General features: G+C 47.6%; 3 long non-coding RNA genes across 10 annotated transcripts; all 3 read right to left on the reverse strand.

The window, feature by feature from the left end:
• Positions 1-20,161: 20,161 nt before the first annotated feature.
• LOC140846128 (uncharacterized) lies at positions 20,162-62,390 on the reverse strand. 2 transcript variants are annotated; one of them, XR_012125038.1, is made up of 7 exons: positions 62,071-62,390; positions 61,765-61,968; positions 47,042-47,162; positions 27,019-27,173; positions 23,929-24,014; positions 22,446-22,923; positions 20,162-22,237 (listed from the first exon to the last, which is right to left on the reverse strand). It is a non-coding gene; the product is annotated as an uncharacterized lncRNA (long non-coding RNA). The 2 variants fall into 2 exon arrangements; XR_012125039.1 differs by lacking the exons at positions 61,765-61,968; positions 62,071-62,390 and adding an exon at positions 49,428-49,824.
• Positions 62,391-77,422: 15,032 nt separating this feature from the next.
• Positions 77,423-227,389, reverse strand: LOC140846127 (uncharacterized). Of its 6 annotated transcripts, none has more exons than XR_012125035.1 (12): positions 227,213-227,389; positions 183,968-184,159; positions 116,170-116,222; positions 99,724-99,808; positions 98,714-98,850; positions 97,663-97,747; positions 96,009-96,188; positions 94,357-94,536; positions 92,705-92,884; positions 89,302-89,409; positions 80,610-80,758; positions 77,423-78,540 (listed from the first exon to the last, which is right to left on the reverse strand). It is a non-coding gene; the product is annotated as an uncharacterized lncRNA (long non-coding RNA). The 6 variants fall into 6 exon arrangements; XR_012125036.1 differs by having other exon boundaries at positions 96,009-96,093; positions 116,170-116,227; XR_012125037.1 differs by having other exon boundaries at positions 92,705-92,789; positions 116,170-116,227.
• Positions 227,390-235,995: 8,606 nt separating this feature from the next.
• On the reverse strand, positions 235,996-239,174 carry LOC118971941 (uncharacterized). 2 transcript variants are annotated; one of them, XR_005060690.2, is made up of 3 exons: positions 239,050-239,174; positions 237,947-238,152; positions 235,996-236,122 (listed from the first exon to the last, which is right to left on the reverse strand). It is a non-coding gene; the product is annotated as an uncharacterized lncRNA (long non-coding RNA). The 2 variants fall into 2 exon arrangements; XR_012125260.1 differs by lacking the exon at positions 235,996-236,122 and adding an exon at positions 236,836-236,966.
• Between the last annotated feature and the right edge of the window lie 34,359 nt (positions 239,175-273,533).

Below are 273,533 nucleotides of genomic sequence, written 5' to 3' on the forward strand. Positions count from 1 at the left end.
CCCTTCAGTATTCTCGCCCTCCCTTTCACGGGGCCTCTGGGCCCCAGCCAGAGCCCTCACGCATCTCCTCGCCAACTCCCTTGCATTATCCAGGGTCCGTATCAACTCGCCGCTCTTTCAGAAACCTCCCTGACTCTACCACACATCCCGGCGGCTCTAGCACTTACTGACTTGAACCATTCGCGTGGCAAGGAACCCGGAGCACAGTGTGTGCTTTCTCCTCTCTGTCTGCCGTCCCCCCTCCTGATGTGAAGGCAGGGCCTGAGTCCCTGCTCACTCTTACCAAGTCTGCCAGCAGAGAAGGTAGGAGTCCAGTAACAGCATGCTAGGCAGGCAGTGTGCACGATGGTTAAGACAGAATGTGGAGCCGGGCGTATTGCTATCCCTTCCTGAGTGGTCGTGGATGAGTTCATCTCTTCAAACCCCATCTGTTAAACAGGACTAATAATACCTACTTAATAGGGTTGTTGGAATGATTAAAGAAAATAGATACAAAGTATTTAGCACACAGGATCTGGTTGACAGTTAGCATTCAAGAAATGATATCATTGCACTTATAATTAGTTGTGTATCATCCTTATAATCAATAATGGAAAATTGGTTGATAATACCAAGCACAGTTAGGAAAAGAAAGTTCTGGATATCCACCTTGGTTAAAAAAAGTAACCAAAGTTGTTATATTAGAATTACCAATTTTTCAAAGAATGAAATAATATAAACAACAACTTAATAATTGATGCATTGGAAGACATTTAAGAGTCTTCTAAAGATTTCAGACATCATTGAGAATCCTGACCATCTTTTACACTGAGAAATTTCATAAATGCCACTTAACAAAGCTTTCTGATGCTGGAAGGAGATTCCGTCCAACCTTTTCTATGTGGATTACGGATTTGCACAGACATAAATACTCGTGAGCATGTGCTTCCAGCAGCCCTTTCCACCTCCAAAAACACAACAGAAACAGGATGTTTGAATGGCATCCTTCCCTCTTGGTGTGCCAGAGCCCTCAGGTTTGAAAACATGGGTATGCTGCTCAGGGGAGGGGGTCCGGAGCAGTGACCTTTCAGCTACGCAGAGAGGCCCTGACTCAAACAGCAGCTTTCATGATCCTCTGGCAGTCGTCACGTCTCCCATGGGCCCTAGGTGGGCCACCGTCCACAGCAGAGAGCCATGTTCCCCCACCCTTGCGAGGAGGCACAGGTTGGCCGGGGAGCGGCAAACAGGGAAGGCCACTGTCTCACGCTGCATCACCATTAGCTCATAAACACACTGTCAGGCCTTCCAACAGGAGCCAAGCCTCCACAATTCCCAAGCTTAGTGAGCTTCCCTGCTCAGTAACACATCTGGGCGATTTGATGACTCACACCCTGTGCTGCCGCCGTGTTCCTGTTCCCTAACCCTATCCGGGTTTGTTTAAATGACAGGGATGATTCTGTGCCCCAGTTCCTCCAGGACCCTGAGCAGTTGCCAAGCTCTCTGGCCCCCTGGAAGCTCCTTGTTCACTGCTGTCTTGTCGATTACAGAAGAGGTTTGCTCACACAGCCAGGAGGCAAGGGCCGATGAAGCCCACTGCAGCCCCTAGAGCCAGGGAGCGGCTGCTGACATTTCCAAAGGTCAGTCTCGCTATTTCATGGGGTGTGATCATCTCCCAGGACCTAAGTGCAAGAATAAAACCAAATAGCACCAAACAATTGGGCAAAGTGAATGATGCACGCCCAAGAGAAAGGCTACATTTGGCTTGGAAAGCATCCCGGCAGCCTGACCCAGGCAGAAGGGCGCCGGCTCTGGATCTGACCCCTGCCTCTGCTGCCAGCCTCCAGGAAGCCTTTCCCTCCCTCCGTCCCTCAGGATGAAGGGAGCTGGTTTTGGGGTACACACTGAAGGACTGCACAGAAGCTTTCCTGAGGGGGAAGCACTAGAAGACAGAAGGAATTCCAGAGGTCCCACTAAGCCACGGAGGGGTGTGTCCCAGCTCAGCTCCCGGCGGCAGCAGCTCACTGTGGGGAGGGGACCCGCCTCACACCAGCGAGGGGCTGCTGAGCCTTGCTCTGTGTGAGCCTAAGAGCCCAGGAGCTGTGTCTGCCCAGGCCTGGGACAGGAGAAAGGTAACTGCTGCATGGAACGACAACCACCACCGCACACCTGCCAATTCCCCCTTGCTTCTGGGCTTTTAAGGGGAAATGAAATAGACCTCGCCCCTGTAGCCTCACACAGTGGTCCCGCTGTCCGGGAGCCTGTGGCAAGCGGGCCTACAGCACGGAGCCTGAGCACACCTGAGCATGCCTGTCTGTCCTGCAGCATCTGGCCACCGTGCTCCAGAGATCCCAATGGTCTCCATTTCCTCGCCATGGCCGCTCCCCCCTTTCCTGACTTCCCACTGCCCCTCCTCCCTGACCCTCCCAGAGACCTCCGGGACTCTTCATCTCCCCCCAGGGCACAGCCCCGCACCAGACCAATGACAGCGGCATCTCCAGGAGGGGCCAGGGTCGGTGTCTATAAACTCCACAGGTAGCGGCCCAGCTCTGACCGCCGGCTCGGCCATAGGTTGGCTGCAAAGTGCACCCACCTGGCCTCCTGGGAGCTGTGCACAGTCCCTCCACCCCCAGCCTTCAGGCATCCCTGGAGGCCTGGCCCCCTGGGAAGGTGTCCCTGTCGGAGCGCCACACCTGGGGGCTTTCCCTGCTTGATTGTCAGGCCAGGAACTTGTTCACGGGTTCCTTGAAAGCTGGGACTGTGTATCCTCAATGCCTGTAAGAAAGCCTGGTGGGTGATAAATAGCTGCGGGGTGGAAAGGAAAGAGGGAAGGGAGAAGGAAGAAAATCAGTTCATTAAATTTGTGAGGGTGACATCGGGTGGCCTCCCTCGTCTCCCAAACGAGGTGGTTTGTGTGCATCTGGACCCTGGCCGCAGACGTTCTGAGCAAGGCTGCCTGGCAACACAGCTCTTACCTCCCCGGTGTCCTGCTCTGGCACTCCTCCACCCTCTGCTCTATTTTTAAGAGGGTGCGGCTACAGTAGGGCCACATCCCCTGTGGCCATGTCCCCTGTGGCCCCATCCTTGGATATGAGCCCCGATTACCTGCCAGTCACCTCAATAATGGACCCGAGACAGGGACCCACGGGCCTGACCGCTGCCCCCATGGCAGCCCAGGAGAGAGACCGTATGACCACAGAAGAGGATGGTCCCAATCCTGGCTCTGTGCCCCCCAACCCCACATCCAAGGTTGTTGCTCTCCTGTGTCCTGACAGGACCATCATCTCTGGTTATTCTCTCCCTTTAAAATTTGGAAACTTGACCCATCTGGCCCAAACACAGGTGAGGGTGGGGGGATCCACTCGTGCTGGGTCTCGCTGAGTTGGGATCTGTGGAGACCAGAGCCAGCCTTAATTTCCAAAGGCAGGAAATCTGGCAATGATTCTCTCCTTCAGTGGAAAACCAGGTCCACAAGATCAAGGGCCCTGGTGGTGTATTCACCACTGCGTTCACCCTGGCAGTCTCTAGCACACAGTAGGCACTCAATAAACACTACCTAACATCATTGATTATAATATCAACCCGTAACAAACTTCCCCAGAGCACTAAAAAGGGATGACTTACAAATCATTCTATACCCAAAATGCTGGACATGTGGCCATTTGAAGGTGAAGTACAGCTGCCACAAACAGCAGGAAAGGAAGTCCTTCCTGTATCAGACCGCCACATTGGGCCCATTTGACCACTGTAGGAAGAGCTGAGAAGACAGGGCAGAAAATGAAGGTTTTTGTAGTGACTGGACCAAACGTTCCCCCAAATAAGAGCTCATTTATTCACGAGAACCAGCTCCAATTTTGAGATGCCAGCTGACAGTTTTGTCAGATAATATACACACTCTCCTTTATGTACAAACTCCACATTGAACTCCTGCTTGAGAGACGAGCTCTACAAGGACTGGCTTCACTTCTAAAAGCACCGGCTCCTTTAGTGTATTTTCTTCAGTATATTTGTCCTGCCTGGGCAGCAGGAAGGGCACTGCCAGAGATGTTTACTTTCCCTACTAAAACAGAGACGCAGCCACCAGCCAGTCGGCCTCCCTGAGCGATGGCCTGGGCCACTCAGGAGCAGTTTGGAGCAGGCTCTTGGGTCCACCTTCCTGGGATGGCGGCCTGCCCTGGTCAGGCCACCCCTTCACTCTGCAGCTCCCTCACTGCACAGAGGCCCTGTCCCAAGCCCCCTGAAGGACCAGAGACCCTATTGGGCACGGGTTCCAGGAGCAGCTGCCACGTCCACCGGGCTCGTGCCCCCGGCCACCGCTAAAGGAGCCACGTGAGAGGACAGCTATCCAGTCACTTTTATGTAGGCCATCAGTTGTATTTTTATTGGCTTGCAGATGAAGCGGCTTTGACACATCTCAGTAAGTTTGCCAAAGTGATGTGCTCGCCCTGGGGGCTCTCCAGGCAGCAGGACCAGAAAGACACTGAGTTCAGGAAACCAGCCCGCAGTGCTTGGGGACTTCCCTTAGCCTGCTCGTGGACCTGCACCGGGGCCTCAGGCCAGGACGGAGCTGGCCATGGAGAGCCCTGGGAACAGCGCCCTGGAGTCAGGGGTAGCCCTCCGGCCCGACTCCTGGGAAGGGAGGGTTCACGGCCACCCTAGACATCAGCCGTCAGCCCTCCCAGACGCCTGCTCCCGGGAAGAGGAGCAAAGCTCCAAAATGCTCACCGTCAGGACAGTCGGTAGCAGCTGACCAAACCATGCCTTCCCGGAGATTTGTGACCTGAGCCCTAAATGCTGCTCCCCAAAGGGCTCAGCCCCAGACTCCCCTCTGCAGGCAGCCTCCCTCACCTGTCCCAGTCCACCTGAGCAGGGCCGGATTTACACCTCCGATGTTTTCTATTTATTAATCGTGCTCCCGTCGCTCAAGCGTCCTCAGCTGGATGATGCTCCATAGGCAGCACACCTGTCATCCTCCTTACCCAGGACCCTCAGGGGCCCCTGTCAAACACTTGTGAACCTGTGCACGGCTCAGGGGGCATAGATCCACCTTCCTTCCCATTTCTCACCTGCTGCTCCACTCCACAGCCTCAGCCCGGCCTGAGCACACCCAGAGAGCAGGTAAGAAGCGTGGCCCAGACCTGGGCACCCGGCTTGTAGAAAGAGAAGCCAAAGCAGAAGCAAAGAGGCGAGGGAGGGGCCAGGCTCTAAGGAGCAGGCTCAGCACCTGCGGACCGCCAGACAGCTGAGCAGCCCTGACAGGCTGGTGCAGAGAGAGCAAGGTAACCACTAAGTTTTCAGGCCATCGGGCTAGGACTACCTCACTTTGGTCCCAAAACTTTACACAAACTCTGTTAGGAACAATAAAAACATTCAGAATGAATGAACAAGTAACAGCAGATACACAGGAGCAAGTAAACAGAAGAAACCACTGCCTCTAACTGCCCTCGGTGCTCACAGAGCCCATCTCCCTTCTGAGCTTGGCAGCCTCTCCAGATGTGGGCCAGCAGGGACACCTGGCAGTTGTCTTGGCCAGAGAATCTTGGTGCTAAACAGCAGCACAACCTCTCTTGGGGCCCCTGTACTGAGAGGAGAAATGGTGGAAGGAAAGGGAGGGCTGACATTTGCTGTGCTCCGGGCTTTACCTACTCTCAAAACAGCATGCCTGGGTGTTGGCTTCATTTTACTGGTGGGAAAGCTGAGGAAAGCTCAGAGAGGTGATGTAACTTACCCAAGATCACACAGCAACACCGTATCCAGCCCAGTGCTTTCGGACTTTTCTCCCCACAGCCGTGACTCCACAAGAAAACTAGCAGCTGAGATGCAAAGGGATACAGGATAACTAGAGAGGGTGAGCATTCCAATTCAGAGCTGGCAGTTTTAATGCACTGAGGGCAACTCAGAGCCGTACCTCCCCATCACCACTCATGATTTATGCAGATGTTTCCCATTAACTCTAATGGATGTGGGGAGCATAAATCTCGGGACACAGCTCCAGACAGGCTCTTGTGATCTAAATGCCACTGAAATCAATGACATCGTCCCAGTATTGATATGGCAGTTGTGGAGCTTCATAAATAGGCCTGGTGGGTTGGAAAGAGAAATGGAGTGCAGCCTGCCCACGATGCTCCTGCCAGGGGGTAGGATGCGCCCAGAGAGGCAGTCTGCAGAGCGGGCCAAGAGCACAGATCGCAGAGCCAGGTTATGGGTTCCAATCCCAGCCCTGGTCTCACCCACTGGGTGACTGGGCAAGCTCCTGAAGTGCCCTGAGCCTCAGTCGCAAGACCTGCGAACTGGGAGCCCAGTGAGTTATCAAGCAGGAAGCCTGAGAGCGGCACCTGGCTGAGGAACAGCTGCTCTGAGAAGCACCGGCCAGTGAAGACCATTGAGGAGGAAACGTGTCCTTTGGTGACAAACACAGGCTGAGCCCAGACATCACTGGGTTTGTCCTGGTTGATCCTGGGGACTTGCTGAGCAGATTGCAACACCGAAGCCCAGCCAGCATGAGGGCCAGGATTCCCAAGAGGCCCACGTGAAGGCCAGTGCCCGTGAGGCCGTGCAGGTGCCCGGCAAGTTGGGTGGAAGCCCGGACCCCACCGGGGGTCACTGCCAGGCTTCTGCCTCATTGGGCGCAGCTGCCTGTAGGGACGAGGCACAGGAGGACCCAGCCCTGCAGGGCCCTGTGGGCTACGCACGTTCTCTTCTTCCTTTCCCGCTGGCTCAGGATGGGCGAGCATATTAAGAACCTGGTGTCTGAGGCCCGCTGGAAGGCTTGATTACGTCCTACCTTAACATCAATATTCAATCAGTATTTTAAAAAGAAAATCCACGAGGAGACCCTTGCTCTTCAAGGATAACAGCTGCCAGGGACAAAGGCCCCTGTGAATCCACTCAAACCAGGGACAAAATACAGTGAAGAGTGAAGAAAAGCTCTTATTGAGATAATCTTGAAAATTAAAACTAAAAATTTTGAAGATATATTTATTTTTAGTTCACTTTTTAAAATTTATGTGATAATTACAACTCTGCTAATTATTAGAATGAACAAAGAATAAATTACGGGTTGTCTTATTAATCATTCCAACATTCGCTTTGGACAAATCCACATAAAAGCAAAGTGACCTGTGTGACCTGCTGGACAGGAAACGGCTCAGGACCCTCCCCCGCTGCCTGGCCTCAGCTGTCCTGAGCCTGCCAAGCCAAACCTCCCCGCAGGTCCAGGGACTGCAGATGCTACCTTTGCATGGTAAAAAGCAAGCACACAACTGGAGAGACAGAGAACCTGGGATTAAAAGAGAGACAAGAGAGGCCACAGATTTCCCCAGACAGCAGGTTAAACGCACTCAGTCAGGGAACCATGAGCTCAAGCTAGCCACCAGACAGATTCTGGGGGATCCTTACACCTTCCCAGGATGCCCCCAGTTGGCCAGACCTCCCCCACCAGGGAGCTTCCATCTGGTTTTGTAAACCAAGCTGCTGGGTCCTAGACTGGGGGGACCAGGGGTGTCAAGGTCTTGTTCTTTCTGCCTGAGTGAGATCTGAGGGTTTCAGAGAAGAGAAGCACCCAAACTAGGGGTAATGGGGAGCTTGCCTTTTTCTAAAACTGAACTTAGGAAGCAGCCGGGATAAAGCCCTATCTGCCCTTCCTACTCTATCGCGGTGGACATCATGCATCCACAGGCATCCATTAGGACACTCGCCAGCCTACAGGTAGTGCCTGGCCACCAACCCATCTCAGCAGCTAGAACCCAGAGAACCAGAGAGAGTTGCAACCAGAGTTTTCCCACAGTAACCAGGGAAATGCTTCTCCCAAACCCTTGCCCACTCACTTAGACAAGAGGTGAGAAGCTGGAAAGGGTGCAGCTGAGCTCTGGGTTTGAATCACACAGTAATAATAATACAGTCAGAGGGCGCTCCACAGGGTCTGCCCTCCAGCTCAGCCCTGGCGTAGACAAAGGAGACATACAAACACACCAGACACAGCTCCCAGCCAGGGTGGTCCTGCTCGCTGGAAACATAAAATAACCATTCCTCACGCAAGCCCCTTCCATATGCCAGGCGCTGTGCTCCACCATTTCATTTCATTCTCCAAGTCTCTGACTCAGTCGCTTACTTTACAAACGGGAGAGCTGAGATGTAGGCCTGAGAAGTGGTGCAGACCAGATTCTCACTCGTGCCTGATTCGGAAGCCCACCCTCTCAGTGGCCGGATAGGACTACCCCACAGCCACCTCACTGGGAAGCAGAGAACTCTGCACATCTGGTGCCTGGGACACTGTCTGGCACAGGTAGGTGCTCAAAAAATAACTGACACCTCCAGTAAGGCTGCTTCTGTTCTTCACAGAAATCTGGAGAATTGGAAAATTTGGCAGATGATTTAAGCTTTGTAAAACTCCTGCTAAGCCATGATTACATGAGTACATCTTGACTATGTGCTCTTGAAGGCAGAAACTTAAGTCAGATCCTTGCTACACTCTCCCAGAACAACACCGCTCTCCTGCTCTGCAGTTTACTTTGTGGTCGTGTGATCTCCTGAGCAGCATCTGTCTCCTGCTTTAGCGTAGGTACTGCTCCAGCAGCATCTCCATGGCTGACACACAGCAGACACACAGAGGACATTCCTGGATGCAACACGGAAGTGACCAGCAAAGAGGTTGCAACGGCTGGATCGTGGCGGGGAAGGCAGAGCGCATAGGGTGAGGGGAGGCGTCCAGAAACAGACTTCAGGGCCAACTGGTCCCTCAAGCCCCGATGTTTCCTACCTCCCCCAGGATCTCCCCGTGGGCCTGGGCAGGCGGAGGCCCCTCACTCGCCACCTTCAGCATAGACCTCACTCAGCCAGATCCTCAAAGTGTTCCTCAGTCATTTGAAACATGGAAATTTTGTCCTGAATAAAAGAAAATGCTCTGAAAATTATGTTTTGCTTTTCAAATGAGCAAAGACTCCCTGAATTATAAAAGTAAACAAATTAGGGTAGAAGATCTCCAAATAATTGCATAAACTCCAATTTCCTATGTTTTAACATAAACATCAAAATAATAAGCTCAGGCATATATGGGGGGGGTGGGGGCGGAATCCAGCCTGAGGATGTTGCATTCTTTAGAAGCTGAAACCTAAATGACTAAATTGGCAGTTTATTAACAGGAAAATTATGCTAAGTAGCTTCATGTTGATGTCAAGAATTTTATGCAGTGAGTTATGGCATGGTACCCTGAGTGCCTCATTTGCATTTTCTCATTTAGAGAGAACAATGCCTCCAAATGCGTGCAGCGTGTTCACATCACACACCCAAGAACATGTGCACAGACGGAAAGGAGTATCTTGATACCAGTGATTAAGCCTTTTGTTCATTATGCTCCAAACTAGACTCAGGGGAGAGAGGGCAGATTAGGGTCCCTTAGGCTGGTGCTGAAGAGCCCTGAGCTCTTAAACTTCTCTGAGGACAAGCAGCCACAGCTTGTGGCCTCTTTCTTTTTCAGGGCTCATCTGGTTTGCTCGGGCTCATTGGTAACTGGGAGGGGTGCAAAAGATAAACAAACACCATCCCACATTATGTCATGGAAGGCCTTGTGAAACCTGCCTCAACTGTTTGGGAAGAATGGCAGAGACCCATACACAGCCCACACCGCCTGGGCTGCATCCCTGCCTCAACTCTGCAGAGTGGATGCTTCCCATTGGTTTCTTCAACCAGTGTCTGCTGAAAAGCATGAATTTATTGAGCATCCACCTTGTGCTTAGTCCTCCATTGGATGAGGGAACAGAAGAAAGGAGCAGGCTAAGTCTCTAGGAGCTTATGGACTAATTGAGGAGACAGTCCTTAGAAACCATGCAATTCCATGTACCAAGCGCCGTCTCAAGTGCGGTCGGCATGAAGGTGCACATGCAGCTGATCATGGCCGTGGACTGGGAATGGATAATTAAAAGAAGTGAGCCTAACTGAGAATCTAAGAATGGGTCAGATTGTGAGCTCATCCAAGAAGAAAATGGAGGGCATTCCAGATGGAAAGGACTGTATGAACTGAAGTACAAAAGCCCAAGTGAGCATGGCATCTGACAGGCGCCATCAGGAAGACCTGTGTTTGCCCCACGCAAAGCTCGCCTTTCCAAAGCACCTCAGGCCATCAGCAGGGCCTTGCCTCAAGTGGTAAACGTAACTTATTTTAGACTTACTATAGCAGAAATAAAACTATGTGTTCTCCCAATATCATTCCATATCCCTCCTTTTCTGGGAACATGAAAAACTGTTTCCCAGCTCCCTGCATAAGGGTGAACCATGAAACTAGTCGTGTGTGAAAGACAAGCTTTAATCCTTTCACCACACCGAGCTTTAGGGGCTGTTTGTTACTGCAGCAAAACCTATTTATCTTGACAAATCCATTGGATAAACTTATTCATTACTTCAATCCTGACTTCATTTACCAGGATACTTCAAAGAATATTTTATTAAGACCCCACAACATGGGCCAGGCCGCCCATTAGGCGCTGGGAACACAGCGGCGCAGGAGCAACAGTCTCCTCCCTCAGGATGCTCATGGTCAAGTGGAAATCAGTCCCAAATTTTTGCTTTTATGATCACAAAATCCAATTCATCTCTTCAAAGGGAAACGCTAAACAGAGAATTTCTTAAATGACTGAATTGGAGTAAGTTCCTCCAAATCAGTGTTTCATTCAGTCTAAGCATCCATCCCTTGGCCAGCTGGCTTTTTGGCAAATCCCCCACCCAGTCCTGAAAGTCAGAGTCTGTCCTCAGCCAGCGGCCCTCCTGGCAGCTGCTTCCTGGGCTGGCAGTGGTTTGCCCTGTCTCCCGTCTGGAGAGTGAGCTCTGGCAGTTCATTATCACAGACAACACTGCCGACAGGGCCCCAGCTTCAGAAATTCCAAGGAGACCTGTGAGAGAAACACCTTTTCTCTTCAGGACAATACATGGCCTCATCAGGATGACAGGAATATGTTGATTTTCTTTTAGAATGTGTTTTGCTGTATTGGTTTTTTTTAATTGACTTATTGAGGTACAATTTATACACCACAAAATGCATTCATTTTAAACACGTCTTTTGATTAATTTTGACAAATGTATACCCTCATAAAACCACCAACTGCTGTCAAAATATAGAAAATGTCCATCAAAGCAAAATGTTCCCTAATGTCCCATCCAAGCCAATCCCGCCAACCCCAGGTAAACACGGATATGTTTTCTACGACCATAGATGAGATTAGATTTTTCTAGAGTTTCAATTAAATAAAATACAACATGTATCCTTTGGTACATTAGCTTCTTTCACTCACGGTAATATTCTGAGTACCATCCATGTCATTACATTGTATCAATAGTTCATTTTTGCTCAGTATCAATAATTCATCTTGTTTTTGATTGCTCAGTCATATTCCATTGTATGGATTTACCACAGTTGATTATCCATTTACCTGTTGATGGACATTTGGATTGTTTTACCATATAACTCTTATGAATAAAGCTGCTATGAATGTCCATGTACAACTTTTAGGATGAACATGTTTTATTTCATATGGGTACTCAGGAGTAGAATTGATGGGTCTTACTGTAAGTATATTTTTAACTTTATAAGAAACTGTCAAACTATTTTACAAAGCGGTTACACCATTGTGCATCCTCAACAGTTGCTCCATATCCTCTCCAGCAAGGTATTCTTTTAATTATAGCCATGCTAATGTACATGTAGTGGTATCTCCTTGCAGTTTTAATTTGCATCTCTCTGGTGGCAAATAATGGGGAGCATCTTTTCATATGTTTATTGGCTACTCATATATTTTTTTGTGTGTGAAGCATCTGTTCAAATCTTTCACCCTTTTTAAATTAGGTTGTTTGTCTTTATATTATGGATTTGTAAGTGTTCCTTATACATCCTGGATACATCTTTGTCAGAAATACATATTGAAAATGTTTTTTCTTAATCTGTGGCTTGACTTCCGTTTCAATTTCAGTGTCCTTAAAAGAGCAGAATATTTTAATTTTGATGAAATCACATTTATCAATTTTATCTCTTGTAGTTGGTGCTTTCTGTGTCCTAAAGATCTTTGCCTATCCCAAAGTTATGAAGACTTTCTCCCTTTTTTCCTGGAGGTTTTACAGTTTTGGCATTAACATTTAGGTTTATGACCCATTTTGAGTTCATTTTTGTGTACAACATGATGTAGAGGTTGAGGATCAATTTTTTTCAGATGAGTATCCAGACATTCCAGTACCACTTACTGAAAAGGCTATCATTTCTCCAGTAAATTACCTTGGCATCTTTGCTGAAAATCAGCTGCCCACATGAGGGACTGTCTCTGGAACTCTATTCTGTCCCACTGCTCTCTGTGTCTGTGTGTCCGCCAGTGCCACACCCTCTCGATTACTGGAGCTTTATAGGAAGTCTTACAACTGGGTGGTGCCCGTCCTCCAACACTGTTCTCTTTTAAAATTGTTTTAGCTCTTCTAGGTCTTTCCCACGTTCATATAAAATTTTAAACACCATCTTCAGAGGGTATTTCAAAATGTGGTTACGTTTCACTGTGTTGACAGCCAGAATAAAAGCTCAAACCAGATCCAGAGATGAAAACTTGGATCCAACTTGGAGGTTGGTTAGTTCTGTGCAGCGATGGGGAAAGCGGCCGATTACTGAGGCGCAGCGTTAGTCTGTCAGTAATTGGCTGTTCTACCCAGAGACGTGTTCTCCTGGAGCCACCCATCTCCAGATCCGTGATTTGTTTTGTTTGGGAGAGGAGTATCTTTCAAACACACATGCCATGCTTTTAAATTGCTAATCATGGAGACAATCAACCTGCAAAGCCCTGCTTCTGCCTCGCTCCTGCCTGTTACCAGATCCTGGCTAACGGCTTAGGGTCACCGGGAGGAGTCTTCCCAACTCCTGGGGGGCGGGCCTGGACTGCACAGGAGTGTGAATAGTCATAATAAAGCCACCCGACAGATGGGGAGGTTTGGAAAAGGATGAAGCTGTACTAATGTGAAGGGGTGTTCTTCACAGCACCCTTCATAATACTTGAGAGGGCACGTCGAGGGGTGTGCAGCAAAGCTGTCTTCATGACTCCAGAGCTACATTCAATCACATGAAAACAGGCAGTTTACCTTTGCTTGGTTATCAGGTGGACCTCCATCTGTTGACAATGGGGAGACCCAGTTTGGGGGAAACAAGGGGGCAGGGCCCAGATCAGGAATTGTCAGCATCTGGGTAACTCTCGAACTAGAAATTCAAAGGACAGTCACGTCCCATCATCATACTGTCTCCCATGGTCTTGTTCTGAAGCCCAGAGTCCAGATCAAGCAGGTCAAGGGCAACATGATCATCAGACCATCCTTATACTTCTCCCTTCCCCACACCACCGACTGATTCCACACACTATTAGCTGAGAAAATGTCCAGGGGAGGCCACTGTCCTCTCTCTGCTGTGGAGTTGATACCCATGCAAGCTAGTCAGTCTCTCCATGCCTGACCCCTGGACCTGAGCCCACCTCACCCACACATGTAACAAGGAAGCCAGGCTAAAAAGGGGCTGTATGACCCAACTCAGCCACGCCACTCACTGGGCATACCTGGATCAAGAGAGGGGAGTCCACCCCTGGGCACAACACAGTTACTAATGCCTGAAAACAATCTTTTTGCAAGGGTGGTCCTGAAGCTGGTGGGCCCTCGTCCACGGGGAAAGACAGCTTCACCTCACCAAGGCACAGCAATCCTCGCCCCCCTCCCCCCAGGAAATGTCACAGCTATGGAAATGACCCCAATTTCTTCTATCCCGTGAATGAGCCAAAAGAAGCCGCAGAAGGGTCTTTTTGTGGCTCTGGGGACATTTCTTTCAGTCGTGGGGTTTAACATATTTTAGTATCATATGCACTGAAAATAATGAAAGGGTAGGTTCCAGAGCGGCAAAGCAGTCGGCTCTGAACAGAGCTCCTTGTGTAAGAAGAGGACCCCAGATGAATACAACACCCTCAGCTTCAGAAAAGTCTGAAAGGATTCAATTTATACAACCAATCAGACTTCACATATTGAAAATAAAGCCAGTTTGAACAATTCTTCCTTTTGTTCCCGTCCTTTGCTGAATGAAATTAAGAAAGGCATATCATCGCCTCACACGCAAGATAAAGCACTGTTTCCTATAAAAGGAGTTGTTTCAAAGTCCAGAGCCGCCTATGTTAATGTTTGAATTATTACCAAGTTGCAAATTGGAGCCAGTGGCATGTCAGTGTGTTAACTATACATCTGAAAGCCGGTGGCAGGTGGGGAACCATCACTTTATTCTCAATCATGTTCTCATTACACAAACCACATCCCACATACAGTGCTAACTACGTCCCAGACAAAGGGAAGATGCACAGACCAGAGGCCCATCAACTTTCAGAAGTAGCAGGATAGAAAATGAAATGGAAAAGCTCCACCAGGCAGCAAACTTGGCAACAATATAAGGCATTTCAATAACTATAGATTTAGTGTGACCCTTGTGGAAGCTTAAATAGAGAAAGCTACTAAGAAATTGTAGCAGACACTTCAGAACATTAGTTTCAACTTGAAAAAAAAACAAACCTACCCCGGTTCCCTCTTTCATCGCTGAAGCAATCGCCTTGCTGGGGCTGCCTCTGTACAGTAAATGCATCCTTCATCACCTACAACAGAAAGCCATCAACTTTCCATTCAGCTCTCCACCAGACAGGCCTGGGGAGCAGTCACCCAGGTGGTGGAATAGGGCCACCTGTGAGGGGACATCCAACAGATGGTCTCGTCAAGAGCCCAGGGGCCAGGGGAGGCTGTGCTGTGAGGACCAGGAGAAGGAGGCCCCATTAGGGCCAGAGAGGTAAAGCCCCAGCCAGCACCCTAGCTTTTAAGGCCAGGAAGAAGATGGCAAGCCAGAACATAAACTTCTTCCCAAACACGGACCCTGGACCATTCCAAACTACTTTATAAAGGGCCATTCAGTATGAATCAGAGGTTATCCTGATTCATACAGCTGAAATCAACCCTTGGAACACAGCACCACGAGACAGTGAGGAGGCTAGCAACAGGCAGGGGCTGGGAAGGTTAGAGGATTCTGGGACTGCATTAAGGAAACCAAGAAAATGGGGGCAGTTACTGGCCTGGGGGAGCCCATGCCACCCCTTGAAGCCCCATCAGAAACTATGGGTCTGGCAGTGACTGATGGGAACAGAGAAGCATCAGTGACTGACTGACAGGGTTGGCAGGCCCTCTGTGCACGTAAGGAAGTGGGGAGGTGAAAAAGGCCCAAGGGGCGGGTAGCAGCTGCCCCAGCTCGGGGATGTTCTGTCTTCAGCCTGAACCAGGCCGAGGAGACAGCCTGCAAAGGGAATGGCCTTCCAGCCTGTCGGCGAGAGCTGCCCCTTCACAGTCACTCACAGATTTGTATTGTTCCAAGCCTGCCAGTGGCCGTTTGAGATAGAAAAGTGAATCAGAAGAGAGTTCCCTCCTAGCCCTTAGCAGATTATGAGTGTTCAGCAAACAAGCGTTGCACGAATGGGCCTCCCTGCTCAAGAATCTCAGCATGAGAGCACGGGGAAGTGACCTTCTCCCGGATCAGGGCGAGGGCCCCGGGTGGCCCAGTCAGATCCCCTGAGGCTACCGTGCCTGGGAATCTACGTACCGTCAGCCAGGTCAGCAGCCCCAGAAAAACCTTTCCAGAGGAGACCCACGGCACCAAATGACTTAGACGTTAGGTACTGGGGTAAGGAAGTCACCCCCACTTTGTCACTGGAAGCAGGACTTTGTGCCCCCTAAGTGAGGAACTGCTAGACAGTGAAGGACAGGACTGAGAAGACGGAAACGATAAGGGGGCCTGGAAGAATTGTTATAGACAACGAATCTGCCTGCATGACACACGACTGTCCTTAAATGTGGCAATTTTCCTCCTGGGAGCTGCAACATAGTAAGAAGTGACTTAGAGACAGAACAATCTGAAACCAGACTGAACTACTAAAGGAAGAAAAGAGGCAGGGGAAGTGGCAGTTAAGGTTCTTTCATTGTAAGCAAAGTGTATCAGAAGAAACGAAGGACGAAACGGGGGAGCAAGAGACGGAAAAAGAGAAGAGAAAGAGGAATTTATCAGAAGGCTAAAGGGAAGCTCAGAGAATCAAAGGTCCTGGGACAGACGGGATCCAGGTGGCCCAGGAACTACCCTGGTGGCATGAGCCCACAGGCCACCTCCTTAGGGCACAGCGCTCGGGACAATCCTACTCCAGATCCAGAATCCAGAGGAACGTGTCCCATAGGCCCAATCCAGCCACTTACCTGTCCTGTCTAATGCTGGGAGCAACAGTCCCTGAAGTTAGTAGAGGAAATTCCCCAAAATACAAGAGGGGTGCTCACCAGGAGAGGAAAGGAGATGCCAAGTAGCTGAAATTAAAGAAGCCCCTCACCAAGCACACGCATGCCCACATGTGTGGATCCATGAACACACACACATATACACACACAGACTCCTGTCCAGAGACCCATATAATTTAGGGCTTCAGAACCAGGCTGTCAACGTTGGAATCCTGGCTTGAGCACCACATGACCTTGGGAGAGCTACTTAAACTTTCTGTGTCTGTTTCCTCATTCATAAAACAGGGATCATACCCCTAATAAGGCTTTCTGGGAAAGATAAAGAACGCATGTGAAGTTTTAGCACAGGGCCTGGCATCAGGCAAATGACCAGTAAGTGTTCATTGTGGAGCTTTCTTCGCATTTACTTTACAAAAACTCCTGTACCTAACATTGTGTTACCATCTCATCCCTTCCCAGAAGGAAACAGCCCAAAGTCATATCTAGTTATTGCATCCAACTTCAGTGCAAGATCTCTGGGAAACATTCATTTCTCCCACCTTAACATTCTACCACCTACAGACTAAAATGGTAAATTTACCCACCACCAACACATTTTACTAACTGATGAGAGAAAGGAAGAAGAAAAAAAGAAAGAAAATTTCAAAATTATATGATTCAGAAAGCAAGGAGAGCTAGGGAGGAGCCTGTTCTTTGTACCACCCCATTCCCCAATACAAAGGGGTGGATGTCAGATTCCTACCTGGCCCCGGTGTTTCAAGAAGGAGCCCCCGGGGCAGAGGCACAAGCGCGGTGGTAACATCTCTATGAATGCCCAAGACTCTTGGCTTTGATTCTGGGCTCTCTTGGCAACCTTCTGGCGATCAGATCAGTTCTGTGCTTCCCAGCTGTCTCCAGCAGAGCAACGTGACCACCTAGTCACCTGCTCAACCTCTTGTCCACTTAAACCAGTAAATTGACTTTAATAGTACAAACCTGAAGAAGTTAATATGAGGTTAGCCTGATGGAAGCAGTCTTTTTTAGGATTTGGTTCACCTGATATGAACAGAGTTAAGGCCCTGGGGCATGAGACTGAAGACCAGATACTTCCTAAGTAGTACGGGAAGATCTAACCTTATCCATTTCTTATTTCTCAGGCAGCAGCTGAGAAGTTTCAATGTGCAGAGAGTAGGAGTGCAAGTCTCCAACCACACTCCACGCAACAAGATTCTTGATATCCCTCTTGAAGACGATCATCCATCCAAGATCTTATTAACATCCATCGAGATCTTATTAAGCCACTTCTGTGTGACAGGCTTCATGATCTCCAAGAAAGGGGGCTAAACCAGGAGTCAAGAGACCCAGCTTTTATTCCCAGCTGTGTGATCCTGGCAGCTTACTGGCCTCCAAGGGCACAAGTACCCCAGAGGCACAATGGGGGTGTGGGACAAAATCATCCGGCACGTCTTAGTCTGAATCACCCCCAGTCCTATACAAGTCAGGGGAAATCACATTCCAGCCAGTTCTATCTGGCCAACAGTGTCCTCTGCCAAGTCTCACAAAGCTGCTAGGCACCTTCTGGAGGGATGTACGGCCAGGCCCAGATGGCCTATTAAAAATAGGAAGTTCTTGTGACGACAAACCAGCCATCGAGGAGAGGCGTGCAAGTTAACTGAAACATCTGAGCCTTCCATTTACTTTAAGATGATTTTTCAATTTCATTTTGGCTAAGGAAACAGCCCATCTGTCTGGCTTCTGGAGCAATTAGAGAACACAGAACTTGAAAGGCAGAAAATGAAACAAACAAACAAACAAGAATGGGAAATACAACCAAGGAAGAGCTGCTTAAGGCCTTGGAAGTGTCCCAAAGAGAAAAAAGATGGGAACTGGGCCATTGGGTTGGGCATGCAGACAATGAGCCTGACGAGGCCAGGCCGGGCCAGAGGGCTGCCCTGACCCTGATCTACCCCGGGGCTCCCAGGCTGCCTGGGGGTGGGGAAGGGGCAAGGCAGGAACTGGCCTGGTTCCCCTCTGTGGGAGCAGCAGAGAGGAAGGCGGAGGAAACAACAGGCATGGTTTAGGGCGAGCACACTCTTCTTGACAGATACAAGGGCCCACGCTGGAAAGCTCTCTGGGGGAGGTGAGACCAAGTCACCTGTGTCCGTGGACCTCCAAAAATAGCCCATTCCCATTTGGGGCTGGGCTGAACTGGACAAACCCTGGCCTGAAGGCAGAGACAGACACGGAGCCAGTCATCCACACTCTGGACAAGATTCCAAACACTCTTCCAATCAGCGTCCCTACACACAGCACAGGACAGAGGGCAGCTGCAGATGAGAGCATTGCAGGAGACTAGAGAAGTCAGGAGACACCCCAAGGCTGCACAGCAAGCTGGAACAGAAACACTCCATTCCACCTATGGCTTCTCTATAGTTTCCGCCAGCTCCTTTGCCAAGAGACCCCCCACTCAGGCATTATCTGATGAGCACCCTGCACCCACCCTCCACTGAGGGTGGTACCCCGTGATTCATGCACAGTCAACCCATGGGCCCCACACTGAGCGTCATGGGTCAGACCCAATAGCGGAATCCCCTCGGGTCAAACCAGAGCCAGCTTCCAGGGGAGCAGGAAACCTGTCATGCAGTTCCTGACCCTTGGGAACCTCCTGGGCTTGTTTACTGGTGTAAGAAGGAGAGCAGGCTTGTGGTCAAGAATACAACCTGGGCCTGTGTACTGACCATTGCTGGGATTCACTGTGGGCCCTGAGGAAGATGGCCCTGCAAGGGTGTAACCCCACAGTCAGTGGTTCCTAGAGCTTCCAACAGTAAAGCCACCAGGCAGAGCCAGAGGGCTTTGGGGGTGCCATCTCTGAGGTGCTCCCTGCACATCTCTGAGGCCTGTCTGCTCCACAGTGTCTTAAATAGCCACTCACATCCCTAGCTCTGCCCCAGGAACAGGGCTGGCAACTCCTAGGAAGCCCATCAGCAGGCTCTGTCCCCCTCCCACACCCCAGTAGAAACCACCCTCTCACCGGACTGCTCACCCGCTCTGCGCAGCCTGCTTCCTGGGCTCCCCCTCTTGCCGGCTCTAGACGAGCCCCTCCCTTCTTGCTGCCTGCCCGCTCTGGAGCCTGGGCTTTCCCACTAAGATGCTCCTTCATTCTCTGCATGTCCAGGCCCTCAGGCAGCAGTGGGGGTCAGCCCAGGCATGCAAACCCTGCAGCCCAGGGGCTTCCCAGCTTTCCATCCCCACTAACAAGCAGATACCCTTAAAGGAGGAGGCCACCTGAGCTGGCTCTGAAAAACAGCCAGACCTGCACCTTTTACAACCAGACCTGAACTTCTCACTGCGTGTTACTGGTTTACGCTCACCATGCAGCCCTCCCTTCCATGCATGGCTTCTCTGTGCTCAAATCCTTAATTTCATGCTTTCCTTAACAATTCAAATTCTAACCACTACCTAGGCATATGGGAAGTTCTCAAATATTTGTTGATTTAACAAATGAATGCATGAATAAATGACATTTATCTTCAAGGTATTTTTTTTCTCCAAGTATATGTAGCTAGTATATATTCATAAACTTTTGCATATCTGAATCTGTCATTCTATTGTCTTTACTCACACATAAAAGCCAGCGTGGTTCGTTGTAAAATTCTTAGAGTCCAACTATGTCCCATGGTGAGTAAACCAGCTTTTCTAACTATATGCTCACATATAGGACCTTGCCGTTTTGTCCGTGAAGTTCAAAAATGTTGCTAGACCCCCTGAGCCCTCTGCTCAATCTTAATACTATTATACGTGATACGCCAGACACTGGGCACTTCCTGACACTTTCACACACAAAGCACCACCTACGAAGTATTCTTGCCAGCAATAACTGAGCCCAAGTCAAGGTTCTAGAGCTAACTTCTATTTGTAGGAAACACAAGGAACAGAAGAACATGTTAAATGAAACTACAAGGAAGTTAACAGGCAAATCCAGATGGTGGACATAAAACAACCAACTCAGTTCCTTTAGCATGAAAAATAAAATAAGATGGGGTGCATTCTAGATCAAAACAGACTTTAAAAAACAATTCTTTGTTATCTATCTCCACATAACAAATAACCCCCAAATTCAGAGGTTTAAAACAACAATAAGCACTTATCTTCTCACTGTTTCTATGGATCAGGAATTCGGAAATGGGTTAGCAGGGTGGCGGCTCCCCAGGGTCTCTTACGAGGCTGCAGTTGGGATTGGCTGGGGCTGTGGACTCATCTGAAGGTTTGACTGGAAGTGAGGATGTACTTCTGAGTTTGCTCGCTTGCCTGGCTGGCCAGATGATGCTCCCCGTTGGCAGGAGGTCCCCATGCCTTTCCACAGGCTGTTGTGTGTCCCTGTGACATGGCCCCTGGCTTCTCCACAGTGAATCCTCCAGGAGAGCACGAGGTGGAAGGTGCACTGTCCTCTATGACGCAGCCTTGGAAGTCTTACGCTGTTACTTCTGCCACATTCTTGTTAAAAGCAGGCCAGTAAATCCAGCCCACCTTCAAGGGTGGGGAAACTAGTCTCTATCTTACGAAGGGAGGGGTATCAAAAATATTTGAGGATATATCTTAAAAACACCATAGCAAATAAATGTAAACGTGGACTTTGTTCGGATCATGATCAAGACAAACCAATTATAAAGACGTTTTGTAAATGTTCAGGGAAACTGTATTATGGACAGGTGTTTACTATAATTAGTAATTATAGTAGGTATGATAATCACATTACATCTATGTGAGAAAATACCCACATTTTTAGAGATGTATAGTAAATATGGAGAGAGGATGAAATGATGTCTGAGGTTTGCTTTAAATACTTGAGTGATGTATTGAATGTCTGAGAGTTGCTAAAAGAGTAGATCTTAAAAGTTCTTATAAGAAGAAAAAGTTCTATAAATGTATGGTAACAGGTGTTAAGTAGACTTATTGTGGTGAGCATCTTCAGTGCATAAAATATGGAGTCACTACATCATACACCTGAAACTAACATACTGTTATATGTCAATGCACTTCAATAAAGAAATAAAATACTTCTGTAAAAACTATAGGAAAGGAAGTAAAAGGAAAGAAAAAAAAATAGAATAAGAAGAAAAAAGGGGGTAGTTTCAACAGGAGGTTAATCAGGAGAGGTCACAGCATATTTCATGCTGGCTTTTGTCTTTTTTTTTTTTTTTTAATCTTTCACCAAAATACATGCCCGTCCCCAGACAACCTTTCCCATTAAACTATCTCTGCTTCTCCCTTCCTGCCTCTGAGTCATAATCTATTAACAAGGGTCTGAAGATTTCTCTGCGGCTACAGCAATAGAAAATCATATTTACTGACCTGCCAGTGTAGGTCTATTTTGTCACAAGCAAACTGGGGCCTCCACAAACTGAGAAGGTGCCCCAGCCTCCATAATGGAGTGTCAGGTCGTGAGCAACAGGGCAGTATTTCCTGAAGCCCTGTCGTAGGGCTTCGGCCGCCGTGAGAGGGAGAGAGGAAACACAGCTAACTCATGACGGAATCAGCAGAGCTGGCACTCAGTTCTCCAAGAGCAACTTTCTGCCTCTAAGCCCGGTCCCAGGTGCTGGAGACTCAGAGAACGGCAGCCAGTAGGTAGCGCTGTTGCCCATCCACCCTCAGGGGCAAGCAAGGCAGCACCGGACTGTGCGTGGAGGCTGGAGGAGCAGAAGCCCTCGTGCCAAGTCCTGCAGGCCATGCCGAGGAGGCTCCCCGCAAGCGTGGGCTTTGTTCTTGGGGGGAAAAGCATGGAGGACATTCTCAGTTGCCTTCTAGAAAAGTCTTTCTGTCCACACTGTTGAAGATGAGTTGAAGGAGGAAGGCTAAAGGCAGGAAGTCCTCTTAGGAGGTTGTTTTAAGGTCCAGGACACCAGTTCTTACTTTAATCCCAGCAGTGTTCACATGCCTGCCCCACTTCTGTGGGTATTTCCAGACCACAGGCTCTGACCTAGAAAGGGGAGGCCACAGGTCACATGCAATTCCCCAAACTGTTTCTGTGAAAGCACCTCTCCTTTTCCACCAAAACAACAGAAGGAAAGTGAGATCTAAAGCAACAACCTTGAATCTGCTCGTTGAAAAAAAAGTCAATTATTTTGAAACATTAGTGTCTTAGTTGCTTATCAACTATATTACTTGTGACCCTTCACATCACTCACCTGAATGCGCAGTGAGAGGGCGACCGTGTCACAGTCCAGACAAGAGATGCCAATGGTGTGTGAGCCAGGGAGTGCTGGTGGGGAGGGCTGGGAGGGGACAGAAGTGGGACAAGCTAGGGGAGTACAGCCAAAGGCCTGGTCCTTCGGGGTTTGCTGACCAAGCCCCTCAACTGCATCTGCAACTTGCTTGTGTCCAACCTGTGGCTTGGTTCCCAGATTTCAGATGGACCCCAGGCTTGATCCAACAAGGAAAGAGGCTGATTCTGGGAAAAGTCAATGTCCCCACTCTGGAGACATGCCTACAGCATGTAGGAAAGAAGAGGGGTTGAGGATACCCTTCGGGACTTCCAAGCAGAGTCTGCCTTTCTCGGGGCTTCTAGTAACCAGCCAGCTCTCAGGATGTGCCCAGCGTGTCTCTAGTCCACTGAGTAGAAGCACTGCATCAACATCCCGGCCGGGCTGCCCTCACGCACGGCTCCTGGCAAGCAGATGGAAAGAGTCACTGGGCTTCTCCCTCCTGGCCTCTCTCTCTCCACCATATGCAGACCCACAGCACAGAGACTTCCTGGATTACAGGCTTCATAATTACATTTCACTGGAGCTTCCTCGCTGAAGAGGCCAGCTCTCTGAACGGGGATCTTACTGGAGTTGGCTTGTGTGGGTATGTTTTCTTATAGGGCAAACAACATTCCACACTGCAAACCCTGATTTCTGGGTGTGGCAGGAGGGTGCGATCTGACCTCTCCTCTCCTCCTGTGACCTGGGCAGGTCTGGCCAAGGCCTTGTCTATGACCCCAGTGCCTAAGCATAGATCACATGAATGAGTCTTTGCAGGCTGGAGAAGGCTCCCAATTCCCTCCTCGGCCTGTGCCACCTGCTCTGCTTGGCCAAGGTGGTGGAGATGATAGTAGCTGTCCTTCCAACCAGAATTTATTTTGCTTCTCCAAATGGCAAGTTGGGCCTGATGCCATCTTATAGCTGTCCCTTACCTGCCACCTCCTTTCTTCTGTCCAAGTTAGGATAAACTTCCCAGGTGAGAGGTAAAAGAAAGGGTTTTTGATGACAGGAGCAAGTGTCCAGAACATGGACAGCCAAAGGTATCCCAGAGTCGCAAGCATGGTATACAGGAGTCACGGATGTCACCCCAGGCCCAAGGTCCTGACTTATGGAGCTTTTACATCAAGGAGGTGACAGACCCTAGGCTGGGGACACACAGATCTTACCCACCCCACCTCCTCACTCCTGCCCAGCTCTTCCCACTGAGGAATTTCCAGGGGTCCTCAGCTGGGAACTGCAGCAGCCTCAGGGCAGAGAGGCCCTGCTGCCATGGGTCCCACTGGGTTGGAGTCCCCTGATCAACTGCCTCAAGCCAGCACCACCCCGCTACGGAGGCAGCTGTGCCCCACGGAGCCCGCAGCTGCCCGGCAACAAGATGGCCACACGGCTGCCAACGAGGCACGTGCGATGATGCGTGCACACTCACCACCGGCAGAGACGTGACGTCCCGCCGGGCTGGGTTTGGGGAAGCACTCACATGTTCATCTTGCCCACTCAGAGGAAGAGCCAAATCTAAAGAAGAATGAATAAATAAATGGATATCAAATAGATAAATTAATAAAAAGAGAATTTGTGAGAGGAGAGGAAACCGTGTGTTTAGGTCCTTCTCATCATTAAACCAGCCATTCCACAGTCCAGCCTGGGAACCTTTCCAAATTTCCAAATGCCCAAAGGAAAGGTAAATGGCCTTCCAGGAGGAAGGCTCACGGTTACTGAGCATCAGTCATGTGCCAGGCACTGTACCACACACTGTATACGTGGTCTCCTGTGGGCATCACAACAGTTCTGCGAGGAAGGTGCAATTATCAGCCCTCGTGCACAAATAAAGAAACCAAGGGTCAGCGAGGTTAAGCAGCCTGCTAAAGGTCACTCAAGCAGTAAGGAGCAGAACTGAGGTTCGGACCAGAATGTAAGCCCGTAAGGGCTAAGCAATGCTACCTTCAAAAGGCAGAAGAGAGTTGTTTCAATCTGCTTACACCAGGAATTGACACATCTCCAAATTCCAGGGGTGGGAGAGGCATTCTCTCCTGTAAGCGCATGTTTGAGGTCCTGCCTCGGCCCTGCACTAGTCCACAAAACAATCCAGATCCATTTCGTTAATGCCTCAATCTTGATACTAAAATGCTTGTGACATTCAAACCCATATCTTCAGCCTGACCCAGACTGTGTGTGTCAACCCGCCCCCGCCCCAACTCCCCACCCCGCCCCAAATCCCACCACAGGCCAAGCAATGTTCACCCACTGACTGAAATAATGCAATTAGGGGATACAGACAATCCATCCCACGTGGTGCCGTCTGCATTCTCTTCTGACAGCTAATTTGATTGGCGCTCTGCAATCAATAAAGCACCCACCCAGCAGCCAGATAACTCACCTCTATTTTTCCTACACCATTTATAAGTGAAAAACACTCCCCAGCTTCTGCCAGGTGGTGAGCCTCTAGGAAAACAAGCCCATGAAAAGTACTAAAGAGAATGTACTCATGCTGGAGCCACAGGGCCAGTTTCCAGTTCTGGATGGGTGTTCTTCTTGGCCGGAAGTAGTGGCACCCACCCCTCTGTCTCCCAGACTTACTCATTTTCTAGAGGAACGGAAAGGAAGGCCAGGCTAGGAGAGGTAGGTGGCCCCAAGCAATGTTCACTGGGACAGAATCGGAATCCCTTTCACCATACAGGCAGGTCTGAAGGTCCGTCTGGATGAATGAACGGGTAGACAGGTGGGAGAGGGTGGATGAACGGATGGATGGGTGGGTCAAGGAGCATATACGCAGGCATGTGAACCAGCCAAGGAGGGTAAAGAGAGAAAGGGTTTGGGAGAGGTAAAGGGGGGGCTGGCGTGACTAGAATAAATGGAGGACACCCTCCCCACCATGAGTCCTATGCTGTTGACCCCGTCCTGGTCCTGGGTAACCACATGCCTGAGATCAGACTCTACACGAGCAAGAACTAGGACAGCGCTTCGGGTCCATGGGATCCATCCAGCAAATATTCTCAGGAATACTTATTAGACCCAGCAAGTATCACTGGGAGGAGCAAGGGAGCAGGGCCAGGTGGCGGAAGGAACAGTCAAGGACGCGGGTGCCTCCAGAGCGGCCTGCAGCCTGACACTCTGCAAGCTCTGAAGCACACACTGCCCCCAAGAAGATGGCCCCCCCCCTCGAGGAGAGAGCGCTGGCCTTTGGGGCCCTTGTCTGTCAGTCACTCAGGGGAAGGGGAGGTGGCAAACCTTCCCGGACAAGGCACTTCCCGCTGGCAGAGGGCCATGCCTAGAGGACTCACAGCACACAGCAGCCACGGGACAGGAGCCCCGGCAGGAAAGGGGGTCAGGACGGGCACCACAGCATGTAGCAGAATGCAAGAGAGGCATCCGGAAAAGACCACTGCCCCCACCTCCCCAATGGGAAGGCTGAGGCTCTGCCTGTCTCCTGGCATGAAACTCGGGTACCCAGACCCCCTGCTATGTGCGGTGGCCTCAGGCACTTCCTTTTTCCACAGGGGGTTCTTCAAAGACCTAATCCAGAATGGCAGAGTTCAGGGTGTCCCTCTCAGCCCTTGAGACTGAGGGTGGATGTAAGAGGTGGTTTAGATATTTGTAGCTTTAAGTAGACATTCAGTACCACACCCCATAACTCGGAGTTGGCCTCTGATGTCTCTAGAACACTCCATCATTCTCTGTCCCCTACAGCTCTCACCTCTATAGGACAACAGCCCCACCGCCTGACAAACCACACTGCGTGAACTGCTGCTTCTGGACCCTGCAGAAGGGAAGTGTGAGCATGGCATTTGGCCACATGCCTTTTTGCATGGTGGTCACTACATCAGTGCCATGCACACCTGCACCCTTTAACCTCCACGGGTCCACATGTCGACAAGAGCAGCTCACTAATGTGAACACAATACAGCCAGCCATCTTGGTGCTTGGCCCGCATGATGCCAATGAACAAGCAGTGCTGCCCTGAAGTACTGTGGTGCGCTGAGCCCTCAGACACTGGAGCCAGACACACTCCCAAATCCCAGCCCCCCAAAGCCTGACAGCCCTCGCAGACACTGACTGAGCACGACTCTCAACCACCCCAAGAGAAGAAAGATCAATGCCCCCCAAAAGAACAGGGACATGACATATGAGGACAAAAGCTATTTTCAAGGTTGGTGGCAGAGATACTTATGCAAGTGGCAGGTAAATGAATCCTCAGACGTAACTGCTGTCAGGCAAACTTTTAGCAATAACATAAAGTTGTTACATAACAGAGCAATAGACCCACCAATGTAGGCACAGATTATGCCTGGATGACAGGAGCCCCTCAGCCCTCAGAGGGGTGGCTCTAAGGGGACAGAAACATGGAAAGGACATCATGATGGAAAAACCAGACAAAAGGCTTAGTGAGCTACTGAAAATTAAACCGTTTCTTCCTCTGGGGATTGAAGTCATGGGAGAGGAGGTGGGCTTTTCTCTTCTGACCTTGTAAACCGGAGGCTGGTGGGGGCTCTGCAGTGTCCCTGGAGGAAACAATGCTCACCCTTTAGATAATTACTTGTCTGCCTCAACGATGACAGGAGTGTGCACAGTGGTGACTGGAGTCCAGAGGCTGAAAGGTAATGTGTCTCAGGTAGATTTGCCACCATCCACTGGAAATCCATCCACAGGCATAATTTGTTTACTGCTTCCAGATTCCTGACATTAAGAAGAAAAATTTAAATATTTCTTTTACTTAGGGGAAAAACAAGAGCCTATTAAAGGAAACATCTTTCCCAAGAAGTGTATCAGTGGAAAAGCCCTCCTGCCCCCTAGGAGCAAAAAAATCCAAGCACAGTCAGATGCAGGGAGCCCTGGGCCGTTTTGAGTTGGAAATGGCCTGAGAAACCATGGAGTCCAAGCTCTCATTTTTACAAATGAGGCTCAGGGGAAGGCAGAGACCTGAGGTCTTGGGGTAGGTTAGTAGCAAGAACAGGCCCAGAACCCAGGAATCTAGAGAACACTTCCCTAGAAAGGCCAGGGGGAGCTTAAAACAGACTCAAATCCTTTATGTGGGAAATCCTCGCCCGGAAATATTTAAGACAGAGTGTTTCTGGTATCCTGCCCTTAAATGCATGGACCTGGGAGTCACAGACCAGAGTTCAAATGCTGTCTCTATAATTTACTTTGTGACCTTGGGAAAGTCACTTCACTTCTCTGTACCTTGGTTTCTCCACTTGTACAAAAGGATTGATAATAATGCACGATCACAATCTCAGGGGTTTGTGTAAGGACTAAATAATGCAATCCGTATCAAGTACTTAGCATATTAAATTCTTTTTGATCTAATGGTAAATTCCCAAATAAATAGTAGCTGCTGACATTTATGAATCACTGTTGTTATTATTATTATGATAAACAGATATTAACAAGCAAAGATACACATAAGCTCCAGTCATGTCCCTTGTGATTATACTAAGTGTTCAGTATTGGCCTTCCTGAATCTGTTCCCCCTCAACAGATCCTTGTTTCCATTTGGTTCCCCCAAGAGCTGACTGCATACCCCAAAGGTAGATCTTGTGAACACCTTCTGCCCACCAGCGATTGGTTCAGGGGTGGTCACATGAGCTCAGTCAGGCTAATCAGGGTGAATCTCGGGAATTACCCAGACAGGTGAGACAAAGATGTTTCTACTTCCTGCTAGACATGGGTGAGGAAGCCCTGGGACTGCTGGCAGCCAGCTTGGGCCCACCTGGAAGCCAGCCAGAAAGTAGCACAGAGAAACGGAAAGAAATTGTATCCTTGGTGACATCACTGAGTTCCTGGATCAGTCCTTGCCTGGACTTCCCTCTGAATAACTGAGCCAGCAGATTTCCATCATAGCTTTAAGCCAATTTTATTTTCTTTCCTTCTTTTTTTTTCCCTTTTGGTAATTTGCAATGCAAAGATTTGTAATCATTACAATGATCTTAAATGTCAAAACCCCATCTTCCTCTTTTCTAAGCTGGAACTTAGATCTAAGCACAGCTGGAACTACTGTCTTCTTAAGAACAAACGGCATGGGGTCCCCTGGTTCCTTTAAGACCTGTCAGGTCGCTGATTCTGTGGTTTCCAGCTCTGGGTCAGGGACAAGGCCTGTTCCCGCTGTGACGAGTGCCTCACATAAGCAAGCTTTGATCTTCTGAAGCCCACACCCTGCTGGGCTGCAAGGTGCCGCAGATGAGGCTGTCACCACCACTGAGATGTCACTTTGTAGGTCCTGCCCTGGTACAGAGTGTGTGGGCGATGAACTGTCAAGCAGGGGCCGCTGTAACTGAACCAGCTCTTTGCTCCAACAGAAATCAAAGCCCTGGCACCTCATCCGTCTTTCCTGGGAGCCCCACACGACACCACCTGGGACAAAAAGCCATATATAATTGGCTTTACAAATTTTCCTCCATCTGTCTCCCCTTTCTGCTGTTTGGGCTGAATGCAAGCATGCAACCAGGCATGGGTTGAACCAAGATGCCCCCTTCCTGCTTGTTGAAGTGTCGATGGATGTGGGAACTCTAAACAATTCCCTGAGAGGACTTTAAAGATTCCACTTGGGTTTCCATGGTAATTTTGCAGAGCCAGCACCCAATAAGTGTTAGTTAAACTGAATTTATTGAAGAGTAAAGTGAGTTGGATATTCCTATACCTGCATTGCATCACCAGAGAAAATTCCCTGGCCCGGCAAGGGGGAAGCTGGGAGCTGAAGGCAGGGAAACTCCACCAGTAATGAGGTCAAGGCTATCTGTGCTCAGGAATGAGGACTCAGCTCTGGCCTTCTTACCTCATTTGTACCAGGAAGACAGCATTGTAAGAAACAAGGGTGGCCTAGGTAAGAAACAAAAACTCAATTTTAATAAGAGACACTCTCTTCTAGCCCATTCTTCCATGACCAGCCAGGCTTCAAGAGTGAGGGTGTTCACGGTCAGTGCAGGCAAAGCGCTTGCCATGCAAGTACCCCAAGGGCCTCTCTGAATCCCAGCTTCCCTTCCAACTGGATTATCTTCAAGCTTTGGCTTTAATGGAAAATGTTTTAGACCCAGATTAGAATTTAACAGGCAAAATTGCTGAATAAGAACCAAAAGTGAAAAGTCACTGGGTCCAACAGGGAATCGATGCAAGTTAATGAGCACAAAAGAAGACGAGCCACAGAGGGTTTTGTGGGGGCAGGGGGTGAGGTGGGGCTTGGGGGTTGGGCAGGGGTCGACTAAAATGTTAAGATCCACGTATAGCATGTACGTAGGTTAATGTTCCTTTAGCTATTGACCCAAACAAACACAAATGCCCCCTTTGCCAAGCCTATAGCAGCTGGATTGCATTGCTGATAAGCCATATCCTTGGCAGAAACACAGAATGAAACACTGATTTCAAGGTGCCTTGCCCTTTGACCCCTCAGGCTCATCAGACTCATCAACAAAATCTTTGCTGAGGTCCAAGGCTGCCTGGCAGATTCTGCCACAAACCAACTCCCATTCCATTTGCTAAAACCGCCACTCGTCAGCTATGTTTAAACTACCAACTGTCATTTTGTCAATAGGTACAGCCCATTTCTAAGGTCAGATCAATTCCAGAACAAAGTTTTGAGTGACAACATTACCCCTGGAGGGGTTCCAGGAGCTTTGGCTTTTGCATGCTCCTCTCGTTAATGACAAACAAGTTTCCATGATGGATGTACCTGCAATTAATATTGAAGGAACAGTTAATGATTTCACAGCACCACTATACAGGCCTCATATTTCACATTTAAAACTCTCCTTTCAAAGTAGGATTAGTTTGCAAAGCCTAGAAATGAATGCTAATATATTAGGCAAAACAAGGTTGTTGACGCCTCAAAAAAATAAAGCAATGAAAATTAATATTAAGGCCTCCACTCAGTAGAGATAACCCCATTATCCTTGAAACACTCCCAATGAGGCTTTGTACTAGTGGCGCGCCCTATCACTCCTTGTTTCAAAGGATCTGAGATCTACAAATCATGGATCCAAAAGTACACCACATATATATCATTCTGAAGAGCACATCAGTTAATAAGCAGGACTTCAGCATGTGTCTGATTCTCTTCCTCTTTTTCAGTCCACTGGCGATTATAAATGAAAGTTCATGAACCTACATGACTCTGTCCTTTCAAACAGACATATGCAGACACCTATTCATATAATTCTTCTAAAGGAAAATTAGAAACTTACAAAGCATTTAACACCAGAATCATGAAATCAGGTTGGCTCCTGAATCTGAGGAAAGTGCATTCCAAATAGAGTGACACTTTTTTCCCCAGGCAGACAAAAAAAATTTCTGACCCCAAAAGCTAGACAAACTGCTAGCAGTGACCAAATCAAACACCAATTCCAAGCTAAATGAACAAATACCAACACAGAAGGAAAAGAAGTATTACAAAAAAGCATTGACAGTATGCAAAGAGCTGGCTTCTGTCTTCACCAGAAAAAAGAAAACAAAGAAACTAACTTATATAATCCATTTATATAATAAAATGACAAGACTAGCCACTGAAAATAACATCACAGATCATTGCCAACTGCTAGTCAGCCTGGTCCAGCTATGAAAATATGGAGGAGATGGGAAAAAAAGCCCCTGACGAGCCTGGAGGAAAATGCACCAATAAGTCCTCCTGGCCACCAGGGGTGCTGTGAGGACAGGCAAGAAGCTTCTCTTTGACCATAAAGCACACAGCTGAGAGGCCATGCCAGAACCCTGTCACACTGTCCTTGTTTTTATTGTCTAATGTGGACTTCCTCCCGCAGGTTCCCTCTGGGGACTGGGGACCCCTGCCATCTGTAGCAGTGGGAGCAGAGAAAGTAGGATCTAGAACTCACAGGGACACAGTAGACACTGCACTAAATTTGCCAGCACCATTGTTCTATAAAAACATACTTTCCCTCTCCCAACCTTCCCTAGCTAGCTTTGGCAGGCCAATGGAAGCTAAAGGACTACCCCCCAAAGAACCCAAACCCAGCAATTCTATCAGAGCTGTGGCACCTGGTAATTTAGGACCCATTATTACAAAGCTGATCAATTCTGATTGCAAATCCCACAACACAAAGCAACCTCGGCTAGTAGCAACCTATTGTTTGTGCAGAGAACTCTGGTTCCCCCAGAATTATGCTGACAATAAATTGCCTCAACCTGCCCCAGCTAGATATATGAGTCCAACATGAGACTCTCAAGTCCTATTATCACCAATTAAAAAAACAGGTTAGGAGAGAATGTACACCAAGATAGATTATATAATCAGGCTCTAATAAGATGTAGTGATTAAAGAATGAATCGGGGTTAATTTTCTTTTTGTTTTTATTAGCACATAAAGAACTGCTGGGAAAATTCTACATGTCCTTGAAGGCCTCCTCCCCCTTCTTCCTGGCCTCAGACGTCATCTGGGTCCTGGGGGAAGCCAGGAGTGGGTCTGGTGTTGAACTGAAGCTGGAGAATGGCTTTAGACAGGTTATGGTGGGTAATGGGTGGGGTATCTCAAGGGCAGTAAATGGCTGAGTTATTCTATGTTGAGACCCTCAGCCCTGCTGTCAACCAACTGCTCTCTGCTCCTATGGAGTCTCTGGGAGGAATTTATGCAAACAAGACAAAGGGAATTTCTAAATTGCTAACTGGGGATTTGTATCTCCTCCCCATGAGCTGCTCAGGCTGTTGGGCAGACTGGCTAGGTGGAAAGGCCTTTGCACTGGGCTGAAGACAGGAGAGTCAGCCAAAAGAGCTTCCATTAACTAACCACAAACCAATGTCATGACCCAGTCAGGCCTTCCACATGCACAGCCAGAGGGGAAAAAGCAGAAGGAGGCAGGGAGAGAGGAAATGAGACTTCCGGTGAGAGATCTTCAAGAACAGCTTTCTCGCTGTAGTTGGAGATGCAGAAGCAAACTCAGGGGCCGCAGTTAAGAGCAGATGCCCGAGAAGGTGGGAACAGACCCACAGGCCTCACGCAGATAGTTCTTGGTGCCAAGACCAGGTCTGAGAGCAGGAGGAGATAGAGGCCAGAGGTGGGAAACCTCCCCAGGAGTGGGTTGATTGTGGGCAGACAGTGGGTCAGTGATGGTGATCTTAACCAGCCAGCACTGCCTGGCAGAGGACATGAGCTGGGTTCCAGGTCCTCAAGGAATGCAGTGATGTGTGAACCTCAGAGGAGTTGCTCTGGGGACCAGGGGCAGGGCACTGTTCATGGCAGTGGCAAATGAGAAGCCAGAGGGCTGGGAATTAAGGCATGTGTGCTCTTTTGTAGAGAGACTCACCAAGTGTGGACTTCTATGTGACCAGGCCCTGCTCTGAGACCAGCCTGAGGGTTCCTAGCCAGTGCCACCATCAGCATTCTTTTGTATGAATCAGAAAATGCAACCCCTGGGGCAGACACAGCCCCAAGGACATGCAGGTTGGTGTCACAGAGCAAACCAGACTTCAGCCCCCATTTGCATCCTCAGCTGACAGCTTTGAGAAGTGCACAACCTTCTCAAGTGTTCAGTTGTTAAGGGAAATAACAGCCACATACTGGAAGGAAAGGGCCAAGGCCCACCCACATAAGGCTGATAACTAAGAATATGTCCACATGTGCCCTTTCCAAAGCCTCCCATCCCCTCTCTCCTGTGGAGAGAAAGCAGAGGTCACTGGCCTATTTAACAGATGAGTGGACAAAACTAGGGATATACCCTTTCAGGGTATATCTGACAGTATATCTGACAGTTCAGCTCTTCCCTTCCATAGTCCCTGCCTCCCTCCTCAACCCTGTTGCAATGGAAGTATCAAAAATAAAATCATCACCTCACTGACAAGTCACCCTAAGCCTTAGAAATGACTGGAGTAGAGTGGAGAGGCTGAAAGACGGTGGCACGAAAGTGAGACAGAAACTTCCTCCCAAATCACATATAATATGAAAACATAGCAAGTACAACTAATCCTGAAAGAGTGACCAGAAAGGAGATTGCAACAGATGGCTTACATCTGGGAAAAAGAGAAGACCTCATGGAAAAGGGTAAAGCAGCAAAGCTGTAATCCAGTGGGACCAAAGCCATCCCCCAACCCCAGCACACCAATAGGAGGACAATAAACAGGGCAGGGAGGGGCTAGAAGCCTAGGATTGCTGAACACCCAGCCCTGGAGATCTGCTCTGGGAGCTGTACCTACATTACATGGTACTCTGGAGATTAGTGGGGTTACAATACAAAGACAGGCAGAATACTCAGAGAGACTGAGATTCCAGCCACTTGTGGAGAACAGGTAACCACCACCGGCTGTCTGGGACAAAAGAAAGGCTGGCACTTTGAAAGGCTTCCCAACAGCAAGAGGGCTGCTAAAGCGGCAAGGATTACACAGAGCTTGCTGCTCAGGAGAAAGGACAGGTAGAAAATATCACCCTGTCACACTCAGCCCAGCAGGTTGGGAACTTTCAAGAGCTTCAAGCGCTCTATCCCCCTGGCTGGCAACATAGCGCCAAGGCCCCCTACTGCAATATGTAACCTGCCACTCCTTCCTCCCGGCTGGCACCTGCTTGCAAACCTGCTGCCCCCACCATTGTGCCAGCCATGAGGTGGCCCTGCCTTCAGCAGCTACAGAGGCATAATGCAGAGGCTCCTCCCTGCACACTTGGCCCACTGTCCCTGGCAGTGGAGGCAGGCACTGCAGCCGGGAAGCAGGAAAGAGCTCTTTCCTCCCAGCAGGCACCAGCACCACTCACCTGTGACGCCCACCATTGCTCCAGGGGCTGAACAGCCCCAGAGAGTAGATTTTCCAGGCACTAGAGGGCGCCACCTACACAAAGTTATTATTCCATACTATTAATCACAAATATTAAATGGCAAAAGAACCTGGTACAAATAAAAATCCCACAAACACCAGAAAGAGGGCTAAGTGAAACTGAAATCATCAATCTTCCTCATAAATATTTCAAAATAAAAATCATAAACATGCTCACAGAGTCACAAAAAAATATTCAAGACCTAAGGGAGAACTTCAAGAAAGAGATAGAAACTTTGAAGAATACAGTATCTGAAATGAAACATACAATGGAGGGATTTAAAAGCAGATTAGATGAGGTAGAGGAGACGGTAAATGAACTAAAAATTAGAGAACAGGAATACAAAGAAACTGAGGTACAGAGAGAAAAAGGGATCTCTAGGAATGAAAGAATATTAAGAGAACTGTGTGACCATTCAAACAGAAAAATATTCACATTAAAGGGGTACCAGAGAAAGAAAAGAGAGAAAAAGGGGCAGAAGGTGTCTTTGAGGAAATAATTGCTGAAAACTTTCCCAGTCTGGGGAAAGAAATAGTCTCTCCGGCCATGGAAGTGCGCAGATCTTCAACACAAGGGACCAAGGAAGACAACAAGACATATAATAATTAAAATGTCAAAGATAAAGGACATGGACAGACCATTAAAAGCAGCCAGAGAGAGAAAAACAGATCACATACAAAGGAAAGCCCATCAGGCTATCATCAAACTTCTCAGCAGAAATCTTACAGGCCAGAAGAGAGTGGTATCATATATTTAATGCAATGAAACAGAAAGGCCTTGAACCAAGGACACTGTATCCAGCATGATTATCATGTAAATATGAAGGAGGGATTAAACAATTACCAGATAAGCAAAAGATGAGGGAATTTACCTCTCACTAACCAACTCTACAGTGTATTTTGGAGGGGCTGCTATAGATGGAAGTGCTCCTAAGGTTAAATAGCTATTACCACAGAAAATAAAACCACAGTAAAGGAAGTAGACCAATTACTTACTAAGCAAATATAAAATTAAATTAACTATGCCCAAAGTCTGGCAAGGGATACACAAAGTGTACAGAGTATGATACCAATATATAAAGAATGGAGGACGAAGAAAAAGAATGGAGAAAAAAAAAGAACCTTTAGATTATGTTTGAAATAGCATACTAAGTGAGTTAAGTTAGACTGTTAGATAGTAAAGAAGCTGCCCTTGAACCTTTTATAACCATGAATCTAAAGCCTGCAATGGCAATAAGTACATACCTTTTGATAATCACCGTCAATGTAAATTGACTGAATGTAACAATCAGAAGACACAGAGTGGGAGAATGGATAAGGAAACCAGACCCATCTATATGCTGCCTACAAGACACTTATTTCAGACCCAAAGACATACACAGACTAAAAGTGAAGGAATGGAAAAAGATATTTCATGCAAATAATAGGAATAAAAAAAGCAGGAGCAGCAGTACTTGTATCAGACAAGAATGATTTTGAAACAAAGAAAGTAACAAGAGACAAAGAAGGACATTACACAGTGATAAAGGGGTTAGTCCAACAAGAGGATATAACCATTATAAATACCTATGCATCCAACATAGGAGCACCTACATATGTGAAACAAATACTAACAGAATTAAAGGGGGAAATAGAATGCAATGCATTCATTCTAGGAGACTTCAACACACCACTCACTCCAAAGGACAGATCCACCAGACAGAAAATAAGTAAGGACACAGAGGCACTGAACAACACATTAGAACAGATGGACCTAACAGACATCTACAGAACACTGCACCCAAAAGGAGCAGGATACACATTCTTCTCAAGTACACATGGAACATTTTCAAGAATAGATCATATACTAGGCCACAAAAAGAGCCTCAGTACATTCAGAAGGACTGAAATTGTACCAACTAGCTTCTCAGAACACAAAGTTATGAAACTAGAAATAAATTATGCAAAAAAAAAAAAGCCCACAAACACATGGAGGCTTAATACATAATCAATGGACCAGTGGCCAAATAAAAACAGAGATCAAGCAATATATGGAAACAAATAAAGACAATAACTCAACAACGCAAAATCTGTGGGGCGCAGCAAAGGCTGTGCTACAAGGGAAGTATATAGCAATACAGACTTACCAGGAAAGAAGAAAAATCCCAAATGAACAGTCTAAATTCACAATTAATGAAACTAGAAAAAGAAGAACAAAGAACACCCAAAGTTAGTAGAAGGCAGGACATAATAAAAATCAAAGCAAAAATAAATATAATCAAGAAGAAAAAAATAATACACATAATCAATGATACCAGGAGCTACTTCTTCAAGAAAATAAAGAAAATTGATAACCCCCTGGGCCAGATTTATCAAGAAAAAAAGAGTCTACACATACAAATAGAATCAAAAATGAGAAATAAAAAATCACTACAGACACCACAGAAATACAAAGAATTATTAGGGAACACTATGAAAAATGACATGCCAGCAAACTGGATAACCTAGAAGAAATGGACAACTTTCTAGAAAAATATAATCTTCCAAGAATGACCCAGGATGAAACAGAAAATCTAAACAGACCAATTACCAGCAAAAAAAAAATTGACTTGGTAATAAAAAAAACTACCAAAGAACAAAACACCTGGACCAGATGGCTTCACTGCTGAATTTTATCAAACATTTAGAGAAGAACTAATACCCATCCTCCTTAAAGTTTTCCAAGAAGTAGAAGAACAGGGAATACTTCCAAACTCATTATATGAGGACAGCATCACTCTAATGCCAAAACCAGGCAAAGACACCACAAAAAAATAAAATTACAGACCAATATCCCTGATGAACATAGATGCAAAAATACTCAACAAAATATTAGCAAATCAAATTCAAAAATACATCAAAAAGATCATCCATCATGATCAAGCAAATGTAAAAGACACTCATGAGAGAATTAAAGAAGACACCAATAAATGGAAATACATCCCATGCCCATGGATAGGAACCTGCCTAAAGTAATCTACAGATTCAATACAATCCCTATCAAAATAGTATTTATTCCAGGGATGCAAGGATGGTACAATATTTGAACATCCATCAAAATCATACACCACATCAACAAAAAGAAGTAGAAAAATCACATGATCATCTCCATATATGTTAAAAAAGTATTTGACAAAATTCAACATCCATTCTTGATAAAAACTCTCAACAAAATGGGTATAGAGGGCAAGTACCACAACATAATAAAGGCCATATATGACAAACCCACAGCCAACATCATACTTAACAGTGAAAAGCTGAAAGCTTTTCCTCTAAGAGCAGAAACAAGACAAAGATGCCCACTCTCCCCACATTTATTCAACATGGTACTGGAGGTCCTAGCCATGGCAATCAGACAACACAAAGAAATAAAAGGCATCCAGATTGGTAAGGAAGAAGTTAAACTGTCACTGTTTGCAGATGACATGATATTGTACATAAAAAACCCTAAAAAATCCACCCCAAAACTATTAGAACTAATAACTGAATTCAGAAAAGTTACAGGATACAAAATTAATACACAGAAATCTGTTGTATTCCTATACACAAATGATGAACTAGCAGAAAGAGAAATCAGGAAAACAATTCCATTCACAATTGCATCTACAAGAATAAAATACCTAGGAATAAACCTAACCAAGGAGATGAAAGACCTAATACCCTGAAAACTACAAGATACACATGAGAGAATTAAAGAAGACACCAATAAATGGAAATATATCCCATGCCCATGGATAAGAACCTGCCTAAAGTAATCTACAGATTCAATACAATCCCTATCAAAATAACAATAGCATTCTTCACCGGACTAGAACAAATAGTTCTAAAATTCACACAAAACCCCCGAATAGCCAAAGCAATCCTGAGAAGGAAGAATAAAGTGAGTGGGATTACAGTCCCCAACTTCAAGCTCTATTACAAAACCACAGTAATCAAAACAATTTGGTACTGGCACAAGAACAGAGCCATAGATCAATAGAACAGAATAGAAAGCCCAGATATAAACCCAAGCAAATATGGTCAATTAATATACGGTAAAGGAGCCATGGGTATACAATGGGGAAATGACAGCCTCTTCAACAAATAGTGTTGGCAAAACTGGACAGCTACATGTGAGAGAATGAAACTGGATCACTGTCTAACCCCATATACAAAAGTAAACTCGAAGTGGATCAAAGACCTGAATGTAAGTCATCAAACCGTAAAACTCTTAGAAGGAAACATAGGCAAAAATCTCTTGAATATAAACATGAGCAACTTTCTCCTGAACACATCTCCTCAGGCAAAGGAAACAAAATAACTCACATGCCTCAACACCCAAAAAGCAAATAACCAGATTAAAAAAAAGGGAGGAGGATATGAACAGACACTTCTCCAAAGAAGAAATTCAGATGGCCAACACACATATGAAAAGATGCTCCACATTGCCAATTATCAGGGAAATACAAATTAAAACCACAATGAGATATCACCTCACACCAGTTAGGATGACCAACACTGAAAAGACAGGAATCACAAATGCTGGTGAGGATGAGGAGAAAGGGGAACCCTCCTACACTGTTGGTGGGAATGCAAATTAGTTCAACCTTTGTGGAAAGCAATATGGAGGCTCCTCAAAAAACTAAAAATAGAAATACCATTAGACCCAGTCATTCCACTCCTAGGGATTTACCCAAAGAAAACAAGATCCCAGATTCAAAAAGATATATGCACCCCTATGTTTATCACAGCTCTATTTACAAGAGCCAAGATATGGAAGCAACTAAGTGTCCATCAGTAGATGAATAGATAAAGAAGATGTGGTACATATACACAATGGAATATTATTCAGCCATAAGAAGAAAACAGATCCTACCATTTGCAACAACATGGATGGAGCTAGAGGGTATTATGCTCAGTGAAATAAGCCAGGCAGAGAAAGACAAGCACCAAAAGATTTCACTCATTTGTGAAGTATAACAACAAAGCAAAATTGAAGGAACTAAACAGCTGCAGACTCACAGACTCCAAGAAGGGACTAGTGGTTACCAAAGTGGGGGGGGTGAAGGAGGGCGGGGGGGTAGGGAGAAAGGGATTGTGGGGTATCATGATTGGTACACATGGTGTGTATGCGGTCATGGGGAAGACAGTATAGCTCAGAGAAGACAAGTAGTGACTCTGTGGCATCTTGCTACACTGATGGACAGTGACTACGGTGGGGTGGAGGGGGGGACTCGATAACATGGGTGAATGTATTAACCACAATGTTGCTCATGTGAAACCTTCATAAGATTGTATATCGATGATACCTTAATAAAAAAAAAAGGAAATGACTGTACTAGTAGGGTTTAGGGCAGAAATACTTAATCCTGGTATTATAACAGGTCAAAAGACATGGTGAAAATTTTATAACAAGGTTTATCTAATCTTCCTCCTTCTTACGTTAAATGTGTTCAGCATAGGAGAATGGGTCACAAAATCCTCTTCTCTCAGGGGTTCACAGCCCAGATCTGCAGGGATTCACTCCACCATGGGGGGAGCTGACTAAAGATTACTGGGAGGTGGAGACACGCAGGAAGATAACATCATATTTGGAGCCAAGAAGCAAATTGAAGCCAGGTGAGTTTGTCACAAAGCAGGGCCAGGAGGGGACAGGACTGGGAGGACAGGACCCAGAGGGACCCCAAGAAATCCTCTTTTCTGGTAGATGCCTGACCTACTAATTACCTACAAAAAATCAGAGCAGGTGCTTGCTTCACCAATTAATTATTCAGAAAAGCCCAAAGCAGTGGGAAATGAGGGTAAAATGTTGGTGGAAGGGGCTGTTTTGGAGGATCATGGCACACTTCCTGCGCCCGTTTCTCACTACCCCGGTCTCTGAGGACGTCTGCCATTTCATCAGGCGAAAAGGGGACTTTCTGACTCCAGTCTTCCCCCCACCCCCATCACAGCCCAGGCCTCCAGTGTGTAGTCCCAGGGGGACAGGGAGAGGCAGGAGGGTCACGGGCAGGCGACAGAGGCTGTGCCTCTCTGGCCGGCCATGGCCCATGAGAACGGAGGAGCTCAAGGGACAGCGGGGCTCTACAGTGGGAGCAAGAGCCCCACCCCCAGAGGGCTCTCGGAGGCCCAGCCACCTCCCCGTCCCAGGCTCCTATCTTACCAGCTGGCCTTTGTGATTCTTCTGCTAATGCACCCCCAAGGTGTTGGGCTCACACAGTGTGCCTCCATAATGGTGGCCTTCTTCGTCCTTACCTCTGGGACACCTCCCTGCCACAGGGCCGACGCAGAGACCCACCTTGCCTCCACTTGCACACATGTCCATGAATCTCTCTCTCTCGGCCAAGGTCTGAGGCCTCTCCCTACCCACAGAGTAGCCCCCTCCACCCAGGATCCCAACGGACCCCTCAATACTTTCACTGCAGCAAATACTATGAGTCTCTTTGCCCTCCCTGTGGCCCCAGTTCCCCAATTTACCAAGGCCCTCCCATCCTTCACTAACCTATGTGCACCCCACCTCTACATGGAGCTTCTCCCCCCCACCCAGCTTCCCCAGCCCTCAGGGATTCCCCCCCACCCCCCCGCTTGGAACTCCTACCTGCTATCATGCTGCCCTCAAGGCCCTCGGCCAAAGGCTCTCTCTCTCTCCTGGACTCCAAGGAGTCCCCAGGAAGCAGGACCCAGGTCCCTGCTTCTCACCAAGCCTTCTACAAGCCCTTCAGGCTAAGAATAAGACACTCTAGAAGAATTCCATCTCACAGAAGGCAATGCACTTTCACCAAAGTCTATACCCAGTGTATTTCAAAACTATTTGTCATTCTAGTAGCCTAGTTATCAACTTCCCATCTTGTAAATATATTCCTCCAGGAGTAAGAACTGTTTCTTTTGTTATCTAAGGAAATTGTGAAATACTAGTGTTCAATGGAACAGTTGTCAAATCTGGCTTTGGAGTGCCCCGTATAGTGGAAATTAAATGTTTTCTTCATCTAGCCATACTGAACAGCCGAGATTGCCATGGCCGGTCATTAGAGAGACAGATGCTTCCCCATTCTGTGGGGTGGCTGCAGAGAGAGGCACAGACTCCGGTGGCAGACGGAAGGGGAGGGAGCGAGGATAATCATAAACAAACCGGAATTATTGACTGTCTGAGAGGTGTCGGGCAAAATAAACTGTACCTAGAATTAACAGTCCTTTTACAAAATGCTTTTGGGAGATGGAACGGCGGTTTCTTCTTTCTCCACCCAAAGTGAACTGTGAGAAGAACAGAGACCAACTGTTCCCACTGAAAGCTGCAGGAGTCAGCAGTGGGTTCTGGAATCTTCATCTCACAAAGGCTGATAGGTCAGTTGCTAATGGAGTCAAACAAAGGAAGACTCACTGGCAAGTCAGCCTCTCTCCACGTCTCTGCTGCTAATGGAGGCTGGGTGTGCGGGGTGGCAAAGGCCGGAACACTGGCATCGTTGTGTGAGACCCACACTCCCGGGCACGCTCCCCACAGAGCTGGCCGCCTGAGAGGCTAAGCCCAGGAAAAGCCCGTGTTATCCCTAGAGAGGAGGACAGACGAGACGGCACACCGGCAGAGGCCCTGGGGCTCGCCTTTGCTCTACCTGCTAAAAGGACTCTCAGAGTAGGGTCCTTGGATGTGGGGCCTCATTTTGGGTGGAGGATTAGAAACAGGAGTCTCCAGCTTCACAGAGCAAAGTCGCCCCTTCTGATTAACCCAGCAGATGTGGGCCCCAGCCAGACCACTGGGAGAGCAGAGGGAGGGCAGCAAGGCCAGGACCCTTAGCTGACCCCACAGGTGTGCCCGGGAATCTTCCAGCTACATTCTTCCCCCTAATAGACTTTCTTGTCTGGCATTAGTGGAAAATACCTGAGATGCACAGTTCTGAAAGTTCTTCCCTCGCATATGTAATTGTGACCATGTGTTGCCGTTCAGAGGTTGTGGGGGACAGTGGGGTTTGAGGGTCAGGGCTCCCAGCACAGACACCCCAGAATTCCACATCAAGAAAAGCCACCCCAGTCTGTTACCAGCCAGCCAGCTTTCATACCATCTAATTAGGTCAAGAGTGTAGTTATTTCCATGCTGAGCCCCATGCTTCCTTTCACTGTGCAAATGTGGGCTTTCAGGGAGAGGAAAAAAACAGACCTGTTTCTCATTCTCATATTATTATGATTCTAGCTATGACAGTCCTTATGAAATAACCCCTTTAAAGGAAAACCGCACCACAATGAACCAGCATTCCTTATATAATCTCAAAAAGTAAGTATGTTACACTAACACAAAGGAAAAAAAACATCTTTGTGGTCTTTTCAGGACCGGATGCACCTCTGCATTATCCACAGTGGAGGCCGAGGAGGCAACTGATGTGCGTTCCCAGGCCCACACGCGGAAGAGGCCCCCTCTGCTCCCTGCTCAGCACCCCCAAACAGGAGCAGAGTTCTGGAGGCCCCACTCAGCTCCTTCTAACGGGGAAATCAGAACCTACCAAGAGCCACAAGGACCAGGATGGGCATGGGGCAACTGGCAGACCTGGTCACTGCGAGCCAGTATTTAACAGTCCCCATCACCAGGGATCCAGGGTTCCCCAGTCTCAGGTGATTCATAATGTCTGGCTCCCCATCAAATGGGCCACCCGATGAACACAAGGAGATCTGAAGACACTTGTGGGAGCAGCTGAGCTAAGCTGCACGGTGACCACCACCAGAGGTTGGCACAGGGTTTTGGAAACCTGGGTTATAGCCAGCTATGCCACCCAATAACTATTTGACCCTGGGCTTTTCCCTTCTCTTCCCTGCCTTGATTTCCTCATTTGTAATGTGTGTGTATGTATGTGTGTAATGACAGGGAGGGTCTGTGCCAGATATTCCATGACCAACTCCCCAATCCCACAAATAGCATGAGGCAGTGACCAGGTGTGTGCTAAATACACAAACACAGTGAAATATAGTGAACCCCAGTAGTGTAAACTGCGGGCTTTAGAGTCAGAGAAACTAGGTTAAAATCCAATTATGTCCTGCAACTTCTCTAAGCTGCAGTTTCCATCTCTATCAACTGGGCAGAGGAAGGAGAGCTGAGTGAGAAAGTGCCTGTAAAGGGTCAGCGCACCGACTGCAGAGTCAGCGCTTGGTGACGGGGAATATTCATGTTGCCGCGCCGGGAAGTGGCATCGCTGGTCCTGAAAATCTCCTGACCTCACCGCGTGCTGCCAACAGAGGAGGTGACTTATACCAGCACACAAGTGATCAGAAACAGATGGAAGAATTAGACCTCCAATGCAGTCACCCACTGCTGAACAAGAGAGAGACTGGAACCACTGCAGAGTCTACTTGTAAGTTTGCAGTAAATTGGTGAAGAAATAAATATAAACTTTTAATCTTTCATCCTTGTTATAATGAATTTTACTAGAAGGAATAATCTCCTCAAAAATAGAACTGACAATGGTTAAAATCTCACACTGTACAATTTGTTAGAGTATATAAAGAAACATTAAATTGCCTTGATAAAATTTAAATCTGCAAATATTTGTCAAGGAAAATTGAATTTGATAGAAATAATGGTCACATAAGAAAATTCAGAATGTCAGAAGTTTTAATGGATACAATTTGATAGATGTATTAAATTCTTTTTTTTACACACAAAAAAAAGAATTAAATTCTGTGGAAATAATTTTAGTAAAGTTAAAATAAAAACAAAAAGTATTAGAAACAAGTTCACTAGACAAGATAGGAGACTGATCAAGGCATTAAACTGGCTAAATGGACTCACTTGAGAAAATTCATTACATCTGTATTCATAAACATGGAGTCCTTGGACCATAATCAAAACATCCACGTGAACAGCCGGTCCACACTCTGGGGACAAAGTGCCCAGTGCCCACTGTTGGGCAGCATCCTGAACCCAGGGGAACTCAGGCACCTGTGTAGAGACAGTCTGGCTGAGTCTTGTCTAACTTCCACCATTTAAGACACCATACCTGAGCACCACTTGCTTTTCCAGCAAGCCTGCCCCTCTTTCCCCCACCATCCACTCAAACTAAGCCACTTATCCAGCCTGGTTCCTTTACATCATCCCTGCTTCCTGGCAGGTGTCCCCATGCCCTGCTTCCTCCCTCTCCTTCTAGACTCAGGTCCAGCCCCTGCTCATGGCCTCCCATGTAGTCTTCATGCCCCTGCAACCCATACCTCGTCCCTCCTCATGTTCCCTTGGCTGCAGCCGCCAGTGACCTCCGTGTTGCCCAAGCCAGCCAGGCTCTCAGACCGCCTTTTCTGCCCATCACTCCCTCCTCCCGGTAACCACTTCCGCCAAGTTCCCAGGACTCCCTGAGCAATGATGCTCCTTTCAGCCAAAGGCAACATCCAGAAAGGAATGCAGCTGTGAGCCACTATCAACCTACACCCAGGCCTACTGAGGGCCTCAGTCCTAAAGGGGAGGGGGCCCTGGGCAGTGCCCACTACATGCCTCAAACTCAGCAGGCCCCAAACCAAACTCTTCTGGTCTGGACCACACTACTACCAGTGCCTCCTGACCCAGTTAATGTGCCAGCCTCCTTCTTGACCTGCTTGCTTATTCTATTTCATCCTTCACACGGTCACAGTTAGCTTGCTTTTTAAAAACAGACCTGATGAGGTCATCCATCCCACGCTGGGAGGCAGAGAGGGAGAGAGGCAGGAAGCAGCCAGAAGACCATGGAATTTCTTGGATCTTGTTCTAAGTCCTTAACATGTGTGGTGGTGGCCAAGGGGGACACCCTTCCTCAGGCAGCCAGGCCTTGGGTCAGAGCCCCAGGTGGTCCTCCCTGCTCCCCCATAGGTACGATCTGGTGCATCCAACATACAGGCGCGTAGCTGGAAAAGTAGGAACGCTAGCAGAATTCATAAGCTACTAAGGTTTTAAGCTCATGCCACCAATGAGAAGCAAAAGTACAGCCCATCCCCCATCATGCACTGCGAAGAGCTGACCGGCCCACATTCCTCGAGAGACCACATTATTCCACATGTGCAGCAGGAGGAGGCAAGACGCTCCCCAGAGCAGGACAACACACCCGTGGGAGAAAAGGCCCAGCCCCTCGGCCTGCACACACCTCAGAATGGGATCAAATGGCCACCACCTCAACCTCCAGGAGGTTTTTTTTTCGTATCTTTTAGGTTTGAAGTCTGTTAACACTTACTAAAACACAAATGCTTAAAAAATTACCACAAACTCGGTGGTTTAAACAATACCAGTTTACTCTTGTAAAAGTTCTGGAGGTCAGAAAGTGAAAAGAAATTAGTCCTAGAGAGCTAAAACCAAGGCGTCGGCAGGCCTGGCTCGTTCTGGAGACTCCAGAGGAGAATCCGTTTCCTTCCTGGCCTCTGGAGTCGGCCTGCACTCCTTGGCTAATGGGCCTTTCCTCCGTCTTCAAAGCCAGTGGCGGGACCACGTCTTGCTCTGGCTCTGCCTCTGCCATCCAGTGTCCTTCCTCTCTGACTCTCCCTGCCTCCCTCCTACAAAGGCCCTTGTACCATATGATGCAGCAATTTTACTTCTGGGTATTTTCAAAAAAAAAAACAAAACACTACTCTGAAAATATATATATACCCCTATGTTTGTTGTGGTGTCATTTACAGTAGCCGAGATACGGAAGCAACCTAAGTGTCGATCAGTAGATGAATGGATAAAGAAGATGTTGGGGGCGGGGGTGTATACACTGGACTGTTACTCAGCCAACTATTACAACAGCTGACTAACTCACAGCCCAATCTCCCTTGCCTCCCCTTACCATACGGAGAAGGTGCCTTTGGTATATCGGCACAGACAAGTGGAGTGAATATGCGAATAAGGGTTTTAGGCGCCTGCCACCAACAGAATCTGAATACAAGAGCGAGCCAACCAGCTAAGGCCTGGGCCAGGAAGCGGTGATGGTTACCACTACATCAAAGGTCAGATCCCCCTGGCCCACCATCATGCCCATAACACATGCACCAAGGGAATGAACACACCCCACCTCTTTCCTCAGTGGGACCTCTATTCAGTGCTAAACTGTGATCACAGGTCTCTATTCCTAGACAGGGAGCGCTGTCACCAGACTGACACCCTCACACTGTCCCAGATGGCTATAAATACCATTTTTGTCCCCTACACACTCTAATGACCAAGAGCCAGTCCTGGGATAATAGCAACAGCAAGGACCCTGTCCCTGGCCCCACTAAACCCTGATACCCTCATTATCTGTCCCCGCTGGCAATTTGGGCACAGAAATGGCCCTGAACCCAAATCAGCAAAACAGGCACCTCTCCAATCAGACCCTCACGCCCTCTCCTCCCCTGGCCCACCCGCCGCTCACACACTCTCTGCACCCCACCCCACTGCTCTGCATCCCTCACATCTGAGTGCACCTCCCTGTCTGAACTGCATGCCCCCTTTTTTCTGCCTGATGGCTCTCTGTTTAGTTCTTCAAAATCCAGCTCTCATATCCCAGCCCAATGCACCCTCCCCAGCCTGGGTCACAGTCCTCACCACTTCACGTGGTGACTGAGCTACAACACCTTCGGGACTGAGACACTTTCCACAATGCTAGGGACCCTGTGAGGAGCATCTGACAGGGTCCAAGAAGAAAGCAACTGTATTTTTTCTCACAATTGTTTCCTTTAATCATCTCTGTGTTCAGTCCTTCTTCCCTGTCCCTGGGGGAATCGACAGCAAATCTTATAGCTCCACAAATATTATTAAACACCTACGAGGTCCCACATTGCACCAGTACATCAAAGATCAAATCAGGCAGCAAAACACACCACCACACAAACCCCCTTCCTGCCCTCACAGGGCTTACCTTCCCGGGGGTGGAGCAGCAATAAGCAATGAAATGCCTAGCACGCTCGTTCGCAGTCAGCAGCTGGGAAGAGCAGGTTATAATCCTAGTCAGGCTGAGAAAGCCATGTTTGAGTCCAGACCTGAAGGGAGAAAGGAAGTGGGATGTGCAGGCACCTCAGTGAAGAGCATTTCGGGCAGATGGAGGAGCAGATGCAAGGTCTTGGGCTGGGAAGATGTGGCATAGAAGGGTCAGGAGGGGCCGGCTCGTGCGGAGACCCACAGGCCAGTGCAGGACCGGGGCTTTCACTCAGAGTGAGAGGGAAGCCTCCGAGGGATTGGAGCAGAGACGGGACCTCAACTGACCCCCAGATTAGCAGGTTCACTCTGGCCACTGAATTAAGGAAAGATCACAGAGTAATGAAGGGAATCGGTTTTTTGTCACATTTACCAAAAAAACGGTGAGATAATAAAAATCTGCACACATCCAATTTAAAAGGTCCCCTTCCCTGAGCTCTGGCCCACCGGGGGAGAAGGTCTGTCCATGGCTTCTCTGTAGCCCACCTCAGCCTCCCCCTCCCACACCCACGGAACACATCTGGCCTCCAGGAGGGGCTGGAACCGCGGCGGGTAGGTTAGAGGCAGAGAGGGTGGAGTTGTGATCCGTCATCAGTGTTGTCTGGACTCAGCAGATCCTAAACTCCATCTTTCTCCACGGGTATGGAGGCCAAGGGTTACTTTCCTTTTTCTGAAACCCCTTTTTCCAGCCCTGGTGGGTAAGAGGGTCTGTCACCTGCAGTCCTCTGCCAAGGCCAATGGCTCCCCCTGCAGCCCACCCCCAGCTCCCCCACCCTCAGCACATGGTTCCTGGAAGTCTACTGTGCACTGAGGATTCAGCTCACCCCTCCCAGACAATGCTGTAGGGTGGGGGCCCACCCCCCAAGATTCCCCCATCTGACTCTTCTTTCGATGGGAGCTCTGTCTGGCTCTTTGGAGTCACAGGAATAATGTGCAGCTCACCCCAGCAAACTCCAGATCTCCAGCCCCATCCCCATGCAGCCCGGGGCTCCTGAGCAAGCCCTGCACAGGTGGTCTACCTGGTGCTGTTCCCGAGAAATAGAATGTGAGCTTTGGGTGCAATTTTACTTTTCCTATGGCCACATTAAATATGTAAAAGGAAACAGATTAAATTAATTTAAATAATTTATTTAACCCAATATAGCTAAGATACGATCATTTCAATGTGTAATCAATATAAACATTTGCTAATGGGCTATTTTACATCAGTATTTTTCATAGAAGTTTGCAGAATCTTGTGTGTATTTTACACCCACAGTGCCTCTCAGTTGGGACTGGCCACATTCAGGGCTCAAGAGAGGCATGTGGCTGGTGACTGCCACATCGAACAGCACAGGGCTGACCCCTGGCTTTAGAATGTGAGGTACTTGGCAGCTAAGGTTTCGCTCTCCCCTTCTGGGGTCTTAGCCCAACTCGGAGAAACAGGAAAACACATCTACCATGTTAGGCATGTTTGCTGAGCTGACTGAGCCCAGCGGCCCCACCCTCACAGAGCCTCAGAATGGAAGGGGGGACGGAGGGAGGTGCCCTGAGCCTTCCCTGAGCTGAAGGAGCTGGCAAACCTCTTGGTGTGCAAGGCCACGGAGACCTTAGGGCTCTCATTGATTCAGGGAAGCATCATGTGCATGATTCTCACATAAATTTGAATGTTGAAGTCAAGAGGTGGTAACTCCACATGTGTACAATATAAAATAAAGCTAACTAATTTGTACAGCATATAACGGATTTCAAATCCGAGGGTCTGACACATCTGAGAGGCAGTCCGATCTCACTGCCGCAGAATGAGCTCTGTCAGAGCTGGTAAACAACTCTTTAGTTGTATTATATGCACATCCTCTCACATACAGGCTGGTTGCTCTAACTCACAGAGCTCAGGATAGGTAAAGCCTGGTTTTACTTCCTCCTCTGATTATTAGTAAAAACAATAGCAGCAAGTACGTATGACATGCTTACTCTGTATCAGGCAGTTGTATTATTTGATTTCAACCTCAAAATCCACCCACTGAGGCATCACTAGTGTTATCCCCACTTTAAAGACAGGGCTGCTAAGATTCAAAGAATTTCACCCAGACAGGCTGATAATCAATGTTTAGCTACTGTTAAAGTAGTGTTATCATCAACAATCAAATACAAATAGGAAACACAAAAATATATACCATATTTGTATATACCACCTATTACTGGACCCTACCACTGAACTTATTTAACCTAATATAGCCAAGATATTATTATTTCAACATGTAATCAATATAAATATTTCCTATTGGGATATTTTATACTCATTCTTTTTCACACGGAGTCTTCAGAATCCATGTGTATTTTACACTCACCGTGCCTCTCAGCAGGGACTAAGCCACATTCCGTGCTCGGTAGCCCCATGCAGCTGGTAGCTGCCATACGGAACAGCACAGGGCTGAGCCCTGGCTTTAGGATGTGAGGTACTCGGCAGCTAAGGTTTTGTCCTCCACCTTTGGGGTCTTAGCCACACTCCTCTCCCATGAGGTTGCAGTTAACGTGTCAGCCAGGGCTACTGGCATCTGAGGGCTTGGCTGGGGCTAGAGGGACCCCCGCCAAGGTGTCATCAGCTGGAAGTTGATGTCCGTTGAGAGGAGGCCTCAGTTCCTCCCCAAGTGGCTTTCATTTCTTCTCCAGAGGGCTAGGTGAGCAACCTCACAACGTGGCAGCTAACTTCCCCTGGAGCAAACCATTTCAGTGAGCCTCTTTCGAACAAGCCTGGGAGCCATGTATTATCACCTCTGTCACATTCCATTCCTTATTAAGGAATCACTAAGGCAGCCTGCATTCAAGGGGATGGGACTTAGGCTCCACCACGTGAGAAAAGAATGACAAAGAATGGGCAGGCATGTTTTAAAACCATCAGACACACTCCAACAGGAAAATGAGCAAAAGATACAAATTAACATACATATGAAAGAGTTCAAGCTTGCTAATAACCAAAGAAATGCAAATTAAGCAAACAAATGCCAAGAGACTGGCAAAAAATTAAAAGAATAACAATACTTAGAACTGGTGATAATACAGGAAATACATCCTCTTTTACATATACAGTGTGAGTATAAACTGGTACAGCCTTTTCAAAGAAATGTGGTGATTCATATAAACAGCCCTAAACATGTGACTATCCTTGACCTAGCCATTCTACTCCAGGAATTTATCCTAAAATCTCAGAAAAATGCTCAAAGATTAACCACAAAATCATTTATTGTAACAATATTTCTAATAGAGAAACTTGTTAATGGCCTTGAAGTCCAACAATAGAGTCCAGTAATATGTGACATATACAAATACAGCACCATGCAAATTATTCAGAAAGTTTTATATACACAGAAACTCATATACAATAGAATCCTATTTATGATGATGATTCTCAAATGGTGCTCCAAGGCACCCCAGTATGCCACAGCAAATTCAGAGGATGCTACAGGATATTTTTAATTTTTGAGGGAAACATAGTAATACTCAGCGATATTGGAAGCCACATGAACTACCAGCTCAGATGAGTTCAGTGTCAACTCTAGATCATTCTACATTCTTCTGCAAAGGAGATGAGGGGTGATTTTTGTGTTTCCCATTGTTCTTGTTTGTTTAATAAGCACACTAAATACCAAGGTGTCCTCGTACTTGGCTGCTGCGGAAGAAGCAGACAGGCTGAGCACTTACTCCCCAGCTGCGCCTGCATCCTCACCGCAGCTCCCCTGGACACCGATGAAAGCTTGCGAGGGCAGCAAGATGCATGGTTCCCAGAGACGGCGGGTCTGGCAGAGGCAGCCTGTCCTGCAGAGGCACCAGGCCCCCGGGGAGGCTGGACCAAGGACACCAGAATGGCCAGCCCTGGCCACAAATCCCTTCAGTGGTGAATGGAAGCCACACAGTCACTGGACATCAAGAATCCACAGAGTCATTTTGGGGCTCTGCCCTCCTAGTCCCACCGGATTCATGTGCTTCCTAGGAAGGAACAGAGCTTCCACTTTCCAGGAATCGCTGACTTCCTCATCACCTCCTCTGTCTGGTGCAGTTTTGACTCTCTGCCGCCTCCATGCCATCATGCCAGGACATGGGACCATCTCTGTAGATGCCTCACGATCTGGGATTTGTCACCTGCCCTTGGGTGCCAAGACACGGCCGTCTCCACTTGAGGGTGATGGCTGAAAACTCTGCCTCTTGCTTTCCCTATGTGCTCTGCCTTTTTTCCTAAAATCCTCTCCTACAACACAGGCTTGGGGCTTTTAGAGAAACCAACAATTGCGATTTCTGCCTGCAGCCTGGCCATGCAGTTCCACTGAGGCAATGAAGCCCCAAGCCTGTTACCTGCTTGAAAGGGAAGAAGGTGTGTGTCGGGGAGAGGGGGGAACCAAGACAAATGAGGACTATCTCAAAACAGGATTCAGCCCACAGGCAATATCTGTTCAGCCATGATGACTTGATGTGTTAGCAAGGCCACAGTGAGTGGTATTTCACCCACTGACCTCCAGATTCAAGTCACACCATCAAACAGCGAAGAGCATGGCTGCTCCAGGAAGAGGGATGCGGAGACCTTCAGGCTCAGCATGGCGGGAGCTCCTTGCACACAGGCTTCAGCCCGTTAGAGCTGAGCCGTAACTGATCACCGCAGCACATCAATGTGAGTGAGGTCCCTTCCAAAGCTCTGTACAAACTGACTTCATAATGAAATATGAGCTTGTGACGTTTCTCATTTTGTACTATTCTGACATTTCTTGCAATGTGATTAAAATATAATAAGATCAAATAGAAAATACTATTTGCTCAATCACCTCCAAACCTAACACAGTCAATAGTCCAATTCCATCCAGGAAGAAAAGTCATTTCCAAGACTCCATAAAGAAGCCTACATTTAAATTTCATGTTCTCTGCTGTTACTGTGAAAAATTACATGTTTTAAATATAGGACAAATACAGGGCAGGCCAATTCTTGTTATAATAAATTTTATTCCAACATTCTCAGTAAATAAAATCTCCAAGCCCTAGCCAATGAATGGCTGCTTCAAGGTTCATTCAATAATACATAATTCCACTCCAAATAATAATTTGCTCAATTCCTTTGTAGTCTAATTCAAGCCCCATTTCCATTGAGAAAGTCCAGATCCCAACAATCATTTTCTTCTCCCAGACGTCAGAGAACATAAACAGCCACAAAGTGTGCCCAGCTGTTAGGCATACGCACCTTCTCTTCTCAGCCCCAAAGGGCAGCTCCTCAAGGTCAAGGGATACTCTGCCTGCCCTTTAACATCATCCAGCAGGCCTGGATGCTGGGCACCTGGCCCAGTGCTAGACAGGCTGCTGGTGCTTGACGGCTATTTCCTGATTGAAAGAGCCTGTGATGATGGCAATTAACCCACGGCAGGCTTCCTAGCCATCCATCTCCTGCACTTCTAGTCCACATCACACCAGTCATTTCTAGTGAAGACATTATGTTATCCTCTGAGACCTCGACACACACAATCATTTTACACATTGTCAGCGGCATCTATTAATTTTCTTACTGTCAGAGACAGTTAAGGGAGCCTTTGTGGAAACATCTGAGGATTTGTAAAACAGAAGCGTGCTTGTTTGGTTTCCTCTGACATATGACATATGGGTTTAGGAACTGTGCAATTTTAAGTACTAGAGTGAGCTCCAAGACTTATGGATAATAGACTCCAGGGGGTAAGAACACAACTTAGAGGGGATCATTTTCTCAATTCACTAGTAACTTTCAATCCACAGGCCATCTGAAGAACAAACTTAAATTTTCAGGTTGGATTCTTCTAGATCCAGGACCATCTCCAACCCCCAGCAAACCACAGGCTCGCCTAGCCTCTAGACCTAAATGCCTTAACAATGCCAAGCAGGTCTCCCCAAATTTTTAAAAGGATCTATGATGACTGGATGGAAGAGGTGCCTGACATAGGTCAGCTTCTAGAATACCAACCTCCGGCACAAAGCCTGGGTGTCCAAGTAGAACACTAGCCCTTAATGTTCATTTCCACCTGCTTTTGGCTGTAGCCCCAGGACATAACACTACAAAATAAAATCACTGACTTCTAGCACTGGGAAGATCCTGAGAACCAGCATGTCCTGTGTGTCAGTTAGAAAGTACCTGATGCAAGAAATCAGAAAAGCCAGCTCAAATTTACCTGCATGACAAAGGAGATTCATTGACTCATGTCTCCAGGAAGTCCACCTCCTTTTCTTCATGATCCTGTCTGCTCTTCTGTCCACCATGTGTTAATTTTATCTTCAGATCAGCTTCCCTCGTGGTCAAAAATGGCTGCCAATAGCAAGCAGGACTCCATGCTTCACTTTTCACATCCAAAGAGAAACAAAGTGCCATTTTTCAGACCACTGAACTAAAGCCCTAAGCTTTCTCCTAATTGGACATTTCTCCATCTATCTCCAGCAAGTGGGGACTGGGCTTTCCCTGACTGGCTTCGACCAATCAGGGCAACTGAAACCATGAGGCAGCTAGACCTGGAAAATGTGGAATAGATGCTGCCAAGCAACCATAACATCTGTTTCCCCTGCTTCTAAGCAACATGGCACTTAACCTCCAACCCAGTGGGACCTCATCCCATTCCTGTCACTTCTGCCCTCTTCCATGGAAATGGCCTCAGGGTCCAGGAGCACTATTTGCAGTGTCATTCAGTCTAAACCAAATCTCAGGAATCCTAGACATACTGAGAATCACTCATCTCCCATACAGGATTGTGAATCAGGAAATACCAGGCTACTTTGGACACAAATTCCTCTATTAACCAGGACGTGTCCATAACTCTGGCATGGGCCACTGGCCACGTTTGCCCTCAAGAGGAGCCAGCACCTGCTCTGGTATCATGAGTGGACTGATCCAGTCTTGGAATTAATTACGTTGCTCTAGTGACTGACGCTTACTGCCTACAAAGGACCAATCATCAGCTTGGGCCACAGAATTGAGTCTTGACTAACTCTCTTCACACATTCACTTGAATAACCAATGAGTCCCTCATGACAGCTCCTTGAGCCCTCTGGGCCTCCTCCATGCATTCCCTGACTCCTGCCAACTATGACCCCCATGAATTTCCCAGGCAGTCCTTGCTCATGAGGAATGCCTGCTTGGCATCTAAGTATAGGGTATGACCAGAACCCCAGGCAGGAGGTCCCCTAACCACCACATACATCTGGGTCCCTGTCTCTCCATGTGTCGTGTGCCTTCTGCATTAATTTATTGAACAATCATGACTCACCATCTCCCCCAACTACTGGGAAGAATATAAACAGACACCTCTAGTGCTTCTGAAGATAGAAAAAGTGGAATCCAGAAAAAGAGGGGGAAGCAGGTGATCCAAGCAGTGCCAAGAGCCAGAATTAGGCCAGGAAACCAGGCCCTCTGGCCCTCGGTCCAGTGCCTCTTAAACCTCAGAGAACTGCCTCCTTCAGCACCCAAGGTAGCCCATGGCAGTACTTCTGGAAGAGAAGAGGCAGTTTGGCAAACGCACTGCCCACCACAGCCAGGGCCCAAACCAGCCAGAGGCAGCGCTTCCCGCTCCGGTCTCCTCAGAAGTGCTTGGCACTACGTCCCCTGCCCGCCGGCAGCCAGGGCTGGACAGAGCCCACACCCTCGCCCGGCCCAGAGGTAACTGCACAGAAGGACAGAGCCCCAGCAAATCCAATTTGCCCTTCCCCTTACAGTCTGCTTGGAGATTTCTTCTGTAGCACCTTGGGTTATCAGTGAATCGAGCCTTTTTCTTCCTCCTGCATGCCCAGCTCCTAGCCCAGCCTTCCTGGAAAACCAAAGTTGCCTCTTTGCTTTGGGAGGATACAGGGCAGAGTGCTTTGGGATCAGAGCGGCCCAGGTTCAAGACCTGTGCCACCATTTTATTCATTCACTTACTGAATCACTGAACTCACACATGTACCCTGAATGCCAACTATGTATCAGGCACTGTTCCAGGAGCTGGGACCCAGTACAGAACAAGCCAAAGGGTCCACCCTCCTAGAGCATCTCATCTCCCAAGACCATGCTACGGGTGAGCCTTTTTGGGGTCCAAATCCTTTGCAAATCCAAAGAAAGCCTTAGACTCTCTTCAAAAGGATGCACATACACACAGGCCCACAAGATTGCATGACTTTTCAGAGAGCTGGTGGGTCCCTGAAACTCACAGGTAGACCCCTTGGGATCTGAGAACACCAGGTTAGGAAACTTTGAGCAAAGAGAAATCGGATACAAGGCCCTCTTTAATGGGTAAAGTTCTCTAAAGGGTATGGTCAAATGCCACCATGATCTGTTGAATTCCTTGAACAGATCATAATCACATTCAACCTGAGTCCTCAGATCTCGACTTCCCTGCATTCCAAAGTCAGAGTCTTACAGGTGAGGTTCTTAAGATAAAAGAGTAGAAGAAATCTGAATTCTGGAATGTGAACTACCTGCCCTATGGGATTTGGGGTAGAACATCCATATCAGACTTGCAAATGGTCTTTTCCTCACATACATGGGTAACAATTTTTTCCAGGTGAGCACGAGTACATCTCATTTTATGCACTCCCTGTGCCCCTGAAAAGTTGAACCTGAATCAAAACCTTGCAAAAAAAACCCACTTAAAATGCACTAAGGGAGCTCACTACTCTATAAAAGCTGGCAACGAATCCTTCTGCAAACCAAGGGAAACTTTGGAATGAGTAAATTATTTCCCCTCTTTGTTAGAGCGGATTTCTGTAGAATGGGTACCTAAGTGAAGGATGCCCCTGGGGTGGTGGGAGGAGGAATAATTTAAGGCAAAAATTTTCTGTCTATCATGTATCTGTGGCGCTAAGAAAGGTTTTTCCTAGAAAATGTTATTTTTTTATTATCTATGGCAAAGACCAAAATAACCAGTTCATGATCAATCCTTTGAGAAGAGGACAAGGACACCAAGGGATCGACTTCATCGCAGAGGCATCCACCAGGGTGGACCGTGCAGGGCAGGGCCGGTGCTCAGGTGACTGTGAGGCCAAACTGGCACTGGGCTGCAGCCGGCAAGCCCCTGACCAGCTACGGCCTAGGCAGTGTCGGGGCTCGTGCCACAGCAGAGCCCTGGGGGCCAGCCATGGAAGAGCCTGAGTGTGAGGGTCAGAGAGGCCATCAGGGAGTCCTGGACAGAGTCCTGCCAGGCAGGAAGGGAGGCGAGCTGGATGAAGCCAGAGGCAGAGGGTGGCGATAATAACAAGAGAAGGGTGCATAGTCACATGGCTGGCGAGGGGTAAAGGACCCGTGTTCCCAAAGTAAAAACAGAGATAAGATTATGCCATTACACAGACAATTCAATCGGGAGGGACAGCCATTTAGGAAGAGACAGCTGACCTGCAGCTGAAATTAAAACTGCAATCAAGTTGAGAGAGCCACGCTGCTCAAAAGCAGCCACACCAGCAAGGAGCCCTCCCCTTAGCTGAGTGTCCCCAGCCCAGGGCCATGGTCAGTACTGTGGTGCACTCAGTTCAACTTCTCAGGGGGAAGTTCACACCCAGCTTGAGAGGGTGCATAACCCATCAGGATGCATAACTTTGCCAAAGAGGTGCCAGGCACAAAGTAGGTATTCAATAAGTGTTGGTCAGATGGGTCACTGAACTGGTCAGCCCACACTGCCTGTTTCTGGACTGCCTGAGAACTGAGAATGGTTTCTAAGTGTTTAAAAAGAGGAGGGGGTAAAGAAAACTGTGGGGCATAGAGTATGTGTATCCCACAAAGTTCACACTATTTATCTGACCCTTTAGAGAATAGGTTTGCCAACCCCTGAACTAATAGATTAGCTGTAAGCATTCCGAATTTAAGACTCGCCCTTGTATTTTTCTATCTGCTTAGGCACTATGCCTGCTGCACCTACTTCGCTGTCTGAGCCTACTGGTTGCTTGATGAATTTTCAGAGCCCTTCTTGGCCTTCCGTTTGGAGGACAGTTCAGGAGAGGTGACTCAACATGCCTCCAGAGAAAGAACATGGGCACTCTGCCAGAGTCTCAGAATGGCTGTCTTGGCAGAGTGGGGGTTAGGAGAGGGTCACCGTGATTTGGGGAAGCTGAGGAAGTTCACTTCAATTAGCATTTGCTAAAGGTTCAGGTGCCAAGCTCTGGGTGAGATTCCACAGGGAAGAAAAAGGTGACAAAGGCCTCATTCCTACAGAGAAGACAGATACCAAATCTAATAAACAACAATATATCATAGAGATGGGGGTCAGCAGACTGTGTGCAGAGAGTGCCCCATGGGGCCTCGAAGGTTTCCCGAAGAGGCCACCTTGCAGGTGAGCCTAAAGATGGCAGCATTCCAGAAAGCAAAAAAGGGGATGCACTCTCGGCGGAAGATCCGGCTTGAACAGAAGTACAAAGACAGAAGGAAGCAGACAAGGGCCAGGGAAAGGCAGGGCCTCTGGACAGGAGGTAGAGAGGAAAAGGTCAAGATGTGACTTCCTTTGGGTCCCCCCAGAAGCAGACCCTGAAGTGAAACTCGAGTACACGTAGTATATTTGGCAGGCGGTCCCAGGAAACACCAGCCCTGAAGGCTGCTGGAGCTCAGCCCTCCTGGCCGCTCTGGGGGGCAAGGCAGAACATGCACCACACAGTCATCCCACCCAAGGGAAAAGGAGGCTGGGGCATTTATATGCCAATGACCACCAGTCACTGAGGTCAATTGCTTACTGAGGACAGCTCTGGGGGATGAGGGGGGCATTAATGTCCCAGCACTTCTAGCCGCTCCTGTGCCCTGGCAAAGAAGGCTTTGCTACCAGCACCCAGTGTTTGCACATCTAAGCGGTGGGCCCTGAGACAGAGATGCAGATGCTGGCAGGTGGAGGGTAGGCCAGTGTACTAAGACTGCAAGGCCTGGAGGATGCGAGCAGGGCACGCACAGCCTCTGCTACAGGTGGGTGCTGTCTGTGGCAAGCCTAGGCTGCGTCTCTGCAGGGATCTACTGGTCTACAGGGGAAGGGGAGCAAAGAAGGTCTCTCAGCCTGGGTGTAGCACAGCTACACTTTAGAGTATGCTTCAATCGGACAAGTGAGTACATGGGAGAATTCTGTAACCTTCCAGAAGGGTGAGCGGGGATCAGAGTGCGGCCAGGATATCAGGGTGGAGAGAAGGGAATGCACACGTGCAGGCCATCAGTGGGGACTCCCACGGCTCCAGCAGGCAGTCAGCTGAGAGAAATAGCACAGAGAGGAGAGGGGGCAGGTGGCCAGATGGGAGGGGACTCTGCAGGGGCGCTGGGTTTGACAGTCACCTTCATGGCAACTAGAAATGAGTCTGGAGCTCCAGGCAGAACACCAGATCGAAAACTCACTGAGAGATCATGGCAAGAAGGTCAAGAGACAGCCAGACCACCCAGGGAGAGGATTCAGAGAGAAGAGACAGAGGCTAAGACCAGAACTCTGAACAATACTTGTGTTGATGAAGAGGAGGAAAAATGTTAAAAAAAAAAATCAGTAAAGCAGGAGAAAAAGTTGGGAACCTAGGAAAGAAACACCAAGTAGAGGATTTTTAACATCTCAGTCTTCCTCTACATGGGGTCCATGTCTGGGCCCAGTACACTTATGTCCACAGGCAGCCGGTAGGGATCCCACCGCCCATGATGGGCCTGACTCTGAGCTTCCCAGGACCGTGGATACTGTCAACTTTAGCATCCTGAAATTCAAGTGCACAGGTTGCTGGATAGACTGGGAACAACCACCGCCCCTGCCCCAGCACCAAAGTGCTCACAGAACACAGTGAGCATCTTGTGGGGGAGGTGCCCCGCCACTTTCAGTGATTCCCAAAGGGCACTGTGAACTCACAAAGGGTAAGAAGCACTGCTCTAAATAACCAGCGAGGCAGCAGGCACTCTGAACTCGAGCTCAGCCTCAGCCAGACGTGGGAGCAAGGAGACCAGACCCGCTGAATGAATGGGGATGGAATTTTGCCTACACTTTGCAGAGGAAAACCACCGGAACCACAACACTTGGCCCGCCATTGCCACCGGCACATCTCTGGAGAGAGTTTCGTTCTTGCGTGAAAGTTTGCTCCTGTGTCTGCCCCAAGATCACTGCCAGCTGGCTTATCTGCTATGCGGAGCTGCAGACAGAGCCACCAGCCAGCGAAAAGATTACCATGAATCCTCCCTCAGAGAACAGAGAGCCTTCTGATATGGGAGTGGAAAAAAAAGGAAAAAAGGAATAAAGCTCCAATTTAAAAGCCTTCTCACACGAGGAAGTTAGTGCGACTGCTGGGCAGCTTGATGCTCGAGGAGACAGCCATTTTTTGCCTGCATTTTATATCAGGTGTTCAAGGCTCTCTGGGTCTGTCCTGTGGATCACAAAGACTATTGTGCGGAAAACCACATTGCTTCTCCAAATAGGGCACAGAGTCTGAGCATCCCAATTTCTGCCTGCTGGTCTTACCAGCAGCTCCTGGTTTCAAAGTGGTTCTCTGGGTGTTGCTTTCTAAATCCACAAGAGAACCACATGTGCCTAAATCTACTCCATAGCCCAGGTACACAGCAGAGGTGTCAGGATCTGAAATCATTCTTGGACTCCAGAGAAAAGTACCCAACTTTGGTGTTCACCCTGCCTCAGAAAGCACTTACCACACCTGACCCAGAAAGCCATCATGCCTGCCACTGGAAATGAGGAACTGTGATCCCCAGCGGGGCTGGGAATCATGCTAAACAGCAAACATGTGCTGGGGACATTTATAAGGAGAGAAGAAACAGTGCTTGCTCTCATCACAGCTCTGACACTGGTTAAATCTCTGGGATTGTTTCCTCCTCAACAGAGAATATCAAGAGATCCAGACAATATGACCCCAATGTGTCTTCCATCATTGACATGCTGGACAATTGGCCTCCTGGGAGCTGATTTGTGCCACTCTCTGGGGTCTGTCATCCTTGCCCAGCTCGCTAAAAAGCTAATGCAGCTGACAGCACCATCAGAAGCTAAACCAGAGTGGGACCAATGGTGCCTCTTGCTCTGCCTGACACAAAAGCCATCTGCTAACCTTTTGGGGGTTACAGATGGTCTCAAGGGTTCGTGTCCATAAGCAAGGATTCCCATTTCCATTTGTTTTAAAAAACTACATAAAATAATTTTTTTAAATTAAAGAACTACTTAATACACATTAAGAGAGTAAGAATGGCAGTTAGTGGAGATCAGATGAACCTGCTAACAAATCAGTTCCTTCATCAATTTGTGACTTAGCTGATCAATGCTAAACTGCCATAATGGGTTTGATCATTATACTCTTTTGAAATGTCCTATTCTTAGAAATAGGTTATTTAATTTATACTCATAATGGGACATTGGTTAAAGTCAGGAAGCATAAGAAACACTCATGTTAAAATACAAAAAATTAATGAAGACTGTAAAAAATGATAATAGTTCTGCAAAATCACCCTAGGATGATTTTTGCAAACTAAGTAAGATGCAACCATCTGATCAGAAATCACATATAGTACATCTAGGCATCTTTAGTATTTCAAAATTTGAATGTTTAAAAAGAAAATATAGTGACAATTATATCCAATTTGGCTCTTCATTTGTTGAGAATAAAGACGTTCACACATGCAATATGTTATTGGTGGCAAAGTGCTTACAAGTAACAGCATGAGGCCATCTCTCGTCATTTAAAACATAATGTAAACATTGTCAAAATAAAGCATTTATGTTTTTTAGTGCAAAATGCAAGAACCCAAAACACCAGGTCATGAAAGCAGCTTTTGCCTTTTGGATATTGAACCACATAGCTGAATTCATGCATTTTAATATATATTCAGTCCCCAACAAACATGACAGATGTCATAATTTATTTGGCAAAGCATGCTTCTTCTTACATAACTAAAAATAAATTAACTAATGCCTGCAAAGCACTTACTATGGGCACCTAATATACAGCAAACACAAAAAAATGTTAGCATTATTTTTACTATTAAGATATTATCAGTCTTTAAATGGGAAAAAGACTAATTTTCTAATACATAGTGAATATCCTTAAATGCTATTGAGGAATAAATATGATAAACTTTAATATTGATCTCATTTTTTAATTATGTCTTTTTTATATACTACTCAAAAATGATTAAGTAATTTTTTAAATTCTTTGGGGTCTTAGAGATTAAATTACTGCCAAGAAAAGAGAGAAAGCCACCCTCACTGAGCCACAGTCCTGGTGGGCCCTCCGCGCTCTCCCCCAGTCCCCACTCCCGCTATGCGCCCTGGGAGGCTGACCCACCGACACCGCAGAGTGGATTTCCCCTCCCACTGGCCTCAGGGCAGCCAGCAGAAGGCATCAGCGGATGTGAGGGTAAGAGGGAGACAGATGAGAGTATCTGCTCCCCCATCTCCTCTCCTTCAGGCAGCAATTCTACAATAGCGACGTTTCTACCTACAAGTACAATCAAACAGTTTTCCTGTCTAGAGCTTTCACGGGTTCCAGGAACAGCTCCTTCCCTGTCCCCTCCCAGGCCAGGGAGGTGCTGCTTCACTACTTACTGAGCATCTCCCAGTCCTTCTGTCGGTCCCTGCATCCTGCTCCTGCCTCTACAAACAGGCCTCTCATTAACCTCTCTCTAGCTGCTCTTCTGAATGTGCCATATTTCTCTTGACTTTTATATTTGGTCCAGGAAGTGGCCTCAGGAAACAGACCCTAAAAATGAGATTTGGGTACTGGGTTACTCACCTACTGAAGAGCGCATGGGTGAGCTTCTTTCTAAGGGTGGATGGGGTAGAGACGATCCGCGGTAAGCAGCGGCCCTGCGGTTCTTCCAATCGCTGGTCAAGCACGTGACGGTGGAAGAAGAAGGAAGGAGACGAAGTGTTGGGAGCTGAGGCGGCTCTGGCGCTTTGTCACTATAGTGATGATGGTATCGACTGCCTCTGACTGCTGCAGGGAGAAAAGGATGAAATGAAAACCCTGAATTCCTGAGTAAAATGATCGGGTCAAACATCAGGAAGACTCCGCGGCAGTTATGAAGGAGTCCCTCACCATCTGCAGCCGCGGAGCAGACACGGCTGAGGATCGGGCATAAGGCCTAAGGACGAGCACTGCGGGGCTCTAGTACCGATGGATGTGCACCTCTGCTTCTCGCCAAGGCAGCGGCTCAACCGGGAGTGGTTTGCCTCTCGGGATACTCGGCATGATCTGGAGATATTCGGGGTTGGTTGTTATGGGCTGTGAGGGATACTGCTGGTATCTAGTGGATACAGATCGCAGATGCTGTAATCCCAAAACGTACAGGACAGGCCCCCACACACATAACAATTATTTAGCCCAAAATGTTAGTAATGCTGAGTTTGAGAAACTGCATTAAGATAAGGGCGCTGGTCAAGAAGATGTAACACCCTGAGACATGCAATGGGGGCATTTAGGTAGATGAGAATTGTGAATCCCTAAATCTTCTTGAAATTTCCTTGCTGGCGTAAGCAGATACTCCTTCATCCTCATACAAGAAAATCAAATTTCCAAAAAAATCTGGTATGCAGTTACTGATCTAAAAAATCCTAGGGCACAAAAATAATCAGAAGCCATTTGTTTTCACAGGGCAGGGACAGCAGTATACCTTCACTTAGCCTTACCCAGTTACGTCAACTCTCCTGTCACAACATAGTCTTGTCTTGCTTTCCCACAGAAAATCATAAGAGTCTATTATATTGATAATTATGTTAATTGGGCCTGTTGAGAAGAAATGAGTAAGCACCCTCAATCCCACTCAAGGGTGACCCTGAAAGACAATGGTGAGATGGTGAGGGGAAGTCCTCCCAATGGGCAGAAACTCCGGAAACACAGTGTCTACAAGGAAGGAGAAAGAGCCTCATAAATCTACAGATTAGTCAGTTGCTAATACGTCGACAACTGGTCAGAAACACACAAAGAACAAGACTGAAACTCTAGTGACTCAGACGGGCCTCTCAGAGTGAATTCAGAGCAGAGGTGCCTCAGAGATGTCGCAGGTTTGCTTCCAGACCACCAAAACAAAGCAAGTATCACAATAAAGTGAATTTTTTGGTTTCCCAGTACATATAAAAGTTACCTCTACATTATACTATAGTCTATTAAATGGGCAAGAGCACCATATCAAAAATACAATGTACACCTTCATTTAAATGACTGTAATGGGGTATGTGGTGGGACTTGATAAGAGGGGGAATGTAGAAACCACAATGTTGCTCATGTGACACCTGAGCATAAGACTGTATATCAATGATAGCTTAATACAAAATAAAAATAAAAATAAAAAATACAATGTATATCTTTATTTTAAAAACTTCATTGCTAAGAGATCTTAACAATCATCTGAGCTTTCAAGGACCCATAATCCATGATCACAGATCACCAGAACAAGTATAATAATAATGAAAAAACTTTGAAATATTGCAAGAATTACCAAAATGTGACACAGAGACACAAAGTGAGCAAACGCTATTGGGAAAATGGCACCAATAGACCTGCCCTTCCTAAGGTTGCCACGAATCCTCAATCTGTAAAAAATGCAATGTCTGTGAAATGCAATAAAACAAGGTATGTCTGTATGTATGTGTGAAGGTATCTATGTCCCCAGATATCCTTACTCAAGGGCATTCATGGCACTAAACTCTCTCAAGAATCAGATGGATGAAATGACCTGTCTTTGTGTTTGCCAGTCACCCATCCACCGCCTCTGCTCACCCCCACCCCCCAGCACTTACTCAACAGGCCTGCGTGAAAAGTAGCCATGGAGACAGGAACAAAGGCTTTGCACATTCTCAACAATATCTTGATGCTGTATGAACAAACGTGTAGGTCACATCACCAGGTTAAAAAAAAACCAGTTAAGGTGCTGGCAGAGGATCAGTGGCCTATAGAAAACAAAAGCTATGATTATCATCTTATGTCTCATGGCCAGCGGCAGTGCAGACTACAGCACCTACGTTTTGTGTTGTTTACTTTTTTTTCACTACCTTATATGAAGGACACCAATAGACAATGATGTTTTTATTAGATTCCTGGTAGGCGTACAACAGAATTGACCTCATCACACCAAGATCCAATTGCTGTTGGGACTTTGCGTTTCTCTTGTGTTGGGGCCATCATTTTTCCTGATGTAAGAGCACAATGGGGGCTGCATGTGCTGGACATTCTCCAGTTGCTCTCCAGGTCTGCTCTCCATCCTTTTCCACCCTGTTCTGTGCCCTGGACTGCAGCCTCGGCAGCTGCATTGCCCAGGCTCCCTTAAGGCCTCTGCCTTTTGGGTGGGTTTGCCCGTGGGCAGTACCAGCAGGAGACTGAGAATTGGGAGGAAAGAGAGGCTGTGTTTAGTCCCCAGCACCCTCTGTGCTGACTCTCAGTTTACAGTCACTGCGCAAGGCCACAGACTGTTCAGCAGCCACTCTCCTGTGACTTCAACTCTCCCTGAGATCCTGATAGCTCTTCCCCTCCACCTATAACCCAGGGTTTCCTAATGTTATTAGCCTCGGGTGCACCACCCTGAGCCCACACCGTTGTAAATAGTTTCTTCTTTAATCTCTTTTAAATTGCCCTTTTAGGTTTTCTGACTCTTTCCTGCTAAGATCCTAACTGAAACAGGGAACTTCATTTCTCAGAGCAGAAAACTAAGGCCTAGGGGCAGGAAGGACACAGCTGCTCTTTGTCCACGAAAGCCCCTCTGGGGATAAAGCCACAGGCTCTGCCTGGACCTGCTGATCACCCAGAGAGCACATGTCCGGAAACCTCCTTGTCTGTATTCAGATCACGCCTGCTTTGCAGGCTGGTGAGAAAGGTTTTCCAGAAAAGGAGCAGAGTTAGTGCTGAGCTAGTTCTCCAACCCAGCCCTCCAGGGCCCAGTATGGAAGACGTCCATACCATCTACTGTCAATTCCTTCGCAGAAGGGACTCATGTATCCAAAAGGTGCCTCTGCCCTGACTTACCTCTCAGGCAGTGCCACAGCTTCCCATCATCCACACATGCACACCCGTGTACACACACACACACACACACACACACACACACACACACACACACACACACACACACACTGACTGCATTATGTACCTGCACCAGGTTTAGGAATAACAGTGATTTTAGTTGTCTCACAAGACTGGTGGAAGATTTCCTAGGCAAACAGAGATCACTTTTAAAATGGGAATGAAAAATGGAAAATGGCTAAATACACACAGTGGAGAATTATGCAGCTATTAAAGATATGTATAGAGTTTGAAACAGCACAGAACATATTCATGACAACATGTTAAAAGGAAAAATCAAGGTATAAAATTATATGCATACACACATGCACACACACACACAATATGCTTAATACTATGTAAAAAATACACATGGGAAAAATGGACTGGAAAGAAATGCACCAAAACGCTAAGAGTGGGACATGGGTGCCATTTCTGTTTTTAAAAATTTCCTATTATAAGCATCACTACTTTATGTCCTCTTATAACCTTCGTAATTATACAAGTAGTTTTTTTAATATTGCCATTTTTTAAATACTCAAACTATAGGCATGAAACACAAGTCCCCCTTGAGGATGCTACCTCCAAGCCCAATCCCCTCCAGAGACAATCACTGTGTTCAGTTGGGGCTTTGTCTGGCTTTTTATGTGTGTAGAGAAATAAAGTTATCATTTATGGGTGGTTTTTAACATAAATGGTATGTAGTACAAATTGTCCTGCAACGTACTTTTTTCACTTAGTAATAACGCTTGGGAGTCTTTCCCCAGCACTGTCGTCATATCTAGCTTAAGGATTTTTAACCTCTAATGATAGTCCTCTTGCGGCTATTCCACAGTTCGCTTAATATTCAGGATATTTATAGTTGTTTCCATTTTGTCACCATTAAAAACAAACTGCAATGAGCAGTGGTATGTCTCTCTGCCCACATTAGGACTATGTTTTCAGACCAGATACTAAAAAGTGGAATTTCTGGTTGAAGGTTTGGATATTTTAATTTTAAAAGGTTCTGGAGATCAGATCTCCCCAGATACCACTGGTAAGTTTTGGGGAGTCTAGGTGTCTCAGCTGGTCAGTGGGCCTTAGAGTTCTAGAGGTGGGTCCCTGGGGTCACTGAGGGGCTGCCCAGTGTCCAGGAATGCAGGCTTTCCACATGTGCCATGGGGATGAGGCCACAGGCCCCGCCTGTCCCGGCCACCTGCAGCATCCTATTTAGTATTCAGATCATGAAAAGATATACAACCTAGGGAGGAAGGTTTCTCAAAGAAAGCCCACCACCCACTGAAGCTCAACACAGACTTCATGTCTCATGCAGAAAGGAGTTTCTTTAAAACTGTCCGCAGCGGGCCTGGAAGCCAGAGCCAAGTATTTTAACATTCAAATACTTGATTTCTGGAAGAAACATAACTTAGAATGTCTGTCGTGCTTTCTAAAGAAATGCTTTCTTTACTTGAAGACGTGAAATGGATTCCAACTCAACCCAACTGCAGCTAAAGTGGGTTGGTCTGGACAGTCCACAGGAACTCTGAGCCTCCAGCCCCAGGAGGTGGGGCTGCACGCTGGCCCCCTCTGCCCATCTTACAGAGGCTGGGTCTCAGCAGGGACCTCTAGGGGAGAGAAAATGGGCCTTTCACAGACCAGGCAAAGCTCTCTCCAAAACCTGCCTTTGAAAGGGCCCTGAACTGGCCTCAGGAGAGCCTGGGCACTCCTACCTCTGACTCCCTTCACTCCAAGGCAAGGAACCAGGGAGCAGGGAGATCTGCCCAAGACCTCACCACCCACCTGGGCTCTACCCACACACCTCCTCCAGCAAGACCCAGCAGGTACAGCCCCGCGGCAGGGACAAAGGCCGGGCACGAGCAGCTGGAACAACGTACAAAGTGAAGGCATAGAAAGGCTCCCACAAGGAGCTCCTGCATTTAGAAGAGCCACAGGTCCCTTCCTGTGTCTGGGGAAGAACCACGGGCAGGACCACCACAGGGCTACCAGCAGCCCACAGCCCCACTCTGGACTCTCAGACTTGCTCAGACTTTGGGCAAACTGTAAAATTGAACCCATATGTCTAAACATTAATAGCTGCTGATCCCCTATAATCCTCAGAACAAATACCAAATCCATGCATTTGGCCCTCTCCCCTGGGTGCCTGGCACAGCCTCCTAACTGGTCCTGTTATAAATTCAGTCTGTTGCAGCCAACCAGGCCCCAGATGACCCAGCCCTGCCCTCCCTGCACTCCACCTCTCCCCGTTTTCCGTCGCTCTTCTCACTGTTCCCTCAACGTGCTCCTACAGATGGCAGGGAAGTGAGCAAGAAGGATCCGGAGGTGACAGGCCAGGCGAGTAGGACTATCTAGCAAAGTCCCACCGAGGTGGCTGTGATGCAACCTCTGGGGAGCCCTGGAAACAGGGCAGGTCACTCCCCATCAGGGGCAGAGGAGCGGCGGGCACAGCCCTGCACCCATCCATCACTGGTTAAGGGCTGTCCTCAAGAGCGGTGAAAGTCCCCAGGTACCTCTCCATGTGGGGGGCACGCAGTGCCAGCAGCCTGAGGGCAGTTCCCCACCCAAGAGTCACGGGCACAGGCAGTCAGGACAGGACTCCTGCACAGGAGGGGCGTGCGCAGCACGGGGCGGGAGGCACAGGCCCCGGACAGGGAAGTCACAGAGTCAGTGAAAAGTGTCAGTCCCTGCTTTTCCCCCTGCCCCCTCCCAGGCCTCCCTCCCTCCTCCCTTTAAGGACCTCACTCACGTGTCACTGACTCCACCTACCCGATAGGGCCCTGCCCCCTGCCCCACCCCTCGGTACTGCCTTACCCTGGTTTCGTTTTCTTCTTGGCACTAACCACCACCTGCAGTTATCCCGTCCCTTCACTGGCCTCATACCTCCCACTAGCTCAGAAGGGGAGGGACCGTGCCCAGCCTGCTGCACCCTGGTCCCAGCACCAGCACTGTGGGTGTCCTCGGCACATGGATGGGGCTGCCTAGCCCGTCTCGGGCAACTTGCATCACTTTCTATGTACAATCATCCCCCCTACCGATGGGGGATACATTCATTCAAGACCCCCAGAGGATGCCTGTGACCACAGAGGGTGCTGAGCCCTATAGGTCTTCCCTATGCATACATACCTATGATAAAGTTTAATTTATAAATTAAGCACCACAAGAGATGAACAGTAAATGTTAACAATAAGTACTATTATTTATTTAATGATGCTCATGATAAAATAGCACAATTACAATACATAATAGAAGTTGCGTGAACTGGTCTCTCTCCCTCTCAAAATAAATCCTATTGGACTGTACTCACCCTCCTTCTTGCTGTGATGATGTGAGGATGATTAAATGCCTGTGTGATGAGAAGATGTGAGGGGAATGAGGCAGGCACTGTGACCCAGTGTCAGGCTCCTTTAGACCTGGGATGCGTGAGGAGGTGGCTCATGTGCTTTCAGACTGCAGCTGGCCAGGGGTAACTGAAACCTCAGCAATGGAAATTGCAGATACAGGGGGGCCACTGTATTTAGAGTTCACAGCACTTATGTGGTATTTACTCCTCTAAGTTCCTAACAACTCCTTAATCCTCCGAGAAATACGGCGAGGTCAGTACTGTTGTTATGTTCATTTTACATGTTAGGAAGCTGAGGCTCAGAGGTTGAATAACTTGGTCCCAGTGGCACGGCTGGGGAGAGGCGTGGACGGGGAGTCAGCTCAGCCTATCGGCTTCAAAGGCTGTGCTGTCTCCCTAACGGCCTGCTGCAAGGGAGGTACCATCATCCACTACGATGAGGGCAACTGAGGCTCAGAGCGGTGCCATGACTTTTCCAAAGCCCAGAGCTGGTGGGAAGTGGGTCTTGAATTCTGACCCCAATGCCAGGTCCCCACCAAAGTACTGCCAGAAGCGGATGCCACGGGCCACATGATGAATGCCTCATCCTCCCTGCGGCTCCCCCTGCACGTTTCTGTCCCCATCCAGTAGCCCCAGTGATCAATTCTAGCCCAGCTCCCAGAGAGGGGGAAATGCTGTCCTAGGGCTGAAGAAGTCTCAGGAGAAATAAAAATCCCAGTGCGACTCCCACTGAGACGTCAGGGCCCGAGTCTGCAGCTCCCTCTCTCCTCCCACAGACTGTATATGCCACTGGGTGGTCCAGCCGGGCGCTAATGTGATCCGGACACTTTGCAGCTGTGACCTCCTGCAGCACATTCAGAGGCTCCCACTACAGGGAGGACAAAACCCTCAGAGAGAAACCTTCCAAACAAAGCCAGGGGCAGTGAAGCAGTAGAGAGAGTGCGTGTGTCTGGGAGTGTGTTGTCAGGGGCAGGAGGGACCGCAGGGACGTGTGCACAGGCAGAGCGGTGAGGCAGTGAGTGGATGGCCCCCTCTTGGGCAGGAAACCGTCCACCACTCAGAGTGAGGCTCTGTTCACCCACACAGCCCACGGCTGGAGGCAGAAGGGTGCAGGCCGGCCGCCATGCTGCCCACAAGGCAAGACAGCTCACCACGGGGAGCCCTCCAAGCCAGCAGAGCCCTGCCCCACAGCATTTACCCCGCCCATCAGCTGGGCTTTGTCGCCCAGCACATGCCACCACCCCAGCCAGCGTGCCCACCTCCCTGCGCTGGCTGCCCACAATTACGGCAATCCCCAAATTGCTACAGAGGGACACTAGGGTGACTCGGTGCCTTCTAATTAGTGTTACCCACTGATTCTCTGAAGTTATTGATATTGACTTTAATCAGTAATTACAATTCTCACACAAAATATTTAATAACCATTCATAATGTAAGAAATTTGATTAGGGAGAGAGCTTTTTTCTTGGATTTCCACATTGGTCTCCTGAAGGCTTAGCTGGGTTTTCTAAGCAGGAGTAAATACAGCTGACACAATTATCCACCAAAGGCACTAGAAAATAGCCAACTCAGACTTCCCCACCCCCACTCCTCTGCAATACTCAATGACAGCTCAAAAAAATGAGCAAAAGCCAGGTGATGCATAAAAGAATACAAATGGGAAAAAACGTTTTCCAAAAAACCTGTGGGAAAATACTTAGCCTCACTAGTCATCAAGAAATACACATTTGTATCAGACACTGTCCCTTTGATCAAATCAACGGAGACTTAACAGCTGTAACTCTGCTGCCCGTGGTAAGAATATACAGCCTTCTCTGCCGCATCTTCCCCTTGTCTGGAAAATGCACCCCTCCAAGGGATCACTCCCCCCTGCAGTCACATGGTAGGAAATGGGGATGCCATGTTTGGTCTTTCTGTCACTTCCAGCTACCGCAAGTAGCCAGAATTAGAGCTCTAACTTAAGCTGGGCTCCTCATAAATGCTCCACTGCCCCCAGTGCCTGGACAGGGACAGGCCAAGAGGACACTTCCCTGTGGGCTTTTGTGTGAGACAGGAAGGAAAGCTTCAATCCCTCTCTAGAGGCAAAGCTGGGAGATACAAGCCAGGAAAACCAGCAGGAACTGTATTCTGTCAAACTCACTGTGACGCGTACATGTGGGTTCACACAACTCAAGACCTAGAACAAGGTGGGGCTGGTTAGTGTTGTTGTACACGACAGCAAAAGCACTGGATTCCCCAGCCCACTGGGCCCTGCCTGCGGCCCTCAGAAACAACAGCAATTTGCCTGAGTGCTCGTCCTGGGCTCGGCCATGCCGGCCACGCCAGGAGCCCACAGCGAGCACGGCCGCAGGGCCCCACACTACTCTCAGGAGGCAGGACGGGCCTGCCAGGGCGCTGGAAGGCCTCAGAGCTGCCGGGCCCCTCCCTCCAGGAGAATTCCCAGCAGTGTTCTGCACCATCAGGGCTCCGCGCTGACACCACCACCAGCTGCCACACTCAGGACCACACGGTTTAGAGTTTGAGAAGTGATCCCCAAAGCTCCAGAAAATCCCTTTCCGTGGAAGAACTCCAGTACAGGAACTCCCCTTTCTTCACACCTTGCAGCCCTCATCTTCCAAGATGCTCTGTGTCCTTCCCTCTTCCAAGATACCTTCTCTGCCTTTTAACAGTGGAGCGTAATGGAGTTGAGTAAACTACCACCTGACTTCAAAATGTGGACACAACTCGAACCGGATAAAAAGGGTCTCCTGCTCATCAGAAGCCAAAAGGGCTGCTTTAATAAATAAATAGGAATAATCTGCAATTGTTCCCAAGAACAGTCCCAGTTTAATGCCTATCATCCCAGCACGATCATTAAGAACACCTTTCTCTCTCAAAGGCATCCTGCTTTGGGCAATCAGTTAGCCTCCTCTGTGTATAGATCTGTAAACTGCCCGGCCCCAGCCCCACGGACACACCCCCCAGGTGTGAATCTTCACCATGGTGAATCTCCTGCATCATCTGAGCTCCGTGCAAGACCCTTTAAACTTTCCTTTCACTGTGTTCACGATGCCTAAGTAGCAAAATCCAAGCTCTTTTTCAGCCATCAGCTCACAGAATGGCTGAGCCAGCCCCGTGCCCTTTTCCTCATCTCTGTGCTGAGCTACCCTGTCCTTTTCAGCATCCTTCAGTGGTTTGGGGAAGCGTTTCTCTCTCCAGAAGGGTCTTTAGTTCAAGGAAATTTACAGCAGATTGACAGATGCTGGAATCCAAGAGCAAATGAAATCACTTCCATGGGGCTCCTTCCTCCACATTTGTAGTAGAAAACAATGGAAATTCCTTCTGACACCCCCCCCCCGTTACTGTCCTCAGCATTCTAGAATTGGGGGCTCACAGGCAGGACTTAGGAAAGCTTCTCCCACATAGGCCTGCCTGTTATTTCTCTGCTCTCGAGTCAGGATGCCTGTGTTCAAATCCTGCCCCATCACTTACTAGGACTGTGACCTCAGACATGTGGCTTATTGTCTTTAGGCCTTGGCCACACCATCTACTGAGTTAAAGGTGAAATTGGAGAATGCATGCAGAACATTAGCTCAGCACTTTACACCATGAGACACCTTAGATAAATGGTAGCTACAGTCATTAATAATAGTAAGATCCAGCAGTGCAAGTTTAAAGTGGATGGGGAAGGGGCACCCCAGTGAGACATGGCTTCAGCATTTGAAAAGTTGAATTGCTGATATTTATAGTGAAACTAACCACAAACCAAGTCTATTTTATGGAAGCATGAATAGGCCAGGGAAGCCAAGTGCCTGCCCCCAAACTCCAACCTCTAAAAAGATAAGCAGGGCTCAAGGTCCCACATCCATCTCCCCACCCCAGGGGAGAACCATTCCTTGAAGGGCACCCATCAGAGGATTCACTTTATAGGCATGATGTGGGGTAGGCATCTTTGTTCGGCTCATTCTGCATGGGGAGGACTGAGACCTAGAGAGGCCAGGTAACCTATCCAAGGTCACACAGCTTGCAAGTGGCAGAGCAGGGATATGATCTCATACCCGTCAGAATCCCAGGTCTGGGATATCAATGAGGAGATCGTATCATCGTTTCCTGCACTTAAAGAAAAGCTCTTGTTCTTGTCCGGCAGCAAGGCAGAAAGAAGCAGGACCCAGGGAGGCAGTGACTTCGGGGAGGAAGGACGGAGACCCCAGGGGGATGGGGCCCTGGGGGAGATGAGAACCCAGCGCAGGAGGAACGTATTCCCGCACCTCTGATCTCGAGAGGAGCAGACCTTCCTGCAGAGGGCTCGCCCCGCTCCGGCCCGCCTCCCTCCTCAAAGTGCTCAGCTCACACGGAACCCCCATTCCAAGCCACACCCAGCCCTCCGAGGGCACGCAGCTGCAGCCACCGCCATTCTGCCTTGTCCTTCTGATGGCTGTGAGCCTAAAACAGAGAGACTGACTGCAGGTTTACACACGCCCTGATCCCAGGAGACACCTACAGGCCAAGAGTGAAGGAGGGCCACGGAATGTTGGCCATGGCACCTTTAGCTGGTAACTGACCCTCAGCACCCGCACAGCTAGAGCAGCACGGCTCCCAGCCCAGTGCCCACCGGGTCAAGAGGAGGAGGAAGGCGCCTGTCTCCCCGCAGCACATTGTCTCGCCCAGAGAGCAGTGAGAGACACTCAAGGAAGCCTGCGTGTGGCTCAGAGGAGGGTCTGGGCTCTTTCAGGGACAGAACTCACGGCCAGGTCTGGGACTAGCCATGGCTGCTGAAGCTTCGTCGAAGGAGGAAACGTGGAGTTTGTCTGCCTGGTCACATTCACCTGCCCCTTCTCTCTGGATGCCCATGTTCACTAGCAGCATCCAGGCTCGGGGAATCGGGCAGATGCCAGCCTGCTGAGGGTCAGGATTGTGCTGCTGTTGGGCATGAGTTAGGACAAGCATGATACCTCTGGGGAATTTTTGAGGACCCAGGAGTCGTGGTATCTAACCAGTCTGCCACGATATTCCAGTGTGTGCTTTCTGCCCTGGGTTCACAGGGTCAGGAGAGCCTCTCAGCTGAGCCCTCAGCTGGCCCCCTGTGCCCGCAAGCCCCCAGAGCACCCCAGGACTCCTCCTCCACCCAAACAGGCCCAGGCCAAGTTTTCTGTAGCTCTCAGGCGGCCTTTTACTCCTCAGATGACCACAAGCAAAGGAGGTCTCCACAAGCCTTAAAACCTCCTTTGGGCAAAGCCAGGTCTTCCACCACGACCCCCTTCTCTGAAGTAGGGAGCAAGGGATGTTTTATGCTTTAATGGCTGCAGTTAATGTTTCATGGGCCAAAACTGAGGCCAGATCACTTTATAACCATTCTTCTGGCTGCTGCATAATTGATATCCCTTATGCACTTTTCATGATCTAATTTATCTACCTCCGAAAATATTTTGTAAAAGCTGAGTCCCATCTGTAATGATCTACGTCCCATTATAAAGTCTTCCAAAGGATTTGCTACTTGAGCCGCATCTGTGGGCATAAAGTAAGCTGTGTGTGTTGGGGGAGTGGCAGGGGTAGAGGGGAGCGTGTAGAGGGACACAATTGTTTCCAGCTCAGATGGAGGTCTGGTAACTTATCCAAGGTCACACAAATCTGGGAAAATCTAGTGTGTTTCCCTTAAAGAACACACTCGGGGGAGAGCAGAAGCAGGGGACCCTCAGCAAGGCCAGCCTTGAGAAATAGAGGCAGGAGCTGAAGGAGCAGAGGGCTTTCTGGGGGAAATTACAGAGCACCTATGTGGCCCCCTGAGGTATGATCACAGGATAGTCATAATAGTAACGGGGGCTGCCACTCTGTTGGGGCTATGAAGTGCACTGTGCTAGCACCTTCCCAGCATTATCTCATTTATTCCTCTCACATTTCCCATTTCACAGAAACAGGCTTGGAGAGGTAAGTGACTTGCTCAAGACCCCACAGTGGGTGAATGAGAAAGATGAGATTCAAACCTGAACAATCACATTCAGAGGTCCCCCACCTGGGTTCCATTCTACACCTCTCTGTGTGTCTAATTCCTAAAACCAGTGATTCGAGAAACCCTGGAGTTTCACTAACCAATCAGCAAGCTTTTTGACAGATACAGTTCTTGCTTTTAAAAGGACACTCAGTTAAATTTGAATTTCAGATAAACAACAAGTAACTCTTTAGTATATTTACATCCCAAACATTGCATGCATTAGCTCATGGGACACACTTATATAAATTGTCATTTATTTTTATTTGAAATTCAAATTAAGTGGATGTCCTCTATTTTACTTGGCAACACTCCCCACGTGTCCAGGCCTGGGCTGGGGTATTTGGGGCCATGGTCGATTGCGTCAGAGAACGCAGGCTGCCTGGGGGAGGCAATAGGGACACCAGGCCAAGAGGCAAACGTGGGCAAGGGGCAGAGTGTGACCCAAATCTGCCTGCCAGATGGCCAAGCATTGGGGCAGAAGCTTACAGTGCTCCTGGGGGCAGCCACAAGATGCCAGGCTGGAGTCCAGCACTCAGAACAACCCTGTGGAGACTCAAGCTTGGCCCACCCACAGGGATACTGCCAGGAGTGGCCCACCTGCCATCTGGCTTGCTCATCCATATCTGCACACCCCCACCAGTCCCACTCCCAGGTCTTTGCTTACACTGCCCCTCCCACCAGGAAGCTGCCTGTACTTCCAAAATGCTGGCATCCTTGAGGGCCCAGCTCAGCCCCACCTTCTCTAGAAAGCCTCCACCCACCCCACCCACTGGCCAATCTCACCTCTGCTAGGCCACCCTTAGAGCTTTTCTCTTACACCACACATTTGCGTAGTTTATAGTATACTGAGCACCTAGCACAGAACCAGGAACATAGCTCAATAAATGCTTGTTGAATGAATGAATGGGTAATTGTCACTAGGGCTTTGTCCTACATGCTGTCTTCTATGTGTGCAGTTCCCAGCAGAAGGAACAGAGGGCTTGCCAGAGGAGGTCAAGTACAATCCCCCGCACACTGATGTACCTTCCTACAACCCTGCACCCAGCCCAGGTCCTGCCGTGGAGCAGATTCAATAATACTTGATGGCGAGTGTGGTTATGATGGGAAAGAAGGAAGCACGGCACAGAGAGGGCAGGCCCGAGATACTGAGAACCACTGACGCTACTCCAGATTCCAGCAATGGCTTTGCTCCAGAACTTGGACAAGTCACAAACTCCTCTTCACTTGAGTTTCCTTAGCTTGAAGATGGCACATAGACACATCGTTCCAACTGCCCCAACAGCGTGCTGCTAGCCCATGATCACCATGAGGTCAGGACCTTCCCACCTTGCGAGGCAGGCAGTGGGCCTGAGAGCCTGGTGGGCTCAAGGCCCTGGTCCTCAGCAAGTTCTTCCCCCACTGGCAGCCTGCAGAGCCTGGACTTGCCAGTACTCCTGACAGTGACAAACACCCTCCCGCAACCCTAGCCATGGAGCCCTGCTCACATCTATGCCTCTCCAGGTCCAGCCCCACAGAGCAGAGACCAAATAAAGATGGATGTTCTCTCTCTTACGGCAAACACAACACCTCAGTCAATCTCTTGGCCTCTGAACCATGCTCACTGTTCTTGTGTGGAATTCCACAGATGCTCATCAACACTTCCATTACTTCTGAAGTTTTATTTATGGTTTCTGTTAGACCTTTACTCTGAAATTTGCCACTTTAAACACTCCCTGAATGAGTAAGATTTCTATGGGTTCTTCATACAGAAGCCAACTATAATGGACAGACCCAGCATCAATTTATAGGCCCTCAAGAACGGCTGACAAGTTATTTTTATTGAGAAAGGATTTTCTCAGGGAAAAGAAGAGAAAACATTAAGATCCCAGAAACATCTGCTTGCCAAGAGGCTGACTGCACTAGGGGTGCCTCTCTGCACCCCCTTTAAAACCAGGTCCATCACATGGCACCAGAACTGGCTCCTCTTTACCAGGGTGGAAATGAGGATGTGGCCTCCTCAGGGGGGCTCCCTGCCCCTCGGGGGTGGGCTCAGATGCCCAGGGAGCCACACGCTGCCGTTGAACCCCGTGAGTCCATGGAAGACAAGAGCGGGGAGGGGGCAGAGGTCAGCCGCGTTACAGCACATTTACTTAATGTTCTAAAATCCCCATCTGAAAAATTTAGAAGTTTCCCAGTTCCAGGATCTAAGGTACTATCACATCACCTGTTGGCACTGGGGTAACTTTATAGCTGGGATAAGGCCCTGGATCGTGGCCTTGTGGTTGTCAGTCCATAAGTAGCCAAAATGCCTCGTCTAGGAGTCCAGCCTGCTGGAAAGGGAAATGGACGCTGACCTCCTGCAGGACTTCCAGAAATGGGGAGTCCACTCACCTCACAGTGGGGTTCCTTGGTGGCTTCTTTCCACCGCGTGCAGTAAAAGCTGGCAAAACTTTTCTTATTCCTAAGAGGTTCCCGCTACTGGTATGTCTAAATACATGCTGCCCTTTCATCATAGGCATGCCGTTTTGACGTGTTTTTCAACCTTCTGGAAAGGGAATGGAAGCCCAGGTGGGGCACTGAGGGCTCTGCCAGCTTGTGCTCTGCACAAGACGGGAGGAAGGTGGTCGCGCTGTCCTCTGGCTCAGGAAAGCGTCTTCACAGCACTTCTGAGGGGAAAGGCTTTTAATGCTCTGAAACTCCCACCTTTCTGGTGAGGCCATGTGCCCAGAAACCTGGTCTGATCCTTCTGCAGTAGGGAACCCCCGGGCCATTGAAGAGCAACATGGCTTCACTGGACACAAGAGAGAGAATCAACAGGCAGGCCCTTTAGAGCATTTAGGGAAGAAAATGAAGTTATTTCATCATTGGGCTTTTCAATCCGATCAAAATGATTTTTGGATTTCTCGACAGTGGAAATACTGTTATAAAAACACCTGTTTTTGCTATTTGCTTACATTCCACCCCCACCCCCACCCCTGCCACACACACACACACACTGGCGTTTTCAAATGAGGAAAAAAGAACAAACTCTACACCAGTTTTTGTACAAAAATTCAAATGCTTTAAAAATTTTTTTAATAAAACAAAATTCTCATCTGAAAGGCGCCTCACCCACATTTTTTCAGGCCTTGTCAAACAAATTGGGAAATTCTTCCTTTGAAGATCAGTGGCACAGAGAGGACTTTGAACTCTTAGTATCAGGCATTAGCGAGCTGATGGTAGGTTTTATTAAGAATGAAAAGAATTTACCGGTTTTCTTCTCACATTTCTCTCTTACTCCACAAGGAACCTAATCACTAGGTCGTTGTTCAGTGACTGTTCTGGTTCATTCAAATACGTAGAATTGCTTAGACAGGGGAGAAGAGAGGTCTCTTAAGAGACCATCTACCAAACTGCTCAGTCCTGCAGCGTGGCGAGAAGACACAGTTCTGGAAAAAGCCAGAACACTGAAGAGCCTGGGTGTACTAGTCTGCTTGGACTGCCATACCAAGTACCACAGACTGGGTGGCTTAACCAGCAGACCTTTGCTTTCCCACAGTCCTGGAGGCAGGAGGTCCAAGATGAAGGTCCCGGCCAGTTCAGGTTCTGGCGAGGCTCTCTCTCTAGCTCGCACATGGCCGCCTTCTCACTGTGCAGTGTCCTCCGCCCGTGTGCACGGAGACAGGGCTCTCTGGTGTCATTTCTTAGGAGGACACTATGATCCCATCAGATCAGGGCCCCACCCTTATGATCCCTCAACCTCACTGACTTCCCCGGAGGACCGTCTCTAAACACAGGAAGTCGGCAGAAACACGAACATTCAGCTCGTAACAGCGGGTCTGTCACAGTTTGGTTCTTCCCTTTTCAGGACATCCCTTCTCCAGGCCCCATTTCCAGCTCCCACTGGCCGGTCCAAACCTTCTCCGAGCTCCCTACCTCTGGCGTCTGCTTCTCCCCTCCCCAGGACCTTCGTCAGGAGCCCCCGGGTTCCAGGTGTCTCTTCTTAAGACACAGCTCTGAGTCCTTTCTCTGCACAAAAACTTCAGTGAACCCCCAACAATGCACAGAATTAGGTCCATAATTTTGAGAGTCAGTAAGCACAGTGATCAAAACTGGAGTCAGACTGACTGACATGCAAATTCTGGTTCTGACCTTTAGTAGCTGTGTGATCTTGGATAGATGACTTAACCCCTCTGACCCTCAGGTTCCTCTTCTGTAGAATGGGGGAAATAACAGCTCCTACTCCATCAGGCTGTGATGGAGGCAAAGAAAGGGAATGCTGGTAAGTGCTTCACCTGGCACTTAAAACTAAATAAAATGTCAGCCCTGGTTGGCACTATACTCTATCATCTCCTTGGCAGTCTCGTCCCTTCTAAAGGCCAGTGGCCCCTAAATTTACATCTCGAGCTCCAACCTCTCTCCAAAACTCCCCACAAGGAAAACCAGCTGCCCCTCACATCTCAACAAGCATCTCAGGCTCGTCATGTCTGTAACAGCTCCTGATCCAACCCAGCCTGCTCCATGCACGGACTGCTGGGTCCCAGTTGCTGAAGCTGAAACTGGCATGTTCTTTGATTGCCCCTGTCTCACACCCATGTGCAGTCTGCTAAGAAATCTCCCATGTTCAGAACAGAACCATTTCTCACCACCTCCATGACACTGCCCAGCCCAGGCCACCATCACGTCTCCCCCAGAGGCTGCAGTGGCCTCTCAACTGGTCTTCCTGCCTCTACCCTTGCCCTCAAAATGGTCAAGTTTTCACCCAGCACAGAACAATACTTTCAAGACAGAAATCACATCATGTCTCTCCTCTACTCAAAATCTCCCAGAGGCCCCCACACCACTGGGGTGAAGTCCAAAGCTGTACGCTAGCCTTCAAGGTTCAACACAGGCATGCTCAGGGTCAGGCCCCTAAGCACGGCAAGTCCCTCTGCCTGGAATGCTCTTCCTCCAAATATCTACCTGGTTTATGCCTTACATCCCTTTCAAATTGCTCAAATGTCATCTTCTCAAAGAGGCCTCTTCTGCTACCCTGCCAAAAATGAAATTGTAACCTTCCCCCAAACGCACACACATACAGCCCTGGTGGTCCGATCCCCCTCCGGCGGGCACTCACCCCCAGCCCCTCGCACTTACCTCTTCCTAACACACTGCATGCCTTACTTACATATTACACTGACCTGTGCACTACCTTCCCTGGCTGGGACGGAAACTCACAAGGGAGTGACAGTTATCGGCTGCCTATCAGTAGCAGCAGAGTGGTCAGCACATAATAGTTACTCAGTAAGCATCTGTCAAAGAATGAAGGCTCAGCCATTAACTCACAGATTTATTCAACAAACACCCCCTGAGCATCTCCAAAGCCCATTAGGGCCTCACCCTCTCTAGTCTCTTTCCCAGGACTTCCCCTGCAGAACCTCCTACCAGATGGCCCTGACCTCTCAGTCTACACACCTGTTTCAGATAGACCTTTCCCTGAGGCCTCTCCTGCCCCATCTCCACCCGTGGGAATCCCATATCCTCCAAGGGCCAGTCCGCCTCCTCCTCCTCCTCCAGAAAGCCTTGCCCCCAACAACGGGGTGTCTGCCCGCGCCTTTCCTCCGCACGTTCTTCCATCCTGCGGCATCACCATGTTCCCTGCGAACCTACGAGATTTTCGGTGTCGCAACCACATTTGCTCCTCTCAGTCTTGCCTGCTGTACCAGGTACACCTCGACTGTTCCTGAAAACCTTAGGAGAAAACTAGCATGCATGTGTATCAGCCTATAAATTAAAAAGTCAAAAATAAACCCCAGTTTTGGAGAGTCAGCTAGCTTGGCCCCTTGAGACAAGACTGACATGAAATTATGTAATTACCTTCCTCCTCTCGGCTTGCGGCCTCAACAACAGCCCCAGAAGGAATGTGCTACCCGTCCTCGAGCTGCGGCTCTATAATGCAGCCAAGTGCAGCCTGCCACCCACTGCAGTGACGTGCAGCCCTCCCCTCCTCACCCTGATAACTGTGCCCACCAAGGCCACAGCCACTTCTCCAAGCCCACTAAAAAGAGTCCCATATGGGACTCTGCATTCAGGAAAATAAAAACAATACATTTGTTACAAGCATGAGAATCTACATGGCCCCACACACCAGTTCAACTAGATTTTATCCTTGAAATAATCAGTTATGTTGTTCAATTTCTTGCTCCAAAAGAATGGGACATTCTCATGCATATGATCAAAAACATATCCACCAGTCCTGCCCTGAGACCTCAGTCTGTGGGGAATCCACAAACACACCACCCATGACACCCCAGTGCTCTTGTATCCCTCAAGATTGCTCACCCATGCCCGTCCACATCCACGCAGGAGTGAGTGTGTTTCCAACACTCTGACTCTCGTGCCACTTGCCAGTGGGAGACTGATGGTGCCAAGGTCAGGGGAGGAAGGCAAGGCCCCTGATTTCATCGATTTCCACTCCTTTACTCATCTTCCTAGAGGAGAATGCAGTGGAAGTCATGGAAAGTCAGAGAAGCGGGATTATGTTACATCAGAGGCTCCTCCCCAAGTCAGCAGTGATCCCACAGCCCAGAGCAGCAATCCAAGTTTTATTTGCTCATAAACATTAATGCGATGAAAACTCAAGGCAAGGAACAGGGAAGCCAAATGCCAGGGAGCAAGCAACACCGTAAAACATGGGCACAGGGCAAGGCGGGGAAGATCAGGGCTCTTGGGCAGGGGGCTCTGAATTCTCCCTCCACAGAGGGGCTGTCTCTGCCACTTAGGGGCATAGATCTGGGTAGCTCTTCTAATTCCTTGGAATTCTATAAACACTTTTCTGGAAGAGGAAAACAAAAATAAGTAGCATATTCTTAATGGCCCAACCGCTGCCAAAGATGGTGAAGCCCCAGCAGGCTCTTCTTCCTCCCAGACCAGCCTGAGACTAGGGAGGGATTCCTGTGTCCCTCCGGGTGCAGGGCCAGGATGGCACCCTCCTGGAGACACCCTAAGCCTCGCCCTGCTTTAGCAGCAACAACCTAAGTGATTTTAGGAAAACACATACAACCCCTCCCAGCCTCCACTCTGTCATCTCTGACCCAGGGCACACACTTCTGCCTGCTGCAGGGGCTCAGGGCCGTGTGATTAATGAGAGTGCGTGTGATTAATGAGAGCGCACCAGGAACTGTGCGCGTGCTAAGCTCTCTGTGTGCACCAAGTCATCTGATCCTCGCAACAATCTTGTGAGATGGGGACTATGATCCCCATTTTACAAACAGAGAACCTGAGGCTCAGAACACCGAAAGCCCTGGTCCAAGGTCACACAGCTGGAACATGGCCAAGTCAGTGTGAGCACCCAGGTTTGTGTCAGGAGCCTGTGCTTTTTAAGCCACAATAAGCTATTGGACCTGCTTCCACTCAGGGTCAGGCCCAGGCCTAACACCCAGCAGCCACTGAAGCAAAGCCTGTTCAGCTGAACCTAAGCCCACTTCCTTGGACTCGCACCTCGCGGTAGCAGCCCTAAGGAGGCCTCTTCACCAGACAGGGCTGGAAGAGGCCCCAGGGCTCTTCTTCTCCCTCTGACCAAGAGGGGAGCCAGGGGAGAGGAGAAGCTGCTTCTGACCCTTCCAGCTCTGTATCCAGGTTTTTAACTGAGGGAGCAGGGGAGAGCATGTTTCCATTCCCAATTTCTTCTCTCATTTGAATACTGGATTGCCACATGTGGTTGAATTTGTAGAAGCCTGGTTCCCCGGAGGAATTCCCCGAGAAGCCGTCTGCTATGTGCTTCTGAGATGCCTTGGCAAAGGGAAATGTAGGAAGCTAATCAATCATCCGAGGGGGCGCTGCTCACTCTCTCCCTGGGCGATGGGTGTGCACATGCCCTCGAGTATGGGGGCTACATCACCAGGGAGGCAGCGTCAGGCTCTCCAAATGCTCTGGCCATTCCAGGGTCACCTCTGAGTTGGGTCAGGTCACATCTGTCCAAGCCAGAGGCCAGGGCAGTGGAGAGCCAGGACAGAGGGCCAGGCAAGGCTTTGGACAGGCACACTCCAACAGAAATGCCAGGGAGCTGCAGCTGTGTCTGTACCCAGAATGGACCCCACCTCAGATGCAGATGGGGATGCAGACATAACAATGGGGGGACACCCAACAGGAGTCAAGTCACAGAGCTCTTCCCCTCCCTCCCAGATCGGCTCAGAAATGTGGCTGGTCAGTGACCCTTGGCCCTAGCCCCAGCGGCATCTCTGCAGGCAGGAAGGCCTGGGCCTGCCCAAGCCACAGTAGGCCACACTTAGATGGGCCCTATAGGTACAGCCCTCCCCTTCAGGATAGCCACTGGGTCCAATTTATCTCCCTAGGAATTGAGGCAACATTGGTAACAAACGTGTGAACAGACCAACTGCCTTCTAAGCAGAAGCCTATTGCCTAGACTTGATGAGCCCCAGAGCACTTGTCCACTGCGTGATTTTATCAGTGGAGAAACCCGAGGCCTAAGAGGAACAAGCATTTGCTCAAAGACATACTACAGGTGTCCCAGGGCTCCATCCCAACATGTGCCAGAACCACATCATCCCAGGCTCCGGCTCAGCGGTGCCCACCTGCCCAGCCAGCAGGCAGAAGAAGGCCACCCTGGAGCCGCTCCTGACCCCTCTCAAGGAAGAGCCCACCTCTCGTTCCTCCTCCCTCCTCAGGTCCCTCGGCTCCTCTCTCCAAGCTCGGGGGCATTCTGTCACACATTCAGGCTGCCCCTGGTGCCTTGACAAAAATTATTTCAAAATTGGAAGAATTTCCTATATTATTTCATCACTATATGCAAAAAAGGCAATGAGAACAGCTCCTGGAGCCTGCGCTGCTGCAGGGCAGGGGGGATTCGACAGATGGAGCGTCTCTGCTCACATTCTGTGTCCTACAGAGCTTCCTGGGCTTAGGTGAGCTTCATTTGGCCGTGAAGGTCACTGTACAGACGGGCCACTGGGCCAAACGCTCAGGCTGAACCAGGAAGCAATGGGTCTGCAAACTCAGGCAGGCGGAGGGCTCGCAGAGCAGCAGTGAGCAAACAGATGCATCTGCGCTCTGACTCCAGCAGGCCTGCTCCAAGCTCCGACGAGGCTACAGCAGGCCAGACCATAAACGCGCTGCCTAATTTTCACTCTGGGTAGAGATTCAGAGCTTGTGAGTCCATAAGGTAGTTAGCGTGAGGATGTAAAATTATCAAAGGGCCCCCAGGTGTGTATGTGGGACAGGAGACTTATGTAGGACTTCAGTAGGCTTTCTGTAACAAAAGGGATCGGGGGTCAAACACGGTTAGGAAACACAGGTTTAAAGGGAGTTTAACAGATTTCTCTTGCAGGAGGACTTCTAGGAGCCTCTGAAACGCTAATGTTCATTGAGAATCTCCAAGGAAGCATAAGACATGGTGCTTCCCAATATTCAACGGGCCACAGGCAGCTTTAAGAGAGCATCTCTCAGGATTTGTACCCAATAGAACCTTCGGAAACTCAGTGAAATGGCATCTCCTCTTTTGGGAAACATTGTGTCCTCTTTTGTGATGCTTAAATTCCCCACTGGAACCATCAGTGAGTAAGGAGGCTACAGTGCCCGAGCCTGCCATTCACATGGACATGTGCCATGTGGATGTACATATGTGGGACACATCTTCTCTGAGGACCCATGGGGCTCCTAAGCACTAAAGGCCCTGTGTACCCCATCTTCTCTCTAGTCCCCAACCTTCTACTACACCACCCAGTCCTTCTCCTTCCACCCGAAGCACTTCCCCACGTGTCCCTCACACAGCTGTCTCTCACATAAGCACACAAGTCTCTTTTTCAGGCACAGAGAAACATATCTGTGCTACCAGATTAAGGAAGAAAGCCAAAAAGGTTTGAGAAATCTTAGAAATGAACAGCTGCCATCCCTAGCACCACCGAGGGCCAGACCGTGTTATGCCCAGGACTCCTTGTCCTCCTCATGACCCCTCCCCTCTCAGCCCTTCTCAGGGGTCAGTCTCAACCCTGTGTAGCCCCAGGGCCGGGGCACCCTGTTTCCACTGCCCTTTCCCAAGCTCCCAGCCTGCCCCTCACTCCTCTTTGATCCAAAAGCCCACCTCATCCCTCGGACAGTGCTTTGCTCCCCAGATGTGCTCTGAGGTCAACCAGTCTCCCCAGAGGCCCTCCGCAAACCTCAGGACAATCGGCTCCCTGAACCCAGCACACACCCACAGAAGCCCAGATCCACCTAACTCCTCCCTGTCACTCATCTGTCACACATCTGTCACCCAAGGGCAGCGCTGGCCCCAAAGCACCTCCTCCATGGAAGGACCCAGCAGCAACTGCGGCTGAAGCAGAACGGGTGGCACCCAAAGCGTCAGGCACAACCTCACTGCGCCCTCCATGCACCTGCGGGCACGGCCCACCCAGTGCTGTCGCTCGTCACATCTTCCCCTTCTGGGGTGATGTGTTCCTTCACAGGTTTCTCTTCATCAGGTTGAAAAGAAGCAAAAATAATATTTCAGTCTGTGTGCTCTGGGATTCCAACAAATGGGTTCTAGACATTCAAAATGTTAACATCCTTGAAATTCAGCTAATCCCACCACCTCATTTCCCAGAGGAACAAACTCGGGCTGAGAGGGGCGAGCAGAGCTCTGAAAGGAGGGGTCTGCAAAGGAAGTTTTTAAAAGTACCAAGATTTATTACTATGAACACATGAATGCTTCTTGTGTATGTGGCTCCTGGACATGGCTTTATGTCAGCTCAGCAATGAGACTAGAGTTAGACAGAAAACTTCTAAAACAATCACACAAACCTGCATTTCCACAGAGAAAGCAGAACAGAAACTACACCCACGAGGCACAGGGCTCAGCCCTCCCCTCCTCTCCATCAAGCTTTGCTCATTGGGGTTCTACCCAGGCCCCCTCACTAAAGCCCACAGTGGCTGTACATAATCATACCAGGGAAGGTCCAGGATGACTGAGATCCCAGGAAGCCTCCTGTCCACCCCCAGATCAATGGATTTCTACAGCCTCATGCTCTCTAAATTCAGCACGCTTCACATGGATCATGTAGCTGTCTGCTTCCTATCTGTCTCCCGCCACCCCAAGAACATGGACCTTAGCTGTAGTATCCCAGCCTAGAGGCCTAGAATTAATGAGCAGAAGGATGGATAGATGGGTGGGTGGGTGAATGGATAAAGGATGATGGGTGGATGGGTAGATGGGCGGGTGGATGGATGGACAGACGGACAGGTGAGTGGGTGGATGGATGGATGGACAGATGGATGGATGCAGACCCAGGACAGAGACATGACAGGTGGGGAGCTCCAGGTCCCCAGTGGCACCTTGGCCATGAACTAAGAAGGGAAGGAGCAACCGATGTTCTGCAGACTCTGCCCCTGGCACTGAGCGCCCTTCTCTCCCAGCACAGACCACAGCCTGCTGGGGGAAAACCAGAGACGGACATGAAACAGCAGCAGAGGGTCCCTAGCCACAAATATGCTTGGGCCATGCAGAGGCCATGGGCCACAGGAGGCCAGTGAGGGCCGGGGTACCAGGAAAGGGAAAGGACTCCACAAAAACGCTTAACTTTGGAAAGGATGGTGCTGAGAAGTGGCCGTTCCAAGTAAGGGAGCAGTGGAAGCGAGGGCAGAGGGGGGCCGAAGCATGTGCTGCCAGAGCAGGAGCCAGAGGAGCCCAGCCTGCCCCGCCGAGCAGGCGCGCAGGGGCCTCCTGCTTCCTCTGCCCACGGCCCGCGGCCCGTCCCACAGCTGGCATTTTCTCCTTCCTCCCTCAAAAATATTTCCCTTTCTCAAAATTACTCCTTTGCAGCACTTTCTTTAGGGGCTTTTAATGGCTTTTGAAATATAAGCCTGGAGTTGCAAATGCTGCTTGGCCAATTTGCTGAAATGCTTCACCTCTCCAGAAATTCCTTCTAAAATGACTTTCCTTCTTCCACCACAGAGTCTTTGGAGCAATGGGCCTTTTAATCAATAATTACAGGAAGTTTTAAAAATCACTTTTAAAAGGCTGTCACAGTGAGCCTCTATTTTCCCATTTTCCCTACTCCTGAGGGACTGCCTGGTGGTGGCAGAAGGCAGGCACTGGCGGGAGTGGGTGGGAGGCAGCGGCCTTCATCCGTCACCCGGGGACAGGCGGCTGGCGCCTGGGGGCCCTCAGGGCGCACGTCTGCGGCCTGGGCAGCGCTGGCCTGGTTCATCACGGGCAGGCTGTCACCTCCACCCCGCTGGGTTTCTCTGTCAGCCGCTGCCTGTCCTCTTGCCGACCTCCAGATGTTCCAGTTCCTGCGGGCCCGGCCTGGTCCCCCCCAAGCCCACCCACAGACGCCCACTGCCACGACTGCACCCACCGACTCTGGGTGAGCTCCCACACTGCATCTCCAGCCCAGGCGCTTGCACCCAACTGGTCCCCTGGCAGCTCCTCACACACAAAATGTCCAAGACAGAACACGTGTGCCTGCGTTTATTTCCCCCAAGTGGGCTTCCCCCCAGCCTTCCACGTCTCGGTGACCGGCACTGCCATCCACCGAGGCTGCAGTTACCGACTCCTCTTTCTCTCCCCACCCCACACCCCATCCGTGTCCATCCGTGGGTCCGGATGACTGCACCTCCAAACCACATCCTGAATCCAGCTCTCTGCCACCGCCTCCACTGCCAACAGTCTCGTCCAAACACCACCATCTCTCCCTACCCACCAGCCCAGCCTCCCCAGCTCTGCTTCACACAGCGGCCGGGGGGGCTCTCCTGCGGTAGCACGATGGCAGCAGTGCCCCCACCGGCTGGCACCCAGGCCTTGACTGGACAGCTTCAGGTGTGGTCAGGGGAAGCGCTCTCCTCCCTGCCAGGTGACCAGCACTCAGAGGCAGCACGGAGGAGCCTGGAGGCAGCCATTCCTCAGGCGCTCATAGCTCAGGGCTCCGAGGGGATGGCCAACTGGGGAGGGGGAGCAAATGGAGACCCGATCCCCCAGCGTGGCCTCCATGCCCTCTAATATTGCCCGTTCCAGGCTATTCACCCAGCCCTTTCCACACGGCAGCCCCACTCTCCCTGCTCAGAGCCCAGCATCCGAACTCATTTCCCTATTCCCCAGCCCTGTCACCTCATCAAAATCTAAAGCCCAGCCATCCTTCAGCTCTCAGCTTCACATCCCCTTCACAAGGAAGCCCCCCTGCCCCACGGGCCAGGGCAAACCTGGATTGTCTGAACAGCCTGGGCTGCCCTCTGGAGCCCGTGTCCCATCACCACTGAGTAACATACTCATCTACGGGCGATGCCTTTGTTTTCTTGACTACCTGACTTCCCTGCTGGTCTTTAAGCTCTGTGCGGGTCAGAGCCTGTTTGTTTTCTTTGTGGTTAATCCCAGGGCATTGCACACAGAAGGGTCTCCGTCCATACTGACTGAATAAATGCATACTTCTGCAATCCCTAAGTAGGAGGTTGTCAGAAGCCAAGAAATCAAGAAGGAAAGAGAGGGAAGAGCATCTGGATCCCTCCTGGATGGCAGATACTCCAGCAGAAAACCCACGCAGCTCAGAAGTCTCGTTACTCTCAAACACAGTATCTATGGAAAGCCCAAATATGGCATTTAAAGGTAAGTTCACGGCAAATGCGACATAACTGAGGGAGCAAGGGGCTGTGCAATTCCCCAGGGAGGAGTCTAGCTGCTCTGCCGCACCCGCCCGTTACACCTGCTGGCCGCCCTCAGCCTGCCCAGAGCTGGAGAAGGGCTCAGCTGGATCCCGGGTACACAGGAAGTCACGCTGAGCAGGCCGAGGGCTCCCATGCGGCAGTTCTTCCTGCCTGTCACCATGGCCCCAGCCCAGGCCTCTTCTGCTTCTCTTTGGTTCTCTTTAGAAATAGGTTGCTCTCCCTGAGACTTTTATTCCTTTGGGGAACCATCCCTCCCGCTCTCCTGCAGAGACCAGCTCTGCAGTCCAGCTGAACCCAGGAGGGGTGGGTGGGAGATGCAAGAAACAGAAAAACACAGAGACATACAAGAAACACACAGAGATCAAAGTTGGAATCAAAACCACCTGACGGCGACCAGCGGCGCAGAGGTGTTTCACAGCACAGCTCATATACACAGGCTCACTTCCGTGAGCCGCCCACAATGATCTCACTCCCAGGCTGACCTCACATTCCGTGTTCTCATTTCCAGATCCAGTGTTCTCAATTCTGCCTTTCCACATCTCCCCTTCTTTCTTTAATAGAAACCTCAAATGTGGATAAATACAATAAAGATTCTACACAGCAGAAGGTCTCCCAACACAGCCCTTCCCTTCAGCTGCCTTTTCCCGGTGGTTCAAGATAGAAGCAGGAAACAAATATGTGTGCAATGAGGGAGCAGCTACTGTTAGTCAGGTCTCTGTTCACTACATGGGTCCCGATCTGGGCTGGGCATGGGCAGCGAAGCAGCCATGGGGACAGGAGACCTCTTTCAGACGTGGTGAGGGGTCAAGCCTCTGCAAGGATGGGAGTGGGAGGGTCTGTGCCCCACCTCTTTTGATCCCCAGGTCCTCTCCTGATGGCCCCTTTGCAACTGTGCCTGTCTTAGGTTCTTCCTCCCTTGAGGAATCTTACCCGTCTCTGGCTAACCAGCCATCCTCCAGGGCCAGCAGGGTGATGTGAGGCATGCAAGGGAGAGGGGAATAGTGTCCCCCAAGAGGTTCAGTTCTCTGTCTCCTTGGTTCTCTATGCCTCAGTGGCCTCGACACCTCAACACCTGTCTTGGGATACCCTTGCCTGCTGGTGGGGCCACAGCTCTGTTCACATCTTGGGGAATCCAGGTTTCATCTACAAGGAGGGCCCAGCTCACAGCACTGGACAAGAGAGACAGATGGCATGGTACCTGCCTCTTGACACAGGGCAACTCCATGTACAGGGCATATACAAGACACCCTTTGTTGGCAATGGAAGATGCCCTTCCTGGAACAACAGGGTAGGGAGATTCTAGAAAGGGCTGTGTTTAGGAAGGAAGAAGAAAGGTGACAAAACCAGCAAACAGAAAGAAAGGTGAGCAGATTGGAAAGACCTCAGGGCAAAGCTGTGCTCTCTCTCCCTTCTTTCTTTAAATGAAGCCATAAGCCATGCAGGTTCAATCGGTCTGTGTGGATTCTCTTCATGAGGGCTCGCCAGCTGACTAATAATAAACAGAAAAAAACGATTATCACCAACACCAAAGCCAGCAGATATCAGAGAGCCTGTTTCAGCATATGGAATGGGTTAAAGCCCTTAAGATGTTCCAGGACTTGTTCCGCCAGCTCTCGGCGATCTATTATATCCAATCAGGCATTTTGGATGTCTAGTATTTTTTTGATGCAAGTTATGTAGGTCGAGACTAAAGTTCGTATGTTGCCATAGTCCTAGGAGATGGCTGCGAATTTTGTTCCATTCCCATTGGGAACTGTCATAAGGTGCACTGGCAACACAGATGCTTTTAAATGCAGCATGGCATCGGAGCTGCAACTGCCACTGGACGGTTCCCACCTCATCACCCACGGCTATCACTGTACTTTCCAGGGCGGCAGGTTGGTGCTCTATCTTTACGTCAACGGCCTCTTGAGTTTCTAGAGCTTGAGAGGCGTTACGGGCCAACTGACTGACTGAGGTTCTGCCAGCAGCTGCTAGGTTTCCTTTGAGCATCTCCTACTTCAGTGCTACAGGCAGATGAGATCATCTTTGCACCTTCCCATGCGGTTACATTTTCAGATTTCCCAAATATAGCATCTGACCTTTGCTTTCCCCAACCCCTCCTCCAACAGCCGTGTGAGCCCTAGATCCCTACAGTCAATCCTGTTCTGCTCATGGTGCCTAACATGGCTCCCGTCTCCTTTCCCCGAAAGGACTTTGCCTTCATCCTGGAGCCAGGGCAGCAAGACCCAGGCCAGGCCTCCCCACAGAGGGAGAGGTGGGGGCTGGCCTGGCACTGGTGAGAAGAGCCCTCCCTCTAACGCCTTGTGTGGCCACACTGTCCTCAGGACCTGCAGGACACTGGGCCACCGATCTCATGCAGTGCCTACCACACCACGGTGAGTCAGCACAGCTGAGGACGGCGTGGCCACGGAAAACATGGATCCCACCAAAGATAAGGGAACTTAGGCTGGTGGGTGCACCATGGTTGAAAACATGCACAAACTGTAAAACTGTATCTCTGACCCCCAAACACTGAAAGGGCAAGATGGAACAATCCATATCAGGAATAATAGAGTCCAACTTCTAATTAACTGACCGTCTACACGATCCAGAAAGGTGTACGGGGGAGTCATTCATGCTGGCAGTGCTCACACAGTTACCTGTGTGGAGCCCTCCCTGGCTGGGACTTCCCAACTCTCCTTGCCTCTCAGCACTGCCCCTTCTGGGCCCTTGTCATGCCACTCAGAGAGCCTTTCTTCTAATGCCACCCCAATACCACTGTCTCTTCAGTTACTTAAGCGCCCTGTTTGTGCCTTCTTGAATCCCACCTTTGACCCCCTCAGTCTTCAAACTCAGGACTCCTTTATCCAACTCCCCATGTCCCCCCACCGATTTTTCAGTTCCTTTCTCATGACGTTTAAGAATGTGTCGGAGCCAGGCTCCCAGGGAGAGAAGGAAGGAGAGCTTGGTGTTCCTGAGAAAACATCCACTGGACAAGGAGCCAGCCTGCATGCCATTATGCAGAAAGAGCCTCTGCCTCCAGGTACCCTTTGAGGTCTCCCAGCTCAGCACGTGCCCCATAAAGAAGGTGTGCATGATGCTCCAGCCAGAGGGGAAGAGAAGAGCAAAAGGGACAAACCAACCTACCCCATGCACATGTGGAAAAACACGGGCAGCATTTTCACTGCTGCATCGGGGTGATGAGATTACAGAGTTAGTTTTAGGATTCCTAGTTCATATTAGATTTTTTTAAACAAAAATAAAAAAATATATAATGAGATCATTAGGTCTCTTAGGTCTTCCTTCAGCGGGTGCAGAAATTAACCCAGGCAACACTATAAGAGAAGCATTGTCCGTCCCCTCCTTCCCTGAGCAGCTGTCGTACTTCTGGAATGGCCTGTGTCCTACTCTCCACTCAGTTCTCCCAACAGACCTGACACACCCATAGTGCAGTGATTTTAGCACTGTTTTCAGTTAAGAAACATTCAGGCACATGGAGACTACGGGCATAGCCTCACTCTCAGCCTTTAGTTCCCTATCAGACTAAGTTGTTAGTTCAAGGTCACTGCTCTCTATCTCAAATTTATCATCTCCATGGGACAGAATGTTTGAACTGAGTTAACACTGCAGTCAGGACTAGAGCCCAGGCTCCCCATCTCCCTGTAAGAAGGTCCTTTTCAGTTCATAACCCCATATATACAACCTAATGGAATTTACTAGAATCCCCCCAGCCAATATTCCTAACATCTCTTTTACCTTCTGTTCTAAAAACCTGTCAAACTCATCATCTCTGCCCCACAAAACAAATTTATTTTTTGAGTCATATAGGAAAAAATTGAAGGTGAAATGCTGTTGAGGGTAGAGGCTTTTGTATTGGTGCCAGGCATCTGTGAAATCTAATGGAGCCATTCTTTGACAACATTATCTGTGTTTGGCTAATTTGGTGGAGCAGACAATGTCCTCTATTGAGCAGGAAGACTAGAATGCACAGTCCTAAAAAAGCAGAGAGTTGGCCCATCGTGGGTAATTTGCTTCCACTATTCATTCTGCAGATGGGCACTCCATTACAGAGACGTTTCCAGGTAAATTTCCATTCATTCTTTTATCAACTCCACACATCCATTTTATCACATTTATTTTATCAATGAAATAGTCATTTTTAAAATAGCTTGAAGCAAAGATGCATGTCAGCAAACAAAAGGGCAGGCTTCTGTATCACACTGTATTTTTTCCTAGTTGTTTGTTCTTTCACCATCCAGAAAGCTCTGTGACTAATTCATTCCTCTGGCCCCCTCTTACCAAATATTTTCCTATTCATGCAGCCCAGAGTGGCTCTCTGATGAGCAGCAGACAGAGGAAACCTGAGCGCTACATTCAGGGTCCTGGACCCAGCTCCTGGTCCTATCCCCTGCATTGTTATACTGGAGCTACTCTCTGCAAATCTTTCCCCTGTGCCAGCTGACTCAATGTTATGCTTTGTCCCTAGAGGGTTCTGGGGGACACTGAGTCAATAGTGGCAAGAAGACACTTTCCTTTTGAAGCCCATTTCTCCTTTCTTTTCATTAACCTGGCAAGCCAGACAACTGGTGTGTGGAAGGCCTGCTGGTGCTAACTTTGGAAATACCCCCTGTCAGTGGTCTGCTCTGATGCACGTGTCAGAATGCTGTGGAACCCTGTCTCACTTACATCATAATGGCCCTCCTGCTGTACCTAAGCACCAGCCAGGCCAGTGAATGAGTGAGTGAGTGAGTGAGTGAGTGAGGAGAGAGCCTCTCCAGTTGTTTGTTCTTGAATATACTGACCTGCTTCTTGGCTGTCATCACTTGAACCTCTAGCAGCAGAGTTCCAGGGAGGAAGGCACCTGATTTTAAGTCACTCTCTGAAGTGCTGAGCCATGAAGCACAAACGAAAAAGGAAACATCTTGAAACCACACGTTCCCCCAAAGTTGCCAGGATGTCAGGAGGTGTGTCTCAGTGATAACCTATGAGCATTGGGGATGTAGAAACTGTCTTATAAAGAAAAAAGGAATGAAGATTCCTACCTATGGGAGAGAAAGGGCAGGAAGGCGGGAGGGAGGAAAAGGTGTGGGTGCGCCGGTCTTTCTAAGAGATCAGATCATCTGAGGGTCGAGAGGAGGTTCCTGTGATTAGGTCCTTGTTTCTGTGGCATAGGACCTGTGTTCCCTACATCATGCCGCTCTGGGTTACTGTATCACAGATGTAGTGACTGATTAGTATAATTTTTCTAATATAATGTATTTCCCTTTATTTCTCTTTTTTACAAAACTGAGGCCATTTGTTAAGTAAATGGATATTGTTATAAGTTTTCCAATAGTATTTTTTCCAGTTAATGAAGAAAGTGTGGCTCAAAGAGGTAAGTGAAAAAGTAGGAAAAAAGTTTGAGTACCTAAAATTGGAGGTGCAGGGGTGAGAGTGTGAAGTCACACAGAAAATGGATTGATTTCTTAGACTGTCTCCGACATAAAGACCTTTCGTTCACTGTCTCAGGGCACAGAGCTGTAAATGTGAGGCTCCTTTATGAAATGTAAGGAAAAAACCAGCAGGATACACACACACACACACATGCATGCACACACATGTACACACAATACCATTTAACCACAATGGTTGAATTGAGAAAGCTTGGCTCTTTCTGGAAAAACGGGAACCTGAAATTTCCGGTGACTGTGATGTTTAAAAAGTAAACAGGTCCTACGAGGAAGAGCCAATGCTCAGGAACGGGAGGGGACAGATCAGGACCAAAACCGAGGGTCCCAGTGGTGGCTCATGAAGAGAACGTGACATCTGGATTTCAGCACACCCCAGGGGGGCCTTGGGGAGAGGCTTGGGAAGTGAGTCTGTCTGCAATCCAGCTTCAATACAAACAGTGCCTGTTTAGAGATTTTCAGTGTGAACTACAAGACATGCCAAACACATTCACACCAATTCACACATACACACATATACAGCATCACTAAGCCAATGGGAAGACACAGAGTAATTCTAATATAATGGCTTCTTAATATGTACCAACTCGAATTATTTGCTTCTCAAAACTCATTATATCACTAAGGGAGTAGCTTCATTAGTTGAAGAGTTTCTCTCAGGTAATGCCTTATCCTCACCCTTGGGGAGATTTAGTAATGTGGTGACCCTAGATACATATAGTACATATACTAATTGTCTTTTGTTCAATCCATATCATTGTTTCTCAAGTTTTGACATGAAGTTCAAGATAAAAATTCACGTTGATGGTAGAATTTGTATTGGGTAAAAGGGATCCCCCCCTCAGCAGTGGTCTGCTCTGATGCACGTGTCAGAATGCTGTGGAACCCTGTCTCACTTACATCATAATGGCCCTCCTGCTGTACTTAAGCACCAGCCAGGCCAGTGAGTGAGTGAGTGAGTGAGGAGAGAGCCTCTCCAGTTGTTGGTTGTTATTGAATATACTGACCTGCTTCTTGGCTGTCATCACTTGAACCTCTAGCAGCAGAGTTCCAGGGAGGAAGGCACCTGATTTTAAGTCACTCTCTGAAGTGCTGAGCCATGAAGCACAAACGAAAAAGGAAACATCTTGAAACCACACGTTCCCCCAAAGTTGCCAGGATGTCAGGAGGTGTGTCTCAGTGATAACCTATGAGCATTGGGGATGTAGAAACTGTCCTATAAAGAAAAAAGGAATGAAGATTCCTACCTATGGGAGAGAAAGGGCAGGAAGGCGGGAGGGAGGAAAAGGTGTGGGTGCGCCGGTCTTTCTAAGAGATCAGATCATCTGAGGGTCGAGAGGAGGTTCCTGTGATTAGGTCCTTGTTTCTGTGGCATAGGACCTGTGTTCCCTACATCATGCCGCTCTGGGTTACTGTATCACAGATGTAGTGACTGATTAGTATAATTTTTCTAATATAATGTATTTCCCTTTATTTCTCTTTTTTACAAAACTGAGGCCATTTGTTAAGTAAATGGATATTGTTATAAGTTTTCCAATAGTATTTTTTCCAGTTAATGAAGAAAGTGTGGCTCAAAGAGGTAAGTGAAAAAGTAGGAAAAAAGTTTGAGTACCTAAAATTGGAGGTGCAGGGGTGAGAGTGTGAAGTCACACAGAAAATGGATTGATTTCTTAGACTGTCTCCGACATAAAGACCTTTCGTTCACTGTCTCAGGGCACAGAGCTGTAAATGTGAGGCTCCTTTATGAAATGTAAGGAAAAAACCAGCAGGATACACACACACACACACATGCATGCACACACATGTACACACAATACCATTTAACCACAATGGTTGAATTGAGAAAGCTTGGCTCTTTCTGGAAAAACGGGAACCTGAAATTTCCGGTGACTGTGATGTTTAAAAAGTAAACAGGTCCTACGAGGAAGAGCCAATGCTCAGGAACGGGAGGGGACAGATCAGGACCAAAACCGAGGGTCCCAGTGGTGGCTCATGAAGAGAACGTGACATCTGGATTTCAGCACACCCCAGGGGGGCCTTGGGGAGAGGCTTGGGAAGTGAGTCTGTCTGCAATCCAGCTTCAATACAAACAGTGCCTGTTTAGAGATTTTCAGTGTGAACTACAAGACATGCCAAACACATTCACACCAATTCACACATACACACATATACAGCATCACTAAGCCAATGGGAAGACACAGAGTAATTCTAATATAATGGCTTCTTAATATGTACCAACTCGAATTATTTGCTTCTCAAAACTCATTATATCACTAAGGGAGTAGCTTCATTAGTTGAAGAGTTTCTCTCAGGTAATGCCTTATCCTCACCCTTGGGGAGATTTAGTAATGTGGTGACCCTAGATACATATAGTACATATACTAATTGTCTTTTGTTCAATCCATATCATTGTTTCTCAAGTTTTGACATGAAGTTCAAGATAAAAATTCACGTTGATGGTAGAATTTGTATTGGGTAAAAGGGATCCCCCCCTCAGCAGTGGTCTGCTCTGATGCACGTGTCAGAATGCTGTGGAACCCTGTCTCACTTACATCATAATGGCCCTCCTGCTGTACTTAAGCACCAGCCAGGCCAGTGAGTGAGTGAGTGAGTGAGGAGAGAGCCTCTCCAGTTGTTGGTTGTTATTGAATATACTGACCTGCTTCTTGGCTGTCATCACTTGAACCTCTAGCAGCAGAGTTCCAGGGAGGAAGGCACCTGATTTTAAGTCACTCTCTGAAGTGCTGAGCCATGAAGCACAAACGAAAAAGGAAACATCTTGAAACCACACGTTCCCCCAAAGTTGCCAGGATGTCAGGAGGTGTGTCTCAGTGATAACCTATGAGCATTGGGGATGTAGAAACTGTCCTATAAAGAAAAAAGGAATGAAGATTCCTACCTATGGGAGAGAAAGGGCAGGAAGGCGGGAGGGAGGAAAAGGTGTGGGTGCGCCGGTCTTTCTAAGAGATCAGATCATCTGAGGGTCGAGAGGAGGTTCCTGTGATTAGGTCCTTGTTTCTGTGGCATAGGACCTGTGTTCCCTACATCATGCCGCTCTGGGTTACTGTATCACAGATGTAGTGACTGATTAGTATAATTTTTCTAATATAATGTATTTCCCTTTATTTCTCTTTTTTACAAAACTGAGGCCATTTGTTAAGTAAATGGATATTGTTATAAGTTTTCCAATAGTATTTTTTCCAGTTAATGAAGAAAGTGTGGCTCAAAGAGGTAAGTGAAAAAGTAGGAAAAAAGTTTGAGTACCTAAAATTGGAGGTGCAGGGGTGAGAGTGTGAAGTCACACAGAAAATGGATTGATTTCTTAGACTGTCTCCGACATAAAGACCTTTCGTTCACTGTCTCAGGGCACAGAGCTGTAAATGTGAGGCTCCTTTATGAAATGTAAGGAAAAAACCAGCAGGATACACACACACACACACACATGCATGCACACACATGTACACACAATACCATTTAACCACAATGGTTGAATTGAGAAAGCTTGGCTCTTTCTGGAAAAACGGGAACCTGAAATTTCCGGTGACTGTGATGTTTAAAAAGTAAACAGGTCCTACGAGGAAGAGCCAATGCTCAGGAACGGGAGGGGACAGATCAGGACCAAAACCGAGGGTCCCAGTGGTGGCTCATGAAGAGAACGTGACATCTGGATTTCAGCACACCCCAGGGGGGCCTTGGGGAGAGGCTTGGGAAGTGAGTCTGTCTGCAATCCAGCTTCAATACAAACAGTGCCTGTTTAGAGATTTTCAGTGTGAACTACAAGACATGCCAAACACATTCACACCAATTCACACATACACACATATACAGCATCACTAAGCCAATGGGAAGACACAGAGTAATTCTAATATAATGGCTTCTTAATATGTACCAACTCGAATTATTTGCTTCTCAAAACTCATTATATCACTAAGGGAGTAGCTTCATTAGTTGAAGAGTTTCTCTCAGGTAATGCCTTATCCTCACCCTTGGGGAGATTTAGTAATGTGGTGACCCTAGATACATATAGTACATATACTAATTGTCTTTTGTTCAATCCATATCATTGTTTCTCAAGTTTTGACATGAAGTTCAAGATAAAAATTCACGTTGATGGTAGAATTTGTATTGGGTAAAAGGGATCCCCCCCTCAGCAGTGGTCTGCTCTGATGCACGTGTCAGAATGCTGTGGAACCCTGTCTCACTTACATCATAATGGCCCTCCTGCTGTACTTAAGCACCAGCCAGGCCAGTGAGTGAGTGAGTGAGTGAGGAGAGAGCCTCTCCAGTTGTTGGTTGTTATTGAATATACTGACCTGCTTCTTGGCTGTCATCACTTGAACCTCTAGCAGCAGAGTTCCAGGGAGGAAGGCACCTGATTTTAAGTCACTCTCTGAAGTGCTGAGCCATGAAGCACAAACGAAAAAGGAAACATCTTGAAACCACACGTTCCCCCAAAGTTGCCAGGATGTCAGGAGGTGTGTCTCAGTGATAACCTATGAGCATTGGGGATGTAGAAACTGTCCTATAAAGAAAAAAGGAATGAAGATTCCTACCTATGGGAGAGAAAGGGCAGGAAGGCAGGAGGGAGGAAAAGGTGTGGGTGCGCCAGTCTTTCTAAGAGATCAGATCATCTGAGGGTCGAGAGGAGGTTCCTGTGATTAGGTCCTTGTTTCTGTGGCGTAGGACCTGTGTTCCCTACATCATGCCACTCTGGGTTACTGTATCACAGATGTAGTGATTGATTAGTATAATTTTTCTTTCATAATGTTTTTCCCTTTACTTAATTTTTTACAATGTTACAAGTTTTCCAATAATACTTTTTCCAGTTAATCATGCAAAGTATGGACCGAAGAGGTAAATGTAAAATTAGGAAAAAGGTTTGAGTGCCTAAACTTGGAGGTGCAGGGATGAGTGTAAAGTCATACAGAAAATGAATTGATTTCTTAGATTGTCTCAGACATTGAGACCTTTCTTTCATTGTCTGAGACTATAGACATGTAAATGTGAGGCTACTTAATGAAAGAGGAAAACCAGCAGGACACACACACACACACACACACACACACACACACACACACACACACACACACAAATACCATTTAAGCATCATAGTTGAATTAAGAAAGTTTGGCTCTTTCTGGAAAAACGGGAAACTGAAATAGTGGTAGTGACTGTGAGGTGACTGTGTGTCTTCCCCTGGCTTATACAGCATAAGTAAGCCAGGGGAAGACAGAGAGTAGTTTCTAATATAATGGCTTCCTTAATATGTACCAGGTCCAATTATTTGCTTCTCAAAACTCAAGATTCATTAGTTGGAGTAGAGTTGGGCAGGACCCTCAGGTCCGGACCTGAGTAGAGACATACCTGGTCCGAGACCCCCGCACAGCAGTATCTTTTCATAGCCGATGTTCTCAAGTTCAACCCCATACAGACCCATCTGCACCCCCGATCATCATCATTCACTTCCTTGTCATCTTCCACATGCATCTGAGTTCTCTGCTCTGTTTTTGTCGCAACCATACAAAAGTGCTGCATTAGTTGTCCCTGTGTTTTAATGTCACGTGAACACAAATGCACAGTACATGTTTTGTGTCAACTTCTCTTCACTCTCTGTACTTGTGTTTGTAATAATCATCCATGATATATGTGACTGTAGTTCCTTCATTCTTTGCATATAAATAGTGTCTTTATTGATTATAATTTCACAAGCATTTTGGTTACTTTCAATCTGGGGCTACTCTAAAAGGTGATATTCTGAACATTCTATTCTTCAGGGGCTTCATCTTTCCCTGAAGCCTCTGGGGAAGTGATGGGCAAAGAGCTGCAAAAGAGACAATGGGTTCTTGAAATACATGAGCCTGTTCCCTACAGTTGGGAAAATTCACTAAATGTTGGAGCTGTATGGAATCACAAAGTGTTCCCAAACCCAAACCTTACATATGTACATAAGTTATACGGTACTGCTAAGGTAGGACACTTAAGCATGTTCTATGGAGCAGACATGGGTCTAAGCCTGTTTCTCTCAGGTAATGCCTTATCCTCACCCTAGGGAGATTTAGTAATGTGGTTACTCTAGATACATACAGTAATTGTCTTTTGTTTAATCCATATCATTGGTTCATAAGTTTTGATATGAAGTGCAAGATAAAAATTCAAGTTGATGGTAGAGTTTGTGTTGGGTAAAAGGGATCCCCCCATCCCCCATCAGTGGTCTGCTCTGATGCACGTGTCAGAATGCTATGGAAACCTGTCTCACTTACATCATAATGGCCCTACTGCTATGCTTAAGCACCAGTGGCCAGGCCAGTGAGTGAGTGAGTGAGTGAGTGAGGAGAGAGCCTCTCCAGTTGTTGGTTGTTCTTGAATATACTGACCTGCTTCTTGGCTGTCATCACTTGAACCTCTGGCAACAGAGTTCCAGGGAGGAAGGCACCTGATTTTAAGTCACTCTCTGAAGTGCTGAGCCATGAAGCACAAACGAAAAAGGAAACATCTTAAAGCCACATGTTCTGCCAAAGCTGCCAGGACGTCAGGAGGTGTGTGTCAGTGATATTCTCTGAGCATTGGGGATCTAGAAACCGTCTTCTAAAGAAAAAAGGAATGAAGATTCCTACTTACGGGAGAGAAAGGGCAGGAAAGCAGGAGGGAGGAACAGGTGGGGGTGCGCCGGTCTTTCTACAGGATCAGATCATCTGAGGGTCAGAGAAGGTTCCTGTCACTAGGCCCTTGTCTGTGTGGCGTAGGACCTGTGTTCCCTACATCATGGAACTCTGGGTTACTGTACCACAGATGTAGTGATTGATTAGTATAATTTTTCCTTCATAATGTATTTCCCTTCATTTCATTTTTTACAATGTTACAAGTTTTCCAATAATACTTTCTCCAGTTAATGATGAAAGTGTGGCTCGAAGTGGTAACTGAAAAATTAGGAAAAAGGTTTGAGTGCATAAAATTGGAGGTGCAGGGATGAGTGTAAAGTCATCCAGAAAATGAGTTGACTTCTTAGATTGTCTCAGACATTGAGACCTTTCTTTCATTCTCTTAGAGTACAGACATGTAAATGCAAGGCTTCTTTATGAAAGAGAAAAACCAGCAGGACACACACACACACACACACACACACACACACACACACACACAAACACCATTTAAGCACGATAGTAGAATTGAGAAAGTTTGGCTTTCTGGAAAAATGGGAAACTGAAATAGTGGTAGTGACTGTGAGGTGACTCTGTGTCTTCCCCTGGCTTATACAGCATAAGTAAGCCAAGGGAAGACACAGAGCAGTTTCTAATATACTGGCTTGCTTAGTATGTACCAGGTCTAATTATTTGCTTCTCAAAACTCAACTCAAGATTCATTAGTTGGAGTAGATTAGGCCTGAGTAACTAATGCAAGAAGGAACCTATCTATTTCTTAGGCAACAATCAGTGTATGTCAAGGAATAGGGCAAGTCTCCCTGCTGATAGAAACTTTTTATCATGAACACTCAGCTTTCAAATAGACCCCAGGTTATCAATGTCCCAGGTAGCTAGAAAAGGGAAGAACACGGCGGAGCACAGAGGAGGACGTCATGCCTATGCCTGGTTGGGGCACGTGTTCTTGCCACTCATTTCCCACTGCAGAAAACTTAGTCACATGGTCAGAAATACTGTAGTTCCGGAAAAAGGGTGTTCCAGGCCCAGGGCCTCGGTTCCCTCTGGAACCAGTGAAACCAAGACAAGTCCAGGAAGAAGGCAGGTTGGGAGAAAGGCTTTTCTTCCTTGCAGTCACTGGCAGCTCATGCTCCCCAGCCAGGCACACACTCCACTGCCCCACCTCTGCGGGAGACAGTCTGAGTCACCGTGGTGTGGGCTGAGAGCGAGAAGGGGCTGAGGAGGAGCCAGGCGGGGAGACAGGGCAACGCGATAGCCCAGGCTCAGAAATGTGTCCCCTCCCTCAGCAGGGCCATAAATGATCCCTTGCCTAAGAACTGCCGAGGGTGTCTGGTTGAAATCCCCGGGAAAGAAATGTAGCACGTGTGTATGTCTGCCTCCTTTGAAAGAGGTTTTCAAAAGATCTGAATAGGGAGGCTGAGAGTCTTGAGGAAATACAGAAATACATTCCCAGAAGAGGGTCTGGGGCAAGTGTGTAAAGTCTTCATTAGAGCATCTCCAGCACCATGTCTGCTGCCCAGGAATTCCCTGCGAAAATGCTGAATCTCTACCCCTCTCTATATTTATATTGACGTCCCGATCTTTCCATACATCAATACAGATACCAATCTAGACAGGCAGGCAGGCAGACATGCAGAAGTCTTTTAAAACTTGTATCCCATGTCCTCTAATTATATAATTTCTCATGAGGAAAAAGGAGCTAGTACCCAATTTTAGTCACTAGTTTTTGATATTCTGTATACATCTTTAGAAATGTCACGTACAAGATACCCTGTATTACTGACATCTACTACACACAATTTTCATAATTGCTGTTTCCTTGTATTTTGGAGCAAGTGAAGTTTCAAATGCTTAATTTCATGGGAGGTGGGTTTCAATGCCTAACATGATTGTTCACTCAACATGTCTTTTTTGAATGGATACAGATCCCAGAAAATGCTACATCTGATTTTTTGTATTCATTCCTCAGAATTCGAGAAGACTCAATGGGATTCTCCTCAGCCGGAGGCACCGGTGGTGGTCCCAGACCGCAGTCAGACACGGGGAGACGAGTCCTCTGTCTCAGGGTATTTCTCCAGCGTATCGTCTCCAGGAAAGATTCAATCTGCTGCTGAGGACGGTAAGGGAGACACAAAGCTGGGCAGGATGAATAGATGGCGTGGCTCGGCCCAATCCCTACTTACTTCACTTTCCCTTCAAAAACAGGAAAGGGCTTCAGGGCAGAGGAACTAAGACTGAAGCCTCTGCAGAGGGACAAATTGGGGGTGTGCTTTCCAGGATAGGGCAGTTCCCCGTGTGAACACTGGGACAGCTGTGAGATGGTGGGCTGTGCTGGTAACAGGGTGGGAATTCAATTACAACCTCTTCCCTCAGATCAGCACAAACTCACTCACACACACACTATATTCCTTCGTACCAGATACAGCCCCATTATCCTTTCCTGTCACGTTTTCTCTCATATGCACATGCCTTCATTCCAGATGCGTCCTTCCCATTCTCTACAAGCGTTACACAGATACACACTTCCACCTTCCCTGCTCAAGGAGTCATGCTCAGACTCTGCTGTCTACACACTAACCCTTAAATAATGTGCACCCAGTCACACAGGTAACTTGTTTTACCTCCCTCATTAGAGGTAGCTACGTATCTCTGTTCCATTCACAAAGACACACTTTGTGAAATCCAGTCACTCATGATCTATAGATGGAACAACCAATATTACCACACATTTGAAAATTGCAAAGGAAAATGTCATTATGCTATCCACATAAATGGAGGCTATGTGGGTTCACTGAAGACATTACATAGCAGACTCTTATTCTTTATTTAATAGATGGATAAATATACAAACACCAAGCACAGACCACATCTATCATTTTTACTTAATTTATCCACAAAAGCAGCTCTACAGCATGGACACAGGACAGTGGTCCCAACCAAAAGCCAGAAAGCAATGGAAAAGCTTCCTGGCGCTAGTAAGAAGGGACCACTGAATGGGATGTGGGGATCTAGGCAGAGCCCAGAGATGAGCTGAGTGATTCTGCTCATCAGTCAGCACAAGGCTGCCCAGTACAGAAAGAAACTCAAAATGCTTCTCCATCTTCATTAATACAATCCCCAGCGGAAGTAGTAAACCCCAAGGGAAAATACTTCAAAGGACAGGAGCGAGCCCAAGGAGACAAGGGGAGGGCAGAGAGTTATTTGAGGAAATGGTGGAAGAGGGCCTCAGGGGATGAGTTGTATCAGAGGAACATGGAAGAACATGTCAGTATGAACTGGGCAAGGACAGGTTACATTACCAGGAAGATGTGACAGCACTAATAGCCTAAAGCACGCCCAACATGGTAGGACCCTCAGGTCCGGACCTGAGTAGAGACATACCTGGTCCGAGACCCCCGCACAGCAGTATCTTTTCATAGCCAATGTTTGCAAGTTCAACCCTATACAGTCCCATCTGCACCCCTGATCATCATCATTCACTTCCTTGTCATGTTCCACATGCATCTGAGTTCTCTGCTCTGTTTCTGTCGCAACCATACAAAAGTGCTGCATTAGTTGTCCCTGTGTTTTAATGTCACGTGAACACAAATGCACAGTACATGCTTTGCGTCAACTTCTCTTCACTCTCTGTACTTGTGTTTGTAATAATCATCCATGATATATGTGACTGTAGTTCCTTCATTCTTTGCATATAAATAGTGTCTTTATTGAGTATACTTTCACGAGCATTTTGGTTACTTTCAATCTGGGGCTACTCTAAAAGGTGATATTCTGAAAATTCTATTACATGTATTTTGCTATATGGATATATTTCTAATTGGTGAATGCCTAAGAGTTAGAGAGCTAGGCTTTAGTGTTCATATTCCATCCCAATGCCTTAAACCTCAATCTTTCAAGATTTTACTTTGTAATACAATCAATCACACGCTACTCTACATTTATTCTTGCACTCTCTGTCCTGTGCCCTCATTTACTTTGGATCTTCAAACAGTTCTATATTGAAAACTCATATATTCTTTCTCTTACAGCCATTGATTTTTCATGTCCTTCTGCACTTTCACTGTTACCTTACACTAGTCTCAAAGAGAATACTCCCAATAAACCTGTTGCACAACTAAGCCACCTAACATGTGAAACACGCACACAAATGCATAATCGTAGGACACACCGTCTGCACACATAGATATGTGCTGACCTAAAACACAGACACAAAGCACAAATACCATTCTCACACACACAAAACTATCCCATATTCAAATGTGCAAACAACAGATCAGTCACACATTAAAGAATTTATACACACAAAGCACATGACATTCCTCACAGCATTCTGCCACAATGTGTGCATGATACACACACCTGACACATTCATTAGAGATGCAGGTCATCTTAATTCACTGAGGAAAAGTGAGCTTGGTCAGCAAAACAAAGACACTGACTAATAATAAATAGTTAAATACTGCAAAGATAAAAATTCACCAATTGTTTCATCTGAGATTGAAGATCTAAGAGGGGAATAAAAAGGGCACACCCACAAAAAGATGGCAGAGGAAAACCAGTGGTACCAAAAATCTTAAGCAAGGTGAGTGAGTCAGTGTGAGGAGCCTGGACTACAGGGTCCAGAGAGTAACCCAGAAAGCTGACATAGGCCAATTCTCTGTCCAAGCCAGAGATAACTGTGTATTACAAACTCAGTATTTCCATGAGGGACAGTGGGGAGAGTACATTACGGAGAAGAGTGTAGGAGGGAACAGAATGGAACCAGCCGCCTCCATTACTTTCACTCCATTTTCCAGGAGTCTCAAAGCTCCACGCATGGGGTGCACCGCCTGGGTACTCTTTGGAAGACAAAGCTGGGGGGGTTCCTGAGGGACATGACGGGCCCTCTGAATCAGAAAGCTACGCCTCTGGCCCCACTCTTGACTCGGCCTCTTGTGCTGCTAAGTAGAGAGGAAGAGCTGCTGAAGTCCGGGCAGATCAGGGCAGTGGGAGTCAGCACAGACCTGCAGAGATCGAGCTCAGCGTCTCTGCTCAGCCAGAGAGAAAGGTCTGCTTTGGGCCCAGCCACAGTCTCCTCCTCTCCAATCTGGGAGCCTAGGGCTCTGGTTCCACGCCATCAACAGGAACTCATTTCAAATACTCCCTTAATTTAATGACATCTGCAGAGTCCCATTGGCCTCCTAAGGTTAACATTCATAGGTTCTGGGGAATAGGAGATGGCATCTTGCAACGGTGGGGGACCTTACCCAGATTATGACAACTAAAACAAAGTGTGTTTAACCCAATGACATATGTAGTCAGGTAAACAAATATTAAAGTATTTCATCTAATCGGTATTCTGTGGCAGCACAGGTACAAGAAACGGGGCAAGAATGTCCATAGAGACAACATATGTGTTTTATACACTTGGGCAAAATCAGAAACTGTTGAATACTTGTATTTTGGAGCTCTGGCCAGAAAAGAGACTGCAGTCTCCATGCATGGAGGACACAGAGCGAGCAATCAAAATGTACGGAATCGATGAAAGAGAGGCTGGACCTCGAGAGCGGGTTCACAGCGGTGGCCTGAGAGGGTGTATATCAGTTTCCCGGTTGACTGGAGATAGAAGCTGATACAAACCCCTGTCCAGACGTGAGAGAACACAGAAACGCAACAAAGTTTCTTTCTGCCCTCCGAGATATACAGTGCATGTACACAAGACACAACCTTGAGATTCAACGGAAATCTCAACAAGGCCAAGTGCCCAAAAGTGCAAGGGTATCAGACGGGGCCGTGTTTGAAAAAGCACGAAAACTGACAAAATGACAGAGAAACGGGCAGACTAACTCAGCCTGTACCTGGGAAGCTGTGCTCCCCTGGTCACCATGTCACAAATCTTTCACAACCAGCTGGAAGGGAGCCAGAAAGGTCCAGAACAATTTTCCCACGCAGGAACCTGTAGATTCCTCCTTTGTCTTACAGAGGAGAGCAAAGCTCCTCTGTACAAACAGGGGTTTGCTGATACATCCCCTGTCCAGACGTAACGTGTGTGTCCTCTCGTGCATGAAGAGTGGCCACAGATTTGAAAGTGGCCCCTCAGTTCTTACATCCAGCCACCTTCTGTCCTCATAAGCACACAGGTGTGACATTCCATCACACCCACAGCTACTCACACTCACTCACACGCACACTCCCAAGCTGATATCCACATGTGTTACACCATCACACCCTCACTTTTCTGCACACACATTCCTCTAATTTACTTTCTCTAACATCATTCCTTCAGTACCATGGTCTCTGACCCCGCAGATAATCCCACTCTTGTAGCACTCTGTATTTCACACCAATAGGGCTTGAAGTCATCACAATTGTATAACAACGTCTAAAACTCCTCTTTGTTCCCAGGCTCTTAGTCCCTTCACATAATCCCCAAATTCCACCATCCATCTAGTGACCTGTCTCCTATCTAGCCTTCACGTGGCCACTCTGTTACGCTTTCACGGTCTCAACACATCTCACAAAGTACTTCAAATCCTCACAGTCTTTGCTATAAATCAAATAGATATGATATAACTACTGAAACTTCCATAGCACATAGAACACAGGTTACTCATAAATACATGGAAGATACACTGCCTCCATAAATACAGAATTATGCTTCATGTCACCCAGCACATCACACCACCTTCACACATCCGGGCCATCTCATCTCTAGACTCACTACCTAAAATTGTGGAGGAAACATGACAGGCACATACACATCAGATTATACTCGCCACACTTAAATAGGACGCGCACCAAATGTTCCCATCCCCGCCCCACCGCCAGACACTCTCTAGCCACGTAAGAGACAAAGTGGATGCAATTTGGAGAGTAAACATTGGGCTGCAGTTTTTAAACAGAGGACAGGTTATTTTGTCAGGAATAAGAATTTACCTATTTATTTACTGAAGTTTGTGAATTTGAAGGCACAGTCTTTTTATTTGAAAAGTGGAGGAAGAGGAAGGACACCTATCTGGGGATTTTCAGGATATATTTAAATCCATAGTAGAGCTCATTTAAGAAATATATGTATTTAACTGGGAAAAAAGAGCAGCATAGAAGTATTCTGTAAATTGAGAAGGTATAAAATTCAAGATAGGTGATGAGCATGGTAAGTACAGCTGAACTACCGAGTCCGAGCCCTGTGGGGGCCGGGGACACGGAGGAGGGTGGCACACTGAGTAGGCCGCTGACAGCTGTGCCATTTAAGGGCACGTACACTCTGGAGAGCAGGGCAGGGGCCAGCGCTGGGAGGGGTTGTCTGAAGCCAACTGTGGAGCCCCTCCTGGAGTCTCCTACTCCAGCTCAGAACGCAGCAGTTCCCCCCAAGCCCTGGCCCTGCACAGCTCTGGAAACAGAGGCCCCCGTCAGGTTCCCCAGAGCAGACACCTGTGAGAGGAGCCGGGGACAGAAGGTGGGCGGGAGGGCTCTCCTGTCCCTTCCGACTCTCCCCAGGGGCAGGAGATGGGCACTTTTGTTTGATGGTCCCCAGCTGACAGACGGAAGCACTGAACCCACGTATATATACTCCAAGTATATTCTTCCAGTAAGTAGAGTAATATCATCAAATAATACAGGCAACTTACTATGTACGAGGCGGAAATCTGAGCCTCTGATATACTGCAGTATACATCTTTAGAAACATCACACACAAGATGCCCAGTGTCACTGACATCTACTGCACACAATTTTCATAATTGTTTCCTTATATTTTGGAGCAAGTGAAGTTTCAAATGCTTAATTTCATGGGGGTGGGGGGCGGGTTTCAATGCCTAACCTGATAATCGACTTAACATGTCTTTTTTGAATGGATAGAGATCCCAGAAAATGCCACATCTGCTTTTTGTATTCATTCCTCAGAATGCCAGAATTCTCAAGAGGATTGTCCTCAGCCGGAGGCACGTGTGGTCCCAGACCGCAGTCAGACACCGGGAGAAGAGTCCTCTGTCTCGGGGTATTTCTCCTGCGTGTCGTCTCCAGGAAAGCTTCCTGGTGCTGCTGAGGACGGTAAGGGAGACACAAAGGCTGGACGGGATGAATAGCTGGCGTGGCTCGGCCCAATCCCTACTTACTCCACTTTCCCTTCAAAAACAGGAAAGGGCTTCAGGGCAGAGGAACTAAGACTGAAGCCTCTGCAGAGGGACAAATTGGGGGTGTGCTTTCAAGGATAGGGCAGTTCCCCGTGTGAACACTGGGACAGCTGTGAGATGGTGGGCTGTGCTGGTAACAGGGTGGGAATTCAATGACCTCTTCCCTCGGATCAGCACAAACTCACCCACACACACACCTGTACACCATCATTCACCACCCCCTTACCAATGTCAGAAACACTCACCAGGTATGTCCCAGAACATACACACACCTCCACACCCTCAATCCCACATAATCACACCACACACATACCTCAGATAAAATGTATGTCACACGGCATTCTGTGATTTCACATATGTATGTACTTCCAGGCCATGTGCCCACATAGGAATATTCTCATGACCATCTCAACTCCTACAGACTTCACACACTTTTTCTAGTTTTCTCATGTCTGAAATTTCCTTTCCCAGGAGGAGGAGGAGGAGAAATCCTTCAGTGGCTTCATTATATTCTTCAAACTCAGCCTCTTGAGGTGACTCTACCCGAGGCCTTGGAGGAATGGGAATTTTCCTCCACCTGTACTCAAGACCCCTTTCCACCATACCTGGGCACGGCACCCGTCAAGGAGATATACTACAGGCCGGTCCAGATGAAAAGAGGCGTGGCTGAGTCATGGGATGAGGTGGAAGTCTATGAGCCCGCCTCAAAGAAGACCAAAAGAGAATCTGCTTTTTTTGAAGAGGCTGAAAAAAAGGACGAAGAGGCCTCAGATATATGGAGTCGCTTGTCTACACGGGAACTCATAGATGTCAGCGACTATAGCGAAGCCTCAGAGGAGACGGAGCAGGCTGGCAGTGCGGGGGAGCCTCCAGCCCAAGAGGAGATCCCCAGGGCCGAGACGCCTGAATGGCTGGTGGCCCTGGACAGCGGCTTCAGGTGCCTGGGCTGCTGCCGGGTTTTCCCCAGCTTGGAGGTCCTGCAGGACCACGTGGACAATGCCGCCCGTGAGGGCTTCAGCTGCCAGGTTTTCCATCGCATCCTGGCTTGGCTGAATGACAAGAATAAGAAAGAAGAGGAGGAGGAGGAGAATCGATGCACGATCATGTAGATGGTAGACCGAAGAACACTTTGGCAGGAAGACATCCTCCTGCGAGTATACAGACTTTTTCAGGCCCTAGGAAAGTGGAAGTGAAGTAGCCCAGACTCTACTGAGGGCCTTCATCTCTTAGCAGCCATGATACCCACTTTGTTTAAATGTATCCACCACCTTCCCTACATACATATCTGTATTATACTTTGGTATCATATCCAGAAACAAATTGCCAAGATCATTGTAAAGATGACTTACAAGGGAAACCCCATCAGGCTATGAGCACACTTCTCAGCAGAAACTTTACAGGCCAGAAGGGAGAGGCATGAAATATTTAACGTACTGAAACAGGAAGACCTTCAACCAAGAATCCTCAACCCAGCAAGATTATAATTTAATTTGAAGCAGGGGTTAAATAATCTCCAGGTGAAGGAAGGCTCACAGAATTTATAACAACAAAACCAGCATTACAGGATGTTAAAGGGATTGCTGTAGATGAAATGTTCCTAAGGCTAAATAGTTTTGATTAGGACATCTAATACATGAAGGGTGGAGGAAGAAGAAGGAAAAAAAGCACTTTTAGGCTGTGTTTGAAATACAGCAATCAGCAACTTAATATAGACTGTTATATAGTAAGGAAGCTATCCTTGAGCCTTTGGTAACCACAAACCTAAAGCCTATAATAATAATCGATACAAAAAATTAAAAAAAGAGAAATCTAACCACAGCACTACAGAAAACCATCAAATAACAAAAAAAGAGAGGGATCACGGGAAGATGACGGCGTGAGTAGTTCAGAGGAAATCTCCTCCCCAAAACATATATATTTATGAAAATACAATAAATACAACTATTCCTAAAAAAGACACCAGTGGATGCAGTACAACAGCCAGGACACATCTACATCTGTGAGAAATCAACATCACACGAAGGGGGTAAGATACAAGCCGCGGCCAGGTGGGACCCTAATGCTCCCCCACCCCAAAACCCGGCGGGAAGAAAGGAGTCAGAACAGGGAGGGAGTGAAACCCAGGACTGCTAAACAACCAGCTCTAGAAATCCACACCCAGAGCGCAGACTCAAGGTGCACGGGGTGCTGGATATTAGAGAAACAGAAAACCAAAACCTGTGGGCAGGACCCCGCAACCAGTGCCCCTGAGACAAAAGAAAAGCTAGTGCTTTCTGCAAGTCTTAAAGAGACAGGGACCCCATAGATGGACGAACTTGTCCCGGCACAGTTAGCCAGCAGCTGGGAATCCCGGGGAAACTTAGGCACCCTAAACCCGGGGAGGCAGTGCAGCTCTGAAGCCCCTCACCAGCACTAAGCAGCCTGCCAGTTGTTCCTCCAACTGGCACAGACCCCAACACACCAGCCCAGTAGAGGGAGAGTGGCAGCGCGTGGCAGCCACTCCAAGATAGTTCAAACAACACCTGAGAAAGGATCTGCAGAGGCAGACCTAACCAGTCTCCCTGAAAAAGAATTCAAAATAAAAATCATAAACATGCTGACAGAGCTGCAGAGAAATATGCAAGAGCTAAGGCATGAAGTCCGGAGGGAGAGTACAGACGTCCAGAGGGAGATTACAGAAGTGAAACAAACTCTAGAAGGATTTATAAGCAGAATGGATAAGATGCAAGAGGCCATTGATGGAATAGAAAGCAAAGAACAGGAATGCATAGAAGCTGATGCAGAGAGAGATAAAAGGATCTCCAGAATGAAACAATATTAAGAGAACTGTGTGACCAATCCAAAAGGAACAATATCCGCATTATAGGGGTACTAGAGGAAGAAGAGAGAGAAAAAGGGATAGAAAGTGTCTTTGAAGAAATAATTGCTGAGAACCTCCCCAAACTGGGGGAGGAAATAGTTGCTCAGACTACGGAGGCACACAGAAGTCCCGAGAGACGGTACCCAAAGAGGACAACACCAAGACACATAATAATTGAAATGGCAAAGATCAAGGAAAAGGACAGAGTATTAAAGGCAGCCAGAGAGAAAAAAGGTCACCTACAAAGGAAAACCCATCAGGCTATCATCAGACTTCTCAACAGAAACCTTACAGGCCAGAAGAGAATGGCATGATATATTTAATGGAAAGAAACAGAAGGGCCTTGAACCAAGGATACTGTATCCAGCACAATTATCATTTAAATATGAAGGAGGGATTAAACAATTCCCAGACAAGCAAAAGTTGAGGGAATTTGCGCCCAACAAACCACCTCTACAGGGTATCTTACAGGGACTGCTCTGGATAGGAGCACTCCTAAAAAGAGCACAGAACAAAACACCCAACATATGAAGAATGGAGGACGAGGAAAAATAAGGGAAAGAAATAATCAACAGACTGTGTTTGTAACAGCTCAATAAGCAAGTTAAGCCAGACAGTAAGGTAGTAAACAAGTTAACCTTGAACCTTTGGTAACCACAAATCTAAAGCCTGCAATGGCAATTAAGTACATATCTTTCAATAATCACCCAAAATGTAAATGGACTGAATGCACCAATCAAAAGACAGAGTAATAGAATGGATAGAAAAGCAAGACCCATCTATATGCTGCTTACAAGAGACTCACCTCAAACCCAAAGACATGCACAGATTAAAATTCAAGGGATGGAGAAAGATATTTCAGGCAAACAACAGAGAGAAAAAGGCAGGTGTTGCAATACTAGAATCAGACAAAATAGACTTCAAAATAAAGAAAATAAGAAGAGATAAAGAAGGACATTACATAATGATTAAGGGCTCAGTCCAACAAGAGGATATAACCATTATAAACATATATGCACCCAATACAGGAGCACCAATATATGTGAAACAAATACTAACAGAATTAAAGGAGGAAATAGAATGCAATGCATTCATTTTGGGAGACTTTAACACACCACTCACTCCAAAGGACAGATCCACCAGACAGAAAATAACTAAGTAGACAGAGGCACTGAACAACGCACTAGAACGGATGGACCTAATAGACATCTATACAGCTCTACATCCAAAAGCAACAGGATACACATTCTTCTCAAGTGCACGAGGTGCTGGATATTATAAATTCCAAAAGATTGAAATCCCACCAACCAACTTTTGAGACCACAAAGGTATAAAACTAGAAATAAATTGTACAAAGAAAGCAAAAAGACTCACAAACGCATGGAGGCTTAACAACATGCTCCTAAATAATCAATGGATCAATGACCAAATTAAAATGGAGATCCAGCAATATATGGAAACAAATGACAACAAAAACACAAAGCCCCATCTTCTGTGGGACACAGCAAAAGCAGTCTTAAGAGGAAAATATATAGCAATCCAGGCATATTTAAAGAAGGAAGAACAATCCCAAATGAATAGTCTAATGTCACAGTTATCAAAATTGGAAAAAGAAGAATAAATGAGGCCTAAGGTCAGCAGAGAGAGGGACATAATAAAGATCAGAGAAGAAATAAATAAAATTGAGAAGAATAAAACAATAGAAAAAAATCAATGAAACCAAGAGCTGGTTCTTCGAGAAAATAAACAAAATAGATAAACCTCTAGCCAGACTTATTTAGAGAAAAAGAGAGTCAACACACATCAACAGAATCAGAAATGAGAAAGGAAAAATCACAATGGGCCCCGCAGAAATACAAAGAATTATTAGAGAATACTATGAAAACCTATACGCTAACAAGCTGGAAAACCTAGGAGAAATGGACAACTTCCTAGAAAAATACAACCTTCCAAGACTGACCCAGAAAGAAACAGAATATCTAAACAGACCAATTACCAGCAACGAAATTGAATCAGTAATCAAAAAACTACCCAAGAACAAAACCCCCGGGCCAGATGGATTTACCTCAGAATTTTATCAGACATACAGAGAAGGCATAACACCCATTCTCCTTAAAGTTTTCCAAAAAACAGAAGAGGAGGGAATACTCCCAAACTCATTCTATGAAGTCAACATCACCCTAATACCCAAACCAGGCAAAGAACCCACCGAAAAAGAAAACTACAGACCAATATCCCTGATGAACATAGATGCAAAAATACTCAACAAAATATCAGCAAACCGAATTCAAAAATACATCAAGAGGATCATACACCATGACCAAGTGGGATTCATCCCAGGGATGCAAGGATGGTACAACATTCGAAAATCCATCAACATCATCCACCACACCAACAAAATGAAGGACATAAACCACATGATCATCTCCATAGATGCTGAAAAAGCATTCAACAAAATTCAACATCCATTCATGATAAAAACTCTCAACAAAATGGGAATAGAGGGCAAGTACCTCAACATAATAAAGGCCATATATGATAAACCCACAGCCAACATCATACTGAACAGCGAGAAGCTGAAAGCTTTTCCTCTGAGATCGGGAACAAGACATGGATGCCCACTCTCCCCACTGTTATTCAACATGGTACTGGAGGTCCTAGCCACAGCAATCAGATAAAACAAAGAAATACAAGGAATCCAGATTGGTAAAGAAGAAGTCAAACTATCACTATTTGCAGATGACATGATATTGTACATAAAAAACCCTGGAGACTCCACTGCAAAACTACTAGAACTAATATTGGAATTCAGCAAAGTTGCAGGATACAAAATCAGCACACAGAAATCTGTAGCTTTCCTATACACTAACAATGAACTAATAGAAAGAGAAATCAGGAAAACAATTCCATTCACAATAGCATCAAAAAGAATAAAATACCTAGGAATAAACCTAACCAAGGAAGTGAAGACCTATACCCTGAAAACTACAAGACACTCTTAAGAGAAATTAAAGAGGTCACTAACAAATGGAAACTCATCCCATGCTCCTGGCTAGGAAGAATTAATATAGTCAAAATGGCCATCCTGCCCAAAGCAATATACAGATTTGATGTAATCCCTGTCAAATTACCAACAGCATTCTTCAATGAACTGGAATAAATAATTCAAACATTCATATGGAACCATCAAAGACCCCAAATAGCCAAAGCAATCCTGAGAAGGAATAAGAAAGTTGGGGGGATCTCACTCCCCAACTTCAAACTCTACCACAAAGCCATAGTAATCAAGACAATTTGGTACTGGCACAAGAACAGAGCCACAGACCACTGGAACAGAATAGAGACTCCAGACATTAACCCAAACATATATGGCCAATTAATATATGATAAAGGAGCCATGGACATACAATGGGGAAATCTCTTCAACAGACGGTGCTGGCAAAACTGTACAGCTACATGTAAGAGAATGAAACTGGATCACTGTCTAACCCCATACACAAAAGTAAATTCTAAATGGATCAAAGACCTGAATGTAAGTCATGAAACCATAAAAGTCTTAGAAAAAAACATAGGCAAAAATCTCATGGACATAAACAAGAGTTACTTCTTCATGAACATATCTCCCCAGGCAAGGGAAACAAAGGCAAAAATGAACAAGTGGGACTATATCAAGCTAAAAAGCTTCTGTACAGCAAAGGACACCATCAATAGAACAAAAAGGTATCCTACAGTATTGGAGAATATATTCATAAACAACAGATCCGATAAAGGACTGAAATCCAAAATATATAAAGAGCTCACACGCCTCAACAAACAAAAAGCAAATAATCCAATTAAAAAATGGGCAGAGGAGCTGAACAGACAGTGCTCTAAAGAAGAAATCCAGATGACCAACAGGCACATGGAAAGATGCTCCACATCGCTAATCATCAGAGAAATGCAAATTAAAACCACAATGAGATATCACCTCACATCAGTAAGGATCACCATCATCGAAAAGACAAACAACAACAAATGTTGGCGAGGTTGTGGAGAAAGCGGAACCCTCCTACACTGCTGGTAGGAATATAAATTAGTTCAACCATTGTGGAAAGCAGTATGGACGTTCCTCAGAATACTCAAAATAGAAATACCACTTGACCCAGGAATTCCACTTCTAGGAATTTACCCTAAGAATGCAGTACTCCAGTTTGAAAAAGACAGATACACCCCTATGTTTACCACTGCACTGTTTACAGTAGCCAAGATACGGAAGCAACCTAAATGTCCATCAGTAGATGAATGGATAAAGAAGATGTGGTACATAAACACAATGGAATATTATGCAGCCATAAGAGAAAAACAGATCCTACCATTCGCAACAACATGGATGGAGCTAGAGGATATAATGCTCAGTGAAATAAGCCAAGCGGAGAAGGACAAGTACCAAATGATTTCACTCATATGTGGAGTATAAGAACAAAGGAAAACTGAAGGAACAAAACAGCAGCAGAATCACAGAATCCAAGAATGGACTAATAGTTACCAAAGGGAAAGGGACTGGGGACAATGGGTGGGAATGCAGGGATAAGGGTGGGGAGAAAAGAAAGAGGGCATTACGATTAGCATGTGTAGTCCGTGGGGGACACGGGGAGGGCTGTGCAATACAGAGAAGACAAGTAGTGATTTTACAGCATCTTACTATGCAGATGGACAGTGACTGTGAAGGGGTATGTGTGGGGGGATTTGGTGAAGGCGGGAACCTAGTAAACATAATGTTCTTTCTGTAACTGTACATTAATGATACCAAAATAAAAATAAATAAATAAATAAATAAAAAAGAATGGACTAATAGTTACCAAAGGAAAAGGGACTGGGGAGGATGGGAGGGAAGGGAGGGATAAGGGTGAGGAAAAAGAAAGAGGGCATTACGATTAGCATGTATAGTGCGAGGGGGTTACGGGGAGGGCTGTGCAACACAGAGAAGACAAGTAGTGATTTTTACAGCATCTTACTATGCAGATAAGATAGTGACTGTGAAGGGGCATGTGGGGGGGACTTGGTGAAGGCGGGAGCCTAGTAAACATAATGTTCTTCATGTAATTGTAGATTAATGATACCAAAATTAAAAAAGTAAAAAAAATAAAAACCCTATTAGTTAAAAAGTAAGGTTCTTAACATACTGTTTAACAAACAGACAATAATTCAGCTCACCTTGGGAGCAAAGCAGGCAGTCTTGAGTGACATGCTTCCAGACCAGGAAACTGCTATCCTTGGAGGAAATCAGAGCAGTAAATTTCTTGTAAATAACCCAGAAAACTAATAAGAAACTTAGTGTCTCTTCAAAGATAAATATTTTTGGACCGCTTAGCAGGTGTACATCCCTAGCCCTTTGTCTCTCAACCACCCATAAAACCCCTAGACAATGCACCAACCCGGGGCTCTTTTGTCCCCTCCTGGTGTGAGCCAGTAGCTCTGTACTCTCACTTTAGCTCTATATAAAAGCCTCTCACTTGCTCTCCTACCTTGAGTGTTTGTGAAGTTCATTCTTCAACTCCACAAACAAGAACCCTAGCATCAAAGGGGCACAAAAATTTTCAATCATAATGTAGGCTGGTCACAGAGAATAAAGCCAATGATTCTGTAACAACCTTCTTATCAACATAAGTTGATAGTATCTGTGCTAGTGGGAGTAAGGATTTAATAATATGGGTAACTGTTGAAACACTGTGCTGTATACATGAAACTAAAATAAGACTGAATATCAATAAAAAGGATTAATAAAACTAAAAGCTTGTTCTTTGCAAAAACTTATAAAATAGCAAACCCACAGCAAGAATGATCAGGAAAGAGTATAAACAACATTAGGAATGAAAAAGAATAGTTATCACAGACTTAAAGAGTTTTTTAAGCAAAACAGATTACTCTGAGCAACTGTATGCAATCCACATGAAAAGTTAAGTGAAATGGAACATTTCCTAGAAAAATGGTTTGCCAAAACAAACTCGAGAAGAAATGGAAAATCTTAATAAGCCTATAAAAGAAAGCAAATCAATAGTTACCCTACTCACAAAAATAATACCAAAACACCAGGCCCAGACAGTTTAACAGGCAGTTCTGTCTTAGATACAATGTTTCAGAAAATAGAAAAGAAGGGAAAGCTCTTCAATTGATTTTATGATACCAGTAAACTCTTAAATGACAGACAAGAACAGTTAAAAGTAATGAAAATTATGTGCCAATCTCACTTATGAAAATAGAGAGAAAAATTCTAAATAAAATGTTAGCAAATCAGACTTTAGAAGGCAATATCTCATGACCTCAAGAGCATATCCCAGTAATACAAGTATAAATTCTAATCTAGTCTTTTCATGAAAATCACATTAACACATTAAAAAAGAAAAATCTGTGATCACCTCAGTAGATACAGAAAAGGCAATTGATAAAATTTTTTATACCCAATTCATGATATTTTTTTAATCTCTTAACAAATTAGAATGGAAGGAAACCCCCGAGCACATAAATCAGTTTTGAGAATTATCTCTAGTAATGCCCCTTGGGTGCCATTACTGGCATGTGAAACTAAGCAGGTAGAAAGGCCGCCCAGAGCTTGCCCGGCCGCATTCACTCACTGCTGCTGACCACAGGCTGCTGTGTCTCCTCTTCTTCCCTGTTCTGAACAAAACTTCTTGGGCTTTGTCCTACACCTGCCTCCCCACTGGCCATTTGCTGGGGGTGGGGTGGTCTGGGTTTGTCTCCTGATTTCATAAACCAGAGATGACACGGACCTCCATCAGGACCTGGAGAGCTTGCGCATCACCACATCTGGAATTTGATCTGAAGATAGTGACTAGATGTGACCTACTGTGTGTCCCTACATGTGGGGGAGGAAGATACAATAGACATTTGGCAAAGATAAGGGCAGACTGTGGCAAAAACTGCCTGGCTGTTCACAAACCTTTCTTCTTCCTTCTGGGTACAAGGGGTACTAGAGAATCCAGCCTTCTTCACCGCTACACGTGGTGAGATGACTGAGTCCTGGCGACTGGAAGGAAGGCATGCGTGGTGCGCACCACTTCTGCCCTGACTCATAACATCCTATACGTGACCCTCCACATTCTTTCGTTCACTAGGAAGCTACTAGATGGAAAAAACCTGGGTCCCTTCTGTGATCGTTTAAAGAACTGACCACTCATCAAAAATACAGGATTCGACACTTAAGCAAGCAAGAAACTTATTTTTGGAGACAGAGATTGAGATTTTGATGCGTGTTGTAGCAGCTAGTATTATCTTAATTAATAGAAGTAATTAAAACCTACATCAGACTTAAAGTGAAATGTTAAGCTTGTTCCTTTTACAGTCAGCAACAAATGAAGACTGTTCAGTGACCTCCCCTTTCAGTGGGTGCTGGAGGCCCTAGCAAGTACGGGGATGTGACTGACTGGTGGGTATGGATGGATGGGGGCGGGGTGGGGCAGACAGCATAAGATTGAAAAGGAAAGACAAAAATGTCATTATTTACTGTGTATCTAAATATGTGGAAAATCCGAGATTTTCTAAAGACACACTATTAAGAATGATTTTTTCACACCTTCCTATGTTGACAGATAGTAACCGCACTACTTGAGGTAAGGATTTAATAATATGGGTAACTGCTAAACCACTGTGCTGTATACTTGAAACCAGTATAACATTGTATATCAACAATACTTCAAATTAAAAAAAGAATAAAAGAGACTGGAGATTTTGACAACCAATACAGAAACGTCACTTGTGATCTTATATAATAGCAACAAACAATTAGAAAATGTAATCTTTAAACAATGCACAATTTATAATAGCACAAAAAACACAAGGTATTAAAGAATAAATCTAACAAAAAGGTATGCAAGCGTTTTATAGAGAAAATATTATGCTTACCAAAGACACTTAAAATACTTATATAAATAATTAGATGTGTTATGTTCATGACTAGAAGGCTCAATATCCAAAAGAGAAAACTTCTTCCCCAAATTAATCTATAAATTTCATGCCATTCCAATCAAATCTAATCAAATGCTAATGAGACCAAGAATAGCCAAGACAATCTGGGGAGTTGGAAATGGTAGGATTGATCTTAAGATTTCTTACAAAGCTATAGTAATTACAACAGTTGTATTTCTACAGGGATGAATAAATACACCAATGAAACTGAGCAGCAACGAAGTCAAAACAGACCTACATACAAATGGGAGCCAGATACATACAAGAGGAAGTCCTCAGAACAAATCAGGGAGAAAATACATGCAACTCAGTCAACGGCTCTAAGACAATTAACTTTCCATATTAAAATATGATAAACTTAGAGTAAAAGTATAAAACCTTAAGAGGAAAACATAAAACATGTTGAAAATTCAGGGTAAGAAAACTTAAACAAGTAACTAAAAATACAAACCATTAAGGAAAGACAAATATATCTGCCCACAGAGGGATACGTATTTGTACTTGCTTGCGTATAGTAGGCACACAAAGAAAGTCTGGAAGGATGCACAAGAAATGAGTAAAAGTGCTGGAAGGGTGACAGAAGGGGGACAAGAGAGGAGATCATTTCCTTGATACTTAAGAGTATTGTTAACCATGTGAGTATAGTACCTATTTAAAAGTACATTTTTTAACATCTATATACCAGAAGATACCATAAGCAAAGTGAAAAGACAGGCCATAATCTGAGGCAAGATGTTTATAGTCATGTAACAAAGTATTCATATCCAGACTACTACTAAAGAAATTCTTAACAAGAAAACACAATCCAATAAAAACTGGGCAAAGAAATGAACATGCAAATTATAGAAGTCAAACCTGATGGCCAATAAAAAATTGAAAGGTTACTCAATTCCATTAATAATCAGGAAATGCTACTTAAGTTTACACAGCAATACAATTTCACCCTCCTAAGTGTGGGAGTAATTAAGTCCAGTAATACCCACTGTTGATGAGTGCTGTGGAAACAGGGACTCATACACTTCTAAGTGGAAGTGCAAATTGGTACTACCACTTTGGAGAGCAATTTGGCAAAAACTAATTAAGTTAAAGATGTGTATATCCTGTAATCCAGCACTACAATTATAACTATATACCCTAGAGAGACTCTAATGTATATGCACAAAGAAACATTTAAAGAATGCTCATAGCAGCACTGTTTATAATAAAGACAAATGGGAAACAACCTAAATGACCATCAGCAAAAGAATAAATTGTGGTATATTCACAGCATGGAATGTTAAGTGAACAAATTAGAGCTACATGTATTAACATGGATAAATATCAAAAACAAAGTTGATTCTTTTTCTTGACTATTGTAAATATTGCTACAATAAATACAAGATATAGAAGCAATATAAGTGTCCATCAGTAGATGAATAAAGAAGAAGTGGCACATATATTCAAAGGAATATTATTCAGCCAAAACAAAGAATGAGCTCTTCCTATTTGTGACAACATGGATGGACTGAGAGGTACTATGCTGAATGAAATTAAGTCAGACAAATACCACATATGATTTCACTTGTACATAGAATCTAAAAAACAAAACAAACAAATGAATAAACACAGAGAACACACTGGTGGTTGCCATAGAGGAGTGGGGAGAGGAGGGGGTGAAATACATAAAGGGGATAAAGAGGTACATACTTCCAATCATAAAATAGTCATGGGGATGGAAGGACAGCATAGAGATTACAGCCAATAATACTGTAATTTCTTTGCGTGTTTTGACAGATGATAACTGCACTTATCATGGTGAGCATTTAGTAATGTACATAATTATTGAATCACTGTGTTGTGCATCTGAAACCAATACAATATTGTATATCAACTATATTTCAATTTAATAAAACAAGGTTCAGGAGGGGAAAAAGATGGTGGCATGAGAAGTTTGGCGGAAATCTTCTCCCAAAACCACATATATTTTGAAAATACAGCAAGTACAACTATTCCTAAAACAGTGACCAGAAGCAACAGTACACCAGCCAGTCTACATCTGGGAGAAGAAAACATCTCACAGAAAAGGGTAAAGTAAAAACCCGCCACCCAGGGGACCCGAGCACACCCCCGACCCCAGCTCACCAGTGAGAAGAGGAGAATCAGAGTGGGGAGGGAGTGGAAGCACAGGGCTGCTAAATACCCAGCCCTAGAAATCTACCCTGGGAGCACACACCCACACTGCAGGGTGCTCTGGAGATCAGAGGGGCTGAAAAGCAAAGTCAGAGACTAAGACTGTGAAGACGGTCCCACAACAGGCTGCCCTGGGACAAAAGAAAAGCAGGTGCTTTGCAAGACTTCTCACCAGTCAGAAGGCTGCTAAAGGGGCAAGGGTTTAGCAGAAGGAACAGGTGGACAAAATCAGCCTGGCACACTCAGCCCAGCAGGTTGGGCATTTTCAGGAGCTTCAGGGGCTTCATCCCCAGATTGCCAATGCAGCCCCAGGTCCCTCACTGCCATAAGCAGCCTGCCACTCCTTCCTCCCCGCCAGTACCTGCACACAATCCCACTGTCCATGCCATTACTACAGACAAGCATGAGAGCAGCCCCGCCTACAGCAACTACACAGTTTAACACAAAGGCTTCTCCCTGCGCGTGACCAACTGGCCCAGACAGTGGAGACAGGCACGGCGAGTGGGAAGCACCAAAGGGCTTTGCCTTTCCTGCAAACAACCGCATCACTGGCCAGCAACCGCCGCCATCTCCCTAGGCCATCCCAAGGGCCACCAGCCTCAGGAAGTGCCCAGTACCTGGGGAACCAACCAGATTCCAGGCAGAGCCAGGCGGCCCAAGCAATGGGACTGCAGAACCCACAAGCGGTCTGCCGAGGGAGGCTGTGCAGGACAGGGGCTGGGACCTGGTCATGGCAAGCATGCCTCACTGCCCAGAGGCATGGCATCTGAGTGCCCTATGACCACTAAGACAACGTCCCACAGAGTCGCTGCCCCAGGAGTTAGTTCAGCACATTTATTAAGCTCTTCCTTTGTACAAGGTCTGATGCTGAGTACAAGCAGCAGAAGATGCAAGGATGAGTCAGCCAGATCCCAGCCTCCAGGAAGCTGTCACACAGGGAAAAAAGATGAGGGAGCATCACCTCAGCCACAAACTCTGGCTCAAACTGGGACCCAAACCCAGGAAGGTTTTTCTTTTAGGATGAAATACAACTTGAAAGATCCATGCCAAGAAGCTGGTTCTGGAAAATCCTGGCATTCTCACTTACAAGCAACACATAGTCACATGCTAGGGTCAGAAGAAGTCTCAGGCATCAGGAAAGCCAAACGTGATGGTTAATTTTATGGGTCAACTGGACTAACCCACAGTACCCAGAGAGTTAGTCAAACACTATTCTAGATGTTTCTGTGAAGGTACTTTTTTTAAGAAGAGAATGACATTTAAATCAGTGGACTTTGAGTAAAGCAAATTACACTCTGTGTTGAGGATGGGCCTCATCCAATCAGTTGAAGGCCTGAATAGAAAAACACTGAGCTTCCCAAGAAGAGGTGATTCTGCCAGCAAACAGCCTTTGGACTTTCCTGGGTCTCCAGCCTGCCAGTCTGCCCTGCAGGTTTTAGAATAGCCAGCCTCTGCAATCAAATGAGCCAATTCCTTTAAATATGTAGAGAGTTGAACATTACCTCTTTCCACTAATACAAAACTCCATTGTAATAGCTCCTAAATAAAATCTGCCTGACCATCTTTAAATCAACTATTTTTAAATGAATGAATAAACTGATATGTGTGTGTATATGTGTATGTATATATGTGTGTATATGTGTATATGTGTGTATATTGTATATGTGTATATATGTGTGTATGTGTGTATGTGTATGTATATTGTATATGTGTACATGTGTGTGTATGTGTATATATGTGTATGTGTGTATATCTGTATTTGCATGTATGTGCGTATGTGTGAATATATGTATTGTGTATGTGTGTGTTTATGTGCATGCATATATGTGTGTATACATGTATGCATGTGTGTGTATGTCTATGTGTGTGTGTACATACACAAACATACATACACACATATCCTATTGGTTCTGTTTCTCTGGAGAACCCTGACCAATAGCGGAAGTGGCAGAATTCCACACATTCTGTGGTGTGTGTAGAAACCACTAAGCCAGCCCCAGTCAGGGCACAGAGGAGAGTCAGAGCCCACCCAGAAAGCACTGCAGTTTCAAGCCTGGGTGAGCAGGAGAGTGGGAGCTCTGAGTGGAACCAAGATGGGGAGGAGAACAGGCACTCATGTTTTCCAGATACTCCACAACCTCTACACCCATCTGTCACCTCCCACTAGGGTCTAAGGGCAGCTTCCAGACCTCTGAGCAGCTTCTAGTCTCTGCTACCGTTCCCAGGCCTTCAGGGCTGCTTGGAGAAAAAGTAAATGGCATTGTCTTAAGCCCACAGCATGAGTACTGGGAAGTGTAAGGCTGGCCTTGGATCCCAGAATAAATGAAATACCTGGTGAGGCAATCACAGGTACCCACCTGGAGAGCACCAGTCTTCTCTCCTCCACATACATACACATATACAGAGAGAAACTGGCTCCTGGGTGCTGCTGGGTCAGCCACACCAGGAGTGTTGGCTTCTGTTAGCAACTGTGCTGCCCCATAGCTGGGGAGTTGCAGGAAGAAATGTTTATTTTCCCAAGGCAGGGCTTGGAGCAACCTGGATGAGGGCACCGACTATGCATAACAGAGAAGACAAATGCCCCAGGTGGGCCTCCGGGCAGGTGGCAGCTGAAGGAGCCCAGTCCTTGTAGGGCCCACCCAGGTGGGGCAGATGCACCGGCCCCCAACTGAGGGGCCTTGTGATGGTGTTCTGCCGATCCCACTTTCACTCAGCAATCCGCACAAGTGTCATGGATATTCATGAGCACCCCATCAACCTCAAGACAGTAACAGGATTCCTTTTGTGGTTAAACAGCTGCTTAGCATCAAGTGGCCTGCTGGATCAGCAGAGGAAGCTGGCAAGGAGGTGCACATCTCCTCTCCTCTCTGTTCTTCCCTCTTCCGACAGCAACACAGGGCTAATATTTACTTACTGTAACTAAAACACTCCATGCCCTTGGGGGGGAAGCTGCTTGTTCCAAATGCAAGCAGGACCCCTTGAGTGCCGCCCACCTCCCCACAAGGTGTGGATGGAGACTGTGTTCAAACTGCATTTCTGTAAATGGAATTCTACTTCTTCAGAGAGTTTTTCCTAAAACATTCTTTTATGACTGGCTTGTATGGGGTCAAGAGGGCTCCTCACACTTTAAACAAGAAAAATGCAATAATCAAAGAGGACATTTTGCAAACAGATGCTTAACTGAACAGATTGGTGCTCAAAATTTACACGAGCCGGTCATGCTGCTCCTCTGTCCTGGATCGCTGTTCCCTCTCTTTCCCCGCTGACTGCTGCCTCCAGAAGCCAGTGAGAGCCCTCTGCAACCAGAGAAGAGCCGCAGACGTGGAGGCAGCTGAAGCAGCTCAATGGAAACCAGACGTCTTCAGTAAATACATGCAGGGAAGGAGAACCCCAGGGCTGGCTCTTGAAGCTGCCATGGACACAGGCCATATCTTCTCACGTCAAAGTCCAGATGAAACTAAGGGAGGCCTTAGTCACATGTTTAAACAGCACTGGTTCACAGCCTCTGAGCCCATCTTGTCCCTTGATGGTAAGATGGTGTCTTCCCCTCATGCTCCAGTTTCTCGACTTTCCAGTGTCCATCCTGAACCCTCCTCACCCCCGACTCCACCCCCAGACTCCTAAGGCCTTCCTTGGTTTCTGCAGATTCTGCCTTCTCACCTCAGATTTCCCTACCTCTTTCTCTCCACCAACCAGACACCATCAGCTCCTTGGAAGAAGGGATTTCTCCACCACACAGCCTCCAGTAAATACTTGCTGGTAGTACAGTGAACTTTGGTTTTAAGGCATAAGGTATGAAATCCTCAACTGACATCTTATTTAAAAGAGTCAAATATTTACCTTCCCTTCAGCATTTAAACATCCATAAATGTTGCCACTCCAAACTAGAATGCAAGATTCTGCCATCTTTAAGACTTAGCACATTTGCAGCAGAACTCAACACGGGGCTTTCCCAAATGGCCAGGGTGAGTGCACATGGAATGCAGAGGACCAGGTTCAGGGAAGATGGACAGAAACAGGAGCGTCTCCAGGTCAGAGCACGCTCACATGGAAATGAGTCACGGCACACAGTCTGGGGCGCATGTGGCAAAGCAGTTTCTAATCCTGACGGTCCAAACCAATTAACTGCTCCCAGACAGGACTCTCGTCATCTTGCCCTCAAACCCACCCAGGTTTGAAGGCCAGCAAGGGGAACACCTGCAGCTGGAAGACCAGATGTTAAGGGACTCAGTGTGAACCTTACAGTATTAAAAAAAATAATTAAGAAAACTAAAGAGAAAAGTTAAGTATGCTATCTTGGCTGGTATCCTTCAGAATGACTTTGAAAGCCTGATGGTGAAAGAGAGCCTTCTGGAATTTCCCCCCTCACTCCTCCCACAAAGTCATTGAAAGGAGATGTCAAAAAACAAGCCCGCTGGGATGTCATCCAGCTGCCTGCTCTGTGCTTCTGCCCTGGGGGAGAAGATGGAAGCCCCAGAGCCTCATGACAACCGAAATGGCAGGAGAGGCAAGGCTGCCCTTCACCCCTCTGCTCCCAGGTGCAAGAAACCTGACAGAACCCGGAAAACAGAATGGGAAAAATGAAGCAACTGGAATTGCTTGGTCTGCAGGATGCACAGTAACTTGTAGTTCAGTCTGCTCACCTCGAGAGCAGTTGTTCTGAACGGGCGGTGTCAGCTTGAGTACAAAGACTAGCAGTGAACAGGACCGTTTCTTAGCAGTAGGTAAGGCAGCACTGGGAGGTGACATGGGTGCCAGTGACAGTGTCTGGGGGCAGGGGCAGGGTGCTGAAGTGGATCTTGCTAACTCCTAGGGCTCAGTGTAGTGTCTTTCAGCAGCCCCTCTTACATCTGCAGCCTGCGTTCAGTAGAACTGCTCTCAACAACATCTGGGGTTTCAAAGGCTCAGAGAAATAGTGGCCACCCCTAAGTCAAGGTAGTACCAACAAAACTTTAGGAAGAAAACTGTACAATTTTAAATCCCAACTACTCCATGGCCACAGGAGAGAGACGGGCAGAAGGAGCTCAGACCTGCATGGGGACATAGCTGGCATCCCTTAGTGCTGAGGGCTAAGCACAGGAACATTCCTACACAGGGCTGCCCAGAGGGTGGGCAGTGGGGCTCACTCCTCTGCGTGAGGTTCCTCTCAGACCTGACAGCCCAGACCTAAAGAACACCAGTGGCTTCCAGCCTCCACTCAGCCCATAGACATTAAGTCAGCACCTGGTACTTGCCAGGCCTGGTGCTGGGGGCTGGGCATATCAGAATGCACAAAGGCTGGCCAAGGCTGCCCTCCTGGCAGTCTGGCTGGGCTAGGGATACAGACATGAAATAAGAAATTACACAGTTTCAGTGCACTTAACAGTTTGGTCAGATGCTTCAAGGCCATAAGGGATACCGTGGTGCTTGCTGGCCACTTCCTCCACAGACTCTGCCCATTCTTGAGAGCAGGAGAGCTTGGGAATCACACCACAGGCCCTCCTCTGCATAAGCCTGAGCCACCGCAGGGCTTCTAGTTTCTGAGGATCTGACTTCTGGGACCACCCTGAAACCTGGGACCACTGCTCTTGGGGGTGCCCCTCTCCCAGGAGACACCAAAGTCTAGAGCCTCTGTCAGATCCTCTGGCTCACCAGGCACAGCTACTCAGTGACCTGTCTGCAGCCTTCCTGCTTTCTCCTGGGCATATGGCTACAATGCTTGTGTGCAAAAACTCAGATTCCTGTACCATTGCCCCAAACACCCTCTTTATCTCTTCATTCCACTCTTCAAAAGTGCTACACCATTTCCAAGCAGGTACCAACCCATCTAGCTGTATTTCCCTTATATACCCACATAAAACCACTATTAAAAAAAAAAAAAACATGTTGCTGAGTTCTATTATAGACAGTTGACAAGTGACCTCATTTACCTAAAGTAGACATCTCTTCATAGTGGACGGGCACTTTCTCTTCCCCCTCCCCACACATACCCCAGGCTCACTCCTCTCAAGTTTTGGGTTCTTACCTGAACAACCCTCTCCCACCTTAATTCTCCCTGCCCTCAAGGTTACTCAGGGCTTGCCTCGTCTATGAAGCCTTCCTACGTTGCTCTCCTAAGTGGAGACCGGCTAGACTCTCATCCTGAACAAGAGCTGCTCCGCAGCAACCTGGGTGCACCCTGCCATGCAGAGATAGCAGGAGAGCTCCCAGAGGTATGCCCAGAGCCAGGCCCTCCTCCTCACCAACCTGGAGGCCTCCCTGGGCCTCGGAATTCCTCAAACACCACCATCAAAGGGCCAGAAACTGAGAGCTCATACCCAGAGCCAACCAGAGCTAGGTTCAGGAGTTGTAGTCGTTTCAGGTTCAGCTTCTGTGTTTTCAATCCAGTCTGCCTTCCCATTTGCTGTTCCCTCTTGCTCTGCTCCGCCTCTGAGTGCTGGCAGGCCCTAAATGCCCAAGCTTCTCAGAATCCTCCCATCCCTGTCTACACTAGTGCCCTGGGGATCCTGTCCAGATCTGTGGCTTTAAATGCCACACAGGTGCTCGTGGCATCCATGATTACATCACAGGGCTTTCCTGAGCTCCCTCAGGGGTCACAGACCCAAGATCCACGTCAGCATCACCACATTGAACATCTAAAGGACTCCTTAGCTCAACATGTCTAAAATTGCACTCCTGGTACTGTCTTAATTTCCACCTGTAGCAAAATGCATTCCTCCTGCAGGCTTCTCCCCCTCAGTAAAGGACCCTACCATCCACCTGTCTAGCAGCCCAGGATGGAAAACAAGGCTTCATTCATGAGGCTTCTCTTTCCCTCATCAGCCACTCCGGGCAGCCCTACCTCCAAAATAAATCACTTCTTTCCACCTCCAGTGAGTGGTTCTGGCTCACTCTCTTGTCTTGCCTAGAAACACCACCTCCTGTCCTTCCTGCTTCTGCACTAGTCTCCTGGCCATGCTCCACAGAGAAGCCAGAGCGACTCTGTCGCTGTCTACTTGAAACCTTCCAGGGGCTCCCAGAATCTCCTGCACTAAACTTGAACTCCTCACTGTGGCCACAAGGTCCCACGTAACCTGTTCTGGCTACTTCTCCAACCTTGGGTCCTCTCTACCTTCTGATTAATCTTCTCCTGATCCTCAGACAGCCCAAGCCTGAGCAGGCCTGGGGACCTCTGCACTAGCTGATCTCTCTGCGGAGAGCATTCAGCCTTTGCACCATAGGACGGGATCCTTCCTGTCATTCGAATCTCCCCTCAAGTGTCATCTCCTCAGAGAAATCTTCTCAGACCACCCAATTTAAATTAGCTCCCCACAACCCCCTCCACCATTTTTGACACAGTGTCACTGCTTTATTTGACATCCATGGATCTATCACTCTCTGCAGGCAGCTTATGCATTTATTTATACACTTGCTTATTGTCTGTTTCCACCTCTGGAGTGCAAGTTCTGGGAGGGCAGGAGCTTATCTGCCATGTTCTCTGCTGCATCCCAGTGCCCAGGTCAGTGCCCAGCACTCAGCAGAGGCTTAATAAATAGCTGTTGGATATTTCCTGAATTCTGTGACATGGTTACTAAGCAGGGTCCTGCCAGGAAACATTTCTGGTCTGAATAAACAAAAAACACAAATTGGGCTGGGGGTCCAAAAGAAAGTTCCCAGGAGATGCTCCCTTGGGCCGTCTTGTTAACTGTCTGGTGATTGGCCTTCCAGGAACAGTGGACTTGAGCCCAGGACAGGCCAAGACAGCCATGCAGCATCTCAACCACAGAGTCACCCTCACCTTCGGAGCAGTCATCAGCCCCCTGTCCGGCGGGGAGATCTCACCCTCCACACTACCCAACAGAAATGTAACAAGAGTCACAAATGCGAGCCACATACATAGCTGACTTGTCTAGTGGCCACATTTTTAAAAGGATAAAAGAAACATGTGAAATGTTGAACATTTTCTTTAACTCGATATATCTAAAACATTATCATCTCAATAACATAAAAATTAATCGGCTGTTTTACGTATTTTCTTTGTACCGAGGCTTCAGACTCAAGTCTTGTGTTTTACACTTAGAACATCTTGGTTTGGACTAGCAAGATTTCAAGTGCTCAACGGTCACATGTGGCTGGTGGCCTTGTATTGAGCAGTGTGGGTCTAAAATAACTGAGCTTTACCTGCAGTAGATTTGAGAAAAGTGCTACATCAAATCCAGGAGACATTTTATTCTTTTATGTTTAATCTTCTTACACAACACAGGTTTTCCCACATTAAGATTAAAACACAGAGTCTGCACTGATTTTTCTTCCTTTCCCCTAAATTTCTGCAGTAGAACACTTTGCAGTCCCTTGAATTCACTGCATGTGTAATGGTAGAAACCAGCCCTCCCCTGATGGAACAGAAGCAGCGTTTTCGCCATGGCATTGCTATTATCAGGCTCCTGTATTTCTTGGCTCCAGGTCCACCAAGAGACTATCACAGTTTATTAACTGATTCTAATAGGGATCTGTTTCTAATAGTAGAATTAATGAATCCTATAAACCAGTTGCAAAGGGTGAGAGCAATTCCATTCCAAAGAGAGAAGAGGCTTATTTGGAAATCTGAGAGCATGCAGGAATCACACGCCTTCATATTAAGAAATCCCACCCCTGGCTGGTCAAAACCTCCTACAGGCTTATCATCCTAGGGTAAACACCTCAAAATGGGAGCTGTGAAACCAGGGTGTCACCAACAAGGACAGCGACAGCCTGCTGAAGTGAGGACACACAACCTGACACTGATATCCCTCGTGCTTGCCTCTGAGAGTGAACCCAGAATGGGAAGAACAAAAAATCCAACTGAATTTAATAGAGTGAGTGCTTGCTGGGCCTGGCTGGGGCAGGGGGAGAGGCCAGTGGCGTTGCAGACAAGATGTGCATCCTCCCCCGGGGACTTCAACCAAGGAAGCCACACTTGCCTAGAAAAGCAAAATCTTCCATCATTTGGCATAAAGACATGTTAACCTTTTGGAAGCCAAATTGGGCAGGAGTTGGGGGTGAGGTGGAGCATTAATGGGCAATCTTCATCCCATGCCAGTGGCCCTGGCACACTGTGCAGGACAGTGATACCAGCCAGGCTAGGAGGTGTGGCAGATTGGAAAGGGATGGTGAAGACAGACACAGGGATGGCCACACACTTCCTTGTCCCTCTTTCTCTGTGATGCTCTGGGGAGAGAGTATTCAGCTACTTTAGAGGAGCAGAAAGTTAAGCTCCTTGTCATAAAAAAATTAGAACCAGAGATGACTCAGACTGTGAAGAGGAAAGTGATGGCAAAGCAGTAAAGAGTGACTGTGTCAATAGCAGAAGCCAGCCACAGTCAGCAAGCAGGGCCCTGGGGCACATCACCGAGGGGGGCAGTCTGAAACACAGTGCTACAATGAAAACGAGTTTCAAATTATCTAGAAAGTGAAATAGGGAACTTCAGTGATAAAGATTAACTAGAGTTTAGTAAACTGTGCCTAAGTATTTACATTTTCTTAAATTTTGTACTAATTCATCTCCCCTGACCCTACATACATGCATCTGAGAATATAGCTTGTTCCAGGTGCTTCTCCACTCTAGCTGCACATCAGAACCAAGGTCAGGGCATCACCCAGACACTAGTGAATCCAAATCTCAGCACAAGGGGTCTGCATATCAATACATGGTTCTAACTTGCAGACAAGTGTTGCTCCAGAGGCAGATGGGTGGCGGGGGCTGAAGTAAGACCTGTGGCTGAAAGGGACAGGGATGGGGGTATCAACTCCAGGAGTGGAAAAGGGTCAACAGGTCAGGCCACTCGTGGGGTCATCAGCACAGCACAGGGTGAACTCCTCTGGCTGGGAGTTCTTCTGCACTGACTGAATTGTGCAGAGGAGACTCTTGAATTATTCTTGGCTGAATCTTAGATTTAGATTCAAGGATTAAAAATCAAATATCCTATGATTGTTTTTATGTAAAGGTGCCCATTTCCCATGTCCTAACTCACAACTGAAAATCTAGAGAATGTATACCATCTTATTCAGGTCTGAGAGATGGCTTAAGACATTTACTTGTGTAACAAAACCTGGGGGTTCCTAGACTATTTGAGCGGCTTCAGGGAGCAATGGAACAGAATATGTGAAGTAAGACTGTCCCCAAAATTGCAGAATATGGCATAGATGTAAGGGTGACTGGCAGCTCGTGTGTTCTTCTATGCCAGCATTCCCAGCCTCTACTGGACATCAGAATTATCTGGGAATCTGGCTTAAAAATCCACATTCCCAGGACCTGCCTCAAGACTTACTAAAACAGAATGTTTACGGGTAAGGTCTAAGAATTTTATTTTTAAATATTTTCCCAGGTGTTTCTGACACAAAACCAGATTAGAAAACCTTTGGTCTGCAACTCCCTTATCCATAGACAGGGAAACCTAATTGCCTTACACAGCAACTCTGTCTTCCTCATAAAAATACCCAGAACTGCACCCAAGGCCCCAAAGGGAAACATGCACCCCTATGGACTGGTCATGCAATCCCAAGCATTACAGAAGCCAACACACTCCAGCCTGACATTTGCAAAGACCTGGAGAATCTTTTCAAGCAAAACCTAATGAAGAGTTTGTTACACAGTACAGTGGAGGCAGGAAAAGGGAGATCAGTGGGCCTCTGAACAGCTGGGAAAGTTCCCTAGGACCTTAAAGAACAAATAGGACCTGCATTCATGGACAGTAGAGGGCATCACCAGCAAGGTGGATAGTGTGGCAAAGGCTGGGGCAGAAATGTGCACGGTGGGAGCTGGCCTGTGTGAAGGAGAGGTGCTCTAGAAGCAGCCAGGCCCCTGCTGGGGATGGCACATGGGGGAGGGAGGACTCTGCACTCTGAGCCTCTTCTAAACACATGGTCCCCAGCTATAGTTCTCCAGGACCACCCTGGGGAAAGACAAGGCCCAAAGGAGTAGATTCAGGTGGGCAAGGTTACCTGCTTAGGAAGCAAGTCGTCTCAACTCTGCTGATTCAGATCCCTCCAAGGTTTGCCAAGCCTCTGACCATTCATCCTGACCCCCCTCCTAGAGACAAAAAGCCCAGAAAGCCACCTACAATGAGGATGCTGCCCCAGCATTCGACAGAGCCTGAGGAATGGCCCACTGACTGGCTCCCAGGCCCTGCAGCTCTCTGATGACCCCCAGGGCAGGGCAGGGCCAGGGCCACTGTGCCGCTGCTCCCCTCGGGGGGGTCTGAGCGAGCAAGTGCTGGGAAGTGGGGCCATCAGGCGGACAGCAGATAAAATACTCCAGCTCCCCAAACCCCATGAGTGTCATTCTGAGTGGAAAATAACATTATAAGTTGCATTTAGGTCATTGGCCAATTAGGTAAGATGAATGACTAAGTAGATTTTAAAAGCCACACTACCAGTGATGCCTCAGACTCAGGCACTGACCTGTCCCCACTTATCTTAGCCTTAGAGAAAAGGCCATGCCCTGGGTGACCTCCCACCAGGATGGCTCCAGAGAGGGCCCAGCTCTTGGTGCTTAACTGAAGCTCTGAGCTAAACTGAGAGGATGTTAACACTGCTCCCTGGGTCCTCCAGGCCCCACACAGTTCTCTCCTGCCCACAGATGGCCAACCTCATGCCCACTACCTCACATGCCCCTTCCACTGCAATCCACCACATGCCTTGGGCCGACCTGAGACAGCAACAAGCCTTTCTAGAAATATACCCTCCTACATGCTATTGTATTGTGCACTTCCACATGTGTGGGGCTTTTGCTTTACTGTCATCTCCTTAAATCCTCCCAACAACCCCATGACACAGGATCTGTTATTGTCCCATCTTACGGAGGCCAAGGTCACACAGCAAGGAAGGGGGTGAGCCACAGTGTGCGACCCCTGCCTTGTCTGACTGCGGGGCCGAGCTCCAGTTATCATTACTGAGAGTTCCACTGTACGAATCAGTCGCCATGGCCACAGAAACCATGCTAGGTCCTTCACACAGAGCTGAGTTAATGTGGACAATCGCTTACCACAGGGGCTGGGACAGTAAGAAGGAGAAGGTGCTGTGACCCAGAGGTCAGGACATGCAAGACGCCAACACCCGGAGCTGGGAGCGTGGAGGAAGGTCCCCACAGGAGCTGCCCCCTCCCGCCTGGGAGACACTCTGGGAGGAAGGAAGAGAGGAAGAGAGTGAGGCGGGACTAAGGCTGCCCTGTCTTCCTGCCCCGGGCTGCCTTGGGTGGACCCCAGCACGACGCTGCCTGGCAAGGAAGCCCGGGAAACACAGTCTATGGGCTCTCTGGCCCAGACAGTGGTGGTGGACACTGAGATAAAAGGTGAAGAACAGCATGATTTACACGGTGCTTTGCACACCTTCTGTCACATGATCCTCCCAACAGCCTGTGGTGCTAGCATATTATCGTCCCTAGTTTAGAGATAAGGAAAATGAAGCTCAAGAGGTCACATAATGTGTTCAGGGTCACCCAGAAGAGCTCAGGTTCAAACCCGCATCTGCCGGGCTCCTAAGCCCACACACAGGATGCTGGGGGTAGACTTCGCAGCCTTGCCATAGGCGCTGCAACCCAGGAACCTCACAGCAAGCGGCCGACGTGAGCGAGTGACCATCCCGTGGGGCAGGAGGTCACTCCTCCCACTGCCCCGGCCCCCTATACTGCCTACAGCAGCAGCAAGGGCCAACAACAGGCAGTGGGATCACCAGCCAGGAGCTGCCAGGGGAGGGAGCCCCCAGGCAAGGCAGTGCAGGGCTGTCAGCCAGGCAGGAGGCTTCTGGAAGAGCCTGAGGTCCAAAGGCCTGGTGCTCACCACTGTGGGTCCCTCCCTCCCAGGTGTATCCGCCTCCAGCTTCTCCCAGCTCTGCGCACAGCTGATCCAGCTACTGGGGAGGGGCGCCGGCTGCGTCACTGGGGACGGGAACAGCACTAATTCTCTGAAACCTCCATTAACTTTACTATCTCTCTGTAAGTGCTTCATTGTAAATAATGATTCCACACCACGGAAACACACTGCCGGATTCTGCCTGAGGACATAAAATTAAATTCCGCCCCCACGGCCACTTCTGACTGGCATGGTGAGAGCAGCACCAAGCTCCCGGCCACACGGGGCTGCAAACGCTGTCCACCCGTTGCAGCGCAGGCTCCCGTGTCACCCGACTGAAGGAGCAGGGCTGCGGGTCCTGTACCTGTCCCTCCTCCAGTCCCACACCGAATGCCCCCTCTCTTCAGGCTCCTTTCTAGAAGGAAGAATTGGACCTCAGCTGTGAGCACAGAGAGAACCCCACTGTCTCAGAAAGGGGCTTGGCTCTTCTCTTGCAACAAGTTCCAAGAAAAGGTGCATTTGAAGCCAAAATGCTCACACACAATTTCCTGGAAGATGAACAGGATTTCCTGAACCAAGCAGGTTTTCCCAGCCCCCCGCCCACAAGCCCACCCCACACAACCCAGCTTCACCAACCCTTTCTCAGTGCTTCTATCTCCACCTGCTTCTTCCCTGTCTCACATACTCAGTGAACACCTCCCTGCGGCCCTGAGGAGAGACACCACAGGGCTCAGCAAAAACAAGAACCACCCAGAACAAGAGACTAAGGTCACCTTCACTTTGAAAATAAACAGGCACACTTCACTGACAGACAGTGACTGCAATGGGGTTGGGGCGGGAGACTTGATAATATGAGTCAATGTTGAAACCACAATGTTGCTCATGTGAAACCTTCATAAGATTGTATATCAGTGATACTTTAATAAAAAATAAATAAAAATAAACAGGCACACACACTCTGTCTCCCACCAGCTGGGAGGGGACAGGAATGGCTTGTGGGTACAGGGCCTTTGAGGTGACACCTTCCCTCCTGACAGTTTCTACACAGCAGGTTCTAGTGACACCCAGACCTCCACGCCTCGGCTCTCCACAGGAACCCTGCTCCCTCACTGGCAGTTTCTTGTCCAGGCCTCTTTGCAGAACAAAGAGCAGCCTGGGGGCTCCTGGGTCCACAGGCTCTAGTTTGCGTGTCTCTCTGTGTCTTTACTTGTTACCCTCACAGCCGCGTGAGTTGCAGGCAGGTTTAGGTGACCTGAGAAACTCACAACACATCCAAAGATCAAGATGAAAACGGGCTGCCCACGCACAGTATTCTAGACAAGACCTTCTGTTGTCCAACTTTAAATTTCCAACTCTGATTTAAAAAAGAAAAATAGGTTTTTTTCCAGAAAGTAAAAGCCTAAATAAAACCTCAGAAAGAATATTCAGGCTAGGCACCCAATATAAATATTCCCTGTACATCACATCCTTGTTAATCAACTGACAGTATGACAGCCACCCTTCCCACCCTTGGAGATGTGACTGCATTTAAATCTCACAGCAGCCCAAGTAGGCATTAGCTTCAGCTCCTTTTCAGATGAGGAAATGTTGACATACGAGCACAGTGACCTGCTCAAGGTCACACAATTACAGTAAATGGCAGAGGTAACACTCGAATTCTTATCTTCTCATCCGCCCAGCGCGGCTCCCGTCTGGGGGGCCTGGGGTCAGCAGCCTGGGGGTGGCAGCTGAGGCTTCAACCCCTCCAGGTTCACTCCCCACCAAGCACCCTCTCCCTGGGGGTCCCTCGTCACAAGCCTGTGCAGCCAGCCCAGCAGGCTGAGAGAGTTCAGCTGTCATACCACATTTCTCTCCACTCATTTCTGCTTCCCTCATGACCTCAGTTTCACCAAGATGTTCCTTTAAATTAGATCCCAGAAGGAACTTCAAGGCAAATTCCTCCATTTCTGATGTTTATGGAAGTTGTCATCATCTGTGCTATTATAGTGCCATCGGATGCAGGGAACACTCCTCCTGGTTACAACACTGGTTTTCTCCCCTTTGGGCGGAACACAATCAAAACCGAAGGCTTGTCTGGCAGTAGTATCACCTCCTCATCTGCTACCCAGTTTGATGTACACTTTTTTTCCTATGGAACATTTAAATGGTCTTTCAGTTTCAACCACTCCTAGTGTCCAAGGTTTCTATGTTACGTGGTCTGTTGGCTTCTGTACAATGGAAAGGAAACAGAGTTACTTTACAGGGAGAACGGTATGACAGAGGTCCCCAGTGCTACAACACTCCGTCAAACCCAAAGCCAAGTGCTGCCTGAGCTTACGTAAGTCCTCATGTTCAAGCATCATTCCCTTCTTTCCAAGGCAACTGGAGGGCAGTCTATCGACCCACTGGCATGTTTGCAGTCAACGCTGAGCCAGCATAAAGCTAGGAACTAAGACACTTAACATCCTGTTCTTGCTCACGGGGGACTTCTCAACTTGCTGGAGGAAAAACGACAGAGTAACCTATTAGAGAACAATGCAATGCATATTTTAAATAAATTGTGTGGTTTAAATAAAATGTGCCATTTTCAGGAAAAGACAATAATTGGCAAAGTTTAAGATTTACAAGCAAGTTACAAGAGAAGCCACGGATTTTATTTGAAAGCTATGCTTTCTGAAAACTCGTTGTAATGCTTCCCTTTCAAAGCTGAATACAAACTACTTACAGGTTGTTGTCAAACTTTGGAGAATTCACAAGGAGGTTAGGAGAGAAAGGAAATGTTAAATTTAAAATACACTGATTTAAGGGAGAAGATGGAGGAAAAGTTCTTCAGAGGAAAGAACTTTCTTCTGATTAGTAACAAAAAGTCCTAGGAGATGCCTGATGACATCAAGCCTTCACAAAAGGGTATCATTTCTTTTCATCCGGTTCTTGCCAAGCCTGAGCTAAAAGCAGGCCCTCCCTACAATGCAGAGATTTCAAGGGAAGAATCAGATGGTGGGCAAGATGAGCAACAACAGGCAGAATGAGACATCCATCGCTGTGACAGAGGAAAGCATGCAGGGATGTTTGCACCCCAAGGCACCAGGGGTGACTGCATCACTAAAGCCAGGCTCTGGACAAACCAAGAAAGAGCCATGGCAGAACTGCCCGTGAAAACATACGCTCCCTCTTCCGTACCGTAGGATTGTCCCTGGAAGTGGCTGCCCAGTAACAGAATCCAATCCCCAGCCCTTCATGCAATCCAGGACTGGCCATGCAACTCACTCTCACAAATGGAATAAAGAACTCTGGGTGTTGTTTCCTGACAGGTAAGAAGCAGGTGTGTATTCTTTACCCTCTCCTCCTCCTTCCAGCTGGACCCCCAAAACTACACAGCCCTTCAGAACAGACAAGTCAAAATGAACAGAGCTTGGGGCCCTCAGTCAGCGGGTGGGGAAAAACTGCCTGCCAGCTAGCAAATCAACAACAAAGCTTCCGCTGCATGAAGCCACTGACATGGGAGGGCTTCGTTTTCTACAGCAGCTAATGCTGCCACAACAAATACAAGACCAAGGGGAGCTGTTCTACTCCAGCTCAGTATGGCAAGTGGAGATCTGTAATAGCTGAGGATGTGCAAAAAGGCACTGAAACATTTCTATTTCTTGGAAATTTTCCCCAGGTCATAAGTCATACTTTGATATAAAGCAGCAAGCAATTGTTACAATTTTTTTAATTAAAAAAATTAATATCTTTGATTTATTAATTCAGGGTTATTTGTAAGCAAACCATTCTGGTGTGTTTAAGCAGAAAAGAAATGTGTGAAAGGATATCGAACAGACAGTGACGATCAATGGGTGCTAAAATAGGTAAAAAATTAAAGGGGAACTGGATATTCACAAGATGCCAGATGAGTGTCCACAGATTACCTGCTGTTGTAAAGGCTAAAATCCAGTTTTGTAATGAAGGATTCAGGCTGCCACCAACTGAACCCACTGATCAAACTGGTAGCCCTAAAGGGGGGCACAGACTATGACACAGCCTCACTACCGAATATCCAGGCCAAAACAGTTAAACCTGAACTTAATCAAGTCTTTAGATCCATTTCTTGCTTGTAGGAAATGCCAGGGATAGAAGAACAAGTAGAGATACCACCACCAGGAAGTAATCAGATGAATGCAGAATGTGAGACCTTCAAAAGGACAACAGAGCTGGTTTCTTCAGCAAAACAAGGGAATGGCACGGGATGATTCTACAGCAAGAGAATTTTGAGACAGAAAAACCACATGCAAAGCACGGACTTTGTGTGGATCCTGACTTCAACACAACAATAAGTGATTTTTGAGACTGTCAGGGAACTGAATTATTAGATGATGATAAGGAATTACTGTTTATCTTGCTAGGTAAGATGAAGACTGTAAGGTTATGGAGGAAAATATCCTTATTTTTTAGAAATTCATACTGAAGTATTAGGAGTGAAATATTCTTAAAATTCTTTATATAGAGAGAGATGGTAAGAAAAAGGAAGACAGAGAAAAAAACGGAAGTGGAGCAAAGTTTTATAATTGTGGAATCTGCTTGGTGAGTATGTAGGTGTCTGGGTTCATCCTGCAATTTTTTTCTCTCTACTTTGTTCTATGGTTAATTTGTTTTTATAATGAAGGATGCTAACTAGCTCCCAGAGTGCCCAGGAGGGCCAGAGAACCAGCCTCCGAAGCACACCGCAGGGACAGATCCTCTGCATCTGCTCCAGAGCTGGTCCCAAGAAGCCACCACTGGTGCCCCAGTGAGGATGCAGGAACCGCCACCAACACCTGATACAAGGCATCAGTGTTAGGACCACTGCCCTCTGTCACAGCTGCCACCTGCATCAGACTGAAGTTCCGATGGTCCCTCCTGCACCCCAATTGCAAGAGAAGCCAGAAAATACTACCTGGCATCTTCCATTGTATATAATAAGAGACAGGCTCTGGCTCATAAGGTGGATCCCATGGGGATAAGGGGGTTCAGACACTGGAAAGCCAAAAAGAATGGCAAATGACCTTGACACATACGTGTATAAAAACATATAACCGAGTGACATCCTGTGCCCTTACCTGTGGCCCAGTTTTTGGTACTAACAGGAAGGCCCCCTAGTCCTGCAGAAGCCATGCTCCTGATCCGGGTACAACCACTCACGTGCTGTGGGGTACTCGGATGATAAGCACAGAGCCGGGGAGAAGAAAGGACTTCTGGCATGAAGCCTTATACTCGAGACTTAGAAACTCAAACTGACCAAGAGAGGCTTCCTGGAAGTAAGCCATCAAGGACAGGGGAGATCTGAGCCACACTTAGTAGCGGGGTAGAATGGTGATGGAAGGTGAAGGAGAACAAAGGGTAGGACACAGCTGAGGTGGCCACATGCCCTGGCTTCCTGGGCCCCTCCAACTTACAGCCATCATTATTTATAGTGCCCCCTTTCATTATCAAAACCATTCTGGTTTGGACAATAAATAATATGGGCCACCCTAGAAATAACGAGAGCAGAGGAGTGAAGGCAAGAATTAGCAGTGGAGTGGAGGGAGGTGTGGGCAGGGTGTGGGGCGCCGTGAAGAGCCGGCCCCAGCACCAGCGGAGCACAGCTGGGGCAAAGGACGAGGGGTCGGGTGCGGAGCTGCACTGAACAGGGCCCGGAAGCCAGGGGGAGCAGCTCCTACGTCATCCTGGGACACTGGGGAGTCACTGAGGATTCTTGAACAGAACCACAGGGCACGTGCCCAAATGAGTGGGAAGTTAGATACTGGAGGCAAGGAGACCAGCCAGAAATCCAGGTGCTGCAGGCAAGGTGGTGCAGGAAAGAGGACCCCAAAAGGCAGGGGAATCAGAGGCCAAGTGCCTTTAGGGGTCTGAAGGGACACAGTGAAAAAAAAGGGGAGAGTGAGACAAGTGACAGGAGGGCATCACACATTTCTGAATCAAACCTGCTGCCTTTGAATGACAGAGGTGACCTTCTTCCAAGACTTTGCATTAACAGAGAAAAGCTGGTGTGACAAAACGCTCAGAATTATGTCTTTGATATATGAATACCCATTGCCCCTTCGGACCCTTATAAGCAGAGTTCACTCTGGATTCCCCTGATGTGTCCAGGTACACATCTCCAATCACAAGAGGGCTCTGAAAGTAGATCTCCTTTTACAATAGAAGGACTATTTCCATTTTGAGGAACTAAGATATGCTTCTGATTAATTGTTAATTTAGCCTTTGGAGACCTCAATTTATATGTAGCAGTGACCAGTGTCTGCAAACAATCTGAGCAGAGGAAGGAAGAGGTCCTCAGGAAATTAACGTAATGGTTTCAGCTCATTACTAGAAGAGCATGTCCTTAGAGCCCAGTGACTTCATGCATTTATTCAAGACCACTCTAGAATCCAATTAAAACTGGAAGTCACAAACAGCAGCATTGTTTATCCCCTCGCTACTGAGAGGAGGTGGGAGAGGAGATACGAAATAACACAGGCCCAGGAGGAAGCAGGGATGCTGTGGGGGCCAGCACTGCAGGGCTACCTTGGACACGCAGATATCCTACCTGGGGAAGGCGTGATTTCAAAGAAATATGGGTCCCATCTTTAAGAATTAGTTTTGTATTCCATCATCAGACATTAAACACCTTTCTTGAGACCCACATACTTTAACTCCACCCAAAAAGAGACCAAAAGAAGAAAGGAGAGGATCAACCTCCCAGGGAAAAGCCAAAGGCCTACAAGGATGTGGAAAGGAAATGTCAGTCCTTCCTTCATCCTTTTAACATCTATTGAGATCTGACCTCAGGTACAGCACCAAACAAAATGATAGTGTCTCTGCCCAGGAGGAGTGTCCCCTTGCAGGCACAGGCATGGGAACAGACCACCCACAAAAGACGTAGTAAGTAGGGGAAGTGTTAGGTACACTACGAAGTGACTAAATGCAGCAGCACACAGGAGACAAACGTGAGGCAAAAATTCAGTTAAGAAGTTGAGTTTCTACAGGATCAAGAACAATGAGGGAGGACAGGTAGAAAACAGAGCCTGGAACTAGTCATCACCAGGCACTCCCGGGCCACCCATATGTCCCCATCAGCGCTTCCAAAATCAGCTTCAGCCTCCCAGGGAATGAGTCGAAAGGAAAACATCAGAAGACGGTGGCAGGGCGGCCCTGCTGGTCCTCTGAGCTGCCACCACATTCAGGGAAGGACTCCTCAGTCCCTGCCCTCCCCTCCTCTCCTCTTCTCCCCCCTTCTCCAGAGGCTGGGTCAGGCCTCCCAGAACAGGAGCGGCAAGCCCCTAACCTGACATTAAGTCTTTGAAAACTAGTCACACAATGGGAAAATCTTACTGGTCTTACCAGGACCTCAGGAAATCAGACCCTCAACTCCCAGCAGAGCTGAGAACAGCTCCCAGCAGGGCAGGGTCATGTCACAAACAGAAGCCACCCATTCTCCCCCACCCCAGCTCTTGCACTAAGCCAGAAGGCAGGAGAGCCCTCTTGGCTGTGAGCCCAGCGGGACACCCGGGCCAGTCTATCCCCTTCTCTCAATACATGAGGAGATTGAGCTTATGATTGGGTAGTTTTCTGACCAAGGTCGCATACCCCAGGATGGGTGCAGGAGGTCCTCGTGGTCCCTCAGAGGCCAGCCAGCCCCTTGGGAGAGAAAGGACCACAGGGCTAGGGCCACAGCTCCCCCACTGCACCGTTATCCCCCTTATTCCTGTCTTAACTATTTAATTTCCTCAGAAGGTTTAGTTTTTTAAAGGGTTTCTACTGAATACATGTTTGAAGCCACTTCCAGGGTTTGGTGGTAAACACCCAAATACCTTTCCCAGCATTAAAGAGCTGGTGCATTGCTCAGCTCCATCGGAAGCAAACAGACTCTGGCACAGAGGCCCCCTGCCTTTCCAGGACATGCCAGGAGCCCCTGCTTATGTGTCAGTTCCTCACCAGGACATTCATTGCCAAGACAGCCAAGCGTGTCTTTTCCTGCCCATTGTATGCAGGCCAACTCCAAGGCAGGGGAGAGGTGGACACAGTCATGTGCTGAGAAACCACTACCCTCTCTGCCAGATGGCAGAGTCCTTTCATCTAACAAGGTCACAATGTTACCTTGATCCAGGACCCCCACAATAAGCCCCCAACTCCATAGAGGACAAGCCAAGAACATGCTTGGCTCCTGTTCAGGGACCTTTGAGGGTCTGAGAACAGAGGGGCAGTCCAGGCACTGGCCAGCCCTCCTGCATCGTCCACAGGGGAAGAATCTGGGGTGGCAGACACGGAGGGGATTTGCAGGCAGTCCCGCCTCCTCAGCTCCTGGACACAGACACTGAGGTCACTTGGGGACTCAGGAACATTCAGACCAGGCATTAAGTCTCCTAACTTCCTAACCCTGAGGCGGGTTTAGAGGACACACACCCAGAAGCCACAAGCCTGTTCCCTTTTCAGGGCTGAGTATTCAAGAAACAAGCCCAGACCATCCTTTGCTCAAAAATGTCCCATGGCTGAGATGGCCTTTCAGATGACACCACACTTCGGTCTTGAGTCATGAATTCATTTCAAAGTGCTTCTCAAGAAGGTTCTTGCATAAATCCTACCTTAGCACGAACAGGACCCTCATTGAAGTTCCCCTGCCATCTCAGCCATTTACCATTGCACTGACCTTTGCTTCTAGGTTAATTATAAATAGTTTTGTCTATTGGAGAAATTGAATGGAATTAGCTTAGTTTTAGTCTCTCATCAATAATTCAAATGACCATATCCCACAAATGAAAATACTAAAACTGTCCAGGATGGGTAGAGCAGACCACCACCCCTAGAGAGGCCTCCTGGGGCAGGAAAGGGGCACAGCCTCCCTTGGTGGGCCCATGCTTGATCTCCCTCGATCTGGATGGCCCAGTGCCAGGGAGCCCAGGGGATGTCCCAGGCTGTCCAGCCCTGTCTGACAGCCCATTAGCCTCAGCTGTCTCAGACATCTGCCTGCTCTAATTACCATCAGAGCAGAGGCGAGGCGACGGGCCCCAGCGCCCTGCTGTCTCCCCCTGCACTGACCTGTTATCAAGTGATTGTGCTTCCGCTTCGAGGCACTCAGAAGCTCTCCCTGGCTGCTATATATAACCTCCCTGGGAGGTCACCTGCCAGTGAGGCTTAGTGGGGGGACCACTTCGGGGCAAAAGTCCCAAAACAACACCAACTTTCTGCCATTGCCTCCAGGCAGAGAGTTAAGGAACTGGGAACTGAGCAAAATCCATTCATGCAAGATACATGTGGCACCAGGTCAGCTTTCAGTGTATTCTAGGGCTGGGGACACCAGGGTACATGAGGAGGACTCTGAGATGATGGCAGCTTGAATGCTGTGGATGTCAAGACAGGCTCAGAGAGATGCACTCAGAGGGCGCCCCATGGCTCCGTGCCCAGGCCACACCCTGACAGGACTGCCCCTGATATCCAGAAAGATGCTGTTGTGATTGCAAAGAGGCTGAAAATCCCCTGCTGCTGACATGAACTGAGCCCCTGTACTTGTTTCCTGGGGCTGCCATAAAAAATCACCACAAACTGAGTGGCTTTTAACAACAGAAATATATTCCACCCCAGTTCCAAGGCCCGGAGCCCAAATCGGGCAGAGCCACACTCTCTCCAGGAACTCCCCGGAGGGCCTGGTCCTGGTCTTCCCAGCTTCTGGTGGCTCCGAGTTCTTGATTTGTGGCCGCGTTGTTCCAGTTTCTGCCCCTGCAGCCTCACTGTCTCCTCTTCTCTGGCCTGTGTCTTCTCCTTTCTGTCTCAACTCTCCCTCTTTCTCTTATAAGGACACTTGTCATTAGAGACAGGGCCCACCGGGGTAATACAGGACGGTCATCCCATCTCAAGATCCTTAACACCTGTGAAGACCCTGTTCCCGTGTAAGGTCACTAGTACAGGTTCTAGTTTGCGTATCTTCCTGAGGGGCCGCCCATTCAACCCACCACATACCCCATCTATGGAAAAAAGAGCAAGAGAATAGCTTTGGGGTCAGGAAGCTCTGGGTTTGAATCCCACCTCTGCCACTTACTTAATAACCAAACTTCAGTCCTCTCTTAGGATGTCACCAGTTCACGTCCAATAAAGGGCCCAGCGGGGCAGTGATCTCAGAGCAGGCCTCACCCCCTTCTCTCTCACATAGAAGTCCCACCCCAGGCCCAGGGGGAGTGAGAACTTCATGGGTCCTGCAAGGTGGCCTGAAGTGGGGCCATGTGCTCCCTCCATTCTCAGGACTCAGCCCTCTGTCACCTCTCGTGACACCTTGTCTTCCCAGGCTCTGGAGCCTGGCTGCCTTCTGGCTTCTTTCTGCCTCAGTGCCCCCAGCAACACCAATAGATCTCCATCCCAGCTTTGTTTGCTTTTAATTACTAAGCCAATGCAGGCACACCTTGCTGCCACCAACAGGTAATGAATCACTCAGCCATGTTCAAGGACAGGCCTTCCTGACATCAAGGGGACAATCGACTGAACAAAGTCCGGGTGAGCTCGGAGGTCAAAGAATATTGAATAAGGAGTGTGCCACCCTCCCCAGCGAGCGCCCTACCTCCCTCACACCATCCCTGAGCTCAGGGGATATTGACGCAGGTATAGTCTTGGAACTGTGTGTTTCTGACAAGGAGGATTGATTTCTCAAGGAAAATGGAAAGTGGACACTGAGCAAATACTCTCTCATATATTGGCTCCAAGACAGCGATTCTTTAACATCACCTGTGAGTGACTAAGAAAAGAAGAATCCAGTTTTTTTTTTTTAAGGCAGAGAGAAGACATAGAAGTTTGTAGACTCCTCTATTGTGCTAATTTCCTCCATGACTGAAAAGGCCTACAAAGCAATGAGTTGCTTCCACACCACCCACCCCGAACTCTGTACCCTGCATGCAAGGCTGATGACACACCTCCCTGGAGCCATCTTCAAGCAGGACAAGTTCGTCTTCAAGGACCTGGGGGCAGGCAAAAGAGAGAGCATGGACACAACCAGGGGTCCTGCAGGGCGCACAGATCAGGATTTGCCCCAAAGCCAAGAGGTCAGCCACACAGGGCGCCTCAATGTCCATCCCAGCACCCCACAGGGAAGAGCTGCCGAGAGGCTCACAACAGCTTGGTATTTCCTGGGGGACAGAGCCATCCAGAGATGCCAGCGGGCAGTCAGCCCCACCTCCTGACCCATGGGGGCCCTGCAGAGGGCACAGGATGTTGGACAATTGTGAACCCAGTCACCCTGCTGTGTTAACTGTAGCAGATTCCCCGAGGGAGGCTGAGTGCAGGGGAGAAGGAAGACCATGTGAGAACTGATAGTCAGTCAGCTTCCTGGGGCAGCAGAGACACCAGGGCTGTGAGGACAAAAGGCAGACACACTTCTGACCCCTTTCTTGTAAAAGGTAGAAGTACATATGTAGAGGTATAGAATCACACACTCATATGTGCCTGGAAGCATCTCTAGAAGGTAGCACCCTGAGGTGTTAACAGTGTGCTTCCCCCTCAGTCATGGGATCTGGGATTTGTTTTTCATTGTGCTTTGTCTCTATTTTCCAAATTTTCTATAATGTACACTATATTACTTCTATAATGTGGAAAAAGTGCTGTTTCTTAAATTGTATAAATGCCAAGAACTGGAATCTTAATAATTCTCACATCCCTGCATCCCCTCTGGAAGAATGAACGGTTTGTGACAGACTGTGCCTAATTAGATCATAGAGAAAACCAAGCCCCGTGCTCAGCTGACCGTGTGTGGGGTACCAGGGGCACCGCTGTCCTTCCGGACCCAGGGGCACCACACTGGACCCTCGATTCTCCTCCCCTGCAAATTTTGTGGCCCCAGTGCCACTGTTTATTCCATTTAAGAATAACCAAAAGAACCAAACAGATTTCACAAATCACTTTGTCCTTACAGCTTTCTTCTCGAGAACACGCACGCAGGCTTCCAGCAAAGATGATGCAAAATAACAAGACAGATGTAGTAACTGTTACCAAGTGCTCAGTTCACTAAACAAAGGGCTTCTGAAGCTATAACTCAGTTTATGTGGGTGTAATAGGATGAGAGCAGGCTAAGAGGAGCCGTATACAATGGACAGGCAGCCCCGCCAGCAAAGGAGACAGGCCACAGTAGAGCTTCCTGCACCCCTACAAACCACTCACTGGGACCTCAGAAAGGTGAGACTGAGGGACTTCTCACTTCTAAGAAGAGACTCAGAAACACTTCTTGGTTCTTTCTGGTACCAAAGGTGGAACCCAGGCCCTTCCCTCTTTGTGCCCTCTTCATTCATTTGGTGCCATGGTGCATCAAATACCTACTGCATCCACCAAGCCAAGGTACAGAGAATCTGACCCCATCACCAACACACTGGGGATTCACGAGCTGACGGGGCCTTCCCTAGGGTCAAAGGATGCAGAGAAACGGTCACTGGCCCCGGAGTGACAGAACTGCTGGCCCCCAAAGGCCCCAGCCTTGGGGCTGATGGAAGAACCCCACACCTAGTCCTTGTGTAAAAGCTGGTCTCCTCAGAGGCCATTCCAGAGCTCTGCAGCCAGGCCTGAGAAAGAGGCCTTCCCAGAGAACCGGTCCTGGAGCTCACCCCCGGGGGGCCCATCATCCCTCCTCCACGCTCACAGCCACGGCCCCTCTGCCCTCGGCATCAGCTCACCTTGTGAGGAGCAGACCTCTGGGTGTGGGAACCCAGTGACCCTCCTGGTCCAAGGCTCACCATGGATCCTTGGACATGACCCTCACCCTCTCTGGGAGGCAGAGGGCCTGTGGGTGACAGCTGACAGCCAGGTTGGCCAGCTCTTCCCCTGGAGCCCCTCCAAGGAGCTTCCTGATACGACTCCAGAATGTAGGCTCCCCTGGCAGGATCGACAAGCATGTGCCCACTTCTGTGGAGCACACAGGCTAATGAGATGGCCACAGTCCCGGTCCAGTGGCCTTCAGTCTTCCTTCTGTGCTCAGGCCTGCACACCCAAGTTGAGGCCAGAGGCTCAGGGGACTGGCATTGCTGGAGCAGCCTACTGATGAGCTGATCCCCAACTAAGCAGGCTGCATGGCCATATGTCAGCACGTTGGAAGCCGTATAAGATGAGCTGGCCGCATGGCACTCTGCTCCCCAGGATACCCACCAGCGTGAATGCAAACAGCTCCCAGAGGCCCTGCCAAGGTCCTGGGCCAAGAGAGCTGCCACATGTTGGAAGTGGGGGCCACCACTGCCAGCTGAATGGGTAGGGCCTTGGGAGGGGACCCAGCTCGTTGATCTCATGCTCTCTATGCCCGCAGCCACCTTGAGCCAGGAGTGGGAACATAGAAGCACAGGCAGTTTCTCAGCAAGTCTACCATGTGATTCTCCCAAGCATACAGGGAGGCCATCGGAGCAGAAAAGCATCCCCACTTCCCGGATGAGGAAACTGAGGCTCAGCCTCGGACAGGCCGGAAAGGGTCAGAGCCAGTCCCGAATCCTGGACTCCTGCCTGCAGTTGCTCTGCCACCTCTACAGGAATCTTCCTCAGTTAGGTGAGTATCCAGGATGGGGCATGGCCTGAACCCACCCTGCGCCTGGCACGGGAGCTCCCTCAGTGACTCCGCCCCCTCCACCCGTCCATTCAGAAGCCAAGCCTGGGAGCTGGGAGCGATGAGCTCTGCTCCCTACTTGCTCTGCCACTCACCACGGGGAACCTAGATCACCCCTCCTGGCCTGAGGTTCCCTGCTGATAAAGTCTCCAGCAGGCCTTAATGTCACCGAGGCCTCCCCAGCTCCATGGCTACAACTCCAGGGGCATCTGGGGGGCTAGGACTGTCAAAGGTTGCGGGACGCAAGCCTATTTCTTTCCTGGTGCTTTAAGAGATAATGAAATGGGGGACACAGCCGCCATTTCAAAGACCCCATGCTCTTGTGGAGAAGATGAGCAGCCCATAAGCCAAGCTGCCCACACTGGAGGGTGGAATAATTGCTACACCCCCAGTGAGTGCTCTGAGTGCTTCCTGGAGGAGGTAGCAGAGAACCAGGCCCCAGAGCCGGGTGTGCCTGCATGGGCCATAGACAGGCATCTCAGGTAAGGGAAGGACATCAGAGAGGCCTCGAGTCATCAAAGAGCATGGTGGGACTGGGGCCGCTGGGATGTGTGTACAGAGTCCTGCCCTGAGCTACTAACTCAGGGAAGGACAAGGGCCCTACATGTTGAGGTTACCAAATTCCTTTAAATGACTCTTAAGTGCTCCCTTATAACTTTCTATAAATCCACCAGCTCATCCCCATCCCAGAACTCCACATGCAACCTCATTAAGAGGCAGTAAGTGGTGGGAAATATTGATACTTCTGGCTAATGGCATTATTAATACCATTACCATTCATATCGCCTCGTAAACAACCCTTATAGGACATTTAGCATGGCTAAGTCCAAATGAAGATGATACTATTGCTAATTATATCTCTATAAACTTATTTTATGGCAGGGAACAAGGGCTCTTATATCCTCTGATTATTCAGTTGCCAGAACCATAAGGAAGTAGGCAAGACTTCATGAAGATATGCCCTCTGGGGATGATTCATTACAAATAATTGTGGTTTGCAAAAGCACAAGAGCTTTCAGGAGATTTTTAAAAAGAAAAGAATTGTAATTTGTAGGAGAGAAGACAGGGAGGAAACACGCAGGCAGCCAGAATGAGCAAGGCCCAGCCTCGGCTGCTCTGCAACAGCTGGGCAGGATGCCCAAGCTCACTCTCGCAGGTCGGCGCATCCAAGGGGCAGAAAGTGGCCCGGGTAGGCCATGCCTGAGCTGTCTGTCTGTGGGGTACATACATCAGTGTCAGTGACTGGAGCTCCAGGGAGGAAAGCTAATAAGCATGTGTCTACATCTGATGGGGGGTTCTAAATCCAGCAGCCTGGAGATCATTTTGTGAAATTACTCACATTTCTTATTTACTCAATGGTTTACTTAACAGCATCTCAGAAAGCAGTGCCTGCCTTTATAATTCCCCTCCTGCGCTGTTTGAGAAACATCATTCCCAGATAACAGTCAAAAACGCTTACTCTAAAGGGAGGCTGTGAATAAGAAAATAAACGCTTTTCTTTTTTTTCTTTCTAGCTGAACTCAGACCATTTACAGTATTAAATGTCCCCTTGCACTCTGGGGAATCAGAATTGATTTTTTTCTTAAAATTGCTCATTGGGTTGCTTATAAATTTTTCTAGCTGTTGTTATCAAGTTGTAAACTGCAGTTATAAGAACAATCACGGATCGATAGTGGAGGTCATTCTGAGCGAGGACTGGGTCTACATCAACACAAATAATTCGGGCTTTTGACAGACATTTACAGTAAATTGTCCTTAGTTCAGAGTCAGTTAATTAAGAATTGGTGAGATCTCAGCTAAATACTAGGGAGTTCACCTTCCTTCGGTCTATGAGGTAGTTATTATTGCTATTTGCCAAATATTCCCAGTTCTCCCTATGTCCCTTCCTTCATCTCTTCTGAAGTTAGGCAAGGCCATGGGACTTGTTTTGGCCAATGAAATGTGAGCATGAGAATCATCTATAAGTTCCACATAAGTCCTTTAAAACAGAGAGAGGTCAGCAGAAAAAACAGGTAGTATAAATTTTAGGCTTTGTGGGCCAAATGGGCACTGTCACAACTACTCAGCTCTGCTGTTGTAACATGAATGCAGTCACAGATAATATGTGATCAAATGGGTGTGGCTGTTTCAATAAAACTTTATTTATGGACAAAAATTTGAATTTCATATAATTTTTGTGTATCACAAAATATTTTTTTAACCATTTGAAAATGTAAGAAAGTATTCCTATTATGGACAAAAATTTGAATTTTATATAATTTTTGTGTATCACAAAATATTTTTTTTAACCACTTGAAAAGGTAAGAAAATATTCCTATTTGCAGAATATACAAAAACAAGTCAGATTTGGCACAAAGGTCATAGCTGGCCAACCCCTGCTTTAAAAGAATCAGTGGCTGATTTGTTATATGCACCCTCCCCCCGAAGAGATGAACACAGAAGTATGTGTGGAGATGGTTCTGCCAACCACCCGCATCCATGAGAGCCTATGATGAACAACGCCCCCAATTAGTTCCCACTGGATGTGCAGAGAGAGCCAGACATACACTCTTGTTTAAGCCATTAATACTGGGGAGGCAGGTATTTGTTACTGCAGCAAACCTAGCCTATCCTGTCTGAAATATTCTATGAAGGATTTTTCCAAGTGAATTAATGGAATAGACAAAATTTCGCTATAAAAGTCTTATTAAGAAAATTATTTTCAAATACTTTAAATATCCTTAATAGTACCCATTTTCATTAACATCATAAATTATGCATAAATGATTTTGATATGTTCTTTTTCATTAACATCATAAATTATGCATAAATGATTTTGATATGTTTTTTCATTAAAATCATAAATTATGCATAAATGATTTTGATATGTTCATTAAAGCAAATACTGAATATGCTGAAAATTGACATCTCCTAAGTCTACTTAGAATCACACTGCATGTTTAGAGTCCTTTCCTTTTCAAGTATATTCATATTGAGACTAGACTTTCTCCTCATCTGTCCCATTCAATGATACTGACAGTTTGGAAACCTCAGCCTCCTATTTCATTTTTAGCCCAAGTGACAGGTAGGGAATAACAGATGTTTCCAAACAGAAGGAACCATTCTAAACATCACATTTTAATAATGTATTATTGAAAAAGAAAGAGGTAGATAGAGACAGGAAAGTATGCCATGTGACTTGGACATGTCCCTTGTCCTTTCAGGGTCTCTGTTCTCTCATCTGTAAAACTGGGAGATGGAATAAATGCCCTTTATGAGCTCTTTTCACTTCAGATGTCCTAAGACTAGATATCACTTCAAACAGACAATTTAAAACAAATCCTTTGGGATCTGACTCTCAAACAAAGTCAAAGGCTTCTTCACCCAAACGTACGGTACCTGGACAGAAAGACTCACAGAGCTGGGAACTGGGTTCCTCAGCTCTCTCACTATCTCTTTGTAATCTTTCCATGTGACTATTTCAACATGGAGATTTCAGGTTAGTGGGACTTGTGGCTCAGGGTTACCAGGAAAGGGAAGCAGACCAGGTGGAAGCTTTTATGACATAATCTCAGAACTCACGCAGCTTCATTTCTGCTACATTCTATTGGTCCGGACTATTACACGAGTCCACGCATATTCATGCGGAAGGAACACAAAACCCACCTCTCAGGAGTGCCAACGTCATGTAAGAAGGCATAGCATGCACAGGCATGTAGTGTGGAGTAGATACTGATGCAGCCATCTGGAAAATACAATCTACCACCACTTCTCTAGTTGTTCCTAAAGCAGGTTGGTCTAAAATAAGCTAGAATGTCATTTTCACACATAGAAATTTCCTTCTCCATTTGCTAGGAGTTTTCCTGAATTGACATAAGACTGCCATGACTATGTTTTGGTGATGGACACCTCTGTTTTGGAGCTCTTCCTTCAGCTCTGCTGAACCCACCTTCCAGGTAGGCAGCATTTATCATATCAATATTAGGCAAACCCTCTCCGAGGCCCAGTGAGAAGTTGGGCGCCATTCTGGCAAGGCTCTGGCTCCGCTGACCGATATAACCGTCTCTCCTGCTACCTACCCACTCAGACTCCCTCCTAAGACTGCTTTCTCCAAGCCCAAAACAGCAAAGAAAATCCAGACCACTTCTCATGGGCTGTCCTACCTTTGCTTTATTGCCTTAGACTAGGACTTTCCAAAGACTATTTTACAAAAACTCTGGTCTTACAAGAAGTGAATTGTTTAATTCAGAGACTATTATTTCCCCGTCTTCCAGATTCATAATGCATATTAACATACAGCCCCTGAAAAGTTCTGTAGCAAAGAAATATGTTTAACTTTGTTTCACAGCTGCTCCCTCCCGCAACCCATGTCTCATGAATTTATTTAATCATGGAAAGTGGATTTGGGGGAAGTTATCTTTTTATCAACAGGATACCAATTAACACCCCATAAACACCATACAAAATGTATCGATCGGATAGCGCATCCTCAGACTTTTGATTGCATTTCCACTCTTGTGGGACTGTAGAACCTGGTTGTTCATAATAAAATATTCTGCCTCAAACTGCCTAGGGGGAGCAAGGTCATGGCTGATCACTCTTTTGCTCAGTGGGATGCATTTCTGGGTGTTCCAAAGCAAAGATGGGCCATGTACCATTTTCCAAATTAGGCTGATGAATGCATCAACCTTTTCTACCTGCCAGTAACACAACAAGAAGTTTTTAAAAGGCTTGTGTTTACTGTCTGCCAATACACATCGGGCCATTAGCCAGTTGGCAGGCCTTGTGCAAGCTTCGTTTCTGGCAGCTTGCAGTGAGCTGCCCACTCCATAGCTGAAAGCTACAATCAATGCCCCTTCAATGCTAAAGGGCTACAGGGGTGAGAGGTGAGGGAGTAAATTGGTTTGATGAGGGAATGAGAAACAAGGAGAAAGGGACAAAGCCTTCCTTCTAACCTCAGCATTCAAGAGTCTCCTGCTCAAAGCCTCATTCCCTGCATCGCTGCATATCTGTTCCACCAGCCTCTTGATAATTTAGATGTGATTCCAAATGAGAGCTGTGTTGTTTAATAAAGCAAAGACAATCGACTCTTCCTCTGTGTTATAATAGCCTCTCTGTGTGTTTACTTGAGAACAAATGCTGTTATGATTTCTTCGGGGAATCAATATCTTCCAGTGCATATGCACTGCCCTATTGGAGGTTCAGATTGTGTAAGGAAAGAAGGGGAAATTTATTGCCTTGTAAATGCTGGCAGAAGCTAGTAGGTTTAGTGAGAGCTGTAATTAAAGTTTTGCTGATAATAAAAAATGGAGGCAATAATTACTCACACAGATTTTCCAGTCCTCAGCCATAGAACAGCTAACCCATCTCAGGATCCTGGACACTTGCTGGTCTCTGAAAGTGAGGATCCCATAGCCCCAAACGCTGCAAGCTCCCGGACCCTTGAGATGCCCTTCACATGCTCACAGTGCCAGCAAGCTACAGTCACTCGCTTTTCAATCTGCTCTCTTCAATTTTAGGGGCAGTGGGTGAACCTTTGTTTTATCAGCTACACCCAAGGCCGGATATTCAAGCCAGCACACTGCCAGGCCAGCAGGCTACCTAGGATTTGAGATTGGGGGACGCGATCTGAAGGCAAGGACACACACTTCAGAAAGACCTGGAGTGTGAGGGGCAGTGAATCATTTCCTGCCAACCTTCCTGGAAGGGATGCCTCCCCAGGAACCAGCTCAAGCTCTTCAGAGCAACACATGAAGATTTCCCAAAGACTACTCGGCCCCCAACAATCAGCTGAGTGTTTGCTGCGGTTCTGTGTCTGTCCTAGGTTTGACGGAGGCAGAAGAAATGCGTGGCTGGCGAGGGAGGAGTGGGTGGGGGAAAGGAGATGTCCCAGTACCCACAGGAAGCTAAGACAGACTGTGTCCACCAGGTTCCACCAACCCACTGCCACTGGACCAAGGAGGTCTTCACTGTCTAAGCAGGATAAAATCATAGGCACATCTCCCTGAGATCCCTGTAGAAAGAATGTCAGGCTACAGAGGAAGGGGGCAGTTTCTCTGGCCCACAGGCTTGGAGGCACCGTCAAGGCTTTTCTGTCCCTGGGCAACACAATAAGACCAACTTGCCTGAGGAAAACCAGGAGACATCTCCACTCACAGCTCACTCCCCATGCCAGGGGAGTCCCCTAAGACTCCCCCAAGAGGGGAGCCCCTTCTATAATCTCTGCAGCCATCCACTCAGTACTCACTGAGCAACTGCTATGTGTCACACACACTATCAGACTCTTGCAGAAAAGACAAACAAGTGAGCATATTAACCTCAATGTAGCCAGAAGGTTTCTCTGAGAATACAAGCACCTGAGTACTTGTAGAAATAACAAAATGCTCTAGACTGAGCACCTACTATGTGCCAGACAGTATACAAAGCCCTTTACAGAAGTTCATTCTCTTTTGGGCCTTACTACCATTCCCTGTGAGGTAGATGGTGGTCGTCTTTGGCAGCGAGGGCAGTAAAGCCAGGAGGAAACAATGTGCCCAGGACCAGCACACAGTGCAGGGCCCCAGCACAAACCAGGTCAGTGGTGCCCCACACCCATGTTCTTTCTCATGCCATGCACCCCCCCATCATCCATGCCCCATGAGCTCCACACCTGCCATCACACATCTTCCACCCGCCAGGGTCTGCTGGTGGGATGGGGGTAAAAGGTGCAAAGAGAGAGTCAGATGAAGGGCCTTGAGGAGGCCTCTGGGGAGAAAGAGTTGACCCTTCTGAGGACCGCAGAGAAGCAGCGAAGGGAGCAGGTCTGGAGCTAAAGGAAAGCAAACTTGCGGGGCTTCGCGTGCCCATGGGAAGCAGGCCCCTCTGGGACTACTGGCTGCCAGAACTTCCAGATGCTGTGCCATTCTCTATCTCATAGTCTGTCCTCTGACCCTCTAAACAAATGTTCCAAAGCCTAAGAGTTGCAGGGGCTTCAGTGCAGCCCCCGTGTTAATGCATGCTCTACTGCAAATGGCCCCTGAGGCAGCCACAGCCCCAAGGCCTCCTGTGGCTGTGGGGCTCCCCCGGCCAGCCAGGCACACCCAGCCCTCTCCAAGGCTGGACCATTAGCAGCAGACTCAGGCATTAGATGGGACAGAGCACAGGTGAAGCGCAGAGGCTGGTTTTCCCACAATGCAAGACTCTCCAGTCATGCAGCCCTCTGTTGGGGGCTACCCTTGGCGTCAGGGGCAGGCCTGCATGACACTCTGCTCCCCTTGCAATCCCTCTCTGCAGACACCTCAGAACTTGTACCAGCCTCATGCTGCTCAGCTCCAAATGGCACTCGTTTCCCAGTGGATGAGGGATTGGCCCTGTCTAGTATCTGCTGCCTGGCATTTGCCCACAGGGAGCTGCAGCAGGGGACCTGCCTGCATACCTGCAGGCCCGGGGCAAGACCCAAGAAAGTGTCCAGATTTGTAACTACCAGTCCTGCAGCTTCGCCAAAGAATCCACTGGCCCTGGAGAAGGGTTCCAGAGCTCAGGCTGCAGTGAGGACCCTGGGCTGCTGATTATCCAATAAAATTACCAGCAAGCATTAAATCTCTCCTCAGTTAACCCAGCATCTTTAATAATAAAAAAGATTTTGCACTAGGGATAAATACCATGTCTCATTTTCTCACTCTCACTGGTCTCCTGTCACTGTGCACTTATTAATAAGATAGCTAATATACAGCTCCCAATCAGCTACTAAAATGCTGCTGTTATTCCTACTAATTCGACGATAAAATGTGCCTGTGCCAGGCCATAAAAAGTGGGCCATCACATGACTGGGGGCTCTATGGGAAGTGATCCATAGGCCCAGGGGTCTAGAACTGGCCACCATGGCCACAATTCAAGTCATAGCCCCTGCAGGTCTGACCGCCAAGGGCCCAGACACCACCCAAATCTCAGACGTGTGTTCCTTGTGATATTACTTTCCTATTGCCGTGTAACAAATTACCACAGATTTAGCAGTTTAAAACAATACCCATTCATTATCTCACAATTCTGTAGGTCAGAAGTCTAGGCACAGCTCTACAGGATTCTCTGCTCAGGGTCTCACAGGACAGAAATGAAGGTGCCAGCTGCACTGCATTCTAGCTGGAAGCTTGACTGGGGAAGAATCCATTTCCAAGCCCATTCAGGTTTTTAGCAGAACTCGGATCCTTGCAGCTGTAGGACTGAGGCCCCATTTTCTTGCTGGCTGTCAACTAGGTGTGGCTCTTAGCTCCTAGAGGCTGCCTCAGGTCCTAGCCACCTGGCCCTCTCCATGGTATGCAGCTTACACCTTCAAAGCCAGTAGGAGACAGTCTGCAGTCTGCCACCCTGGAGCATTACGCAGCATCACACACCACTGGAGCTCTAGCTGTTGTGCTGACAGGCCCCTCCTTGTACTCAAGGGGAGGGGAATATGCAGGGCGTGTGCACTAGCAAGTGCCATCTTGGGGGCCATCAGAATTCTGCCTACCACACCACTGTGTTAAAACCGTCCCCATACCTGTCTTTGTGTACAGGCCGTGGGTCACTCCCCTGCCCCCACAGCCCTGGAGGGTCTGCTGGCTGGTCCCCAGTCCAACCCTCCACTCCTGGCAAAGCAGAGAAGCAGGTCAGGAGGCAGCCTGTTCAGGCACCTGGGTAGGTGCTGGGGGGTAAAGGAGCATGGGGGCAGCCCCTCACTGGGGAGCAGGGCAGGGAACGGTGTTTCCAAAGCAGACTCCTGGCTGAGGGACAATAACCCACATCTGATCCAAAGGCCTTTCCGCAAGCCTTCTTTGAGTTTCTCCTCCAAAGCTCCCCTCCTCTTTCTTCCAAAACAGCCCCTCCCAGTGACCAAGGGAAAGCAAACCCCATTACTTGACCTTACTCCCTTGCCCTGGTACGGACACCTGGGAGAAGCTGTTCTCAAGTAGGCCAGGAAGGAGGGAGGCTACCCCAGAAGTTCTGGGAAGCAGCATGGGGGGACCGCGCAGGGCCCAGGCCCGCCCCCAGGTCAGGCAACTCGGAGCATGGGATCTGCCTTTCTGAAGCTCCCCGGCCAGAGCTGCTGCCGGGGTCCCTGAGGCAGAAGTAGCAGGGGCCCTGCTCTGCCTCCAGCTGCTTTGAAAGCCCAGCAAGGAACTCGACGGATTGGCTTTCCGTTGCAAGGGTCGGTGGATAGGGAAAAGTAGCCACTGGAATTGAAGTGCTGCAGCCCTGAGGGGCCCCGTCCCCTTCCAGACAAAGCCCACACTCCTGCCACCACCTCCCAGGGCCTGCGCAGGGCACCTGTGCCCCGTCCCCACCACTGGCCTTCTCCACCCCCCAGGGTTCCCCAGCCCTCCCAAGCCTTTGCTCAGCTGGGAACACCTTCCCACCTCCCCTCCTTTGCTACCTCTCTGCTTACTCACCCATCTACCTATCTTCTCATACTGAGTTCGTGCAAACACATCTGCGAACTCCCTGACACCCATCCACAGACAGGTGGAATCTAATTCCCCCCACCTTGAATATGAGCTGTTCTTAGCAACTCCCTTCTAGTGAAGAGAGTACACGAAGTTACTTCCAAGTATAAGCCATAAAAGACAATGCAGCATGCAGCTCTGCAGCTCTCGGGGCCACCCTGCCTGCCACACAGCCGCCATGCTTCGGGAAGCCCAGGTCATGTGGAGAGGCCATCCCAGCCCCAGCTGAGGTTCCAGCCAGCAGCCAGCCTCCAACATGAGACAGGTGAGGGAGGAAGCCTGCAAGGACTCATGCCCAGCCACCGTCCAACTGCAACCACGCAAGACCTCCTGAATGAGAACCCACGGGTGAACCTAGTCAGTCCCCAGAACCACGGGAGCTGGTAATAGTAAATGACAGTTTGACAGCATTAAGTTTAGACTTCTTTATAGATAAGCCAAACAGAGCTCTAGTAGACTTCCAGCCACACCTCTTTCTCTCCTTCACACACACCCCAAGGCCGGGCCTTCTGCCTCCCTCTTGCTCCTAGAGCACCTGCATGCAGCATGGTGGTTAAGGATGAAGCCTCTGGAATCATACGTTTGTGCCCAACAGGCAGCTCCATCACCTACTGGCTATCTGACCTTGGACAAGTTTATCATCTTCTCTGAACCTCAGTTCCCTCACCTACAAAATGTAAATGATTACTAAACATGCCCATGAGACCAGTGGACCCCAGCAATTATAAGACAGGGCTCAAGCCATGAAGAGAGGCACGGAGTGTCCCTGGAAAAGGCAGGAAGGTGGCCAAGGTGGCCCTTCCAGCTTGAGGACTCCAGGTCACGGCATGCAGGAGATGGCTTGTCCCTGTCCTCACACCCATCCCACCTGAGGAAGACAGAGTGGGGTCTTAAACACCAGTCCAGAGAGGAAAGACCAAGCCACCTTTAAATACTGGCCACGGTCATGTGGTTGAGCACCATGAGGACACACAAGGAGGAGGCTGAATGACTTGTGCCTGGGCTGAGGGAACAGGCTTGGGCCCCACCCCGTATGTCTTTCTTATTACATGCTCTCTTAGAGAAACTGTCGGTGACAGCAACACCTAAGCACTGAGAAGCAAACGTGGCTCACTCCAGGGTTTGTTAGCCAATCAATTCCTTTCTACTGGTCACGGGGGCTGTCCACGGCCAAGGCCACCAGACAGGTGGCTGGCTGCCTGGGTGTGTGACAGCTCCCAGTCTCCCATAGGCTAGAGGTCCCAAACTCAGCCTGGGATGTTTGCTCCAGGGGCACCACACCCAGGGCTTACCTTTCTGCACCCTATCCCAGACCCGACCCTTGGCATCTCTATCACGCCCACACTCTTGCCCAGCAGAGCTCTGGCCTCCCCTCTAGACCCCTCTGCTCCCACCACCACCTGCACCTACAGTGCCCGCAGCCTAACTAGCTCCCTTCAACATCCAGTCCAGCTGCAGCCATAAAGCAGGTGCTCCGCGCAGCCGGAGTCCTGGCTGAGAATCTCGGCTCTCCTTACCAACAACATGATCTGAAAGGAGTCGTTTCACTTCCCTGAACCTTATAGTCTACTCACCCTGAAAGTGAGGGTAATGGTAGCACTGGCAGCTCACAGGTCTGTTGCAGGGATTAAAGAGTAAACCATGTAATCACTTAGGGAAGTTCCCAGCATAAGATAGGGACGAGAGAGACCAGTCAGGAAGGCTTCCTGTAGGAAGGGGTACTGGCGCTGGCCTGGAAGAGTGAGCAGGATTTCAAGAGGGAAAGGGAGTGATGTGAAAAGCAAATGCCTCTCCTGGTATCCATCCTGCTATCCTCCATAAGGGAGGGAACTCCAGGCCTGACTGTCCTTCCCCACCCTGGAAGGTCCCCACTGTGCCCCCAACCCCCCACCCCACTATCCTAGCCCAGGTGGAAGCAAAAAAGTTTTTCAATTTTCAGGTTTTTGAATTTTTCAAAAGAAATCTTTCTAGTAAACTCAGGGGCAAACAGAACCCATTAGGAAAATGCAAACACCTAAAAACAAAGCTTTTAAAGAACACAGATTTTTTTGCCCTCAGGTTAAGTGCTGTCTTTGATGTCCAGCCTGACATCTAGAGGCCCAGAGAACCCCTTCTCTGTAGGCTGATCCAACTGCTCAGACAGTGGCTGGGAGACAGGCCTTCACCCAGCTGGGCCAGACAGGGTCCCTAGCCATGCAGTGGCCTGCCTCCTGCAGCCACCTCTCAAGGCGCCCAGAGCGGTCCCTCTGGCCTGGCCCCCCCCACCAGTGGTACTGTACCCCAGCCCCTCTCTAGGCCCTGCTGGTCACCTTCCCTTTCCCCCAGTGATACATGTCAGGCCAGCTTCCCCCTCCGAGGGCAGGGGGCCTCTTGCCTGAGAATCCCATCACCAGCCTGAATAACATGCTTTTCTATCCTGGGAACACATCCTGGAAAGCTGGAATTACCATCTGATTTTGCCAAATCACAGATGAGAGACAGACTCAGGTGGCCAAGAATCAAAATTCTTTTTCAGAAACAGATTCTTGGCAGGTGGAAACCTCACCCCAAAACCTTACCCCATCCACTACACCCAGGCACAGGCAAAGCAGACATGAATCCCAGCAACAGGTGCTACTTCAGAATGAATGCCACTATGGTCATCAGCATGGGTATGAACTTCAGGGCACTAGCACCCCTTTCCTGGCAGCACCCCCACTCACCCTTGGGGCACTAATGGGCATGTGCCTGGCCAGCACATCCCAGAGGACAGGCTCCAAAGAGGGCACAGGCAGGCGGGTCAGCTCAGGATGAGTCCCGGGAGACACTGCCCGCAGCAGCCCCACTGTCCCACTGTGTACCCACACATTCCCTAGCCCCTTGGCATGCGGAGGCTCACGGAACATGGCTGCATCCACCAAACCTAATGGCTCCCTAATTATACCTCAGGGAAAGCCTCTGAGGCAGGGCATGGGCCAGCAAACCCTGTCCACACTCCAAGACAGCTCTGAAGGTGTTGACCACTCCTGGGGTTATTGTTTTAAGTCTCTTCTGATGATGCAGTGAGAACAGCCCTTTGTTTACAGGTGGGCCTCAGACCCAGGCAGGCAAGCCTTATCTAGCTTGGGCTGAGCACAGTTTCTCAAACTACAGTGAGCCTGTGAATCACCTAGAGATCTTCTTAAAATTTTTATTTTAACTCAGCAGATGTGGAAAGGCACCTGAGATCCAGCATTTCCAACATGCTCCCAGGTGATGTCAAGGCTGATGGCCTTCAGACCACACTTTGAGTAGCAAGACTCTAGAGCAGCACCACCTAAGAGAAATGAGTGTACAGTTGACCCTTGAACAACACAGGTTTGAAGTGTGTGGGTCCAGTTACATGCAGATATTTTTCAATAAATATATTGGAAAAATATTTGCAGATTTGCAACAACTTGAAAACACATTTCTTTTCTCTAGCTAACTTTATTATAAGAATACAGTATATAATACATAACATACAAATATGTTAATCAACTATGTCATCTCTAAGGCTTCCAGACAACAGTAGGCTATCAGTAGTTAAATTTTGGGGGAGTCAGAAGTTACACAAAAAGTGGATTTTTGACTGCATGGGAGACAGCACCCCTAACCCCCACATTATTCAAGGGTCAATTATAATTTTAAATTTTCTTGTAACAACCTTAAAAATAATTTTAATTATATATTTTATTTATATTAAATGTTATCTAAAACTGATCATTTGACATGTAATCAGTATAAGAAAGTATTAGTGAAACAGCTTACATTCTTTTCTCTGTCCAGGTCTTCAGACTCCGAGATGCAGGTTATACTTCCAGCACATCTCAATCTGGACAACCCACATTTCAAGGATTTAATAACAACACGTGTCTAGTGGCTACTGTATTGGACAGCACAGCCCCAGAGGATGGGAGGAAAGGGAAAGGAGATGGGAGAGAAGGACTCAGGGCACATCAGGGGTGACCATGTTGGGACAATACAGGAAGAGCACAGAGCTGCCATCAGAGAAGTGGGTTCTAGACAAAGCCTTGCCTGGCTCAGAGCAGGACCTAAAAAGAGGTAAACTCTTGACCTCACCCTTTTCACTGCAAAATGGGGGTGGCAGTGCCTGTCCTTCACTGGCCCAAAGTCTATGTAGGACACTGTTTCCAGATTGTGGGGATTCTGCAGAACAGAAAGAAACCTGGAGAGAATCTCCAGGTGATAATGCTCGGCTGCTCAGAGCTCTAATGGGGGCATCTCTATGCTCACAAAGAGCTTCCCAGGGGGCCAGCCAGGCAAGCAGGGCTCTATCCTGACTCCAAAGCCACATGCATGATCTGGCCTTATATGGGAAGGGTGCTCTGCTGTCGCTGTGAATCAAGGAAATGCAGGCAGATAAAATTAGTGCAGCTTGCATTCTTCAACAAACTAGAGAAAATCATCCTAAAATTCATACGGAACCACAAAAGATCTCAAACAGCCAAAGCAATCCTGAGAAGGAAGAATAAAGCAGGGGGAATTACATTCCCCAACTTCAAGCTCTACTACAAAGCCACAGTAATCAAGACAATTTGGTACTGGCACAAGAACAGACCCATACACCAATGGAACAGACTAGAGAGCCCTGATATAAACCCAGCCATATATGGTCAATTAATATATGATAAAGGAGCCATGGACATACAATGGGGAAATGACAGCCTCTTCAACAGCTGGTGTTGGCAAAACTGGACAGCTACATGCAAGAATGAAACTGGATTGTTGTTTAACCCAATATACAAAAGTAAACTCAAAATGGATTAAAGACTTGAATATAAGTCATGAAACCATAAAACTCTTAGAAGACAACATAGGCAAACATCTCCTGAATATAAGCATGAGCAACTTCTTCCTGAACCCGTCTCCTTGAGAAAGGGAAACAAAAGCAGAAACGAACTCATGGGACTACATCAAACTAAAAAGGTTTTGTAAGGCAAAGGACATCATCAACAAAACAAAAAGGCATCCTACAGTATGGGAGAATACATTTGTAAATGACATATCTGACAAGGGGTTAACATAAAAATACATAAAGAACTTACACACCTCAGCACCAAAAAAGCAAATAACCCGATTAACAAAAGTGGATATGAAGAGACAGTTCTCCAAAGAAATTCAGATGGCCAACAGACACATGAAAAGATGCTCCACATCATTAATCATCAGGGAAATGCAAATTAAAACCACAATGAGATACCACCTCACACCAGTAAGGATGGCCAGCATCAAAAAGACTAAGAACAACAAATGTTGGTGAGGATGTGGAGAAAGGGGAGCCCTCCTACATTGCTGGTGGGAATGTAAGCTAGTTCAACCATTGTAGAAAGCAATATGGAGGTTCCTCAAAAAAACTAAAAATAAAAATACCATTTGGCCCCGGAATCCCACTCCTTGGAATATACCCAAAGAATACAACTTCTCAGATTCAAAAAGACATATGTACCCCTATGTTCATCGCAGCACTTTTTACAACAGCCAAGATATGGAAACAACCTAAGTGTCCATCTATAGATGAATGGATAAAGAAGATGTGGTACATATATACAATGGAATACTATTCGGCCATAAGAAAGAAACAAATCCTTCCACTTGCAACAACATGGATGGAGCTGGAGGGCATTATGCTCAGTGACATAAGCCAGAGGGAGAAAGACAAATGCCAAATGATTTCCCTCATTTGTGGAGTATAACAATGAGGCAAAACTGAAGGAACAAAATGGCAGCAGACTCAGAGACTCCAAGAATGAACTAGTGGTTGCCAAAGGGAAGGGGTGTGGGAGGGCGGGTGGGGAGGGAGGGAGATGGGGATTGAGGGGTATTATGTTTGGTACACATGGTGTGGGGGATCACGGGGAGAACAGTGTATCACAGAGAAGGGACACAGTGGATCTCTGGCAACTTGCGGCACTGATGGACAGTGACTGCACTGGGGTATGGGTGGGGACTTGATGATATGGGTGAATGTAGTAACCACATTGTTTTTTCATGTGAAACCTTCATAAGAGTGTATATCAATCATACCTTAATAAAAAATTTAAGAAAAAAAATTAGTGCTGTTCACCCCTCCCAAGCTGCCAGGGGAGCTATTTTGAGGCCATCTTCTCATACTTTGCTCTGACTTTTCCCACTGCTTCAAGAACTGAGTCACCAGAGAGGCAGGTTCTGGTGAGCAAACCAGATCCTGGATCTCTGCGGCCCAGTAGGGAGCTGGGGGAGGGATGCTTTGCAGAAAACAGGGGCAGGTGGAGGGCACAAGATTTGGAATACCAGCCTGGGCTGACAAAGCCCTGAATGCTACACATAATCTGTTACCCACATTTTAAGAAAGGAGAAGAATAAACAGACAAAGTCAGGCTAGGCAACCTGACAATATAACCCAGAAAATCCCTAGGCCAAGGTCTGGGTCTTCCAATGCCTGGGCCTGGATGCCCCCAAACAGATGCCTTGTGAACCAACTACCCGTTCCTGACTCCTTCTTGGGGCATTATAGGGTACAGTGCCCAGCCCAGCCTCCAGAAAGCCACACACACAGCTCAGGGCCTAGCTCTCTGCAGGGACAGTGAACCTGCCACCAGTGCGCCAGTGGCTACCAGAGGCCGTCTTGCCTCAGAAATACCCCACAGAGCCCAGGCTGGGGTTCTCACAGTCCCCACACTACTGGAGATGACTCCCATAAGTCCTCCAAACCCAAGCCAGGAACCAACTACCCTCAAGCACTGGAAGGGCCACTTTTTAGGCTAAAAAAAAAGCCTTAAGCATGAGCTAGAAAGTGGCTCTGCTGACCATGCCACCTCCCCCAACCTCTGACTGGAGATCTGAGACCTGTCTTTACAGCCACATGATCCCCAAATGAGGGTCCTGGCAGAAGAGACCACTGGGAGTCCCTGATGGCCCTCCCACATCACCTCGTGGTTGAGTCCTCCTTGCTGGGGGATATAACACCTATCTGTTCCCAAACTATTTTGTCTCCTACTTAGTCCCAAGGGCATATGGGTAAGGACCACTCCCACCCTCCCTTCCCCAGCCAGAAACAAGCCCATCACTCCAGGCAGACCCTGATGCCTGCTGTCCCTCACCATCACCTCCACAGTGCTGGGAGATGTATGTGCCTGGGTACGTCCCTATGTCACATGTTCCTCTCAAGGTGCCAGGCCCGCACTTGGCATACCTGGTACCCTATGCTGCTTCTCTGCTGCAGGAGGAAAGTGCCAGCAGGACAACCTCTACTCATCCTTCAGGGTTCAGTCTACACATCACCTCCTCCAGGAAAACCTTCTCCAACTGGATCAAGTGCCTCTCCTCTGAGTTTCCCCTCGCACACATTCCCCATCCCAGTATTTATTACCCCCACCAAGCTGGGAGGTGACTTGGCATCTTCCTATGGTCTGTAGCTGGCACACAGTTGGCACTCCATAAATTCTGGTTCACAGGATGAGTGTGCTTCTTAACAAACCCAGCCAACCACATGGCCCACGGCACTCACACACACAAATACTCACAAACTCAGCAAACATACGCTCCTGAATCATTACCGCCAAGATCCTGCTGAGTCTTTGAAGTTCAAGTGAAATGCTGGGCCCAGCTCCCCAGGCCTCAAATGGGGCCCAGTAGGCAGAGACAGAACCCCTGCCAGTACGATTGTCTTGCCCTCTCCAGCCCACCCCAAGAAATCTACATGGTAGTTTTATGAGAAAAAGAAGCCAACAAAGGCAGCAGCTGACTCCCTTGACAGCCAGACCCCCAGAGAGTTTAAATGGAATTAAAATAATCTCACTTTGTTGCCCTAACCACAGACAGTCAGGAGGGAACAGCCTGCTAACTGCTCCTTTGAAGAAGTAAAGACGCTTGTACCCAAAGGCTATTTGTCCTCCATAAATGGGATTTCAGAAACAGAGCTGACTGGGGAGGCAGTGGCCTCGAGAGTCTAAGCTTGTATTATACAGTAGACACATACTCTAAAATAAATAGCGATTAAAAGGGAAGCCATGAATGACAGCAGAGCTCCAGACCCTCCAAGGCCTTCATGCAAATGTCTCGCTGCTCTCAGCATTGGAAATTGGAGCCAAACTGGAACCATTTCTCCAATTTTCAAAAAATGTTGCCACCTAACTGCTTTGAGGGTCTATGCTCGGTTCCAGGTGGTGTGACTGTGTCGGAGGCACGGAGGCCCGTGAGCAGGTGCCAGCCCCACTGATCCACCGAGGAGGCCTAAATGCACGCTCACAGCTCCCATCCTGGGGTCTCAGTGTGGCGTCCCTGGGCCCAGGAGGCCGTCCTCATCCACCATCCGGCCTTGGCATTCCCTTCCGCAGCACTCACCACACCCTGTGCCAAGACCTGTTTCCTCCTCCTGTCCCCAGGAGGCTGGGACCTGCCGGGGTCAGGTACCCTGCCCCACACTGGCCGAGCTGTCAGTAGGATTTGCTGAAGGGCAGTCTGCGGGAAAAACGCACTCAAAGAGGATAGCCGGGGAGAAGGGGGAAGCCCCGGCGCCAGAAACCTGCGCAGTCAGCCAGGCTTGGCTTGCGAAGTGTGGCTCCTGTTTGTTGTTAGCATCACTGACGGCTGCAATGTCAGCCCCTGACCAAAGACTCCAACCACCGTTGGAACAATCATCTGTCACTTTCAGAGGAAACAAGCTTAGATTCTTTTCTTCTTTTTTTTTTCAACTGAAGTTCATACGTTATTCTGATTTTTTTAGTCTGCACCTGATGGCCTTTTCCTGTTCCAGTTCCCCTCCAGGACATCACACTGCATTTAGTGGTCTCCTTAGTCTCCCCTCGGCTGTGAGGGTTTCTCTGGCTTTCCTCATTTTTCACAACCAGGGCAAGTTTTAAGGGGTAATGGTTAGTGCCACACGACTGGAGTGTGTCTGATGTTTCTCTCACAATTAGACTGGGGTTGTGGGCTTTAGGGAGGAAGACCAGAAATAAAGTGTCACTCCCATATTCAGAGTACATGCTATCCACATGTTTGATCACCACTGATGTGGACCCTGGCCACCTGGCTGAGGAAAAGAAGGTTTTCCTGGATCTTTCCACTGAAATCTTCCCCCTGCCCTAAAAGGCCAGATCAAAAGCCACCTCCTCCTAGAAGCCTTCCTAGATTACACACACACACACACAATGGGTTCCCCTCAGTATGCCTCCAAATAAGCAGGTGTCCATGACCCTGCCCCCTCATTTTGCTTGGAGGCTCTGTGAGGGTAGTGACCTAATGTCCAGTCATATCTAGTCCATTAAAAAAAAAGTTTAAAAATCAACCACTCTATGCTGAGCGGCTCACAGGAACTACCTAGCTGGAACCCAATGAGGGAGATTGCTTGTTATTGCCAGTCTACATGAAGAAGGGCTCAGGAATAAATGCAGCAAGTAGCTGGCAGAGCTGGGGTCCCAGCTGGTCAGCTTGCAGTCTGTTCCCTGATCCCTCCACTCCCCTCTACTCCATCACATGTGAGTACCTAAGGCTTTCAGAATAGCCTCAACAACAGACCAAGCTGCTGTAATGAAGGCAGGAATGGCAGGTGGGCTGAGAGGAGGGCTGCAGTCTTCAACAACAGCACCAAAGATAGGACCCTGGCCCAGTCCAACCTTGGCCCAGCTCTGCCCTAGCAAGTGTGGACCTTGCCACCAAGCATGCCCCTATCCCCTATCAACAGCCACCAAGCCCTTCATTTTTGACATCTGGAGATGGGGAGGCATGGCTATGCATCCAACATGCTGCATCAGCAGCAAGCTGAATGATGTACGTGGAGCTGGAACAGCTCCCATAAATTTTGTTTTATTAAATTTTAAACTTTAATAAAACAATGACATATTTCAAGTGTCAGCCCTGGGCACCCCCATCCCCATGACCCCACCATCCTCGGGCTCACCAAGACCTCTCTCACTAGCAGGGTATTTAGAGCATCAGAGGCTTTCCTGGGGTGCTGACATCTGATCCTCAGGACCCTGGGCAGGGGAACAGAAGACAGGGGCCAGGTGAGATGGCTTTAGCAGGTCCAGGCCCAGGCCCAGGCCCAGGAGGGTATGCAGGCTGGGCACAACTGAGGCAACCAACATAAGGTTTCCAATTCTCCAAGACAAGAGAGCAAGCTGGCATTGTCAGTTCTGGTTGGCATGGGGCTCCAGTCCCTCAGGGCCCAGAGTTAACAGTGGCATTAAGATCCAGGATCCCCAGTTTCTGAGCCAAGGCTCAGACAAAAGACTTGGGGCATTAGGGACACTGTAGTTGATTCCCCATTGGCCACACCTCCCATGCTGATGATCAGGGCACCTCTTTCCCAAGCAGCTTCCAAGGGATCCCTGTCTGCTCCCTCCCCTCCACCCTGCTGCCAGCCCCAGACCTAGCAGCCAGTCTATCAAAGGAGCTTTCTCAAAGTGACCTCTAATCAAGATACTTGCAACCTTACAAACCAACTTGGGCTCTGGTCTGGGAAGATGTCACAGGAATCCCCACAACAGCTCTTTTCAGCAGAAGGAGAGAGCAAGGGGATCCCCCACTCAAGGAGGGAACGGTGGCCTCCCACTTCCCGTGACACACAGCAACCGCTTCCTGATGCCACTTCCTAACCCCCAAGCCGACCTCTCACCACTCACTGGACTGCATGGCTTCTAAAATCAGACATCTGCAGAAACGTTTAGGAAAACTTTACAAAGCAAACTGGAGACTATGTATGCAGAGCTGAGGTTCATGTCTAAGAAGCCTGCCAAGTTTCTTAACACCCTACCCAACATGCCCCAGCCACACACTGTCTATGAAACCCCTGCCAAGCTCCATAGAACGTCAAACTCCACAGCTCCTTTCAAAGATGAGCTCTAACCATAATCATATTTTTCCAGTCCAGAAATCTTGTTGGGAAGGTGGGAGGGAAGAGAGAAAGAAAGAGATCTGCTCATCTGAGAACTAATCGTTGTCCCTCCCGCCAACGGCCCCCCCATCAAACTTATAAAGCTTTCCCTGTGAAGCAGCCTCCAGGCCCTAGACTAATAAAGCACCCATGCAATCCAGGGGGGACCCACAAATCCTAGGATTTGGTGTCAGACTTCAAGGGACCCAGGATTGCCGGCTCTCCTGGGCAGTACCCACTTCCCCCTCCTCACTTTCAGACCAAACCTGTTTTCTTCAATTCTCAATTCCCTTCAAGGGTAAATATGTTTCCTTAAAATGAAGAAATGTTTTCTCTACTGTTTTCTGCACCAAAGGGTGAGAATGTTTTACACTGGGGAGAAGAGTGAGGGAAATTGTTCAATTAGTTTGAAGACTAAGCCCACCAAACCCCCTCCTTCATAATTGAAAGTAATGAACTTTAATAAAAAACCAGCACAGCCCCTTCAGCGTCAGATGAGATGTCACTGAAACTCATTTGAGCGCCGTCTTTCAAGGCTCCTTCCTCAGGGCATTGCAGCGCGTGAGAGACGAGGAGGAGGAGGAGAGGTTAATAGTCCTGACTCCCCCCTAATCAGCCTCATCTGGAAGAGGATTCTGGGACGGGAGGCCTTCCTGCCCACCAAGCCATCCTCAGGACCTGCAGAGCCCGAATCAGGGCTCTGCCTCCATCCTCCCACCAGCAGGGCATTCCACACGCACACACAGATACACACATTCACAGCTACACACACAGACACAGAGAACACACAGATATACACCAGATATGCACACAGACATGCACACAGGCAATGCACAGCAGGCTTGGGGAAGTCGGCGCACTGACTGAAGAGCCCCTCCCTGCCAGCACCCTCTCTGGGGCAGCAAGTGTCCTTCAATCAGCTGACAGGAAGACCGTGATCGTCCCCAGCCTCAGAATGCTCAGCCCAGCCCAGGACCTCAGAGGCATTTCAAGGAGAAAAATTCACTAGTTCATTCCTTGAACTGCTCCCTTTTTTCCTTCTAAGCACCCGTGGGGCCATCACTGCAGTACAACTTAACAGAAACTTCCAGCATCTTCCACCCAAACAACTGCTCCCCCAGATTTCCTTAGTCTTCTTTTCAGTGTTTTTATTACAAAAGTAATGGATGCTCATTATAGAAACTTCTGAAAATATAGATAAGCAATAAGAAGAAAATGAAAATATCGCATAACATCACCACTCAGAAATCACATTAACATTTTGGTTTACAGCCTACATGTTTTTTCTGGGTATATCAAGACAGGTTTTTTGTTTTTGTGAGGGGTCTTTTCCTAAAGAAATATGGGATGAGATGCGTCCCTATCACCTCACATTCTGGGTCACACAGGCTCCAAACCTCTGTCTCTCCTCTCCCCTCAAACCCACACTGGGCACTCACTAGATGTGGCTTCCCTTCATCTGTCCCCATAGGGAAAATGGAAGTTCCCATGGCCAGGACCCGCACCTGACCCTAATCCACTTGCCCACTGCTCACATTCAATGATGTAATAGGTCTGCGTAGACCAATGCTTACAAACATGTTTGCAATGAGCCATTATTGTCTGTGCTGCTATATAAAGACCCCTGCTTAGTACTCTGCGTGGCTGCGGAGGCGGGGGCTGAGGGGGACTGTGGACTTGCCGGATGCAGATGTGATTCTAGCGCTCAACCTGCCACCATGAGAATAGAGCCTGGTATAACATCTTCTCCCTGCAACTCTCCATTGTCATTATTCAGTCTCACCAAGCCCAGAGTGAACCTGTGCAGAGCTGAGATCCCCCTCCAGTGTGACAATCCCATTCTCTGCATTCCCATGGCTGCGTCCAGACCCCCACCCCTGAGGCTGGACTCTCTTCCTCACTGATCTGGCCTTGTAAACCCAGAGACAAGGACCAGGGGAAGTTCACTAGTTTGGCCAAACATGTGTTTACACTGTGACTGTATCTGGGCAGAGTTCACAGGTAAACATCAGTGGATATATCTATCCCAGGGATTGGTTAAATTATGGCACATTCCAACAGAGGAACGCTACACAGCCATGAACAAGTCATGCTGTGGGGGGGGGAGTGCTTCAGGCATGGAGAAATGTTTAAAAAGAAGTGTTCAAAATAACATATACCATAAAGTCTCAGTCTGATGAGACATTATACTTAGAAATACACACATATACCTATAACAATGAAGTGGCAGGTACCAGTAAGTTCATACAAATTTCCACATACTTTAAATTTCATTCTCTTGCTTCCCTGGATTTTTTAACACTTTTCTATATTGAAGATTTTTACTTTTGGAAATTTTCGTTTTAAGAAACCTATAGTTTTGAGATTTTTTAAAGGCCTAGAGCATGGTTCTCAGATTTTATCATGCATCAGAATCACCACAGCCTGCTGGGCCCCAGCCCCAGAGTTTCTGGTTCAGAGGTCTGGGGTAGAAGAGCTGATAAGTTTCCTCTCCTACAAGTCCCAGGTGATATGCTGCTGGTTCAGAGATCACGCCTTCCACTGGCCTAGAGGTTCCCAGCAGATGGCATGAAGGAAAAAGGCCACCGCAGCATCAGTTGCTGAATTAATGAGGGGGACGTCCCCTCCCTACAGTCAGAAGATGCTGACCTCCCAGGGACCCCTGAGCTTTGTCCCTCTCTCACCTGCCCCCCAAAAAGAAGGAGGTGCCTAAGATGTGCAATAAACAGCACCCCACTGACTTGTGTCCTCTCCTTTCCCAAAACAGGCCCTCCAAGGGCCATGACTGCCAGGCCTGTGGGATACTGCCAGGCTGAGGTCTGAGACCTCACGGAAACCCCACAGAGACCTCCAAGCAGAAAACAGGTGTCCACACACAATCCTCCCAACCACACATGGCTTTTCACCCTGTGGCCCCATGTTGCCAAGACACCCTTCATCTTTAAGCCCATCCCTTCGTTCCTTACTTCACTCATTCATTCAAAAAGGTATCCACCTTGTGCTCAGTCCACCACCCCAGCTAGCAGGATAGATAGACAATAAACCAAACACAGTGGTATAAGGTGGCCCACAATGGGTCTGAGGTGCACATGGGCACACAAAAGAAGGGCATCAAGATAAGGTCTGAAGGCGGCAGGAGTGTTCAACTAACAGGCTTCATAACATCAAGACAGCAAAATAGTTAAGAATTGTCAGCTCTGACCACGCACATTGCTGATTCAAGTCTTATCTCTCTTTTACAAGCCTAACCTCTCTGGACATCAGTTACACCATCTGTAAGGTGGAGGTGGTACACAGTTTCCAGAGGGTCCCAATGATCTCCACCTCCTGTACTCACACCCCTGTATAATCCCCTTCCCCTGAATGTGGATGCATCTGGGTTTTCAATTAATGGGATATGGCAGAAGTTACAGGATGTCACTTCTGAGATGAAGCAATGGAAGGACCCTATCGAGCTCTTCCTTCCTCCCTCCCCACCCCTCCTTTCCTCTCTCTCTTTCTCACTAACCCCTCACTCTGGGGAAAACAAGATGCCATGTTGTGAGCTGCCAGTGGAGAACTGAGGCCTCCAGCCAACATCCAGTGATCCCGAGGGCTTCCAACCAACATGTCAATGCACTGGGAAGTGGGCCCACCCCAGTCGAGCCTTGAGATGAATACAGCCCCAGTGAACACCTTAACAGCAATCTCATGAGAGACCCTGACCTGGAACAACTAAGCTAAGCTTTTCCCAGATTCCTAACCCACAGAAACTGTGCAATATTTGCTTATTTAAATTGCAATCTATTACACATCAATAGATAACTGATGTGGTGTGGACAGCAATTGCACCTGACTATGGAGTTGATGTACATAGTTGTACCACATAGACTAATGCAGGTAGAGCTCTTAGCACAGAGTATGCACATGGTAAGTGCTTATAAATGTTATTAACTATAATGAGAATACAGAATATCTGCTTTCTGATGGGTGCCCCCAAAGGAGTAGGCATGAGGAATAAGTTTAGGCACACAGCAAGCTGCAAGGAGAGAGAGTCAGGGGTGCATATATTAGTTTCTTTTTGCTGCTATAACAAATTGCTGTATATTTAGTGGCTTAAAACAACACTAGTTTATTACCTTACAGCTTGGGAAGTCAGAAGCCAAAAGCAGACTATACAAGGCTAACAGCAACGTGTGAGCAGAGCTGCACTCCTTTACGAGGCTCTAGAGTCGAATCATTCCAAGCTGTGTCCAGCCTCTGGAGGCTGCCTGCACTCCTTGGCTTACGGTGCATCGCTCCAAACTCAGCTTCAGTTATAGCATCTCCTTCTCTGACTTGGGAACTCCTGCCACGCTCTTAAAAGGACCCTTGTGATTTTATTGGGCCCGCTTGGATAATCTGGGACACCCTCCCTAACTCAGCATCCTTATCTTAACCACATCTGCAAAGTCCCTTTTGCCATGTAAGAAAACGTACTCCCAGGTTCCAGGGATTCGGACTTGGCCTACCACAGAAGGGGGTCCCCGTTATTCTATGAATCTCCTCTTCCCCAGGCAAAGCTGCCACAGTCCCAGTAGCCTTTCCTCCCACCTAGGATTTCACTCCCCACTCCTCTCAACACCCACATGGCCCTGTCACCTGATTCTTTAAAAATAAGGTTGAAATGGAAAATCTTAACACCGTATTCCTACAAGACTGAATTTAATAAGTGAAGACTTCAGTTCTCACACATTTTGAAACACTTCAGGAAAACAAACATTTCCTCCCCTCCCCTGCTAACACCGTTATCAGCATGAAACTCCTTCCTCTTCCAGTGGCTGCAAAGGTGCTCACATGGGAAAAGGCAAAATTATTCAGTGCGGCGTTAACTGTCATTTAATATTTGATCAATTAGCATTCTTTGATCTACGTCCAAACAGTAGGATGTCCCTACTCTGCAGCTGGATGTAGGCTTGCTGTTTCAGCGTGTGTGTGTGTGTGTGTGTGTGTGTGTGTGTGTGTGTACAAAGAGAGAAAGAGGCTCACATACATGACCTGCATCTGAAACACATCAGAAACACAAGCCGCCTGTGCTGCAGAGAGGAGAGGTCCCCATGGAGCCTGAAGGGAGAAGGAGCTCACAAGATGGCAGAGAGAACATGGGCCTGGGCATCCTCACTCTAGCCCAGCATGCTCCTGACCGTCCTGTGCCACTGCCACCCCGCCGTGGCTTTGGGCAGCACCACACCTGGTACACAGCACATAAGCAGCACATGATCAAAGGAAGAAATGATTCAGACTTGGGGGCTTCCGTGAACCTCCTCTTCCAGAGCCCCCCATGGCTTTGGCCTTGATAGCAGGCTTTGGCCTCCCCTCCAGCCAACAGGGACTATAGAGGAGCTTAAGACGGTGTGTGAAATGCTCTTTGTCCTAAAGCGGGCCTTAATCACCCTCACACGGATCGTCTTCTGCTTTGTCAATTTGTTACTTGCAGAGACTGGATCCCCTGAATGTTTGGTTTCTGAAATGGGAATACTGCAAAAAGACACCTCCTCACTCATTAGGAAGAAGCTTGGACATGACACAGACACACACATGTGCACACGTGCAGACACACACTCCTCAGGGGTCTCTCCAGCCAAGCACAGCCCATCCTGGGAGCTCAGAGCCAGGAACTTGCCTAAAAGAGGCCCCCACATGGCGCCCCCAGCTCCAGTTCAAAGATCCTGGCAGCAGTGGGCACGACACTTGGGGAGGGGGCTTCCGACTAGATGTGGCCTGGGACACACCCACATTTCAGTCCCTTCTTCCTCCCCTAATTTCTGAACACCACCACAGCTTAGCAAACCAAAAGTGTTCCTTCATTACCAGATGCGACTGTCAGTGTCTGCACCCTTCCCACTGTGAAGTGACTTCTGTGTCCATTTACTCATCTCAAACTGTGAGAGAACCAACACTTTTGCTGGTTAGGCATTATTAAACACAATCATCAGCCACCTCCTGCATCTGTCATTGATTGAGATAAATGACGCTATTTTTTTTTTCTGTTAAAAAAAATCTATGCGTAATGAAGTCTCTTTCATGGCACCATCTCAACAGCAGAGATAAATGAGAAACAATTTCTTAGTATCCATTATTTTAAATTACAGATATCAACTCTGATGCTGTTTTCAAGGTTTATTGAATTTTCATAGACTATCATCAGCTTCTACATTCTACACATGTAATAGAAACCTGAACTCAGAGAAATTTTATGGCCTCCTTTTAAAGCATCAATGAGAAAGGCCCCATTCCCCAAGAAACCTTTCAGAAAGTTCCAGGCTTTCTTGGCCAGACCTGGAGACAAAAGTGGAGGAAGAAAAGAAATCAGCAGAAGGAACGTAAGAGCAGAGGAGGAGGGAACAGCAAGAGAGGTCCTGGACAAGTGTCTGCTTTCCTCTGCGGTACAGGGAGCTCTGCTCCCTGGCACAGAAGCCCGTTCCTCTCCTTCTGGTCTGCCTCCAACTGAGCGGGACTAAGGCTGGGCCTTGGTGCCTGGCTGCCCAGCTCTTCCCAGGCCACCGGATCCCCTTCTGGACAATAAATCCTACAGACAATCAGGGCTCAATTGCAGCCATGAGTAAACGCTTAGTGAGAAGGCAATTGATGCAATGACACCCTCACAGAAGTCCCACCACCCTCCTGGACAAGTCCCTCTGGGCTCAGGAGACCTTCTTGCTGCCTGCCACAGCTGACTGGGCGCAGGCCAAGCATTCTGCATTTTGACCCCCAGGTGTCACTGGCAGACCAGGAGAAGCTGGCACATAAGCTCATGGATCACCAAGGAAGGTGGTCACAGAGAAATTAGTGCTATCTCTGTGCAGGGACACTGAAGCCCGGAGAGGTTAGGCTGTCCCAGTGGGGGCACACAGCAGGAACACTAGCAACAAACTGGATCTCAAATAAATGGAATGGGGTTGAGAAGGGCCAGACTGAAGTGTCCAAACTGCTGAAGTCCGCAGAGCCCTTTGGGGTGGGGTGGCGGGTGTCTGCATGTATGCATAAGTACACGTATGCATCTGTACACACATGTGTGGGTGAGCTCTTCCATTTAAAGGACATTTACTGAGCAACCAGTATGTGCGGGACCCTAAGGCAGCCCTGGGGATTCAGCAGTAAAGCACACAGTGCTAGTTCCCACAAAGCTTACGGTCTGGGAGGGAGATGAATAGTAAGCAAGCGACTTAACAAGAAAACATGTCGGAGAGCTAGCAGGAGACTAGGCACAGTCCAACGGGTCCCCCGAGGACGCCCCCTTCTTATGAAGGTACGGGCAATAACCACCTCTAGGCCTGAAGGGCCAAAGGGAGAAGGAAGTTCCTGGAACACTGGACGGGTGCCTGCATGGAGACGGCCACCAACAGGGGCTGAGGCCCGCAGCAAAGGGACACACCCAAGTCACCGAGACCCCTCAGGGAGGAGCCAGAAGAATCTAACGCCAATCTCCCTTTCCTTCCACCCTCCCGTCTCCTGCCTGTGCCCCAGTGAATGAACGTGACAGGAAGCCAGAGGCCGCTGAGGCCCATGCAGGTGGGCTTCCTGCACAGAGAGGGGCAGGACATGAAGAGGACATCTGAGGGACAAGTGGACAACGTGTGGCACCTTCTCTGTAAAGGCCAATTGTTACTTGTGCTAAGGAAGCATAGGTATGATGAAAAGAGGAACGGGAAGGTCCTTCTGAAGAGCGACATCTGTGAGGAGTGAGGAGGAGAAGGGGGGAGGCCAGCGCCACAGAAGCCGAGCAGGGTGTGTGCAGAAGCCCAGAGCATGGCAGGAGGCTGGGTGCACAGCCATGGCGCTGCAGGCCCAGGACAACGAGGTCAGAGAGCGGTCATCATGCAAAAAGCAACCGGAATCTGCTGACAGATTTCAGCAGAGTGACAATAGAGGAATAACACCCATGAAGACAGGAACAGTAGACAAAGAGCATCAAAATCTGAGAAGCTGGAAATCAGATGGACAACTAGTACTGACCTAGCAGACCAGACAGAACCAAGCCTAAGCTGGCAGCAGGGAAGGCTGAAAGCCACGGACTTGCACCTCCTCGGCCCTGCACGCACAGGCTCTGGGATCGGAGGCCTCAGGTACCTCTGCAAGTGGGGATGAAGGTGATGCTTATGCAGAAAGACTGCCTGAAAATCTATAAAAGCATTTCAACCCCTAGCGCTCTCCCCTGCCTCACACAGGTGGGCGCTGCGCCCTCTCCGCACACATGTGGAGGGCATGGACACTGTCACCCAGGCAAAAATTGTTCTCCGTTTGCTCTCGCTCCTCAGAGCTGATCACTGAGCATTACTCCCTCCTCTTTGCAAGCTCCCTTGCTCACTGGAGCTCCTTACACGTTCCCTTGCATGGTAAAAGGTGCCTGTTTTTCTTTATTCTCTCCCCAAACAGACATACCATCCTGGGTACTTTTCTGATTCAGCTCCAGGAGGGAAATTACCTACATTGGTATTAAGGAGATGCAGGGCACTCAGGTCACATCTGAAAGCAAGAGCAGAGTCCAATCATTGCCCTCTGACCTCTGCCCCTCAAAGAAACAGTTCACACTGCACACAGGCTGGGCCAGGCCGGGCCCTCTCTCCACACCTAATGCTGCCCAGCCCTGGAACTGTGGGAGTCCAGAATGTCTGTGGCAGGCTCTGGAGGGTATATGGGAACTGAGTGAAGAGACTCACCCAGATGCAGCATGAGTAAGAGGTAGTGGAGGCTGCACAGGCCCAGAGGCTGGACCCCAGGCTCCATCCCTGACTGAGGGGGCAAGATGGGCCCATGAGCAGCCCCTGGCCCCGCCAGGAGACTGATTAGACCCCATGTATTGCTCCTCCTCCCAGAATAAGGTTTGGGGTCCCTTCCATTGTCTGTAAGGCAAGAGGCCAGCCCTCCTCCTGGCTTCAAGCTTTGGGGGCTGTCCCCCAAGGAGTTCTTGAACTCTCTCGGCCAGCCAGCAGGGGATAACCATAGCCTCACTCACAGGTCTCTGAAGTCCTGCCCTCACCTACACTTCACCCCATCTGGGCACACCCTGCATCGCTCCCTTAGCAGAAAAGCAAAGGAACAGCAAGTGCCCCCCTCACTCTGACATCGCAGGCCCTCGTAATCTGGCCCCAAAGGCAACGCACTCCCTTCTTGCACCCCACACTCCTGACATTCTGGGCACCCCAACATTGCATATTTCTACCTCTGGGCCTTAGCGCCTGCCACTGCATCACCAGATAGCTGAGCCTTGTCTCCTTCTGCCCATGGCCTCAAAAGGTGGCCCGGGCACACAGAGAAGGGCTTCCTGGGTGGCCCTGTTTAGCCCACTTCTCCTGAAGTTTAACCACCTGGGTTATCCAGGATTGCTGGGGCCCTTCGGCATGTCAGGCACTGTGCTGGGTACTGAGGTATTGACAGCAGAAACCAGATACCAGCTCCCGCTCCTCATGGAGCCACCAGTCTAACAGGGAAGCTGATGGTTGAGCAGAACCAGGCCAGGGGCTTACTTAGTGCCGCCCCTCACTCTGCCTGTCCTGTGGAGGGCGCCACCACTTCCACCCACAGACACTCTGCCAGGTCCCCCAGCTTCCTGGACCTGGAAGAGAGGATACCTGGGGCCCAGCAGGCTGCAGCCCAGCCCCAGGCTCTTTGCCAGCTTGGGCTCTGGCAGATGTATACGTGTGTGGTGCCTGTGTTTTCGAAGAATTTCTTTCAACTTTGCAAAATAATGAAGTCTCCAACATAAAAATAGAGAGCCCATAGGCTGCAATCTGCTATTATATTTTTACTGGGACCCTCTGTTGAGCAAGAGTATAATCTTTAAGATAATATAAGTGCTAATAATATTTTCCAGGGAAGCATTTCTCACTGTTACAAACACAAACTGCTATTAGGGGGTACATTTGTTAGCATTGATGAGACATAGATTACCCGGCTTCCACAACAGGATGGGAGAAGGTTGATTTTTTTTCCCCTCAAAGCTGTTCAGCCTCTGAAAAAATTAGCATAATGTGCTGAACATTCTACAAAATTCTAAGTTAGTCTTAAAAACTCCTTTGTGATTCCTCTCCCATTAAAGAGTTTAAATATCTTTATTCTCTTTTAATAGAGCAATTCATCAACGTATTCCTCTTAAAGGTAAGTAATATAGATAGATTAGACAGGGGGATACATTACATGAAGAGGAGTACCTCCATCAGAATTAACATGCTAATACCATACCTGGCACTTAGTAGGTTCTTAATAAGTGGATATTACGTTAGTTGATTGATTGTAATCCCCTAATATTTATAAAATAAGGCTTTTCATATCATTTCAAAGTTTTAAAAGTAAGAAATGCTTAATCATTTTTTGCCATTTAGTTTTTAATTTGGGCAGATTCTGAGGCTTAGGTGGATGGCTTTCCTCCCAGATGGGGATTGCAGACTTAGACAGAGCGCCCCCTACTGCCCGAGCCTCACTTCACTCATCAGCTCCCAGACCACCCAGAAAACATCACAAAGAAGCCCAGAAAATGGCGCTTTTTATCGTGAGGCATTCAACCAGCCTCCAGTGAGCCCCTACTATGTGTGTGCCAGGCCCTGGGGACACAGAAAAGCTAGAACACAGCCTTGCTCTGAGATGTTCAGTCTACAAGAGGCATGACCAGGGAGGCAGAGCTAGATGGGCTGACGCCCGCCCCAGGAAAGGTCACAGGAGACAAGCCCACCCCAGCTGCAGCCCCCCGACCCTGAAACTGTCCTTCCCAGCAGGTGACTCTCCTTCATCCACCAGGACACCTTCACACATGCCCAGCATGGCCAGCAGGTCTCTCGGGGTCCTGACCTCTACAGGACAGTGAGGATGGCTGTCACTCAGGTGTCAGGCACTGGCCGCTAAAGCCTCACCAGGTGCAGGAAAACTCACAATGAGCGAAGGCTTCACTAGGCACCCAGCTCAGGGCTGTGCTGCATATGGCAAACAGGTTGTATTCCCAAGTCAGTGGAGATGCAATTAAGCTATTGATCCTCTTGCAAAATGGGCATTGATAAATCAATACAGAGCTGATGCTGTAGATAAACAGTGCACGTCATCAGGAGGCACGGCATGTGTAAATGATTCGATACAGATGGGTATCAAGGGAAATTCTGCCTCAGTATGGCCAGGAAAGCCAAACACTGCTAGAATATGTAGCGGCGGCTTTGCTCTAATTTATTGCTGCTCTCTCATTCATTCAACAAGTACAGACTGAGCACCTTTCTTGAGCCTCTGGCTGTGTACTGGGCCTGGGAACACAGGGACAAATGAGCTCCCTCTGCTGCCATACCCCAGGAGCTCATGATCCAGGGCAGAGCTGGTGGAATATTCCTCCCTGCCTTCTGGGAGACAGGGGACTTGAGTCAGGCCAGTCCTCTGCTGAGTACACTCAGGGCCAGTCCCTGGGCTGCGCACACGACACACATACCACTCAGCCTCCTGATAGCCACTGAGGTTCCTGGTCCAGTTTTGCTACTGAGAAAACTAAGGCTTGTCTGAGGCTAAGTGGGTATACAGCTAGTACACAGCATAGAGGGCAATTGAACCCAGGGCTACCAGCTCTAAAGCCTAAACTTTCTCTGGCCTGGTTTGTGTAACCAATATCTTAGATCTTGGCTGTTGCCAGGTAAGAGATCAGGAAACATACGTCAGACTGCTTCCACAACCACAGACCATCCTCCTACCCCAGGGAGCCAAGCAGCATTGAGCATATGAGAATGGATAGTCCCAAAGCAGCTGTACCTGACCTTGAAGGCACAAGTCTGACACCAACCCCTCTAAAGCAGGTGGACGGACCAGGAATGCAGTCCTAACACTGGGGGATGAGTCCCTAACTGCATCAACTCCGTCTCTCTTTCTAACAGAACCTGGTGTGGTCCAGGCATCCATACAGGTTACATGCACATAAAGCAATATGATACAGCTACAAAACATTATTAAGGATGCACTTTGTGGACCAAAATATTTTTTAGGTGAAAAAAAAGCAGTGCTAAAAAATTCTTAGAGTATGCGAACATTTGGGGAAAATGAAAGTGGAGTAGATAAAACTGCATGTTCGTATTTGCTTGTAATATGCCTTATTTCATAAAGAGATTCTGGAAGAATAAACAAGGAAAGTGCTATTAGTGAGGAGATAGTATTGGAGTAATAGGGAGACTTTCATTGCACGCCTTTTAAGTGTTTTAGATTTGCAAACTTGTATATGTAACACCTACTCAAACAGTTGGCTATGGTCTGATTGTTCGTGTCCTCCAAAATTCATATGTTGAAATAATAACCCCTCAAGTGATGGCATTTTGAGATGGGGCCTTTTGGCGGTGATTAGGCCACGAGGGCAGAGCGCTCATGAGAGAGGAGCCAGGGAGACCCCTTCCTCTTCAGCCACGTTAAGAAACAGCAGAAAGACAGCCATCTATGAACAAGAGAGCCCTCTCCAAACATGGAATCTGCTGGTGCCAAGATTCTGGACTTCCCAGCCTCCAGACCTGTGAGAAATAAATGTTTGCTGTTTCTAAGCCACCCAGTCAATGGTACTTTGTTACAGCAGCCCGAACAGTCTAAGACATAATTACACATTTCTAAAGAGAGTAAAACAATGAAAGGGTGCTGTCTTTCCTGCCTGTGGACACTTTTTGTGTATAAGGACAGGAAGGCTGGGTGAACCACATAGCCATTTTGTGACCATGAAAGCACTACAGTGGGTGGAAAAATGTAAACAACTTGTGCTCTCAGTGACATTTTTGAGCTGCTGAATTAACCAAATCTGGAGCTGCCGTACATCAGAGCTTCTCGTTAAGTGAGATAATTCCCTTCACACTTCGGCCACTTGAGTTGGGCTTTCTGTTTCTTACATACAACAGCATCCCAGCAAGGAAACAGGGCACAGGTAAAGGCCATTCTCGAGAGGACACATAACAAGCTGATGAGCTGTGTCTTTGGTCATGCTTCCACTGCAAAGAGTAAATGTAGGAGTTCAGGGTAAACAAAGAAGGCTGAACATACATACTTACCTCTGCTCCTCCCAGCAGAAATATGACAATAGCAATGAAGGTCTAACAGTGACAGAAACCACAAGGACAAAGAAAAGAAGAGATGACGGAAGACAAGTATCTCAACACCAGCCTGGAAGCTGAAAAGCAGAGAGACGGGCAAGAGACACCTGACTAGCAGATCAAAGAAGCTTGAAACTGAAGCCTGCACTTGGGTGAGCAAGCCCATTCAGGGCCCTGAAAGGCCCAGAAAATGAGGACGCTGCAAATGCCTCAGAGGCATAGGTGTGGCTAAAAGCAGGAAGACTTGTGGAAAATCCACATGAAAACTAGGAATCCTACCCTGACCTCCTTGCAAGATGAGCACCCTACCCTCACCATGAAAAAGGTTGAGAGGTCAACTCTCTGGAGAGTTCGGGTCAAAGAGGTTCTGAACTCAAGGAGGGCAAACACAGATGAGAATGGCCACATTAAAGCTGAGAGGCCTTATTAAAAACAAAGGGAATAAAGGTAAGTCCATATACTGAACAGTAAAGGTTTATGCTACCTTCTCCCTTTCAGCATCTGGGAAATTCTCAGTCAGACCTATACCCCTCCTCCAGGCACATAATGGGAGGATTTCTCTATGAGAAACTGACCACCCCTAGAGAAAAGACCTAGAGATACTAACACTGGGGAAACCCATATGGAAATAGCCAAGTGTCCCCTCAGCCCAACCACCCTATACTGAAGCCTGCTGGTCAGCAAGCCTCACCCACAGGGAGGTTCCCAGGCATGTCTGGTGCCTCACTCACATACATGTGGAAATAAAACCAGGCACTGGAGAAAAGTCTCTAACTGAAAGATTATGGCAAACAGGACATAAAAGAATTCCAAAGGAAAGAGAGATTGCAGGAGCAGAGGAAAAAATATACATAATGTATGTATTTTAATACATTCAGAAAAATTAGAAGATACTGTATTTCATGCAATAAGGACAAGGGGGCTATAAAAACAAACCGTCAGAAAACAAGAAAAAATCTCTTTGAAATTAAAAATATGACAGCAGTATTTTTTTAATAAATAGAATATTTGGAGTATGAAGTAGAAGATATCTCCATTAAAAAGAGATTTTAATTTAACTAGAGCAAATAATCCTAAAATTCATACGGAACCACAAAAGACCCTAAACAACCAAAGTAATCCTGAGAAAGAAGAACAAAGTTGGCGGTATTACGCTCCCTGAATTCATGCAATACTACAAAGCTACAGTAATCAAAACAGTATGGTACTGGCACAAGAACAGACCCATAGATCAATGGAACAGAATAGAGAGCCCAGAAATAAAACCATAGATATATGGTCAATTAATATATAACAAAGGAACCATGACTATACAATGGGGAAAAGACAGTCCTTTCAATATCAACAAAAGGTGTTGGAAAACTGGACAGCTACATGCAAGAGAATGAAACTGGATTACTGTCTAAACCCATACACAAAACTCAAAATGGATTAAAGACCTAAATGTAAGACATGAAACCATAAAACATAAAACTCTTAGAAGAAAACATAGGCAACAATCTCTCGAACATAACCATGAGCAATTTTTTTCTGGACACATCCTCCTGGGCAAGGGAAAATCAAAGATGAACAAGTGGGACTACATTAAACTAAAAAGCTTCTGTACAGCAAAAGACACCATCAACAGAACAAAAAGGTAAACTACAGTATGGGAGAATATATTTGCAAACAATTTATCTGATAAGAGGTTAGCATCCAAAATATATAAAGAACTCATATGCCTCAACACCAAAAAATAAATAACCCAATGAAAAAATGGGCAGAGGACCTGAACATTTTTCCAAAGAAGACATACAAACAACAAACAGGCACATGAAAAGATGCTCCACGTTGCCAATCATAAGGGAAATGCAAACCAAAACCACAATGAGATATACCTCACACTAGTCAGAATGACCACCATCCAAATGACAAGAAATGACAAGTGTTGGCAAGGATGTGGAGAAATGGGAGCCCCCCTACACTGTCAGTGGGAATGTAAAGTGGTGCAGCCACTATGGAAAGCAGTATGGAGATCAATCAAAAAACTAAAAATAGAAATAACATTTGATCCAGTAATTCCACTTCTAGGAATTTACCCAAAGAAAACAAAATCCCTGATTCGAAAAGATATGCGCACCCCTATGTTAATCGCCTCATTATTTACAATAGCCAAGATATAGAAGCAACAAAACATCCATCAGTAGATGAATGGATAAATAAGAAGTGGTACGTATACACAATGGAATATTAATCAACCATTAAAAAGGGAAGAAATCCTGTCATTTGTGACAACATGGATGGATCTAGAGGGTATTATGCCAAGTGAAATAAGCTAGGTGGAGAAAGACAAATACCACATGACTTCACTTATTTGTGAAATCTATAAACAAAACAAAATGAATAAAACAGCAGGAGACTTACAGACATGAAAAGTGACTGATGGTTAGCATGGGCGAGGGCTGGGCGTGGGTGGGGAGGGACAGTGAAGGGGATAAAACGGCACAAAAAGTCTCAATCGTAAGTTGGTCACGAGGATGGAAGTGCAGCATGGAGAACATAGCCAATGGTTCTGTAACATCTTCCTATGTTGACAGACAGTTACTGCACTAGTTGGGGTGAGGATTTAATAACGTGAATAACTGTTGAACCACTATGTTATGTGCTTGAAACCAATATAATATTGCCTATCAACTATACTTCAATTAAAAAAGAAAAAAATAGATCTTAAAAAGAAAATAAGATAAGAAAATACAAGGATTAATCTAAGAGGTCCATCATTCAGCTAATAGAAGTTACAGAAAAAGAAAATAAAGAAAACAGAAATACAATTATAAAAAAATACAAGAACTGCTCCAGAACTAAGAGGAATATATTCCAAGATCTTAAAAGATATTCCAAGTATATTCACCATGAATTGAACTTTAACTTTTTTTTTTATTTTTAAAATGATTCCGAGGAATAGCATCATATTCCATTTCCACAAAGAAGTGGAAAAAATCCTAAAAACTTCCAAAATAAATAAGCAGATCACACACAAACCTCAGAACCTGTTAGGGATCTGATGTCTCAGTAACAAGGAAAGCTAAAGACAATAGAACAATGCCTTCAAAATCCTGAGAGAAAATTATTTCCAATCTGGAGTCAGCCACACTATCAATCAAATGTGAGGTAAGAATAAAGAGAAACAAGGATCTCCAAACACTTACCTCTTAGTCACTCTTTCTCAGGAAGTTACTGGAGAAAGTGTTCTCCCAAAAGAAGGAAGAATCTAAGAGGATGATTTGGGATCCAGGGTACAGGGCATGTCCTAGAAGAAGGTGCTGGAAAGCTCTCAGCAGGTGTTGCTTACAGTCTGGACAGGACGTTCAGGCCACAGGCTGCAAGTCATTAAGAGCTGTCTGAAAAACAGGAAAAATAAGTCAATTGCAGGATAAGTTTGAAATATTCAGAGATTTCATGTCTGTCACAGAGTCTGGGAAATAATTTGCACATATAGAACAAAATAAAGGAGAGGCAGTTGCTAACTTCTGGGAAAACTAAAAGTTGTACAAGAAACTATAATCATAGTTATACAAGCAGTTCTCTGTGGATAACAGTTATACAATATAAAGATTGAATTAGCCCAATATGAAGCTTTAGCATTCTCAGAAGAATAGGGGAAGAGGAAGCTGGTGGCATGGGGCAGGAGAGGAGGCCGTGCAGGTAATAAAACGAAAAATCCCTTCCCTTCCATGAAAGAAAGTCAATAGGTCATACCTACCATGAAACAAAAATCAAGAAATAGCAGTTAAATCAACTAGTAAAGAAATATGGAGAAAATACCAGAAAAACAAGTTCACACATGGAAAGCAGCTGATTCCTGGGACTGGGAGCAGAGAAGACGGCAGGGCACTGCCATCTGTCAGTATAAGCCCACTCATTCTATCTGGGTTCTGGACTTACGTACAGAGAATCTGGATTTTTAAAATGCAAACAACAACAACAAAAAAAACCAGAAAGTGTCTTCTGACCTCCTGGCATATGGGCAAGTTCTTTGTCTACGCCCAGGAAACGGTCAGCCAGCTGAGACCCCGGCACCTGACCTCCAGGGTTTACAATCCAGCTGGGACACAAAACCAGGGAAGACAACAGGTTGTTTCAATGTTGCACAACAGTGCTCTGCAAATACCACTGGGCCCGCCCTCCTGCTCAGGGTTGCACACATTTCTCTAGGCTAGAGATCAAGAAGCTGGGCGGCCAGGACCAATGGGGTCGATTAAATTTTAATGGGTACTGCCAAACTGTCCTCCCCAAAGGCCCACCAGCAGTGGGCAAGAGTTCTTTCATCCCTTTTCCATTTTTGCCAAACTGTCAGGTGAAAAAGCTGCATCTTCTTGTTTTTAAATTTACATCTTCATGATCACTAATTGTCTTAGTCTTCTTGGGGTGCTAAAACAGAATTACCATAGACTGTGTGGCTTATAAACAGCAGACATTTCTAGAGGCTAGTAGTCCAAGATCAAGGTGCTGGCAGATTTGGTGCCTAGTGAGGGCCCACTGCCTGATTCATAAATGATTTGCTGTGTCCTATATGGTGGAAGGGGCAAGAGTGATTTCTAGGCTCTCTCTCATAAAGGCACTAATCTCATTCGTGGGAGCTCCACCCTCATGACCTAATCACCTCCCAAAGGCCCATCTCCAAATACCAGCACCTTGGGGATTAGATTTCAACATAAGGGTTTTGGGAGGACACATTCAGTCTATGGCAGTAGCATAAGTTTGGTAATAAATAAACTAGGGAATATACTGCAACATTTTAAAAGGGTAAGGTGTTGGCATGAAAATATTCAATGAAGTAAGCAGTTTGCAAACAATAAATACCAAATGATACAGAGATAGAACAGGGAAATGGGACAAAACTCATGCCATTGTACAACCTACCTAGCCTGCAAAAAAGGCCCATCCTATTTTTTAACTTAATCTACATGCTGTTCTTCCTCTTCTTCCAGACCCTTAATCAATTAACTTTGTAACCAGGACAGGAGATAGACCAACAAAGTGTAAATGAACCTATGTGGATAAAGAATGCTGAGATCCGTATCAACACATTCACCTAAATAACCCTATTCTTAAAATAAAACTTCAAAGGAATTATGAATCACCTGTAGACATCATGCCTTATGCTGACCCCTACCCCCAAAGCCCTATAAAGTCCCAAACCCTAAACCCTTAAGCATGCCTCCTCTCTGAGGTTGCCCGAACTCCCACCTGGGTGCGTACTGTTTTTTATCAAATAACCTTTCTTGTTGCATAAGCCAATTGCACTTGTCTCTGAACTCTTTTCCATGATAAAGATAAGAACCTCCACCTCTGGTGGTAAAATGTCTCTGTCACTTTGCCATGTCATTGAGCTTTCTAGTCGTACCACAGTCCTTTTCTCCCTCCCTGCTTTATTTCAGGCCAGTATATTTTTGTTTCTGAGGGGAGGCGAGGGGAGGTACTACTGAGCTTTCTGATTTGGGCTTGCAAGTCCCCGTCGCCTGAGTGACCCAGGCAGGACTACAGCTATACAGTCATGCTCTTCAGTGGCTTGTCCAAAATCTCCTGCCTTTGCCTTTGGGAAGCCCTCAGAACATAATCTCACTCCACCCAGTGCTCTGTGGCTCCCCCAAATCCTGGGGTGGTAGGGACTTAGTTCCCATGCCGTGCAGATTCAAGCAGACACTGTACAGCAGGTCACCCTGGCTTCAGCAAGTGGTGAGGGATCTGCCTTAGGCTGAGCAGGAGTCCAAGGAGCTTCCCTTTCCTCCCTCTGGTCTTCCCTGCTCTCTACTTCCTGCATGGCTGCTGCCATTCGCTGCTACTCTGTGTTAATGGATTCCTCCCTTGTCTCCAGTCCTCTGACCTGTTGGAGAATTCTTTCTCAATCAGTCAAGAACCCTTCCTGTCCAGGTTGAAGTTTCACCTAGTGTGCAGGGAGAGACCTCCTCAGATGCAGCTGCCCGACAACAATACTATTTATGTTCAAAAATGCACACACAAAAAAAAACCTTTACATATTTGAAAATTCATGAGGAAGTCTGAAAGCAGACACACCAAACAGGAACGGTGGTCTTTGCTTGGGAGGGGAGGCGGTATTCTCAAGGGGACTTGCACTCTGTCCAGGAGGCCAGGATCCTGCCTGCCTGCTTCTAAGTCCCGCTGTGTAGCCTCCAGCAAGTGCCTCCATTTCCTCTTCTACAAAATAGGGATAACAACACTTACTTCATAGGGTTGTATGAGGATTAAATGTACTATAGACATTCATACAAACACACACATCTAAGATCAGTGCTGCATTAGCTATTATCATCCATAATGTTGGATTTCTTAAGTAATGGCTTCATGTATTAATTGTATAATTTTTTTTAAGTACAACCAACATGAAACAAAAATATAATGAATTACCCATACACGTCAAGCATAAGTACACACAGTACGAACCCAAGAAAGAGCTGATCCACATGGACACCACCATCAGAAGCCAGAGGCGCCGCGGTGGGGGACACAGTGCCCTGGAGGTGGGGTCCCGAGCCTGGCCCTACCACTCACCAGCTGGGTGACTGTGGCCGACCCCTTCCCTCTCTGAGCCTCAGTTTCCTCACTTGTACAATGCAGGGGTGGGGAAGAAGAGGCGGGTGTGAGATGACCTGACTTAGGAGAGCTGCTGCCTGCTCTGCAGGCCCCCCCAGGTCGTCTTAGGCTGCATTCCCAGATCTTAACCCACCAGGCTGGGTCCACCTGAGCAGAGCAGGACCCAGACTGCCTAGCCCAGAACCTGCTGTCAGCTGGGCCTGCAGACTCACGCTCTCCCTGAACCTGCCACTCTGGGACCACTGTCCCCTCCTACAGCCTACTGGAGGTCCCGAGGTCTCATGCCTCCCCGGCCCAGAGCAGCCCCCTCTCCCCCACCAGAGTTAGGCTGTCCTTCCCAAAGCTGGGGAAAGCCATGCATCTGTCTCAACAGGCCTCACATTCAGAAGAGTTCTCCAGTCCCAGCCCGGCCTGTGCCCTGGAAGCGAACTCATCCTCTGCCCAAAATTCCCCGAGAAGACGGCTCTCAGGTCTGGGCCAATGAGGCAGCTGCGGCCCTCTGACCCAGCTGCCACCTTCTGACCCAGCACCCCTGCCACCCCCAGCACCTCACTGAGAACCAGGCTCCTGATTCCAGCTGCAGCCGGAGCTGCAGTTCAGAGCCCACAGGTACCCACTCACAGACTCCCTCTCTTTAAAACACTCCACACAAAGGTGCTTTTATCTGGTTCAAAAACATGCTTTGAAAGCTTTAAAAGTCTTTCCAGTGGTTTCCCATGTTCTAGTCTCTTTCAGATGATAATAGTTTTAATTATAACAATCATTATAGCATAATACCTTCAATTTAGGCAATCAGCTCCATTCAGAATATTCAAATGGAGGGAAGGCAAACTAACTATGGGCACCAAGGCTTTCTCTGCACTCGGGTTGGTTTCGGAAGAAGTTCCCTGGCCCAGCAGGTGCTGTCTGCAGCCTGGGGGTGGGAGGTACCTTCCAGGAGGGCTGTGGAAGACACCCTACAAGCAGGCCTGGAGGGAGCCTGCAAAGATTCCCCCAGAGGCATCCCCAGGAGAAACCCCCGCAGCCCTCAGAGACCTACGCGGCTCCCTACTGCCCGGAGGAAGGCTCCAATTCTTCAGTCCTCTCCCATCTGCCTCCACACTCATCTAACGCTGTGCACACGCCATGTGCACCTGGCATAGCCCACGTCCTCTTCCTACACTCAACACACAACTGCCACCACCTATCAGGCACCAGGCTGTGCCAAGCACCTTGCTAGCAAGGGGACCAGTCATCCCAGTTTTCCCAGGACTGCCCCCATTTTGGCTTTAAAAATCCCACATCCTGGGAGACCCGGTGGTCTCAGACAAACCAGGACGGTGGGTTACCCGACAGGTGAGGCACTGGACTTACAGAGGTGACCTGGACTTGCTCCCTGACCTGGCCAAAGGCCTTGGTCTGGAGGGAGTGAGAGCTTACAGAATACTGACAATAGGGACAGTGTAGTGTCCTAGGGCCGCTGTAACAAACTACCACTCACTGGGAAACTTGAAACTACAGAAATTTGTTCTCTCACAGTTCAGAGGCCAGAAATCCAAAATCAAGGTGTTGGCAGGCAGGCTCCTTCCGGAGGCTCTGAAGGGACCTCCACTGCAGCCTCTCAGAGCTGCTGGGGTTGCCAGCGGTCCTGGGGGTTCCTTGCCTTTAGATGCATCACTCCAATCGGCCCCCACTGCCTACCTCTTCCCTGTGTATCTCTGTGTCTCCTCCTCTTCCTACAAGATACCAGGCTTTGGATTTAGGGCTCACCCCAAATGTAGGATAATTTCTTCTTAAGATCCTTAGCTATTTGAATTTGCAAAGACGTCGTTTCCAAATAGGGTCACATGCTACTATTCTGGGTTAATGTGAATATGGGGTGGGCAGGACACTACTGAACTTACTACAGGAATGAACTCAATAAATGCCAACTGAGATAAAATCTCCTAGGAGCCCTAAGATTGGAGGGATAGGAAAGTTTCAGTCACTCATTCCACAAAGACTCACACCTGTTCTACAAGCTAGGAAAACATTAGGGCCTGAAACCAGGGATCCCTGCCCTTGTGGAGCTCGTGGTGAATAGACAGGGAAGCCCCCAGGAAAAGCCCTAGGCTAGCTGGGATTGGACAGACAAGAAAAAACAAGGTTGCGCTAGGTCAAGAACAGCCCCTGGTGGATTGAAAAACATGTCAGTCTATGTCCTTGGACATGGAAACAGAAGACAGGGCTGGTGTTGGTGGGCACCCTTCAGCCCAACAATGGCCGCAGAGCAGAGCTTGGGAACAGTGGCAGAGCCCACGGTGCCTCTGGCTGGGGGTGTCTTTGGAGCCCTCTATGCTCTTCATTGACCCCATTCTTGATGAGATGCTGGACCACGTTGCCCCATTATGTGGGGCACCACATAAACACCGCCACCGCCAATCCTCCAGCCCACTCCACAGCCCCTGCCCCAGGCCCCACACTCATGGAGGAACTCCAGGACCCACAGGTGGGGACTGCCACCCCAAGGCCGGCAGGCACAAGAAGAAGTCTGGACTTGGTCTTGAGTGCTGTCATCTGAACCGCAGCTCATGGGACCCCACGAGGACCTAACACAACAAGGACATTTCCCAGGCCCAGGCCTCTCCTGGGGCTTTCAGGGCTTTAAAGATCACTATCCTAAGAGTCAGAGTCCAGCTCAAGGCCTGCCTCCTCCAGGAAGCAGTCTGAAGACTTTCACCATCTTACAGCTGGTCAGTTCACTTCCTCTCCCCTCTTCAGCTAGATTACCGACGTACTTCTGTTTTTTATGATAAGTATGTTGTACATTTCCAGCTCTTCACCTACTTCAGTCATCGTCTAAGACTCTGGGCTTAATAAAATAATGCACCAACAGAAACCTCCCTACCAAAGAGCCCAACCTCGGGCAAAACCGGATGCTTCCTCAGTCCCCCTCTCCTCCTGCTTTAATCGCATGGCAGCCACCACAATACGCACTGTAACCTTTTTAACACAACAGAACCCTTCGTTCTATGCTACGTATAGAGTCATCCCCCTCTAAGGGACTAGGAAATGACAGGTCAGTGCTAACCAGCGTGTTTCTTCCCTCGGGGCTATAATCTTTCAAAGAAGCCAGTCAGGCTGTAGTTCTCTTGGATACAAATGTGCCTGCTGATGCCTAATGCATTCATCCACTGTCCTGTCTCAGATGGCATCACATGCACGCAGGCGTACACGTGCACGTGCACACACACACACACACACATATCCTCCTAGGGCTGGCTGGCTTCTCTACTCACCTGCCACACTAGGGCTACACCATCCTAAGTGTGGTATGTCCTGGCTCTCCCCTCCCTCTTCAAAGTCTACAAATGGACTCTGTCCCAGCCAACAGTTGCCTGTTCTGCACCCCATCTGCCCTTGACTTACAACGGCTGCAAATATATTCTACCTATATATCAAATGCCAACTCACCAAACTGACCTTCCATACAGATGAATTATTTATGGAAAGAAAAACTGGTTCTTGACACTCCCCTGCTTAAAACCCTGGCGTGGCTTTCCATGGCTTTTAGAATAAGGAGACCTCACCAGCCCCAGGGAGCCCATGTCGCTGAACCACACCCTGCTGGCCGGCTCTCTCAGCCTCGGCCCGTGGCTGCGGATGGCTCCCTAAAGGCACCGAGCTCTTTTCGTCGCCAGGGCTTCCCCACACCCAAGGCGGTTCACGTCTCAAGTCCCCTTCAACATGGCTTTCTCTGAGAGGTCTTCCCCACCTCCTATGCAATCCAAATTCACTCTTTTTTGAGAGGCAATCAAGCTTAGTGGTTAGCAGCAGGGACTTGAGAGTCAGACTACTTGATTGAAATCCCCTGTCTGCTGCTTAGCTCTGTGACTGTGGGCAAGTTACTGATCCTCTCTGTGCCTCCATTCCCTCACCTGCGAAACTGAGCTGCTTCATAGACTTGTTAGGAGGAGAAAAGGACATAATCCACTCACAATGTTCTGAGCCATGTGGAGCACATAGTATAGTAATCAATGCCCGCCGTTAGTATGTCACCATCATCTCCAAATCTCCCATCCCCTCTTCACTTTACTTCACGGCCCTTCTCACAGCTGGTAACTGCACGTCTACTTGGTGGTTACTTGCTGACTGCTGAGATGCCTGCTCCATGACTGAGAGCAACTGCAATGCCTGGCATGCTGCCTGGCACGCAGAGGCACTCAATAATTAACACTTGTTAATTAAAAAATAATAATCACTGGCTCTTTCAGCCTTCAGGTGGCAAGGGGCTGCAGAGGAGGGAGGTGGTCAGGATAGATGTGGAGTGATTAGCTGAGGCCCCTAGTGGGGCACAGGCAGACAGGGCAGCCTGGGGTCCCACCAGGGAGCAGCTGGTGAAGAGCCAGAGCTCGGGGTCAGGCTGTCCAGGCTCGAGGCCTAGCTCCCCCTCTGGCCCCCTTGTGGCCTGGACAGGCTCTTTAACTTGCCAAGGCTCTGTTTTCACATCTGTAAAACTCTAGAGGGAAACCTGCAGGAAGCAGTTAAGGCAACATCCCCAGCAGGAAGCGCACAGCAAGCCCCAGCTCCCCTGTCCCGCTGGCCAGGTGCGGGCCCCGACAGGAACCGCATCTGCACTGCCATCTGCAGAGAGTGTGAGTCCAGACAGTTCATATTCTCTGCCATCCTGCCACAACAATTCTTCCTCACGAGTGTGCTGGGTTTCAGGGAATGCGCGTGCTAGTGGCATGCTTACATTTCATTATCTCTAAAAGCTTAATTACCATGACTAATGCTAGATCAGTAAGTAGCCCCAGCAAACAACTACTGTAAATACCACCACTTATACAGTCTCACTGGTGGTGAAGAGGTTGCTTTCAAGAGGAGCCTGTTCAAAAGAAGGGCTCAGTCAAGTTAAGCAGGTCTAATTTCTGTATCTCCTATGAGAGATAGCACGTTGTTCCACCCAAGCAATTACATCTCAGCCAAAGCCATCCATTTCCCAGGCCTCTGTAAACCTGGGACTAGAAGACAGTGCCAGTTAAGGCCTCATTGGGCCATCTGGGGTGTTCCCAATCCCCACACCCACCAGGGCCCTACCTGGGCTCTGAGCCCGATGCCTAGCTAACAGACTGGATAATACTCATTTGCTGTTGGAAGCCTCATGTACAGCCTTGAAGACAAAGAAAAACAGTTAAGTTCAGAGACATCAAAGCCAGACTAGCTGGAGGCCCTGGGACCGCCTCCCAAAAACAGCACATGGGGCATGCCAACAAGGTAGCCACAGGTATCAGGCTCTCTCTGGGCCTAACCAGCTCTCAGACCTCCTAGCGGTACATGCTTTGTCAATCCCAGGTGTTGTGCTTCTGAGATGTGTTTATTATTATATTTTTGCAACATCAGTGAGAGCTCAATTTCCCAGTGAATGATCAATGCAGGCGGAAGGGAGGTTCCAGAAATCACCTCCTCTAAACTCTCATGCCACCCGGCTCCTTCCCCAGGCCCTCTAACATTTCAGCTCATTTAAGTGACTGGAGTTGGGCCATTAACGTATCTCTCTGATGCGCTGTTCAATGCTCATGGGAGGCCCTTCTCATACAGGGTCTTCTCTGCTCTGACAACTTGGCCACAGAGCGATGCAAGGGACTAGGCTGCCCCATGACTCTGCTTTCCTATCACCTCTACCCACTCTATGCTCCACCTCCTAGAGACCCCGCTTACCCCACACAAGTGCTCAGGGCCTGCCCAGCGTCTTAAGCACAGCGCACTGATGCCCAGTCTGAGGAATGAGCCAGTCCTCAGCTTCAGGTCTGGGAGGCAGGGAGAAGCCCTGCTCCAGTGAGGTTCCCTTTCCAAGAAACCAGGGTTCCAGGGTCCCCAAGGTTTTGACCTTCTGGCCATTGTCCATCTCTGACCATGTAAGATGCCCAGAAGTGAAGCCACCCACTATCCACCAGATCTCCTCCCCAAGAGGATCTGGGCTCTGCCTGAGCCCCAGAGAACAGTACGTGAGCCCAACCTGGACAGGGGACAAATTGCTCAAAGGCACCTAGAGTGTGCAGGCTCCCACAGCATTTTCTGTCTCCCTGGAAAGTGAGGGAAAGCACAGCAGGCCACAGCACCTGTGGGATCCTGCCCAAGCTTCACGTGCTGGCAATTCTACCTCTGCATCAGGAACTGTCCCAAGGCCCCTGTGCACAGCTTAGGAATCACCCTCGACTCCTCTGGGAAGCTCACACCCCTTGTCACTAATATCCTTCTTCCAGGTATCCCAGGAAGAGGCTGAGAGTCCTGGATACTTCACAGAAAGTGACAGTTCCCCATCATGCAAGGTGATTAAGTGACAGCCTCCTGCTGAAGGTCACATATGGACAGGGAGGGGTGCAGCCAGAGAAAATGGAAGGTCTCACCTCTTGGCCACCACGGTGACCCTGTAAGAGCTCAGGAGGCCAGGAGCCAGTCCTGCCAGCTAGATTCCCTCTGCAGCTCGTCAGCCAGAAACAGGGAGGTTAATAAAGCACAGGACACGGGTCCCCCAAGGGACAGCTCTTGGCCAGCTCTGACTTTACAAAAGCAGAGCTTCTGATGCCTCAAAGGCTGCCTGCCACGGCTCCCTGTGAATTATTACACTGCAGGTTTTCAGGACATTCTGTCCACAATGCCTTAGGAATTAGAGTAATTGTATTTTATCTGTTTGCCAAGAGTTTTCAGTAAACCACCTTAAAGTACTTCAAAACTCACAGCCCCAAATAGCAATGCATGCCTTCTAGCTATGCACCCGGCACTGAATAAACACAGGGTGATATATGAGGCTGGAGAGGACACTATTCATATATTTACACCCTTTACCAAAACACACATTCATCTTAGTGACGTTACTCACCACACAGCCCAACAAAAGGAGGCCTCTGAAGGTCACCGTCACAGCCTTCCTCCGAGATGGCCCCCACAGCTCACAGAAGGCCCCTAATGTAGCCTGTACCCCAGTGGTTCCCCAACACAGGCAGTCACGTCTCCTCGCCTCACCTCCAGGGGCCAAAAACCAAGGGCCGGAAGATCATCAGGCCCCTCCTTGTCCTGCACAAGAGGGCCCAGGCAGCTTGTGGGCACTGAATGACACCCCCACACAGATGCCAGCAACGGGTTACCCCCACAGCAGCGTTGGCAGGGGAAGAGACAGCGGAGGTTGACACAGGAAGAAGGGCAAGCTGGCTGGAGTTGAAGGGTGCTGTGGTAGGCTGAGGGCTACAGGACAAAGGGCAAGGCGGAGCACACCTGACCTTCGAGCCACACATCCCAACCCTTCAAAGTGAGGGCCCACTGACGCCAGGGACAAACCATAGAGGAACAGCCCTGCGCAGCGCTGTCCAGGCGCCCAGCTGTGGGGGACTCTTGACAAGGGTGTCCCTTCATGCCTCCTCAGTGTCCCTTTCTAGAACAGAGGACGTTGAACCAAGTGACCCTAACATCCTCCCAACTCTATCAGGGCTCCAGCCACCCATCTTTTTCACCAGCCTCCCGCTGGCCCCCCGTTTCCACCCCTGCCTTCCAGCAGCCCAGTGTCAACACAGACACCGAAGCTGTCCTATTAAAGAGCACATCAGGTCACGTCACCCCCCTGCTCAGACCCTCTGCTGGCCCCCCAGTCCACCAGAGTGGAGGCCCACATCTCCAACAGGACCCACACTGCCCTACCTGACCCACCAGCTCATCCCCTGCCACCCTCCCCTCAGTCCCGCCCCCCGGCCACCCTGCCCTCGTTATGATACCTGGAGCCCACCAAAGTCCTCAAGGACTTTGCATCTGCTGATGCCCACCTAGGATGCTCCTCCCCAGATAGCTCCAAGGCTGCCTCCTTCTCTTCCTGAAGCTTCAAGCCTTCTTCCAAAGTCCCCTCCCCAGTGAGGCCTCCACTGCCCCCCATGTATCATCTCCCACTTCCTGCCTTACCTACCTCCCCTGGCACTTAGGACCGTCTATGGCACCACACTCTGAGCTTGTTGATCCTCTTGGTAGCTTCTTCCCATCAACCACCTGAGAAGGCAGCTCCCTGAGAGCAGGGGGTGCGTCTGCCTTGTTGGCTGCTGCACACCAGCGCCTAGGAGCCACACATGTGGCACACAGATAAACATTTTGCAAATATTGAATGAGTAAGTCCTCATCTAACCCATCCAGTAGCCTTGCTGGACTAAGAAAAAAAAAGCTACACAACAAAATTCTAATTTTACCTCCAAACCTGAAATAGGAATCCCACACCAGTTAACTAGGATCCGATTATTATGAAGAGGGCACGGTTGGACTCTGCCCAACAGCCTGCCTCATTCTCCCTTCTGTGTAAGACAGTTTCCCTTGCCTGGGGGCCGCCTCTCCCTGAAAGCTACCTGGGCGCCAGCATTTTGCAAGAAAGCTTAATGTCACCTTGTGCACTACACAGAGAAACCGTGAAGCCTGGCTCCCTAATGCAAGACACCCCTCCTTCTTTTGGGGATAAGAAGATCCTGCAGAAACCCACACTGGCCCCCAAATTATCCCCCTTCAACAAATATACCCAGAATGAGGTCAACAGGCCAGGTGATGGTTGGCATGTTGGCTTCCCTGGTCTGTCTGGCTGCTTTGGGGGAAAATTCCAGTCATGAGAGGAGGCAGACGTCAGATACAGGAGAATGTGGACACTGGAAGGAGGCAATCGTGCACAGCAACCTGAGAAACCCTGGACATTAGGCATGACGGATCACAGACAAGGACCAGGAATGTGGGAAACACAGGTGCCTGGGGTACCACAGCCATCAACGATGGGAAAGCATAGCCACTGGCTGAGGGTTTGGGAAGGAGGTGCGGGCCCTTCCCAGGGAACCAGGACTCTCCTGGCAGGTCTGTCTGGAAAGCACCTTCGTCTTCTCTCACCTGGGCCTCCTGAGGCCACCACACCGCTGCTGCCTGGCCCTGGAAGTTGGTGTTTACGGCACCTGGTTCTGGTCTCCTCAGTGAGACCCAGAGCGCCCAGGGGCTGAGCCAGTGAGGCAGTACCGGGTAGCAGCTTCCACCTGCTGCTGGAAGCTGAGCGGATGTCGCCACGCACCTTCCACACTGCCTGGCACACGAAGGCCCTCATGAATGGGAACTGCTGTGAGCATGCGCACACTGCGTGGTGCTTGCTGACTGACTCCCTGATGATGTTCCCCATCTCTCTGCCTCCCTGAATTGATCGGGATTTTACAGAAACCAGGAATCCTTAGAAATCCTGAGTCCCATCCCACCCAAACACCAAAGCTCCCTCCCAGGCTTCCCCATTCCATAAAATAACATCACCACCTGTCCAGATGCTTAGGCCAACAGCCCAAATATCGTATTTGCTCCTTCCTTCCTCTCTTGCGCACCACGTCCAATCTGCCACAGATTCTGTCCATTCTGCCCGCAAATCACAGGCAGAATCTGATCACTTTGCCCTGCCACCATCCCACAACTCTGGGCCAAGGCACACCCTCTCCTGGAATATTGTGTTGACCTCCTCCTGGTCTCCTGGCTACCACCCTTTGTCCCCCATGTGCCGCCATCTGTCTGTTCCTGTGGTAGGCAAACTGATGCCACCCCCAAAGATGCCCATGTGCTAATCCCTCAACCTGAGAATATGCTGCCTCACTTCTGTGACTAAGGTTAAGGATGGGGAGCTCACGCTGGACCATCTGGGTGGGCCCAATCCAGTCACATCGGTCTTTAAAATCAAGAACCTTCCCAGCTGTGCTCAGAGAAAGACATGGCAATGGAAGGTCACCTCTGAGTAAGCATGAGAGGGATTCAACAAGTGTTGCTCGCCCTGAGATGGAGACAGCTCCCTGCAGGATGGGCGAGTGGCCTGGAGGAGCCAAGGGCGGCCCCAGCTGAGGGTCAGCAGGAAAACAGGACCTCAGGCTACCACTGCATGGACCCCATTCCACCAACGCCGATGTGAGAAAACTGAGCCTCCCCAGGCTTCCAGACGGGCACTCAGCCATGCCAGCACCTTGACTGTAGCCCGGTGAGACCACATCCTACCTCTGACCAACAGAACTGGGACACAATACGCTTGTGTTGCTTAATCCACCAAATCTGTGTACAACAGTAACAGGAAGTGAACCTAATTCCCCATCCAACAGTCAGGTAAAATGTAAATCATATTATGTCACTTCTCTGCTCAAAACCCTGCAGTGGCCTTTCATGTGACCCAGGGTAAAAACCAACATCCTTACAAAGGCCTGTCAGGCTCTGCTCTCTAACCTCAGCTCCTCCAACTCTTCTCCGCACTCACCCAACTCCACTCTCTCCCCTGCTGCTCCTCAAACACACCAGGTGCACTTTTACCCCAGGACCTTTGCATGTGCTGCTCCCTCTGCCTGGAATATTCTCACATCTCTGAGGTCCCTCCCTTCCTTCAGGTTTCTGCACATTATTAACATTGCAGAGAGACCTTCTCAGATTCCTCCAGTTACAGATGTGAACATCTGTTCCCAGCACTCCCAGTCTCTTGTCCTACTTTATTTTACTTAACATTTGCTAAGGACTGAATGTCTGTCCCCGACCCCCAAATTTATATTCAATACCAAACCTAATGCCCAAGGCAATGATATTGGGAGCTGGGGCCTTTGGGATGTAATTAGGTCATGAGGGCAGAGCCCTCATGAGTGGGACTGGCGTCCCCTGAATAGGCCCCAGAGAGCTCCCTCGACCGTTCTGCCACATGAGGTTAGACTGAGAAGCTGGCCAACCACCAGTGAGAAAACGGGTCCTCGCCTGACACTGAATCAGCTGGTGCCTTGATCTTGGACTTCCAGCCTCCAGAACTACAAGAAACAAATTTCTGTCCTTTATTAAACCACTAGGTCTGTGGCATTTGTTACAGCAGCCCAAACAGACTAGGACAATGTTCATCACCACTGACAAATATTTATTTGTTTATTGCCAACTTCCTGCATTCCCACTCCAGCTAAAAACTAAGCTCCGCGAAAGCAGGGAGTTCCGCCTATTTTTTATTTTATTGCTCTATTTATTCATTTCCAGATCCTAAAGCAGGGCCTCACATGCACTCGGTCCTTTGAACTACTTGCTGAAGAGTGAATGGCCTTGCGCCCTGCCTCACAGAGAAGTGTATTGGGGCACCAATGGGGAAGGCAAGAGGGGACACGGAGGCTGGCTGTTCACAGGGCCCACCCCCCCGGGAAGTTTCCTCACCTCTTTCCAGCCTGTGTGATGAACCACTGCGAGTCCCAGCCCCTGGCTCCCTGGCCACCCCCATTCTGAGCAACGGCCATCTGGGGAAGGAACAGTGTAGGCCAAGGCCTGAGGACTCCGGCCCCATCATCCCCAGCTGCCCTGGACCCCCCGGGAAAAGGCAACTCTGAATGATCAATCATCCATTCATCCAGGTCCAGAGGTTGTTCCCCTCCCTGCTGCTGGTCCTCCCAGACACCCTCCTACAACAGGCTCTCAACCTACACTGTCCAGTGTGTAGCCACTAGCTGCACGTGACTACTGAGCACTTTAAATGTGGCTCCTCCAAATGTATGTGTAAATACAAAATACATTGCAGATTTCAAAGGCTTTGTACAGAAAAGAAATATGAATGATCACCTTAACAGTGTTGTGTATTAATTACATATAAAATTATAATATTTCAGATAGATTGGGTTAAATAAAATGTATTATTCATATTAATGTAACCTGTTCCACTTTATTAATGGGGCTACTAGAAATTTTAAATTACCTATGTGGCTCACATTAGGTTTTTTACAGGACAGTGCTGATCCAGAGGAAAAAGGCATCTGAGAAAGCAGTTCTGACCACATGTAGCGGGGCCTTTCCCCTACTACCCCCAAGCTCCTTCCTTTTTCCTGCACTTCAGAGCAAACAAAAGGGCTGGGTCCTCCACTGGAGCCAGGAAGCACTGGCATCTGTGGGTGCTGATGGAGCTCAGGTCCCTTCCAGCCTGGGCCTCAGACACTGGCCAGGGGCTCAGCCTTGCTAGGTGTGACCTCCATGGGCAGAGGACCCCAAAGATCACCATTCCCTTGGGTGGGCCTCATGTGACATGTACCCAAGCTGGCAGCAGAAGTGTCTGAGATAAGAGCCCTGACTTTTCAGTCTAGAAAACCTGTTCAAGTTGGAATAGTGAAGACTTAGAACCTAACTACCATGGGTGTCCCACAGGAGGATTACTGTGTCCCCAGCACTCTGCAGACACCAGGGTGTGGCTGTTTGAGGATGTGGCCTGAGGTGTGGGCTGGAGCATCTGGAGATGTGGCATTTTTTTAAAAAAAAGAAGATGACACCTGCATTTCTAGCACTAATGACTCTCAGATCCCATCACCCCTAAAAATATCCCAAAAGACGGCTGGTGTCACTGCATTTTTAGCACATTGTGACTATTTTGAAGCTGCAAACATTCTGGGGCCCTGCTGGGGTGGAGGCTGCAGATGTGTGAGTCTGTGCGGGGAGCAGCAGTCGCGGAGGTAGGGCAGGTCCCCTCTGGGACAGGCAGGCTCAGTGGCTGCATTGCAGCAGCTGCTAGGGAGAGACAGGTAGCTAGGAAGGGTGTCCGGTTCCGAGATTTCTTGGGTGACCTTCCCTGGGTTGCTCAGGGACTGGCATCAGCCTTCCCCACACCCATTCTCACACAGGTTAGAGGTCTCTTTGGGACACACAGAGGCAGGTTCTCAGTGCACCTGAGAATCCAGATCCCCGAGTTTCCCAACCAGGATGAAGGGTTTGATGAAGCCCAAAAACCAAAGTCCACATCTATCATGTTTTTGTTCTTTGGGAGATTCAGAAATGTAAATTGGAATAATGAAAACTTAGATACTGACATGGACACCCCCAGATTAAATCACAGGAATTTCTTTTCATTCCCTATGACGTTTTTTTTTTTTTTGAGAGGGCATCTCTCATATTTATTGATCAAATGGTTGTTAACAAAAATAAAATTCTGTATAGGGGGGTCAATGCTCAATGCACAATCATTAATCCATCTCAAGCCTAATTCTCATCAGTCTCCAATCTTCTGAAGCATAACGAACAAGTTCTTACATGGTGAACGAATTCTTACATAGTGAATAAATTCTTACATGGTGAACAGTACAAGGGCATTCATCACAGAAACTTTCGGTTTTGATCACACATTATGAATTATAAACATTCAGGTCAAATATGAATATTCATTTGATTTTTATACTTGATTTATATGTGGATCCCACATTTCTCCCTTTATTATTATTATTTTTTTTATTTTTAATAAAATGCTGAAGTGGTAGGTAGATGCAAGATAAAGGTAGAAAACATAGTTTAGTGCTCTTAGAGGGCAAATGTAGATGATCAGGTGTGTGCCTATGGACTAAGTATTAATCCAGGCTAGACAAGGGCAGCAAAACATCCACGGATGCAGAAGATTTCTCTCAAAGCAGGGGGGGTGAGGTTCTGAGCCTCACCTCTGTTGATCCCCAATTTCTCACCTGATGGCCCCCCTGTGACTGTGCCTGTCTTAGGTTGTTCCTCCCTTGAGGAATCTTACCCGTCTCTGGCTAACCAGTCATCTTCTGGGGCCGTACAGGGAAATGTAAAGTTGGTAAGTGAGAGAGAAGCCATATTGTTTGAAAAGGTTAGCTTTTTACTTCTTTGCAGATTTATGCCCTGTGGCTTCTATGCCCAGCACTTGTCTCGAGGTATCTTTACCACCTGGAGGAATTCTGATACTCGGTAAATTTGATATGAGGCATGAATTCTATTTAACGGTTGTAATTAGGAAGGAAGAAGAAAAGCTATAGAGGTAGCAGATGGAAGAAAACATGGGAGGATTGATTATTTCTTTGACATATCTTCTTGTAGAGTACCTTAAGCATGTATAGGTTTTAAACTACCAACTAACTTGCGCTCACATATTAACATAATAGGAATACGGTGACAAAAACAAAGCAAATCTATAATTACCATCCATCTCCAGTGAAGCCAAGAAAACCATTTAGGCACCCTAGGCATTTGTGAAAATTTGTCTATGATATGATGGATATTGTCCAACTGTACTTGAACAGTCTGAGAGAAATCAGACAAATTAAAGCAGCCCATTTCTGGGATCTGTTCACATCCCATATGTTCTTTTAACCGTAGATAGTCTATAGTCATGAGATTTTGGGGTGCTACACCTTGCACCCCTTCCAACTCTTGGCTGAGTTCCAACAGTACAGATCCGGTCAAATTCGTTGTCTCACTATATGCACATGCCAGCCTAGACATCTCCCTCCTCATTCCAATGGCAAGTCCAGGAAACGGTGGGGTGGATGCAGCCACAACCGCAGCATCGTCCGGATCCCTGTGGAGGCTTTTTGATGATCATCCCCCGGCACGAGTCCTCCAGAGAGTGCTGATGCCGGAAGCTTCTCCTCATATGGTATCTTAGTTCATTTTCTAGGCAGCCAAGCTAGGCCTTGATCTTCTGCATAGAAACAAACAGACCCTTTGCCCACACTTTGACATGCCCTCTATACCACTGTGTAGAACTCATTGGAGGTCAGCACACAGGAACTGCTTTTTTTTTTTTTAATTAAGAGAAAGGAATATTATCAGAAAAGAGTACCTCCATAGCTGATCATCTGACACCCTTTAAGTGATCAACATTAAGGATATTTAAAGCATGCTTTGATCTTTGATTTACCAATAGTTTTATCCTATCAAGGAGTAATCCCCCTTTTCTTTCTTTCTTTTTTTTTTTTAATCTTTAATCTACACTTACATGAAGAATACTATGTTTGCTATGCTCTCCCCTATATCAGGTCCCCCCTAACAACCACATTACGGTTACTGTCCATCAGCTTAGCAAAATGTTGTAGAATCACTACTTGTCCTCTCTGTGTTGGGCAGCCCACCCTTCCCTTGCTCCCTCCCCCCCAATGCATGCTACTCTTAATACCCCCCTTCTTCTTCCCCCCCACTTATCCCTCCCTGCCCACCCATCCTCCCCAGTTCCTTTCCCTTTGGTACCTGTTAGTCCATTTTTGGGTTCTGTAATTCCACTGCTGTTTTGTTCCTTCACTTTTTCCTTTGTTCTTATACTCCTCAGATGAGTGAAATCATTTGGTATTTCTCTTTCTCCGCTTGGCTTATTTCACTGAGCATAATACTCTCCAGCTCCATCCATGTTGCTGCAAATGGTTGGATTTTTCCACTTCTTATGGCTGAGTAGTATTCCATTGTGTATATGTACCACATCTTCTTTATCCATTCATCTACCGATGGACATTTAGGTTGCTTCCAATTCTTGGCTATTGTGAATAGTGCTGCGATAAACATAGGGGTGCATCTGTCTTTCTCAAACTTGATTGCTGCGTTCTTAGGGTAAATTCCTAGGAGTGGAATTCCTGGGTCAAATGGTAGGTCTGTTTTGAGCATTATGATGAACCTCCATACTGCTTTCCACAATGGTTGAACTAATTTACATTCCCACCAGCAGTGTAGGAGGGTCCCCCTTTCTCCACAGCCTCGCCAACATTTGTTGTTGTTTGTCTTTTGGATGGCAGCTATCCTTACTGGTGTGAGGTGATACCTCATTGTAGTTTTAATTTGCATTTCTCTGATAATTAGCGATGTGGACCATCTTTCCATGTGCCTGTTGGCCATCTGGATTTCTTCTTTACAGAACTGTTCAGTTCCTCTGCCCATTTTTTAATTGAGTTATTTGTTTTTTGTTTGTTGAGGTGTGTGAGCTCTTTATATATTCTGGATGTCAAGCCTTTATCGGATCTGTCATTTTCAAATATATTCTCCCATACTGTAGGGTTCCTTTTTGTTCTATTGATGGTGTCTTTCACTGTACAGAAGCTTTTCAGCTTAATGTAGTCCCACTTGTTCATTTTTGCTGTTGTTTTCCTTGCCCGGGGAGATATGTTCAAGAAGAGGTCATTCATGTTTATGTCTAAGAGGTTTTTGCCTATGTTTTTTTCCAAGAGTTTAATGGTTTCATGACTTACATTCAGGTCTTTGATCCATTTTGAGTTTACCTTTGTATATGGGGTGAGACAATGGTCCAGTTTCATTCTCCTACATGTAGCTGTCCAGTTTTGCCAGCACCATCTGTTGAAGAGACTGTCATTTCCCCATTGCATGTCCATGGCTCCTTTATCAAATATTAATTGACCATATATGTTTGGGTTAATTTCTGGAGTCTCTAATCTGTTCCACTGGTCTGTGGCTCTGTTCTTGTGCCAGTACCAGATTGTCTTGATTACTATGGCTTTGTAGTAGACCTTGAAGTTGGAGAGTGAGATCCCCCCTACTTTATTCTTCTTTTTCAGGATTGCTTTGGCTATTCAGGGTCTTTGGTGTTTCCATATGAATTTTTGAATTATTTGTTCCAATTCATTGAAGAATGTTGCTGGTAATTTGAGAGGGATTGCATCAAATCTGTATATTGCTTTGGGCAGGACGGCCATTTTGACGATATTAATTCTTCCTAGCCATGAGCATGGGATAAGTTTCCATTTATTAGCATCCCCTTTAATTTCTCTTAAGAGTGACTTGTAGTTTTCAGAGTATAAGTCTTTCACTTCTTTGGTTAGGTTTATTCCTAGGTATTTTATTCTTTTTGATGCAATGGTGAATGGAATTGTTTTCCTGATTTCTCTTTCTATTGGTTCATTGTTACTGTATAGGAAAGCTACAGATTTCTGTGTGTTAATTTTGTATCCTGCAACTTTGCTGTATTCCAATATCAGTTCTAGTAGTTGTGGAGTGGAGTCTTTAGGGTTTTTTATGTACGGTATCATATCATCTGCAAATAGTGACAGTTTAATTTCTTCTTTACCAATCTGGATTCCTTGTTTTGTCTGATTGCCGTGGCTAGGACCTCCAGTACTATGTTAAATAACAGTGGGGAGAGTGGGCATCCCTGCCTTGTTCCCGATCTCAGAGGAAATGCTTTCAGCTTCTCGCTGTTCAGTATAATGCTGGCTGTGGGTTTATCATATATGGCCTTTATTATGTTGAGGTACTTGCCCTCTATTCCCATTTTGCTGAGAGTTTTTATCATGAATGGATGTTGAATTTTGTCAAATGCTTTTTCAGCATCTATGGAGATGATCATGTGGTTTTTGTCTTTCTTTTTGTTGATGTGGTGGATGATGTTGATGGATTTTTGAATGTTGTACCATCCTTGCATCCCTGGTATGAATTCCACTTGGTCATGGTGTATGATCCTTTTGATATACTGTTGAATTCTGTTTGCTAATATCTTATTGAGTATTTTTGCATCTACATTCATCAGGGATATTGGCCTGTAATTTTCTTTTTTGGTGGGGTCTTTGCCTGTTTTTGGTATCAGGGTGATGTTGGCTTCATAGTATGAGTTTGGGAGTATTCCCTCCTCTTCTATTTTTTGGAACACTTTAAGGAGAATGGGTATTATGTCTTCTCTGTGTGTCTGATAAAATTCCGAGGTAAATCCGTCCAGCCCCGGGGTTTTGTTCTTGGGTAGTTTTTTTATTACCATTTCAATTTCTTTGCTCGTAATTGGTTTGTTTAACTTTTGTGTTTCTTCCTTGGTCAGTCTTGGGAGGTTTTATTTTTCTAGGAAGTTGTCCATTTCTTCTAGGTTTTCCAGCTTGTTGGCATATAGGTTTTCATAGTAGTCTTTAATAATTCTTTGTATTTCTGTGGAGTCTGCCGTGATTTTTCCATTCTCATTTCTGATTATGTTGATTTGTGTTGATTCTCTTTTTCTCTTAATAAGTTTGGCTAGAGGCTTATCTGTTTTGTTTATTTTCTCAGAGAACCAGCCCTTGGTTTCGTTGATTTTTGCTATTATTTTATTCTCCTCAATTTTGTTTATTTCTTCTCTGATCTTTATTATGTCCCTCCTTCTGCTGACTTTAGGCCTCATTTGTTCTTCTTTTTCCAGTTTAGATAATTGTGATGTTAGACTATTCATTTGGGATTGTTCTTCCTTCTTCAAGTGTGCCTGGATTGCTATATACTTTCCTCTTAAGACTGCTTTCACTGCGTCTCACAGAAGTTGGGGCTTTGTGTTGTTGTCATTTGTTTCTATATATTCCTTGAACTCTATTTTGATTTGTTCATTGATCCATTGATTATTTAGTAGCATGTTGTTAAGCCTCCATGTGTTTGTGAGCCTTTTTGTTTTCTTTGTAGAATTTATTTCTACTTTTATACCTTTGTGGTCTGAAAAATTGGTTGGTAGAATTTCAATATTTTGGAATTTACTGAGGCTCTTTTTGTGAGCTGGTATGTGGTCTATTCTGGAGACTGTTCCATGTGCACTTGAGAAGAATGTATATCCTGTTGCTTTTGGATGCAGAGTTCTATAGATGTCTATTAGGTCCATCTGTTCTAGTGTGTTGTTCAGTGCCTGTGTGTCCTTACTTATTTTCTGCCTGGTGGATCTATCCTTTGGGGTGAGTGGTGTGTTGAAGTCCCCTAAAATGAATGCATTGCAGTCTATTTCCCTCTTTAGTTCTGTTAGTATTTGTTTCACATATGCTGGTGCTCCCGTGTTGGGTGCATATATATTTAGAATGGTTATATCCTCTTGTTGGACTGAGCCCTTTATCATTATGTAGTGGCCTTCTTTATCTCTTGTTACTTTCTTTGTTTTGAAGTCTATTTTGTCTGATATTAGTACTGCAACCCCTGCTTTCTTCTCACTGTTGTTTGCCTGAAATATGTTTTTCCATCCCTTGACTTTTAGTCTGTGCTTGTCTTTGGGTTTAAGGTGAGTTTCTTGTAAGCAGCATATAGATGGGTCTTGCTTGTTTATCCATTCTATTACTCTGTGTCTTTTGATTGGTGCATTAGGTCCATTTACATTTAGGGTGACTATTGAGAGATATGTACTTATTGCCATTGCAGGCTTTAGGTTAGTGGTTACCAAAGGTTCAAGGTTAGCTTCTTTAGTATCTTACTGCCTAACTTAGCTCGCTATTGAGCTGTTATATACACTGTCTGGAGATTCTTTTCTTCTCTCCCTTCTTATTCCTCCTCCTCCATTCTTCATATGTTGGTTGTTTTGTTCTGTGCTCTTTTTAGGGGTGCTCCCATCTAGAGCAGTCCCTGTAGGATACCCTGTAGAGGTGGTTTGTGGGAAGCAAATTCCCTCAGCTTTTGCTTGTCTGGGAATTGTTTAATTCCGCCATCATATTTAAATGATAGTCGTGCTGGATACAGTATCCTTGGTTCAAGGCCCTCTGTTTCATTGCATTAAGTATATCATGCCATTCTCTTCTGGCCTGTAGGGTTTCTGTCGAGAATTCTGATGTTAGCCTGATGGGTTTTCCTTTATAGGTGACCTTTTTCTCTCTGGCTGCCTTTAAAACTCTTTCCTTGTCCTTGATCCTTGCCATTTTAATTATTATGTGTCTTGGTGTTGTCCTCCTTGGATCCTTTCTGTTGGGGGTTCTGTGTAATTCTGTGGTCTGTTCGATTATTTCCTCCCCCACTTTGGGGAAGTTTTCAGCAATTATTTCTTCAAAGAGACTTTCTATCCCTTTTCCTCTTTCTTCTTCTTCTGGTACCCCTATAATACGTATATTATTCCTTTTGGCTTGGTCACATAGTTCTCTTAGTGTTGTTTCATTCCTGGAGATCCTTTTATCTCTCTCTATGTCAGCTTCTATATGTTCCTGTTCTCTGGCTTCTATTCCTTCAATGGCCTCTTGCATCTTATCCATTCTGCTTATAAATCCTTCCAGGGATTGTTTCACTTCTGTGATCTCCTTCCTGACATCTGTGATCTCCCTCTGGACTTCATCCCATTGCTCTTGCATTTTTCTCTGCATCTCATCCCATTGCTCTTGCATTTTTCTCTGCATCTCTGTCAGCATGTTCATGATTTTTATTTTGAATTCTTTTTTAGGAGGACTGGTTAGGTCTGTCTCCTTCTCAGGTGTTGTCTCTGTGATCTTTGTCTGCCTGTAGTTTTGCCTTTTCATGGTGATAGAGATAGTTTGCAGAGCTGGTATGAGTGACCACTGGAAGAGCTTCCCTTCTTGTTGGTTTGTGGCCTTCCTCTCCTGGGAGAATAGCGACCTCTAGTGGCTTGTGCTGGGCAGCTGTGCGCAGACAGGGCTTCTGCTTCCTGCCCAGTTGCTTTGGGGTTTATCTCCGCTGTGGCTGTGGGCGTGGCCTGGCTGGGGCTGCTCCTCCAAAATGGTGGAGCCCCTTTGGAGGGGGAGCAGCCAGGAGGCTATTTATCTCCGTAAGGGGCCTCTGTGCTCCCTGTTGCCCAGGGGGTTAGAGTGCTCAGAGATCCCCAGATTCCCTGCCTCTGGACTAAGTGTCCTGTCCTGCCCCTTTAAGACTTCCAAAAAGCACTCTCCAAACCAAAACAGCAACAGCAACAACGAAAGAGGGAAAAGAAAAAAAAAAAAGGAAAAAACGCCCAATTTTCTTTGCCCTCAGGCGCCGGTCCCAGGCACCCGCTCACCGGTCCCGCCGCCCTGCCTCCCTAGCACCGGGGTCCCTGTCCCTTTAAGGCTTCCAAAAAGCACTCGCCAAAAAAAAAACTGCTCCAGTTTCTTTCCACCCGCTGGGAGCCGGGGGGAGGGACGCTCGGGTCCCGCCGGGCCAGGGCTTGTATCTTACCCCCTTCGCAAGGCGCTGGGTTCTTGCATGTGTGGATGTGGTCTGGATGTTGTCCTGTGTCCTCTGGTCTCTATTTTAGGAAGAGTTTTCTTTGTTATATTTTCATAGATCTATGTGTTTTTGGGAGGAGATTTCCACTGCTCTACTCACGCCGCCATCTTGGCTCTGCCCCCTCTATGACATTTTAAACTTTCCAGAGTTTCCCCAAAGTTTCAGAGCTGTCACAGGCAGCTTCTCGCCAAGTGTAAACTATCCGAGAACATTTAACTTGCATTCTGGTTTCTGTGTCCCTCTGCCCCTGATCAGTGCCCAGTGATTCAGAGAACAAAACCTTACATGGGTGTTTGCCAGCTGCACCAAATAGCAGTGGAGATCCTGGGTATATCCCAAAGCCACCCTTCAATGTCTGGGATGGCAGGGGGCTGTCAGCCATTATTTTGGATGACCTTTGGCAAGAGTCCTAGGCTGCGGCCCAGTGGGCTGAACCAGAGAAGGACACAGGCTTGCAGAGGAACCAGGAAAGCTACACCCCCACCCCCACCCACTGCGACAATCTGAAGACCAGGCTGGAGGAGAGCTGAACCCCCTCTGGCCTTTGGGAAACCTCTTTGGTCTCTGAGGATGGCAGGGACTAGGGTTCAAGTGCCAATGGAATATGTGAGGCTGGCAGGGGAGCAGCCCTGAGGTGGGAGTGTTGCTGAGCCAGCTGTCTCTCTGGACTACTGGCCTGTGACTCTCTATTGGCCTCCAGAACTAGCATAGAGAGCTTTTTGCTTTTCCAGCATATATCCAAGGCACACCCAGGGCTGGACTGGAAATGCTGGCTGAGCTTGCAGTACGCTGCCCAGAGGGTGGGCACACATGCCTGGGGCAAGACTGTGTCTCATGTGGTCGAGGCTGCTACTTTGCCCATATCTTCTGTGGGGTCCACTCACATAAGTGTTCCATCTAGAACACATCTGGAGCATGGTCCACCCCCACACACACACCCTCTACAGTGAGCTGGCCAGGTCAGGCTCCTAAGACTGGGCAAGAGGAGCCACCCAGAGTCCTTGGTCTTCAGAGTCATAGCACAGAGCCACCAGGGTTGATGATGTATTTCCAAGCTGCTCACCCCTTTCCCATGTTGCTTGGTTTATGAACTTTAAGGGCCACCCCCATGGCCAGTGAAAATGGGGATAAATACATTTCGCTAAGTTAGAAATTCTAGTCCAGAGAAGGTCAGGTGAGGACTTGGGCCCATGGCTTCTGTTAATAGAGCATATTTCAGCACAGACCTCTTCAATTGTAACGGCTCCAGGGTAAAAACTGTAGCAGTGATGGATGCACTCACCCTAAGGGCTGGATGGAGCTGGAAATCAAAGTGAGGAGTGAACGCGTGGTGCTTGGTGCTTGGGAAAGAGGGCCCTCCTGTCCCGGCACCTGTGCCAGCTGCTAGACCAGCTCAGGCCAGGCCGGCAGACTGGCTGCTTTCAGGCCCAACTGTCTCACTTGGGAAGGAAGAATTGGGTGACAGTGAAAGCAGTACTGATGCCCACCCAGAGGACTGAGAGAGCACTGCCTGTGAGTCAGGCTACCTGCCACCAGCTCACTCCGGGCTGTCAGGCAGGTGTCTTTGCCATGCTGGGTCAGTTTCTTCACCTTCCCTGTGATTCAGGTAAACTGGATGGTCCCTAAAGGTGAGATTTTGGGACTTCTCTCTTATGTTCTTAAAGTCAGGGATGTGAGAGACATTATATCATGAGGCACTACCTCCAACAGTGGAAATCAGGTGCCTTATTCCAGAGGAACCCAATTTTATAGGGAATTCCCAGTCATGATGAGAGCAGAAGGTCTGGAGATCTGGCTCACTCAGGAGTTTTGAACAAAAAACAATCTGAGCTGCTTTCAGGCTCCCTAAGGGCAGAGACAGTGGATCAGACACACAGGAAGGGACTTGGAGCTTAAGGCTGCTATGGAGAGATGGGTAAGACTGCCACAGCATTAATCCCACTGTGATCCTAATTACTTTGTATCCACTGAACAGAACCAGGGACTCCACCTGTTAAGCCTCTAGTTGCAAGAAAACAACACTTCTCTAGACATCCTTAAAGACTCTAAGCCTTTTCCTCTTCTCTTCTCTTCTCTTGCCTCCCTTCCTTTCTCTGGCCCTCTTCCTCTGCCCCTGCTTTCCTCCCCTGTTCACTCTCTCTCTCCTGGCAGTGACAGAGTATTCCATCTCTGTATCAGTTCTAACATGAACTGCAGATGAGCTGAACTCCCTACTAAAAGAAAAACTGCCACTCACATCCCACCGTGCCCAATGGGCAGCCTCGACTGGGACTGACATGCCCCTAAACTGGCTCCCATGGTGAAGGAGGGAATCACTGCCCACAAACACCCACAGCAGTTTCAGCTCAGCCACAATACAAGGGCACACACAGGGATACCCCTGGAGGACCTCGTTCTGGTGACCAGGAAAGAATACACTTCTGGACCCCAAAGGACACCTTCTACATGGGCCACTTTTCAGGAGACATGGCTGACCTGCCTAATACACAGAAACAAACACTGAGAGTCAGAGAAAACAAGGAGCCAGAGGAATATGTTCCAAATGAGAAAACAAGACAAAATCTCAGAAAAAAGAACTAAATGAAACAGAAATAAGCAGTCAACCTGAAGATTCAAACTGGTCATCATAAAGATGCTCACTGAACTCAGGAGAAGAATGGATGAGCACAGTGAGAACTTCAACAAAGAGACAGAAGATAGACAAAAGAATCAATCAGAGCTGAAAATACAATAAATGAAATGATAAATACTAGAGGGAATCAAAAGTAGATTATATGATGCAAAAGAACAGATCTTCAATTTGAAAGACAAGGAAGTGGAAATCACCCATGCTGAACAACAAAAATAAAAAAAGAATTTTTAAAAATGAAGACAGTTTAAGGGGCCTTTTGGACAATATCAAGCATACTAATGTTCCCATTATAAGGGTCCCAGAAGAAGAGAGAAAAGGGCAGAAAACTTACTTGAAGTAATAGTAGCTGAAAACCTCCCTATCCTGAGTCCAGGAGTAGAGAGTTCCAAACAAGATGAACCCAAAGAAGTCCACACCAAGACACATAATAATCAAAATGTAAAAATTAAAGATAAAGAGAGGATCTTAAAAGCAGCAAAAGAAAAGCAACTAGTTATGTGCAAAGGAAACCCCATAAGACTGTCAGCTGATTTTTCAGCAGAAACTTTGCAGTCCAGATAGGAGTGGCACAATATATTCAAAGTACTGAAACAAAAAGCCTACAACCAACAATACTCTACCTGGCAATGCTATCATTCAGAATTGAAGGAGAAATAAAGAGTTTCCAAGACAAACAAAAGTTGAAGTTCATCACCACTACATCAGCCTTACAAGAAATATTAAATGGACTTTTTTTTAATGGAAAGAAAAAAGCCACACTAGAAGTAAGAAAATTATGAAAGAAAAAAATCTCACTGGTAAAAGCAAACATATAGTAAACATACATACAACCTTGCAAAGCTAAGATGAAAGCTGAAACACAAAATTAGTAAAATCAACTATATCTGCATTAATTAGTTAAGGGATATGCAAAATAAAAATTTGTAAAATATGACATCAAAAATTTTGGGGGTGGGGATAAAAATGTAGTACTTTCAGAATGTGTTCAAATTTAAGTGATCACCAATTTAAAATAGAATGTTGTATATACAGGGTGTTATATATAGCTTCATGATAATCACAAACCAAAAACCTATAACATATACACAAAAAATAAAGAGAAAGGAATCCAAACATAGCACTAAATGTCATCAAATCACAAGAAAAGAAGAAAGGAACAGAAGAACTACAAAAGCTAGAAAACAATTTTTTTAGTGGCATTGAGTACATACCTGTCAGTAATTACTTTAAAGATAAATGGACTAAATGCTCCAATCAAAAGACACAGGGTGGCTGAATGGATTTAAAAAAAAAAAACAAGACCCATCTCTTTGTTACCTATAAGACACTCACTTCAAACCTAAAGACACATACAGACTAAAAGTGAAGAGATGGAAAAAGATATTCCATGCAAATGGAAATAAAAAGAAAGCTGAGGAGTAGTACTTGTATCAGACAAAATGAACTTTAAAACAAGACTGTAACAAGACAAAGAAGGGCATTACAGTCCAGATAAAGGGATCAATCCAACAAGAGGATTTAGCAATTGTAAATATCTATGCACCCAACATGGAGCATATTAATCTATAGAGCAAATATTAACAGACTTAAAAGAAGACATTGACAGTAAGACAATAGATTGAAATCATAACAAGCATATTTTCCAGCCACACAGTATCAAACTAGAAATCAATTACAAGTAAAAAAATTGGGAAAAACAAACATGTGGAGACTAAACAACGTGCCACTAAACAACCATGGATGAACAAATATATCAAAGAGGAAATAAAAAATACCTTAAGATAAATGAAAAAGGAAATGCAACTTGTCAAAAATCTATGGAAATCAGCAAAAGCAGTTCTAATAATAAACATTCATGTCAATACAGGCCTACCTCGAGAAATTTTAAAAACTCAATCTAGCTTTACATCCAAAGGAATCATAAAAAGAAGAACAAGCCCAAAGTTACAAGAAGGAAAAATAAACATAAAAGATCAGAGAAGAAATAAATGAAACAGAGATCAAAAATAGAAAAGATCAATAAAACTAAGAGCTGGTTCTTTGAAAAGATAAACAAAATTGATAAATCTTTAGCCAGACTCATCAAGAAAAAAAGAGAAAGGGCCCAAAGAAATAAAATCAGAAATGAAACAGAAGTACAAATGACATCACAGAAGTACAAAAGGTTATAAGAAACTACTAAGAAAAATTATCTACCAACAAGTTGCATAACCTAGAAGAAATGGATAAATTTCTAGAAACATATAATCTTCCAAGACCAAATCAGGAAAAATTAAAAATCTGAACAGACTGATTGCTATTAATGAAATTGAATTGGTAATCAACAAACTCCCAAAAAACAAAAGTCTATGAGCAGACAGTTTCACAGGTGAATTCTACCAAATGTTTAAAAATAAATAAATACCTATCCTTCTCAAACTATTCCAAAATATTGAAGAGGAAGGGATACTTCCAAGCTCATTCTATGATGCCAGGATTATCCTGTTACCTAAACCAAAGACAAAAAAAGAAAATTGCAGGCCACTATACCCAATGATCACAGATGCAAAAATCCTCAGCAAATTGAACTCAAAAAATACATTCAAGTAATCCATACCACAATCAAGTGGGATCTATTCCTAGGATGCAAGAGTGGTTCAATACCTGCAAATCAATCAATGTGATATACTACATTAACAAAATGAAGAACAAAAATCATATGATCTCAGTAGATGCCAAAAAAAGCATTTGACAAAATTTAACATCCATTTATGATAATAAACTTTCAACAAAGTGAGTATAGAGGGAACATACCTCAACATAATAATGGACATGTACAACAAACCCACAGCTAATATCATACTCAGTGGTGAAAAACTAAAAGCTTTTCCTCTAAGACCAGGAAGAAGACAAGGATGCCCATTCTCACCACTTCTATTCAACATAGTATTAGAAGTCCTAGCTAAAGACTCCACCAAAAAACTATTAGAACTAATAAATGAATACAGTAAAGCTGCAGGAGGATGCAAAATCAAGATACAGAAAACTGTTGTATGTCTATACACTATAACAAACTGTCAGAAAGAAAACAATCCCACTTATAATTGCATCAAAAAGAAAATACCTGGGAATAAATTAAAGCAAGTAGGTGAAACACCTATACTCTGAAAACTTTAAGACACTGATGAAAGAAACTGATGACACAAATAAATAGAAAGATATACCATACTCATAGGAAGAATTAATATTGTTAAAATGTCCACACTACCCAAAGCAATCCATAGATTCAATGCAATCTCTATCAAAATACCAATGACATTTTTCACAGAACTAGAACAAATAATCTTAAAATTTGTATGGAACTACAAAAGATCTCAAACAGCCAAAGCCATCTTGAAAAAAAAACAAAGCCAGTGACATACGTGCCTGGATTTCAAACTCTACTGCAAAGCTATTGTAATCAAAACAGTATGGTACTGGCACAAAAACAGACACATAGATCAATGGAACACAACAGAGAGCCCAGAAATAAACCCACAGTTATATGGTCAACTAATCTATGACAAAAGAGGCAGTACTATACAATGTGGAATGACAATCTTTTCCATAAATGATACTAGGAAAACAGTACAGCTACATTCAAAAGAATCAAATCGGATCACATTTTATACCATACACATAAACAAATTCAAAATAGATTAAAGACCTAAAAGTAATACCTGAAACCACAGAACTCCTAAAAGGAAAAACAGGCAGTAAACTCTTGGATAATAGTCTTAGCAACATATTGTTGGATCTGTCTTCTCAGACAAAGGTGACAAACGCAAAATGAAACAAGTAGGACTACTAAAAAGCTTTTGCAGTGAGAGAAACCATCAGCAAAACAAAAAGGTACTCTACTAAATGGGAGATTATTTGCAAATGATATAACTGATCAGGGGTTATTATCCAAAATACATAAAGAACTCATACAACTCAACACACACACACACACACACACACACACACACACACAAACCAATCTGCTTAAAAAATGGGCAAATGACACGAGTAGACATTTTTCCAAACAAAACATAGAGATGGCAAACAGACCCATGAAACAATGCTTAACATTACTAATCAGGGAAATGGGAATCAAGACCACAGTGCTCTCGCCTCATACTTGTCATAATAGTTATTATCAAAAAATAAGAAATAACAAATGCTGGTGAGGATGTGGAGAAAAGGGAACCTTCCTACACTGTTGGTAGGAATGTAAATTAGTGCAGCCACTATGGAAAGCGGTATGGAAGTTTCTCAAAAATTAAAAATGGAACTATCATATAGTTCAGCAATTCCACTTCTGGGCATTTATCCAAAGAAAATGAAAACACTAATTCAAAAAGAAATATGCACCTCTATGTTCAGTGCAGCATTATTTACAACATCCAAGATATGGAAGCCACCTAAGTGCTCATTGATAAATGAATGGAAAAAGAAGGTTTGGTGTATATACATCATACAATGGAATAAAACTCAGCAACAAAAAATGAAACCGTTCATTTGTAACAACATGGATGGACCTGGAAGATATTATGCTAAGTGAAATGAGTCAGATAAAGACAAATACTGTATGACTTTAGTTATATGTAGAATGGATAAAAAAAAAGAACAAAAAACAAAAACAGATCATAAATATAGAGAAAAAAACTAGTGGTTGCCAGAGGGGAACAGGGCACGGACAAAATAGGTGAAGTGGATAAAGAGGTAAAAACTTCCAATTATAAAACAAGTAAGTCATGAAGAAGTAATGTCAAATCACTATGCTGTACGCCTGAAACTAATACTGTATGTCAACTGTACTTCAGTAAAAAATTAATTAACTTAAATAAAGAAAAGAAAAGAAGAGCTGCCACTGGTAGAATTTTGTTGGACTCTGAGGTCCAGAAGGCAAAGCCAGTGAAGCAAGGTCACACTGCCCTGGTCCCCAGTGCCAGGCCTGTGCCTACACATAATACCTGCATGATAAGGAATCCCATGAATGAGTTCTTTAACAAAATAAACACGTAGTTCTGCCTACAGGAACCCTAACAGGAACCTTAACAAATCCTAACCTGAACACTGCCCTAATATTTACTGTCTATGCAAAAAATCAAAACAAAATGTAAGTAAGAGTTCCATTAAAACAGATAAAGTAGATTTGGTAGCAAAGAGTATATTATGAGATACACAAAGTTACAAATGAATAGATACTTTTTACAAAATGAATCAATAATGGCTGCACAACACAAATATGTGGCTCAACACCATGGCCACAAACTAGATGCAGAAAAGATGAGGAGAAATGGCCCTGCCTGAACATTCTACTGAGTGAGGATCAAGAGACTAATAGAGAAATTAGGGACCCGACAAGTGTGGTCCAATCACTGACGTATGGAGGGGACCTGTATCAGCTTCCTAGGGCTGCTGTGACAAAACACCACACACTGAGTGGCTAACAATAGCAGAAATGTTTTCTCTCACAATTTGGGAGGCCAGAAGTCTTAAAGCAAGGTACCAGCCGGCCAGGCTCACTCTGAGATCTGGGTAAGAAACTTCCTTGCCTCTTCCTAGCTTCTTACAGCGGCCTTCAGTCCTTGGGGTTCCTTGGCCTGCAGCCACAGCACTCTGGGCTCTGCCCCGGTCCAGATATGGTATCTTCTGGGGTGCCTGTGTTCAAATAACCCCTCTTCTTATAGGGCCATCAGTCATATTGAATTAGGGCCACCCTAATGACCTCATAACTTGATTACATCTGCAGTGGCCCTATCTCCAAGTAAGGTCACATTCAGAGGCACCAGGGGTTAGGATGCCAATATATCTCTCGGCGGGATACAACTCAACCCATAATAAAACTCAGTGACAAAGCAAGAAGATACACTGTCTTTGCAAGTGGCATTAGGTGCCATATCTTGGACTTTTTGCAGATATGTGTCAATATCCACATATTTATTCATATAAATGAAATCAATATTCTCCCCAAGTCTTACAAATCTCTTTTAAATTATTTGTCACCTATCATGGCTCATTTCTGGTTTATTTGCTTATAGAGGTGTTCTTTCTTTGAGCAGTTGGACTAATGGCTTTGCAGGTTTTTGCAAAAGCCTAATTATTGGATTTATCCATCAATACTCATTTTTTCTGTCTTGTTTATCCAGCTTTATTATTGCTTGCTTTCTTAATTTTCTTGGCCTCTTTTTTACATCTCTAAGGTCTTTAATGTAGAAATTCAGTTTGCTTGGGGGGTAGGGATATCTTTCCTAGAAATATAGGGATTTAGAATAACACAGTTTTCCTAACTGTCCTGTTTTGACTTAAGTTTTGATATTTTATACTTGTAAAAAATTTATTCTGATTTTTATTCTGAGTTTTCTTCCTGGTTTAGGCATCTTTGAAGGCAATTTTTTTTTAATGTCATACAGTGATGTACCCAAAGATACTTTTCATGTATTTCTAACCTTTCCTATGTTGGGCATGTGCATTTCACCCACAGTCCAACATGCTCTAGGAGACATGACACTGTCGGGGGTGCCCAGGTGTGATCACTGACTCAACACATGTGCGATGGTGGATGTGAGACCTCTCCAGCTGGGTGTCCTAGCACATAAGCCATGCAGAGTTGGCTTGCTTCATGGGCTGGTCTGGATATAACTGTCATGTCAAAAAGGTACCAATTCAAAATGTAATGTAATTACAAAGCAAGCTGAACTTTCATCTCCAAAGGAGGAATCCTTCATAAAGCATAGCAAAATTTCTTTAAATCTTCTGCCACCTTTCACTCCATTAGCATCCCACACAGTTGCAGCTCTGCCCACCCTTGAAAACTCTTGCACGCAGGCCCTGAAGGCCCCCTGATCTCCTGCCCCTTCGCACCTCACGCTTTCTCTTCCCACCTCGTGGTGCTCCAGGCTTCCCAGGGGAGGGTTGCCTGTTAGGCTCACCATGCAAAGGAGGCTCAGTCCTCCGGCTGGGGAGGGGTGGGGGAGGGGTGAAGAAGATTCCAGAGCTTTCATCCAGGTCACAACTGTGACAGGACGCCTGTTCTTCCTGTCTGGAAGCCAGAGGCTGGTCCTGATTTGTGAGTCAAAACAGAGATCTCAAGACCTTCCTCTGAGGGCCAGACAGATGAGGATGCTACCCAGGCGGCTAAGCCACTCACTTCAGAACACCTGCCCCAGCTCTCTGAAGGGGCACCCCCTGCTGTCTGCTCCAGGCCTCCCCACTCTTCCCCAACAGGCTACCAGGGCAGTGGATGCATTCACTCCACCAGCTCTGACCTCTCTGCAAGCCTCTCAACGACCCCTCACCACACTCCCAGAGGCAGAAGAAAGCATGCCCACCAGAGAGAGAAAATCTTCACCCTTTCTCCTGCCTCCGGAGTCTGGCTGTGCCAGTCCCACCACGTGGAACATTCTGCCTTTGACTATTTCATACTCAGGCTTCAGGTCTCAGATTATTAGCTAGAGGTTTGAACTCATACCAAGTGCCAGGCTCTAGACTAAGTGCTTTACATCTATAGTTTCATCAAGTCCTCACAATAAGCAGATGAGATAGACATAATCTCCATTTCACTGATGAGGAGACCAAGGCTCAGAAAGGTTAGCTCACTCGTCCATGGTCCCTCAGCCTGCAGCACCGGGACTTGAATCCAGAGCCACCTGACCCCAAGCCCCCTCTCTCAAGCACTCATTCCTCTGGCCTACACATCACCAGTTCTGGACGTTTCTATGACTCCTCCCTACTGCTGTCTGCCTACCCTACCTGGGTCTGTTCCTCCTCTGGCTCCCACAGCCCACCTCCCATCCCGTGTGAGGGCTGTTTGCTTGCCTTTCTGCCTTCCCCACCACACAAGGAGCTTGAGGGCAGAAAATGGATTTGGGTTATTCCTAGTACCAAGCAAAGGGCTTAAATTAATTAAGTACTCAATAAATATTGGCTAGACTAATGGGTAAATAGATGGAAGGATGGATGGATGGATGGAAGGAAGGAAGGAAGGACACAGTATAGATGGATGGATGACAGATGGATGGAAGATGTATGGAAGGATGAATGGATGGATAGATGGGTGGAAGCTGAGTGCTGGGACAGGGAGATGGATGTGACACTACACCTGCCCTCAGGGAACGCTCAGTATATAGGAGGAAAGACAAGCCAAAAATAAAGATGCAGGGGACTCAAGTGGCGGGGCACGTGACGACCTGGTAGGCCCAATCCAGAGGCTGGTTCATGGGGCACATGCTCAAAGAGAACCCCCTCCTCAGACAAAAGCTCTCATAGGTAGAAGCTGAGTCCTCTCAACAGTTATGGCACCAGTGCCACACTGACTTCCTTTCTCCAAATAAACCTTTGAGGGTTCAGAACAGTCTCTGAGTTGGAAAGCATACTCAGAGCCAGCCCAAAATCTGAGAAATAAAAGTAACTGTTGTGACTATCTTCAACCAAGTTTGTTTTCTAAACTGTGAAGTGGGATTACATTTGGGTAAGGGCTAGTGAGCCCCAAGGAACTTTTAAACAAGACCCCTTAAGTGCAGTGAAAGCACTCCCATTAAGGCCACTGCATGGGCAACAGCACAGAGTGGGTAAAAGCAATTGCACCAGGGAGCCATGGCCTGATTCGACTGGGCATGAGACAAGCAGAGGTTACAGGGCTGTAAAGCTAGTTTGGGTCTGGAAGATGATTTCCAGAAAAAGGAATTCAGACTTTGTTCTGCAAACAGGGTGACACTGACATCGCTGGAGCAGGGGTGAAATGCTTAGGGCTGCACCTCAGGACAGCACCTCTGGAGTGCAGCGTGTGCAGGAGCTTGCCCGAGCGGGGACAGGGAGCCTGTCAGGCGGTGGGCAACTCAAGGGCTCTCGCTCGTCACAGGAAAGCTGTTATTTTGGCCTGGAGGGTCAGGTGCCCATGGCATGGTAAGAATCAGGAACTGCACTCCCACAGAGCTGCTGCCATTCTGGCACAAGTTTGTAAAAGCCCAGAGATATTTCTGGGAAGGAGGTCAGGGGAGTCGGTGGTGGGTAGGGGAGGGTGGAATGGGCTGAAAATTACAAACAGTGAGAGAAGTTTTCTGCCTAGTTACACTATAGGAATTAGGATCTCCAACACTAATTTGAATATTAATCATTTTGAAAAAACATACGCATGCAAATATTTTTCCTTTTAAACACCTGTCACCAAGATCCTGATAAATGGCCTGCTCAGCAGCCCTGCTTGCATCTGCAATCTCAGCCCGGCCGGCCCCCCTTTCTGTACAGCAACACTGACTTCTCTTGTTCTCAGATCCCTCCTACCTGGGCAGGTCTGGTCCCCCCACTCTGTCCTGGAGCTCTCTAAAAGACAGAACACCCCAGGACATCCCACTGATGGCAACTTGACCAATGCTGGGTGCTTCCAGGGATGATCTCCAAACTGCATCAGCCACACATCGGCAAGGTGCAGAATCTCCCACCTCCCCCCCCACAAAACCCGTAAATGCAGCACGTACATCCCTCCCCCTGCACCCTGTGCCTGCCTGGCCAGGCCTCCAGGGAAAGCTCTGCAGTTTGGGGCAGTGGAGACGCACCTGGAAACCAGGGACCATGATCATGGGTACAACGATAGGGTAGCCGCAGTCAATGATGTTTACTGAGCCCCCTCTACGCCAGGCATTTTGCCAACCACTTCCAGTGCTTTAGCTCATGGAATCCACACCACAGTGACCAGAGATGAGTGCCATTATCACTTGCACTTTGCAGATGAGAAAATGGAAGTATAGGAAAGTCATGGCTCTTGGCCGTGGTGGCACCAGGCCTGACCCCAGGTCTGAACCTGTGTCATCAACCTTCCAGCTGTGCTCCCGCTGACCAGTTCCCTGCCCTCACCCTCCGGCCCTTGTAGCCCTGACCTCTCATCCTGTCTCCGGTTTGTGCCAGCTTCTTTTCCTGCAGCCTCATTCCTCCCCTCCTCTGAGGGAGCCCCCAACCTCAGCCTCACCCTCAGCTAGCAGTCCTGCTCACCCCAGCCTCCCACTCACTCCCACCCCACAGGCCCCTGCCGGCTGCTCCTGACACTCCCCCTTAAGCTGATTTCCAGCTGGGACCCACGTGCAGATGAGGCCCACATTACCCAAGTGGGATGAAGGGACTTCTTCCAAAAGGCCTTTGGTGAGCACCTGCTGTGGCCAGCATTGTGCCAGGAATGAACAGATGTGCTGCCAGGCCACACCGTCCCTTGTTCCCTGGTCTCCTGTGCTCAGGCTGCTCCCAGATGGGGCTTATGGGCCCCTTACTCTTCTGCCTTCCCCAGCAGAGCTTCTCAGACTGTTACACCAGAGCCAGCTCTGTCCCCAGGGCAGGAAGCTTTGCCACCTCTAGCACAGGGGACCACTTGCCATAGCCAGAGCTGTTCTGGGGAGCCGCATACCAGGGGAGCAAGGACAGAGGACAGGGACAGGTCCTGACACAAGTCATGGCTCCATAGGTGGGGGACTGGGCATGTTCTCAAACTCCAGAACGGGTGCTGGGGAGAGAGCTAGAATGGCCTTTTCTCGGTATCTGGTGAGGAGGGATGCAGAGAAGCGCCTGTCTTCCAGGAGGCAGGCACAGAGTGACCTTATGCCCCTGCTGCACTCTGCAACTTGCAGTTTTTGCACATCCATTGCTTCATTTTCATCTCTCACAAAAATCCAGTGGGGTGAGGCATCCTGGGAATATTGTACCCAATGTACACATGAAGAAACTGAGGCTCAGAAAAGGGAAGCAAATTCCTTCATATGACACATCTAGTAAGGGATGGTGCCAGGGCACTCCCCCCACCAAACAAAAAATCAGGTTTCCGCCCATGCCCCACCTTCCTGAGGGGAGTATATATATGGATGTTCAGGGCAAGGGGTCTCCGTGTGTCTCACTGCCACATGGCAAAACCAGCTGCTTCACACGCACTGATGGAGACTAGTCTGCGTTTCTGAGCAGGAGAGGCCATAGCTGACTGCAGGGTTGCTGAGCAGCAATACACATCTCCAACCCAGATCAGGATCCAGGGGGAGCTGACTGTCATTTGTGACGGACCCACTCTGAGCAGCCACCAAGCTTCTCCGTAACAAATCATGCTGCCTATTGCCCCTCACACCCAAGGCAGACCTGGCCTCTGGAAGCCAAGTTCCGAGTGCCATGTTGGGCTAGACCCCCACTGCATGGCCAGCACCTCCTCTCCATGCCCCATGGGAGGGAGAAGCTAATTTATTCCGATGTGTGACAGCTAACAGGCTTATCTAACTACAGTAAAATAATTTTTTGAATTATTCATGTGATATTTGAAATCATGATTGTAGGAACAAATTAACTACCCAAAAACTGGAAATGAAGGCCACTTCATTAATAATGCATCAGGCAGAGCAAGCTGGATAGCAGGAGCTCAGAGGACTTTGAGCGTGCGGGTGGGAGAGCCCATGCCCAGGGGCCCTCCCGTGACAGGCAGCACACATGAGACCCAATGAGGGGAGGGGAAGGGGGTCGACACCAGGACACCTCTGCGGTTCCTCTTTGAGGACAGGTCTGCTTAGGCAATTGGTCTGCCAGGGCGGCTGCTTCTCTCCTCAAGTATCCCAAGCCTTGCCTTCCATGTCTGGCCAGGACAGCTCCATCGGCCCCTCTGACCCCTTCATCCCTGCCCAGGTCATGAACCAAATGGCTTCACAGAGGCCAGGAAGCCTTGACACTGGCTGCTGGTCCTCAGCGCTGCAGCAGGTCTGACTGGGAAGCCATCACATTCACTGCTGGGCAATCCAACCCTTCTCTTGTCCTGGGAAGTCTGCACGCAGGCCATGGAACATGTAGGACCCCAAAAGTCACTCTTGCCTCTCAGGCAAGATCTTGAAGTGGCTCTGCCAGAGCAAGGTGGCACCAGCCTGCCACTCTCTGCAACTTTGATGATGAGAAGCCATGAGGGGAGGGGAGGGGAGGGGAGGGGAGGAGGCGCCTCCCTGTGTGTGTGTTAGATCTGGTTTCTACAGGTGAGCAGCCAAGAACGTGGGCAAGAGCGTGCGGTCAACAGGGCCTCATAGCCCCACCCAGAACTGACAGGAGAACCTGGGCAAACCAAGCGGCCTCTCTGGCCTCAGTTTCCTCTTTGGGGAAATGTGATTAGTAGTTCCTGTAAGTCATAGTATACTATGACACACAGGATTATTTTAGAGGGAAGTAAATGAACCAGAGAAGCATAAATGTACCATAGTAAAATCAGCATTGTCCAGTTCCCTGGTTTATCTAATCCCATTCTACTTGTTCCACAAAAGGTATCAGTAATATCACTAGTGATGTCTTTAGCCACACCCCTAATGCCACGTTTTAGCCCTTGGAGATCTGCAGATTACCCCCCAAGCTCTTGTCCTAGGTCTTCCAGGGGTTCCTGGACTAGCAGTCACACATTGGAATAAATTAGCTTCTCCCTCCCATGGGGCATGGAGAGGAGGTGCTGGCCATGCAGTGGGAGGGCTTTGGAGGCCACCTCCCCAAGGCCAGTTTGGAAGGTTGAGTGTTTCCACAACTAGGCTGGGTGCAGCCTGGGAAATGACTGGCAGGTGGTGGGGCCAGCTCCTGTGTGATGAAGCTACAGACCCCTTTGGACCTACATCGCAGGTAAGGTCTCTTCCAGGCCGGCACAGAGCTGACACGTGGGCACCCATTAAAATGTGGGAGGATGGGAGGCGCCATCACTGACCAAGGCATTTATGCCAGGGCATAACCTCCAGGTCTGACAACTGGCCTTCAGGAGGGACATATGGGTCCTCTGTGCTGCCTTTCCCTTATTGCTGTCACCCCCTCCCAGGGTATACAGAACCATCACAAGGGCTCCTCCAGATCGCAGCCCCTGTGAGCCCACTGGCCTCCTCCCAGAGCCTCCTCAGGCCAGCCCCAGCCCCAGCCCCAGCCCCAGGGAGCACGCTGGACACCCACAGCCCAGACAGCAGAGGCATCTGATGTGAAAGGAGTGGAAATCAACCAGAACGCAGCAGGCAGAAGAGAGCAACCTAAAATCTCAGGCGCAACTTCTAGATACATCAAATACAATGTCACTCCCAAAGCAAACATCTCCTCATACTTTTTTTTTTTTTGCAGGAAAACACATGTCTTCTTTAACAAATCAATATCTAGAATATATCTGAAATTCATGGGAGGAGCAGAGGTAGATGTAGGCATGTGCCCCCAGTTCTGCTAACCTCCACCAGGCAGGTGATTCTGAGCCATATTATGACCTCAAAGAAGCTATATAAACTTAGAGGGCATAAGATAAATAGAAAAAGGAAGAACTGCTCCTGAACTCAACCCAGCAAAGGCTTGCTGTATACACACTGTGTGCCCCAACTGCTGGAGGCAAGGGTATTAAAGAAAGAGGATGAGGGGGAGACAGTCCTGGTCACCAGCCCTTATACACTCCGGTGGGAGCCAGACGCAGCCCTGGTGAGGTGGCCCCACGGAGGCTTCCCCAGCTGACCTCTCACACTGTTCCATAGCCCACTCCTCCCCAACCTGGCTTACTCCCCCTCATCTTCAATCTCAGCAACCTTATCACTTCCTCCAGGGAGCCATCCTTGACTTCCATGATTAGGTCAAACCTCCATGCTGTAGACCCACCCAGCCCCACACCATGTGTGTTCCTCCCTTTCTTGGCATGTGGAGTGCGTGTGTGTACCTATCTTTATCAGTACCTGTCTATACAGATAGTTGATTAGATACAGATATACAGATATAGATACCACACTTGTTGAACAAATGAGTGAAGAGCAAGCAGATATGTCTGTGTCTTTGGGCTCTAGACCCAGGGGAGGCCCCAAGGCAGGGGGTCTCAGCGTGATCACAGATGCGGGAGGAATGAGAACAAGAACAACAGAGCCCCATCCTGCCGGGTCCTTAGCACCAGGCACATGAAAGGGAGGAGATCACACACCTGGGAAGGCCTAGTTCCTCACGCCAGGGGCCAGAAGCCCTGATGGTGGAGACAGGAAGAAATCCAAGGATGTCCCACTCAGATGCCCAGGAACCTGTGTTCTGGAGCACCTTGCTGTGTAGACAGGAGCCGAGCATGCATCCATGGAACATTAATCCATGAAAAACACACTGCTTAGAGGCTTCCAGCTTTAAGAAGAGCGATCAGCCAGAGACCATGGGTTGTTAGGAATTTAAAAACTGAATGAAGGCCTGGACTTTGCCTCTACCAATTTAGTGCCAGTCCATTAGGTATAAAGTAGGTCACTTGTTCCCTGGTGCGGAGCTGCTGTATATTTTTATAACTAGGTTTGAACATCATCAGGTGATGAGCTTATAACACTGCTGTCCCATAAGGCATGGCCTCAATTTGTGAGCCTTATTTTTAACTGGAAGTGAACAGTGCTGGATCAAATGCCACTAATATGTTGAGCTCCCCTGAGGATCAGTATCCAGCTCAGAGTGATCAGATAAAGAGTCAAGGTGGGGGCCTGGCCCTGGAAGACGGGGCGGCACCCAGTGGATCATGTACATTGGGGCCCGGACATCCTCAGGGCTGGGCATCCACACTTTCTGTGGAGTGTGCCCGACTATGACCTGCCTCCTTTTCTCCTCCCTCCAGCACTTTATTGTGTCTGGGTGCCTCCACTTGCTTCTCGGACAACTCTGAGAGGCAGGCTGGGCTCATCAGGTATTGGAGCCACGCATGGTGCAAGGCGTCACCCATGCATGGCCACCCACACAGCAGTCAGGGTAGGCACCCAGCCTTCACCATTCAGGGCCCCTGATCCTGCAGGGGCACCAGAGCCTTCAGCAAGGAGTTCACCCAGCCTGAGCAATACCCCAGGGAGCAGCAGGGAGACACACCAGTACCCTAACGCTACAGTCGGCTCCCAAGTAACAAAGCCCAGCCTTATGGCTTGTTTCCCTCTCACAGCTGGATGGATTTCCCAGCTGCCCCTGTGGCTGAATATGGCTTTGCACCAGAGTCCTGAGCAACGTAGTGTGGACACAAGTGATGTGTGCCCCTTGCAAACCTGGCCCATATGAACCTACCAGAGGAGATTCACCTGCTGCTTCCATTCTGACTGGAGAGGAGATGACCACTGAGTGTCCTTGGGTCACTGAAGTCAGCCCAGTCATAACACGGAGGGGCCGAGGTCCCTCAGTCACTGAATCAGCTGCCTGACCAGAGCCACCCCTACTAGACTAGGTGTGAGAAACAGACTTTATGGCATTACCGGTCTCAGTCCCTGAAATGGCAAGGACTTCCTGTCTCTGCAGCAAGTGTAGTGTTTGCCCTGATAGACCCCAAGGGCCTCAAGAGACTGTGACCAATGCCACCCGGCCTCCTCTCCCAGCTCAGCAGGCTACCAGGGTAGATGCACAATGACAGTTTAAGGATCAGTCACTCAGAAAGGGAATGCAGGCCCCAGTGGGCCAGGTGCTGAGAACCTTCCATGGGCAGGCACAGCCTGTCCCCAGACGGGGCCTGCCAGGGTGCACCCCCACAGGAGGCAGGAGGGCCTGGCTGGGGAAGCTGGCTCCCACTGGGGGCTCGGCACACTTCTGCGTCTCAGATCCCTCACCTGCAGAAAGAGAAGCACCCATAGCCGCTCAAGGTGTTCCCAGGAGAACTGAATGATTCACCAAAGGTAAAACTGCTTTCAAAAGTCAAGTAATTACAGCACTAAACTATGTTTTCTACCTTTATCTTGCATCTACCTACCACTTCAGCATTTTATTAAAAATAATAATAAGGGAGAAATGTGGGATTCACATATAAATCAAGTATAAAAATCAAATGAATCATAATTGACCTGATTGTTTATAGTTCATGATGCGTGAACAAAACCGAGAGTTTCTGTGATGACTGCCCTTGCACTGTTCACCATGTAAGAACTTATTCACTATCTAAGAATTTGTTCACCATGTAAGAACTTGTTCGTTATGCTTCAGAAGATTGGAGACTGTTGGGAATTAGGCTTGGGGTTGATTAATGACTGTGCATTGCGTCCCCTATACAGAATTTTATTGTTGTTAACAACCATATGATCAATAAATATGAAAGATGCCCTCTCAAAAAAAAAAAAAGTCAAGTAATTTAAATTGACCTTTTGTAGGAGGGAACCTCTGGCCCAGAGGACTGGCTCTCACCGTGCCCCTGCCTTGCTTGGTGTAGACTCACCACAGGTGGTCAGCCTGAAGGGGGAAGGTATCCTAAGCAGTCCTCGCTGGGACTGGGCGGCGGGGGACCCCTCTCCGCGGGACAGAGAGGCAGGAGCCCGCGGGCGGGGGTGGGGGGCGGTGGGGAAGCCCTGGCTGGGGCCCTCCGGCCCGGCCGTTCCCGCCCAGCTGTTCCCGGAAAGAAGACCCTTGGGAATGATACTAGGCGCACGTGGGAGGCGCTAGGTAGTAATTAACCTTACTAAGAGTTGCCAATATTCTTGAAGGGAAGTGGGGACGTGGGAGGGGGCCGAGGGCTCCTGGTGAGCCATGGACGCCCTGAGCCTCCGCCTTCTTCCACCAGACCACCTGGGCTCAGAGGCTGAGCTTGGCGGAGAGGGCGGCTTTCCAGCCCTTGAGTGCCCAGCCCCGGCAGCCATGCTGGCAGAGGGAACCCCCTCACCTCTGGCTGTCGGCTGCAGGCTCCACGTGGCTCCGCGCCTCCAGATGGTCGGGCCAAGTGCCGGCGGGCAGATAGCGTGGAGCCGTAGCTCTCAGGATGGTCAGGCAGCCGTGGGGGTCACCAAACTGTCCCAACGGCCGCAACTGCCAGGAGCGCTGCGCGCCGGGTGGGCCAGAGCCCGCGAGGCCGGCGAGCGCGGGGCAGGCCCACGGCGCACGCGCGGGACGCGGAAGACTTCTGCCCGCCCCGGAGGCGGCTGCCGCTTCCGCTCGCTGCAGGCAGGCCCGGGGCCACCGGCGCGGGTGGGAGAGGCACCGGGGCACCTCCAGAGCGCGGGGAGCTGCTCTGAAAGAACCGCCTCTCCCCCCGCCTCACCTGGTGAAGCCCCAGCACGGATCACCTGGGGCCCAGGGGCAGTGCCCTGAGGGTTCCTGGAGCTTCCCCTTTGCCCCAGGAGAACACTGCCCCCGACAAAGAGCCTGGTCCCCCTCCTTTCTGTCCAGCCCCCTCCTCTCAGGAGCCTTCCATCCTCAGGCACTCTTCTCCCATCTCAGTCCGATTCAGGAAATGTTTAATGGTGCCCACATCCAAGGACCCCATAAGTAACACCCCCTTTGCTGTCTGAGCTCTGAACCAACTGACAAATGAGACCCTAAGGAGGGTGGTGAGGATGGACCAAAAGGCTACCTTTATTTCTGAACAGGCTGAATAGGGGGCATGACTCTCTTGCGGGCAAGTGCCTCTCTCATACTCTACCTCAAAATTAGGGGGGCTTCCCCCTCCCCCATCAAGTGGGGCACCCACAGGGCTGCGAGCAGTTAGGAGCAAGTGCAGTCTGGGTGCAGCCTGGCTCCCAGGACCAAGAGAATGGAAAGGGGCAGGGCAGGCACACCCGAGTCCTCTCCCTGACCTGTCAACCAGGTGCAGCCACGGTGGGGCAACGGGCAGGAGCAGCAGGGGAAACCAGAGGCGTGCACAAGTAGCATTTCCCCCATTTCATGGTGAGTGAAAACAAGCCAGGAGGAGGCGGCATAGGGTAGGAGTGGTGACGGGCACAGTGTTCGGAGTCAGAACTGGGTCTTTTGCCCCCACCACTTACCAGCTGCCTGACACTCAGTAAAGTTCGTGGCCTCTGTGAGCCTTAGTTTCCTCCTCCGTAAAATGAGAATAGTCACATACCTACCTCATGGGGAGACTGGGAGGTCAAATGGGATCATCCACGTCAAGCACTCACCCCAACGCCCAGCACCTGAGGTGGCCATCACAGAGGCCGCAGGAGCTGTCTCAGCCTTTCCTACAGGGCCTCACAGTCCAGCAGGCTGGAGGTCTCAGGACATCAGGCCGCAGGAGCAGGCCTGGGCTGCAGGGCATGCACAAGGTGCTGTGACGTGGGTTAGGCCTGGGGGAAGCAAGGTAGGGATGGGCATCTAAGAGGATGTGACATTTCGACTGAGCTTTGAAAGCTAGGAGCTGGGGCAGTGGGGTTAGGAGTGGGGATGCTGGAGATGACAGGAAGGGGAAGAAGGGAGGGAATTCCAGGCAAGGGAACAGCATAAGTGAGGTGGGAGAGGTCAGAAAGACTAGGAAGTAGTTGGTGGCAAATGGCAGGTGCATGTTGGGTGGGTTGGAGGAGGTCTGGGCCCAGCTGGAGAGGGTCCAGGATTGGATTCTGAAAGCCACAGAGAACTAATGATGGGCTTTAGGCAGCAAGTAGGGACATTCACTCAGTACACGCCAGGTGCTAACTGACTTAAGTTCCTTGAGGTTAGAACTGGGTCTGACATTCGCCTCTGCCACTTACTAGCTGTGTGACATTCAGAAAGGTTCTTGGCATGCGTGAGCCTCAGTTTCCTGGAACTGAGCACAGAGACCCAGTACACACACACACACATTATCCCTGCCTCATGGTGCCTACACTCTAGTGGGACAGATGATAGTAAGCAAAATATGTTATACATGAAAAAGAGAAATAGAGAAGGGAAATGGGATAGAGTGTATAAGGAAAACATTGTAATTTTAAGTAGGGTGTGCAAGGAATGGTTTCCCAAAGGGTGACATTTGAATAAGGTGTGACCAAATTTGCATGTTCAGGAGTGGGGCTTGTGTGACAAGTGGGGAGTGGGTGGGAGGGGAGAAAGGCTGGATGCCTGGGACCACTGGGGGGCACTGGCCATGGGCAGGGTTGGGGAGTCCTGACCTCCTGCAGCTGAGCCCTGTGGCTCCACCAGGGGACCCCCACGCTCACACTGGCAGGGCAGGACTAGACCCTCTTCATTCTTGGGCACATCACTCCCTGAGCTGAGGTGGGAGGGTTCATTCCAGCAGGCCTGGAATTGGCCTGAGCCGTTACTGAGATCAGAGATATACCTGCATGGTGCTGCCACCCCCCACCACCCCATCAATGCAGGAAGCTCACTGCTTTGCAACCACGGGTTTGGAGGAGTTTCAAGGCACTTGTACTAGCGCGACAGCATCATTTGTTGATAACAGCAAGATCGATGATGAACACCTTGCCTCAATGAGACCCCCACACACAAAGGCTCTACCATTAGGCCAGTAGAGCCACAAGAAATATGCCTATGTGACCAAGCAGGGTGTAAGAAGCCCCAATATAAGAAAACTCAATTTCCAGCTTCCTGTTTCTGAGGTGTTCCAGGCACATCTTGGAGATTCCTGGTCCAAGAAAGGATATACATCCAGGATGGCCTTTCACAAAGGACACCTGGAGCTCAACCCAACCTCCGAGGCAGTGCCAAGAAGCAGCCTTTGGCAGGGGTACATTTTCTTTTTATAATGCTGCTGCTGTATGATACCCTTGTCCTACAAAAATAAAACAGAGATTCTTATAGGTCCTGGGAGTCTTCTTTAGCAATCGAACCCTGTCTAACTGCCATGTTCATGCTCAACCTGGTGCTTCTCCTGTTTCAAGGTGGTGGTAGAGTTGACTTGCCATTCTAAATTAGATCTTAGATCCAGGCCCCAACTGCAGCCCCTTTCACAGGGCTCTCCCTCTGTATTCAAGAACAGTCACTCGCTTACTTGCAGGATGGGGCTCAAAATTTGACAATGTTTCCACATTCTAAGTAAAAAAAAAGTTTTTTTGAATAAACCTTGTGGTCATGGAAACTAATTTAAAATCAGATTTTCTAACTGAATTGGAGGCTACGCAATTAAGCAAATGAATGACTAATGTGATGATTATAAAGCACTTTGCAGGAATGTTATGTAAATACAGGCAGAAAATAACAAAATGTGATGACGATCACATTGCTATTGCTCCTGATTTGGGAGAGCAGAGTTCTGGGTCCTTCTGCAGCAACACCCAAGCACTGGTATTCAAGAAAATACATTATCATCTTGACAGCTCTGAAGCCAGGCCCTTTGGAAGAAGTTGAGTATCCTGACGACAAGGTTTGAGATCTATGTGTAGCCTAGGGGCCTATTGCATCCCACTTGGTGGGCATTTGGGGTGACCTTGGGCAGCACAGCTGGGAGAAGTTCTGCAGTGTGTCAGGACATGGTCCCTCACCCACCCCTTTCCCCAGCAAAGTGACCTGTAGCCACATAGATATATGCTGTCTACCGAAGCTCAAGAATATCTGCACATACAGCCCAGCCAGGCAGGAGCAAGGTCTCTACCACCCCACGTCCTAGGTCGGCCCATATTCATTACAGATGGGGCCGAGGCCCACAGGGTCACAGGGCACACAACATTCAGGAACAGAGCTCCCTGTGAGCAGCAGGACAGAGCAGTGCACCAGGCAGAGCTGGTCCCAGATCCTTTATCCAGAGAAAGCTTCCCAGGGAATCTTGGGGGGTCAAGGAGGGCCTGTTGGGGCCCATGCCAGCTGAGCACCTAGGAGGGCCACTTCTAGGGAAAGGTGGGGGCGAGAGCAAAAGGCCCTGTGAGAAAGGCCCTGCCCACATGGCTTGCTTCCAAGTGCAGGTTCCCATAGCTGCAGGGGGATGCCTGACATCCCCTTTCTCTGCAGTTCTGGGCTGACATTCAACCTCCGCCGTGCAAAATGGTCGCTACCTCTTCAGTGGAAGGTCCACACAGTGCACAGGAGTAGAATCAGTGCAGAAGCGAGTTCTGGGCTCCCCCATCTGATCTCCTTCTGGCCCACAATTATTTGTGCTTGAGGGTGCCTTGAAGCAAGCAGTCGTTTCATAGACCAACAATGCCCGGCCAAGATCATGGAACTGCTCTCATACAATTAAATTTTCTAGACTGTAGTCACAAGTTGCCTATAAACACAATGCCATCTTAATTAAGTTTGCTCTCCAAGGGGTAAAAAGCACCCAGACTCCAAACAGTATGGGTAGAACCACTGGCTTGTTCACAAAGGCTCTCGCAATAACGTGGAGCCCTTTCTTAGGAAAAGTATCCACTCAGAGGGGGGCTTGGCCTTACTTTCAGAGCTTTTACAGACCCTCAATGAGCATGATAATGGAGGACTTTGGTGAGGCTCAGAAGAGATAAGGACAGTAACAGATGGTGCGGAGTCCATGCCCGGCTACAGACTGCAGAGATCCTCATCCCGATTGGGACAATAATTGCTTCACTGGGTCATCACTTTGAAAACTAATGTGGTGGGGGGAGCACAGGCAGCCGGCTGTGAATTCCAAGCAGGAGTACTCAGAACTGCTCCTGTGCAGCAGGCAACACCTAGAGCCAGAGGGCCCCTTGCCCCAGCAGGAGGGCACCCCAAGAGCAAGTCTTCTCTCCTGACCTGGAGTGTGGGGCTGGGAATGTCCCGGTAAGCCCCGGGCCTGGGGCTGCCCCAACACCCAGCATCCTTGCTCGTGGTGGTGGCCACCGCTGGGGAGGACTCACTCCCCAGCACCTGTGCCAATCCCTGAGGGAAGCCCCTTCTCCGCTGAATCCTGTTTTGTCCTCCCACTCTGGGAGGTGGCCATTACTGTCCTCATTTGACAGACAAGGAAACTTAGGTGAAAGGGAGATGAAGTAATGTGGCCAAGCCTCAGGCCTCGGCCAGCCCAAGACAGCCTGTCCTGGACGGGCCTTGGCAAGACCTGAGCTTGGGATCTTTCTGGAGCTTTGTGGTGGGCAATGCATAGGTCAGGCCAGATACCCTCCCCAAGCCTGAAGCCCCCCTGTCCTGTCTTGACACCCCTGCTCCACCAGGCACCCAAGCTGCTTCTAGGTGTTGGTATCATCTGGGTGACCTATGGGAACACCTTGGAGCTGCGCCAAATTCTGTGCAGTTTTGTTTCTGTGCTTGTTTGTCTGGTCAACTGATACTAATGCAATGGTGATAAAGCTAGCCAACAATGTGTGTTATATGCCAGCTGCTGTCTTATATGATCCTCCTCATCGCCCTTTGAGCTAGATACTGATATAATCCTCATCTCATGGGTGAGGAAGCTGAGGTCTCTACAGCAAGCCACTGAGGAGAAGGACAGCCTGGAACCGGGGGTCCACGCTTTCAATTCCTGTGCTTTCACAGTCATCGTCAGAAAACCCAGTTCACAGCAAACTGCTACTTCAGGGACAAATTATTCAAATACCGAAAGGATCTTTTACTTTGGGAAAAGATTCACCTCGAGTTTGTGTGAACATCCTTACTTCCTTTAAAATGTGATCTGATTTATGGTGTTCGGGGTCCTGCTGTGACTGGATGGGAACCTCTGTCTGCCTCTGGGTGCCCTCAGCTGCTGCCCTGCTAGCCTTCCCTGCAGGGAAGGAGGCCAACTCCACCCTGAGCCTGGGACCCTGGGCCACGGCCAGCGATGCCCAGCTCTGCCCTAGTTGGGCTTTGGCTTCTACCCTCGGAGATGGGTCCAGATTCCGCTTTGGGCCCACACTCAGGCCCAGACCTGCTTGGTGACCTTGAGTGGGCAGCTCAGCTTCTCGTGCTCTGCTGGAGGTAACCCTGGCCACAGTGCCTCGCCCTTGCTGGGGTTCCCAGGCATATCTAATTAACGATGTAAAGCACTTAGAGACATAAGTGCTCAATGACCAGGACCCATAAATTACCAGGATGGAGCCCTGAGTGTTATGATACTTCACCTGTGCTTATTCTCAGTAATGAATAATTATCTTCTCAGACCCACAGTCAAACTCCACATCCAAATATCTCCCACCCCAAGCCTGGGGGAGTCACTGACCCTGGCTGCTGAGCTTCTCAAAAGGTCATAGGCAACAACCACATGTGCTATTTGGTCTTTGGACACTAGTCTAAAAAAATTACTCTATAAGGTATATGTGGGAAAATGGGAATGTAGTCAGTGTATTAGATGGTGTGACGGTACTATTAACTTCATTCGGTATGATTATGGCTGTGAAGGTTAATTTTCTGTCAACTTGACTGGGTCACCAGGCACTCAGACATTTGGTCAGACATTATCCTGAGCGTATCTGTGCAGGTTTTTGGATGAGATTAACCTTTGAATAGGTAGACCGAGTAAAGCAGATGGCCCTCTCGCATGTGGGTGGGCCTCATCTGATCAGTTGAAGCCTGAAAAGAACAGAGGCTGATCCTCTCACTGGGGAAAGGGTCCTCGTGCCTACTTGTGTGAGCAGGGACACTGGACACTTCTGGGGACATTGGCACTTCTGGGGATTCGAGCCTGCTGGCTTCAGCCTGGGGCTCTCCTCTCAGTTCTCCTGGGTCTGCAGCTTGCCAACAGCAAATTGCAGGACTTCTCAGCCTCCATAATCAGATGAGACAATTCCTTATAATAAATCTCTTTCTTTGTAGCTGCATGCATCCTGTTGGTTCTGTTTCTCTGGAGAACACTAATTCATATAATGACATTATGATCATGTATATGCACGACCTTATTTTTTGGAGGTACATAATTGAAATAGTTATGAGTGAAATGTCATAATGTCTGTAATTTATTTTTAAGTTATTCAGGAATGAAAAACAGGTGAAACAAATATGACAGGATGTAAACAGTTAAGTCTAGCTGATCAGCATAAGGCTGCCCATTATACTGTGCTACACTATACATTTTACTATATATGCCCACTGTACTCTCCCTTCTACTTTTCTGTATATATGTTTTCATAATATAAAATTTAAAAACAAAACACATGCATGCCATGGTGATGAGGAGATATGATATGATGATGAGACCTGCTCTGGCCAAGGGCACCATTCTCCCTCATAAACAAAAGGCTGAGGGAGGTGACCAGTCACTCAGAAAGCACAGCCTGGCAGGGGCTGGAAATGGGGGGTGAGGGGCCTCATGCCAGGTCACAGATTGGAGAGAACAGACACCCAACAAACAGACCTAAATATGTGTAAAGATTCAGCACAATAGTAGCTGATTTCTTGTTCACATAATAGCCTAAAGCAAGGGTCCCAGGCAGGTGGACAGCATTCCTACACACCATGATTCAGGGACCCAGGATCTTTCTATCTGTGGCTCCTCTCTCCTTGGGCTTTGTGGTGGTCAGCTAATGAAAGAAGAAAGACTCTGGACCTAGAAGCAATCCACTTCCCTTTCATTCACATGCTATTGTCAAAAAAACTGGTCAAAAAAAGGAACTAGGCACACAGCCATGCTTAGATGCACGGAATGGAAGTAGGGAGTGGGAGTGGGGCTGGAAAATGTCCCTGGATGGGCTTTCCAGCCGCTGCTCTTTGCTATAGCCAGGGAGGGTGGGTCTTAGTGGGCAGCCAGGCAGCTCTGCCACATGTGGCCTAGGCTTAGTTGTTGATCGACTGTGACAGAGAGAGTCCCTGTAGTTGAGAGGAGGTGGTGAGTCCCCTGGAAGAGACAGAACCAGTCAAGGGGAGCCCCAGCTCTGGGCCTAGCCCTGTGCTCACATGTGCTGCTGGGGACCATAAAAGAGGCAGGGAGGCCCCAGCCTCTAGGAACCCTCATGGCTGCTGGAACTCTGATGCATGAAATCAGCTGGCATCAGCCCGGGGCAGGGGCTAATTAAATGCCACCTGGGGCCTGGTGCAAAGATGAGGGTGTACATTTTTTGAGGAAAGGAACCATATCTGCAGATTGAGGACTGAATCCTCGGTGCTGGGCACAGGGACTGGTATAATGCCAAACCTCATGAGATCTCCACCCATTCAAACAAACTGCCTGCAGGAGATGGGGCAGAAAAGGCTGAAGGTGTGGCCCTGAGTGTTTTGGAGGTAGGAAGTTAAATAAAGGCCTGGGGCAGAACCAAATCATCAAGTGCGATGAATAGGGGCAGCTTCTGGCCAGAGGGTAGCAGGAGTGCTGGAGAGCTCTGGGAAGCTGACTGGGCTCTTTTGCTCTATGACACTCATCATTGGCAGTTATATATTTATTTCCATGCTCACTTCTTTGGAATCTGCTCCTGCACCAGACTGAGCCCCCTGAGGGCAGAGGCTGACTCATCCTAGGCGCCACTATGTCCTCAGGGCCCTGGGCAGACCCAGGCCTGTGCTAGGTGCTCAATGAATGAATGCATGAGTGAATGAATGTCAGGCCAGCTGGTGGGGCAGCAAGCGACTGTCTGCACCACGAGGCTGCCCAGGGGAGGGAGGTATCCCCCTACATGTGTGGAGCTGGACTTGATTGCCAGTCTGAACTTCTTTTGTTTACTCACTGATTGAACATTTACTGTGTCCCACCAAGGGGCCTCAAGAGGCCTGTGAGTTTTCCTTCTCCATAAAAGCAAACTCTTATTTGTCTTAAATGACCTTATTTACCTCACAATGGATCCCATCCTGGTGCCCATACTGTCTCCTACCTCCCTGCACCCCTGGAAGCGTGGCCTGCTATGGGTAACCCTCCAGGTCTCCCGAGAAAATACAGGGACTTACCCGGTAGTGACTAGGGAACAAGGGGAAGCCAAGGAATCTGGGGTTCCTCTGGGGACCTCTGCTGCCATAAGGCATCCCTCAGGGGATGTCTGACCCAGCTGTGAGCCTCTGATCTGCTCTCTCATCTCTAGAAAGCAAATGTGGGAACATGATGTGTTTAGGAATCATTTTTCACTTTAATTAGAAAACATATAGTCAAACATTCATGATACTTGCAAGGGGGTCACTTATACACAAACTTATTCAATCAAAATATGACTGTGCCCTCTCTGTGTTGGGGGTAGGACTGTGTTGTCCCCCACATCCCTCTGGGCTGGTCAGTGAGGAAAACACCCTGCAACTACGTTCAGCCAGGCTGGCCTCTGGACCAGGCCCTGCAGCCGGCTTTGCCATTGGGCCAGGGACTCACAAGCCTCTCTCCTCTCTGACAATGGACTTTCTTTGATATCCATTTATCCTTGTATTGATTATGCTATAAACCCACACAGCACTCTGCTCCCAGGCCAGAGGGAGAAACCTCCATTGATTAGATTGGAAGAAGGTTTGTTGTAAAAAAGCAAAATGCCTAAAACATCAAAATGAGGTAAGCTTTTTGAGGGTCCATAAATCACGCAGGATAATACCTCAGATGAACAGGGCTTCTTAAACACCCGGAAAATACGACACCATAAAGCAGTTCTGACAAGAAAATCACAGCCCCTCTCTCTCTGTAGCTGCCATTTGAAAAGCACCATCAATAATGGTTATTGCTGTTTGGTAAGCAAAACAGGGAAGTTGTGTCAGTCTCCTTTAGAAAGTTCCCTCAAAGTCACTTTGTCCAAATGGCAGCGTGGCATTTTTTCATGCAGTAAATACATCCCAATTATGAGCATGTCATGTTAGCTTTTACAGTTCACTGATCACAAACTTCTTTGTATGGCATTGCCGACCAGCAGCTTTCCTTGATAGGGATTCACAGTTCTGCCGGGCTGCTGGTGGAGATCGGGAGGGTCAGAGCAGTGCTGCTGGAGGGCCCAGCTCAGCCCAAGGGCATTTCCTCCTGCCCCTCCGGGGTCTGAAGGCCTGGGCTCTGCGTGTCCCAGGGATGGGGCTTGGCGGCTCCTATGGACTACTCTGGACTCCCCTCATTCCCATAGCCCTGGCCACAGATCCCACTTAGGTGCCCTGGCCTGGCTCATTTCTGAGGACCCACCCCAGAGGCTCCGCCCCACACAGGGTGCAGAAACACTCAGCAAAGCTGACGCCAGGCATGCCTCGACAGGATTAGCTTGGGCTCTTTTCGCAGAGAAACACCGAGCCCGCAAGGACCCATCTCTTTACTGGGTCAGACCAGGCAGCCGCCAGGGTGGGTTTGCCACAAGCCTGCCTTCTTGACCCTTTGCAGCTCAGCACCAGGCCCTGCAACCGATACCCCTCACCACATCTGTCAGGCGTTCTGGGCCTCTCGGCACCAGGCCTTCTCCCAGGTGCTTTCTGGCTCTCCAGCTCCCACTGGCTTTGCAGTTTGACCCGTGAGCCTGAGCAATAGGGGCTGCTCCCCACCCAAACATTTTCACATCTAGCAGGAGAACGTACAGCTCTAGACCAGCACAGGGGTGTCATCTCAGTGTCGCCCCTGGGCCCAAGGCCTTCTGGGTTACCTCTCCAGTTCTGTGGCCCTGGGTACACGGACCAGAGAACAGGCGAGGTAGTCAGTACCAGGTGCCCTTCTGCACTGCGGAGGGCTGTCGGGCTAGGGTGGCAGCCCCCAGAGCAGACTACCCCACACCTGGGCGGGGGCTGTGTCAGCCATTCTGCAGACCACAGCAACCACCACAGAGCCACGGCCACAGCAGCAGCCATCAGCAACACGGGGCAGAGCTGGGCCCAGGCCTTGGGGGGATCCGAGCAGTGACTCCAGTTATACTGGAAGCGTGAGGCGATCTAACACCTCCCTGGTTCCCCAGGTTACCTGCTGCAATGCCTTTCCAGCTTCACCTCCCAGCAGGGCACTGGGCCCCGGCAGGCAGGGCCCTGACTCGGTCTCCCCTGCCGGCTCCAGCGCTTCTTAGGCGTTTCCTGCCAGGTCCAGGCGTTGAGGAAGCTCACTCAGGGCCAGGAGCATTGGGCATCTCTGGTCTCCAGGGCAGAAAAGTGACTCTTTGCCGTGCAATTTTTCTGAAAAGGACACAGAACAAGAGTCCCCTTCTGGGCCAGGAGAGAAGGAACCGGGGGGCTTGGGGCTGCAACACGTGGGGCAGCTCCCCCACTGCACACCCTCTTCTTCCCTCCCAGGGCCACCTCACATGTCTCCCTGGCTCTCCTGGGGAGGACACCGTCTCGGCCTCTCTCCTCTGTCCCCCAGGGCACGGGCACCCCAGTCCTCGGGGCGGGGAGGCAGTCAGCCACGCTCTTCAGCCTCAGGTGCAGGCAGCATGGGATCTGTGTCAGGAGGAATGCTTGGCACAGGAATGCGTCTTGCCTGCCCTCAAATGCAATTTTTCTGCCTCCTTTAATATTACCTCAAGGCTTGGGGCCAGTTCTGCCTTGTTCAGGCCTCGGGGCTGAGGCAGAGCTCATGTTTTGGGCAGTACCCCATCCTCCCAGTTCCAGACAGAGGGAGCGGCTGCTGTGTGAGACTGGGTCTGGACCATGATCATTTGTGACTTGTATTAATATTTACAACAATAATATTTTTCATGGGTAAAGTTTCTTTTTTTCTTCACTGCAGGAAATGAAATGCAAATGAACACCTGTAAAGATTATGACATAATGAAATAGGACATAAATGATGAAGAACTAATGAATTAAGTGGCTTCAAGGCCTGGGGGGACAATGTCCTTCAAACACAAAGATGGAGACAGAGCAAGAGATTAATAGCACAGGGAGTGGGGCTCGGGGGCCCAGGTCTGGATGGGCCCCTCCCAGGGACACGCGCTGTCTGTTCACACAGACGCTTTTGTCAAAACAAAAACCGAAAACAAACAGGAGCCCTTCTTGACTCCATCTCCCTCCAGCCCCTCAGGTGCCTTCATCCCAGCTCTTAAAGCTTCCCAGTTCTCTTGAATCTCTCACTCTGACTGTTCCTGGGTTCAGCAGCTCATCCTCCTAACGTCATTCCCCAGCGCTCCCGGGAGGTTCAGCCTCTCCAAGTCCACCTGTTGCAGTCCTTGGTGTGGTAACTACAGGTACAGCCTGCAATTTCCCCTCTCTAAAAAATTTAAATGAAGAAAGAAAATAATAAAAATAACATTCTAAATTAATAAACATTTAAGATAAGAATTAATAATAATATCATAAATTTTTTAAAAATATAAAAAACTAAGCAAGTAATAAGCCAGCAAATAAAAGAAAAAATCCTTGCCTGTGATTCTCCATTGCCTTCCCCTCAGTTCCCCATTGTTCAGCCTCAGAGAAAGATGACTGCTGTAAGCTGTCCCTGTGGAAAGAAGACTTGGTGCCACATGGATAGGTGCTCCCCTTGGGGCAGGGAGGAGCCTCAGAATGGCAGCGCAGAATGCGCCCCTCACGGGTGCTGTCAGTATGCAGGCATTATCACTTTGGCCAGAACTCTTGTTTGCAAATGACAGATATCCAGCACAAACGGGACAAGCAAACCTGGGAAACTAAGTCCCAGGGGTTTCAGGCATGGTTGGATCCAGGGCATAAGTTATGTCACCCAGGCTCTGTCTCCCTCTGTGTCTCAGGGGTTTTGTTTCTGTGCTGGCTGTGCCACCAACAGCCAGCCTCACCCCCAAGCTCAGCACCATGAAGCAGAAGAGAATTTGCTTCTTATTCTTTGTGAGTCTAATAAGAGCCCTGAATATACTCCAAGTAGACTGGGTTGGATCACGTGCCTGAAGCAGGCACTGTGGCCAGAGGAATGAAAAACCCTCAATGGTCCTCCTCCTTAAAATGCGTGTCCTTGCCGAGCCCTTTTCCCCTTTCCCACGGCTTACCATCGCCAGCTCGGAACGCAAGCTTGGGCCTCTTCTTCCACCAACCACCACCCACTTGTGATATTGTTCCATCTCCCTCTGCTGACCTTCCCAACTTTACATCACAGCCCAGATTCACCCTGAGCTCCAGGCTCACTTGCCTGCCTCACTTGGCTTTCTGATGGACATCCCAGATCTCACGTTTCTAAGATAAGAATCCTGTCTTTTTGCTGCAAGCCTCTTCCTCCATCTGTCCACCTCTCAGTTAACGGAAATCAGTCCTTCCATTTGCTTAAGTCAAAAGCAGCTGAACCCCTCATTCCACAGCCAGATGGTCAGCAACTATCTCAAAGTCCAACCCCTTCCACTGCCTCCTCTATGGTCCAGGCCACCCACCACCCTGTCGCCATCTCTCTCCCGGACGACACCAAAGCCTCCCCACAGGCCTCCCTGCATCTGCCCCTGCCCCCCGCCGTCCATTCTCAGCACAGAGGGCCCTGCACACAAGAGTGAGGCATCACCGCCTCTCGGCTCAGACACCCCAGCAGCTTCCGGCCTCCCCGGCAGTCCCCTCACTGCCCCTCCTCCAAACCCTCTCCCCCTTTCCTCTGGTTGCAGCCCCCCCGCTGCTCTTCAAACTCACCCTCCGGCTCCTGCCGCAGGGGCTGGTGCCTCCAGGGCCTGCATTCCAGGTGCTCTCACCAGACCGCTGAGTCTTTTTCTCACCTCCTTCACTCAAATGTCACCTTCTTGGCCTGTCACCCCATTTCAATTCCCACTGCACATACGTCCATCTGCCTGCTCACTTTTATTTTTCTGCCAACCACTCTTAATCTTCTAGCACAGTCATTGTTGTTCTTTCCCTGCAGGAGCAGGGCTAGTTGCCTGTCTGTTCGCTGCTTTACCCCAGCACCTAAGTAGTATTTGCCACCTAGTAGGTGCTCAACAGGCATTTGCTGACTTGGGCCTAAAGCAGTCATGGGGGTGGAGAGGCCCTTCTGAACCCTACAGACTGAGAGTGAAGTGGGAGGTTTCCCAGGGCAGGGCCTGCTCTGAACCTCATGGCAGAGTGGGTCCCCGTCCTCAGGGTGGGCATCCACATCCCCACACTCAGGGTCCCCTCCGCAGCCTGGCCTTCCTTGCAATTCCCTGACCCAATGCACTGTGCAAAGCAAAGAGTGTGGAATTTGGAGCTGCAAGACCAGGACTGTGTGCCCTGGGGCAGGTAAACCTCGTCCTTCTGCAAGCGGCAGTTCTCACTGTTAGGTCAGCTCAGGCTGCTGCACCAGAATACCACAGCCTGGGGGGCTTAGGCAAGACCCTTCTCACAGTGCCGGGGCTGGAGGTCTGAGCTCAGGGCACCAGCATGGCTGGCTTATAGTGAGGGCTCTCTTCCTGGCCTAGAGATGGCCTCCTGTGCATTGCGTCCTCACATGTGAGGTGGAGAGAAAGCTCTGCCCTCTTCCTCTTCTTGTAAGGGCACTGATCTGAGCATGGGGGCCCCACCTTCTGACCTCATCTAAACCCAATCACTCCCAAAGACCCCCTCCTAACACCATCACGTTGAGAGGTGGAGCTTCAACATACAAATTTGGAGAGATGCAATCACTAGCCCATCACACCCTTCCCGAAAACACCAAATGGAGGTGAAGGTGCTTTGTGACGGTCCATGCCCCAGTGGACAGCGAAAGAGACACCCTCACCGTTTCTCTTTGCTAGCTCTCACCTGGGCCCTGGCACCTCCCTCGACGAGCTCTTCAGAGCTCTTCTCTAGCTCTGGTGGCCTGTTTACAGTCATTAGGCCCCAAACTCCCCACTGGCCCTTCCCAGCCTAGCAGGGTGGCCCCACCCTCCAGCCAAGCACTGCACAGCGCAGCCTGCAGCCCTCAACGCAACGCGCAGCCCACACAGCCCAGGCCCAGGTCTGGACGTGTGCTTGGAGATGGAGCGATGCTGTTTCAATGTAGAGGCAGATGCTCCTGTGGCCCAGGGAGGCCCGCTCGGGCCATAAATCCCGGCCGATGGCCTCCCTCTCTCTCAGAGGCCAGAGAAGTCTCGCGCAGGGAGCCATGGAGCTGCGTGGGTGGGTGACAGGCTGGGTACACGGCCCCCCAGTGCCTCCTCACCAGGCAGCCTGAGCAGATGAGTCCTTACAAACATGGATTCCATTTTCATACAAATGTCTGTGGTTGTGGCAAATACACGATAGGGAGACAGAAATGTGACATAAAAGCCAAGTCAATTCTGCAGAAGATGTCTCCTGGTGTTTGGGGGCTTCTGAGAGCCATGTTAGCCACCTGTCAGAAATGGTGCTGGAACCAGATGGAGCTCTTCGGAGAAGCATCAAACAAGTTGGAGATGCATCTGCATGGAGACAAATAATGTGATCAGGCCCAGGGAGCTGCGGGTTGGGGCAGGCAGGGCTGTTCAGGAGAAGCAATAACAACTGCGGACGGCACCTCTCAGCCCCAGGAGGGCAGCTGCCCCCCAGAAGTCGTGCTTCCCCTGTCCCCATGCTCCCCACTGCCCCCAAGGCACCCACCCTCCCAGGGGGCCCAGCCACCCTTCCCGAGAGGAGCCCAGGAGGATTTGTTGCCAGATCGGGGGGCTCTATGCCTGAGGTTTCCGCCCCCCGCCCTCGTCTCCTCTGTGTTCATCTGAAAGGGGTGAGTGACAGCTGTTCCTATAAGGAAGAAAACAAAGAATTGAGGGCACCCAAGTTGTCTACTGCAGGACATTTATTTATTACTAGAAACAAAGGGAGGGAGAGAAGGAGGCTTCTAAGGTTCAAAGCCCCAGGGAAACACCTGCTCATGGCAGTTAAACGGGCCCCCTTACTACAGGGCTTCGCAGAGGTCCTGATCCATGCGTGTGTGACACACTCCCTTTTATCCACTATGAGAGGCACCAGAGTTTGCAGATTTTTCACAAAACTTCCTGAGGGCCTATAGTTCTTAGGATGCGTTTTGGAAAACACAGGATGAGCCAGCTGTTTTCTTTTTCAATGTCAAAATTAATAAGTACTATTTTGGCACTCCTCACAGACCCAGGCTACCAGGCAGGGCCTCCAAGCAGGAGAACCAGGTTCCTTCACCAGCCCTATCCCAAACTTGATCATTGTAAGCCTGTCATTTCAGCCTATGCAGCCTCAGTTTCCCCATTGGGGACATGGTGATCATAACACCTGCTCTACCCTCCTTATGCCTGTGAAGTTGCTTTGAAGAAGTTTAAGGCACTGTGAGTATACAGTATTGATTATTGTTTTATTTTGAAGAAAAGCATTTGTGCCCTCCTGTCCCCTTCCACACGGAGCTGAGCTCACAGTCAGTATGTGTCTCTGTAAAGCAACAATCGTTTTCTTGTTCATTAGTTCAATAAATATTTTCTGAGCACCCTCTATGTGCCAGGCATGTTCTAGGCACTGGGGGCACAGCAGTGAGCCAAAGAGAACAGTCTCCTGCCCTCTGAGAGCTTACAGTTCAAAGTGGACACACACAATGAGAAAACCATGCAAGTAAATAAATGGTGTATCAAGGCAAATACGGTCTGAACTCTAAAGGAGATGGAGGATTTTCCTTTTTTTTAATATAAAGTTGACATATAATATTATATTAGTTGAGGTGTACCACAGAGCGGTTTCATGATTACATACATTACAAAATGCTCACCATGATAAGTGTAGTAACCATCTGTCACCTTACAAAGTTATTACGATATTATTGGCTGTATTCCCCATGCTGTACTTTTCATCCCTGTGACTTATTTATTTTATAGCTGGAAGTTTGTACCTCTTGAAGGCGGCTTGAAAGAATTTTGAACAACGGCAAATGGCAAAATAAAGAAGGATAAAAACATGTACACTGAGCCCCATCATTCGGGCTGGTGGCTGGCTTTGGGGAGGCGTAAGTTCTGTCCTCACACCCCTGCTCTAACTCCCTCTCCAGTCTGAGCTGGCTGAGGCTTTGAGGGTGGCGTCTGTGAATCCCCGCGGACCCAGCCCAGCTTCCTCCGCAGCAGTACAAGGCACTAACCACCGGGGCCTCCCCGCCTAGCCAGCTGCTCCTGGTCCCTACGTGCCCTTTGAGAGCGGGAGAGGAGGGAGAGGAAAGAAGGGTCGTGAGGGCTGATGGTGGCTCCCCCATTCAACGATGACTCTAACTAATTTGACTTTCTGGGTAAGAGAGAAAAACAGTGCAGGGTTGAGGGCACTAAAGAGGAACATAGAGTCCCTTGTACTGATAAACAGACTTAAAATTCTAGTCAGAAATGTCTAAGATGATTTAAAGAAAATTACTTTACATTCTCAGGTTTGGACATACGTAAGTCCAACCTCAGTCTTTATCCCAGAACATACGCAAACTTCTCTGCCAGACCAGGCCTCAGACATCAGGTGTGTGCGGCCAGGCCCAAGCAGGGCACAGCGTCTGCAGAGAAAGGGAGACCCCGGGGAGAGAGCATCAAGACTGCCAAGGGTGTGAGCCAAGGGGCCCTGCTCTGAGGGTGTCTTCTTCTGCCTGGACTCTTGGGTAGGAAACCCTGCCCCAGAATCACCTCCTTCCGCCCTCAGGGACACCTTCCCAGCCTCCGGGAATGGGAGTGCCTTGGCGGGCCCAGCGCCTGAGTCAGCCCCTGGCTTAGTGTCCCAGGGCTACCGCAACACGCTGCCACACACTGGCGGGCTCACTGCAGCAGATGTTCATTCTTTCACAGTCTGGGGGCCAGACATCCAAAACCAAGCTGCCAGCAGGGCCACACCCCGGCTCAAGTCCCCGGGGGAGCCCTTCCTTGCCTTTCCTCGGCTCCTGGCGGTCCTTGGCCTTCCTTGTTCTGTAGCTGCATCACTCCGATCTCTGTATCCAGTGTCACATGGACATTTTCCCCGTGCGTCCCTCCACATGGCCTTCTTATAAGGACACCAGTCTTTGGATTTAGGGCCCACCCAAATCCAATTACCTCACCTTAAGTAATTGTATCTGCAGATTATTTCCAAATATCCTCACGTTCTAAATTACCACAGGTTAGGACTTCAACATATCTTTTGGGAGGCACAATTCAACCCCCAATACCTCCCAAGCACTCTGCTTTTTCTTCATTGGCACCTTGGGCTTTGGCAAGAAGAACATTCTAGAAAGGTAGCCCAGAAGCCTTGCAGGATCCTGAGACCGGGGAGAACCCAGAGTGCATGGTGGCAACTGAGGACTTGCAAGTGCCGCCTGCAGGCTGGATCTCTCCTCAGAGCACCGGTGGGAGAGGCTGTGGGGTCTGGTCCCCTGGGAGACCACAGGGGGCCTCGCAGGGGCACCATGGGGTGCCCTCTCTTCTGGAGGTCCTGGAGGCAGTGCCTTGGGCTCACAAAGTTCTGCTGGCCCAGTGATCCTCCCCACCCTTGCCAAGGAACATTTCCAGAGGTTCAGAGTCCAACAGTGAGTCATAGCAGGTCCCCCACGAGAGAGAGTGACGCTCCCACTCCGGTGGCATTTTCTAGTTTCCTTCTCGCAGCTTCAGATGTGGTAGGTGGAGGTGGACAGCAGCTTTGAGCTAAACAAACGCAGAGGAAGCGTCAGGCTCGGTAGTCCTGAATTGGGAGTGTTCTGAACCCCCACCAGAAAGATATGTGTAAAACTCGAGGCAGAGCCAGTGAAGCACAGTGGGTGGCTGCGTGGGAGCCGGGCTGCAGGAGCCGACTGGATGTGCACTCAAGCCCAGGCCCCTCTGCACCCCAGGATCTGCTCTTGCTCGCTTTGTCTTTAAGTTCCAGCAATGCCACTAACTGACCATGGCCTGAGGCAATTAACTGGCCTCTGCCTGTGCCTCAGTTCCCTTATCTGTCAACTGGGGACAGGGAGTGTGTCCACCTTAAAGGCTGTGGGAGAGGCTTGATGAGGTCACGGAGGTGAAAAGAAGTTCAGCTCTCGTCACCCTCTCTGAAGGGAAGAGACTCTGAGAAGGGGGGCTTGACTCTGGCTTTGGACCTCTGAGTCTGGAGACCCCCTCTACTCCCGAGAGGGGTCTTTGTACGGTGACCCTTGACAAATCACGTTATCAGAGACACGCATAAAGATTGATGTGCAAGGATGTTTACTGCAGCATTATTAATAATAGCAAAAATCTGGAAACAACCCAAATAACCCCAAACAGGCAAAGTAAGCATCTGATTGCAGACACAGAGTAGAATATTGTGCAGCTGTTCAGTCAAAGGCAGCGGGCAAAGCTCTCCCATCCTGTAAACTGGACATACCCACATCTAAATATGTATAAAGTATGGCTGGAGAGAAAAATACCAGAATGGCAACAGTGCTTATTTCTGGGTGGTGGGGTTCTGGATGAGGCTTGGTTGTCTTTGTGCTTCTCCATATTTTCCAAATTTCCTAAGACAAAGTACTTAGAAAAAAAATGAGCATGCTGCATTTCAAGAGCATGCTCTCACCAAGGATGTTGAGAAATCCAACATCTGGCGGGTTTGAGGGAGGCCTCTTTCCCTCCCTAGAGTCAGGCACTATTCTTTGTCCTGGGCAGAGTGCAATATTCAGGAAGGATCCTAACTTGTTGTGGCATCAAGGGTGGACTCCACCAGGCCCAGCAAGCAGCCACTATCCCTACAGTCCTGCCAGATCTTAGGGAGCACTAGGTCTGGGGCACTGGTCTCTACTGTTTGCAAAACCTGCAAACCAAACCATCAGCCCCTTCCCAGGTTGAGGAATAGCGCTCCAAATTTTCCAGTGAGAGCTAAAAAGATTCATATCCAAATATACTGTGCTGTGCCTGCCTCATGTGATTTTACACACAATTCAGGAAGGGCAGCAGGGACAACGGGTCTTTGCAAGGAAGATGCTCCAGTTCCCGGGGAGCTGTAAAAGGCCCATGGAAGGGCGGAATATGCTGCTGTCTGCTCAGCCTCGGCCTCTGTCCATTACCCTGCACCTGACGCAGGAGCTCTAAGACCATTATCTCTTTTGTGGTCCGAAGACTACAATTAAGGCCTAATATAATGTGCTGCCTAACATCTGGTGAAACCGGGAGGGCCTCAAGTGGCCTAACCACAAGTTCTCCTCCACACCCAGCGCCCACAGATGACGCCCCTGAGCCAAACAGCCCTCCTAACCACAGGGACCGCGTGCCGTCCCTGCTCCTCCCTGAGGAGCAGGTTTGGGCTCCCTGCCAGTCCACTGACTTGTTCAACCAAGCCAACCACCTCCTCCAGTGAGAACCTCGCCCTCTTGATATATGAAGTCTGCCTCTCACAAACCCTGGTCACTCCCTCTATTCCCACCGCGTGCTTCGCTGCCTGGTGTGTGTGCCATGTCCTCCTTCCCTGGGCTGTGAGTGTGTGACTGGCCATCTGTGGTCACACTCCTGTCTGTGTCAGGTGTTGTGCACTTGGCCATCCCCCTCGCCCCAGTGTGAGGATTCCTCCCTTGCCCATGGGGTGAATAGAGGCAATGCAGATACCCTTAGGATCTGGCGGGAGGGGCGGGGTCGGCTGGTGTCCTGGGTGGAGCTGGGCACCGCCTGCGAGGTGAGACACCCAGTGAATGTGCGCAGGCCAGGACCGGGCCCAGGGCTCCCACAGCCAGGCCTCTGTCCCTGAGAAAGGCCCTCTCAGCCGGGTTGCCCCCAGCCAGGAGGCCCGAACCACGTCCACTTTCTTTGGCCTCTGAAAGATTAAAAACCAAGGACATGCCAAGACAGAGCTGTGAAACCTGTGGCAAGTTTTAAGTGCTTACATTTAACAAATTGCTGCTTTTAACATTAAAACGTCACTTGGAATAATTCCTGAAGTCTGAATGTGAAGAGGTGATTGTGAATGTGGGGCTTGGGCCAAAAGGCTCCCTGCTGGACAGGCTTGGCCCTGCATGTCCAGGGGGTCACAGGGGCCAGGCGTGTGCCTGACCAGGGCCTGGCCTAGAGACCCTGAGGGCAGGTGCCTCTTCCTGGCTTCTCCTATCCTCCTCCTGTCCCCTAGCCTCCGCTTCTCAGACGTCTGAGCCCTGGAGGCTGTGGCCACCTATTGCCCTGTACAGACCAGCCGTTCCCTGCTAGCCGGTCCTCTCCCTTGCCCTGGCACTGGCTAGGCTGTGACTTGCCCAGGAGTGCCAGACCCCCAGCTCCCAGCAGAGGACCTAAATCACCATGTTACTGTGCTGCCAGAGATATCTGGGGAGGACGGAGGAGGTCTCAGCCGTTGGGGTGTGGGTGCTTCAGGATCTAGAGAACTGTGGGCTCTGCTCAATTCTTTCACTTATTGCACACTCACTGCATACCCACTGCCAAGCCCTGTGCTGGGGCAAAGAATACAGGAGGAACAGCCAGGTGCTGCCCCACACTGGTGCCACCTGCAGTCTCACAGAGGAGGCAGACGTCCACCAACCGCACCAGTGAGTGCTTAGTCCCTGTTGGAACCTGAGGTGCCAGGAAAAGTACAGTGGCTCCCGAGTGTGCGCCAGGGTTCCCCCCTTCAGCCAGGGCAGCGGTGCAGCGGGCAGGGCAAGTCCATCGCAGGGCTCTGGCTGGTACATGAAGGCGAGTGGAAGGGACTGGTCAGAGGAGTGAGAAGAGGACAGGATGGGACTGGTAGGTCCACAAGAGGGGGTTAGGCATGCTTGTCTATGTGCAACCAAAGGCTACTCCCAGAAGCCCCCTACCCCACTCTTTCAGACCTCTCCTAGTGATAATGCTCAGGGCGTGGGGGGTACCCAGAGCCAGGGCTGACCAAGCACACTTCAGACCCTCTGCCCACCCTCACCACCAGTTCCACTAGTCACACTTGATAGACTGACAGCTCTGCCACGGGGTGATTAAGCTCCCCAGGGTGCTATATTTGAGGTTTTGTCACCTTGGCTATAGGCATGCCACATAGACATCACAGTTCCAGTCCCAGGCCACCGCAATAAAGCGAGTATCACAATAAAGTCAAATGAACTCTTTGGTTTCCTAGTGCCTAAAAAGTTATGCTTACACTGCACTGTAGTCTATTCATTGTACAATAAATAGCATGATGTCTAAAGAAATGTACATACCTTAATTTAAAAGCATTTTATTGCTAAAAAATGCTCACCATCATTTGAACTTTCAGCAAGTCATCTTTCTGCTGGTGGACAGTCTTCCTCGGCTGCTGACCGATCAGGGTGGTGGTTGCTGAGGGATGGGGCGGCCGTGGCAATTTCTTAAAATAAGACAACAGTGAAGTTCGCCACATTGATGGACTCTTTCTTTCCCAAAACAATCCATAGCATGTGATGCTATTTGGTAGCATTTTAGCCACAAGTGGACTTCTTTCAAAACTGGAGTCAATCCTCTCAGACCCTGCCACTGCTTTATCAACTAAGTGTATGTAATTCTAAATCCTTTGTTGTAATTTCAACAATCTTCATGGCATCTTTGCCAGGAGTAGATCCCATCTCAAGAAACCACTTTCTTTGTTCATCCATCAGATGTAGCTCTTCTTCCATTAAAGTTTTATCATAAGATGCAGCCGTTCAGCCACATCTTCAGGCTCCACTTCTAATTCTAGTCCTCTGGCTACTTCCACTACGTCTGCAGTGACATTCTCCACGGAGGTGCTGAGCCCCTCAAAGTCAGCCAAGAGGACTGGCCTCGACTTCCTTCAAACTCCTGTGACTGTTGATATTTTGACAACTTCCCATGAATCATGAATGTTCTTAATGGCATCTAGAATGGTGAACCCTTCCCAGAAGGTTTTCAGTTAACTCTGCACAGATCTATCAGAGTAATCGCTACCTATGGCAGCTACAGCCTTATGAAATGTAGTTCTTAAATAATACAACATGAAAGTCAAAATTACTTCTTGACCGATGGGCTACAGAATGGATATCGTGTTAACAGGCATTAAAATACCATTCATTTCATTGTACATCTCCATCAGAGCTCTTGGGTGACCAGAGGCACTGGCAATAAGCAGTAATATCCTGAAAGGAATCTTTTTTTCTAGGCATCAGTCTCAATAGTGGACTTAAAATAATTCAATAAACCATGTTGTTAACAGATATGCTTCATAGTTCCATCGACAGAGCAGGGGCACAGTACATTTAACATAATTAAGAGCCCTCGGATTTTCTGAATGGTCAATGAGCACTGGCTTCAACTTAAAATCACCATTCGCATTAACCCCTAGCAAGAGAGACAGCCTGTCCTTTGAAGCTCTGAAGCCAGGCACTGACTTCTCCTCTCTGGCTGTGAACATCCTAGATGGCGTCCTCCTCCCTTAGAAGGCTGTTTCATTTACATTGAAAATCTGTTGTACGGTGTAGCCGCCTTTGTGGATTGTCTCAGCTGGATCTTCCGGGTAACTTGCTGCAGCTTCTGCATCAGCACTGCTGCCTCACCTTGCACAGTTATGTTATGGAGTCGGCTTCATTCCTTAAACCTCATGAACGAACTTTCAGACTGTCCTCTGCAGCTTCCTCACCTCTCTCAGCCTTCACAGACCCGAAGGGAGCTAGGGCCTTGCTCGGGCTTAGGCTTTGGCTTAAGGGAATGTGGTGACTGGTTTCCTCTTCTATCCAGACCACTAAAACTTTCTCAGCAGTAAGGTGGTCTCGCTTCTTTATCATTCATGTGCTCGCTACGGGAGCATTTTAATTTCCTTCAAGAACCCTTCCTTTGCATTTAGCTTGGCTAACTGGCACAAGAGGACCAGCCTTGGGCCTGTCTCAGCTTTCAACCCGCCTTTCTCACTAAACTTAAACACTTCCAGTTTTTTTATTTGAAGTGAGAGACATGCGATTCTTCCTCTCTCTCGAACACTCAGAGACCATTATAGGGTTGTTAATTGGCCTAATTTCAATACTGTTCTGTCTCAGAATGAGGAGGCCGAAGGAGGAGAGAGACCAGGGAACAGCTGTGCAGTGGAGCAGCTAGAACACATACATTGTCAACTAAGTTTGCCATCTTATACAGATGCAGTTTTTGGCACCCCAAAACAATTACAACAGTAACAAAGATCACTGATCACAGATCACCATAACAAGCACAATAATAATGAAAACATTTGAAATATTGTAAGAATTGGAAAAATGGCACCAACAGATTTTGTCCATGCAGGATTGCCACAAACCTCCAATTTGCAAAAAAACACAGTATCAGCAAAGCACAATAAAATGATGTGTGCCTGTATTTATAAAATGCTGCTTCCCAGGCATGGATTGGAAGCTCAAGGCAAGTTGAGGGGTGGACATGGTGCTCCTCCAGAATTTTTTTGTATGTTTCTTTAATTGAAGTATAATTGACATACAATGTTATGTTGGTTTCAAGCATACAAGTAATTTGACTGTTACATATATGCTCACCCCAACTAGTGTAGTTACTATTTGCCAACACAGACAGATGTTACAGAAGTATTAACTATAGTCTCTATGCTGTACTTTCATTCCCATGACTAATTTATATCATGATTGTGATTTTGTGCCTTTTTATCCTTCTCACCATTCCCACCCACCTACTCCAACCCCTCCCCCATGGTAACCACCAGACACTTCTTAGCATCTATGGGTCTATTGCTGTTTTGTTCATTTTGTTTGTTTAGAGACTCCACATACAAGTGAAATCATATGGTTTTTGTCTTTCTCTGCCTGGCTTATTTCACTGAGCATAATACCCTCTAGGTCCATCCATGTTGTCACAAATGGCAGGATTGCATGTTTGTTTACATATGAATAATATTCCATTGCATAATGTACCACATCTTCTTTGTCCATTCATCTATCAACCCATATCTTGGTTGCTTCCATATCTTGGCTATTGTCAATAATGTGGCAATAAACATAGGGGTGCATACATCTTTCTGAATCTAAGATTTTGTTTTCTTCAGGTAAATTCCTAGAAGTGGAATTACTGGGTCATATGGCATTTCTATCTTTAGTTTTTTGAGGAATCTCCACACTGCTTTCCATAGTGGGTACATTCATGTACATTCCTACCAGCAGTATAAAGGGTTCACTTTTCACCAACACTTGTTATTTCCATCTTTTGGATAGTGGCCATCCTGACTGGTGTGAGGTGATATCTGACTGTGGCTTTGATTTGCATTTCCCTGATGATTAGCGATGTGGAGGTGCCATGGAGGCCAGTGGGGACATGTCAGTGTACCAATGGCCCCAGGCACATGACCATTGTCCCAGCTAAAGGGAGGCAGGTGTGCGTGCTGAGGTCAGCCTTCATTTGCACTGCTCTCTGCCTTGTGTCCCCCACCCCACTGCCATCTTCAGTTGTTCAGATCCCACCATACGGCTCAGACACCCCTTGCCCTCCAAGCCCCCTCTGTTTCGGGCCTCCCCTCACCTTGATGCTGTCACAGCTCTGCGGCTGGCTGTGCTCCCGGTTTAGAGGAAAGCTTTATCTTTTCATTTTTCTTTCACCCCTGCCTCCAAACCCTCTCCATTGGATCTCCTTTTCTGCTGCTTGTCAGGCAAACCCTGTAACTTTCAGGGCCAGTTCTCACCATAAGGATGATCTCTTCAAGTACTAAAAAGTCCTATCTCGGCCAGTTTAAATCAAAACTATACAACAATGTGAATATGCTTAACCCTGTTGAACTATACAGTTAAGAACGGTCAAGATGATAAACTTTATGTGTATTTTTTCACAAATAAAAATACATTTAAAAGAAACTTTAAACCTTTACTCTCACAACAAATTTTAGCCTTTCCGTATCCCCTGGCTCAGGCCTGTGCCTCAGCGCAGGGACCGGCAATTGGGAACTAAACAAGTCATTGCCTCATGTAACCCAGTGAGGAGGAAATGACTGGGTCAAAGTTCTCCAGAGAAGCAGATCCAACAGGAGATATATGTGCCCCATATATACCTCTCCATATATACATGGAGAGAGAGATTTATTATAAGGAACTGGCTTGCATGATTATGGAGGCTGGGAAGTCTGCTGGGTCCATGTCCCGGTTTGAAGGTCATCAGGAAGGAGAATTCTCTGACTCAGAGCAGAATCTGCCTTTTTTTCTATTCTGGTCAGTCCTGCAATGGATTGCCCACATTAGGGAGGGCAATCTGCTTTACTCACTCGACCTATTCAACTGGTGATCTTATGCAAAAACACTCTCACAGAAATACCCAGAATAATGTTTGACCCGATATCTGGGCACCTGTGGCCCAGTCAAGTCAACACATACACTTTGCCGTCACAGTGGTAATGAGCAAAAAGGCTAGAAGCAGTCAGGAGGCCCGGGCTCCCCTCTGTGTCCAGCCCTCACTGCTGGCTCACCTGTCTGCAGCTCAGTTTCCACACCTCATCAGATGGAATAAGGCCCGTGAACGCCCCTCTGTCAGCTGTAAAGTGCTCCACAGATGTGAGCTGCAGTGGTGGGGCCAGTGATATTGTTATGATTACTTTAGCTGCTCTTGGCAAATGGCTAGAAGGTTGCCGAGGGCCTTGGCAGGGTTCCCACATGCAGCTGGAGTTGGGGTGGGGGTGGAATAAGTGCCAAATACCTTCCTGGCATGTTGATTTCCGGAGGGGATTTATGGGCCCTGATAGTCATTATTTCAGGGCGACTTATCAAAAAAAGTGCCTGCGGCCTCATCATAAGCACTTATTCCACAGGAAAGCTGTTTGCCAAACACAACAGACATCAATAATGATGTTCCGAGAGTTGTAAATCTTCTAAGCCTGCCTTCCCTTCCTGGGGACTGAGGCACTTGATTTGGTTCTCCAGGAGCTCAGAAGTTTCTAAATAGATAACAGAATCCCAAACTCCATTAAGCAAGGTAATTTACAATAGTGGCAGGCCAAATTCAGGGAAATACATTAAAGCATTTTCCCATTTGGCTTGTAGAAAAGACATTATTCTAAGAACACACACAATGAATGCTGTCAGGTGTCAATGAGGACATTGGTTAGCTCTCCTAACAAGCTTATTCATCCCCCTCACCACACCATGCATTAATTTTGAGTCAAAGTTGTACCACCAGTTAAGATTCTCAAATTCCTGACATAGATACTTGGGACTTCATTTCCAACCCATTAAATAGGTATCACTTGGACACTGTAACAGGGAGAAGGGGGGAAAAGGCAGCTTCTTGCAGACTCTGATTCAGACCTTAACCTGTCCCTTGTCCAAGGCGTGAAGTCAAGAAGCAGTTTCAGACTTTGCACTGCAGAATCTTTCAGAGGCTGTGGGGAGTGTTTTGGGGGATGAATTAAACACAAACTGATAATTGTGAAATTGTTAGATTTGTTTCATTTTTCACATTTTAAATGATAACCATAAGTTTGGCTCCATTCTCAGCTGTTTTTTCCAAGAGGCACTCACCCCCCTGGAGTGGACTGCATTTCCAAGTGTCATCAAGAAAGGAAGCCCCCACAGGGGTACAAACATGAATGATATATGCTCTTCTGCGGCCTAGTTATGGGATGACCCAAAGAGATTGAAGAGAAACTAACATAATTCAGTAGTTATTGAACTCCTACTGTATACCTTTGTTGCAAAAGACAGAAGACAAGCTCATACTAACTTGAGCAAAATAATGAATTTATTGGTAACTGGGATCAGTCTTCCCAACCAGTACAGTACACTCCTTCTTTGCCTGTGCGCTCAGGGTCCTGAGAAGCCCAAAGTAGCCAGGTAGCAGACTCAACTTCTAATTCCCTGGTGTAGTTTTTGGGTTTCCTGGTGGAAGAGTCCCTTCCTTAGAAATCAAGACTTTAAAATAAGCTGAGTCCAAAGTTGCAAGGCCATGAAGTAAAAATCACCCAAGAGGGTTACTGAGTAGAGCAGTAAGGGAGCTGCTCCTACATTCCCTCTCTTCGTTTCCAAATCCCCGTATTCTGGCTATAGGAGAAACAGCACCACAATTAGTCATTGCTTCAAAGTACACTGCGTCCTGTAAGACAGAACCCCAATCTTTCGGTATGTTGTCTCCCAACTGGTGTCACACATGAATCTTCAGTAGGTCATTCCACTGTTACATCGATCTGAATCATCGAAGTTGCTAATTTTTTATGTCAAAAGCAATTGAATATTGGTAGTTTCACCACTGAGCAAACTTCTGGGTAATGGAGTACCTGGTAAGACTTGGTAAGTAGATGGTAAATCCATTGCTGTGTTTCTCTTACAATGAAATCAGTTCCCTGGTCAGAAGCAGTGCTGTATGAGTGAATAAGGTGACCCACTATCCGGGTACCTTACTGGAATAAGGTATTCTGTGTGCCCATGAGTGGCGGTGCTGGCAGAAGGCAAGGCAGGCAAATGCATATCCAGAATACCTGTCTATTCCACAAAGAACAAATTGCTGCTCCCTGCATGGTGGAAGGGGTCAAATACCCAAGGGAATGTTGCCATATCAGGGGCTCAGCACTGGTCTCTGTTGCTGGCAGGTAAAGCACTTCCCAGTGGGGGTGATAATGGATCAGCCTTGGAGAAGACAAGTCCAAGTGTTGAGCCCATGTGCGGTCTCCATGCCTCCCCCTGTGGGCTCTTTGTTCACGGGCCCACTGAGCAAACACTGGGAGCACTGGGGAAAACGCTGACTGACTCTATAGAGACGTCATTATGATCGCCTGACTACCGAAAGCCTCCTTTACAGTGGATGCAATGTGGTGAGCGTTCACCTGGGACACAAACATCACGCTCTGCACCGTTCCTGAGAGGTATGCATATATCAAGCAGACCTGCACCAATTTCTGATCCCGTTCTTTCCAAGCCCCTGACCATCCAGCCAAACTAGTCATTGCCTATGAGTTAAAGTAGATTCCTACTTTGGGCCCCCTCTGAGTCCGGAGACAGTGGACAGTCATGGGCGGCTCTTGCAGTCCGGCCCTCCAGCAAACTCTTCTTTACCACCTTCCTTCAGAGATGATCCTCATGGCGACCTCTGCTGTAGTGGTCCTCTTCCAGGATGCACCGGCATATCCCACAGAACCTTCTATAAACTAGGTCCAATTGATTTCCCCCCTCAGTCAACCAGTGATATAAAACTCCCAGTTGACCATAGGTGTGGACTGAGGAGAGGTGGCAATGTATCTACTTACTTACTTAGGCAATTCAACCTGTACTCTCCAATTTTATTTTTAGCAACCATTCTACTTGAGCGATTTTTGCTGTGCAAGGCCAGCCTATGGCTGGCGGGTCAGATAATACCCAGTGTGTGATGGTAGCTCAGGTCCTCTCCATGCCTCAGGTTTCACCTTATATAATGGGGGCACTATATATATATATAGTATATTAAATACATATATAGTATGTATTGTTCAAGTGGTCAGGCATTTAGTCTACCAGGGCCCAGGAGGAACCAGTAGCTGTTTCTCAAATGGAGAACAATTATTTGCCTAAGAAAGCATGGTTTTTCTTCAAAATTCTAAAGGTTTATGCTCTGACTGCTGTTGGGGCTTACTAGGGTCATCACACAATGTCCATATTTACCATTTACCACAGATACCTCAAATATCAGTTGACCTGGTGTGTTCTAAAGTTCTGTGTCAGAGCATCTCACACTACTTCCTGGACCGCCTACTGTCTTATCTTCCTCTAGGCTCTCTGCAAAACCGTAAGCCCTATAAATCAATGAATGGGTCAGAGAAGTACACTCAAATGTAGTATATATTGCTTCCAAATTCCAAAGAGGCACCCAAGCCTGGTTCCTCTTTAAAGTTAAAGGGTGCAAGATGCAGCAACTCTACTTTGGAGGGAATATCCCCATATTCCTCAAACCACTGGACTCCAGAAAACCTCAAAGACTTTTCATGGTGTTAATATTTCATCGGCTGGCATGTATGTGCCTTCCAAAGGCTTCTAAGAAACTATTTCCTGTTCATCAGGTCCAATCAGCAGGCTGTCACCAGTACAGTGGTTCTGTGCAATGTTAAGAAGATCAAAAGATCTATAGTCTATCCTACAGCAAATAGCAGAAAAGATGACATAATACTGAGACAACACCATGAAGGTGCCCTGTCAACAGTGTACCTGAGAGGTAAAAGCAAAAGTTTTTCTGCTTTTTGTCACATAGAAAACTTGCATACCAGATGCCCAGGGTTGATTTGTTCCAACAGATAAACCACAACTGCAAAATGGTTACAATTAGAATAACCAAGTTTATTATAATCCACAGTAATTATCCAAGGTCCACCACCTTCCACACAGGCCAAATAGATGGATTGAATGGGTATGTGACAGAAACCACTTCTTCAACATCTTCCAAGACTTCCTGATGCTAAAATCCTCCCCTAGCCCCCCGGTCCACCAAGATCCAGTACTCTTTTGGGCTTACTATCCTTCTAGGAAGGGGAAATTCCATAAGAGTTCTCACTCCACAGGTCAAGGAGTCTGAGAATTGCAGTGTATGTCTGTGCCGACTATACATTCAGAGACTAGGGAGGTATCACAGATTAGGGACATGGACCCCCGGGAAGTGAAGTTTGTCCAAAACTCCATTTATCACCTGACTGTCATATACCTTTTCTTTGGTAGGCTACAGTGGCATTTTGAGTCCCCAGAAATAAGAAAAAATTAAGAGTCAACAAGTAGCCCCAAAAAGACTACCTAATTTCCTCAGTCTACCGTCACCTTGTAAATGACTGTGGACCCCATGGGGGAAGGCTTGGGAGCATGTTTACAGATGTACTTGAATGTATTTGTGGTGCTGTTAGAGATTTCTTCCTCAAGAAGGCCAAGCATTCCCTTAAATCATGGCTTCGGGCATGTGGACTGGCTTTGGCCTAGAAGCCAGGTTCTCTGGGTTTGTGGATTCTCTGGAGACCCCGGCTGTGGAACACTGGGTTGTATTTTCCTCCGGATGGCTCTTGGTTTCCTCCCGTTCTCAATCTCTGGGAATTTGGGAGTCTATCTGCGCTTAGGGTTGCCTTCCCTTCTGGGCTGCCTTTTTAGGCCAGCTCCCTGCCCCTTGTGGCCCATATCTGGTCTCCAGGAGCATTTATGTGTCAAAGGCCTTGCTTTTGGCAAAAGCACATTTGGGCCCAAATGTACCTCACACATCTCTCTCTCTTTCTGTCTCTCTCTCTCCCTTTTTCCCTCTCTTCCTGTCCTCTCCTCTCCATGCCTCAGGTTCCACCTTATATAATGGAGGCACTATATATTTTATAGTACATACATATTACATGTATTGTGTTATATACAGCAGTTATATCATAGAGTTCTTGTGAAAATGCAGTCAGTAATCCACATGAGAACCAAGCTAGTGTTAAAGTGCTCTAAACTGCCAGATATTATGATTATTGTCATTCTTATTATTTTAAACCAGGGTATACAAATGACCCCAACCCATCTACCAGGCCAGGAATGAGGGAACGCGTCCTCCTCAGCTGCAACTCATGCACTGAAAGACAAATTACTTAAAATGGGCTTGGGGTGAGCACGCACACATATATACAACTTCCTTGAACTTGAGAACTTTGTACTGCGAAGGCCGATTCCTGGTAGAAGGGAGCAGGAGGCCTCAAGTGCGGGCCTTGCCTTGAATGCCCAGGCATCACACAGTTTGTACCCTCTCTGACTGACCCCTTCCTGCTGGCTACCAGTAGGTGGCTGGGAGGTGGGAAGAGCAGGCAGGCAGAATGGATTAGTATTTGCGTTTCACAGGCCTAGAGAACAGGGAAGGAATTTGGAGAAGCTACAAAGATAACTCCAGGCTGCTTTGAACATCTGAACTCAAAGCACTTCTGAAGCCAAGAGGCTGGGCAACACCATCGATCTTTCAGTTCATCAGAACTAGAGCCTCAGATGCGGGCTGTGCGGAGGTGTCCAGGATCTGAACTCCCCACGCAAGTTAGTCAGAGATCTTCAAGCCTATCCTTGCTGGGGACCAGACACCAAAAATCCCTCCTAAAGGAAAACCACAGCCTTCAGAGTCCTGAGCAGGCCCTGGTGTTATCAGAAATATCTGTGGAGTCGTTTCTGGGGTGCTCTTGCCTGTCCCCATAGCACGAGACCACAGCCAGAGCTGGGCCAACAGAGACTGCCCGGAGCTGGCACCAGCCGGGGCCACCTTCCCATTGAGGTTCTCGCAGCAAGAGAGGTTGGGCCTGACAGCCACATCCCACAACAGTCCCACCCCCTCCCCTCCGTGATGGCACCGTGGGTACAAATGGCTCCCAGGCTATGAGGAAAATAGGATTTTTCACCACTTCTGCCTAAGAAGCTCTAGATAGCCCAGGGATTTGCCTACTGAACCAACTGTCCCAAATGGCCAACTGGTCTCTCAACAGCAGTGCCGTCTACTACATATAACACATCTGGGGATCAGTGCACCCCCATCTCTAATTTCTACCAAGCAGCTCTCTGGTTTGGGAATCACCAGGTGCAAGGACCTGCCATGGAGTAAGTATCACTGACTGAGGCCAAAGCCATTTCTCCACACCTATGCCTGCCCTTTGCCCTCCATGGAGTCCGTGGAGATGGAGATCGAACGCACAGAATGACCTGAGGTTAAGACTCATGGACCCCAAGTACCCAAGGTTGGGGGAGGAGAGGTGACAACTGTGCATCCTTTGGCCCTCACCGTCTGTCAGAGCCGTGGACCCACTGCCAAACACGAAGTATTCTTCCAGAACCCGCAGAAATCCTGAGACTTCGCTTTATCTGAGAACACAGGCAGAGCATGTGGGCCCCCTTTATGTGTAGTCACACTACCCCCTGCTGGACAGAAGTCAGAATGACGGCGAGGCCTGCTGCAGCCGACAGTGGAACAGCCTGCCGAGGGCCGGGCACCAGGTCTACAGTAAGCGCTCAGTACCTGTTAGCGACCTTTACTGGTGTTCAGTTGCTGGCGCTCCTGCCAGTACTGTCATGCAGTGAGCACCACGGGAGGTCAGTGTGGGCTGAGAGGGCTCAGGGATGAAGGGGTCGGGAATCGGGCTCAGATGTGAGAGCCTTAGAAAAGCAGGACAGTGAGCCAGAGGAGAGCTGGAACATTAGGAGAGGCAGGCGGACGTGATCACTTCCTGGCTCCACCTCGGGCTGTCTCTCTCCCAGGCAAGGTAGCTTCTCAAAGTGTGAGGCCTGTGCACAGGGCCCTTCCTCAAGGGTGGAGGGGAAGGAGCCACATGCAGCGCCCCCCAGTGCCTACAACAGCTCCTCCCACCCCCACAGAAGGCCTGGCCCAACTGCCCTGGGACGAGCACCTGTGGGTGCCAAGTTCTCCCAGCCCCTGTTCCAAAACAGTCCCTCTGCAAACCCGCCCATTCCCTGCACTGCAAACATTTGCTGAGCTGGTCCAGCCTAATTTAAGCGGCAGCAAACCAAAGCCTCAAATGGCTAACATGACCTTGCTGTTTTCATTTTCACCAAGATAAGAAAATGCCAAGATAAGTAATTGTCAGAGTTAATAATATAACAATGCAATTGACCTTGTAATTAAAAATAAACTCAAGGAGGCCACAAAGTGATTGTAATAGTGTTTCCAGGGCCAATTATACAAAAGCCTCCTCTCGCTGTGCCAGGAGAGCGCAAAGGGAGGATTCGGAATCATTAGGGTTTAGAGCAGTTTACACGTCATGAAAACCCTTCCCTCAAAGTCGGGTCTCTCAGAAGCTTAGATTTGGCCAATACTGGCTCACGTCTTCATGTATTTTCCCTAGTTATTTATTTTTCTGTCTGTACTTGTTTTTGCTTTGTTTCATTCGTTGTGCTTGAGTCAGGCATGACTGGGAACTCCCATTCCTGCGCCTGCCCCCGCCGCTCCTCCCCTTCTCATGCCTTTCCGGGGGGTCTAGGGCACCATGTCTAAGCCTGGGACCCCTTGCTCCCTGGAAAGCCTTCATTAGTATCACCAAATGGCTTCGAGCAGTTGACAGAACTGTCCCGTCCTGCCTGGCATCCACACCTACACCCTCAGAGGACAGGAAGAGCGAGCATCGTAACCACCACCTGCGGACATCCCCGCTCCGGGTGCCCACCGCCTTCAGCGGTGGTCGTCCCTAGGCGACGGTCTGCTTCTCCGGCAGGCTCCTGCCTCCTTCCCTATTCAACAGTCCCATTCCAACCTCAAAACAGAGCACGGTCCACGTATTTCCACTTAGAGAACCTCTTCAAAGGTATCTTTTCCAAACCTAATTATTTCATTTTTGAATTTATAAATTTCCATCATAGTTAATTCTGACCATCATGTCATGGACTTTTTCTCCCTCAAAAAAAAGCTGTTTCCTCCAAAATCTAAGCCTGTCCATGGGTAAGCACTCTATACATGAACACCAGCATCACGCCAGTGACAATGGACAGGAGGACAGGGCTAGGGGGAGGGCAGAGAGAGGATGGGGACACCAGGACAAGAAATGGTCAAGGGCACTGTCCAGGCGCATGGTCCTGGGCAATGCCAGACCCCAAACTGGAGGCTTTATCCACCCACTTGGCCAAGGGAACCCCAAAACTCTACCCAGAACACAAGATTCCCTTCCTGCCTGCCTCCCCTTATTCTCTGACTCCAGGCCCCTAATCCAGACAGAAGGCTCACAAGAACATGACCAGGAAAAAAATCAGAGCTGTATTTGTGAGACTGGCCAAAGGAAAGCCCAGAATGCATTTTGGGGAACCCAGGAAGTCTCTGGAGTCTCGGGAGCATCAGGCCCGGCAGAGACCTCCCTTCAACAGACACTGAATTTTCAGAGAAAATACCAAGACTTTATTTGAGGGTGGTGGATTCACTCATCTGAAGATCACACAGACCCACAAATCTGGCTGGCAGTCTCCCTACTCGTGAGTGAGGTTTGTGGTGACTGAAATAGAAATTCCCCTTTTCTACCTACCAGAAACCCTCCCCACAGACTGAGGGCGCCACGAGGGTAAGGAAAGCGGGTCTAGTCCCAGAGTAACCCAGGGAGGGAGTCCAGAAGTCCACACCTGATCCTGTAATGTGGGCTGCCCGGCCTCAAGCCCAGACACCTAACCCTTGGAAAAGGAGCAGGAACGGGAGGAGGAGGGAAACCAGGAGTCCTCAGCCGTCCAGGAAGGCCAGAGCCCATTCATGTCTTCAGCTGTGGACACTCAGCGAGGTAGGGCTCTTGGGACAGCCTATTCTAAGAGCGTGTGTGTGGGTTAGACAAGGCTGGAGCTCCACCTCAAAGCACTGCCCCAGCCTCCAAAATGAAATCTCTAGGTCCCTTTCCAGAAAATAGGTTCAGTTGGTATGTTCTTTTATTCAATCAGAAATACGGAAAAGATGAGCTCATCATAATTTTTTCCTTCAGTTTTCTTTGGAACCAAGATTTGGCCAAGTCAAACATCAAATCCTTGATGAATCTTCCCCTCACCCTGTATCACCAGAACCTAAAAAAGGGCCTGGCTCCGTATATGCGATCATTAAGTGTCTGTTAAATGAATGAGTTGTTTGTGGGCCCCTGGAGCACAGGGAGATGCCAAGCTTCATATTTCTTTATAGGTGAAGCAGGTCTCAGAGTAACTTCTTTGTTTTGGTGTTTGGCTTGGCTGGGCTTCCTTCCTAATGGGCTGAAAGACATCCTTGTGTGTCCTCCTCTGCTGGAACATGGTTTACTACAAGGCTTTCTGCCTGCAGGCCCAAGGCCAGGGAGTCTGGTCCACGCACTAATGACTTGCAGCAGCAAAGAAGCCAAACAGACCTGAGAAAGTGTTCTGCTCCTCTCCTCCCTCAACCAGGCAACAGAGCAACCTAACTTCCTTGTTGCAAAAAAAGCCAGGCTAATAATACAGTCAGAACTGGATTTTTAATGAGCAATGAACACATCCTTTATTTACTGGCAACAACAAATTGCATGACTTCCAGGATCCAAGAGAATCTTGCCATCATGCTCATGGAGTTGAAGTCCCTTCATCTGGAGTATGCTAAGGACAGGAGTATGCAAAACATCACATCTGTGCACTGTGGTTGCCCTGCTGCTCAGAGCCCTGGCAAAGGCAGGGGGTCAGAGGCTGGCTCTGCCTGACATGCCTCAACATCTTTGCCAACACATAATCCACTTCTTTAAGAAAGAAGGAGGGAAACTTATGCCTCTAATTATTATGGAGTAGCTAGTAGCAGTCTAGCCCACCCATGATAAACAATTGTAAACTGGAATATATATGACAACTATTCAGGTGGGGCAGCAGACAGTGTAAGACTGTGATCCCTGAGAGAAGGGAAATTTGTGATGTAAGCTGTTCAACTGCTCAACCATCCAGCTCTCTGACTGAAGACCATTTCTCAATCATGTTTCAAAGAGCTGGAGTCCAGAAAAGACAAGAACAACAAATGCTAGTGAGGATGTGGAGAAAGGAGGACCCTCCTACACTGCTGGTGGGAATGTAAACCAGTTCAACCATTGTGGAAAGCAGTATGGAGGTTCCTCAAAAAACTAAAAATAGGAATACCATTTGACCCAGGAATTCCACTTCTAGGAATTTACCCTAAGAATGCAGGATCCCAGTTTCAAAAAGACATATGTACCCCTATGTTTACTGCAGCACTATTTACAATAGCCAAGATATGGAAGCAACCTAAGTGTCCATCAGTAGATGAATGGATAAAGAAAACATGGTATATATACACAATGGAATATTATTCAGCCATAAGAAGAAAACAAATCCTACCATTTGCAACAACATGGATGGAGCTAGAGGGTATTATGCTCAGTGATATAAGCCAGGCGGAGAAAGACAAGTACTAAATGATTTCACTCATCTGTGGAGCATAAAAACAAAGCAAAAACTGAAGGAACAGAACAGCAGCAGACTCACAGACCCCAAAAATGGACTAACAGTTACCAAAGGGAAAGGGACCGGGGAGGGTGGGCAGGAAGGGAGGAAGAAGGGGAATAAGGGGCATTACAATTAGCACACATAACGTGGGAGGGGCACGGGGAAGGCAGGATAGCACAGAGAAGACAAGCAGTGACTCTGCAGCATCTTACTACGCTGATGCACAGTGACTATAATGGGGTGTGTGGTAGGGACTTGATAATGAAGGGAATGTAGTAACCACAATGTTGCTCATGTTATCTTATATTAATGATCCCAAAATAAAAAGAAAAAAAAAAGAGCTGGAGTCCAACTAGAGCATCACTGAGATGAGCAGGGAGAGATCAGAGCTCAGTGCAGCTAAAGCAGCTATAATCTGAGAGGAAGAACTGCAAAGAGAAGCGAACTGTGCAGTAGGGGCACAATAGGTCAATGTAGGGGTTCCTTATAAATCTGTGGCTGGTGAATAGGCTGCCATGTGTAAGAAGAAACCTTCCAAAGCTTGCCAGAGAGTAGCTGGTACTGCATTGACAGCAGAAGTCCTGAAGGAAATTGGTGTTACGGCCCTGCCAGATGAAGAAATCTCATTAACACCACATCAGTACTCCTGGCACTCAGCTGACACACCCAGAAATTCTTGAGCTGGAAAGTATAATAACTGAAATTTGTTTGAGGGGTTCAACAGCAGATTTGGGCAGGGAGAAATTAAATCAGCAAACTTGAAGATAGGAGACTGAAAGTATCAAGTCTAAAGAGCAGAAAGAAAAAAAATAAGTGAACAGAGTCTAAGGGAAATGTGGAACACCATCAAACAGACAAACACTGTGGGAATCCCAGAAGAAGAGAGAAAGAAAGGGACAGAAAGAATATTTGAGGGAATAATAGCCAAAACTTCCCAAACTGATGAAAAACTTGAATTAATAAATTCAAAAATCTAAGAAGTTCAACAAACACCAAGTGGGATAAACTGAGAGGGATCTACACTGAGACACAATATAATCAAACTGTCAGAAACAAAGGCAGATCTTTGAGAATCTTGAAAGCGGTGAGAGAAAAATAACTCATCACATACCAAGAGATCTTCAATAAGATTAAAAGCCAATTTCTCGTCAGAGACCAAGGAAGCCAGCAGACAGCAGGATGACATATTTAAGTGCTGGAAGAAAAAACTCTCAATCAGTAATTCTAAATACAGCAAAATTGTCCTTCAAAAATGAGAGAGAAATTAAGACATTCCCAGATGAACAGAAGCTGAGGGAGTTGAGTATTTAGACCTGCCCTGCAAGAACATCTAAGGGAGTCCTTTAGAATGAAATGAAAGAACATTAGACAGTCACACAAACCCATGTGAAGAAATAAGGATCTCTGGTAGGATAAACATATGGGCACATAAAAGCAAGTATTGTACCTTTGGTTTATAACTCCACTTTTTATTTCCTCAGGATTTACAAGACAAATATATACAAAAATATTATAAATCTATGCTACTGGACACACAATGTATAAAGATGTTATTTGTGGCAAAAATAACTTAAAGAGGGAGGATGGCATTGTAAAAGAGCAGAGTTTTAAAATGGATTGTAAATTTAGGATGTCAAATGTAATCCCTGACAATCACAAAGAAAATATCTATAGGAATATATATAAAAGGAAATGAGAACATAAAGCAGTTCACTACAAAAAATCAACTGAACACAAAAGAAGGCAGTAATGAAGGAATGAGGGACAAAAAAGTACGACAGTCAGAAAACAAACAGCAATATGGCAGAAGTCCTTCCTTATCATAATTATTTAAAAGTAAATAGATTAAACTCTCCAAGTGAAAAGGCAGAGACTGGCAAAATGGATTTTTAAAAAGAACATGACCCAACTACATGCTATATATACAAAAGATTCATTTTAGATCCAAAGATACAAATGTTGAAACTGAAAGTACAGAAAAGATATTCCATGCAAACTGTAACCAAAAGAGAGTGGGATGGCTATAGTAATAGACAAAATAGACTTTAAGTAAAAAACTGTTGAAAGAGACAAAGAAAGGCATTATATATTTAGAAAAGGGCCAATTCATCAAGAAGATATAACATTCATAAATATATATAAACCAAACAAGCCTCAAAATATATAAAGCAAACATTAACAGAATTGAAAGGAGAACTACACAGTTCTACAATAATAGAGACTTTAATACCCCACTTTCAGTAATGGATAGAAAACAAGACATCAGATCAGTAAGAAAACAGAAGACTTAAACAACAATATAAACCAACTAGTCATAACAGACATACATAAACCTATCCAACAGCAGCATATACACTCCTCTCAAGTCCACATGGAACGTTCTCCAGGATAGACAAAACATTAGGCAGCAAAAGAAGTCTCAACAAATATTTTAAAATTGTGATCATGCAAAGTATGTCTTCCGACCACAATGGAATTAAACTAGAAGTAAATAATTCAGAAGAAAAACTGGAAAATTCACAAATAAACAATATAATTAAACAACATAATGTTAAACATCGATGGGTTAAAAAGAAAGCACAAGAGAAATTTTTAAAGACTCAACTATGAATGAAAATGTAAACACAACATACCAAAACTTATGGGATGCAGAGGAGACAATGCTTAGAGAGAAAATAAATGATTATACTAAAAAAGAAAAAGAAAAACCTCTAATTAATAACTTGACTTACACTTTGAAGAACTAGAAAAAGGAAGAGCAAACTAAACCCAAAGCTAGCAAAAGAATTAGAAAAGAGATAAATAAAATAGAGAATAGGAAAAAAAATAGAATCAATGAAACCAAAAGTTAGTTCTTTGAAAAGATCACAAAACTGAAAAATATTTAGCTATACTGACAAAGGACAGAGAGAGAGATGCCAATAACTAAAATCAGAAATTAGGGAGATATTACTACTGACCTTACAGAAATAAAAAGAATTATATGAAAATACTATGAACAATTGCATGCCAACAACTTAGAGAACCTAGATGAAATGGAAAAATTCAGTAACACACAAATGACAAGTAAATTACTCAAGATATGATAGAAAACTTCTATAAACTTATAAGCAGAGACTGAATCAGTAATCAAAACCTCCCAACAAAGAAAAGTTTAGGACCAGATGGCTACACTAGTGAATCTTCACAAACATTTAAAGAAGAATTAACACCAATCTTTCTCAAGCTCTTCCAAATAATAGAAGAGGAGGGAACACTTCTAACTCATTCAATGAGGCCAGCATCCAAAACATAAAGAACTCCTAAAACTCAACAAAAAGGCGAACAACTCAATTTAAAAATGGACAGAGAACTTGATAAGACACTTCTCCAGAGATATGCAAATGGCCAAGAAGCACATGAAAAGATACTCAACATTCTTAGTCATTAGAGAAATGCAAATGGAAACCACAACAAGATGCCACTTCATACCTATTAGGATATAAATAAATGAATGAATGAATGAAAATAACAAGTGTTAGCAAATATGTGAAGTTGGAACCCTCATACACTGCTGGTGGGAAGGTAAAAAGGGTGCAGCTGCTGTGGTAGTTTGCAGTTCCTAAAAAAGCTAACTGCATATGACACAGCATTTTCACTCCTAGGTATATACACAAAAGAATTGAAAACACAGACTTGAACATATATTTGTATGCCAATGTAAACTGCAGCAATATTCACAATAGACAAAAGGTGAAAACAACCTAAGTGTCCATCAAAAAACGGATAAACAAGATGTGGTGTATACATACAGTGAAATATTACCCATAAAAAGGAAGGAAGTTCTGGTACATGCCATACATGAAAACATTATGCTAAATGAAATATGCCAGCTACAAATGAACATATATTGTATAATTCCATTTATAAATGTGAAATATCTAGAATGGGCAAACTGACGGAGACAGAAAGTACATCAGAGGCTATGAGGCAGGGTGAAGAGTTATTGCCTAATGAGTCAGGAGTTCCTGTCGGGATGATGAAAAAGTTTTAGAAACAGTGGCGATGGTTGCACAAGAGTGTGAATGTAATTAACACCACAGAATTGTACACTTAAAATGATAAATTCTGTTGTATTCTACCACAGTAAATAAGTTTTAAAACAACAACAGCAAAAAAGCAAGCAATCTAATCATAATATGGGCACAACACACAAAGAGATTTTTCACTGAATTGATTATACAGATGGCAAACCCATGAAAAGATGTTCAACATCATTATCTATTAAGAAAATAGAAATTAAAGCACAATAAGGTATCACCACATGTCTAGCAGTAAGGCTAAAGTAAAAAATAGTGACAATACAAATTGTCAGCAAGGATGTAGAAAATCACTCGTATGTCTCTGGTAGGCATGTAAAATAGGACAGTCACTCCAGAAAACACTTTAGCACTGTCTTAAAAAAGTAAAAATATGACTACCACATAACCCAGCAATTGCAGTCCTAGCCACTTATCCCAACAAAATATAAACTTACATTCACACAAAAAGCTGTACACAAATATTTATAGCTGCTTTATTCACAGGAGCCAAAAACTGGGAACAACGCAGATGTCCTTGAACAGGTGTTATGTTTATAGAATATGTCGTACATCCACACCATGTAAAACTATTCAGCAATAGAAAGGAAGGAACTATTGATACTTGAAACAACCTGGATGAATCTCTGGAGGGTAATGCTAAAAAAAGCCAATTGCAAAAGGCTGTATACTGTATGTTTCCATTTATATAACATTCTTGAAGTGACAAAATAATAGAAATAGAGAATAGATTAGTGGTTGTCAGGGATTAAGGAAGGGTTAAGAGTGGGAGGGAAGTAGGGATGGCTTCAAAAGGGTGACAAGGAGGACCCGCAGGCATCCCGTGCAAACGCTCTGTATCTCGACTATAAATAACAAGGTAATATCCTGGTTGTGACACTATACCACAGTTTTTGCAAAATGCAATTGAGGGAAATTGGGTAAAGGATACACAGGATCTCTACATTATTTCTTAATATTGCATATTAATCTATAATTATTTAAAAATAGGAAAGTTTACTATCATATAAATTTATAACATTTACTATTTTATTTTACTATATTAAATTATTAAGATATATAATATATATTAAATATATATTAACATGTATAATATATATTAAATCCAGATATAGATATACATATGCATATATCTAGAAGCAATACAAATGTCTATTCACAGGAGAATGAATAAGCAAAGGGTGGTCTATGGCTCAATGAATGCTACTCAGCAATAAAAAGTAATGACTGCTGACAGTGCAACAATATGAGTGAATCTAAAAACAAAAATAAAACCATTATATTGACCAAAAGAAGTCAGACATTAGAGGATATGTACTTTTTATTCCATCTATATAAAATTCTAGAACAGGTAGAACTAACCTATGGTGCTAGAAACCAGAGAGTGGTCACCTCTGGAAGGCGGGAAAAGAAGTGCCTGGAAAGAAGCACGAGGGGACTTTCTGGGGTGATGGAAATATCATCTATGGTATTCGGGGTGGCAGATACACAGATACACACAATTGTCCAAACTGAACTGAACACTTAAAATCTGTGAATTTATGTATTTTAGTAAAGTATATCTAAATAAAACAGAGCTATAATTTCCTCAAAAAATTTTAAGAACTTCTGTCCATCAAAAATCACCATTAAGAGAGCCAAGGCAAGCCAGACACAGTAAGAGCAGCGATCTGTCACATACACAGCCAAGAGCTCATACCAAGAGTAGAGAAATTCCACAAAACAGTAAGAAAAAGGCAGACCCTCCAACAGAAAAATAAGCAAGCGAGTTGAACAAGTACTTCACAAAGACGATGTTCAAATGTCCAAAAAACATGAAAAAATAATCAATATGATTAATCACCAGGGCAATACAAAGTCAAACCACAATGAGATACCACTACATATCCACCAAAATAGCTAAAATTAAGAACACTAATAATGCCAAGTGTTAACAAAGATGTAGAGCAACAGGGACACTCACACACTGCTAGGAGTGTAAACCAGTTCCATCGCTTAAGAAAATCGTTTGGCGTTAGCTGTTCAAGTTGAATGTTTGCACCCAGCAATTCAACTCCCAGGTAGAAAGCCACCGGAAATGCAAACGCTCCTGCAAGCCACAAAAGACATGTACTTTGTAAGAATGTTCCTAATAGTATTATCCATAATAGTTTGAAACTAGAAATAACTCATCCATCAACAGCAGACTAAATATTTTGCAGTGCATTTCTACAATAGAATACTACATGAGAATGAATGAACTACAGCTAGACTGAACACGATCTCACCGTAATGTAGAATGAAAGAAACCACTCACAAAAGAATATATACAATACATATTATATGACCAAATTATATAAAAGCCCCCAATATACTAAATTACAGTGGTTAGGGATATATACTTGGGTGGTAAATCTAAGAAAAGCAAGGTAGTGATTGCCATTAAGATCGAAATAATAGCTCCCTAAGGAGGGAGGGAGAGGGTAGTGATTGGGAAGGGGAGCTTGAGATGTGGGCAAAATTCTGTTTCTCTACCTGGGTGACAGACATTCAAACATTTGCTTTGTAATAATTTGTTAAGCTGTGCATTTCCTTGATTTATTTTCATAGAGTGTGTTATGTTATATTCATAATAGTAAAAAACAATTTTAAAAGGAAGAAAAGAGAATACACCTAAATGTTTAGGACCTAAGGGGAGAAACCCTTCAGATAATTTTTCTTCTTACTTTTCTGTAGCTGTCTCATTTTCTGTAACAGGCAATTAGTGATTAAAAAACAGGGTACCTATAGAGTCAGACCTTACCTTAATTCAAATCCTAGCTCTCTTTTATCAGCTCTGTGACCTCAGGCAAGTCCCTTAACTCTGTTTGCTTCTGTTTCCTTCCCTGTGGAACAGGGATAATAACAGCGGCTGCTTTATTGGTTGCTGTGCACACACAGAACAGTGAGGGCCTGGTCCGCAGTAAGCCTCACTAACTGCTAGCTGCTACTGCTATAAATCTAAATCTAAAGTTACCTCGAAGAAACAAAAGTGAAATCCAGGTTTTGGCATATAACGTTCATCACACTTCACTGTTGCTTCTTTTTCTTCTTTGCCTGACAACAGGCATCATGGGGACAGTGTCTGTCCTGACCTACTGTTAGCCCCAGCTCGCAGCATAAGTGAGTTGCTTGTAACGTGCTGCTGTGTGATGGCAGAATGCGGACCCAAGAGTGAGCTTCAGCACCAAGCCCCACCTTCGTCCTTGCCCCCCCAGAGAAGCAAGCTCCCTTAGCTCAAGCATGCTAAGCAGCCCTACAATAGCACTCTCTAGGGTCCTGGCTCCCACTGCCTCTAGACAAAGGTTCTTAGAAAGAGCCCAAGGCATGAATCAACCCTCTGGACTTGTTTCAGAGAAAGATGAGGATGGGGTACAGGGAATAGGGTTGGGAGGCTCCAAGAAAGCCCCATCTGTTACCTAGCAGACCACACATGCCTGGATAGTGCGTGAGGACAAGCTTCATGCCTCAGAGGAGCCCTAGGGAAGCTGGGAGGGCAGTGCCAGGACCGGGGGCGGCTCCTGAGCAGCTCCTGCAGACTCTCACCCCTCGGTGGGCCCAAGGCTCAAGTTGGCTCTTCTGTGGTCGATACATATTAGAAACTCCTCCCCATTCACAAAGTCCTTTCACAAATATAAATCCATTTTCCCCTCCTGACAAACCTGTGAGCTAATCAATTGCCCATTTTATAAGATAGAGGCTGATAAAAACACAAAGAGCTCAGACCCAGTTCATCCAGTCTTGACCTCACTCCCCGCTCCTCCTTCCCCACCATGTCTCCCCAGGTCTGTCTTTCTAAAGGAGCAGACAGGTGCAACACAGACCGGGATATCCTTAGCCCCAGCAAAAGCCCAGAGCAGTCAAGTCAGCCTTTGAGACCCCAGACCCTTCCTTGCTCCTGAAGGGATCAGGAAATGTGTTTGGCCTCTCCCTAGGGGCTGCTAAACAGCATAGGGAGCACTCTTGAGGCCTAGGGGTCAGGCCCAGAGTGGGAATCCAGCACAGAGCTGTCTAATTCCAGGCCCCACAATAGCTCTAACCCACTACAAGGTATTGCCTCCTTTCGAAGGGTCTCAGACAGGAGTGATGTCCAAACCCACATGCGAAGGGGTGGCCTGGGAGAGCACAAACAGCCCTATGAGGGGCTGCAGGGAGTCAAGGATTCCCAGACTATGGCATCTCTGGGATTCCCAGCAGAGGCAGAGGCAGTTTGGGTGTTGTGAGAGAAAAGAGCATAGGATTTCAGAGCAAATATTAAGAGTGTTAGGTGGAGAAAGGCTTCCTAAAGGGCAGGACTTTTAAATCCGGAGCTTCATCAATTGTGGCAGAGGAGTCCGAGACTCCCTAACAGGGAGCTGGAAGAGAGGTGGGCTTGGAGCTTATGGGGTAGAAGCTGCTATTTACCGGCCCAAAATCAGTCTCCCGTGGGTCCTGCTGCCTAGACATCAGGTCATTACGTCCCAGGGCTATTCAGAAATGCCCCACCTCCATTTCCAGAATCTGTCCCAGCAACTTCCCCTCCATCTGTCAAAGTAAAAACACAGGTGAGCAGAATCCAGCTACAGCCTTGCCTCAAACCTCAGGACGGCCTCCTTTTCCCTTCCTTGGGAAGACATCTGGCCCTCAGAACACTTTGAAGCTCTTGAACTTCTGCTGGTAAGGATGGAACTGCTTACTTTGTGTTGCCTGGGCTTCATCCTGGGAAGGATGAACCCAGAAGGAAGGCAAACTGCTGCCCCAGCACCACGGGAGCAGGGTGAGAGGAGGCCAAAGACAAAGTCAGCCCGGGAGAGAACTGCAACGTTTCGGCAGGCATGCTAGCTACACATTCTCCATCCCCTTCACCTTCCTGAGCAGCAGCTGCTCTCATCAGAACCTGGAATTGGGGAGAAGGGGTGAAATCTCACACAATTCATATGGACTTCAGTTTCATATAGGGACACGGATGTTCAGATAAAGCTGACATCCCACATCTTGGTCCCCCCAACGCTGCTGCAGTTCTAGGTCTCAGGTAGTACTATTAGACTGAATGCTAGATAAGCAGATGGAGAGTCTTGATTTGTGTTAGGTTTTCTCATCTAATTTTCCAAATACATCATCAAACGATTTCAAGGGGCCAGCAGCTGCTAGGCAATGCTGAATATAGGGCTAAAAATGAGTAAGAGCTGGTCTCTGTTCTCAAGCTCACATCTCACGGAGCGAACTATAGAGAGGGCCGCCTCCTGCACACATTCTATGAGAGAGTTCACACTCAGCCTCATGAGTTTCCATCTAAAATCAAAGCCCCAGTCAAGATATGCCTGCCTGCACAAATTCTAAATGCCTGTTTCCGCCTGCCTCACAAGTTTCAACACATTCCTTTTCAGATAAAATACAGGACTGGGAGCTAAAGCGCAACCTATTATGCCATTCATACTAACGCTTGCTGCTGAGCTTCTGGTCTATCCAAAAGGCAACACAGGAGAAGGAAAGACAGTACCACACCTAAGCAGGATACAACAATGCTGAAAGACCTGAGTGTGGGTTTTATCTGTGCCATCCAATCCTATTTATGCCTCCTTTGCCCCATGAAGTTCAACAAACCAATTCTAGTACAGAAATGACATCACAGTATTATTTCTGAACCAAAAATTGAAAGCCACCTAAGCATTTCACAGGAAAATGGCTAAATAAATTATGTAACTATTAAATGTTCTTAAAGAATATTAATGATATGGATTAATATCTGGATTATCATTAAGCCATATTAATTTGGATTAATCAAGTCATCCAAATTTGTTAGGTAAGATTTGTTAGGTAAAAAGCAAGAAGCAAAACTATGTGATCAAATTCATGTAATATTGTAACATACATATGCATCTGAATTACATACATATTTACAAGCCAGCAGCTCACGT

This window comes from Manis javanica, chromosome 14, assembly GCF_040802235.1.
Source record: "Manis javanica isolate MJ-LG chromosome 14, MJ_LKY, whole genome shotgun sequence".
Lineage (NCBI taxonomy): Eukaryota > Metazoa > Chordata > Mammalia > Pholidota > Manidae > Manis > Manis javanica.